This window comes from Poeciliopsis prolifica, unplaced genomic scaffold (assembly GCF_027474105.1).
Source record: "Poeciliopsis prolifica strain line A6 unplaced genomic scaffold, Auburn_PproV2 SCAFFOLD005, whole genome shotgun sequence".
Classification (NCBI taxonomy): Eukaryota; Metazoa; Chordata; class Actinopteri; order Cyprinodontiformes; family Poeciliidae; genus Poeciliopsis; species Poeciliopsis prolifica.
The window spans coordinates 15,488,863-15,777,220 of NW_026562380.1; the positions used below are offsets into that span (position 1 = coordinate 15,488,863).

The following is a 288,358-nucleotide window of genomic DNA, read 5'->3' on the forward strand; positions in this document are numbered from 1 at the left end:
GCAGCTCGCTGTTTGGTAGAAAAAGATCTCGCGCGGCTTACATCTGGTGGAGAGGAAACCAGAAGGAGGTCTCACTCTGCTGCCATTTCAACTGCAAACATGATCAACTATAACCAAATAACTTTGGACAAACTTATGCATTTGGATATGCATTTATCAAATTCTGCAAACAGCAGCATTTGCGGATCCTCGTCTTCACATTTCCGCTGGTTTTTCCTTCTTCTGACTCACACTGTTGTTCGGAAATGCTCCTTCAATAGCATAATTTAAAATACATTTAACTAATTATACATTATAGGTTGTTCAATTTTTCTCTGCAAAAGTTGAAGGAGGAAATAAGTCATTAGCCAAAATCTTCAGTGAGTAATATCAAACCAATGCACTACAGTGTTTTTAAAGCTTCTTTTCAGATTTGTTCGGACCAGTTTTTATTTGCTTGTGCAAAATATTTCTTTTCTATATATTTATATATCTTTATGGACACTATAATGCCTTTGTGAGATGCTTTCTGTGTGATTTTTCTAAAATCAATCTCAAAACTGCTCTAAAAAACATATTCACCTTCTGAAGACACGGACACATTGTTATGCAAATTTGTGGCAAAAAATGTTAAACCCTATATTCATATATATACTGTGCCTTCAGAAAAAAAAAAAGATTTTCTTGTTATGTTTTAAGGTGAACTTGATCAAACGAGAGAAGCAGTGGTGACCAAAATAAGAGGGTGCTCTTTCTGAAATAAACAACCTGCAGTTCTCAACAGCATGAGGATACTCTGCTGTTCAGCAACAGGGAAAAGCCAGGAAACATGACTGAGGACACGAGAGATGCGTTGTCTGTCAGCTAAACATTTTCAAGTCATACCTCTTCAACGGACTTCAAGAAATACCGTCTTGACACGCTGCTTTGTTAGTGTCAAACTGTGTTAATCACAAAGAAGTGGCTCAGTTACACACAACTAGTGACAAGGTGTTTAAATACCAAGCTAAAAACCGATCGCCTGAAGGGCATCTACTCAATTTCTGTCTGCAAAATAAAGCCACCATTGCCACAGAAAGCTTTGAAAGAAACTGGTTCTTTCATCAGTTTTCACATTTTCTGGTGTTATCACTGGGAACTTTACTGAGATTTTATGAGCCAGAGCAACAAAGTGTGGTAAATTATTGTGAAATGAAGGGAATGTAATACAGTTTTGACATATTTTTAACACATCCGACTCTTCAAAGAAAGGCATTCATTGGCATTCAGTCCACTGTGTCTATAACGCACCTAAATGAAGTTTCAGAGTAGTTAAAAGAGTAGCTACATTGTACAAAAAGATCCCAAATTTTTAACATCTTAAGGAGTGTTGTTCAATTCGTTATCTGAACTTTAAAAGAGGTTGACACAACTGCAAATATGCTAAGAAATGTCTGTCCGCTCAAACCCAAAAGGCCGGGAAAAGAGAGCATTGATAGGAGAAGCAGCCAAGAGGCGCATGGTAACTCATGGTTAAGAGTCTCTGTTGACAGGAAATCTGTGGATCATGAGTCATTTACTCTACAAATGTGGTTGTCATTTAAGAGTTACAAAAACAAGGCCATTTTGGAAAACAAAAACCCCAAAAGGACTTCCGATAGTAATCTTTTGACACGTATAGAAGACGGACATCTGGTCAGATAAGATCTTTTTGCCTACATGCAAAACATGATTGGCAGAAAGCCAACACTGCACATGTGTTATCACACCACAACACAGTGGTGGCGGCATCATTCTGTGGGGATGTGTTTCTTCTGAAGGGAGAGAGATGCTAGTCAAATTTGACAGGAGGGCTATTATGAAAGTAGCTACAGAAGATTTAGAGGGCTGGTGTTGTGCACTTTCCAGAAACATAGTGGCATTTTATATCATAAAAATTATGTGTACATCAAGCATGACTTAAAAAAATTGTCTTCCAGTCGCATCAGATGTTTTCCTGGTAAAAACAAGGCCCTTGTTCTTGTGGACTCTCTGCTCTTGAGAAAGATTGCTTGCTGGAGGTGTGGACTCTGTTGAAGTCTTAAATTTCATTTATTTATTTATTTATTGTTTGGATTAAATGACTTAGCACATAAATCATTCCTGTGAAAACGACCAAGCTTTGGTCAAATAAATAAATAAACGGTTCGGAAAATTGGTTTCAACGAATGAAAACAAACAAATAAAATTCGCTCCAGAGTGACACCTCTTGTGAACAGAGGATCTGTGTTACTACAGCTCCCTCTGTGCCAGCTCCCTCCCCTCCCACTCCACGCTCCTCGCTCTGAGATCAAGCCTCTCTTCCCTGCTCCGAGCCTCCACTCCAGTCAACATGGCCACACTTGTAACCTCCACCAGGTTCACAGACGAGTATCAGCTGTACGAGGAACTTGGAAAGTAAGCGACCGACAACGCTTCCGCTGCTTTTTCTTGTCGCATTCACTCTCTCTCTCTCTCTCTCTGTGTGCGTGCGTGTGTTTGCGTGTCTCCACGTTTTCCTCCTCTGTGCCGCCGCCGCTGCTGCCATTGTGTGCGCTTTACTTCAAGTGTTGACAGGGGGCTGGAGTGGGTCTGTCAAAAATAATAAATAAATAAATAGAACAGAGGGAGGCTGCGGGCGATCTGCCGTGCAACAGTAAGGTGTCAGCGGGCTCCAGGAAGCGCTGCAGAGGCTTGTGTTTAATCCCGGGTGTGCGCGGTTTGGTTTTTTATTTTTATTTTTTAATTTGTTGTTTTTAAGGCGCAAGGCGCCATTCTGGCTCTGTATTAAAGGCGAGGAGCACCTTGTGTTATTTATCTGCAGGTAGCACGCCTCGATACTTGGTTTGCATTTGGTCCGTCGTCTTGTGCCATCTCCGCTCAGCTCTGCTTATTCCCAAAGCAGCCTGCACAAGAGTCACGATTATTATTATTTTTATTATGATTTTTTTTTTTACATGTGTACATGTTTTTTTTCTGTTTTTTTTTTTTTTTTTTTTTGCTGCAGTAAGATTTTGGTTGCAAATTGCCACGCTTAGGAACATGAAACGCGCCGCTTCTGTTGCAGCGTATGTGCAGGCAGGACTACAAAGCCACTTTGTAACATCTTATCTCTAATAAAGCTGCTCCACCTACCAGCACAAACAGCAGCGTGACTTTAAAGGAGGCGTCCGTGAAAAAAAAAAAAAAAAAAAAAAAAAAGTGGTCAAGCTGCATATGTAACTGTTACTTCTACCTTTCACTGCAGCCCCTCTTCACATTTCCTTCTGTTTTTCCGGTTATGCACTAACAGACCTAAACCCAGTAGGTACACCAGACTGTGCTGAATATGAATGCCCTCCCTCTGTGGGTGAAAATTAGGGTTGCCTGGCTTTTACTGTGTATGTGTGTTTGTAAGTTCAGCAGTTGTTCATGTCTGAAGTGGTCCTCCTCACTGCTCTCAAACTCTCCGTCTCCAGGGGGGCCTTCTCTGTCGTCCGCCGCTGCGTCAAGAAATCCACTGGACAGGAGTATGCTGCTAAAATCATCAACACCAAAAAGCTCTCCGCCAGAGGTTAGTACTAGCAGTGTGACGTTTCTGCACGCTGACGAGGTGCTAACGGTACAGAGGCTTTGGGTTTGTTTCTTGGAGAGCAGCAAGCCAGATTCCCTGAAAAGCTGGGGGCCACTTGGCCAAGAATGGTCGGATTTTGGGCTCTTGCCAGCAACCAGGTTTTTTTGGGGGGATTGCTGTGGATGGTGTGCAGCAAGGCAAAAAAGGCAAAGCGAGCTCCCGTTGAGCTTTATCCTATCCTGTTTGTGCTCATAAGGCAGAATCATCAGTTGCAGGAAGTCGGTGACGTCGTCAATTCAGATGAAATACGGCCGGTGTGCATTGAGAAAGTTCTAACATGTATTTGTTAGAAGTAAATACATTATACATTTCTATTCATGAGAATGTTCAGCATCTGTTTAAGTGTGTCGAAATCAGAGAATGCTTTGTGGTCGGCATGCATTGCTATGTGGTGGTTAAGGGACTACAGTTGCTAAAGTCCAAGAATACTTGAGACCCCACATAAAAACCGCTTCTAGTGTAATAGTCCACACAGCAAACATGTCCTAATGTAATTAATAAGCAGAGTGAAAGTTGCCTCAGCATTACCAGAGAAACATTTACAGCCTAATTTCCACTCTTGGCGGTACAGCCAATCAGTGCCAAGGAACTGGTACTGCTGGATTGGCGTCTAGATGGTGCAAGGTACAGGCTTCCCTCGCATTTAACCAGATTCCAAGCTGCTGCTGGCCAAATCTTAAATGTTTACTAGAACTGCACCAGAAAACCAGCGAGATCAGAATCACCCAGTTTCTCCTCGATCTACTCCAACTGGTGATCATAAGGTCAAATTCGGATGTTTTAAAAACATTTACTAAATGCCTCAAGACGAGCGACATGCACAAGTTGCATTAACCAGCTGAATGTACTTTGATGCAGTTATCGATAGAGATGGGCCTCTCCGACATTAATATCTGTATCAATTCCAATACTAAACAAAAAATTTAGATCGGGTATTGCTGACATTGCGCCCAACCCATAAGCGAGATTGATAGAGAGCTCTCAAATACCTTTTTTAATTCAGTGATTTTATGTCTGTTAAAAAAAATAGAAGTAATGTTTTACGTCAATCCATCACTGTTTGTCTGTGTCAGGTCGGTAAGGCCAAATGCTAGACCTCGGACATCACTATTGATATCAGAAGTGGAAAAAAGTGGATTGGTGCGTCCCTAGTTGTTTTGCGTCTAAAAAAAAATCAGATCAGGATTAGAGACAAGCACTTCGATGCATAAATAGGGATAATCTTGTAAGTCCTCAGATTGCTGATCGGAAAACTATTGCATCTATCTTAGAACCTGCAGCACTTTGTCTTTCTTTCCTATAGCCTTGAGGAAACCTCGCAGAAATATTGGAAATCAGTTTGGATTTGAAAGATCCTCTTCGGAGCATCTCTGGAAATTCCCCTTCCGTTCTGTTCATTTTTGGATCATAGCCATTCGATCCCCACATTTACACGTCTTTGCAGGCAGTAGAGCGGCCGGTGGTATATAGTACGTCCCTCCAGACAGCCGTGTAGCTGCGCAGTTTGCCTTGGACGTAGTCGCAATGCTGCTGTGTTACTTGTTACGTCAGGGAGTTTGATACACAACCCAGACTGTGTGTGTTTATGCCATGCGGTGTGTGTGTGCGTGTGTGTTCACCAGCAGCAGTGGCAGCAGAGAAACACATATTCAAATACCACCTCCTGTGTTTTGGTATTTGCAGCAGATTTGTTGTCGCCGTCTGCCTGTTAAGCTGCGCGTGTGTCATAGAGTCTCATCTGCCATGTAGCCAAATCCAAGCATATTTAATCTGTCGGTTGTTTTGGTCACCATACGCGTTTGTGTTTGCACATGTACCTCACTGCTCCTCCTCAAGTCTTGGAAGTTTGCGTGTTCACGCTACAGTCTGTGTGTTTGTTTGCAGCCTGTCTGGCCAGTAAACATGAGAGCAGCCCGCCAAAGGCTTGACTGATGATGTGAGCTGCAGATTAGGGCCAGTTCTGAACTGATTGGGCTGCCGTGGTCTCCGGGGAGCCAGGCTCTCTCCACGCCCATGCAATTCTCTTTTTCCCTTTTAAAGCATTTTTCTCCCGTCCCTCTGCACTTGTGTGTCTGTAAGCACATGATTGATTTGAGTAGGAATCTTTAAAAAATCTCCTTTCACCAGCCCATTTGATGGTGTCTGCATACTGACGCTTGTCCGGAGCTTGCAACCTAGCGACGGCGGAGATGAAGCTCTTGGCCCAAAGAGCCCAAAGCGCACTTCTTGTACAAGCACCTTGAAGTGAACTCTGGTGTGGCTAAAATGCATATGTGAACGCGAAACGGTCCGTAGACGGCTCCAGAAGCAGGAAGCTGGCTATAGCGAAGGGCATTCTGGGTAAATACAACCAAAATAAATGCAAGAGTCAACGATGGAGGAAGAAAAGCATTAAACAACCGCTAAAGTGGGCGGGCAATGCCCCCCAATGCCCACCCATGCCCCTGGGCCTGCTTGAATCAAAGCGGAGTTAAAGTGAGTGGCAGCAGCTGAAATCGTCACAAATGTTGCAATTTTGGTCCCCAGTCAAACTGAGTTTACTGGACTATCAGGTGTGAAAACACCCTCAGATGTGTCCCTGCTTCAAATAACTCAAATCAGTCAAGTTCTGCTAATGAATTGAATATCTGACACATCTAAAAGTTGCAGGACATCGGCCCTGGAGCCCTTGATTTGAAAACAGTTCTCATGTAGGGAGGAAAATGTTCACCAGCTTAGCTGAGTTAGCCAAACCCTGCACAGGGAAAAGGCCTCAGCAGTCAGATGGACAAATGACTCATTAAGACACGAATCACTGCCTCTGCTCAAGATGAATCTAGTTCTAATCGTGTTACATCCGGCCTCCTCGACTCAGTAAAGACACAAAGTGATTTTGTGTTAGATGGGGTGGGGGGAAATCCTGTTTAAGTAAACCAGATTTGCAAGGATGTGAGAACCTGCTATTTAATGCAACGAGACAATGTTGTTTGTACAGCTTGATCCAAATTTAGAGAAACTGCTTATGAATCATCGTTTCTTTTTCTCCTTTGGCAGAAAAAAAAAATGTCCGCATTTCCATTATGCCAGCAACAGAAGCAGGAGGTTCACCATGTCGCCTGTAAATAAATACACGCGGCAGCAGTTCGTGAGCTCCTTGCCACTGTTTACAAACACTGAACATACTCTATATTAGCTCTGGTAGCTTGATGTCTGGGCAACTTCAGGAGGCCGTCTCTGCCTAAGAGGGTTGCGTGTGTTTGTGTGTGTGTGCTTGGGCGGGATTAAGCCCTCATTCCCCACGGCTCAGGGAGGGCACGCTGACGGCGAGGTCGGCGATTATGGCTGGGTCATTCAGCGTCATGAACATGTGTGCAGTCGCTGCAGCAAAACAAACATGTGGCGCGTTTACGGTTGGATTTCACGGTGCTGACTGGTGGGATTTCACTGCGTTTCTTTCTGAAAACGAGGCCCAGGCGACGTTTTCATATTCAAACCTCACAGCTGGGGTGGGGGGAGACACAGTTGCTCTTTGTCGCCTCGGACACCTGTGTGTTTTTAACCTGCAGGTCTGTGGAGGGGGAAGGTTGGCAAACCTTTTGTTGCAAGTTCATTTCTAATGTTTTTCTTGTTCTGTATGAAAGTCGTGCATCACTATCATATATTTCTTTTAACCTCTAATGACAAGTGATCTCAAGTTTAAAGAAAATCTGCCTGATTCTGAAGCCAAATAATCTAGCATTTCACAAAAAATTGTATTTAGACATGTCTGTGTTTAGGTTGCAAATACAAATCACGCAAAAGCTTCCATAGCTACTCGCTGTGTTAAAAGGTTAACTAATTTTGAAGTTATATTGTCCTTACTTTGGTTCGTTCAAAAATAAAACTTTGAAGGAAGAATAAATGTAAATGTCCATATCTATATATGCTTCTGATATATGTGGAAATTGAACCATGAAACACTGTTTCGCCATAATTCAAAGGAGTTCAGCTTGTGACAGTCCACCAGTTTATCTGCAGAGTCAAAGGACCGGCACGCTGAGGTAACCCTGAGAGAACTGCGAGTTGTTCACAAGCTCAGTACTTCCTGAAATGATCCATCAATAACCGAGCTGCAGTTTGTCACATTACATATTACACAATAAATGTGTCATAGTTGCTGTGGTCAGCTGTGTGACCATGGGAAAGCTCTTATTGTTCTGATGTATTGCACTGGTGAAGAAATTGTCTTTTTTTTCTCTGTTGCTTTTTCTTCTGTTGAGCTTCAGCTCTATATCTGGTTTGGCCAAGTTTGTTTGCTTTCCACTCTTGAAACTGTGTCTTAAATTCAATAGACCTTTGGGCTAAAAAACAAAACAAAACTGGTTTCAAGAAAAACATCCAATAAGACCGGTGACGTGCTGCTACAGGTAGGAGCGTTGGAAGTTTGGCTTAATGATTGCGTCAATGAAAACACTAAACGCCACTTAGCGGGGCTGAAACGGGTTCGCAGGGCTGGAAACCCATTATGGTGGATGATATGTTTCCCTCTGCTCCAGTGTGTGTCGAAGAAATTCAATAAACCACAACATGTACTGCATCTATGGCTCATTTTTCACTTGTTAATCTGAACCTATGGATCTGAGCTTTATGATGATTTAATGGGTCACGTGATGTCATCGGCTGCTTCCTCTTTTGTGGAGTAAATGTCTCATTGGAAACTCACAAAGAGTGAATCCAGCCTTAACCAAAGACGGCGATAAAGCAATCAACAACCACAACGTATTAGCAATTCAGCAGTCTCGTTACTTTGCCCTTTTCGACTTAGGACACCTTAAGGCACAGAAATAAATGTAGGTCACCAGCACTTACAGCGTAGAATGGACAAAAACCTGAGGAAATGGATGCAAATCTGCCTCATATGTATTGCTGGCTGATCTTTGCTGTCAGCTTTTATTTTATTGCAGGCAAGAAAACTCAAAATCTGCACCACATGTTGTTCCAGGTTGCGACGTGGTTTCAGATGAGGCTTTCTGATGTGAAGATAAGAAACCGGGATAGGCTGGCGGCACTCATCCTACTGCTGAATTATTGAAATACACGCTGCTTTCCTCTTACTGCACATGGGCAAGAGTTTAAGATTGGGTTTGGATCCCTCACATTGTTTTTTTTTCTTTCTCTTTCTTACTTCTTTTTTTTTTACTTCCATTCCTCAAGCAGTTTTCCTTCATGTCTCGTTTCTTCCTCAGCGTTCGCTCCTTCTCTCTCCCTTTCTGTTTTGTCTCGTTCTCCTCCCTTCGTCTCATAATCTCTTGCCCTCTTCTTCTTCTCTCCGAGCCGCAGCATCACAGGCCACACAGACAAGCGTGTGTGTGTGTGTGCACGCATTGTTTTTGTGTTTTTTTTTAAATTTCCAGCCTTTTGGTGCATTCTCTCTCGCTGTAGGCTCATTGGCGAGGGGGCAGATAAACATGGCTGTGCCGCGCCGTCAATGTTTAATGGGACAACAGTGAATATTTAATGGGGGAGAGAATAGGAGAGTTGGATATGGAAATGGAAAGATGTAGGTCTGGAGACGGTCAGGGTAGTACAGCAGTCAGTGGTGGTCCTCGTCTTCCCACAGGGTGGAAGCATTCCTCCTTCATCAGGCCGTTGGATAAAAACAGAATCTGTGGAGTTTGCGGTATGCTCCGAACGCGAAATGACCTCAAGAGAAAAAGCAACATAAATAGAATGTTTATTTTCTGTTTAGTTTTGTCACATTGCTGTAAACGACTGGGGTGAGGCAGATCTTAGGATCTTGCATGGAAGGTTTTGGACGTTGCTTCTTGTCATGTCCAAAATAGAAATTTTAAATTGCGATATTTTCTCAACACCGGCAGCACTAAGTGTCGATTATACACGCACATAAACAAAAACTCACAAATTTCACCACCTCTGCACAATGTTAATATTTGGATCTCTAATCATGCAATTAGTGAACATCTTTGTTGCGATATTTGTATCTCAATTGTAAATGTATTCTGCATGTCAGGAATATATCTGACCTGTTGGAAGGACTTTTACTGCCCTTGGTGTCGATACCTGATGTAGGTTTTTAGAAGCTCGTCACAATAGTAAGGACACTGCTACGAGGGAAGAGAGACATAATTATAATCTACGTCTTCTTTTCAATATTCACTATTTTTACACTTTCTGCATCCTGATTCTGAAGTTTACTCACACAAATTTACCTTCGATTTAATTTGAGATTTTAAACCTTTAAAGGTTTAACATATAATACCGACGGCAGAGGATAAATTGATGAAGGCTCTTATTGTGAGGATTTTTGTCATGCTATTTCTTATCTGAATCTGCAGAATCACCACAGCCTGATGCTGGAGTGAGCATGTAAGTTGCTGCTTTTGAATGTGGGCATTTAAAGGGTTATTTCACGTTTGATCCACCTTTACAGAATCTAAGTCATCTTTCAATCAAAAGCATATCTCTCTTAACAGGATATGACTAAAATATATTTTAGAAACCGAATTTCTCATTATGGAGTTCGTGAAAGTTATCAAATTTGAAAGTCCTGACATCATTAGTAAACACCCCCATGTGATACAAATAATTATCAAGTGGAAGAGTTTAGAATGATTTTCTGAGTATTGTCAGCCTGCACCAAGAAATATGTCAACACAACAGGGCAACTCTGGAATTACTTCCTTCAAAACCAGTTTCGCAAACTTACATATCCATATCCAGAACTTATAATAATTATAATTTTTTCATCAGACAGCCCTACATTTCTATCCCCCAGCAGCTTTGATTAGACGCAGCCATGAGCAGCAATACTCCATTTGACAATAGTTATGTCAACTAGAAGAATTAGAAATTCTGTTTGAATGTTTCAGCGCCAAAGGTGGTCACATGCCCTGTATATGTATGTATGGTGGCATGTTCAGACTTTATAGGCGTGTCGGTTGCCATCTGAAGAATACTGCTGTTTCCCAAAGGAAGACTTGTTTTCATAAAGGTTATTTATTGCAATAGTCGCAAGAATGAAATGGCAATAAAAGCAAGCTTTGCTCACGGGAGAGCCATCCAGCAATAATGTGACAGTCGGGGTCTGAGTCGCTTCGTGTTCGGCGGTTTAATCGCTTTATGCCGAGCGTGGGCTCGTATTGAGACGCTTTGCATTTTGTATTTCTTTATTGTTTTCTTTATTTTACTTCCATGCCTCACAAAGGTTTACTTTAAGTTTTATATGATCCTTTCCTCTGCGGTGGTGTGTCTGACGCATTCATGCAGATTTTAGAGAAGCCAAAGCAGCATTTAATAATAATTAGCATTTTAACGACAGTGAGAATAATAAAAACTACAGTACTAAAAGCGACAATAAAAATGAGAGACTTTTAATATGCTAAAATTTATGTGGTGGTCATAAACATGCAGAAGTCAAAATAATTTGGTCTATAAATGAAAGTGTTGGCTATAAACAAACAGCTATATCCTAAGTAGGAGTAGTTTTCCATGGGTTATTCTTCTGGTGCTTTTCCTGAACTATATGTCAGGTTACTTAATCTTCTAGTTTGGTTACGTAGAGATGGCGGGTCCAGATTAAAATTCTTAGAATTCCTGAGATCTGGAGCAGATTTACATCAGGAGTGTGGACTAATAGCAGCTTGCAAAATATTTAACTTGCTTTTTTTTCTATTTTGACACATTACAAACACAAAATGTAATGTATTTTAGTGGGATTAAATGCAATAGATCCACACAGCGGAGGGAATCCATTGCTCTGACAGTTCTGTTTTGCAACGCTGGTGGAGACATGCTCAAGTTGAGACTGGCTTTGTTTTTGTTTTGTTTTTTTTCCCCCCATTTTTCTGTGCAAAGCAGTTCAAGCTCAGTCAGGTTAGATGGAAAGCAGCTGTGAATAGGAGCATTCAAGTTTTGCAACAGATCGATTCTCCACTGGATTTAGCTCTGCTCTGTGAATGGGTTTGTCTAATATTAACTTCTGGTTGTATATTCAAGGTTGATGCCCGATGGGAAGGTAAACATCCACCCTGATGCAAATTTTTTTCCCAAGAATAATTTAGTATTTAGTTTTGTTGACAGTATTTAACCACAGTTCACATGTTTTTGAACTGTGGGAAGGAGCCAGAGTACCCAGAGAGAAGCCGTTCATGTCCGGGTAGAAAAGGCTCTCGGCTGGGATTTGAACCCAGAACCTTCAGGCTGCGAGCTTGTGGTTTGTTTTCCCCTGCTCCGAGCCGAGCAGTGCACTTCCATGGTAACTGCTAATTTACATTTCATGTAAGAGACAGCCAAAATTACATAACATGGTCACGATATTCCGAGTATGTCATCCTGCAGACACTGCAGGATTTAATGCATTCAGATTAACCTAATCTTTTGAGAATACTTCTGGTAATGTCAACATAAATGTTTTTCATCTCCAGCATCTGTATTATGTTTTCATCAGATTATCCAAAAGAAGACGATTGCCTTTTGCAATACTGAAGGATCTGTTGGCTTGTTATGTCAGATTAATAGATTCTTACCAAAAATAATTAAAGACAAAAAGAAAGGAAAGCTTCTCACTATAAAGCAAAATGTGTATTCCTACACAGATGACAAAAGTCTGGAAATTGATTTTAGTCCTTTCTTGATCGGAATTATGAATTATTTATATTTTTAGACTCTTGTACATTTTTATTGCTTTATTTTCCATCCATCGATACGAACATCCATGAAGGGATCAGATACATGCAATGACATTAAATGCTTGTTGGTTTCAGTCTATTTGCCTGAAAATAGGAAAATAGATGCAGATTTACGTTAAAAACCTCACGTGAAATCAGCATCAAGGTTGGAGAAATCTTTGACGAGATGAAGTCAGATGTGGAGAAACTTTTTTTTTTTAATTATTATGTTTTAGCAGAAAAGACAAGAAACTAAATGAAAAGTATAGAAAACTTTGTCCAGTTATCATAACCTCCATCTTTGCTGAGATTTTTCCCCCTTTTTTCAGTAATTTGTTCATTATACCAGGGCTACTTTGAAAACCAGAATATCTTGTTCCTGTGTTGTTTTTCCTTAGCAATGCATTTAAAAGTCGGTGTACATTACAGACAAAGCCATTAAAAAATGAAATTAAATGAACCAACCCACACAGAAACACAACCCATCGATCTGTTTCAATATTTGCTCACCTTTTGTTGTCATTCACAGTTATAGTCAGTGCTCTGCAGAGAGCAAAGCTGTTTTCCCAAGAGGAGGATGTTTAACCAGCAACAACCACACACACACACACACGCCCACAGATCATCGCAGCTTCACACACATTGTGCTTCTCTGTTTACAGGTCTCTCTGTGATGTCTGCTTAATAAGAACTTAGATCTGCTCTGCAGCTCCAGCAGCTGATAATGAACATGCTCAGCGGAGTCGAGTGTGCGGCGGCCACATTATTTGGTTGAAGTGTTCACGCCTGCAAACTGGCACAACCATCAGCTCGGTTGGTGCTTTTGTGTCTGATTCCTGGGTGACAATCTGAACAGCCTGTTATATTAGGAGCCTCTCATTCAGGTCTCACTCCTTTCACGTATTTCTGTGCCAAAGGTTTTTATGAAGGCTGTTTTGAATGAAGAGCAGCCTCCATCTGTTCACTGATGGATAACATTTAAAACGATCGGCGGCAATTCCCAAGGCAGCCAGATGTCTGGAGTTTAAGTCGTGCAATGCTGCAAGATTGCTGGGGGATTAAAATGCATGTCCTTTTTACAGATGTTTTTTTTACTACATTTGTTAAATTCATACATTTATATTTAAATTGTCATGTAGCAGCTTTTAAGGTGCGGGCCATGTTCTGTCAACTGCAAGTAATTTTGACTCTGTTCAAGTTTCAAAAAGGAACGTCAAGGTTCAGTTTGTCCGAAGTTGAGTGTGAAGTCTTTAAGGAACAAGTCCAACTCAAGACTTTGTCTTTTAAAAGACTTTTATAATCAAGTTTTTGTCGGTTTCCATCAAGATTCAAGTTATTTATCCCAAGTAAAATTCAAATCTCAACCCTATAAGGGGAAGGTCTAAGTCAGGTTTCAATTCTTTTGCCTCAAGTCAGAGTCTCGTCTCAATTTGTTAACAGAAAATGTCAAGTAATGTATTTTTCTATCAGTTCATATCATGTCTTGCATATATTTGACCCTAAGTCCAAGTCAAATCTAACTCAAAATCAAGGATCAAGAATTTTAGAAACAGCTGCACACTAAATCTTTGTTTTTTGTTTTGTTTTGTCTTTCAAAAAGTGAAATCTTAAAGCTGCAGCTTTTTGTAAAAAAACAGGGAAAGGTCTCAGTGTTGTCAATCAATCTTGTGTACAGGCTTTGTTAGTGACAGGGAAACGAGTCGCCTTTACAGGTAAGCTGTTTATCCGCCATCATGTGTGGCTATGTTAACTAGCTTAAGCATTCATGCCAGGCACCGCTGTGTAAAAAGTGTAGCGCAGCAGAGACTAAAGCAGTGCAAATAGAGTGAGCAGCACATACATGAGCATGTTTGACAGCTCTCAGACCCTCCTCCTAGCTCTGATTGGTTGTTACCGACTGAGAGACATGCATTTCTTCAGATGTACCACACTGTATTTTTTCAGACATTTTTTTTCAATGAAGTTACTTTTTTTTAAAATTTTCTTTGCAAATGCTCTCCAAGTTATAATTAGCCAGAAACAACATGGATGTTAAGTCGACTTTTACAGCAGCACAATATGTTGCAGAATTTTCTGAGCTTAAAAATATACTGATTTTTATAGATAAATCATGTATTCTCTTAGTTCATGACATTGTAAGTTTTCACAACCAGATTAAGTTACTTTAGGAATTCAATCTAAAAAAAACTTCTCCTCACGCCTCACTTAGCTCAAACGCTGACGAGCTTAGAAATGTACTTTACCTTCAGAGTACTGATGAATCTAATTTACCTTTAATCTCTTGTTGTGTGTGGAATGGCGAGTATCTGCCGTCCGTCATGCGGACTCACTGGCACTTTCCTGGATGAGACGGTGTCTGCGTTTTCACTTCGACAACTCGGAGGACTGTCAACATTTTACGTGCAGCGTGGCTTCTGCTCTTGTCCATTATTTGAACCAAGCGGTGAAAGTAAAGACATTAGTTTGGGTTGACTGGACAAAAATGATGAGATGATGATGCAGCACTAATGCCAGAGATTTTCTCACTTCAAATTAGATGAAAAATGCAGGTTGAAAAAGGGATGCTGTCCAGTGTGAGTGAACCCTGATGTAGCGAACACCCCAGTTTTGCTGAGATTTTTGCAGCTTTTTTGGTTTCTAATGTATATTTGTGCATATTCCATTCCTGTTGATGCAAGTTTAAGGCTTAATGACCTGCTGGGACAGACCATCTCATGGCAAATAGTTAGGAAAGATCATAGTTTTGTGAAGACTTGTATTAATAAAGTGTCGGGTTTGTTTTCGAAACCGCAAGTTCCGAATCTGCTTTTATGAGCTTTTTTAAATGTTATTCTCTCATAAAAGACATACCTGGAGCGTTTCTATCTTTTTTAAATGCATGTTTAAGGAACAAAAATGCATTAAACAACTATTTGTGGAGGTCTAAACATTTGCTCTTTTACCCAATGCTCTGTGTCACAGAACACCCCTGCCCCACCATTCCCCACTCAGCCCCTCCAGACTAGCGGCAGCAGCAATTAGAAAAGACATGGTGGAACTGTGTGTCTTCTGAGCTCATCATACATTCTCCTAAAAACAGTTGAAAGCCACATAACGAGAAGCACTTTTGTGATCATGAAAGGAGGACCTATTCAAAGGCCCCATTTCAAAGCATTAATTTGCAAAGTTTAATTTATACAGCAGGTAACAACTAATTGCGTTTAAAAGGCGCTGTGTACCTCAAAAATGCATACTTGCATGCTAGTGTTTTTCAACTTCTTGTTTGTTTTCTCTTAAATTATTTCCATTTTCTATTTTAAAGTAATTTTGAAATGCACATTATAACACAGCAGCCGATAAGACTAATATTCAATAAGGCCGAAGTCCTCGTGTCTAAATGTTTATCAGAAAACATTGGCATTGTTAATTTTTTTGCTCTTTATCTGCTTGGATGAGTGGTTTTTGTTTCTTTGCTCAGTCTCAAGGGTCCAGTAGAGCAGAACCGAGGCCTGGCTCGCTAATTAGCTTGCTACAGAATAGACAGATGATGTCACTGGTTAAGGGTGAAGAAAGCCAGGCCCGACATCGAAAGAACCTAATACTCACTAAGGATTTATTGCCTAATATTTATATTTTCTTTGTAACAGACATTCCCCGCCCCAGACGCTCCAGCTTTCCTCCTGTTGTTGAATTCTGTGGCAATCATGGCAGCACTCTGACACAACGAATCTCTCCAACAGCTATTACTGAAGTCGCTTGTCTTGGATCTCAGGAAATCTGCGTGAGAATGTGGCCTCTCCTTTCGCCAATCTGTCACTTTCTGTGTTTGCTGATGCAGGCCGCCCCCTGGTCACCGTGATCCCGGGCTGTAAGCTGGAGGAGGAGGACTGGCATACTCTATTTATAGTCCCGTCTGCTCCGGGCCACACTGACCTAAAGTCAGTGTCTGCTGCTCTTTCTGTTTGCTTGTTTGGCTTTTGGCTCTCTGCCATTATTTACCTCATTATAAGTTTATCCTGAGAATCTGAGGAAATCTCTGTCTCATTGCAGCTGTGAGTAATGTGATGTTCATACCCTGTCATCCTATGATGTCAGTTCTTTTATATCCTTGGCTGAGAATAATTTTATCTACGTTTACCTATTACCTCACAAATTTATCGTTACCTAAATATCACTGCATCCCGATATGCATTTTGCAAAGATGTGGAATAAAATAAATGCTAGCTCACTATTTGAGCACCAGCTTCTATATTTGTGTGTACAGTATTTGATGACACTTGTTTGATGCAGCATGAAGACGTTTTCGAAGGTAAGGAAAATGTCTTCTTTCCCTTCTAGAAACAATAACCAAGTTGTTTATGGAGCAATACAGCAGATGTTTACCACAAGCTACTTTTTCAATAGAACCATGTCATTGAGATGAAATAATTTGTTTTCCATTAGCCAGACAGAGTTTGCAATGGACACAAAGCAAAAAGACATGAACGTGAACGAGCACAGGACAGGAAGGAGTTCCTCTGCGTTCCCCGAGTCGTTTTTGCTTTCTGCTGTTCTGTCAGATCTCCTGGCTTTGTTTCTCCGAACTGGAAAGATCATCAGCTTTGGGTCACTATCTGGCTGAAAGACTCAAGAAGATTACGGTCAATAAAAACAACACAACCCAATTTGATCTGGGCTTGGTTAATCCAATTGGGCACAACTGGTCAGTCCATCAGTGGCTCTCTGGCTCGCTCCAACGCAGAAGACAAATTGTTTTTAACGATTTCTGCTTAGCCTCTCCACAAACTTGAAGGACGTGTGTATTGAAATGGATTTTTAAATAAAAAAATGTTATAAACATTTTGTCATAACAGTTGCAATGGAATCTTCTCAAGAGCGCCATCTACGGAGTTAAAATCTAATTTAGTTAAATGTAACATCATGACAAAGGCCTTTTGCACAACTTAGGTCAACATGGTGATCTAGCAGTCTGTTGTGTTTTGAGTTTAAAAATGTTCAAAGTGGACAGGAAGCCACTTGATAATTATGTGCTATGAGGCACTATGGGGTCATAAAAAAATAATGCAAACATTATAAATACTTAAGAAAATAAGTAAACTGGTGGTGTATGATAAGCCTGGTGGCCCGCCAGGCTTATCATACACTCTGGTAAACCCTGGTTTAGATTTATTGTTGTCACGAATCCAATGTTTAAAATCCACCAAAACAGTTCACAATGTCAAGATTAACTGTGCTATTTTCTCCGCAGTTTCTTTTTCTATGAAATTATCAATAAATATGAATAAATTTGAACATATGTGCTCAGTTCAGTGATGATGATACACTTCTTATGTGACTGTTGTCCTGAAGAGGCGTATCATAAATGGAAATGTTTTTTTAAGAGTATTTGTTTTGTTGTCATGCAGTCGGAGCCCTACAGTTACCTAAAAAAAGAAGAAATTAATAGTTCTTAATGTCACTTTTGTTGTCACTGTAATAATAGTACCGCTAAATATAGTCATAAACTTTAGATCCATGTCACCCATCGCTGGTCGATGAGGACACAAGCGTGAGGCCTGACAATCTGAATGTTTACCAAACCTAGTCCACTGATACTGGAAATGAATCCAAAGCCTGAACAGTTCTTTCTACAGCGGGTTTAGTGTTTGCTCTGGGAACTGATAATGCGTCGTTTGTCAGGCAGAGGTTAATTCATGTACACGAGGGAGGGGCGGGGGTCGTTTTTCAGAAAGGCAGCGCCTGCTCAGAGACGGCGTCTATTCATCTATCTTGTGCTGTTTTTTGTATGGATCATCAAGATGAGCTAAACGGCGGGCGGGGCAGATAAACAGATACCATCATTTACCACGCCTTTGATCAATACTCTGGCCTCTTGGGCTAAATGCTGTGCACCATTTACCCCTCTGTCCATGAGAAAAGAAGAAGTGTATCTACTTAGATGTTGATGTTGGGTGTGAATGTGTTGGTTTGTGCTTTTAGGATTTTTCTTAAGAGCGTCCAGACTGTTTCTGGATCTAAACCTTTTGAATATCACTCCTGTTAGAAATGTTCTTATGAATTTTTCTTCATTTAGCTTAGGTTGTCTGCTGCTTTTATGCTGAGCAGCAGGCTGGAGCATTTTTAGTTAAGTTTCTAATTACTCTCTGTTGGTTATTTTGATCCACAAATATCATTCATTTGGCTTCTGTCACAGTTTGCCTCCCATTTCCTCTCTCTCTCGTTCTATAGAATTGGTTCCTTTAAAGACGGTTTGTGTTCTCTAACTAAAATATCTGTCTGTAGTGTTTTTGAAAAGCCAGCTGCCAGGAATGTTTGCCATCACAGGCAGAATAAAGCTGTCATCTTAGGCCGGTGATAAAGATTAATCCTATTTTTACAGGCACATCTGATTTCTAAGAATACAAGCAACCAAAATAGTCCTTTATGGTTCTGAGAAAAGGGTTGTGAAATGTCTGCAAAGAGCTTTGATTGCTCATCCTCTGAGCACATCGGTCTAATCAAAACTTGCTTCCATGTGTGAGGTCTGAACAAAAGCCTGCGTACGGTGCTAAATGGCGCAGGTTTACGTGTGCACGTCTGAGGAAGTTCTGCAGCTCATCGGTCGAGCAGTTGCTTCTGGGGGTACTCTGTTGTTTCCCTTCCTGATTTTTTTTTTTGTTTTGTTTTTTTTTTTTGTGGGTGAAACTTGCAGTTGGTTTTGGCGTCAGAGTTCACAAGAAATGAATCAATGTGCTTTACACGTTTAACTTCTGGCTTAGTTTTTATGTATTTGAGTCTCAAACCTTTTGTTTTTTATCGAGTGCCAACTCAGAAAATGCATTGTGGAAGCATCTCCATACTGACACATTGTGAGTCTGTTTTACTGTTTTGCCTGTGTTTTTGCTAGGAATAAACTACATATAATTTTCAAACAATCCAGTCAGAAGTGCTTCCAAGAAAGCAAGCTTCAAGAAGCGAATGTGTCTGGATCAATAGAAAATGATTGGAAAAAATAATACCAGGTGTTTCCCTTATCGTAGCTGTTACAATAATAGGTTGGTGTCAGAAAGTCCTTTTCCAGGAAAATGCGGAAATGTTGCAAAAGTCCAACTCTGAATGCCTTAAGAATGTCAAAACTGGATTTTGAGCTAGAGATACTCAAATGCAGTCTATGATCTAACCCTTTAGTTTTGTGAAGAATTGGAAGCAACAAATCAAATCCCAACTTCAGGGTCAGTAGGCAGCTTTGGTTCATGACACAAAGCTGCTGATAGGACACAACCTTTCAGCTGCACATGTAAAACGACCATAGAGCGTGTTTGACACTAGTTTTTATTGTTCACTAAATTTATTTTGAGCAGTCTTTGGATTGCTTGTGTGCCACCTGACTGAATGACGTCCCAAATGTTTTCACATAATTTAAGGCCTAATAATAATTCAAGTTATGATATTGGGTGAAACATTTGTTTCGTCAGTTCTATACTTTCGGGTGTTTATATGGATGTGCATCTTCTCTGCCTCGTGAGAGGAGACAGTCTGACTCGTTCATAGCCTTCAAACACTGCAGCGAGTGTGCAGAGATCAGAAGTACATGAATCGTTTGATTTTGATGCGGGAAACTTGCCCTGGTGTGGGAATTTTTATGTATTCAGATGCTGTCGAAATATTCCCCAGATGTGTTCACATGGTTTAAATGTGATCAAGCCAATGAATCACAACGATCATTTTTGTTTTGATTCCATGGATAATGATTTAATCCATAATGGCTTTTGTGTGGGATGGGTCGGGGGGATTAGGGTTGAGTTCATGTGCGTTGGCGAGCAGCGGCTGCTTCCCGACAAGACGGACACGACGAACTTGACCTCTGACGGTCGGCCATGCCGTCCATCCACGGTCTGTTTTAAAACCAATCTGTCTGCGCGCATGGACTTTCTCATGTCATTAGAGTCATTAAGTGGATGGTGATTAGATTAGAGCAGGGCCCACCGGACTCATTTCACTAAGTGCATAAAGCTCGCGCTCGTATTGTGAGCGTTTGAGTGATCCCTATACATTACGTGTCGCCGTCTGTTCGTGACGAAGCCGCCTCTCCTCCTGCGCCGGTCCTTTCACGTGAAGCCGTCGGATTTGTTTTGTGATGCTCAAATGACACGTTTAATGGGAAACGTCACGAGTCGAGGACAGACGGGGAATAAATGGAACTTCAGAGACTTGATTTTTTTTTTTTTACACATAAAGAATGCTTTCAATTTAGTCTCTTCGAGAAACAAATGTTCACATAAAAGCTAATTTGTTTATTTGCAAGCAGCATGGGTGAAGAAATGAGTGAAAAGTGATACGAGAAAAGACTGTTTTCAATTTACTGTACAGTGAGCGTGAGATGCTGCTGTGTTTACTTTAACTTATTGCATTGTGCTGTTTAAGGTTGGCGCATTCAGAGACTTTCTGAGAAGTGATGCTGTTTCATGGGATTCTAGCCATCAATAACTGGAGTGAAAAAAAAAAAGAAAAAAAAGTGTATCTTAATAGCTGGGTCATATTTTTTTCTCTTCTCTTTTTTTTTTCTTTTCTGTTTTCCTTTTTGACCACAGATCACCAGAAACTGGAGCGAGAGGCCAGGATCTGCCGAATGCTCAAACATCCAAACATAGGTAAGTTCCCTCTGACGAGCTAAAGATGTTTAGCATAACGATGCTCACTGACCAAGTTTCAAGATTTAAGTCAAGTTATTTGTAAACCTACAAATTCACAGTTCTTTCATCGTTTGAGTTTTTCTATTTTATTTGACCTTTTCTTTTGTCTCCTGTGTATACGAGGAGACAACAGAATTTAAAGTAATAATAAAGAAATTAATTTTGCCTGTATAAATCTGACCCCTTAGAGTCTGTGTGGGAGTTTTGATCTGACATTTTTTACTGCAAAAGTCTTTCGACAAAAATGTTTCAAGTTAAATTTACTTTGCAAAGATATTCAACTCTTTCCCCATTTGGTTCTGTTTTATACTTTAGCGTTTGGTCTTGAGATCCTTTTAGTAGGTCAAAATAAATCTTAACAGTTTTGAAGAATTTTTACAAATATCTAAAATGTGTGGTGTGCCTTTTTTTTAAAAAATTATCTGCTTGTTTTCCCTTTATTTTCCTGAAGCTTTCTTTTTCTGACTGTTTCTGCCCCTTTATTTTTGGATAAAATCAGATTTTATTTAGGGATCTTTAGGGAGTAAAGGTTGAAAACATTTGTAGGCCACACTTTTTCAGATTTTTCCAACAATGTGCCACTTGGTGGCATTTGAATAAAATCCTATAATAAAAGAAGACTAATTGCAACGAAACAGAAGGCGAAAAAGGCAACCCTTAAAAACCCCAAACTCTTTAACCTTTTTTTTTTTTTTGTTTGCCTTTTGTGGAAGACCAACCGTGCAATGGCCGCGATTAGATCCGATCCAAATTAATGCAATAGTTCAGAACTGGACCAAGTAGGTCAAGACTGAGATTATTGGATATCGTTATTCATCATTCCAGTATTTCATTAATCGGCCTCATTGTGGAACCTGTGAACAGATGCAGCTCAGTCACAGTCGGTCCGACGTGGATGTGAAAACTCTCAGTTTCTTGTTTCACCTGGAATCTCTGCGGTTGTCGTTTCACATCCCCGCTACTCTGTTGCGGTGCAACAGAGTAGAAACAAAAGCATTGTTGAGTTCAGCTCTGGAGCTAACTGGGTGATAGTCAAACCAGCCGCTTCCCTGCTGGGTTTCGCTTTGGGATTTTTGCATGCGACAGCTGGCCAGCAGCCGCTTCCCGTTCAGACGACTCCAATAAGCTGCAGAGCTTCTAAGCGGCGCTGACATCGTGTGCCTTGTGTCTAAACCTTAATCTCGCTAATCTCATTACTAACACACTTTATACCTTGGAGCGCCCTTTACGGTGCACAGCTTGGAAAACGTAGAAAGCAGGGGTCACCTGCGGAAGCGCAAAGTGCCAGGAAACTCTTGTGTCGACAGTCACAGGGGTATGCGCCTGGGAGTCGCCTCAGAAAGGCGTCAGACCTTTTCTCCTCTGTTGCCCTGGGAAATGCAAACAAAAAGGCAGGGGTTGTTTGGAGAGGCCAAAGAAATGAGCGTTTGTTTGACATAGCATGAAGTTCTTATCATAGCATGTAGCACCGTGCAAACCAGACTTGTTAGAGATTTGGATTTCATTGGTCTGTCTTGATCAGCTGAAAGCACATTACATTTTTAAACCCACACAGTGCGTTGAATTAAACGTTTTATGGGCTGATAGTGATATTTAGTTGTACATGTAAAGCTGACGCTTTGGAAATCTCCCGTCTCATTCGTCTAGAAGTTGAAATCTGAAACAGACGAGTTTCAATCTGACTTGAGGTTTAATGTCACCATTTTCACCACTAAAAGCAACATGTTGGGACTATTCCTAACATGATTTCAGCATATCACAGCTGCCCTTCCTTCAAGAACACGTTCAGTAAATCTTACATAACCACATTGTGCAGTCAGGATCCCAGTCAACTCTGCTTCTGCGTTTTTGTTCTTCTTCACCTGCGTTTCTTTATTTAATCTTTTTTACTAAAAGATTTTTCCAGTTGGGCGTTTTTCCAGGGCTTGGCTTTTGACAACCGCCTTCGTCTCCTCAGTCTCTGACTGTAACAAGTTTGCCACGTTGTCGTTTCGATGGAGACTTGACTGAAGTCATTCGCCTTCATTATAGGCTTTTTATCCAGCTGTAGACTGAACAGATTAATGCCAGAATGGGCATCGCTTATGAAGCGTGAAAGGTGTATCGTCAGTATTGTGGTGTGATTTAAACTAGCTGCACCATAGGCGTCACTATTGAAACTTTTTATATAGTAGAAAAGACTCCAAAGGAGAAACTCTAGTCCATATAGTCCATCTAGTCCAAATGTCATATAGTGCTTCAGGTCAAATTTGTGGCAGTTTTAATTTTTTTCTTCAATAAATGTTATGCTCCTTCTTATATGTACAACAAATCTCAGAACCTCTGACCCGGCTGTCTGTCTGAAACTTTCAGTTCATCGATGGTACATTGAGGTTTGCTTTATGGAAGCTAATTAGCATTAGCGGTGCTTTCTGATCCAGCTAACTCCCTCTTAATTAAAGACTCTCTCTCTTTGTGCCTCTCAGTACGACTCCATGAGAGCATTGCAGAGGAAGGCTTCCATTACCTCGTCTTTGACCTGTAAGTAAATCTAATTAGAGCACGCACACTCGCTCACACGCCATGTTATTTATTTTTTAAAAATAATAAAACAAATGCATTATGTTGGGAAGCAAGCTGCTTGATTGGATGAGAATACTTTTAAATTTATATTTCTCATTTAAAAGATTTGTGCAGTTGTCTTTATTGTTGTACCTCTGACCATCTTTTATGGGTTCCAGACTCTCCTACAATCTGTTATTTTTTCTTTACGGTTTTAAAGCACAAAGAAAACATCAAATTTTCCTAAAACGACATTAAGACTGTTTCACAATTGGAACGCTTTATGCGTTTGTAGCATGTTGTTGTGAAAGTTCTGCTGAGATATCTAATAAAAACACACAGAAAAACTACAAAAATGGGTCTTTCTGTTGGGTTTGCTTGCAAAATGTCGCATTTAGAATAAGTGTGCTGCTCCTAATGTGGGCAGGTACAGATTCAGCTGCATTGATGTCGCACACGCTGCTCCGTCGAACAGACCGGGACAAATGAATTAAGCATTACGGTAGATTATATTTTAGAACAGATGGAAACTTGAAAAAGCTGCCGGTAACGTGCCAAGTGGCTTCTTGAAGCACAAGTCGCATCACAAGCGCACATCACCAGAAAACACGAGACCCTTAAAAGGCATTTTATTTACACAGAGAAAACAAGAAGTTCCCTTATGCGGACATGTCGACTAACTTATCATTGCATGCGTCTCTGCAGCGTAACCGGAGGAGAGCTGTTTGAGGACATCGTTGCGAGAGAGTACTACAGCGAGGCGGATGCCAGGTAAATCGTGACGGTTTTCTCCAAATTTCGGCCACTTCAGATGCTCCATAATAATTTTTGTATTCATTTTATTGTTTGAAAGAAATTCAGGTGACGCCAGAAGAGGCTTCGTGCTGACCTCAGTGTAATGCAGAAGTGATGCAAGTGGCTCATTTCTCACGTTTTACTTGTCGGTGTTTTTTTTTTTAAGACACTGTTAAACTACAAGTCTAAATATGGATCTAAAGTTTGAAACTTTGAACTCCCCGCAGGTTTCAGCGGAGGCTTTTTGTTTTGTTTTGTCAACGCAGAGAAGTTATGAAAGCACAAAGTGTTCTGACAACAGAATTGTTTAATGTAGTTTGTGCTTTGGGAGAAGAAACTGCTTACGGTTTCAACTGTGCTACCGATCTGCCGCTTGAGTTTTGCTTCTGACCGAGTGACACAAACCTTTTAAATTTAATTTTGTGAATAAATCATGACAAAGCTGTTCTCCTATTTTTAGCTCGTTGTCAGATGTTACACGAGGCTTTTGTGGTATTTAGCACTTTACCTCTAAATTCTTAACTAGGTTTTAGAAATAATAAACTTAAAATAATAATAATTTCAGTAGTAGAAGTCCTCTGTGGTCATAATGTAGCTGGTGGGATGAGATGATCAAGATGAGGGTTGGAGTGGACATGAATTGAAAAATTATATATTGCAATACATTTAAACAGGAGGAACCGATATGTAGTTCCATACACAACTTAAGTCAACGTGACACAAAATGTAGCTCTTTATTTTGTTGGCTTTCAAACTTTAGCTCCAGCTGAAACGAATGTCCTGCGTTCAGCCTTTCAGCACTCGATGATTTCTTCCTGTGGCCGATTAGAGCTCGCATATCTGCATGAGGGCTCTATCTGCTCAATATGGTTGACATCACTCGAATCATCACGGGCTATTAAGACAGAAGCTGGAGCTGAATTGATGCTCTCAATTTGCTGAGTGTGGATGTTTGTTACCAATTTGCTGCCTGTGTTCAGGACCGTCTTCCCAGGGAGAGGCTGATTTGTAATTTTTCAAATCAGTCCGTGGGTTATTATGAAAGTTTTTCTATATACCCTTAAAATCTAGTCTGTATCGTCATTTTAAAGTTGCTTGGTGTGTGTGTTTTGTCCCACTCCCCCCCTCTTTTTCTTTAATATCAGTCGTCGTGGCGCCGCAGTTTGACCAGCATGTTTTGTCTGCTGTCTCTTTCAGCCACTGCATCAATCAGATCCTGGAGAGCATCAGTCACATCCACCAGCACGATATTGTCCACAGAGACCTCAAGGTGAGCTACCAGACGCCGATGAATATTAGAAGAGCTTTTATTGCATCCGGCAAAGTAAATGCCCCGCACACCCAGGGCGCGCGAGTGCGGTCGAAAGGTGCGCCGGGCGGACCGATGCACAACAGGGTCTCGGCTAGCGCCGCGCGGACGTCACGCTGTGACGTCACGCTCTGACGTCAAGGACAACTTCTGGGATGCGCGTCATTGCTCACCTCAGCAGCTTTTTCCTCTCTGCTCTCCAACTCTCATGGCATCTCTACATCCTTCTTCCTTTTTTTTTACCCCTCCCACCCCCACCTCATCTTCCCTCCTCTCCACCTTTTCTGCTCCGTTTCTCCTCCTCTCCTCCCTACTGCACTGCCGGGGAGTGACGAAAGCAGACCAGCTGCTATAAATAGCGCGCGCATGTGTGTGTGTTAGATGACGGCCAGTTACTGGTTACTGCATGGAAAAACCTGCACACCTTTCGGAGCAGATCCCTCCCCCCGCCTCCACACATACAGCTGCAGGGGTTTTAATTTCAAAACATGACGAGGTTGACTTAAAAGCCCCAGTTTTACCCGAGACTGACAAACCCTGATACCTGTGCCGGCTTGTTGTTTAGTCAAACTTCAGTTCAGCCTCCAACTTTTAGCTTTAAATAATTCAGTTCTCTTTGAATAAGTAATTCAGCATGCTTCTGTTGTTCTTTTTGTGACGGTGCAAAAATGTGTCCTCTGAAAAGTGAGCTCAGCTAATGCAGATTTTTCTTTCTTTTTTTTTCTCCTTTGTACGTTTGCGCATGAATACAAATATCACAAGATGTCAGAATAGAAATAATAAAAGGTGACTGTGGAGAAATGTTCTTAATACCTGTATTTTATCTTTCCATGCATTTGTGCTGCGCCACTTCTGTATTCAGTTCATTTTTAAAAGAAATTATAAGTACTTGCAAAACTAAAGTTGACTAAAACGACCTAGTCCTTGTGCGGACTAAATGGCCTCCAGATTAATTTCTTTAAAGGAGACGGTTAAAACAGCTCACAAGAAAAAAAAAAGTTTCATTTCATCATTCTTGACGTATGCATGTGTGCTTTTGTCAACTGTGCCGATGGTAGTTTGCAACAAGTGCATATGCAGACGTAAAGCTGTAACTCTGAGGTAAAATTTCAACCACGAGAGCAATTGAACACTAATATTGATGTGTAGATATTAGCTGTAGAGGCATAAGAGGCATAGCAATGCATGCAGCTCATGAGACGTGGCGATGTTTGGTTGATTGAGAATGTTTTTGCAACATTCTTAGTCAAATCTTTTTGTTTTATATTGACAAATAGACTAAATGTCGGACAAACCTTACACGATTCCAGAAATCTGGTGTCAGCGCTGAATAATCCAGTCTGTTAGTCTGACTGCTGCCTTTTATGCTTGATATTTTTCGGATGGTGCCAAAAACAATTTTCTGTCTTTTTGTGTTCTCACAGACAGACAAAAAGGTTTAATGGATGTTAAAATGCAGCACTTATCAAAGACGAAACAAACTTTTCAAATGAGGATTGCATTTATTGTGGAAAAAAGCTGTCCAAATCAACAACATGATTTGCCTGTTCTTGTTCAACTCCGGCCACGCCAAAGTCTGTGCTTTATTTTTGTGCTTCAGATGCTGTTCTGGGTCGTCAACGAGCTCTTGGAGTAAATTTGCTTTTCCTAACGTGTAGATAAACTTGCTGGAGTCCCAAGCAGTTTTGTAAGCCTTTTCCAGAGTGATAGATGTCAGTAATTTGTTGTTCATCTAACCAACATCCTGCTGATGTCTCCTTAGTCATGTAGTCACAATCCTTTTCGGTAGACTTTGTGGAGAGTATCAAAAATTGCTCTGTGGGCGACGGGGCAGAAATACCAGTAAATGTGTCAAGTCAGTACATTTTTAGGGTTTTGTTGGAACAATTCTCAAAACATAAGACAATAGATAAAAAAATATATTAAAAAAAATGTATTTTTCCAAGTACACAGAGGAAAGAAAGAGGTTTCTGCATTAGAATCAGAAAAAACTGAGCCGTTGTGATCAGATTGAGCCTCACTGAAACGTAACCTCCTGCACACGCTTCATATTTTTTTGCCTTCTTGCCATCTTGGGAAGGCCACGCGCTCAGAGGAGCGGCGGCGGCAGTGCTGGGGAATTAGAGAGGCAAGAGTTGATTGCTGGTGGCAGGCGGGTTGCCATGGTAACAGAGGGGGTGAGGTCACCCGGCTGCTGCAGCGCCGGTGTTGGGACGCATTACGCCACCTCCCATCTATCTATCTATCTCCGCATGTCTGGTTCTGTTTCTTCAGAAGAGCTCTCTGGTTCCTCCGCTCCCCCCTTTTCTTTACTTCCTATTGTCGGATCGGGGCGTCGTGGGCTCGATGGGCGGGCGGCGGAGGAGGTCGTAGGAGAAATGAAGGATGTGCGGCTGGATGACGAAAGCTGGCATGTGCAACATGAGGAGTGCTGGTGCTGCCGTACAAGCGTAGATAAAAAGATCAACCGGTTTGGGGAGGAGGGCTGCTCCTGTGAGGCAGCTCCAAGGGGGAGCTCTGACTGGGAGGCGGTGCTACGTCCAGCCAGGCGTTTTCCACAGCTGAGCGGTTGCCGTGGCAGATTATGGGATGTCTCAAATATGCAGGAAAGACTCGAGGCAACACTCCAGGCATGTTTTTGTTGAGGGGAAAACATAACATGTTTCAGTTAAAGTTTTGTAAAAGTGGAAAAAATCAAAGCTAGACATTAGGAATTTTTGCAATGGGGATATTATTGGTAAATATTGCGATGGCCGTATCAATTGTAACACATGGTTACTTTTTTCTCTCCTCTCTTTTTTCTCACCTGTGCTTCCACCTCTCTGACATTTGGAACTTTATGACCATATTGTCATCATTGCGATGACGACATAGTCCTAAAATATTGTGCAGCCCTTTATTAATGTACATCTAAAACTGTAAAAAGTGGGTACCTGTTTGTGTTTTTTCTGAAGTGATGTAAGAAATTTGAACCTTTTCCAAAGCCTGGCTTTTATGCGTGATAATGTGACAAAACAAGACGTGGTCAAAGTGTTGGGGTAAATACCACGGCATCTAAATGAAAAGGTTCTTCCTTTCAGGCAGGCCTCAGTAACCAACTCAACCTCATCACGCTTCAGTACAGATGGAGATGTCATCGTAATCCTAAAGCTCTCGCAAGTGACGAGACATTTCTGGCAGGAGGATCCGTGCTTATTGCCACTAATTACACCCATCTTCTTGTTGTTGCTCATCATTTAGCCAAAGTCTGTCTTGCGGTATTTAATGTTTTTTTTATAAGTAAGATGTATGGCTTGTCTTAAGTTTTCCAGTCGAAGCTGTGTTCCTGTACTGGAGTTTCTAATATTTCAAAGTAAAACGAAGCGAGAGAGAGAGAGGAGCTCGCAGCCTGACTTTGGGTTCGGTCCTCTCAAATGATCGGCCTGTGTGTGTTGCAGCCAGAAAACCTTCTCCTCGCCAGTAAGATGAAGGGAGCAGCTGTGAAGCTCGCGGATTTCGGACTTGCCATCGAGGTGCAGGGGGACCAGCAGGCGTGGTTCGGTAAGCTCTCTGCTTCCTTTTGCGGCGTTGGCGCATTTTCTTTATTGAAATTGTCAAAGGAATATTTCCTCCCTTTTGCCCACCTTCATCTGAAATCTGATGGCTAAACTCTGTTTGCAGCTATGATACAGACACTTTCCTTTTTGGACATTTTTTTTTGACAAACATACATTAAAACCGTACACACTGTCTGTTCATTTATTTGAGAGGCTCTACTTTAGTTGAGGTTTTGTTTAGTTGAGTCAAATGTATTTGAGACTACACCTCATTTTCAAATCTGTTCTCTGAAAAACAATTATTTAGATTGAAGAGTAACTTCCTGAATGTCGTTGTTTCTTACAGTTATAGGATTTAGTTTTCAATTTTGCTGAAATCCTCGTAGTATTAATAGTCAAACGCCTAATTTATGGGATTAAACAAAAAAATCAATTTGCAGTGGGGATAAGGTTATTATAAACTGACAATGCAAATGTGCATTGTCAATCCTTGCTGAAAATTTCTATCCAGGTTATAGTACAAAATTAAGATTAGATTACACAGCAATTCCCTTGTTTTGCATAGGAAAAATGTGAAATGTGTATTTTATCAAAAAGACATTTGACCCCACCAGCATCCTGATTTCCCCCCAGCTTTATTAGCTTCTTTGCTAGCTTTCTTTGAAACGGTTTCCACTTTGTTTGACTTTGTTTTTGACAGGTTTCGCTGGAACTCCAGGATATTTGTCGCCCGAGGTGCTGAGAAAGGACCCGTACGGCAAGCCGGTGGACATCTGGGCATGTGGTCAGAAAACTATTATTGTTTTTATCTTTTTTCAGATTAAAACACAACCCATTCATCTCAGACTGGATGCATTTTTTTTCTTTTACGGCACGTTCCCATAAATTTCATGTCGGTATGTTTAATTTATTCGTGTTCAGTCTCATCGTTCCAGCTGATGAGACGTAACAAAGAATCCTCCGCTTTTGAAATGAAACTCATTCATTTCATCTTCCAGCTTCTAGGTTGTCGAATTTTTTTTAAATATAAGTACTTATTTTTTTTGTATGTTATTTTTTTGTGAATTTTTCTAGGTGTGATCCTCTACATCTTGCTAGTGGGATACCCTCCGTTTTGGGACGAAGACCAACACAAACTGTATCAACAGATCAAAGCGGGCGCCTATGATGTGAGTGTCTGCTTGTCATATTCTTGTATTACAGTATTGTTTTAATCTGTTTCCCTCACCTTATTTCTGCTGTGTACAATTCGCTTTTTTGCAGAACATTTGCTGAAAAATTTGCAGTGAATTTGTAATTTAAGATGCTGTAGTTTCTCTATTTAGCCAATAACACTTACAGCCTTAGGTATTCTTCAATCCTTCAGTAAGTACATTTTAGATATTTTTGCTTATTTCAATTGTGGGCAGTTCTTTAAATGTCCTGTGAGTAAATATTTTGCCCATTTATCCATAACAACTGGAACTTTTAATATCTAGCAAGTTATTTACCGCCTATTAAAAGAGCACCCCTCAGATTAATTTTACCTCCTGCTTTGCAGGGGGTGAAATTACCGTAATATTCCGAGTTTGGCTGGAATGCGCAACGTCTCCCATTTTTCTGATAGCGCAATGTGTAGCGGAGTTACGGTACTGCAAATTTGGCTGGATAACGATCACACATTTACAACATTAATAACCCCCTGAAATTCATAGGTAGAAAGTATTTTTTGAAAGTGTAGGTTAGCTCATTGTTAATGGATAAAATTTAATGGATGCATTAAGCCTGGAAACCGAGGGGTGAAAATTTTATCCCCAGAAGAGCGGCTGCTTTCACAACTGGCTCACGAGTAGAACGACAGAGTTGCACTGTTTGCTCAGTAATGTCTTGTGAAAAATGTTTCTCTGAAGCATTAATTTCACCTCTGTGAACTCCGTCATGACTTCCTGGCGCTTCCTGTTTTGAAATTCAAATGTAAGCATCAACAGTTGCATCAACTAAAGCCCACAAAGTCTGTTTCTGTTAGTCTTGTGCACTTGAAACCTGAAAACCAGCAAAACTTTAACGTCGTTTCATATTTGTGTCTTAATGATCCGAGTGGTGTTAAACAATCACGCACGTAGAACAAGTCCCGTCTACTAAAAAGCTCAGATTTAAGTCTTGGGAGTGATGTAGAAATGTAGATTTGGGTTTTAATTACTCACTGCTTGTTACTGCAGGATTTCCATGCTGTTGCAGAAGGAAGAAACGCTCCATCACAGAGCGATGAGCATATTTATTAGATCATATAATCCTCTGGGAGAGGAGACTTTATTGCCTGCGTTAATTTTCAGAGTTTGAAGCAACCGCATCTAATGATTGTGCATAAAAAGAGATAAAGTGGCTGAGACAAGCACCCAGTAATTTACACTTCTTGAATACCATTTCTGTCAACAAGATACTTTTAATTTATTTTTCTTTCTGTTTCTCAGTGACTAGCAGCTAAAATAAAGGTTGTCTTTTATGTTAATGATAAACATTTACTGGCACCTCTAACTTTGTTAGAATGAGGTTGTTGATTTTTTAAAAACTTTTTTTATGTATATAATTTTTTCAACTTCTATATTTCATTTTTGTGAGTATTTGTTTATTTTTTTTTTTACCACATTTGACCACATGTTTAGTTTAAAACCTTTTCTAAAAGGCTGTTTGTGAAAAGTCGTTCCCAACAATTCCTCTTCCTCTCCGTTTGCATCAACGTTTCCAGACTCAAGACTATTATCAGGCTGTCATAATTCACTAATGCCAAAACGGTGATCTAAACGTTTTTTTCAAATATCTAGGATTTTACTATTTATGTCTTTATAAACTCTAAAGACCAAACTTTACAAGGTCACAAGTAAAAGCCTGATTTTACATCAATGCATCCATTTTTATTGACGATGCAGGTTTTACTCAACACAACCTTCGTCCAAATCTTCCTTTCAGTTTCCGTCCCCAGAGTGGGACACGGTGACCCCCGAGGCCAAGAATCTGATCAATCAGATGTTGACCATTAACCCTGCCAAAAGAATCACTGCTGACCAGGCGCTCAAGCATCCCTGGGTCTGCGTAAGTCACACTCTTACATCAGAGGAAAGACCTCCGGGAGCCTAACCTCTTTCTTTTTCTGTTATTTTTTGAGTGATTAGGAAAAATAGGCAATTTATTTCTCTATTATAAGAAATAAATATGTTCAATGACTTTCAGTCTTTTTTTTTTAATTCAGCCACACTGCAGTACAGAGAACGGATTGACAAAGACTTTTTAAAATGGCATTGGTCTTTTCAGTGAAGCATCTAAAACTTGTTTTATTTGCTTTACTGGATACCAGTGACTGATTCAATTCTCTTGATTGATTAGAAACTACTTACGGCTGGAAAACTGTGAAGGATTGTATTGTACTGTACAAGATTGATTTGAATCTTATTTAACAGATAAGGGCTGTTTTGAGTCCTTCAGAGATTATAAATGTGAGCAAATAAAAATCACTCGTGGAGTTCTTCAAGGTCCTATTCTCGTGCCACTAGTTCAGAACACGTAACTCTGCTGACGACACTCAACTTTATTTTTCACCACGGTCTGTTTATGTTACTAAAACAAGCATTGTTTGGACTGTTTCCTCAAATGTGTTGGTGAAAAGCTAAAGTATTTAAGGGATGTTTTTCATGAAGGTGAATGAGTCTGTAATAACGCGTCTTCTCTACGCGCAGCAACGCTCCACTGTTGCCTCCATGATGCATCGTCAAGAAACTGTCGAATGTCTGCGCAAGTTCAACGCCAGGAGAAAACTTAAGGTGAGCGTTGAGACGATTCAAGGTCCTCAGATGTTTAAAACAAACAAACAAACAAAAACACCTACGGGGTGTGACGTTTTATTTTTCATTTTTTTGATTGTCTTGATTGCAGGGAGCTATTCTCACAACCATGCTGGTATCCAGGAACTTTTCAGGTGAGCTCAGCAAATTCTTCTCAAAGCTACGCCTACGTTAAAGCAGCCGCGAAACCTCGTATTGATCACACACGGCAAATAGACGTCAGTGTTGCTTTGCTACTGCTGTCTTCCTCCTCTTGACGGCGCAGTTTCCGTTTCGCACTTTGGGACGGTGGGCTTGGGTTTCGTCACGGTGAGCAGTTCGATCGCTGAGAGCCCAGGTTGCTTGTGTTTGGACGTCCAGTTTGCAGGCTGAATGATGGCCTGGCAGGCCGACGCGCTAATGCTATCGACTCTGTGTTTACATGCTTTCACGCGAGCAACGGGGCTCCAGCGGATTACTGCCAGCCACGAGACAGAAGACAACAGACTCCATGCGTTTCCGCATCACTTGTTTTTTTGTTTTTTTTTCATCTAAGGGTATAATCAGATTATGCTATTAAACTCTGAGTGCGTTACTCCATTTGCTGCTTCACTTCCAATTAAAGAGAGTTGAGTATTGCAGTGAAACTTGGAAAGTGTTGAAATTCAATAATCGCTCTGTGCGATGAAATGCACTATGGTAGAAAGTTAAGTGGTGCTCAGAAGTTCACACAGAGAAACGTCTCTCCCGTACACACCTGGAAGGGCTGTGACCAGTATCGTGATTGGCTGGAAGCTAGAAAGGAAACCAGACGCTTGCATGTTTTATTATCAAAGAATCAGCAGGACAATGTAGTTAAAATTAATCTAAAAAAAAAAAAGAAGAAAGAAAGAAGAAAGCGGCAATAACTAGGCCCAAAAATGTCTGAATCAACCTTGCTTGGAGTGATTGGAGTTGAACTCAGAAATCCAAAACAAGTGATGTACCTGGGCTCTCCGCCACCATAGACCGGACCTGAAATATTTAACCCACCAATGTTGGGTTCGACCCGAAACGATCAACTTTAATTATACGCCTCAGCTCGACAAAATGTATAATTTTAATTAAAATTTTACTGCTTTCTTTTTTAGGCCATAATTTAAGTAACCTCTCGTTTTTAGCTTTTTTTAAACATCTTCCAGCTCCGTTTTGTCGCTTGTTGCAACCACGGCGTGAGTCAAGGGCAAATATTGTAAATCAGTTTTTCCCGACCTGAACTTTGGGTCAAGCTATCTCTGTCTCCTTCACTCAGCTTTAGAAACATCCTAAATAATATCTGGAGGCTTTTTGCCTTGAGCACCAGGTTTTAACACGCGGCAGAACGACGTTGGTGGACGGTTTCGAGCTGACATTGATGGAACTAGAGTCGTCTGGGTAGTTCCTGTTTTCCCTGTGACTTAAAAAGAGCCAACGCAATGCAGACTTTCACGTCAAAACTGCTCTACCAAACAGCAATAATCACGAGCGAAAGAAAACTTTTTTTTAAATGCATCATTCACGTTGTCTGAAAGAAATGTGGCAAAATGAGACAATTTGTCAGGGTCGTGTAAACTTTTGAGCACAACTGTGACTGGAGGAATCCCCCTCTCTGTCCGATAGTGGGCCGGCAGCACACCAGCCCTGCCGCCACCACCAGCACGGCAGCAATGGCTCAGGAAGGTATGTCTGCTAGAAGCGGGTGTGCAATCCGTATTCGGACTGCCGGCATGCGGCTGCTTGAAGCCCCCTTCCCAAACCCCCCCCTCCCCCTTACTCCTTGCCTCCACCTGCCCGCTGCTGCACCATGGCCATCACAGCACAGAGGCGTCTCACGCACCCTCAAACACACAAGCTCATGAATGGAAAAGCGCAGATCGAAGTTTGGCTCTTGACCTTTCGGGTCTCCTGCTGCTGCTCTTGATGCTCTCATGAGCGCGCCTCCTTTCCTGGTCAGGATGTTTTCATTTCCTGTGCAGAATACGGCGGTGGTTTACCTGAAGCCCCCCTCTCTCTCCCCCCCCCCCTTCCTTTTCTTCCCACCCTCAGCATGACCCTCTGACCTCCTTTCCAGCTGCCGCCTATCGAAGCTGCAGCTCTGCATTAACACAACAGATGCTGCTGCTCTCTTTCGCCCTGAAGCCTTTTATATTTTAAACATAAACAAAAATGTGAGCGTTTTTGACTCATTTGAGAACCGACGCCTGCCTGCCTGCCTCCTTGCTGCCACCTTCCCGCAGCATGGCTCTGGCAGCCAAGCATGTTTCCCAACTTGAAGACTTTCAGTTTGGCATCCTGCATGGAAAACTGGATGAACAGAATGCAAAGTGTTTCTCCTGTCGGCTGCTTTACTTTCGTCGCCTCTGCTCTTCTGCCTGCTTTCTTGTTTGCGTTTGATGGACTAAGCTAAAACGGAGCCTCGCGGCATCTGTGTGCTTCGAGCAAAGCGTTTCTGTCGTCATCAGAAGGAAACAAAAACCAGGCGGGAGAGTTGTGTCATCTTATCGTAAGTGACATAGTGGGAGTAAAACAGCACAAAACAATGCATAAGTGTGCAGTACAAGAGTGCAGTGGAAGAGAAATAATACATGGTTTTAAGATTATTTTTATTTTTAAATGGGAAAAAAAAATCTGAAAAGTGTGGCGTGCTTTTTGATCACAAAGACACAGACATACTTACCTTTGCAAAATAGTTAAATAAAATACAATAAAAGCTAATTTCATCAGAGATTCTCAATTAAATTTCTGTTTGTTTTAGTTTGTTTTTCAACAATTCCTTTCAACACTTCTGCTAAAAGATTTGTGGAGGGAACGTAACAGATTCCCCAAGTGAAGCGCAGAATCTCCGCCTCCATCCGGAGTTACCAGGGGCCTCTGTTCCTGCCTGGCCTGTCACTTCAGGTCGACAGCTGAAGATTTTTAATTTTTTTTTTTTTTGTAGTATGTTTTTGCCAATAAGCCAAATATATGCACTCCACACTTTAGGTTTCGTCCCTCCGCAGCGTTTCAGTGTGAAGACTTTGAAGTGGATGCTGCTGCATGCTGCGCTGCATGAGGCAACCACTCCAGCGAAAATGGTCTCAGGAAGCTTTTTGACTTGAAGTGAAAGCCTGACTCTTCATCCCTGCAGTTCTCCCTTGTTTTGAGTCCAGATCTTAAGATGCAGATATTAAACGTGTCGCTGTTTTTTTTTTTTTTTTTTTTTCTGCTCTGCTCTCCTTACTTGTTTGCAAACGGAAGGTAAGGGTGGCTCTCTGGGACTAAAACAAATATGGTTTTATGTTTCAGATGAATTTAAGGGCCGTGTGTTTTTGCATGTTTAATTTGCATGTCAGTACCATTGGATATTTACATAAAGAAACGTGAGCACATCTGGTTGAGTTAGAAACAATTTCATGTTTTTTTTTTTTGCTTCTTTCATGGACATGGCAAATTGAATCAGAAATGAATTTCTTTCTTTCTTTGAGTTTATAATGTATTGAAAGATGATGATTGGAGGTAGAATAAATGTGGTATGAAAACAAAAGGCTCCACCAATAGACCTTTGATGATCACTGCTCTATTTTCAAGGTTTCTGCTGAGCAAGAAAAAAAAAATGAGTTAAAAACCTTGTAAAATCATGTCGCAGCTTTGCTAAAACTTTTTATTTTCACCTAAGAGTTAAAAAGAAGACAAAAATGGCAGCTTAATTAAAAAAAATGGGCTGAAAGTGCATTTAGTTGCTGCCTCTTGTAAGAAAACGTAAAATTTCTATTTAAAGATTCTAAAAGTGATTTATTTTCTAAATTGAGGCACAGGAACCTTTCTGTTCTCGTATTTTGTTTCGCTGCTGTCTACCTCTCGTGACAACAGCCGTTGTGCCGTTGTTGTAATTGTCCTTCCCGCGGCATTCTCGCTGACGTAAAGGTGAACTTTTTGTGTGTTGGGCTTGTCTTGCTGTCTCACACTGTCCTCGTCTCCTTGTCCTGCTTTCTTTCAGCGTGCAAAACCTTACTAAACAAAAAGTCGGACGGCGTGAAGGTAAGTTTTCTGACCCCTCCGGGGCGCATAGCGACTTATTCCTCTGATTTAAGTCTGTATTTATCAGAAATGGGTTTTTATATGGTGTGTTTTTAGGACTTGGTTCTTTATGTAGAGTTAGTTGCTCAGGGTTTTTGTTGGTGTGTTTAGGTTTAGAATTGAACCAGAATTTACAAAGTCTCTCATGTTGACTGAGAGTGAGAGTCAGTGCATGCCGTGAAGCGCCATGATCACCAGGGCCGGAATAAAACTCCCGTTACACACGGCGATTCAAACATCAGATGCCCACCTCTCCCCTCATGGTCCGTCCCTACATCTACAGCTATCTATTCTCTAATATTAGCTCATTGTATTTACTTATTTATTTTTTTAGTTGATTCTCTTTTGTTTTTGTTTTTCCTCGACAGCTTTAGTATTTCTTTGTCTCACGTTTTCGCCTCTGTAAGCTTGTGCAGCTGTTTTGTTTTTCCTCTCTTCCCGGGATCAACGTGGCAGCTTCACTCTTTTTTTTTTTAACTGCTTCTGATGCGTTCCTTGTTTCCCGATGACTTCTTGTTTTTTTTTGTTTTTTTTTTCCCCCCTCCTCCTCCTTCCCATTGCCTTCTGTCAGAAAAGGAAGTCCAGCTCAAGTGTTTGTTTGATGGTGAGATCGCCTCTGTTGTTTTTTTTGTTGGGCCTTTTTTCTTTCTTTCTCTCTCCTCTTTTCAAGTTTACCTCTGTCTGGTTATCCTGCTTGCTTTTTAAAAAAATTATTTCCTCTTGGGGAAAGGTGTTTCCGGCATCTTTTTTTTTCTTCTTCTTCCTGTTCTTCCCTTTTCCTGTTGGATGTCCTACATGCAACGTCTGTTCGTCTCTTCCACCATATTGGTCCCATGATGCCGTTTTAGCCGCAGACAAACGGCGCCTGCATCGCAGATGTGAAACTTTTTCCTTGCTGCAAACTTTCTACACCTTTACAACCATGTCTCTCTTTGTCCCAGTATTTACGTTTTGATTGTATCATCATTGCATTTTATGTCTGGGAATTCATCTTTTCTTTTTTTTTTTTGTCCTGTAAAAACAGCTGCCTTGGTCACCTGCGCAAAATAGTTGGAAAATATTATACATTTCTAGACTTAATTGAGCGTTTTAGGGCTTGTTTAGTGCATCTCTACAGTAAATTATAACTTTCAGTGCTTTTGACAAACTGAAGCACTTTCAATACAATAATTCAAAACAGAATTATAGCTAACCTATTTTAACAAAAATCTGGGGGTAGTGGTGCTTAAACTCATTCTACTTGTACTTTATGGATGTTGTTTTGTGTGACTTTTTTTTTTTGCTGGTTACTAACCTGAATGCAAAGGAGGTAAACAATCAAAATGTTTAAAATGACAACGAAAAGCGTCCCTAAGAAAAATGTCTTGAATTGCATTCAGAGGCCACAAGGTGATCCAAAAGGGCCACGAATGGCCCGTGTGCCACATTTTGGACATCCCTGGTTTAAAATAATCTGAGTGAGTCTTAGGAGGAAGTGTTGGAAAAAAGCCTGGATGGTCCCTTTGTGAATGTCAGGAGAGCCGCCTCTTAAAATGTGTTCTTTTAGCCTAGTAATAATTAATGTTGATTTTCCTTTTCATAACTGAAACCATAAGATCATGTGCATTTTGTTTTCTTTTATGCATTTTGGTAAAAAAAAAAAAAATCAGTGAAACGGTGATATTTTCCAATCAAGAACCTGCTGTCGTACCGCACCTCTCTGCGATTAAAGGGCCTTCATCAAGGCCTTTCACTGCATGCACAGACCTGCACTGGTTTATTATTAGCACCTTTATTTCACATTTGTAGATTTTCACCTGTGAGATGAACTCAGCTTGTTCATCTAGCAGACGCCAAACTTTTTTTTTTTCTGTAGGCAAAATAAAAATGTCTTAGTTTTAAATATTTGCTATGCTACATGTTTTGCTCAACCTTGTACTAGTACTTTTCATTGTTTACAAATTACTGTTCAGCTAATCAAAATAAGTCAGAGGTAGATTCATAGCAGTGGGCAGCAGAGAAATGCACGGAGCATCTCCTGCACCACACTGACGTATTGAGTGTGTAGCTTGGCCGCGTTGTAGCTCTGTTCCTGTTTTCTTCCTGTGGCTCCTGTTTGAGGCCGGACGCCTTCCGCGGGAGTCACTCTGTGTTGTGTTTCTCTGACCCAGTCGCAGGGAAACAGTAAAAACAGTGTAGTAAGCAGCAGCAGCACCAAAGACAGCAGCATGTCATCCTCCGCGCCAATGGTACCACATCTGTTTACGTTCACTTCCGTTGCTTTTCGTGACCTCATTTCATGTTTTCCTTCTTTTTGGTGTTCAGTTACTCTGTCTCTGCCTCTCTTCCATCTTCCTAAAAAAAAAAAAAAAAAACAACTCGTGGTGGAGAATCGGACAGCTTTAACACTTGAACGGCTGCTCTGTGACTCCTGCTCATGTTTTACCCAAACCTCTTGCAGAACCACATATACACACATACAGACTTTCACTTTAAGGTTTCAACAGGTACTTTAGTTACATTCTCTCCAGCTCACCTGGGTGACTATCGTATGCCCAAACCTGTAACCAGAGTGCTGTTACCAGTTTTGGAAAAAAAAAAAAATTTAAATTAATTTATTTTTTTGCACAAAAACAAATTGTTAAGGAGGATTTCTGGGTACAACAGGAGCTTGATAAGTCGAGTGATGGATTATCTGCGGGAGGATGCAGCCCCTGTGTTTATAGATGAGATTTTAACACCAAAATGAAAAAAATATATAAAAAAACTGAGAAGCACTGTTAGCAGTAAGCGCAGTTAGCTTAGTTTCTCTGTTTATTTCCTAGAAATTTAAATACAATTCTAGTCCCTTCTTCTTGCAACTTTGCTCACTCTACATGTGTCCTTTCCCCATTTTTTTTGTCCAAGCCTATGTTTCTTTAATCCCACCTTAGTGAAGGGGCTGCATGTTCCCAGGTTGAGTCCGGTGCTAAATTAAACCACACGTGTGCAACTGCTCTAGAATACAGCGTGTTGTGTGTTTCTTGACTCTCGGAGCGCTTGAACGTCTCTGTGCCGAATGTTGCTGTGGCAGAGTCCAGACTGAGGAAGAGGAATCGTCACACAAACAATGTGGGCATTAAACTGACGTGCAGATTTCTGATGCATCCTCACAGTTCAAGCAGGCTCACTTTGCAGACCAGTAACTTTAGGAGGATTAGAGCAAGATGCTGAATTTTTATTTTTTCACACTTCGCTGCCAGGTGGAAAAAGCAGACTTTTAATTTAAGATGACTGATGAACGAGGAGCTCGGTAAAATGGCTTTTCCTGTGAATGAGCTTGAAGCTCAGCTGAGTGGAGATCTGGCCTTGCACTGGAGGATAACCCTTCAAAATAAAACGACTTGTAAAGGAAGGGAGATCTATCTGCATGCAGCTGGTGCTCCGTCTGCTTCTTTTGATCGTGAGCTTTCCAGTCGAAATTTTACCCTTTGCTGTCGACAGAACCACACACGGTTCTAAAAGCTTTCAGGTTACGAGTACGCTTCATGAAATTTGCACTGCCTGCATGTCTTAGAGAATCCTCCTCCTCAGCCATGACCTTGTTGGTGAATGCGTGTAGTTTTTGTTAGTTTCTGTGCGTTTTGGAGACTATTGGCCACAGAACCAACGCAGGGGAAACAAACTGCGCCTCGACAATCTCCTGCAAACGGTCTCTGTGCCGTAGCTCTTGTGCCCTGCTGTGTTTGTAGTTGGGATTGTTTTGTATGTCTGCGTTTTCGTGTAATATGCTGGTATTCCGTGGCATCATCCATCCCCTCCCTGCATGGTAAAGTGTCTCCTGCCTCCCCCCAGGAAGCCCAGGCAACTGTTGTACACAACCCAGCAGACGGCACCAAGGTAAGCCGCTCCTTCTCCAACCCGAAGCCACCAGCCCACACCACTAATCAGAGTACGCCTTGACAAAGAAAACATCTCCAACACCAAAATATGTTTTTGTGAAGCAAAATATATTTCTGCCTCTTTTCGATTAATTTAAATTGTTTCACGCTTTATTAAATTAATATGTTGTTAAAGATCTTTTTTTTTTCTTTTACAATCCAATCTGCTTTGTTAAAGTTGTAGTTTTCCTTCAGAAGGAAGCTGTGCAGGCTAGTTATTGGTAGTTCGTATCATACATGTATTAGATGGAGTTTAGATGGAGAGCAGGGCCGATGAAGAATAAATTTATAAACTTTTCCCAGACTCTAATATTTGCACTCCTCATTAATCCTACTGGCCAGTTGGTTGCATGTCGGCACTGATTGTTTTGCCCCTCACTCTTCTACTCTTTCTAGCTTTTAGGAGTTTGGTATCTGACTTTTTCAGATATGAGAACGACAAACTATTGAGGTTTACTTAGAAACGTTCTTAAAGGAGCCCCTCGTTGACTTTCACTGTTTGTTTCACTCCACAATTTGACTTTCCAACTCGTTTGAACGGCTCTGCCTGGTCTGTCTTTAATGATCTACTCCAAGAGAATTTAAAATTTGACTTGGATCATGGAAACAGGAGAATCCAAATGAATACTTTGAGTTTCCTCAACCAAGTGAAATAAATTAAAAATAAAAGAATCCTTGTAGACGCTACTTTACAAACTATTAAGGAAAATATAAATGTTTTATATAACATAAAACATTCTGTAAAATTATCTTTAACAGAAACACTCTTCTTCTCAGATTAGTTGACAAGCTGGCAAACTGTTACTCTAACATGATATTCTTTTTACCGACTCTATTCTCTCGTCGTCACCCGACACGCTTCCTCTTGAAGAGCGGCGACACGGCCAGCATGCAACTTAAATTAAAGATTAAAAGTGAATCTGTCACCCTGCTGCCTCGGTGTGTGCGGGCGGCTCTGTGCTTGTCCCCTCGGCTGGTTTGTGCTCCTGGGAGGGAGACGTCCACCCCTCCATCTGTCCCGTCAGGTTGACTGTGTCCTCACAGGCAGTGTGTCCAGAGCTGTCAGTCGTGTCTCAGTCATAAAACTCAACATCAAAGACAAAAACGTGCTTTTTTTTGTGTGTTCTCCCCTTCTTCCTCCCGCTCTCCTCTTGTCTTTTCTCCGTGTGTCTTTTTGTGTGACCCCTTTGTGTTCCACAGGGCTCCACAGAGAGCTGTAATAACGCCGAAGAGGAGGAGATGAAAGGTAGGAAAGGTACTTGTCCAACTTTCACCTTCTCTGCATGCTTCTTTTAGCTCACTTTATGGCTTTTTCAGATCAGAGAGATGGAGGAGGAAAAAAAAAGACAATTTGTTTCCTTCCTTTGTGTTGAGGTAATGCATGACTGCAGGGTTGGTGTTTTAGGGCATCTGTCGACTCTTATTCCACCACAAAGAGTTTGGGTGAGGGCTTGAGGATTTTGTTGTGAAATGAGCATCACGGGAAGCATAAGAGTTGCATGTAAATGGTTTGCTTTTATGTAAGAAAATAAAGTGTGGTGGGGGAAAGAAACCTTGTTACCAAACAACACAACGCTTCTACTCTTCATTTATCTATTTATTTTGTGATAATTGCATGTTGCCTTATCAGGCTCTGAAAAAATGCCAATGAAGGTTGAAAGTTCCCATCAGTAAATGTGATAGATGGGTCCAAGTTTTTCATACTGCGGTCACTTTAAGTGTTGGCACATGGCTTGAGAGTTTGCTGTACATTAATGCCACACGAAGAGTATTTGTGATGCAGGCAGAATCGATGCAAAAACGAGTTGAGAGCAAATTCCTGAGCATCGTCACCGAGACTTCTTGAAGGATGATAAATATGTTCTCCCATGTTGTATCTATTTTTAAGAAAACTCTTCTCCATGAAAACATTCTCCAAAGTCACTTTAACGTGACTTACTGTCACTCTTTATGACTTAATTGTGAATGGGAGCTAAATGATGCTTAGATGTTGAACAGAATATAATTGGGAAATTGTGGTGTGCGTTTGCGTTCAGTCTTATTTGAAACTAAAACTTTTATATACACGTCTTCACAAAATAGCTCCAGATCTGTTGGGATAGACAGATCTTGAGTACCAAGCTTTGCCAAGGGATGGAAAGGTTTTCCACTTGTTGATTCTCCACATTTCCGGACGATTGTTTTTAAAATGTCTCCATGACGTTATCAGTAATGCTCTGGAGCAAACCTCCGAGGCCTACTGTGGTTATAAGGAGTTTAAATTCCACGTAGTTGGACTCTATTTACCAATTAGGCGCCTCCTGAAGGGCAAGTGGTTGGGCTGGGATGGACTTTGCTTCGGGGTGTCGAGGTAACGGGGCCTGAATAGAAATGCACATTCTACAATGCTTTGTATGTCTGTTACACAAAATCTTAGTAAATACATTGAAGTTTGTGATTGTGACAAAATGTGAAAAGGTTCAAAGGAGGTGAACGCATTTGTAAAGCGCCGTAGTATTATTTAGTGTTTTGCAATTTCCATTTCTTTACATTTGAGAAACAAATCTTGACACTTGCGGCTCACCACCCGTCCTGTCTGAAATAAATGGGTCATCACCAGAATTTCCAGATGTGCAGATGTGAGTCGCTTTTAAGGCAATTCAGAGTTAGCGGATCCAATGGGAACACCCCACCAATGTGCTAATGTTGTGTTTTCATTTTGCTCCTTCCTGGTCCAGATGAGACGGGTTGAGCGTTCTTGATGTTATGCGCTCGCACGGTGCGTTGGGCTTGAAGTGTTGGTGGGATTTCTCAGTTTCCTTCTCATTGTGTCTTTTCAAATGACCAACTCGGATATTTACATCCTGTGGGCTTGCTTATTGTCTTCAGCCTGGCTGTCGGCAAACATCTGTGTGTGTTTTGTGTGTTTGTCTTGACAAACAGCAGTGGCTGCTGGTGCAGAGGGTTCAGGGACGGGGCAGAGCAGCGGACTGTGTCTCCTCACTGTCCACCGTCCACCTGGAAGTCAGCAGGTTATTTTCTGCTCCAGTCTTCCTTCTACAACCAACATTGCCTTTTCATCATTTACCCCGAGTCCCCTTCTAATTGGTTCACTGTTTAAAAAGAAAGTGAAGGAGTCCTCCTCCTTTTTATCTCAACCAAACTTGTTTCTGCTCCCTGTCCTGTATTTCCATCTGCTGGCATGATGATATAACTGCAGTTTTCTGCTTCTCAATTTTCTTTTTAAATCCCTGTAAATATTGACTGTGCGCAATAAGAGGCCATTCATATAATTGGACCAAATGCACTTGATATGCGGGTTGGTTCCCTGTAGGAAGCTGGAAGCGGGCCCTGAGCCAGGGTCCGATCAGTCAGACTTCAGGCTGCAGGTGACCGTTAGACAGCAGGTTGGAAATGGTTTATCGGAGATTTATCTCTGCCTATTTTGCCTATGCCTGATGGAAGACTTTATGGATAAATGTACATGCAGATATTAAGGTTTACTTTGCAGCAAAAGTTTTTTTTTTGCTCGTTTACTCCTTTGTAACAGCTCAGGGTGTAGGCATTACGTTTCTCAACAGGATAACTGTGCCTGAGTATTTTATGATCTCATTTTCCCAAACTGAAGTTTGTTTGCTGTGTTCTGAAGTGGTTTTAAAGTCGAACAGCGAGTCGAGGTGGAGCGTGTGGTTCAACCTCCAGATGACTCTTGACTTTCTGTGACATTTCCTGGTTGTGTGCCCCTCCTCCTCCTGTTTCTGCTTCAGCTCGGAAACAAGAGATCATCAAGATGACGGAGCAGCTCATCGAAGCCATCAACAATGGGGATTTTGATGCTTACACGTATGTTTTTTTTTTTTTTTTTTTTTTTGCGATTTATCATTGCCTGGGCAACATGCGGGTTAGGTTAGTTTTGGTTGGCTCTGTAGGTCAGTAATTGATACGTCTTCCTGCAGGAGAATCTGTGATCCTGGACTTACTTCTTTTGAGCCAGAAGCTCTTGGAAACCTGGTGGAGGGCATGGACTTTCACAAATTCTACTTTGAGAATCGTAAGTTCCTCAAACTCTTTACCATTTAGTCGCAACCTCTGGCATATATACAAAATACTTTTTTTCCCCTTTGGTTGGTTTATGTCCCATGAATGTGAGTCGCTTTTAACATGTCACTTTCATCTACCAATTACTCCAACAAGCCAACGCGCATCTTTTCCAAAACTCCCTGTTTTCCAAAGACCACCTTCAGCGGCTTTGCTCCTTTTGTGTTGCTGCAGTTATGAGTAAAAACAGCAAGCCGGTCCACACCACCATCCTCAACCCCCACGTGCATCTGATCGGCGAGGACGCCGCCTGCATCGCCTACATCCGCTTGACGCAGTACATGGACAGCCAGGGGCGGCCTCGATCCTGCCAATCGGAGGAGACCCGCATGTGGCACCGGCGCGACGCCAAGTGGCTCAACGTTCACTTCCACTGTTCAGGAGCACCGGCTGCACCGCTGCAGTGAACGGACAACACAGGCCCAGGTGAGGCAGTGGCGGCACAGAGGGGTTCAACACCTGGCTCGTGTCGAGTTTGACCAATAAAACGAGCAGGAAACCTAGAGTCACTGAGCCTGTTCAGGTGTGTTCACCTGTTATTTCTTAATTATGAAAAAAAGTTTTAATATTAGCAGAACATTATGAGAATTAAGTAATAATTTTATGAGAACTCCAACATGGAAAAATGGGGAATGTTGAGCATCTTGTGAAGATATACTTTATTGGTTTTACAGATAAGGAAATACTTCATTGCTTAACACATCATCAAATTATTACCAGCAGCAGAATCAAAAACCCCCCAAAATATTAAGATCAGAAATTAGATCAGGTATGAAAAAAAAAGATGAACTTTAAGTTCAAGCCGTGTTTTCTGTATGACAGAAAACATCCACAAAATCTGCCATATCTGTGCGAAATACTGCACACACATTCACAAAATGTTTGCCTTTCACTCCGTTCTACTTTTCACAATGCAGTTTGACAAGCGTGCTGTGAGCTCGCTGCGCAGAGACCAACATGTTTTTAATTAATTTATTTTTTCCTCTCCAGGTTTGCCTGAACTCTACAGCTACTTTTCTCTCCGAGGCCGGAGTGGAGCCTGGATCCTGGCTGCACGGGCTCCTGAAAAGTGGGGAAAATAATACAATCTTTGAAGAGGAAAAAAAAAAAAAAGCAACAAAAACAAAACAAAAAAAACACACGTTAAAAAAAATAAAAAGTTTCAATAGCTTGAATGACCAACACCAACCCAGTCCATCCCTTACTAGACGATGATGACGGTGAGGAGCTCAGCTGTTGGGGGCCCTGCCTTGCAGACGGTGCATGCTTCTGATGGCTACACAGGGGTGATGCTGTCCTGGTCCTTGTTCTCCCACAGCCTTTGTCTCCCCTCCCCTCCTGTCTCAGATTTGAGTGTTAGAAATATAAATATTCATCACCACTTTGAAAGATTTCCTGGGGCAGCGGGAATATTTGGAATAATATGATCACTTTGGGCCGAAGCAGAGCAGCTGAGTGTTTACTTTAACGCAAGTATTGTTTGTGTTTGAGTTAATTGGTGTATGGACGTGCTGGTGAGGTTCAATAGGAGTCAGGTTTCCACCCCTGCAGTGTTTTAACCCCGTTACCGAAGGGACCTTTTAGTTTGTTTTTTTAAATATATACTGACTTAATTGAGGGTTAATTTTTTTTAAAAGCATTCTGGGTTGACTTTTTTTTTTTTTAAGGAAAATGGGTTTTTTTTTAATAGAACTGTTTATAAGGAGATATTTATATTGAGGAATCTAGGAAAAATTAATTTGCTATGTGGGATGTAGGAAGGGAATTCATGCGGGCGTTTTTATTTTTTATTTTATTTTAAATTCAAGCTGTAAATACAAAGACAACATGCATGCACACACATGCTCACAGTCCCACGTCCCTGCTCTTTTAAGGTCAAGCTCTTTAGATGCGTCGTCCGAGGGCCGGCTCGTCCTGAAGTTGCAGAAGGACTCCATCTGTTTGGTCTGCAATGATTCAATCCAAACACAGGGTGGCAGTGTTGGTACAAAATTTGAATCGGGCCTTCCAAATCAAGTAGAGGCGTCGTGCACGCTCTCTTGGGTTCATGTTTGTGTGTTTTTAAAGGTAAAGCAAGATTTCTCCAGCCAGCCGTTGGCCTGTACTGTTTTTCTTTTTGTTTGCACACTTAAAGACTCGATGCTGTTGCCCTTCTGAAGGAGCCAACCTCTCTGCAACTCCAGTTTATGCTTGCCAAAAAATAAAAATCTCACCACCTCACTCTACCTCTGCCCTCTCTTCTACCATCCTTGACCTTCACCAAGCGGTCCTGTTGCCACCACAACGCCGCGCTGCGGGACGGAGACGAACCCGTCTCGTTTCTCTTTTGGTCGTGTTCTGCACTGCATGTCGTCGGTCTTGGCTCGCTGTACCTCGGTGTGAAGTCCTGCTAATGTAAAATATGTTGCAGCAGAGGGATTTAATGGAAAGAGGGCTACAATCAGGACCTTCACTGACACTAATCAGTGGGATCTGGAACTTTTTCTTACTTTTATTTTTTTGAAATCAATCTCTGTTCTAAATGTTGTGGTCACAAATGTTTTGATGTTTGCATTTTAATGTTTCTAGGTTGAAAATAAAAGGAGCAGGTGACTTTTTTTTAAATTTTTTAAACGATCCGGAAAAGTTGTTGTATGAACTGTTGTCTCCAGTCTGAATCGCAGCATCACAGAAGTACACGACATCAAAGATTCCCTCTTCGGTGAGGGGAAAAAAAGGTCAAGGTCACGTGCGTCTGTGTTTCTTCCACGGTGTCGTCTGAACTTTGTGTGACTCTGTACCAGCAAATGAGCAAAGGCTTGTTGAGTGTCTGTCCTGCGCCAGGCTGCTCCATGGTGACTCACGCGCTATAAATCGGCGGACGCTTCTGACCACAAAGTCGTGTGTGTGTGTGTGTGTGTGTGGTCGAGCGAACTTTTAAGAAAAGAAAACCATCTGTGAGCCTCGTCTTGTTGTACAAACTGCCTCTGTGCTTCTGTTCGATCGACGTATCTGAGATGCCATGAACACTCGTGTGCACTCCTCCACCACGCTTTGTAAAGCTGAGTCTGTGTGATGTTTTTTTTTATGCTTCTGAGTTACTAGTTTGTGCTGTCGGCACCGGCCTGGTTGTGTGTTGATGCCACCAATCTAAAAGTGTATTTTTTTAATTTTGATAATTGTATGTAGGCAAATTCCCGTGCACCAATGGGAAGATTGAAATGAGGGAGAGGAGGGTAATAAAAAATAAAATAAAAGGTTCAAGCACATTTAAGAGGCTAGCTTTAGAGTTAAGGGGTGTACTATGAAGCAATAAGCAATGCATTTGAAAACTGAGCGTAAGAAAGCATAAAGGTTGTCACATTCACATGTGTATGTTTTGGATTAAAGTTATGTTTTAACCAGCTAAAAAGTCAAATTTAAACAGAGCATGTTGAATATGTATACAATTGGTAATGGATAATTGCAAGCGTGACAGTCGGGGCAGAGCTTATGACAAATGTTAGTTATTTAGGCTCGTATTTTCAATCCTTTTAGAATAAAGTTTTCTAAGCGGTTAAGTAAAACTGACGTAAATTATAAATGTGCAATCAGATGAGATTAACATGTATATATGTAGATTCATATGTAGCCGTCGGTCAAAGCTGAGCGGTGGCGGTGCATGTTGTAGTTTCATCTTTAACTGCTGATGTGATTTATTTATTCTGAAATAGTCTTTAAAATTGACTGGTCAGACTTGCAGCTCACAATTATTAAATGGATTTTAATGAATTAAGAAACTCGTCATAACAAATGCAAACAAGTGATGACAGCAAATTCAATGATCAAATTACATTTTTTTGTTAATTTGATTATTTTCTTAGACGTTTCACTTGTGATCATTTAACTGCACTTTTCAGATCTGGCTTTTGCCAACTGTCGCTGGTAAACATGCAAGAGGAATATTTGAACTCGGTCATTTATTTATTTAGCAAAGTAATCATTTGCAGATGGTTTGCAGTGACAGGTAACACGTGCAAAAGTAAAGGACACAATAAGATAAGAAAAATATTTTCTTATCCAGTAAAACTTTATGCTCACAAACATCATAGTCACCTCGATGGTCAGGCTGTTGACTCCCTTCTTGAAATATATTTTGTAGCTGTGCCATGAACTATTTTGTCGCCCCTTCCCTTTTTTTAGCATTTAAAAATAGGTCTAAAATGTAATGTTAAGCCATTTCTGAGCGATGAGGCTACTTGCTCTAAAATATTTGCTTTTCACTGTACATTTGCTGATTGTACAGCTAAAACCCTGAGAGCACAAGAAAGAGTCTGTTTACACTAATGCAGAGTTTTAAGAAACGTAGAAGTTTGGGTTTTAAAAAGATCACGACAAACATGAATTTAACAAAAATTGACAGTTGTGGACGCACTTAACAGATGGACGGATGGTCTGGTTTTTGCTCAATTTTCAGTCTTAAGAAATTTTTTTTTCCAGTTATGTTCAGATTTTCTATCAAAACACCGACGCCTCACAGTCAGTGCTTCACCCTGAAACTGAGTATTGAGAAACATTTGTCAGTCTTTTCTTGTCAGTTAAAACAGTCTGGATGTATGAAACCTGCTTCGTAGTACATCGCTTGAACCAGTCTTAGATGAGGAACCATTTGTCAAAGCATTTAGAACAACCTTAGTCTTTTACACCAACTTCACATTGAAATAACTAAAATTGAGTATTCCTCTACTGATTTCATGTAAGTGGGGGAGGGAAAATAAGACAAAGTATCTAAAATACAAAAAGATTATATAATAAAGCACAAAAATCTAATGGAAAGCTTGATTTTTGTGGTACCCTGTAAGTTTGCATAACTCCAGAAACCAACTAGATGGTGCAAGATGGAGAAAGTGCACCTAACAACTCCAAGGTTTTAACATATAAACTCAGATCTTTACAAGGTTCATCAGTATGTAACTAACCACACGCGCACAACCGAGAACTTTAAAGGTCTCGCTTTCCATTTTTAAATGTCAAACTGGTTCAAATACTTTGGCAAATGCTGAACATGCTTTCTTCAAAACTAAAGTGAAATGTGGGAATACATGCTACAAAGATCTTGGCTGGGAGAGTAAAAAAAAAAAATCTGAACACTATATATGCAGTTTTACAAATGGAACAAATATGCATGTACGTCTACTTTCTGGTAATTTTTCACTGTTAAATGGAAATTTATTTGCATCCACCAGGTTATGAAATTGTTGTCTGAGATATATATATATATATATGTTAATCCACATAAAAAAACAAAGATTAGCTGAAGCCTTAGCTTGATCATGCTCCTCTTAAAGTTAATATATTGCAATGTGACTTTACAAACAGAAGGGGCTACATGTGTCTAAAGTCAAATGGATGCTGGATTTTTTTTGCATGACTAAACAAATAAAATCCTACAACAAAAATTGTTTCTCTTTATTTTGACTTGAGAAATAAAAGTAACCAAAAGACAACATGCCTGTATTGCAGGTCTGATCTGGAGGAATTATACCTGCAATGATGAACCGATCTGGAATCCCACAATTATCTTTAAGAGTTCAGGTTTCATTGTTCACCAGACAAAACACTTTTCTTAAATCTATAAACATGCGCTGAGTCTAAGGCTCTTTTTTCCCATCCTGGTTCTCCAGAGAGGTTGATCAAACCCAGGTCCTCCAGAAAGGATCTCGATGGCGTCTAAATGTTTCAACACTGCTGAATCAGGTATTTAGATCATCAGCAAGACTCTGTAGAAGCACAGATTTTTGATCCAAGCTTTGGATCAGGTTTTAGAAGACCAACCCTCAAGGACCGGCATGGCTATTCCCATTCACTTGCCCATCTGTGTTTTCTCCTATTGAGCTGGATTTCTCCGGCTGAAACTCAACTGGGATGACGTGAATGATTCTTCTAATGTTGTGGACCGTATTTATAATTACAAACTGCCTGTAGTTTTAGCAATGTCAGTGGAAGTGAATAAAGACGCTGAGTCGGTGTTGGCCACGTTTTCAACCATTGAATTAACATCAACAGCCACTGCGTTCGGGTCGGCACTTCTCTCTTTGCAGTAGAGTTTGGTTGTTTAAATTGGCCAAATTTTTTGGATTAGGTAAAATTCAAAACTTAAGAGTCCACACCACCTTCATTTTCTCAATTAAGTCGAGGGTCCAGACTCTACGCAGCAAAGCGTGGGACAAGAATGCTGTTTCACCAGGCGACTCGAGGTCTGGAATCAGACACCCACGTTTTAATGTCCGTCTACAGACCACCGCTCTTAAAAAGGAGACGTACACAGTAGTCTTGATAATTTTTAATTACACCAAATGGAGACATGTAAAAGTGGAAAAGGAGGAAAACATCAGGTCTCGTTGTCACCATCATGTTCAACACAACAGAAACGTGGACATGTTCTGCAGGTAGCAGGCGGGTCACCTACTCCACTCAGACGCAAAGAGCCTTTCCAGAAGTTTACACTCAACACTGTTTAGTCTTAGTGATATCTGTACATCAGAGCAGGAGAGGAACTATTGATGACTACCATGTGGTTAACTGTGTGACAGAGGAGGATTTCAGTCGAGATAAACATCGTCTCTGAGGCAACCTGAGCATTCCCAGACTCAGTCTCTCCGTCCGAAACCAAACCACCAAAACTTTCATGGCTTTATGTCCCACTGCATCTGGCTTCTAATCCTTTGGACCCCATCTTCTTCCTTGGTCGGATAAAGAAAGTGGAATGATTGACTGCTCCATGCAGATTTTGATTCTTACAACAGAAGCTGGAACCGGGTTTTTTTTGTGCTGACATGCTTCATATTTTTAAAGAGAGTCCTCCTGTTTAAAGGATGTAGGCGTGGCTTCAGGCAGAAGACGATCCATCTAGCGTTAAAGATACAAAGAAGATCTGAGAAAAAAAAAAGAGTCCTCAAGTCTAGGTTGAGATGGCCTTTTTGGCTGTTGTGTGAACATTGGCACTTAAATCAGTTCACAGAGAGTAACCAGTGCGTATCAATGATCTGCCACATTGGAGTCAAGTGGCAAACTGTCGCAGCAGTCTTTAAGGAGGTGGGGGGGAAATGTCATTGTGATATTTTGTAGTATTTCACTGTTGCTTCCTTGATTCAAGGAAAAGAAAAACAGAGAAGGAAGCCACTTTTCTCCACTAAAGTGTCCTGGATCTCCTAAAAAAAAAGTTGAATCTGGGACATACAATCTTTTCTCACTGTAGATGGCTGTAGAAGATCAGCTCTACAAAGCTTCAGACACACAGCTCCAAGGCCACCTTTCTCTGAGTCGCACACAAGCAAAGAGAAGTGGAATTGGAAAAGAAAGACAAGTTACAAGAAAACTGGCAAGAAAATAGAGCAAAATTACAGTTAAAGAGAGAGAGAAAAAAAGTTTCACTGTACCAGTAAACATCACAGAGCCCCATAGTGGAAAAGGTGAATTTTTCTTCTTGTTTTTGGCATCACCTCGCAGAAGTATTGCATTCCCATGCAATCATTTTTGCGTTACCTCACTGTAATGTTTTAGTAGTCAGTTCACGTGGCATCTGGAATACTGAAAGTTTTTCTCCTACAATTGAATGTTTTTCCATGTAGGAATTCTTTGAGTTATTTGACATGTTTATATCTTTATCTTTTAGATGAACACAGGTCAAACATGGACTTTCCATTCCTACTGTAAAACAAACATAACAGAAACTTTCTGTAAGAGGACAGAAAGAAATGCATCCAAACTATTTGAATTTGGTATTGCTGTAACTGTACAAAATAGGCTAGGGTGCATTTGCAAAGTTATTGCAACGGGACAGAATATTTTTGTGAGGTAACGCAAAAAAACAATTCCCCCATACTCCCCTAGAGGACTCTGTTAAACATGGATTCAACAAGGAGAGGAAGAGAAGCAGCAGCGAGTCTGGGACTACATGCAAACGGGGAAGGAGCAAAGCCATGCAGCAACCTGATAACGAGCCAGAAGCCACATCATTATACACCAACACAAGACACAGCATGATGGAGGGAGACCGTGTTGTTTCCAAGAGCTTCACTTGGTGAGTAAAGACAACAGGCAGTGTCGTGAAAAATGGACCATATGCCAAGACGGCTGGGTCCAATGAAAACCCCTGAGCAGGCGTTTGGCACCGCAGGAACAGTGAGAGGAGGAGGAGGAGGAGGGGAGTAAGTGCACAGCATGATGGGAGACATCTGTTACACAACCACGTTGTAGGGGTTCCCATGGAGACAAAACTGACCCAACAATTTTTCAGCCAGCGCTCACTCACCACGCGCTCGCAGCATGGTAGCAGACGGGCGAGGGCTCAGCAGCTTTGCTGCGGCTCCCCGCTCCTGCTTTTAGACTTTCTGCCCTCCACATCTGTAGGATAAAGGCAAGGTTTATGTCACATCTGCAAACACAAACCACTGTCATCAACTTCATCAATGCTTGTAGCGTCCATTCGGATAAATATATTCAGGAGTAAAATAGCAACTACAGAAGCAGAAATAAATACAACTCTAAATGCAAACGGTTTTAATAAGTTTGGCACGATGAGCAATGTTTGTCTTTTGATTATAAATTACTAACTTTGTACAAAGTGTGGCCGAGTCTAGAGCACTATATGATCCTTTCTGGAGTGTGGTGCATTAAGAGCAATAAAAGGAAAAAGAAAAATCAAAAATGAAATGATGCATGCTTCATTGACAAAATAATTAAAAACTCGTCCATCTTCATTATCCATCTTGTATTTCAACAGCTGCCATTATCAGTCAAAATCTGAAAGGTAATTTTCCCCAAGGTGATGCTACAATCCGGTCCCTTCACTGTCAACTTTCACTTGTCCCTTTAATGACACCCAGGCATCATTTTGAGAAAGAAGATGCATCATTTTGTCACCAGCCCCACCACACCACGACCCACCACCAACCCAGTAAAGCCTCCAGTTCAGATATATGTACACATGAAATTGAAAAAAAAAAAACATTAAATGCACAAAAGCAGTGCACACGTCAACAAAAAGAAACATTTAAAATCTATTTTGATTCCCAACATCACAATTCCTGTTTTAACTGAGGCTGATAGAACAAAGCCATGCAGTTAAGTGAACAATGCAAACCATGGAAAACACTCTGATAGAAAAGCATACCATAAAGTCTGAGGCGAGTTTATCATGTGACAAAGCTGCTTCAGTGTCATAAGGACAGTTACTTGTGACAGCAAAAGGTTCTGGTGGCTTTAACGGATCTTTGAGAAATGAACAGGCCACCTAAAAATAAAACTAAAGAGCAAAAACATTTGAATCACTTTGATGGGAAAACACGGTAACAGCGTTTTGGACGGAGGAGTCTTCAAAGTCCCACCCAAATAAGAACAAAAGAAAAGAAAAGAGAAAGCATTCAGCACCATGGCAAACAGAAAATGACCTTAATGCACCAAATAATAATAATAATTAAAAAAAATAGTGCTCTGACATGCAGGAAAGGAAGATTAGTTCATCCAATGATTTCGTTCTCCAGCTCTAGAAGAAGTTCTGATCGTCTGGTGAGAAACCTTCGGGTGACTCACACACAGCCGTACTCGTACCACAGAGACTGGTTCTCCTCTGGGCTCAGAGTCTGCTCTGACTCAGTAACGCTACTTGGATCAATACCATCATCGTACGCCGTCAGCCGGGCTGAGCTGGCCCTCGTTGGGCCGTTGGTCTGGCTGTGTGGGCTCTGGTTCGACCCAGGGCGAGGCTGGGCCGGGGGGCCGCTGATGTTGCTGACTAGGGTGGGGTTCAGGGACAGGAAGGGGAGATTTTCTGCTGACTCGCTAAAGATGGAGTCCATGAACACCGACTCTGCGGTGAAGGAGGGGCCGAGGAAAGACTCAAGGCTGTCGAGGTCGGGGTCCTCTGAGCTGTGGCAGGGTAGGCTGACTGATTTGGGCATGGGGGAGGCGATGTTGGGGTGGTACTCACTGGGTGTCGGCTGCGAGCGAACTCCAGCCTTTGGGGAGGGGGCGTGAGGAGAGGCGTCAACAGACACGGGCTGCCGGTGGTCTTTGGACAGTAGGTCATGGATGCTGGTGCGCCTTGTGGTACCTTCGGCTGTCGAGATGACGCTGCTGGCCCGGGGCAGTGCGGACGAGGAGGAGGCGGAGTCCAGCCGTTCGGAGACGGACGTGGCTTTCCCCTGGGAGGAGAGGCTGGAGCGGAGAGGGGCGGAGCCTTTGACGCGCGTGCTCTCGGCTTTCCGCAGGCTCGGCCGGCCGGGCTGTCCTGAGGACTTCAGAGCCCGGTCGGCGCTGGTCGGCGCCGCTCTCCCACTGCTGGAGCGTAAAATGCCCCGCGCCTTGGTGGAGGCGCGATCTTTCTGAGCGTGCTCAGAAGAAGCGGAGAGGCGAGGGGAATCTACCGTAAGGTTCTCCTGACTGCCAGACTAGAGAGAACGGAAAATACAAAAGTAATCAGGACCAGGTCGTTCAAAACCTCTGAAAATCTTTTGTTTTGAAATGTTCTGAAACAATGTTCCATTGCTGAAATAATCATCAAAAACCATTTGATGGGAAAAAAACAGATTCAGAGGATAAATGAAATCAAAACTGAATAAAATTTATAAATTTAGCATTTATAACAATAAAAAAAAACATCTCAGACTGTAAATGTACTTAGTCAAATTTCCTCAAATTATGAGCATTCATCTTTCAAATACTCTCCAGATTAAGAGTCGTGCTCTTTTCTCAGAACTGACAGCCCAACAATGAAATCAACACCAGTCAACACCCGAGTTAGAAATTTGAACTTTATAAAGTTTTTGTCTTCAGAATAAAAGCCAGAATATTTTATCGGCTAGATTATTGAAAAAGTGGGTTTCAGCATCATTCTGTTGACCTTTTAAAATAACGCTCAGGCACATGGTGCTTTTTCATACATTGGTTAATACAAAAATAGATTCCCAATAGGCTTATGTCAGTCCAAAACTAGAAACATAAACAGCATTATTTTGGATCATAAACCTAAAAACAAACAAGGTTCTGTGACTTCAGCTTCTGAAATCATTCTGCAGCATTCTCCTGCAATGTGATACGATTGAAAAAAAAAAAAAGTGCAACATAATCACATTTCGAGCTCTCACCTCTGCAGGATCAATACCCTCATCTAGGAACTGCTGCAGGGACAGAACCTCGCTGGGGGACGCCGTCTTCCTGATCTGTGCCTGAGCGGAAACGGCAGCGGTGCCGGACGGCTCCAGGGACCTGCGCAGCTGCAGGGGGCTCTGATGGGAGGCGCGCAAGGAGGCGGGCTGCTGGACGGGGCTGCTGCCGCTACTGGACCACACCTCCTGGTCCAGGCTCAAGCTGAACTCCCCGCTGCTCTCACTCTGAGGCCTGCTGAAACTGCCATTCAGCGTGCCTGTGGGAGGGGGAATGAGTTGAGAAACAGGGCAGAAATTATGCCTTGATCCCAATGAGGTTTTCAGAAACAAAACTGCTTCCGTATTGACACATTTTTCCTTTGAAAAGCATCAGCGATTTTAAAACGGTGTCCAACCCGTAGAGGAAAACTACAACCTTTAAATTAGGAAAGGTCAGCATCTTCTGTTCACATTTCACATTGTTCGAAATGAAGCAAAGACGAGGGATGCACATAGCTGTGCCTCCTAGCAATTAATTGCCAGTCAGTCAATAAGATCAATTCACTGTAGATTAACTCATTAATCATCAACTTGCATCCCTACTGAAGACGTTATTGAAGAGGACTAGAGCTGAAGGGAAGATGGAAGAGCGTACCTTTGCCCTCCAGAGGAGAGGTGAGGTGTGAGTTATTGTTACTATTGCTACGTGTCCTGTTGCTATGAAGGCTGGTGGGTCTGGCGGCTGGGTAGAGGACGAGAGGGGAGGTGAACACACATTCACAGTTATAGGATTTACAGAGGCTTACATGTATCCACCAACGTGCACTGACACAGGGTAACACGTGGGAGCAAGTCAACAGTCTGACAGAGTGTCACCTGCTGGGGTGGCAGATGGCTCGTGCCAGGCTGAGGCACAGGAAAGGTGGCTCAGTGCCAGATTACAGCACCAATATGTCCATCTAAGAAGACAAAGAGACCACTGACGGAGAGGGAAGGAACACCTAAATGTAAAGACCACTCCACTGGAGATGAAAGGGGGATGTTAATGTCAGTGAGAGCTTGTTAGTCAAAACGAGAAGCAGGTGAAAAAGAATTGAAAGGGGTCGAGAAGATTTTTATCTTGTGCTCTCCGGTTCCCGTGGCGGTTAGTTTGGAAAGGAAAGCCAGTGCAGGTGAAATCGTCTCAGACTGTAGCTGCGCTTCCATTACACATGTGCGCAAAAAACTTTGTCGATATTCCGCCAGTGTCGAAAAAACAATTTCGCAATTGCAGCGTCCCCTTTAAATAAGAAAACACAATTGAGTCACACATGAATAAGTTTGTTCACACGATAAGTAATTAAAAAACAAGACTTATCGCGCCATCATCCTACCATTACCAAATTTTGTGCATTACCAAATTTTGGTGAATGCACTAATGTTAATATAGCCAAAAAGTCGTCCGATGCTACCGTAAAAACCTTTTTATCAAAAAACGTAAGGTTTTTTCGACACTGGTCTGTTTCCAGAAAGCAAATTTATTTTCGGAATTTCAATTTGCACAATTATGTGGTTAATGAAAACGCAGCTTGTGTGTTATGATACAAGTGACACCAGTTTGGAGGCAAATTCAACACTTATAATCAACACAGGTGTTATTTGTAGAAAACCTTCATTGTTGCCCAAAGTGATTGTCTCTGCACAGTAAATATCACTTACTACAGATGCTACAGGGAACTCTGCACATAGCCTTCAGCTCAACAGGACGACACAAAGCAAGAGCACTGCTAGACCCCTGCTGGCCTAATAAAACACACACACGCACATAATGCAACACATCCACACGGTGGAATCTGAAATGTTTAATGGACATAAAACTTGTAATATATAATAATGCTTGGAAACAAAACAGAGGCAGCCAAAAGTATTGCTCCATAAATCAATAGGTACCTCAGACATGAACCTGATGCATTAGACATAATGCGTGGAGGATGAGTAAGACCGGATGTCCGTTTCCTTAATGCATTACAAGAATGCAATGGGAAATGGGTCTCCTAAGATTGCACTTTATTTTGTAAATGCATTATGGGAACTCATCTTAAAGAAACGGCAGTGCAATAGTATAATGCCAAACAAATTTAAGAGCATTGCAAAGTTAGGTTCAAAGTAGATATTTTGTCAACACAAAAAGAAAAAAAAAATTATATTGAGTAAAATGCACTGAACAACCACATGTTTTAGCTAGTTTAAATCCGGGTGATGTGTAACAACATATTTAAGCTCACAGGCTTGAGTAATCTCTGCCTGGCTGCTGGACAACATCCAAAAGTCTGAATTACACAGTTTTACTTTACCCTGACCCAGATCTCTCAACTAAAATTAAATCACAAGATCAGGCTTAATAAAAGCAACATCAGGGAGTTTAGCAGAGGACATAACTTTCTTTTTCTCTGGATCTGCTCAGTTTTCTGACATCTAGAAGCCACACTTGTCTTATTACCCATCTGATCGGCCATTATCCAGTTTTTATGTCAACCTTACCTTGACTCTTAGGGTCATCTAAGGAACCAGCAACATCCTCACATGAGGCATTGTCTGTGGAGACAAAGTTAAACATTTTCACATTCAGTGAGTATTTAAGAAAAAGAAGACAGAGGAAGTACGAAGGCTGTAAGAAACGAATTAACTTGCTGTCTCATGTTGAGAGTGAGACATAAAGCAGATAACTGGAAAACTAAATGGGAAATAGCAAAGTTGCTCTACTTTTGTAAGCTTCCATCACTGAACATATTGCACTACATTCTAGTAAATAAATGTGGACTGCTGTTTAGTAAACTAGCCTCACTGACAACTAGTATAAAATACTGAGGGTTGCTTGAAATGGTAGCACCCAAAGATTTTTTTCTTAAATCGTAAATCCATTGTTTACAACTAGACTATTACATAAGGCAGCTTGATGCCATTTGTGTTCCCAATATAAACAGTTAATGATCGCTCACCAAAGAAAAGCTACAAAAATAATCTGAAATCTGGTTTTGTATCTTTTATATTGTAGTTCTTAAAGAGGAACTGCGATGTGCCAAACCCATATTTTTACAGTCAAAGCTTAAAATCTATAAATTGGACATCAGAATCAATATTCTTAATGTTGCATCAATAATAATAAAACTTTTATTTTATATGGGTTTCTCACCTTTTACCTGAAGCTGCAGCTTAGCCCGCCTCGCAGACGGCAGTGTTAGAGCAGCGCAGTCGATGGCGTTGGTGGACAGGGCCAGCTCCTTCATGCGCTGACCGCTGCGCCTGCTGCTGCCCGTTATGCTGCCGTCTCCTGCTTCAGGTCCGTCAAGATTCTCCGTGCTGCCCGCCCACTGTGACCCAGAAACACCAGCCACTGCCATCGTCTGCAGCAAGTCGTTCATGGCTGAGTGGACGGACGGAAAGAGGATGTCACAAAAAATTACTTGCAGAAATTGAATGTTTACAGCCATTTTTTCCTATATACAATTATTTAGAAAGTCAGTTTGTGTTTATATCCATTTAAAAATACCTGACTTCCCCCAAAATTGGCCCAAAAATAACACACATATATATATAAATAAAGCCACTAAGTGACAATACAACACTCATGACTGTTTAATAAAATGCAAATAGTCGTCTTTTAGTTTTTGTTTAGAATATTTAACTGCAAGTTTTCCCCCTAGAAATTAGAACTGCATCCTTAAATTTTGGTTTTGAACATTTTCCCCCCACAATGGATTTTAATGTAACTCAATCTTTTCAGAGCAACACCTAGATTTGTAAATCCAGCCAACAACTAGCATTTTCTGAGACACATTTCTTTCACTTGGAAGCAGGTTTATCCATATCAAACAGCATTATAATCTTTTGGCACAAAAACAATTCTTCAAGAGGCACATGCAGGTGTGTTCAACCATTTTACAATCAACCAAAGTGCATAAAGAGGGGCAGCAGCACAAATCAATCATTTTAACTGTTTATCTTGTAGACGTCACATGTTGTCTTTGTGCACTTTGCTTTATTGAGCCGTGTTATGAGATGGCAGAAAGGCATGAAGACATGCAGAGCTGTTCGGAGCTGCAAGCAGCACTCGGCAGATCCGAGTCAGGCGAGTCCATGTCAGCAGAATAAGATCTGAAATGCAGCACGCTGACAGAATGAGAGTGAGATGCTGAATGAGGCAGAGAGAGAGAGAGAGAGAGAACAAAAGGCTCCATTTCAAGTCCTTCATGGTGAGTGCGAGTGTTGATCGAGCAGTCGGTGATTCATGCCGTAAAGATTGGAGGAAAACACAGCACAGGCACATGAAAGGCAAACCCACAGTCTTCCCCCACTATCTCACCTGAACAGGCAATCCTTCCACACAAACACACACAACACAAACACAAACACCCACAGCCTTTCATTCAGGATGCGCAAAATGAAAATACAGAGCACAAAAACAGCTGCCTGACAAGTGTGACCGAACTGAAGGCTTTTGTCTCAAAATGCAGAATGTGTCAAAAGAAACACATCTACATAAGGAGAAAACCAGAATGTCTGAGGTTGTTTTGTTTTTTTCTATTTAAGAAGCCAAGACATTTAACTGCAAACGAGAACAAAGTGAAGCAAAGGGCTTAAAATACTTTACAGGAGAAAGTGGAGGCATTCAGCGGAGAAAGTGATGAGAACTTGGGTTACAAGGAAAGAGCTGGGGACAATAGATCACTGATGTAGTCAGGTGACTCAAGGGGGACAACCCAGCCTGTATAATGAAGGGTTAGCTTACCAAGTCTTACGCAGACATCTAAGACATACAATAGAACCAGACAAGCTATGGCAAACATCAATAATATTAAAGAGAAGTGTCATAGTGTCACTGCCCCGCTCTCATCACCTTGACATCAGTGACCACGCCCTCCGTTTCTCAAAGTGTTAAGAGGTACTGGGAAGGCTACGGTGGCGGCTAAACGGAGGTCTTACACATCGAGCGTCGGTAGATGGCCTTGTCTTTGTCTTTGTCCTTGGATCTGTTCCTCATGAAAGGCAACCTCTTTATAGCTGTCCAAGCACAGCCAGAGGCAGGCAGACAGACAGACAGGGAAGGGACAGCGACGGAACAAACCCAGAGAGGTGGAGGAGAGGAAAATAAAGAAAAATAGGAGGGCAAAACAGATGGATGTTAACGTTGGCACAACCGGAGCCAGGGGAAGACGTGAACAGAGAACTTGGCCTCATTAGGCAGCATCAGGCATAAACATCTAAAGCTGGATCAACTGGAACCAAAATCAAATTGTCCAGTACATTGATATACATCACTGGGCTGGACGACACATGAGAGCCATTGCTCTGTCTGAAAAAGGGACTCAATATTTGTTATTAATGGATGTGCTCTGCAGTTCAGTGTATTTTGGTTCATTTAACACTAAGATAAGGTGACCCACACATCTAGACTGATTGATCATGTGTAGAGCAGATTATTAAAAAGCTAATTAACCAAAGCTGGTGGTTAATTAGCATATCAGCTTATCAATGATCGCAAAATAAACATGAACCCTGAAAAGCTGTAATTGACTGAATGTTCTGTTCTTTGTGTGGGAAATGTTTGCATTTTTTTGGCATCCTCTCCTGATACCCTTGAGCATGATCTCAGCTCTGTGGGTTATTGGAGCTGTTGTTAATTAGTTTCCAAGGCAACGAGTCTGTGTGTGTGCTTGTAGGTCAAAGTCGACTCGGAGAGCGAGAGAAAAGAATACGAGTGGCTTTTGGTTGTTTCTCGGCTTTATTTTACCTTTTAATGAACAAAATCTGGACCAATTGTCTCGTTAGTTCATGAAGCGTGATGGTATATTATATATTATATTTCACAAAGTATAGAATCCAGAGTTTGCTAAATTATAAACTATGGTTCCTACTGTGGCAATTACAAAAATGTAATTTTGTGATATAAAAAAGAAATTTGCTTAGTCCTTTTTTGCAGCTTGACAGAAACCGAAATGTTTATACATTTATATCTATGGTGAATTCATATTGTACATATTAAAACTTCTGCAATTTTTTCAACTTTAATTAAAGCTGTATTAGAAATTGGATAAGAAATAAAGTTACATTTACTTTAACAGAAAAAAGTAAAAAAAAAAAAAAACTAAACAAAAAGGAAAACCAGATATGTTGTTATCACCACATGTCACAACCATTTTTGTGACACTGGAACACGGTGGTTTTGTGGACATGACTATGAATAGTAATGGCGCCTGCAGATGTGCGTCATTATCATTACCGGCTATTAAGTGCTGTCCAATCCAGTGATATATATTGATGATCCAGTATTAGATATTTCAGTCTAAGCAAAAAAGTATGGGCAATGTAAAAAATATATAAAAATCTAAAACTGGAAAAGTTTTGTTTGGAAAATAAACATCTTTTTCTTTGCATTTTAAATTGACTTATTACACATCAGTTTACATGTCATTTCCAGTTTGTTCATAAGACACATCCAAAATATCAGTTTACTTATATTCCACTTTGTTTTTGAAAAATATCACAGTAGTTTAGAGGACAGGCTTGTATAAATCTTACAAACAATGAAACAAAAATATAAACATGGTATTCAAATACACACACACACCCACACCCACACACACACACACACACACGTTGCAGCATTCTCACATTGACGATCCAAACCTCTAAACGCTATTGTTTACAATCTTCCTGCCAAACATTACAATTTTTCAACACGACTGTCGACACAGAACCACATCTAGACGAGACGAAGGAGATGATGAGTATTAAAGGGTGCAATGAGGAGAGCTTCCAGAATTACTAGAGTTCCCAAAACTCCCAGACAAAGAAGAAAACAGCTTGGACATTTTTCAAAACGACCAGGGCTCCTATGATGCCGTGTTCTTAACCGGACCGGGTTAAAAACATTACATACATACAGGTAAAACTCAATAGATTATCATACATCCACTATCAACCTGATTTGTTTCAGCAATTCAAATCAAAAAGTTAAACTCATTTGTTACATATGAAGTGGCGTAATTCAAGTGCTGATTTCTATCAATTTTGATATTTACAGTCAATGAGAAGCAACTTTTTTCCCCTTTAGCTCAGGTTAGGGTGTTTCTGGCATTCTCTGTGGTTCAGAAGAAGCTTAGCAGAAAAACATTAGACTGCTGTAATCTTAAATATGATAATGTGTTTAAGTCACACAATATATTCAAGGTTGTAGATATGACTGTGGATACCCTATTGTCTTTAAACAGCAGGTTTTCCTTCCACTCAACTTCCAATTGCATACAAAACTCTGCGGCTGAACAACTGTCAAGTAATTCGTCTTCTCTTTGATTGTGCTGGCCTCATCATAACATTTCCATATCAAAAATCCTTTTGTTTCTAGCAATATTTAAACTTACTATTGTGAAACAGAAAATGGGGGTTTTTGTTATTCGTCAAATTCAGCTGAAATTAAAACAATTTAGTGGACATGAAGAGTTTAATTTACAAAATGAATCACTGAAATAAATTTTTCTAGCTTTTAGTATATTTACATGCAACTTTACTCTTAACTACCAAAATAAAACAGAAATCTTCAAGGTCATAGATCTACTCCTGTGTCAACAGACAAGAAAACCCAAAACCCTTTTCTGGTAGAGACTAAGTGAGAGAAACCATTTCTTGCACCCTTTAATAGTTTTAATGCTATGATAGAGCGTGATCCTCTCCCTCTTTACAGGTGAACTGCACGTATCAGTAGGTTAACATATTAGCAGCTTAACTCTTACTTAAGAGTTTTAGAGATACTGAAAGAAGTAGACTGAGGTTGTATTAAGGCTTCCAGCGTTTGAAGCACATGAGGTACACTTTATTCTGCTTAAAATGGTGGCAACCTGAACAACTCTACCAAAATAAACAGTCGAGCAACAAAGACACAATCAAATAAAACAAAGGGAAACCCAGACTTTGATCACAATATATAAAGTTAATGCCATTTTACAGCACACTATTTTATTAGAGTAACTACTCTGACTTTACACTATTTTGAGTTTGAGTATAATGCTCAATTTCCTTCTAATTGTTGGGCTTTTTTGTTTGTCCAAAGTTTACTTAGTCACAGTAACACAAACAGATATACCAACACCTATTGTAGTTAGTTATCAGTCAATAGACACTTCAGAATAAAACGTTAGCACAATTAAATCACTGAAAGATAAATGATGTACAATTTAGCTTGAATCCAAACATTCAAATTTTCCGGAACTCATCAGTTCCGGAAAATTTAAGAATATGTTTGAATATTTTGTTCCTCCTGCAACTGCTACAGTTTTTATACCAAACTATTGCTATTTTCAGCATACTAGCAGGAGCTTACAGCTTGTTTGAGAAAAAACAGTAATATGAATTCTGCTGAAGGAGGAAAACATTTGTTAAGTGTGCAGCCAGTTGAAAAATCATCGTCCTATCAGGTGGAATACAATCCGATTAAGAAACATTAGTCATAGTTGTAAAATAGATTTAATTAGTATTTAATTTTGGTTACCATCAAACTAAGATTCAGCAAATCCAGTGCACCTCATGTTGCTCCAAACATGAACGGCATCTGATTTCTTTAGGTCAGAAGCGTCGAGTCAGAGTCAACCTTGTCCTGTTGCACAGCTCAACTGTAACCTCTATGAGTGACACAGACAATGGACTCACAAAGACATGCCCCGAGAGACATGACAGTCGGGTCATTAGCCCCGCCCACCCTCCCTATCCACGGCATACCATTGGACGGACCCTGACTTTGGGCATGGGAATGCTGCCCTCTCCTTCCTTCGCAGAGAAATAAAGAAGCAAAGGAGCGGTTAGGGAATAAAAGACTCAGCCATACTGCACAAACCCACTTGAAACCCGTGCGTTCCTGTCCGTACATCATTAATCAAGAAAGTGTGTGTCTCTTTTGCACTCACTCATGCTCCTCTTCTGTGTGAGCGTGTCATCCAGCGAGTTGGACCCAGAGCCGATGGAGGAGCTGTCCTGGCTGTCTGGAACAAAAGTGAAAACATTTTCCCCCAGCTCCGAACGGGAGGGGGTCAGGGTGAGAGAACGCATCCTCTCCCGGCTCCGTGGCTTGATCAGCTTCTTCATCTTCAAAGTGATCCAGTTGCCACGCCTTTGACGACAGGTCACAGAGGTGAAATAAAGACAGCAACAGGAAACTATAAGTATGTGGTAGATCATAAGTTACGACATAACATAACCTTTTCTTTACAGAATAAATATCGTTTTATACATCAGGACTCATGTGACCACATGACGTTGCTTTCTTACCTGCGTGGAGGCGAAGGATCAAAGAATTTGTACTGGTCCATTATTTTCTCCTCAAGTTTTTCCTTCTGTCTCCTCAACTCATTTAGCTTGTCTCTGAAGACGGCACAGAGAACAAAAAAGCAAGACAAAAAAACTGAACTTACAAACCAAACATCTTACAAGATTACAGGGTTACTACCATTCCAACCACTATCTACAAAATAAGCGATTTCTTATTTAAGGGTGAGATGCAAATGTGACAAAATGTGAAAAATTCAAGGGGCGCGGATGTTTTTGCAAGGCATTGTATCCAACATTCACTCCAAAGAAAAAAGCAAATGTATCTTTTGTTTTACATGTATTGTCTTTGCTCTACATGGAACAGGTCCTTGCTCTCCATCGTCTGCTCCAGAAGTGTGCGGTTTTGCAGCATCAGGGTCTGGATCTGGTCCAACAGGTGACGGTTCTCCTCCTCCAAGTTGCCTTTCAGCTGGCTCAGCAACTAATTCACACAAAAAGGGAAGACTGGCTTAAAACGAAATTGTTAAAGAGATTTATCCAAAAGCTTTCAATAAAAACACACTTGAAGTCTCATTACCTCACACTGGTTAGTGAGTTTAGTAGAGGTGATGTCCAGTTGCTGGTATTGCTCCTTCAGTTTGGAGAACTCGGCTTCTAGCTTGGTCTGCTCCAGCTTTGCACTGTTCAGCTGGCTCTTTGTGTTCTTATGGTCCACCTGCAGACTCTCGTTGTCCTTCATCAGCTGGCGATAGGCTGTGTTCAGCCTGGAAAGACAGCACAGAGTCTTTGGTGGAAAAATGTATTTTAGTTACTCTGAAAACATTCATGTTCCCACTCATTTTCTATTTCTAAATGTCAAACTTTTCCAGACTAAACAGTCCAGATTTGTCCAAATATTGTATGTACTTTGAACCATCATATTTCACAATCATAAATCAACAGCAAAGAAGCTGAAGTCTGATTTGGTTGTGTGGGTTGATTTACAAGTACAGAGTTAAACACATGAACATACAACATATCAATTTATAGGTTTTTTGCCCCATTTCCAGCACTTGGACCAGAAAGGTCACTTGAGCAGCAGCCAGGATGCTGAAACTCTAAAACCTCTGAACCAGGAATGAAACAGTCGACCTTTAAATTTTAGACCACCTGTATTTATCTCTGGGTTCTGTTCGCAAAATTAGAAAAACAAATTTATCAACTAGATGGACCAAAAACCTGATGTGGAAAAAAACCCTGACACCGTTCACATACAAATGATCGAAAAAGATTAATCTTGTAGCAGTTTTCAATTTCATGTTTAACTGAAAAAAAAAGCTTTAAAACTGAAACATTTTGACTATGCCAGTTTATTTTATAGCATAAAAAGCCTGACCTGTCGTTTTCCTCTTTGAGCAGTTTGCACTGGTCAGCTGTGGCTTGGTGGCTCTGATTCTCCTGTGCCATCTTGTCCTGTTGCTCCTTCAGGTTTTTCTCCAACTCCTCCAGTTCACCCTTTCTCTGCAGGAGCTGCTTGTACCTGAACAGAAGAGGAAAAAAAATACAACTTAGAGATGACAATTTTTTTTAAAGTTCCTCAAAAGATGACAGAATTGATTGAATCTTGTTATAGTTTGACAGAAGCTCACTTGTCCTCCAAGTCTCTGTGCTGTTGCTCCAGGCTCTTATGGGAGGTCTTCAGGCCGCCGTGTTTCCCTATTAGAGCTTCATACTCGGCCGCCTGCCGCTCGTGGAGCGCCGCCAGCTTCTCGTGATCCCGGAGTAGCAGCTCGTAGGTCGCCCTTAGCTCCTCTTTCTCTCTCAGCGCTCCCTCCCGTTCTCCCTCCACGCTGCTCTGCTGGCTCTGCAGCTGGGCATTCTGGGCCATGAGGGCCGCACTTTGAGAGCTCAGGGTGGAGTTCTCCACCTGCAGGACGGAGGTGGAGGAGCAGCACCCTCACTTAAAGCATATGATTCAAGTGAAGATGAGATATTCAAAGCCCAGATCTCTGCGAACCAAACATTAAAACCCAAGGAAGAGTTTATGGGAGCTTTTGCCTGTAGGGGGCACTGCGTCTGTATGGGATAACCTCCAGCTTGGGAGAGGAAATAAAAAAACGGAAGCACGCTTCTTTATCAGTTTATGAGTTCCCTTTGTTGGCCACAGTGGTTTACCAGCCCAACAACCTTCTACAGAAATCACCACAGACAATATTTACACTGACAAACAGACTGGGTTCAGGTAAAGCAGCAGCTGCAGCACAATCACACAGTACCTGCCAACATGCAGCGTGCCGTTATCTATACAACTCGCAGCAACCTACTTGAACATTTTCCAGATGCAGTAAGCAGCTAAAGTGTGTCCCTGCCACACATAAGAGGAGTTTGAAAAGCTGCCAAACAGTGAGAGCAAACGTAAATCCATAGCAGGGAGCAAAGCTGATTGGCTGGACAACTGCACCAACACAGAAGACGGGACGAGATATCTGTTATTTTTGATGTACACTCCTGAACAGGCGCCACAGCGCTACTATGATGCACCCAGTATGATGCAAGATTATATTAATGATAACCAAGTTATTCTGAAACTAGTGAGATGTTCACAAAAACATTTTAAAATAAAGTCCCACTCACAACATTAAGTGATTTGCATTTTGCTACAAAGTATTTCAAATGCGTAGCATACTAGATTGTGTTCAACTGGATTTTCCTTTAAAAAAAACTAATGCACTTCACATGACCTTCAGTGGAGGGCAAAATAAGAAATGTTGACAATTTAGACTTCTTTAACCATAAAGACAGAGTTTCTGTTGCTAGTGTTCCTCTTTAATTCCTGATATTAATAGAAAACAACAATTGGGATGTCATTTTTGCTATAAATATCTATGCAATGGTCTGAAACAGCAGTGTGTGGGTCTGAATCATCCACACAGACACACCGCTGACACAAAACTCATCAAGTTCCTGCCATTGTCAGGATTCTGCTGCAACCAAACATGTTGCCTCGACCAGGAGGTTTTGTTTTCATATCTAATTAGTCATAATTGGATTATCACATGGAAAAACTGAATTCATCACAGAAAGATATCCATTAAAATTTCATCATGATATACATGCCTGCCCTCAGAGGATGAAGGGTGTTGATGGCAAAAAGGTTGCTACACTATTAGAGGACTTTGAACTTCATGAGCTCAAATTATTGTAATGCACAAGTAGAAATACAACATAAAAATGTTTATTAAGCTGCTCTTATCAGTGAAAAGAACCAGTATATGACTTAAATGCAAATGCTTAAAAATGTTCCTCAAAATACAAAAGGAATTTAGACTAACAACTATTTAATGTTGGGCTTTTTCAGGTTTTCCCTGTTTGTATGATGGGTTTACCTGCAGTTTGGCATTCTGCGTCTGCAGAGTGGTGTTGTTCTCCTGTAAGGAGGCGGTCTGCCTCTGCACCGCTACAATCTGCGCCTGGAGGTTGGAGCTCTGCGTTTCCAGTTGTTTGAGTTGGCTTCTCAGAGCCACCTTCTCAGCCTGCAGCGTAGCATTCTGAGGCGAAAAGCATGCCAATATCATAATGAATAATACAGAAATTTGGAACCAAAATGGGGGAATAAAAACACACCTGAGAAATCTTAAGATTCATTTAAACTTACGTTTCGCTCTACTTCAATTAGTCTGTCTTTGACTTTCAGCAGCTCCCTGGTGGCTTCATGGCTCTCCTTTTCCCATTTATTGACAGTCTGGGAGTTTTCCCCTCCTTTCGGGGGAGAACTGTGCACCATCCTTTCCTCCTCCTCTCTCTGGCGAAGGGCCTCATAGTTTTTCTTTACCTGAGGTGAATCAAGTAAACCATCAAGCTAAATACCTAATAATCTAAAAGCTACTGCAGGAGAACATTTTAAGATGTTTTTAACTTTACATTTTATGGTTTTGTTTTTGTAGCACGCTTACGTTGCAGTTTAGCTTAAAGTGTGCAAAGAACAACTGTTATTTATATTATATTTATTATAGAAGCATGATTTCAAGTTTGCTTACCGTTTTTAGCTCCTGCCGGAGTTGCTGGTTGAGGTTGGAGGATTCCTGTAATCGCGCCTCCAAAGCCGCGATTTTCTCCTCTTTGATCTCCAAAGATGACTTCAGAGTTGACTCCAGTTTGGTTTCAAGCAGCTTAAACCTACAAAGAAACAAAGGTTTAAGACGTTATGTGTTAAATGCATAAATGTATTACGACAATGTGAAGAAGAAAAAAAAGGTTAATTATCTCACTAAGGATGATTCTGGCTTGGGAAATATGGAGAAAAATAGCCCTTTACATCCATCATTATTCTGATGGATGTAAAGGAGTTTAATTTTGAACCAGCCTTCAAAGATTTTATAAGGCTCCATCACAGATCAGCAATCATTGTTTACCGGTCATCGGAGCTCTCATCGTGCAGGAGTCTCTCTTTGTTCAGCCCAATTTTCTCCAATTCATGAGTAAGTTTCTCAAGGTCATTATTTATCTGCTGAGTCCGCAGTTTCTCACTCACAAGCTCCTACACACACAAAATAATACATGTTGAGCATCTTCTGATATAACCCCACATTTATTTAAAATTTATATAAAAACAACATTAAATGACTTTAAAGTAAAGTAGATCAGTGAAGCTTTATTTTAATCTCCTGAATCTTAATGCATTCATAAAAAAGGAAACAAAAACAAACTCTGCTTACCTCTCTTAATGTCATCAGCGTCTTCTTGTCTATACTGCCCTGTTTGACCAGCTCCTTGTTCTCTTTCTCCAGGTCCTTGACTCTTGTACATGAGTCCCTGAAGAAGATCATCTCCTTGCCCATGGTCCTGTTCTCCTTCTCCAGAGCGGCGATCCGCTGGTTGCCGTCATCCAGCTTGGAGTCGCGGATCTCGGCCTGCTGCCTCAGCCGCTTGTTCTCCTTCTCCAGAAGCTTCTTATCTTTCTCCAGCTGGGAGGTTTCAAGTTCCAGAGTTTTGTTCTGTGAGCAAGACAAGATGCAATAAAGTAAAGATGGATGCAAACTGCAGAACATTAGCGTAGCGACTACGGCCTACCTCCTGCTCCAGCTGCTCCAGCCGTTTACTTGAGATCTTCAGTTCCTCCAGGTTACGCTGAAGGGTTTGATTCTCAGTCTCCACCTCTTGCAATTCTGCCTCCAGCTGCTGGATCTTCTTGCTGCTGTTCTCCAAAGCCTTCTGAAGCCGCTGGTTCTCTGTGTCCAGACCTTGGTAGCTCACCTGGGAAATGAATGTGTAGAAAAACCTGAACATTGTTGAACTGTTGTGTTCAACATATTCAGAGCAGTGACTAAGCCAAAGTACTAAAATACATACAGTTTGCATTTAAGACAACATAAAAAGCATAAATGTTATAAATGTGTTCTACCCAAAAGTCAATGCCATAGTTTTAGCTTCACCAAACTGAAATTTTATAAAACAAAATAAAAAAAAACAATTTTTTTTTATCACCTTTTTCTATCCAGATATTTATTTAAACAAAGAAAACCAGCTGACATGATCTTTAAATTACAAGCAGCGCAAAAGTGAAAGCGCGACCACCATTGTGTAGGAACCGTGCTTCAAACAGCCAGAGGAAACTTCCACCACCTTTTTCTCTGACATTTTACCAAAAAGACCTTAAGCATTGAGAAACGTTTGAGAGGAAATGTTGGATGTTTTAAAACCATAAACTTTGGATCATCTTGATACCTCAAACCAGGCAATTCCTGATCCTGAAGGCGCACCTCCTGGATGTGTGTTCATACCTCTAATCTTTCCGTCTTCTTAGACGAAGCTTTAAGCAGTTCCAAGCTGCGCTTCAGCTGGGTCCTCTCGTTCTCCAGCTCCCTGTTCTCGGCTTCCAGCTGAGCGGCCTTTGCCCCCGCTGACCGGAGCGTCTCAGCTGAGCGCCGGAGTTCCAGGTTCTCCTGTTCCAGCTGGCCGTTCTCTTTTTCCCGCGCCTCTAACAGGAAAGCCATATTTTTCAGAGCGTCCAGTTTTTTCTTTAGACGGCGGCCTTCCGCCTCTAACTCAGAGTTCTCCTTCTCCAAAGAAGAAACCTGGAGGAAAGAGGTGTGAGAAGTTGGGAGATGCAAGTCTAAAGCAAATGCATTATTTTATTATTGCATTTTTTATGTCTTTATTCAAAAAAAAAAAAAAGTTAATTTGCAGGGTTTCTGTTCACATTTTATGTCATACTTTAAAGCTCTAGAGGCAAAGGTTCCCTGAGAAATTACTGCATACATTTCTATTTAGATGACTTTAAAAACACAAAAGCTGCAAAAACCAAAACAAATAGAGAAAAAGATCATCTCCAAGGGACATCATCAGATACAGCTATGAAATGCACTTAACATATTTTTTTCTTTCTCTATACTTGAACAATTAGAGTCACATTCTATTTTTTTTTTGTCTGGACTCCACAAGAACCCGGACTTTGAGAATCTACATTCATTGCATTGACATTGGTAAACAAATCAAACCATCAGTAAAGAAAAAAAATATTCCACAACCCAAATGTCAATGTATGACTTAAAAAAATATAATTTGAAACATAATCAAACCAAATATGGACCAGACCTTCTCACAGGTAATTCCAAGAGTGGCAACTTTCTTCTGCAGACTTTCATTTTCTCTTTCCAGCTTCTGCAGCCGAATCTCCAACTCTTCTGCTCTCTCACCTTTCTCCTTCATCAATTCAAGTTCCTTTCCTGCATTAAAAAAAAAAATTAAAACAGAACTGAATATTGTTCTCAGAAAAAATTCAAACCCAAAAATGTTCATCCAGCTGATTACTCACGTAGCTGCTTCCTTTCGAATTCCAGCTTATTCAGTTTGCCCGTCGTCTCGCAGATCGACTCGTGAAGAACTCGGTTCTCCTTCTCCACGTCTTTCACGCGGGCCTCGGCTCCAACCTGGCAGCGTTGACGCAGCGAGGAAATGGTTTGGCTCAGGTGCTTGTTCTCCTGCTCTAGACCCTTCATCTGGAGAGAACGAAGAGGAGCTTCGATTTAATTGTGATTTATGTTCTTAGTGGGATGGGAACAGAACATGGCACCAATTTCTCAGCATAATAAACACTACAAACGTAAAAAACTAGGATAAGTCTGCTGTTTGCCTGACCGGTGGATACTGGAATAGCACAGCATTAGTTACATCTCATTAGGTTTGCAACAAAGCCGACAGAGGCAGATAATCTGCGAGTGCGGTGTTCTGTTTGCTTTCCCCTCTGAAGCTCATCAAAGCTGGATTTAACAAATCAGAAGGTTAAACTAATCAAAGGTGTCAGATTTGGGTCTGACAACTGCAAAGTCCTGGCTACACACAGCGAGCGACTGCGTCTAAGCTGCAGACTGCAAGAAATTGGTACTGAATGAAGCATTCAGTTTGTTGATCCAAATGCAAACGGCTGAAAATGAGCTGTTTTCAGAAACAATCAGTGAAATGTATTTAGTCGGCATGTTTTTGTGGGATATCTTGGAACAGTTAGCAAGGATTTTATAGAAAAAAAAAAGTGTTTCTTTCAAATCTATTTGTTCTTTTTTTCTAACCAACAATCCAGTACAGAGTCAAATGTTAACTTTCTGAATTAAGGTGAATCCTACATGAGATTAGAGCTAAAAAGCCTCAAAGTCACTCTTTAATCAGCTAGATGTGTCACAGCTTCATTGGATAACAATGAGACTATTCCACACAATTACAAAACGGCTTATGAATAGTACCGCGTGTGTGTGTGTTGCCGTGCCCACCTGTCTCTCTGAGTTTTCCCTGAGTGTCTCCAGAGTCTTCTCCAACAAAGCCTTTTCCTTCATCAGGTCCGTACTCAGTGACTCGGCACTACGAAGCGACTCCCGATCCACCATTAGTTCGTTCTCCAGTCGCTCCAACTGCAATAAATAAGAACCTTTTACCTGTATAGTATATAAAATGATACAAAAGTAATTTCAAATAACTTTAATCTGCTGAAACAAAGCCTGAATTTTTGGTTCTTCAAAATGTTTTCAGTTGACACTAAACCTTAAGCACAGAAAAAGTATTCATCTGTCATTTTTAACCATAAAATGATTCCGATAAAAATAGAAGAACTGTGTAAAATCATACCTGATTCTGTATGAATTTAATTCATATTGAAACTAAATTGAAATACGCCTATTTGTGAGCTATAAGTCTCCCAACAGCTGCTTTCAAATTTAAACGATTCTTGGATTAAGTTTTTAAAGTCACTTAGAAATTCCACAAGGTGGATTTTTTCTTTGGGGAAGATGAACTTAGTGGTACACTTTTGTTCAGAGGGCACACAGATAATCTTATGTTTCTGAAAATAGCTGCAAAACGTCTTTGAGCACAGAGTGTTCCACAGTTAAAGGCAAAGAGAAAAGGCAGTTAGTTAAACTGTGTGGATTTCCAGCTTTGCTTTCATCCTCCTATCCGCCCCTCTTTATCCTAGCCCAGTTTTACTTTCTCTGTGTCACTGAGGTTTAAAAATCTGCAGCTTGTAGCCAAGAGGAGGGATGTATACGTTATGGAGGGACTGCTGGTGTAGCATGCTGCTTTTGCTGCTGAAAAAGAAAGAATTAAAGAGGTTCTAGAAATAAAAGAGTCTTTTTTTTAGAAAAAAGGAAATTAAGGCTTACTTTCTGGTTGAGTTTCTGGTTTTCTTGGTTGGCTTTGGTCATTTTAGCTGTGTTGTCCTGACTGGCTGTTCCTTTGAGTGCCTCCACCTTCTTCAGCAGAGCTTGATTTTCTTTCTCCAGCTTTAACAGGCGACTGGAGGTCAGTTCATTCACCTCCTCGCCCAAAGACTTCTGCGGAGCTAAAATAAAGACAGAACAGATCAATGTCTTGCCAAACTACAAGATGCGTCATGTCTATCGCCTTATTACCACTAAATATCAATACCTCAGATCAAATCTTAGAGGCTGTAATTCCACTAAAGCATGCTTTGACAAACATCCACAGTCACAGAGTCTTTATCCAGATCCTGGGCTTGCTAAACCTATTAACAGCTCTTATTATCCAACCCCACAGCTTATCTTTCAGGAGTCACTGAATATTAATTACAGCACAGGTCTTAACCAAGTGGAAAGAAAACCCTGTGGAGGCTGGCACATACAGACAGAGCCTGGAGGGATGATGCCAGGATTAAGGGCCAAAGACCAAGGCCTGGTCTATTGGCTGTCTGTAGCTTCCAGTAGAATGAACTCTTAAGTATCTCTTCGCAGCTTAACTTTTTTAAGTGATTGACTTATTCTTTATTTTCTCTTTATTTATATGCTCTATGTCAATAGGGTTAAAACAATGAATCACATTGTGATTAATCAATTATTGAATTAATCGTCAACTAATTTAATAATTAATCATTAACTAGCATAGAGACTCCAAAACAATAAGTTATCAAAAGATAACCTGGTTCAATACCTTTGAACCAGGTGAAAATAACATTTTAGTTTTGCATAGAACATATGTTCAGATAAATTCTGTAAAAAACTGCAACAATATCAAAGTCAAGCAGATGTTAAATTTATAAGTTTATTTAAAATGCTTATTTTCATATCTTAATGTACCTCTGATATTGTATAAAAAGGCTTAAGTGGTTAAATTAAAAATAAAAAAAATCAGCAGAATGTGCCATTTTCCTATCCAATTAATCGGTTAATCACTGGAATAATCGGATAATTGTTGGAACAGTCGATTAATCATCTAAATAATCGATTAATCGTCGGAATAATCAACAATCTGGTAAATAGTAGGGTTGTCGCTAATGATTATTTTTGTAACAGATAGTTTCTTTTTTTTCTCACCATCAGTCAGCTCTGGTGTCTTTGACAATTGCTCCAGCTCCCAGCCCAGGTGCAGCGACTCGTCCATGCTCTGTTTCTGGGCCATCTCCAACACGAGATTTTCCTCCAACAGCTCCTCCATTCGCTTCCGGTCAAGGTCCCGCTCCTGGAGATCAGATTAAGTTCAACAAATGTCGTCATACATGTTCCTACTGCGATTTCTATCCCATATTACACCCAGAAGACACAAATATACCATCTCCAGATCATGCATCTTGGACTTGAGCTGGAGGTTCTCTTTCTCCAGAAGGTGTAGTTTGTCAGACCGCGTCCTGGTGGAATCCAGCTGCTCCTCCAACATCGTCTTTGTTTCTAGCAAAATCTGGTTGTCCTCCTTTAGTTCCTATAAAAACATTAACAAGGAAGGTAAGTCAAACACAGAGGAGAAAACTGCAGTTGCAGCAGCATGCAAAAGAGCTAAGCCCCAGTTTTGGGGCCAATGTATATTTGCAATATAAATTAAGAAAAAAAAGCTGTTAACTGTATGAAAATCAACTACATGGCCAAATAGTATGAACTCCATTACTCTCAATACCTTCAAGATGATTTTGAAAACAAAAGTTGACAAGAAACTTGAGGCTAATATTTGCACAGAAATCAGATGGATAGACAGATCCCTAGATGTCGATTTCTTTTACTGCCCCTCAAAGTTAAAATGGTCTTTATTCTGGGGTTTTTTTTGCAGCCGTTTACCTCGACTCTGGCCTTGTAGAAGTCAATGTCATGAAGTCTCTCCTTGTACCGGCAGAGCTCGCTCTCCAGTTTGTCAACACGTATGGCTTTTTCTCGGAGTGCGTCCAGCTCATCGCGATAGGTCCGAGCCGAGCGAGCGTCGGACAGCAGCTGGTAGCTCTGCAGGAGTACACAAATTTGTTTATGGAGTATAAGCAAAAGTAGAAAAGTTCAAGAAATGCTTAAATCGCACAAACAGAAAACCAAACACACTGAAACAATGGCTTTAATGTGTTTATATTATATAATTTGTGGACTATTTGAGAACAAAAAACACTAATGAACAGAATAGCTTCTGCACATCATGAGTTATAACAAAAATCATCTATCCTTGCATTTCTCCACAATGCCCCAAGCTGGTTTTTTTTTTTTTTTTTTTTTTGGGGGGGGGGGGGGGGGGGGGGGGGGTAATAATTACATCAAAAGCCAGGAGAATCTGCAGGCAAACTAAAAATAGTTTGAGCACACTCTAATGTGCCAAGTCATTTGTGAGCTGATTACACTCTGGCATCAATTTAGAAACCGAGCGCTAAGGCATAGAAAACCAGGTGGAGGGGAAGTGAGGTCATTCGAATATTTGTAAACCACGCGACATAGAGCTGTGATTGGTAACTTTACCTCCTGCTGGATTCTCTTCAGCTCCACCTCCATGTTCTCCAGCTCCTGCCTGGTGTCCAAAAGCTGCTCGCTTTTTTCCTCCCTGCAAAAGGAGAACCAGCAACAAAAGCAGAGTATAGATATAGCAAATGAGAAATAGAACAAGAACATGATACGCTGTGTGTTTTCTGTTGTTTTTTTTTTCTTAAAGGAGGTACTTATGATGACATCAGTCCAGTTAGGAAATACCTTTTGTGCTCAGTACTTTGAAGCTGTATTCTATAACAATAGCCTTTGAGTCGTTGCATAGACAAGTAACAGTAAACAAAATCTGTACAAACATTTTTGTGATGTGAGGAAATGGGGAGGATTTGTCACAACAGAAGTAGTGCTATGACTAATCATTTGTTTTTTAACTCACAACAACATGCATCTGATTGAGGGCATACAAATTATAAAAGCGCAGAACAGAAGGGGAAAAACAAATTTCAATATTTCATAAAAGCAGATAAAATCCTAGGCTGATTTAAAGTTTTGGCTTGCTATGTTTTCAGTGACTAAATAAAAAAAAAAAAAAAAAAGTTCCTAGTTTTTTTTTTTCTTTTTTTGAAGAATTTTTGAAAACAGAATTGTATCAATATATATATATCAAATATATCAAATTCAGAACAGAGGCTAGACTAGAACTGAGTGGAGACTTGGTGTTTTTTAGAAAATTAATGAAATCAATCACGCTAAAAAACATAAAAAGCTGTTTAATTAGACTTTGACAACACTTAAAAAAAATACTTTGGAGTTGTTCTGATATATACATAACACAACGTGCAACTTGTTCTTGAACCCATCACCTCAAGGGAAACGTCCTCTGGACACACCTCCATGTGTGGTCGTTCGTAGGGGCTATAAATGCTAACATGGTATTTATGGCTTGTTAAATAACACAGGCAGTGTGCAATTACACTGTCTTTTTTTTCTCAGTATCAGTGATGTTTAAGTTGGGTTAAGGTCACTTCAGTTGAGTCATTTAATGTAGGGCGAGCTAGTTTACTTTTCTTATGAAAAACGCTGAGGTAAACCTTTGCTTGTCTGCCTCTTTTTTTCTGTTGTCAGTGTTGCTGAAAGAGAAACCTTAATGTCCCCCCAAAAAGCAGACAAATAGATGGGAGTCCTTACATCTTGCATTCATGCTGCTTTCCAAAGTTTATTAGTTTTAAACCTAAATGTTCCACTTGTGCACAGATTTATAGAAATAATATTATAAAAACAGTAATATCCTACTATACATCAAGTATAGTATGTGCAGTATTGGTAAGTCCTATGTTGATGGACAAACACCACTGAATGCCAAACCAGCCTAAGAGTATGCTTACAGAAGTGAGAGATTTTGTTTTCTGTTGTCTCATTTCTCAAAAACCCCAAAGAAAAGCAGAACTCGCTCAAGCACCTGAACCTCCTGTGACTACAATCATGATGAACACACAGCAAATATTCCCCTGAGGCAACAACCCGTCATCCTCTTTTACTCAGAGGAAGAAACAAGTCAGACCTGACAAGTAAAAAGAGTTCACAAGGTGAATTCTATATTTTTAATTCTTCAAAAACCCCAGTATGTTTTTTTGTCTACCTCAACACTAGTAGGTTAAATAACGCACTGAGTGTGAGTTTTAGCATTTGTCACTTTGTAAAAGCTCAGAAGAAGTGTTGTCTTTGGGTTAGGTATAGGCTGTAGGTTAGGTTTAGGATCAGGGAACAAAAACAATAAAATAATAACAGTAATAATGGAATAATAATAATGGAAGATGATGCAAAATCCCTGTGAAGATACAAAGATGCAGTATGTGTCAGCTCACAGGCTCATCTCACGGGACAGAAAGTGTCACACCACATTGGGAGAAAACGACTGCATTCCTGAAATGCTGCTCAGTCTGTGCATGTGTTTGCATGACGCTGGTCCGCTGAACATCTGATGGCCCATGTGATTACAGCTCTCTGGAGTCTCCTAGCGCATCTCAATAAGGAAAGGAATCCTATTCTCTCCCTCTCATTGTTTTTTCTCCACTCTTCTGTTTCCTCCAACAGTTACCTGGGAAGTTAAACAATTGTGGCACAGGAAGTCACGGTGTTTGATTTTTTTTTTTTTATTTATTTATTAGCGTGCTGATTCTCTGCAGTTTTATTTCATTTTCACACCATCTGTTTCTTGAAAATTACAAGCACCTGTCAACTGCTGCACGGAAGATTAGCTTGGCCATCACATTACGTATTCAGCTGGCACAGTGTCCTCTGCTTTTTGAAAACAAGCTGCATCTGTGCAGGATGAGGCTTTCACATTTAAAGCTACATCACAACTGCAGCTGTGAGATTTTGACCATTTGGCAGATTAAAACCACATTGCAACTGCCTGGAACTGACTGAGGCTGATAAATGTATTTATTATAGTGAATAAAATCTAATTTAGCTACATAAAATGTTTATGACCATCATCCTTCCTCTTAGCTAAAGAGATGAAAGTGTAGTCATGTGACCAGATTCCATAAATTGACAGGTTTTTTTTTCTTTTGTGCACTTCAGGTTACAACAACTTTTCATTTCAGATGTCACAGCTTCAAAGTAAAAAAAACAAAAAAAAAAAAAGAACAATGGACCAAAACATTAATTTATCTTGATGGTTGCAGTTTTGTATTTGAACTTAAAGCAACTGAAAAAAATAGTAACAATGTTGATAAGTCGCCTACTAATGCAGATAAACTTGTTTTGGGTCGTTTCGAGTAAAATTGTTCACCCCCTTCCTTTGACAAAACACAGACTGACCTACACATATCTGAATTACAATGGCCTTAATTTAGCCTTTCATTCTGCCCACACACATGCATAAAAACACACAACTTTGTTTGGAAAAAGGAAACCAAATACACAGACTTGCTAAATACAGAGAGATAATGATGATGATTTCTCCAAGACTTGAGGCCTGTTTCAAATTATGGACATAAAAACCCATTTGTATTCATAAGTCTGCTTTGTATTTTACTTTGGTACATGGAGAAACGAAGACAGAAAATATTGTGGCAGTTTTGCAAAGTTATTTTGTTTTTGGTTTGCATATGTATATGTGAAAAAGATGGAATTTTTTCTCATAATGACTGCAGCAGGAGCACAAGCTGAAAAATGATTGAGAAATCTGCTGAGAAGAAAACTAAGAAAAGGTTGTTTGTGCAACAATGTGCCACTTAATATATTATTAAGTAGCCTCATAATATCTAAACATAAATCCCATTCAGCTCTGGAACCTATTTGTCTCCACTACCAAAAGTCTATGTACAGGCCTCATTTAAATAATTGTTGATCAAGCTGATAGGAGGACAACGACACTCACAGTTCCTGTCGAAGGCGTCTGATTTTGGCCTTGGCGTCGGCCAACTCCACTGAGAGGTGCTGTCGACTCTCAGTCCTCCTCATGCTGGGAGAGTCACCAGGAGAGTGGGTGGCGATGGGAGCCAGGGGAGAGAGCTGCACACAGTCTCTCTCCTGCGTGAGCTCCACGATCGTCTGATTGCAGGAATGACGGAAAGAAAAAGTGGACAGGTGAAGCTGTGCTACACTCCAATTCAAGAAAGAAAGGAAACACAATAGACTTAAAGATGAGTTTCAATATTTGGGAAGTCACTGGCAGAAATAGTTAGAAAAGTTACGCAGAGGCCCCACACCAAGTCTATTTCAATCTACTTCCCACAACAGGAAATGGGATTTTAATTGAAAGCGGCTGAACGATTCTATGATAATCTGGAGGCTATTAGAACCCCTCGCATGCACACACACACAAAATCTGCTATCACCAATAGGAATCTGCACCCCATGGCTTGGAAACTCATTTAATACTGCATGCAGTCACAACACACACACACACACACACACCAAATGACAGTTAACAGTCTCAGCCCTTCCTTCCTGAGGCTGCTCTTTTGTGGCAACAACAAAAAAGGAAAAGTTTCCACATGACTGTGCTAGAAAAAGCATCAGTCGCGTATCTTCTTGTAAAAACATGGAACAAGATAAATGGGCTTAATAAATCACACCATTACCTCCAGCTGTGTGTCCCTTTCATCCACCAGGCGTTTGAGGTGGAAAGCCAGATTTCTCGACAGGCCGTCCAAATCCTCAGGGGGCATTTCTCCACTCTCCAACCACTGCAGGTCCACCACATTCTCCTGGTTATGAGTCACCTGAAACCAGGACAAATGAGATTAATTCGACTTTATTGAACTAGCATGCAAGTAAGAAGTCACTATGCCACCCAAATATTATTACAGCTTGTAGCTGGTCAAAGAAAGAAAGCACCTCTTGAATGTGTGATGCTATCGCGGCTTTGGTGTCAAAATCCAGAGTCTGGATACGTTCGATGTATTCTTCTTTCTTCTCACACTGTAAATAGAGAAGTAAAATGTTAGGAGTTTGTCCCATTTCCAGCAGAAAGAGCAGAAACAGGGTTTAAATTAAGGTGGTTCATAACTTTGAAGGGCACAAAGTCACACCAAAATCTGAGGTGAAAAAAAATATAACAATGATGTAAGACAAGTCACAAACAATGTGTTAGCTCTACAGGATGAGGATCCAAAGTTCATTCAGGGACAACTTTAGCTGCAGCTGAAGTGTTGAACTAAAAAGTCAACAGTCTGGTGAGAAATTCACAGACACCACATGTCTGAGTTGGTTTGTAAATGACAAGGAAGTTAAATGAAAGGTTATAAATGCTGACAGCCTTCAAGCAAACTAAGAGTGCTCTTACCTGAACAGCACATCCTAAAAGCAGCAGCAACATTTTTCTCATCTCCTCCAGGCCTTGTTCTGAAAAAAAAAGAAAAACTCCACTTGTAGCAATAACCTGAAAAGTGTGGCATCCAAACCAGTGCAACCATTTACCTTCAGAAATCACCAAATAGTGATTACAATAATTTTTTTCAAGTCAGAGCTCAGTGAGCATCCTCAGGTGACTTATCCAATATGGCCGCCACACGTAACTGAATGCACTGAAAGTTGCAATTATAAACTATTTACCAGCAATTTTTTTTTCTGAATGCATCAAATGAAGTGAAATCCATTCCCAGCTTGCATTGCTAACATTTAGCAGCAAATATAAACTACATGGAATAAAAATGCCAAATGTATGCTGCAAAACCAAGTGTTTTCCCACAAGAAACCGCAACAATTTCTTAATTCCAGTTACGGATAAATTTTAAGGCTTATTTTTCCTAAACAGATGTGTGCTCACTCATGTGAAAAAAATGCAACACACTTCAGTTAAAATCTAGATTTAGAAGATCCTAGTTGGACCTCTGCCTATAAAGATAGAATCAAGCTCCCCATCTTTCCCACATCGAATTCCAATTAGCTAAATTCCAGGCTTGTTACAATTTCCCCCTCTATAAATCCTTCCCTCCATATACAGAGCCACAAGGTTTTCCACAGAGTATCTGGCTGGCCGGATAAACTCCCAGCTCTCCTCCACATGTTGGGACATATCGTCACAAACCGCTGTAACCTACAAACAGCTGTCTGCCAACTCAACAGGCCTGAGCTCATCTGGGGATTTGGAGCTGCACAACAGCAAAGCAGGTGGTGTGTGTGTGTATGTTTGTGTGTGAACTGATTTAGTGTACAGAGTTTCTGCAGGTTTCTCCAACTCAAGTGTAGCATTTTAAGACCTTTTTAAGACCACTGTGGATGGACTTTATGACCTATATCTTATATTCAACAAAAATCTATGAACTTCATCCAGCCAACTAGCAAAGAATTTACTCTTGGTCATGATAGACAAAAAAAAAACTAGCTCGCCAGCTAGTGAGTTAGCTACCAGCAGACTCAACCTTAGAGTCACAGAATACGATAAAGATGTCTGGGTTTGACTCACACTTTTGCCTGACAGAAAAATCTAGTGAGAAAAAAAATACATACAATACAATAGATTAAATAATACAATTTAAAACTTGTGATTAAAGACAAACCTTTTTTAAATTTTTTATTAATTGAAGACATTTAAGGTCTTAATTTTAGATACATGGATTAAAAACTGTGGACACCCTGGTATAAAATAATAGTTCAAGTCAGTGCTTGTGTTGCCCATTTCAGACACTTCCTGGTTCACAAACTATCTGAAGACCAAAGGGCCTTTTACAGCTATGACTGGTTGGAGTAATTGTTGGGGTATGCACGAAAGCAGTTACTAAAATAAATGGAAGTGAAGACAATGTCCTAATATGGGTAAGCAGAAACACAAACTTGTGCGTGAGAGTGATTTAGTGGTATACAATAAGTAATTTGTAATTTATGCATCTGTGGCTGTAAAAACCACCACAGGCTTCCTCTGTTTGAATTGCTGTGTGTGCGTGTTATGTGATAAGTCATGATGTGACGAATGGAGAGCTGAGTGCCAATGCTGTTCCGGCTCTAATGACAATAAATCCAGCTTAGTGACAGCAAGTTCTCTGTGCAGGGTGGCCTGCTTGCTTCTGGGTTTATTAGGCCACTCAGCACTGGGCCAGACAAAAATAGGAAAGAGGAATATGAGGTCTATATTGTATTTGTAGTTCTTAAAATTAAGATTACTAGGAGAAAAACAGGTCATGAAATTAAATTTTTTTTACATAAAAAGGTCAATATATGTACTGATTACAAATACTACTGAAATAAAAAAATGATTCAGAAAAATCAGTTTCTGAATAAAACAGTCACAATATGAGGAGGAAGTAGTTGGTAATTCAATCTCACGGCATTTAGTTTCAACTGCATTTCATTCTGCTTTTCACTTCCACTGAGATAAATAAAGAAGTAGGAATGTCTGTGAAAGAATAGCCGTAATTTGCTTAATCCCGCTGATCAAGAAATGTACTGTTTGGCTTCTCTGTAATTCTGAGGAAAACTTTCTAGTTTGGGTCAGACAACAGCTTCATGAAGGGAGAACCTGAGCTCAACGGTGATTAATATTTATAAATTTTAAGGGTCAAATGAGGACATCAACATAGTCTAGCTGGGACAGTGGATGTGGATATGGCATGTTAAGTTAAGGCATGAAAATTTCTCACTCGAGCTTTATTTTTAGTCTTGGTCAAAACAACAAAAATAGCTTCCAATGTATACTAAAAAAATTATATAAAATTGTCATGTAGACAAATGCTTACTTTACTGCAAGAAGCTTTGTGAACCTATGGGAACAGTCATATCCTCGACATGAGTTGAAGTTTTTTAATTTAGTACCTTGAGATTAAACGTTTTGAGATTTTAGGCTTTTTGAATAACAAACTGAGATGAACAATATTTTACTGATTTTTAGCAGATAAATTTCTTTTCTGCAGCAAGTTTAGGGACATTTTTATTTCACCTGCTTATGTTTTAACCAACTCATGCTAATGTAAACAAAATGCATTTCGTCCAGAGGGGCACAACTCTCTTCTAAATTGTCTTATTGGACAATAAATCTGACAGAAATCACAACATAGAGATGAGGTGCACCAACCAGAGCTGACATAGGAAGAACAGAGTTGCTGCTTGACAGCAGGAAACATGACAAATATAGACTGGTTCATGTATATTCACACTAATCTTTGTGAGCCAGGTTTGTGTAAGTTTTAGCATACTCCGAACAAATACTAGAAAAGAAAATCTGAACTTGTGTTGGGTTGGATAGTAATGAAAAAAACAGATTTGGTCATTTGATAATTATTTCAATGGATACATGGGACGTTATTTCCATCCGGTTCAAAATACAATTAAGAAAACATGATTTTGCCAGATTTATCTTTGTCCAAAAGCTTCAAAGTTGTCTTCCTTTTACTTTTGCCTGTACACATTTGTTTTGTGTTGTAAAAAACATAGCCGAATAACTTTAAGTAATGCTCATTTGAAAGCAGCTAAATAATTGTTCCCATCTGAAAAGTTGGCACTTTTCTATTTAACCAAATCAAGGGAATCTGGGATTAGCTCAAAATCTGGAGTAGGTACGCAGCTCACACTTTAACTCAACAGATATTTATGACAAACATAAATATCTAGTTAGTTTCAAAATATTTTAAGTAAATGTGCAAAGCCAATTACACACCAGTACCTTATTTATGGGATGAAATATAATCTGTTCCATAAGAAATAGAATTTGTGCAGATTTGGGTCTAGAAGAGCAGCAACAAGTAAAACCTCCCAAACCAATAGAGCTTTTAAAAACCCTCTATTAGAAACCCTAAAAACCTATTGTAGTCATTGAAGGGATTTAAACCAGCAAATCTACTGGAGTTACTCAGGAGAGATAAGAAACCTCGCTGGATTAATAATTTATACGGTGTGAAAGGAGGAACAAGAGAGAGAAGCAGACAAAAGGCGAGATAAAAGCAAACTGAGACAGGAGGAGGAAAAGTATCACTGGCTTAAAAAAAACAGATAAAGATAAATAAAGTGAGAGACAGAGCAGCAGCAGGGAGGCAGAAAGGCAAGGCTGAAAATAGAAGAAATCTCCCTCCAGCAGCACAAGCTGAAGGCTTAAAGGAGGCTCCGTTGTCTCACTTCACACCTCATCTGGTCTGCATCCCTCTTCCGCTGCTGCTATTACATTCATTTCATCCATGTCTTCTCTGCAGCACACATCCACCCACCCGTCCTTCCTTCCCATAACATCGTTACACATGAGCTGTTCCTTCAGTGTCGCCACCTGGACTGAGTCTTCGTTTTCACCTCCCGTCCTTCCGCTCCGTTTTGATTCTCTTGGCAGGAAAGCAGAGGTCAAAAGGACACTGACTAACCCTTCACTCCACAATGCCATTGTTAATCAGTTTGTGAGGATGTAGGGAGGGAGGATGAGAAGAAAAAATAAGTGTTTGTAGGCACGCGCAGTTTACTGCTACAGCGCCGTTTACTGCTACAGCGCCGTTTCTTCAGCCATGACAGTCATTGGGAATACGCCAACCTCTTCACTAGTGATGACACAATTATTTCCAGGCAAATATTCATTTCATCCCAGAGAGAGAGAGAAAAAACAGTGATCAATCTTAGCTTTGGATTATCTTAGGGTATTTTTACAATGGACGAGGAGATACAATGATCAAAGTCAATGGTTGCCACAGATAATAATGCAAATGTCCTCAAATTCCACTGTTTATTGGAGAGACTTGTCTTGTCTATTGTGTTAAGGAGACACATGAGAATGATTAAGTCCTCAAAATGGTCAGTGAACACCTAAACAGTTCTTTTCTTTTATCAAATGATTTCTGCAAACCTAGAATTGTTGAATTCTAAAGATTTTTTATTTTTTTTTTTACAGAAAACAAGAGGAAGATGCCAGCGACAGTCCAGGCATATAAAAACAACAACCCTTTAAAAGCTTATTAAAAGTATTCAAGATGTCAGGTTTTATAAAAAAAAAACATTTTAAAAGAAATTTAAACAATTTTCTGGATTTACAGTAACAAAGAGTAATTTCGCATGTACAGGTTTTGTACTCACTGACTAAACAGTACTTGCAAGCAAAGGAGTGTGTTTGTCTCACCGTGTGTTTATGCAAGGCAGCCGAGGCTAGCTCAGACTGAGAGCCTGGGGGGTGGGAGGGTGCAATACAGTGCATTTCCACTGTTCACTGTGGTGAGGACACCCTTCCCCCAATCGCCAACCAAACGCACACATGCATGTGCTCACACACATTCACCCCTGTCCCCCAGCCCCCTCAAACAGGAGCATAATAAAAGCCACATGGCCGATGACTTTCAGCTGGCAGCCACTGAACCCTTGTTTCTCATTCGCTCCTGGTCTGACCGATTATCTGACAAGATAAAGGTAAAGGAGAGGCAAGTCTTTAAGGAATCTAATACTTCCTGTCTGCCCCCGTCTGCCGCACAAGAGGCTTCACGCAGAGCACTGGCCTGGCTTCGACAACTCTGGCTGCAGAAAAGCTTTAAAATACATCATCTTCTGAACTAATCTTTTTTTAGAAAAGGTGTACAAATAAAGAGACAATTGGGACTCTCCTGAACGATAACAGTTTCTGAGGCTCTATAGTGGTTTGTTTGTGGTGTGAACATGGTTCATCACAACTGGGTACACAAAGCGAGCGTGAGCCAAATGTCCTTCCGTCACCAAGGATTGCGGGATGCGGCAGAGTAGATAACATTCAGTAGTTAGCCAAAAATAACTGGTAGGCTCACATGGATGAACAATGAGGTACGTCGCCTCATTGATTTTTAGACAAACTACATTTGTCAGCTCCTACTACTGATTCAACACTGGAGCAATAAAATTGTTCAAAAAGCAGGAAGAAGAGATAGAGTTTGATAAGTCATGTAATTTTCAAAATTTTCATTTGATACACTGCCTGGACATTTATTTGAAATGGTATCCAGAAATGTAACAGCTATAAAAGAAGTAAAAAAAATAAAATAAAAAAAAAAACATGACGCAGATGATTAGTGTGAGTGCTTTACCTGCAGCTTCCATTGTTGGATTATTTACTTTTGTCGCTGATGGGAGTGAGTGAAAATTGATTAGGCGAATAAAGAGTGTTGAAAACCCCCAAATACCAATGACTGACGTGGTGAAAGTGTGACGAAGGAAGCCGAGGCAGAAAAGGGTTAAGAAGACATTTTATTTGCTTAAAGAGGCATAGACATCTTTCATCAAAGTCTGATTTGATCATGGAAAACTCACTGTTTTGAAGGGCTGATGATGAACTGATGAACACAAAGTCAATGAACCGTTCTGTTGACGGTTGTACTGGCTGGTAAACACATTTTAATCACAGCATTCTCCTTTTATCTAACAGACCTTATAACACTCGTTTTTTGATCAGTTTCAATAGCCACCTGTTTTTACTTTTGTTCTCCTCAAAGGTTTCATACTGAGATATCAAGTAGCAGAAAGGCTGAGTAGGTCAAACTGCTTTAACATGCTTTCATGACACTGAGCACTTGATACTGTATCACTGCTGCATAACGCCACTCAGACGGATCACATAGCGTGACTAAGTCAGAGGGTCAAAGGCGTACTACAAACTGATTGGATGAATTTAGCATTTCAGGTCAAAGAGCTCCACAGATTTGGCTTGCTGTGGCACCCCTGCAGTAAGTACATGGTAACCAACAAAGGTAACCTGAAGCCAAGCAATTAAACTGTTTTCAATCACCTCTAAAGAAAAATTAGCTCTTCTCCCCACTTGCTTTTTAGTCTTATTTACTATATAAAGTCCTATTGTTACTCTTATAACTTTTGATTTATAATATTGTAAAACATTATCATATTTAAACATATGGAGACAGAGACAGAAGTAACTGTAAAATTAAATCCTGTGTGCAGAAGAAAACATCAAAGTACCAGATTATTGAAAGCAAGTCTGTGGCTTTAGTTTAAGGAATAGACAAAGTTTATGCAAAAGTGTCATGTCTTTATATTGCTACCATATAACTACCCTCACTATCTGCACAGCTCAACCAGAGAGCTGCCTTGGAGTACTCAAATAAAACCTGTACGGCTTTATTCAGACAGTTTACCTGTGAAATCATTGTACTGTCAAAAACTTTACTCACCAGAGAGTGGGTTCCGGCCCAGAACCAGGACGTTCGGCAAAGGCATCATCACCAGCTGCTGGAGACTTTCCTGTGGCAAAAAAAAGTTAGAAACTAAATTTAGATCAAGCTTTTGAAACAAACATTATAAACTTAGAAGTTACATTTTACAAACATTCTTATAATATATATATATATATATATATATATATATATATATATATATATATAGATATATATATAGATATATATATATAGATCAATAAAGATCTTATATATATATATATAAAAATCTTTATATATATATATATATATATATATATATATATATATATATATATATATATATATATATATATATATATATATATAAGATCTTTATTGATTTTGTTCATTATCTGCTGCTAAAAGGTCATCCACAGACATAAACCAGAGAAGTTAATTGTTACTTAGGAGTTGTTCTGAATGATTGTGATGCTTCTAACACAATCTGAACATTTTGCACAACTTCATCTCTGCAGTGACGAAAAGTGTTTGTGAAAACTTGAAAGGCGGCTGAAAAATATGCATTCCAAACGTTTCCTGCTGGGAAACTGATTGATAAGATGATATTGTGAAACCTTGACTTACATGTCCATGTAAACTATATTTATATATAAATCAGCATTCTGCATTGCCAATCTGATCTGAGTATGGTCATACACAAAGTTTTTTAACATAAACTCAATATAAAAAGATTTTGGGGTTGTTTGCGCAGGGTCAAAGCACGACCCATGTATTAAAAACTGATACAAAAACAAGTGCTGTATTCAAACCTCCCTTCTTTAAAGTTAAAATCTGTCAACTACCTTGAACATTTCATCTACAAGCAAATATGACAATCAAAATCACATTAGCAGCTCTTAATATCAAGTACTTATTTTTATTTACATCAACCAAATACTGTGATGATGAAAATATTTAGCTGTGATTAAAACAATGATCCTGGCAATAATAACTCAAATTTGAAAGCTCGAGTCTCAAATCACCATCAGGTGTGAAAACTCAGACAGATTGACTCCACAAGCTTCTGACAGGATAATCACCACAAAACAGGCAGTCACAGTTTGTCTCACAGAGAGACATTTGGTGTCATGGTCAGCCAACTGACCATGAAGTCACAACAGCAGCTGGACACACACACACGCACAAGTACGCCTACACACACACACACACGCACAAGTATGCGCAAAATACACACACACACACACACACACACACACACACACACACACACACACACACACACACACACACACACACACACACACACACACACACACACACACACCTGCTCTGGAAGCGTGTATTTGCGAAGTATGATATGAAGACAGCTGTGCTTTCTGCCACTAATCAAATACATAAGCTGCTCACAACATAACACAGTAAATGTACATCTGTCCCCAAGTCAGATTCCTTTTCGAACACACCTGCTAGATAATCCTGAAACAAAGAGCAGACGCCTGTGATACAACACTTTTCTTAAACCCTTTACTTTCTCTTTATTTAAGACAACCTACCAATTGACATGCTGCACACTTTGCAGAATCTACGCTTACAATTTTAACGTGTTAACATACAGTCAATAAGCCGAAACTATGAACCTTACTTTCCAATAGCAATTCAGTTCAGCTAAATTTGAAATAATTGATGCTTTTCTGTTACGAATACCACCTATGGCACATTTGATCTTAAATATTTGAGGTAATTTTGTAATATCCTATGTGGCTCGCTCAAGACCCCTCATACTGGCTACATCCAATTCTGATTTCACTTCTGAATCAGCAGCTGATTAGATTGGTGTGTTGCAAAAGAGTTCAGGTACTTTTACTTTCTTTCTTTAAATGTTTTCTAAATAAGATTTCACAAGCTTTGGTAGAGCTGGAAAACTGAATTGATTTCTACTTAGTGTCAGAAAAATATTCAGTGCCAACGGCTCAAAATTCTGCCATTAAAGATTTTCGCTTCACACCTAAAGTGTAAAATGTGTAAAGAATTATAATTCAGCCTTACAGAGGAGTTAATTATAACACTACTGGGCCCTGACCTTTTAAGGATCTTGGAATGGATAGAAAACAATAAGATCAAGTGAAAGTCAACTCCTCTTTGGCTTTACATCTTAAAATGTGTAACATTTTACCAAACCAAATGGTCTGGACTTGGATGATGGTGATAATATGCTGTGAGGATTAGTCGCAATAAAAAAGCCAAAGTGGAGACGCCTAATATAGATCTCAGCTTCTCTAGCAATAGCTTATATTTCATACATAAAACATGACAGAAATGGGAATAACAACCACCACACTGAGCATGGTGTAGCAATATGTGGAATACTGTGAGGCAGGCATGTGAGGAAACACTAAGGCTTTTAAATAGAAAGCGTACTGCTCTACTGAGGCCGTCACTGCAGAGATGTCTTTGGCTCGGTCAATATTTCAGGCTCTCCAATCTTCTATCTAGTTAATCCTGTCAATGCCACACCGGGGGGGTGGAACAGCCAGTGCTTTGTGTTGGAGAGAAACATGTGAAAATGTAGATAAAGATGAAATATGGAAAAATTGTGAGGTGCCAAACCCATCACATGTCACTCCAGTACTGCAGGACCGCTGTTACCATCTCTTTTCACATCCGTCCGTCCGTCCGAACACCATCCCCCCATACCCTGACAAAACGTTGCTGTATTATTGATTCCTGCATCATTCAAGGCTTTTCAACACTGGATCCTCTTCCATCCCACATAGATGTTTACACAGACTGATTAAATGAAGTCCTGGCTAAAGGGCTGATTCACAACTCCGTAACAAGCTAGCATGGGAAAATTTATCGTCTCAGGAAATTCTGCTCGCCTACAAAAAGTGAGAAAAAATACTTGTGGATGATATAAATACAGCATCTTGATCAGTCCATCTCTGCAGGTATAATTTGTGTTATAACAAAAACCTCATTGATTATCCTCCATCCTATTCTGATAAGGCATTCTTTTTCTTCAACAAAAACAACCGAGGCAAACTACACCTGAATTATTAAGAGATTCTCATTTTGAACATTTAGTCACATACTTTATGTTAAATTCAGTAGACATGGCAGTGTGTATACAATTGTTATTTATAATTTTAAATGCAGACGGGTGGAAAGGTTACAAAGTGGCTGTGTTTCTATTGGCCCGGTTTGGCCTCCATAACAAACTCCACCACCTTTCCATTCCTCCACCCAGGCACAACTTCCACTAGCGGCAACGCTTTAACAGGGGACTAATTGTACAACGACTCCATGAGAGAGTGTGTGCACGTGTGTGTGCGTGCGCCTGAACCCTGAAAGCTTGAATCACACCCATTCTGCAGACATTGAGCGTTACCATAGAAACGAGGAGATGGGTTTATTCTCCCCATACTAGAGCCTCTTGCACATGATACAGTAAATGTGCACACACACACAAACACACGCACGCACACCCGAGCAAGCTCTCATGACCACTGCAGACTGCAAAAAGACTGCAGCGATTAGGAGATCAAAAAGGTTATTTCCCCACCAGCAAAGGGAAGAAACATCCTTCTGCTTTTTCTCGTGTAAACATGCATATTCAAACTCAGACAAGTCATCGAACACAAGATCTCACTGCATCCCTGTGAAGTGAATCAATGCAAAGAAAGCGATTCCTCCAGATCAACAGGACTATAAAAAGGGTTTAGGAAGCAAGCCATTATCACTGCAGGCCTTTACAGGAAATTAAACTAGTGCTTCCAAGAAGAGGTGGGTAAGCTGGTAAAGCAATATGAACACACCAGCTGCCGAAAACCGACTAAATTAATAATAAAAAAAAAAAAATTGCACTACCCTCATCACCGTTTTATAGCATCAAGTGACAAAGATTTTTAAAAAATAAAAATAAAAAAAACTAACACGTTCTACTTTAATGGCAAATTAAAATTTCTCATAAGACATAATAAAGGTTTCTAACTTTCAAATTTAAAGCTGATTCATATAACTACAAACAAATAAAAGAAGGGCAGCCTGGAGAAACCAACAGGCAGATGGGCACCTGATATTTTACACGAGGAGGTGGAGGAAGCTGGTCATTAGTATCTAGTTTCTTTAGTATTTCTATGTTATCTATTAGTCAGAAAATGTGCTTTACAACACAGCCCTCAGGCACAATGAGTGGAGTGGTTGTGGCAGGTGGGCTGGGGAAGCCTGACCTCTCCAAATTCAACCCGTCACCCAAGGGCTCTGCTTCACACTGGCTGGAAAAGTTCATACAATCACAATCTATTTAAGTCAAGGCTGCTTGTATTCTCTAGGTAGATGTTTTATCATTTTCATGACATTTTAATAAACCTATGAAGCCAAAAATTTTAAAAATGACTATTTGCCTTTAATAATCAGTCTCAAATCACTTAGTTCTGCATTTGACTAGCACCCTTACTGGCATGAATGGATCCAAACAAACAGTGACTGTAACTTTAAACTATGCCAAACAGATGGTTACATTTCACACAGATGTTCTCAAATTGAAAACCAAAGAAACAAATAGAGATAACTGGTCAATTTTACCCATGTTCAAAAAAGCTGGCAGCTAATCTTTAGTCTTGCTTTGTTGCCCGCGCTGCAGCACGATTTCATTTCTGCACATTTTAGTTACACACTCACTCCTGAGAAGGCGGTGGTAGTCGTTAGACGTAAACAGTCGACTGAATGCAAACATATTCATTTGGCTGAATATAAATCATCAATGAAATCAACATGAAGAGATTTAGTTTATACTCCAAGCATTCATTATTTGTTCATCAAAACAAGAACCCAGCTTGACGTTTCCCCTTCTTACTTTGAAATGATCCCATTTTAGTATATGGGAACCAGCGCCACATCATTACTGCCACTAATTCCGCTTCAAAGCAAACAAGGTGACTGCATGCAGACATATTCAGCTCCAAGTGAAGGCTGGGATTACGTGATGTTATACGTGGGCTGTTATTTGTGTCAAAGTTAAACACACGTGCAAATATTTTGTTATTTTACAGACGAGTCCAGGAATCACTGAATGTGTTTTTCTAAGCCATCTCTTTAAGAAAAAAAAAACAAAAATCACTTGCTTTAGAACTGCATGTTTTCAGGAATGTCAATCAGGATTCATTTCATATGGAAAGTTGAATTTAAGAAAGGATTCAGAAATACCTTGATCAGGATCTCGATTCAATCAATGAAGTGTTCTGACAAGAAATAAAACGTAAAAGACAAGGTAGTCCAAAGAACTTCCTCCTTAGCTAAGTTGAGCTTGTAGATAATTTAGAAGTTCTGCCAAGTCCTATTTACTGCTAATGTAACAGAAGTTAGAGACCACTTGCCATCCACCTCTCACTAAATCAGACTGAAAATCTTTCACTGTCATAAAATATTCAGCTTGAGTCATATCAAATACATTGTCCAAGAATGTATTCCGCTTCTCATCATATTAACCAAGCTGTAGCGATTAAGCTCATGCAGAGTTAATTGTTTGGATATTAAGCAAGTAAGTAAATGGTCACTTCATCAGGTCTGACTACTGAAATCCAGTGCTACACTATATACCTTAAAAGTTAATTAAATGAATGTGCATTTATATCAAATTGTGATCTTTGCTGCATTGCTGAAATTCAGGACCAAAGCAAAAAGATGGTGACTGAAGCAATGATCATCAGCTTATTATTGCTACATATACGAATAATCGTTCAGGATAGATTCATATAGATACTGTACAGCTATGTAGTATATGAAAAACCCTAGCCAGTTAGTTGACAACAGAAAAACTCAAACTAGCATGTGACTGTGCATGACGACATGCAGTTAGCCTGCAGCTGTCTGCTTGTGCCCTAATAAACTGGTTCGTTTCACCACCAATGCTGGAAAGAGCAGCAAAACCTGGAATCAAAAAAGGAACTGACAGGTTTTAGCAGCACATGCGGCACACTGAGGCGTGTGAAATACGACAATAAAATGTATTTTGAATAAAAGGTTAGACTAGGGTAATGTTAGCAATTTAATAGACGTCTATAAGCATGTGAAACAAATGAAGTTTAACCAAGGTTTATCGGCTATGTTGCAGTATAAACCAGTATGAAACATCAAGCAGTTTTCATAAGCCACCATGCAGACTGACCCTTGCAGAGATTCAGGGCCAGACGTAGTTTGCATGAATAGGGTTCTCTGTTACCCTTTTAATAGTCGAAACACAGCTCCCAGCAGTTATGCCACACCTCAAAGTGAAGAGATGGGAAAGAGGACAGGCATGCTTTTGATTCACAAATAACATCTACAGCTTTAAAGATGGGAACACAGACAAATGTTACTGTTTAAGAGATAAATGCATCCACGTTTTAACATTTCACATATGAAACTGTACAGCTATACACAGTTCAAAAAGTTATGACAATATGCGGCAGTCTGAAGAGATCATTTGACAGCGAGTGGGACCAGATTGTCTCTGAACGCAACTTTAATATCCCCATAGTAAAGGAATTCACAAGCTTAGAGAGAGGGAAAAAAGTTAATGCTCAAAGATTTGAGTTCATCTGGCTTAGGCTCTGTGCTGCATTCTGGCTGAGAATGCCAAACCAAGGCCACTAAATTAAAAAGAGGCCCAGCATATATTTGGACAAACCACTGAGGCTACGAACCCTTCAGTGGACTAAGCCGTGCGAAAATCAAAGGAAAAATGACCAAGCAACTATAAAAGTTAACTGCTCCAAAATAGTGCTGAAATTGATGAAAATGTGTCCAATCTTACAGAAAATGTGACTTGAGCATTTTAACTCCCATTAAAAAAAGAAAATGGAACAAAAAAAAAAAGCTATTTATATGGGGAGGCAGATCACAGCTCCCCCAGTCCTGATGCGTTCACCAGATTCTGAAATCAAAGAGTAGAGCCTGTCTAGACGTAGACGACCTCCTACACAATATATCTTAACTGGGAGGGAAAAAAAAAACGATTTACACCAAAATGACACATGATGTGGAAACGCATTCACTCAGCCCAACCAAGAAAGCTGATTTTATGAAATGTAAGCCGTCATTATTGAATTTCTTGTCAACCTTCACTCATCCTCTCATACACTCTCAATACAAGCTGCTAAAATTACACACAAAACAGAGATGAGAGGAAGAAGGAAGAGTGGGGGGAGGTGAAGGACAAAGAACAGACCCTGTAAAGGTCCTCAACTGTCTGCCTAAAAGACTACAACAAACTTAATGAATTAGGTTTCCTCCCGACACCAGAAGATCCTTTCAGGGAGTTAGCAAAGGCTCAGATTTAATGAAGTCAAACAGCTTTTGACATCAGTGCAATTTTTTTGGGGTGGTATTTGCAAAGTGCTGCTGACTTACCTAAATCTTAAAAGTGAATTACTTTCCATTATCTCCCCCATTTTAATTAGAATTGATAACTAAAAAAGGGACTGTGCAATTGATTAGCTCTTTCTTTTAGTGCTGAGTAGAAGAGTACAACAGAAGAGCGTCATAACTCTGCCTGGATCTTTGGGGTCTGAATTTGACAGAGAACAGAAGCTATAACAAATGTAAATAGAAATGGGCCTATGTCCTGAGATTTTAAAAATGTATGGCTTTCAAACCGCTTCTCCACTGGCTCCTTCATTTACAAACATGATCTTAGACAAATTATGCTATTTGAAAATATTTTTGGTTATATAAATTCGGGATGCACAGATCCATTTTTTTCACTTTCGATACCGACACAGATGTTTGAGTTTGTAAAAACATCTCTTTATGGAAAAACAAAAACACAGACATAAATATAGTCAATTACAAATTTGATAACTCTGCACCACTGTTTCTGTCATCATTGACAGAAACAATGCAATTAGAAAATTGTCAATGATGACAATTTTCTAATTGCAGCTAATGAATACATCACATTAAAGTTGATATTAGATCAGACCAATAAAATCTAGAATTGAGAACCCATATTCTAATATTCAGTAAATATCAAAATATTCTAATATTTTTTTGAATATTAGAATTTCAGTAGTCTATTTATTTAAATAGATTGTAAATAAATATACTATTTACAGTCTATTCAAGACCATAAATAGATAAGAATAACAGTAAAAAAAAAAAAAAAGGTTTCAACCAAATTTTTGCCTTCTACCTCTGTTTTAATTTGGCAGAAAAAAAATTTATTACATTCAATCAAGGAATTTTTAGGGAGCAATAAAGTCTTTGGCATCCCATCATGGGGGGATCAAAACATAGCGAGGGATTTAAACCCCGTAGGTGGTCTCTGTGAGGCAGGGGGCCTACAGACAAGTGGCAGAACAATAGTGTGACCCGGAGGTCAACAGGGCGATGCAGATACAAATAGGCAGGATTAATCAAATGTCAAACATGAACAAGAGTTTCATTGTTGGTTCATAATGTTCCCCTAAATCTAAAACCATGCAAACCTGACAACTGAATGGTTCAGAAAACAGCACCAGTTTAGCAATAACATGTTTAGACATTTCTCTGGCACCATTTATCAAACACAGGAACCAAAACTAATTGTTTAATTGGGCAGAATTAGCATGCTAATTGTTCATTACCCTTACCCCCAAAAAATAAATGACAAAATTCTTAACTGAACTCAAATACTTATTTGTAGCTCTGGAACAGTTAAATTTTAACAACAATAAAGCCAATTTACTATAAGAAGAGAAAAATCCATAAATCTTTTCAGAATATACTGAAAATTTATAATAGGGTAAAATGGCTTAAAACTAAAACACAAATATAACAATTCAACAGTTGTGCACAAAACTAACATTGTATTACTCCTTCAAATGCTACTATCACATTGCGTTGGACTTGTCTTGTAGCTTACGGAGTCACAACGTTGATCCTTATTGGTACCTTTGACCTTTCCTCGTCTCATCCTCCACAGACTTTGAAGTTCACAACCTAACCCAAGTAGTCACTTATGATGGTTAATTCTGCTGGCAATTTGAAGCAGCCTAGTGGAGCTTTTAACATCATCAGCAAAACAGTAGAGTCACTGTTTCAGTAAGAGCATCCAGGAGTAATTAGCAGGATGTTCACAATCAGCGAACAAAAAACTGACCAGCGATTACTTTTGACAACTTGTGCTGAACTAAAAACAGAGATTTGAGGCAGAAATTTTCAAAATTGAGAGGTAATATATTCATTTGCTTAAATTCTGCTGGACCGGTGACCTAAAAGTTGCAGGGCACCGGCCCTTCAGGACTAGACTTTGACATCACTGCCTTAATTTACCAGACTGACGTAACTGCCTGTTAGGTCACAATCCACCGAGATGCCGAGCTATTCCAGCAAAAATAGCTCATGTTAAACACTTATTGCAACATTTTGCTTTGATGGCTGCTTTTATATAGAAGTTACAGCAAATTTCTGACTGGCATTGCATTTTCTAGTCAAGACGGTGCAGAAACAGGACAACAAACCAAGCCAACAAGATCGCATCCGCCATTACAGCTGATAACTGGAACCATTACCAAGCCGAAAAAGACTTTGGACGTCATAGGAACCTGCATCGCCTCACTGATACCATCTCTACATGTACCGGCAAAGCCAATTCCACCTTGAAAGAAAAACAAAAAACCTTTTTCGTAAGCACTCACATTTTGACTTTATGATTTCAATTCTTTCTATAGAAGAAAAAGCAATTTCACTGTAGAAGGGGCATAAAACATTCATTTTAACATGCTCTTCTCTTCTTTCATGTCAACTCGAGGACCAGAATAAAAAGATTTGTTTCAAAAGTAGCAGCATGTACATCTACAAGCACTGTACTTCAAATGAGTTCAAAGTTTTATCTTTATGGTTCAGTTATTGATGTCAACCATCTTAAAATTTCCTCTTCCATAGTTTATTTTAGCAGAGATGAGAGGGAAACTGCAATTATGTTCTTTCAGATCAAGTGAAGATTAATCGCGGCGTTAACAAAAACCAACATGTTTTGAAGCGTGCTGAGCTGATGCAAGCCTATGAAGTGGAGAAAGGCTGATGACAAGATAAAACCTCCTCAGAGGAAACTCTGAGCACATCTCTTGCTTTCACTTCTGAGTTTGTCTTGTGAAAGTTTAACTGCGTTCAAACAAATTCCAGATTAGTGTGTCAACTCGTTGAGAGGGATGATACTTACACGGATGCTAAGATTTTAAATTAATGCAAGAGGGTCAGAATAAGTAGCAAACATGTTGCTGCATCAATGTGTTTTACATTTCTGATGTTGGTTTAAATTTATGGAGCCATCCGAGTTCTGGATAATCTGGATACCACATCACACGCTTTCACATCTGCAAATATCTTTCTGTTTACACAGCCAAGTAATTATGGGTGTGTTCTTGTGTGGATCTATAAAAATATGTGTAGGTCAAGCAAAAGCTTGGATGGGAAATTTATTTGCTTTGTGGGCTAAGTGGTTGAAAACTATGAACCAAAACTACTTAAAATATGACGCATCCAGAGAAATACAAAAACATATTAACCCAAGCAAGAAAACTGAACTTTTGATTAAGTAAAAGAAAAGCGTCTTACCTGATAGTAGGCTTTAATCTGCCTGATGAGAATAGAAAGGTTCTGAATGCGCAGTGTTGGGTCATTGTTTACTTTCTTGTTGGTCCTCTGCACAGTAGCTTTTGGATTTCTACATAGAAGACAAGAACATTAAATGTCATTGATTTAATATATTTATTATTCAAATATGGCACAACATATTGAAAAAACTCAAAAATATGATTATGTACAGCAAACCACACACACTTTTAAAGAAAACAATAAATACATTTAAACGGTTTCAGATCTACTGCAGAGAAGAAATGTTTGTGAAATAAAGCAAAGTAACATTAAGTGATTAGTCAGGCATAAAACAGTCACCTGAAAAATTTCTTCACAGTTTTAAGAAAACGTATTCCTAACCCCATCAATCACTTTGTAATAACTTTTGCTAATCACTTAACAGGCAATTTCAAGATGTTTAGCTAGTGTGCATCTTTTATAGCCAAACACTTCACCAAGACAGAAGAAATGACGAGATCAAGACTGAAGTTTAAGAACTTCAAAACATTCCACCACTTTGTAAAATCAAGGAAGATATTACAAAGTCATACAAGCTGATTTTGTTACAAAGAGATATTAAAAGTGTCCATCATGTCCCAAGCAATGAGCTTCATTTTTTAAATTATTCTAGTTAGAAATCTTCTGTTGACCATGATGCTGACCAGGACTCTTCTTGTACTGTTTGAGAAACAGCTCTCTACAACTTATGAGATTTGTCGACTCAAAATGTGAAGAATCTTATAACACTGACATCAGCGTAAAGTTCTACTTTTTCACGTAATTTTATTTTTTACATGGACTTCAAATCAACTATACATATCCATGTGACGACCTAATTTTGAGTCAAATGCTTGATTCATCCTATCATCTGATCTGTTGTATCATCCTATGTACAATTTACGTATTTGCTTTATAACCAGTAGTCTAAAAATATAATAAGTGCCAAAATTGGTGCCAAAATTAAAGATGCCAATCAAGGCATGAATGTAAGTTTTACATAAAACAAAAAACATTTTAACTAATCCAACAGGCTAATTTTTGAATATGTCAATTAGCCTTAGGCCAGCTTCCACCCTAATACAGACAGACAAACATTTATGCTAATTGCAGAACACAGGGTTCTTTTAATTCTGGTCTAAATGAACCCCATGTGACTGCCCCATCTCCCCCCTTCACACACACAGCCCCTTTCGAAGCCCATTGTGGGGGGTCTGTTTAACTCAGTAATTAAAATCACAGAGGAGGCTATAATCCTATCAGGGCGAGCAGGGTAATGTGGTGTGCGAGAGAAAAATGGCATTCCTTCATTGTCGTTGCAGTCAGCTGACAACATGGCGGCCACAGAAACACGACCAAAACATTGCTTTGTGGATGCAGCCCCTAAACAGTGTAGGACGGCCAGACACACTCTTTGATTAGTAGGCAAATAAATACAGAGACTTAAAGCAGTAACGGCTGTCAAAAATACGCTTATTACCCCCACCTGCTCTTCTTAATCCGGTTGATACAGTAAACCCAACACTTTAAATACACAAAAAGATTAGGGATGACCAGCCAAAGCCAGTTCAGATGCCAGGAAGGTAGACAAGTCTTAGCCCAGACGGCCGGTCAGTAAGCTGACCCGTTGGTGCTGTCCACAGCCTCAGTCACCACAGCCTCAGACCCCAGGGCCGCTGGGCCCCCTCCTCCCATGTCCCGCCTTTGATTGGCTGAGTAGGTTATGGAGTAGTGTTAACCTATATATGACAGGCTGAATTAGGCTCAGCTTGGGCAGTCACACTCATACACACAGACACATCAAACGGCCTAAATGTGCGCGCACACACAGAGAAAGAGAACGAAGGCTACATTTGGCCACATGTTGGAGCTAGGGATTATAAGCTGCACTGTCCAAGCACTGCGGGGCGGTGTGGGCTTGGCTCCTGAAGTGTGCCAGGCAACACAAACAGAGAACCACTTAAGCCCACTGTAAGGTAATAGTTCAGTTTGTGAAAAAGAGAAAAGAAAATATAACCTGGCACGCACTAACATGTCTAATCAGGATTTCTACAAGGATTCAAATCTAATAATGTGTATCCAAATTATTTTTGATACTGAAGTCTCGGAGTTGACAACAGAAACTGAACAAATTGGAGTGAGAACACAATTAAGCTTTATAGTTTTAGTTTAATCACAAATCATCAACATCTACAGAGAAAGTTACTACCTCAGCATAAAATCTCCCGAGTTCAAGAAACTACACTCCCTTGCGCTTGATGAGGTAGAGCTGTTTGCACATACAAATCCATCAATCACACAGTTATGCTTCTAGATATGGTGGCAATGACTCACTAATGTTCCATCCAACCATCAGAATGCTTCAAATAACTATGAATCTTGCATGCTTATTGGTGCCAAACAATTGGGTCTGGTCTCGGTATTTTACAAGCTGCTAATCTACTGGGATTTTTTTGTGCAATCTCAGGATTACAAAGAATTATGTGCAAACCGGTTGCTTAATGACATCTCTGAACGTAAAACCTGTCAAACCTTAAAGGAAGACGGGCAGTAAAAGACGGACCCAGATGCCACTTCTGTCGGTCAAGAACAGGAAACTGAGGCTGCCATTCAATCAAATAGGTGATTAGCTTAAATCTCATCTGCAATATTCAAATAATAGGGTAAGAAATTGGCATAAACAACATTCAGTCATCCGTTTTGACCTATATCCATGGTTGAGGTTGGTGGTATAATTGCCTGAGGGATATTTTCAAGGCACACTTTCAGCCCCTTATTATCAACTAAACCTCAAACACACCACAACCTACCTGGGCTTTGCTACTGACCTTTACAATCACAGTGTACTCATTTTCTAAAGGTTACTTCTAGCAAGATAATCCACCATGTTGCCAAACTCCACTAATCTCAAACCCATTTCTTGAACGCGACAGTGTTGTCAATACATCTCAGACCAATCGAGCGCCTTTGGGATGTGGTGGAGACTGAGGTTTGCGTCAGGTCAACAAACCTGCAGCAACTGCCTGATGCCGTCCGTCAATATGAGCCAAAATCTCTTGGGTATGAAGGTTTAAAGGCTGGTCCAACTCAGTACTCAAAAGCTTTACTCGCTCACTTAATGCAAACTGTCGCATTTCCTATGTTATCTCTATCCACAGTCGTGGCCTCTTAAGGAAAGCCCCTCTTTCATTTGGTTGGCAATAAATAATTTTTTGAACATGCTTACTGATAGAACTAAAACTACATCAAAAAGACTTTGTACATTATAAAACAAAACTAATTGGTGAATTCCCAACCATAAGTTAGTTTGTTACCTATTGTACAATTTTCTTGTTTTTGCTCCACATTAAGTCAGTTGTATCCCATCTTTGTCTTCTAGCTTCCATATGGCTTCTTCACTTTTTAGGAACTTGTACCATTGTGATAACAATAAAAGGGATGATATTCATTACATATTTTCTAGGTGACTATATGACTGTAACTCTGTGTTTCAACAATTATACCCCTACAAACACAAATACTACTCTTTAAAAACATTTTCATTTGTAATGTGCTTCTTGACGACGCCGGTCACATGAAGTGAATCATTAAATTGTAAAATTTGTGTATTTTCTAATTTATTTGTATTTATTGATCCTTTTTTGAACAAACAGCAGAGAAAATAGTAAACCATCAACCCCGACAATAAGGACAGATTTGGTGGGTTGTAAACATTAGTTGGAATTCACTGAGAGAATAAATCAAAATCCTTATAAGAAATTCAACACAATAAATGATAAATATGATAAATGTCCACACCTACTTGGGCTCAATTGTTATTCAGTCAGTATCTGATATGACTGAAATTACTTAAATTGTAATCCTGTGAACGCATTTGTACCGAGTATGAAATCCTTTTATAACATGGGCATAATTCTGCTTAAATAAGTTACTCCATGTTCCTCTATGGAACAGAAATGTTGTACCTGGTTAATAATTATCACAACCCTACTGCTAATGCTCAGTGTTAAGCTGCAATTAATGAAACTCAATAATCCTGCTGATGTTTTATAGTAAATGTCTTTGAGAGGAATATGGGGGGGATTATATGTCCCCTAAGCCATTGGAAGGCTAAGAACAGATGGACAAAGTGTCGACTCTGCATCAACTGCAAAATAGCAGCACTAGCACATTAATGCAGATAACAGAAGTAAACAAAAAGAAAATGTAAAAGTTAAATAATTAATTCAAATGGATTTCTAGTTGCAAGAACATCAGAAAATAAGAGAATGATTCAGATTTGGAACTATTGGTTAAACACTTACTTGGTTACAAGGCCAACAGTGATTCGCTTTACCACCACTGTGTGTCAAGCTTGCTTCCCTTAAGGTCACAGCTGCAGTTTCCTAACAAACATGATGCACATCCTCCCGCTTTATAGACACAAAGGAACTGGCATGACTCAAAGATGACTACGAATGATCGACTGAGAGTGATACAAGATGAACATCAAACGCCATGTTCTGACAAAAACACCTCGACTCCCCGTGTGCAGTAAAAGAGGAGACAGCCCAGCAGCAGATAAGCCTGGCTCTCTTTTGTCAGAACAGGAATCTAAACTATGTATGCTATAATCTGACATATACAGGAAACAGAAGAAAGCAGAAGAGTGAGATGATAGAGAACAGCGAACAAGGACAACAGGAAAAGATGTCCTTTCCTGTTGTCCTTAGCTTTCAGACTGAAGTGAAGATAGAAAAATAATTAACCAATGACTCCGTTGACTACAGTCTGTTGTATGAACTTTTTCAGCATCTCCTTGTAGCCTATCAAGAAAAAAGCAATTGCAGACAGGAATAACTCTCCAAGAGGGAGTTACAACTAATCTTCTGCTAAAGACCATGAAACTAAATTAACTCTGCCACATTGATATGTGCCACAGTTGGAATATATATTCAGTACATAATTCCTATTTGGTTTTCCTGTGCAAATTACATCAACTTGTTTCTGTTTAACTTGCTAACTAAATGAGGGATAGAATTTTGGGGCGCTTCCCATGTATTAAGCGGCACTTTATAATAATATAAGTAGAACCTTTTCCTGATTTCTACCCTTCAAAAGCAAGGCAACCATCCTCACCATGTGCACAAAATTCTGCAATGTTAAGTTTTTTTCTTTTTCAAAAGGTGACATGGTTGGGTTAGTGTTAGGACTACAGAAGCATTAAAGTAATACAAAGCAAAGAATACAAAATGAATACTAAAAAGTCAAGAAGATCATGAACAAAAGAGCAGTCTTCAAAAATCTGGCATTTAAATCCCTACTGCCAACACTTCTTATCTCAAAAGCCTTTCAACAAATCACATCACACTCAAGTGATGATAGTCACAAGGACGAAGCAGCATGTATAACAGGGTTGTAACAAGGTCTCGAGCCATGAGCTCATTGACTCCACTGTAAAGTGAATTCTGTGTTACAAACCGTTTTCTTTCTAGTTGCTTTACGAGTACAGACTGTTATGAAGAGCCCCAGATATGCACCCTCACCCAGACTATGTTTTCAGCTCTTATTTTCAAATAAGAAAGGAAGCAAAATGTGACACAAACTGTTAGTAATCAAAGTAAGAATACCACTGATCAATGGCACAGAAGTTAATACTTTGTTTTTTTTTCTTTAAGAAATTTCGGCAGAATTTTTTCATATCCGATTACGTTAAATGTGAAAGACTTAAAATAGTCAAGCATGAACAGGATAAATCCACACTTTACAGATATTCTTTGAACAAAGACTTTTCTAACCTGTATTCTACTTGTAAAAATACAAACATGAGAAGAAAACAAGAACAAACGTCAAATGTGGACTAAAACTCCATGGTCGTTACAGACCTTACATGTTTACAGTTTATGATTCATGACACTTTTGTTGTGTTGGGGAAAAAAAAAAAAACAGGTGTTACATTTTTTCTTTGTGAGCATGGACTAACCCAAGGAAAAGATTTAACGCCTGTTTTACTTATTCTTAGATCCATGTTGCTGTCGATGGTAATGATTCTGCATCAATCCATCATCAATGGAAAATGAGAATAACTATTATTTTACAGTTAAACCAAATAAAAAGCATAGTTAATTTGGTAATATAAAGATTATGTATGATGTTACTTTCAATAACCTTAAAGAAAAGTGTTGACCCATTGACAAAGAATGGCATCCACAAAACATACCTTTAGGGTTTATGGTCTGGAACGCTGAACTTTAAAGTAGTCTGATGTGGAACTACACTTTGTGCACAAGTAGAACAAAGGAACTGCTATGCATTTAAAATTATTGCCTCAACTTTCCAATCAATGGCCATTAGAGCAAAGAGAAGGTCACAGAGAAGAGCAACTTACTCAGACCTCATCTGGAACACAACGCTGAATATGATGGACATCAGAGTGGAGTCAGAGAGGCTGATGTGCAAGCTAATGCTTGGCTGAAGAATAAGGAATGAACTGTGAAGTCAACCAATAGTAACTGGTCTACTGAAGCATGGCTGGGGACAATAAGTAGAGCCTGAGCCTGCATGGGTTAATGCACAAGAAGATTTGGACAGATTTTATACAGATTATTTAGACTAAGAGACACAAAGAACTTAAATAAAAACTAAACTCAGTTTTTGAATACAGTAAACTAAACTCAGTTCTTGAATACAGTAAAACAGTATTGTTTGATGAACACTGAAAATAGTGTGAAGCTGCTGGGAGGAAAATCTCTATTGCATCGATTTTCTTTACAATTCCAATTGTTTCTCCAACAGTCAGAAGAAGATGGAATAAACAGTTCACTGAAGGGGCCAGCCAGCCAGCCAGCACTGCTCCACAGAACTGCCAAGAAAACAGATTTCAAACATGCAGCGTCTCTGACAATTTTTAGCTGGCACCTTCTCAGATGAGCGTGGAAGCCAATTGGTATGACAGCAGAACGGAGACAATGTAATTGGCTGGATGATGTCAGTCACATGAGGGCACGGGGGGAGGACGGGTGTCTGTGCCATCTGGGTGTCCGTCAGCAAACCGTTAGATAATCCCGGGGTCCGTCTACGCTCTGTCCTGGTGACAACTGCTGCTAGCCGATTTGCCCCGTTTTGGGATCGGTGACACATTCACACAACAAGGCAGCTCATGCTGGAACAACTGACTCCATCAGCAAAATATTAACTTTAAAATTATTTTCTTTAAAAAAAACTAAAAGGGATTGCGCAATTTTTCTGTTTCGTAAATACATTGCATATTTATGAAACGTAATGTGAGTGACATGGAATTAGAATTCAGTCACAATACTTTATGGTATTATTGTGATTATGATCAATTCTAAAAATATTTCAGGAAACTAAAAAATATAGCACTCCATAGAAACTCAATCATAGCATCAGGAATAATTGGCTCTTGAAAAACATTTCCATTTGAAACAAACTTCTTCACATTGGTGTGAAAATTTGGGCCAATCGTAATATCCAATATTAATATTGCTGTTAATGCCAATAACAGATTTTATATATTTGGGGGGGAAATGACCAGAACAGACAGCAACAAGATAAAAATAAATAGTTTGTTCACCTCAGTTCAGTTTTATTTTTTGGATCGGCACAATATATTTTAAAAACTGACAAATATCGGCTGGTACCCATATCAGTGCTGATATATTAGGAATTCCTATGGCGTTTAATCATATTTATCGAGTTTACTAATATGTAATGAGGCTTCTGTGGAACAGTGGAGAAAATATCAGAAAAATGTCCAATCATGCTGTCAGTTTTGTTTTATACTCACCATCAAGATTCTTATAATAAATTATCTGCGGTTCATGATCAGCGATACGATAACTGCCCACCTCAACTGAAAGTTAAATGTATATATATTTTGAAATCAAGCACATTATTTTCGTAATAAATAGGACTGTTTGCAGGAGATCCAACACACACAAAAAAAAAGACTTTTAAAACAACTGGATCAACATCACTACCAAATAAGAGGTGGGGGAGATCAAATCTAGGCTATAGGAGTTTAGCATATTATGATTAAACCAAATTAATCAATCTAATATGATGAAAAAAAAACATCATATTGGATGGCATCCCAAAACAAGCTAACAATGACAGGACAAGGGTAGCGAGACATAGATAAATTAGTGCAGTTACAATATTTCTGTCAGCAAACTTGGAATGGAAAAGGAAAAGTTGAAATGTCTCTGCAAAAGCTGAAAACAATATTTTCTGCTACCTGAGCTTCTTATTGTTCAGACACATTTCTCATAAATCGAGGAAGCAGACAAAGAGTGTGCAGTTTCACCAACACAACTTCTAACCAGTACTGAAGGCCTTTGTGTGGGAGGGCGGCTGGGCCAGACAACTACCAACAGCTGCCTCAGTCCATAACCAAATGCACAGGGAATGGAAAAAAAAAGAAAAGTATCCACAAATCCACACAGTCTCCCACGCAAACAGAAGCCTTACAGAAATTCATGCACACAAACACACAGTGCTGCCTCTGTCTGGCTATCCCTGGTATCCTGTAAGGCAATCCACAAATCAGTAACAGTTCATTTCAGTTCAGTGCTGTCCTTTCCAAGATCACTAAACCATCAACAGATTTTTTTTAATTTCCACAGCACACATTGATAGAGATTCTACCTAGGTCTTATTTGTTAACCTTGAAAGCTTGAGGAGCCGGCTAAGAAGCCGTCTTACAATTAGCATTTCAAACACTACGTTTCCTTTTGCCAGGATGCGTCATTGTGTCAAAGGTAGTTATCCTTTAGATTTTGGCAGTATTTCCCCCATGTCTGTTCCTCATACAACCCTTCCCCCCAAAATCCTTCCGCTTGCCAATTTCCGTCGGTCCCACAGGGAAAAAAATGGTCTGAAAATACCACAGAATTGTTCTATTTTTGCACAAGCTATGTGTAAACAAGAAAAGGCTGGGCCTAAAAAGAGCCTTCCTAAACATTTTCTCCTTTGAAACAACTCAGCCAGTCAAGGCAGCCTGAAAGAGGAGTAGACTCAAGAGTGAGATGGAAGAGGCTGCTTTAACTTGATTCATCTTAGCTGACTGATCGCTGGAGCGGCGGGAGGTCAGGGACTTAGGAAGGAGGCGACGGCAGGAGAAAGAGGTTGTCATCAAATGACAGGAAACAGCCAGCAGGGTTAATCTCTTTCTTGTGCAAAAAAAGGGATCCTACACATATTTTATGCTAACGGTTTATACTATTCCAAACTAAGGGTCTTCAAACTAATTGGAAAACCTCTTCCTTCTCAACAAAATGTAAACAAATATGAAGCTGTGTCAGATTTTATTAGGACTTCACTTTTGTCGTTGGTAAAAGACCTTGAGACATTTCACCTACTAGTGCTGGAGACACAGGTTTGTTTTGGTTATATTTACTGAAAAGTGCTGCTTTTGGAGTGGTCTCTGGTCAGCTTGCATTAACATATGAATTCAAACCACACCAGAGTTCACTTCAACCGAATTAAGACCTAGGATTTTAGGCGGACCAGAGTTCGCCTAAAAATTAAAAAAAAAATAAAAAAATCAAGGCTAAAATACTGCCTTTGTTGTTTTTTTTCTTCACATTCTATACATTTATGCATCTTTATGTTATTTTACTCTTATAATAAACACTTGTAGCCCTCTTTATGTACTGTAACTATTGCCAAACTGGCAAGATTTTTGACTCAAACTGATGGGAGGCGACACAAGTTGTGCCACACTTAATCCTCCTGCAAAGTGACAATCCCTTCGACTGGAGGAAGCCATGTCTGAATACTCCCCAAGACTGGCAAGCAGGATAAAATGCTGACAGTGAAAAGCCTGGTATTAGTGGAAAAAAAAATCTAAAAAAAGATTAATATGGAAAATCCTAATAGCAGAAAGTAGCTGCTTGGAGCCAGACAAAGGAGAGAAAATCCGTCTCCAGTCATGCCGTATGCATAATTCAGTGAGTGGAAAGAGACAAATTTGACATGTAATGCTTCCCTCAACACCAAGAAACAGAGCAAACAGTCTAATTCGGCTTCAATTGGATAAAAAACAAACATGTGCTTCCTCCATTGCCAGCTTGCATTTTTTTCCCAATCCAGATTCTCTGCAGATACTAAGTGGTTCTCATGCTTAAGGCTTCTATTTGCAGACTAATCTGCAACACAGTAGGGAGCTACCTCAAGGAGGCAGGGTATCTTCCAATCTGCTGCAAATCACAGAGTAGTGGGAAGAAAAAAGGAAAAGAAAAAAAAGCATTTGAAAGTGGAGCAGCATGCTGCAGCCATGCACCACAGATTAGTGATGCAACAATCAATTGGACAGAGATTGGAATAAGCTTATTTTTCCTTCATCGGCTCTGATCAGATTGGCAGTCTCCCATTCATTAAACCCAATCAATCTTGTAATTTTTCCTCCATCAATGCAGCAACCAACAGGATGTACTACAACCCATTCTCACTGCATCCAAAACAGAGTTGCATTAGGAAGTAACCTACATTCAGCATCTAGCAAATGATTTTAGAGTGGAGGAAAAAATCCTGGCATTTGAAAGTTGTGAAGCAGTGCATCCACAAAATGCACCAACCAATCAGACACAGAACTTTCCCCCTCACTGGTGATTTACAAATTTGCTTTTCCCCTAATATGCAGATGAAATAAAATCTCACCATTCTTTAAGAAATTTATCAACCAAAAGCATCTTTTATAATTCCCTGCAAATGGTTATTACTATGAATAAATCGGTACAATCATACAATTTCTTCAGATTCCAAACTAACATCTCCATCAAAGGACCTGCAGCACAATTTTCACATGCATTAGTCCTTAAAGGGCAAAAATTGAAAATTGGAACCAGCAGTTTAAGTCGACCAATAGAGCAACAACAAAATGGTGCAGAAAGCCTCAAAAGGCGCCTTGCAAGAACATCTTTGACCCAAAACAGTGTCCCTTTGTGACTAGCCCACATTCAATTCAAAAACTCGACAGAGGCTGCAGTTGTTTTAATTTGCTCAAAGGGATGACCCTAAAAAAAAGAGGCCTGAGGGTTAGTGTCGTTTTAACCTCTCACCACAATGTAAATGATCGCAGAAAAAGGCTACCACACACACACACACACACACACACACACACACACACACACACACACACACACACACACACACACACACACACACACACACACACACACAAAACACCACGACTGTAAATCTAGTTTCGCATGCCCTCATTTGGCTAATTCTGTGCCTCGATGTAGGCCAAAGAAGAGGGACAGATGGGAACGTCTTCCCTTCCTGTCAAATCACTTACATCTCGAACATGATCTCGTTCAGGTAAATCCCGTCCACCAGCTCGACGTATTCCGACAATTTACTGCCGTCGGTCACTGTCGAGTGCCCAACACTCTTTACCTATAAAAAAAATATCAATAAGTAAAATAAAATAAATTCACGTAAAGACAAACAATTCTGAGAGCACGTCTGAATATTTAATTGAGGGGGTTCCTTCTCCTTACCCAGCAAACCAGAGGCGAGAGCATGAACTGCTCCAGCAGTGGGGTGAAAACCTCGTTTTCCATCTTATTTTTGGCTGATATGTGGAGGGAAATACGAGTGAAATGTGCCTTTATTTACACTCCGCTCATGTTGCTTATTCGACCTTTATTAGGGGTAAAAACAAAGCCAAGGAAAAACTGGGGGGTTTCTTTAATAAAGAGGGGAAGAAAGAAAGAAGGAAAAAAAAAACCTTTAATCCTCAATCTTCTCGACACGACCCAGCTGTGTCAGATGCCAATGAAGGGGCTTGGCTTCCTCCCAGGAAAAAAAAAGAAAAAAAGAAAAGAGAGACATGGAATCACATTTTTCTAAAATTAAAAGTTTGAAACAAAGAATGGATTCTGTGATGCAAGGTCAGCCGGGTTCAGACAACTCTCGGCACGAAACGCGGTCAAATGCGGCGGACCTGTGCCAGGTGAGCTGTGGCGGCGGAAGACTTCAGCGCATCAGAGACGGTTAATTGAAGGGTAAATATCCCGCGGCGAGGCAAATACACGCACACAAATCCAGACGTTCCAGGGTCCTGCTTCCCCGCCAGTCGGTTCTCCTCTCGCGTTTGTCAATAAAGCGACTCCCAGACGTGGCCTGCGAGTCTGACTCCCTTCAGACGCCGAACACTGACTGAGCTGAAGAGTTGAGAGGATGACTGGAGGACGCGAAGAACCGCCTCCCTGATCGCCGAGCATCTCCCTCCGCCCTCCCTGCTCAAAGAAAAACTAGGGCATGGATCAAAGCATCCTCTTTCTGTTCAAATTTCCTCTGAGTCACTGCGAGGACTACTTCTTAGTCAACACTTTATCTCGCAAGTCATTTTTATGTATTAGGCTCTGGCTGAATGTGCGGAAAGGAAGCAAACCAGCTCTTTTTCTAAATAAAAAAGCCCCCAAAACAAATATGTTTATATTCTCTGCACTGGCATAATTTAGATCTTAATGAATATGCGTTTGCTCATTGCAGTTCCATTTAAGCATGCACAGAGGTCATACTTATTACCCCCTTTGTCTGCAGCAGTTGCGTGCAGCACATGAGAAAACCCAGGGATGCTACTGACACCTGGTGGGTAAACACTGAACTCATACAGTCGTGGACACGTGTGTCGCATCCTTGTATGTAAAATAAATTGATTTTATTTTTTTTATCTTCGTAGCATAGTCTTACACTGAAAATCTAGGAACTTCTAAATTGTGGAAAACCCTGAGCTGCAGAGTTTTGATTCCCTGTGTCCAGCAAAGAAAACATCAGTGTGTGCGAACCGATCCATGGGTTTAATGCCCTCCCCACAGCCAAAAATATACAATAACTTCATAGTTTTCAAACATTTGACAACTGTTTATATTCATAACAATTTCAAAAGTATTAATAGAACTCATCTAATCTAAGAGATTATTATTATTATTATTATTATTATTATTATTATTATTATTATTATTATTATTTTACATATGAAAACCTTTTCATGTGAAACTTTCATATAATTCCCATATCAATCGCTGATATGGGAATTTGGGAAACAGAGTTTCAGAAGTGTGTAGTTTGAAGAAAGGTGTAAGAGTTCAGCTAAAACTGTCCCTTTAGGCAGCCTTTCCACAGAAGTTGGATGAAACAATAAAAGTAATAAAGACTTCTTTAACAATGACTTCCTAAATCATTTATAGCTCTTTAACTTTTTACTTTACGAATTGAAAGTATGTCCCTAAAAGCTGCGCACATTTCGGCAACTTTTATTTCAGAAATCACTTTTCAAACTCAGCCACACATTCTCAGTGGCTGAGAATTCAGACCTGGAGTTTGACAGAAACCTTCTAACACAAGAATATTCATGAACTTAAACCATGCCAATGGTGTTAGTTCAGGGTGGTAGTCCTGCTGGTAAGGTAAACATGAACGTCCACATTTGATATATGACCGTTAACAAATTGCAAGCAGGATTTTGTCTGATTTTCATTCAACATCTTTCCTCTTGCCCTTCTTCTCTAAAGGCCGGATTTGTACAGTGTATGACAAGTAGTTGTGGTGTTTCTTCTAATTGAGCTTGGATTTCTGCTACTAGTTTTTCTCTGTAAAAAAAAGTAAATCACACTGGGGTAACGAATGTGCGCTCGCTGGTGCGCACACACACATGTGTGCGTGCATGTGTGTGTGTTTATTCGTCTTTTGCAAGAGGATTAGATTCTATTCACTAACTTGGTGACGTCTGAAGCCAATTGGTCACTCACCATTCTATTTGCGAGTTTCAAAGTAAAGGGGCTAAATACAAGAACACACCACACTTTTCAGATTTTTATTCGCCTGTAGATTTTCTAAGAACATCCACTGCCGACTTTAAAACTCCCAGTGAAGTCCTGATTTTAAAACGTAGTTAAGACGTGACAAATTGTGGAAAACTTAAACGAGAACTTAAAACACTTTTACAGAAGATATTGTAATTTTTCTTGTGTGAAACAAAATCTTTTGGATCTCTACAAATGAAGTATTTTTATTCCAGTATATTATGTATATATTTAAGTGCATTTATTCTCCCTTTGCTAGGGCGCCCACACACATCTCTTACTAACGCCCATCTCCTTAGCAGACAATTAAACAGTGACGCACCTAATGAAAACCTTTCATCGCTGGTGTCGCTGCAGCTTACCCACACAGCAGCCAGAACACAGTCATTTTCTGCTCTGTCACTGCGGAGACGCGCGGTTTCAAGCTCGGGGGGGTTTGTTTGTTATCGTGCGTTCGCGTTTATATGGATCTCTGTGGAATTCATCATCATTAACTCTGAACCGAACGGGGCCTTTGTTCCATCCTCGTCAACATCTGTTGCTCACGGTGCTTTCAACGACTTTCCCAAAGCAGCTTCAGCTTTCATCCGATGAATCAGGGAGTTTATAGACCCACCGCCACATTCCTCGCTTGCAGCACGATAGAGGCAGGGCTTCCTGTAAGCCCGCCGATCTCATTTTGAGTTTTCTTCTGCGGTGTAGTGAAATGTTCTTATTCTCTTAAAAGTTAGTTTTGTCACTTAGATCCATGATTTCTGGAGCAACGTTGCTTGCTGACTAAGAACCCAGATGACCTCAAACCCCTCTCACTGCTGAGATTCTCTTGAGTTATTTTACAAGAATTTACAAGTCACCACAAGCATTTTTATTTGGAGCTGGTTCTGCACAGCGGTTCTGGCTAATGTCGAGTGGAAGTTTCATTTTTCATGCAGTGACATTTAACCCACAGTGATCTTCCCTGCGTTCTTGTTTCAGAGTTAAGTCAGGAAGTTCAAAATGTGGCTTGTCGAAACAAAAGTTTTACGAGTTTTGAAACATGACTTACTTAAAACACTTTTGCTATGTGAAAAGCTAAGCAAGCACTTGCAGTGCCAAAATGTATTAAATAAAATGAAGTAAAAAAAAAAAGATCTGTCAACAAGCAATTGAAAGATATATTAGAGACATCATTGAATATGAAATTATTTCATAAAGAAATCAAATTCAGTTCAAATCACATTATTGACAATTCTATTTTTCATTTTCACTTTACAATACAGTACATCATGACTAATTCAAATTACTCGTAAAGTAAATTCTAACATCTGGTTTGATAATTAGTCCACGTCACACTTAAATAGGAAGTGTTTAAAAGACAATGTTGTGTAAATAAATGTACATTTGAAGGTTTCTTAAGGTTTGAAGGTCAACCTGAGGACATTTGGAGATTATTTTTACTGAAATATACAGCCATTTTACAGGGTTGTTCATTAAAATAAAAATCTAAATGTATGACTACACAGTTATGGAGTCTTGAAAATAAAATAAAAAATAAAAACCCTGCAGCCACCACACATATACATTACTCCTGCATCCCATAGAGAAAACACAGACACTAAATTATTTATATGTGTCACTTCAGTGTTTGCTCATAAGGCAACTCTGACATCCACTCTATCTTTGTCCTGTCGTGTTGTGATGGGAAAACAACTCTCAGAGGATCCATTCAAAATCAAGATGGATGCTCCCAGTCAGGTCAAGACTGTAAAGCAATAAATGGCCATGCAAGTGAAATATGTTATATTCTGCAAAGACGCTGAGAAATAATGACACAGCATGAAAATGACTGAAAAGTCATTTATTCCGACCTAAAAATGGATCTTTTTATTTCATTTCCTATGTTGTTTAATTGTTTACCGAACTATGAACTATAATGTTTGGATTTAAGTCACATTTGAGATTTATGAGATCAAAAGCTTATCCAATGTTACTGTATCAAATATTATTTTATATTTGGGATTGATATGAGAAAAATTGAATGCTTTTGGGGCGTTTTGTTACGTTTAAATGTTTCAGACTACAAAAGAAATATAAATACCATAGAAAGAATAAATTTTAAAAAATCCAATTTCCAAATGATGATTTTAATTACCAGTGGAAAACGAAACCAATGAACTGTTTGCTGTAACAACTGTTACCAGGTATTTGCGATAATTGCCTGAGTCTAGGCCGCCCTTAAATATTAACTTAGCTTTTTTTCTCTCCCCCAAATCTTTCAGATCATTTGTTGCTACTTCACAGACAATAGTTCATTTCTGAGTGGCTGAATTTTCTGCTTTGAAGCTTTCTGTTTAAGAGAAGAATTCATGTTTCCATTTGCTCTAGTAAGTCATCTGGGCCCTGAAGCAGCAAAAAGCCCCCAGATCATGACACTACCACCACCGTGTTGGACTATAGGTGTAATATTCCTTTTCTGAATTACTGCTGTACATTTCTTTCATCAGTTCAAAGAACAATTTCTCTTAAGTTGAAAGGATTATAAAGAAATGCTTGGTAAATATCAGTTACAATTTTGGGTTCTTCTTGGTCAGCAGCTTTGTTTGTGGTCTTGAAATAAGAGTAATTTTATCCCAGCTTCCTTATTATCGTTAAATTGTGAACGCTGAGCTTAACTGAGGGAAGTGAGGTCTGCAATGCTTTTTGTAACCTTTGCCAGACTGATAAATGTCAAAAACAATTATTTCTCCGCATGTGGGCACGATGTGTTGCCTTGTAAAATATCTTGGCCTACTTTATGTCATCTGTGAGGTTCTCTTTGAGTTATTTCTGGAGTTCTGATCTGATATTTTTAGACAGCTTTAATGCTGGGAGACTTGTACGACTGTATTCCTCCCAATGCGCAAATCTTTCAACAGTTTTCTTTTACTTTCTTCACGTTCATCCGAGAGAGGAGCCATGTGGAAGTTTGCCATCTGCCATAATGTAATTATCATGCTTCTGACAAAGAAAATTATGTCCCACCAGTTCAGGGTGCCAAGAGCTGTCTCTCCAGCTTCTATCATGCCTTTGCATGTCAGTAAGATCATTCACAGGGATTTTATTACTAGAAAAGGAACAATAAAACCTCACTACAGAGAGCACCATGATACAAACTGAGCGTTATTGACGATAAAACTCTTTTCGCCTAAGGATGAGTTTCTCTTGGAATAGCAGATCAAACCTGATGAGTCTCAAACAAAATGTATTACAAGTCTGCACCGACTTCTCATAGGAGACATAAACTCCATGTGCATGTGCAGCTTGTTCAATGTTGCAGCCTGAAAACAACAACAAATTCATGCAAACACACTGAGTATTGAAGGGGTGAAAACATACAGACGCTTAAGTTTGCATGGGTCGATGGGCACCTCTACAAGCCCCAACAATATCTGTTGTATTTTATTGCCATTTGTCTTTACGTAAGAAACTTACGGGTGTTTTGCTTGATCTCAGCTTCCCACAGAAACATGTAGTATTCCTGTGAGGGAAATGACTGTTTTTGATGAATCTGCATACTGAACATTTGATGGGTTCTGTTTCATCAGTTCTGCATGATCAAAATGTGATATCAGTGCCTCCCTGAGCCATAAAAACACACAACAGACACATGTGTTCCTAGGGTTACTGGTTCTAGTAATTATGGGAATGTGAGCCTGTGTCATGCACTTGTAGGCACTTGCATGAACCCTTCTATTTTCTTCAGCAATTAGATGTTGTGTGTGTGTTTGTGTGTGCATGTTGTCTAGCCTGTAGGTGATCCAGCATGCACCAGAGATGCTGTTAACGCTCATTTATCACCATAACAACTGCGAGTGCCCCCGCTGTAAGCAATGACTGCTCAGTGACTGACTGGAGGTTGTTTGTTGGTAAATTATCTTCCAGAATTGCTGCAACTAGTACACTAAAATTGACTACTAAATTGAAAGAAATGGCTCTTTAGTAACAGTGCAATGGTTAAAAAAGGTGAAAATAGCTCTTTTAGGTGTTGATGAAAATGTTTTTTTGAACAAAAATAACATTTTAAAAATCTTGTTATTAATTTTTTAAAAATTTAAAAGTTCTTGATGGTGTAAACAAGATGTTAGCACAGGATTGACATTGAAAATATAGATAATAAATAAATAAATAAATAAATAAATAAATAAATAAATAAATAAATGTGTGATGGCGCTCTGCAAGAAAGAAGTTATTGACAGTGAGGCGTTGTCATTGTCACCAGCCTGACACCTGGTGGTTAGAAGTTCATCTTGCACCTTTTTGAATTTGCAAGAAACTGGACTGGAAACGAAAGTTTCTTGCAGTTTGTTTGTGTCGATTTAAACCGATTCAAGCTTATTTCGTTCCATTTTACTTGATCTCATTATTTAAGGGTTGTTAAAAGTAAAAGCAGATTTGGAAATTTTCACTTTGAAGTCATCTACAGAAGACTTGCATAAATGCAGGGGATGGGCACAGGCAGCAGAAAAAAGCAAAAGCAAAAGCCTGCATCTAAAACAGCTGCTGGAGGAGAGTGGAAACTTTCAGTCGATGTAGACATCCCACCCAAAAACCAGAAAGCAGTGAACACTGCTTTCAAAGTTCAATTGTTAGGTATCATAGCATATCATAAGGTAAAATTAGGTAAAAGGTTAAAACTAACTGACACACTAATGATGGCATGTAGGCTATACCAGTAAGTTGATCTACAGTAAAATATCAAATGCAATGTGAAAGAAATATATGTAAAAGCAAAAATGAGATAAAAGGCTAATACCAGCTAAAATACTAATGATAGCATCTAGGCCCACAAAAACGAAAAAACTTAAAAAGATGATAAATGTGGAGGATGTGAGAGAAATACAATTTAGTGTATTTTATTGGGAGCCAAAGGAAACACAGAGGATATTTACATATTAAGGAAAGCATTATTTATGTATCTTCACAATACAAACTTTAAAAATATATAAGATTTAATGGATGTGACTGAATGTTATTATTGCATCTACACGCACATGTACAGTAGGTGGCAGTATGCTCCTTGAAGTCATTTGAAACCCGCCATAATAGAAAACGAAGAAGAAGAGGAACGACACAAAACGGAACCGTTGTAATGCGATTACATTTGATGTTGCACACGTCTATTGTACCGAGCCAATCAGAAGCGGCGATGTGCTTACGTAGGTCCATACATGTGACAGACTGTCATGGCGGCTCCTACATGCAAACTGTGACTCCTACTGTTCTTCAGAACCATCTCTCTGTCCTGTAATTATGAGATATTTAGCTGGACTCGGACGCTCGTTCGCTCGCCTTCATGTCCGTTCCTGTCACCAGAGCATTTATAGCAGGAACTCCAACCCACGGAGAGTGGGAGTGGACCTTGGAGAGAAGTGAGTTGACTCACGCTTTCTTTTCTCTCATTCGCTGGGAGCGAGCTCAGCATGAGCTCTGTTCTCGGTAGTGTGATGAATGAACTAAAGCTGCTGTTTTGTGTCTCTTGATGTTCTTGGTCTTGTAGGAAACTTGAAATCTCTTCAGGGAGTTTGGCCAGGTTTGCTGATGGGTCTGCTGTTGTACAGGTAGAAAAGAAATGCCAAAATAGACTCTGTTTTAATTTGCATCCATATATCTCTATATTTTTAAATTTAGTTCGTTGGCTGAAACGTCCAAGTCGCAGAGTAAACACATTTTTACACGATTTCTGCCACCTCCAGGGAAGTTTTTCAGCTTATTTTATTTTTTGTTACTCAAAATAACTAAATCTGAATTGCAGAGACATCATATCCCTCGGTTATTTTTAAAAAATATTTAATGTGTCATTTGATAATTGCAAAAAGCAAAACAATGTGCCACTATATCAGTTTTCCTGTGAATGAGATTATTGTGAAGAGATGCGTTAACATAGTATTTTTGTGCTTTAGTTTGCTATGGTTTGTTATTTAAGTTAATCTCAAAAGTTTAGAAGCTTTGAACAAGAAGAAAACAACTTTTTATTTAGACTATTATTGTCAATATTGTTTGTGCAGATAATGTTTAAACCCATGTGCAACAGCACTTGTATAACTAGATTATTTTTCAAATGAGTTATGTTTAAGGTATTTTAAAGAAGCCTTTCTAATTTTGAGAAGGGTGACAGTTCTTCATCCTCACTCTGCAGCTGGGAGACACCTCAGTGATGGTGACCGCCGTCAGCAAAACCAAACCGTCGCTGCTTCAGTTCATGCCACTTGTTGTAAGTTCCTGTCCACTGGAGAGAAATTTCCAACCCTGTGTTGTTGTGGTTGTTTTAATGAATGCGTTTAGCTAGTCATGGTCATTCAGAGGAGTTTTACACAAGGTGGATTCTATTTTTGGATTTATCTTGGTAAGTGATTGTTATTTCTTTTGACAGGTGGACTACAGGCAGAAAGCAGCGGCTGCGGGTCGAATCCCCACCAACTATTTGAGACGAGAGCTGGGCACTACAGACAATGAAATCCTCACCAGCAGACTCATCGGTGAGCTAGATGTGCCCTCCTTTCTTCATGTTTAGAGACTTGTGTTCTGTTCCTCCTATTGACCAACTCCACTTTGTTGCTTAGATCGCTCGATAAGGCCACTTTTTCCTCCTGGGTACTTTTATGACACTCAGGTAACTTCAGTTTGAACCTGTTTTATTAATTATTCATTTAAAGCTTTGCACTGATGTCCTTTGGATCAGAAATGACAGAATTCTTTATTGTTTATGTCTCCTAAAGGTTCTTTGTAACCTGCTTGCAGTTGATGGTGTCAATGATCCAGATGTTCTAGCAATTAATGCAGGTAACCAAAAAAAAGAAAAAAAATCCTGGAAACTCATTATCCCCCCCTTCCCCCCCAAAGAACACCTTTCTAAAACTCTGCTTTGTTTCACAAAAGCTTCGGCTGCTCTGGCTCTGTCGGACATCCCTTGGCATGGACCCATAGGTGACAAACCACACAGCAGTTTCTGTCCCGCTCAGACATTTTAGATCGACTCCCTCGACATTTCCGGCTGTTACGTTATGAAGGCTTACTCTGACTGGGACTGCTTGTGTATCTGCAGGTGCTGTGAGAGTCGGCATGGTTGATGGAGAGCTGCTGGTCAACCCCACCAGGGCAGAGATGGCGTCCAGCAGTCTGAACCTTATTGTGGCTGGAGCCCCCAGCAGTCAAGTGGGTGAGTTTAAAAAGACTTTCCCAGCGTTCAACAAGATAAGATGAATTAGAAAACGGAAAAAAAAAAGAGTCAAACCTCTGGTATAGGTAGGTGCATCATGAGTTGATCACAGATGTCCGACTAAAAAGGAATCGGATGTAATTATTTGAGGATCTTGCTGCTTTTATAAAGCTAAACTATTTAGCTTATTTCAGTAAATAGTAAAGTATTTGCTGTTACTAAATATCGACAATAAAAAAAAGTCAACACTCAAGCTCAGTAAGCATACGTCTTTTATCTCAGTAGTGTAACTATCGGTATAGTTTTCTGGCCAATTACCAATTTTTAAAAACCGGAAAATTATTTTTGTTACTTTTTGGAAATTACGGCAGAACTTGCCTGAAATTCCCGCCTGCCAATACTCTGCTTTTGATCCAAATGTCTGTTTCCGTCAGTGATGATCGAGGCGTCGGCCGAGAATGTGCTGCAGCAGGACTTCTGCCATGCAGTGAAGGTGGGAGTCAAACACACTCAGCAGATCATACTGGCCATCCAGCAGCTGGTGCGGGAGCAGAAGATCACCAAGCGAACGCCGGTGAAGATGTTCTCTGTTCCCACGGAGATGGTGGAACACGTGCGGCAGTAAGATCTATGATCTAAATTGAAATAGTTAGTCTGTTTCGGCACATTGGATACAAAATGTCTCCGTCAGTGTGAGTCATGATCTGTTTACCTTTATTCTAGATTATCAGCTGAGAGGATCTATGCTGTTTTCACAGATTATACACATGATAAGGTAGAGCCTGCGATCCCATCCATTTATTATCATCACTGAAATAGCTTGGGCTGCATATGATGATGAAATGTATTATCTTCTCATAATCTTTCCTCTCATGTCAGATTTCAAGAGATGAAGCGATCAATAAAGTTCGACTAGAAACTGAGGAAACCATAAAAGGTGGCCAATATTTCATCTTCTTACTAATCGCTTCTGACTTTCATCATCTTATGTGGTGATTCATGTTTATGTTTAGAAAAATTTCCACAAGCTGAGCCGTTTGAAGTCATCGAATCATTCAACAGTGTGAGCAAAGAGGTCTTCCGAAATTTAGTGTTTAATGAATACAAGAGGTTGGTGTCACCTGTATTACTGTAATTTTAGATCTCAATGATGCTTTGGGACCTTTCTTTATTATAAAAACTGCTTTTTATTCATGCCAAAGATGCGATGGGAGGGAACTGACGGCTTTAAGGAAGATTTCCTGCGAAGTCGACCTTTTTAAGCCGCTCCATGGCTCAGCTCTGTTTCAGAGAGGACAAACTCAGGTGTGTAAATAAACCAGGAAAACAAACAAAAGATAAAATGTGTTTTTACTGTGAATTTTCCTTAATAAATTCTCTTAAATTGTTCTAAAAAAACTCACTCCTGTGTAGAGCTGCTGCAATAAAGGACAAATGTATCTTTAAGTCCTTTTTGAATTTTTTTTACCTATTTTTATGAAATGTCATAAAAATGTCTTAGAAAAATTTGGACACATTTGGAAAGAAATGTGTCCACAAAGTCCACAAATGTCCAAAAAGTTCGATTCCATTTTTCAGTGACATGTCTTTTGTTTTAAAATGGCTAAGATGCTACACATCAAATGACAAAGTGTTCTTTGCATGAAAAAGAACAGTTAATATAATTTTTAAAATAAGAATAAAAATCTTAATAGACAATTTTTTGTACTTTCTTCAGGTGCTTTCCAGTGTTACATTTGACTCCCTGGAGTCGAGCGTCAAGACAGATATCATCACTACGGCTCTGAGGTGAGACGTTCACCTGCCTTGTGTTCATTTGGTTATTTTTCTGGAAATACATACTTCTGTCTAAAAAAAAAACAGAAGTCAGGCATAATTACAAAATGTAACAGTTTCTAAAAAAAGAAAAAATAATGTTTGAAATCAGAATTTAATTTAGACATTAACAGCATTTAGTCAATGTTAAATTTCACTAGTAAGGTGCTTTAGTATCACATCTCCAAACAGACTTTACCCTCTTTAATGGAGTCAGACTTTTCTGGTTTATGTAAATGCCCTGTTTAGCATTTTTACACTATATTATGTAAATGTGATGTAAAGTATAGCATTGTCTATTTTAAAGTTTATACTCGTAAAGAAATTGTGTAATTTGAATTCATACAATGAGTAAAGTCCTTTAGACTACAGATTGTTTTTGGTCCCGCTACAAAGTTAGCTGTAAGAATGATCTCCTGTGTAAATAATCAAGCAGGTTACAATGAATCTGTAATAAATCTTTCTGTTCTGGTTTTGTTCTGCAGTGGCATCAAAGACAAAAACTTCATGCTCCATTATGAAGTGAGTGAAATACTTATTCATTGGGAGAAATATATCTTTTTTTCTTTTTTGTTTCTCTAACAAATTGCAAAATCCAATTTGTCTGATTCAGTTCCCTCCTTATGCAACGAATGAGACCGGAAAGATGGGAGGACTCAACAGGAGAGAACTTGGACACGGTTTGTTTGCATTGGCTGCTGGTCTTTTTCGTTTCTTTTTCCTATCGGTGTCCTTAGCGTTTGTAGTTTTGGTCATTTTGTTCCTGATTTCTTTGGTATCTGAATATGAGAATTCTGCAGCGGGATACTTTTTACTGACTATAAAGACTTTTCATGACTGCCTTGATAACCAACAAATTTAATGTTCTTATCCAAAATATAGTCATAGTTTCCTGGGAGGAAATAGACTTTTATGACTCCAAAAACAGAAACCATTTAAAGGTATTTTAATTTGCTCAAAGGAGCAATTTGTCCAAACTGTATTCTATTTTCTAAAGGTCCGCTGGCCTTTTCACTTGTATTTATTTCCACAATTCCTAATAAACATAAATACAAACTGGAGTAAGTAAGTAAATGTTTTTACAGGTACAAAATAGCTGTAGAAAAGAAAAAAAAATGTCAACACGTTGATAATGCATCGCCCACAGACTGCGCCCCAATACTTTATTGCCATTAAATTTCTTGTTTGTGTGTTTGAAGGCGCTCTTGCAGAGAAGGCCCTGAGGCCCGTCATTCCTAAAGATTTCCCTTTCACCATCAGGGTCACAGCTGAAGTGCTGGAGTCAAACGGTTAGTGCTGCGATGCATTCTGGAAACTGTAATACAGTTTAAAAGAGGTCCTAAAAAGCACATGACTCCGATTTTCTGGTTTTAATCCCCTTTCAGGATCGTCTTCAATGGCTTCGGCATGTGGAGGCAGCCTGGCCCTCATGGATTCAGGTACAAGAAGTGGTGAAGCTCTCCACTCTGTTTAGTAGTAAATTTCACTACTATATGCAAATGTGTGCAAATAAACACATTTGCATTTACAATTTTTGATTAGAGTTTAATCATAAATATCTTCACAAAAATACTCGCCAATGTTGCATCATACATTTCTTGTCAATTTTATGCATCAATCAGTTCACATATCACTTCCGATAGGAAAAAGAAATATAACTAACACTTGGAGAATCTTTGCTAATTTATTTTCATGTCTGTGTTACCAGGTGTTCCCATCTCCTCTGCGGTGGCAGGTGTCGCCATCGGTCTCATTTCCAAGTCGAACCCGGAGAAACCAACCGAGATAGAAGACTACAGATTGCTGACGGATATCCTGGTACAATTTTATGCTTAATTTAGCTTCTAAAGAAGATCTGCCAATGTAATAATTTGAAAAAATGTTGAATGTTTGCCACTTGTGCTTTGCTGAACAGGGAATAGAGGACTATCTGGGAGACATGGACTTCAAGCTGGCAGGAACAAACAAAGGCATCACTGCTTTACAGGTGCTGTGTTTTAAACCTTCTGTCTGAAAATATATAAATGCATCTCGTTTTTCAGACAAATATTTGTTATGGTGGAATTTCAATGTAAATCTAAATAATCTCATTAAAGATTCCAAAAAGCTAATAATAAATGTCTCGATGGTGATTTAAGTTAATTTCTTTTCTTTTCCTTCAAGGCTGATGTGAAGATTCCAGGTTTACCTCTAAAGGTGGTCATGGAGGCGATTCAGCAGGCCACAGGTATACAAGTCCCTGCAGAAAGTCAAGATTACTTTACTAAAATATAAATTTAACACAATTTTTGATTGAATGTTCTTCTGTTTCAGTGGCAAAGAGGGAAATATTGGGCATTATGAACAAATGTATAGCAAAACCCAGAGAGAAAAGGAAGGAGAACGGGCCTGTTGTTGGTAGGTTTGAAAAATCAGGCAGTTTGGAACCTGTTAAAATAAGATTGTTGGAATGTTTTGTTGTTTTATTTTTTGTCTCAGAAAATGTGCGGGTGCCTGTGTCTCGGAGAGCTCGCTTTGTTGGCCCGGGAGGATACAACCTTCGCAGACTTCAGGCTCAGACAGGTACTGTTCATGTCTGGAAGATGTAGGAATACAGAGCCTTTAGTTTTGTTATAATAGCAGATTAGCGTGTATTTGACTGGGTTTTCATGTAACAGAGCAGCAGATTGTAGAGCATGATTCAAGTAGAAATAAAATGAAACATACTTTTTTTTTTGTAATTTGAAAAATGCTATCAGAAAATGTGAATGTGTGACATGGATTTGTATTCATTTACTTTGATTCCGCTAAATGAAAAATTAAGCTTGATGAGAACATTGATAGAGCTGAATAAAAGGTAAAATCAGAAAAATGGATGAGGCTCATCCTCCACATTTGGATATAATCCTAATAAAATATACAGAAGTTTGTGATTGCAATATAAAAAAGTTCAGGGGAAAATAAACTTTTGAAAAGTACATTGAATTACTATAGACTTTTAGCAGAATATAAATAGTCTACATTTTCTCTCCCCGCCCCAATCAAGGTGTTACAATAAGCCAGATGGACGAGGAGACTTTTTCTGTGTTTGCCCCGACTCCTGGAGCGATGAACGAAGCCCAAGACTTCATCAAAGACATCTGCAAAGACGATGTGAGTCCTCACCTGGCTGGATCTGTCACCTTCCTGAACTTAGCCACTCTGTCTTGAACTTTTATAAAGTTATGGCTTTCTGTTGATTTATGAAGCATGTTAATGTTGGCATTTGTGTCTTTGTTTGGCAGCAAGAACAGCAGCTGGAGTTTGGAGCTATCTACACTGCCACAATCTCAGAAATAAGGTATGAAAACGCTGAAATATAATTATAATAGATGTTAGCAGCTTTTCTAAGGCAGCACTGGTAGAAATATGTTAAAAGTTTTAATTTCTCAGTATAAACTCACTGAAATAATTGTCAACTATGTTAAACATCGATTAATTGTTGACTGGATTGTACAGACTCAAAAGGCCACTTACTGAGAAAAAAAAAAACATATTCAGATCCTTGATTAACCCAAAACTGTACAAAATATAAACACATTTGCATTTAAAATAAAACACCTCTGTCTGTAAATATGTTTTACCCTGAACTCTTTAAGCGGCACAGTTTTAGCTTGACTTTGTTCAAATTAAGGAAAGTCATAAAGGTGATAAAATATTTGTATTGTTTAAACAAAGAATTGAATCATTAGGTGTAGTTTTTTTTGCATCTTCTAATGTATTCCTAACATTTTATGTATAAAAAAAGCGTAAGCGATTGAAAGAGAAATCTATAGAATGTGCCAATTTGTTTATCCGCTTAGTTGTCAGAAATTTTTCTTCCTGAAAAAGTTGTGGCTAAAATCATATTAAACTCTGTGTAATTGGAAACAAGGTGTTAGTGATATGAAGGGAGGCGAGTGAATGCTTTTGGAAATATACAGTCCCAGTTGTTTTAAACTTAAATTATTGCTTTGGGTGCAGATGTTGGCAAGTTTACTTGAGTGGCTATTACATTGTATCAATAAAATTCAGCACCACCATCTTGAAAGTCATGTTCTCTTGTCTTTCCTATTTTGTGAGGCATCCTGTTGTTACTGGAGTGGCAGGAATCAGAGATGTTTGAAGACAAAGTTAACTTTTACAGTTACCTGTAACTAATGGCTTTTCCTTTCTTCTGAAGGGACGTTGGTGTCATGGTGAAACTTTATCCTAACATGACTCCAGTCCTGCTGCACAATTCCCAGTTGGATCACAAACGAGTCAGTATATTTGCGTCTGTTTAAGTTTTATGAAGGTTTGAGAACAGAGTGTAACTTAATTAGTCCCTTGTTTTAGATTAAACATCCCAGTGCTTTGGGCTTAGAGGTGGGGCAAGAGATACAGGTAGGTGTTCACAAAGATGGTTGTTTCTTGATTTCATTCTCCTCTGTAATGTAATGTTTAATGTCTGTTGTGATGACAGGTAAAGTACTTTGGTCGAGATCCAACAGACGGAAGAATGAGGCTGTCTCGGAAGGTGCTTCACTCCCCTGCCACAAACGTTGTCAAGACACTGAGTGAGAAACAGAGCATCTCCATGGCTGCCAGCAGCATCCACAGGGACAGCAGCGATTCATGACCGGGTGCCACAGCAGGCCTTGTCTGACAAAAAGGGATTCATGCTGTGGCAATGTCTTTAGGGCAAAGACTTGACGGAGAAGACTGCCAGAGGGAGATTTTGTGAACTGAAAAAGCAGACAGAGCTGCAGGGCTTGAAGATGACAGAGATGCTGTTAGACGAAACAAGCAACCTGGTGGCAATCTGCCTTAGGAGCACAAAGTGAGAGAGAAAAGTAGCTGTCGTCTTGATACTGATCCTTTTTTATGTCGACTCAGTGCATGAAATGGTTTGGAGATCTGTTCACCACATCGCAGTTTCCACTCCGCTTTTATTACTCACACTGAGCCATTCTGTTTGGCTCTTTTTGATTTGAAGCTCCATATTTAATATCTACGTGTTTATAATGTGCTCTGACAGACTGCCGGGATCAAAATATGGACACAATAATGCAGAAGACATAGACAAGACACTGGTCTTGTGTTATGTTTATAGTTTGTAAGTGATCTGTAAATAAAACATTTCAGGTCCTTTTATAGTATATTTGTTGTGATTCTTTATTAGTTTTTTTTTTATTGAGTTTAATAAAGTAGTAGCTTTCAAAAAAAAAGTGAGATAAATATTCAAACACAAATAGTGTTAATACATAAAATGGTGCTAAGAAATAAATTGTAATAAAATTTTATTACATTACAAGTAAACTGAAATTAGCACACGGAAACATAAAATAGAATGCCTTTTCACAATCAGAAAAAAGTGTGGATTTTGGATATGGAAAATGTTCACTTCCCTAAAATAAACAGGCATCTTTTGCAACACGTGTCTCATGGACACAAATTGTGTCACAATGTTGAATATGAACTTCTCTGGGTGGATGTTGCTGCGATTCTTTTCTTTTCCTCCAGGTGGCGACCTCGTGCCACCTGGAGGGAAGCAAAGCTCCGCCCATCCGACGGCAGTTTGATTGACATCAACGAAGATCGGATTACAAGATGGCGGACTGTGGACGTTAGCGAGGAGGCCGTTAGAGTTGTTGTGCTTTCTTTGAATTTTACTGTTTTATTAGCAGGCCTTCTGCTTAAACCCTTTATGTGGTAGACGTAATATGTTTATGAAGTAGGCCAAAAAAATTGTACAACTGCTGCCGTAAACTTTCATTAGACGTGCATGTTTTATAACATGCAGGTGGGAAAAAAGTTAACAGGTCGAGGAAAACACTAGACAGGGCGAGCTGGTAGCCTGTTAGCTCAGACTCGGTTAACCATGTCGGACACTCGGCGGCGGGTGAAAGTGTACACCCTGAACGAAGACCGACAATGGGATGACCGGGGCACCGGACACGTTTCGTCCACATTTGTGGAACGACTGAAGGGAATTTCGTTATTAGTTCGAGCCGAATCTGACGGTGAGTTCCTCGTTAGCATAGCCGCGTTTACGTTACGTTACCTAGCTTTAGCATGCTATTTACTGTTTGTTCGGACTCGGGGCTTTCAGTTGATGGTTCCTTTTTTTTTTATGAGACTATGGCTTATGAATCCAACTGTCTTTGGCAATTATAAGGGTTTGTGTTGTTTTATTCGGTTTCCATTATTTATTTGGGTAACACGTTTATAGTAAAACCGGGGGGGCCCTCGAAGTCTCGCTGCACACGTACAAAGTTATCATAATAGGCTAACCACATTTGTTCGAGGAGAGATTATACAAATAAATCTTATTTAATTTTATGACCAGGTTTCTGCGAATGTTGCCTTTTGAAACGTTTCAAGTCTTATTTAAATGCCCTAATTGTTTAGGCATATAATTTACAATAGAGTTGCCTATTTTACGTTTAACACGTCACCGTCGCTTTAGTAAACCACCTTTCTCACTCTTTTAGGTTCATTGTTGTTGGAGTCGAAGATAAGTCCGAATACCGCATATCAGAAACAACAGGTAAACAGTTTACACTGAGCTGACTCTCTCTCTCTCTCTTTGAGCTCAATCAAGATGTGTGCCTTTATCCATTCTGAAAGCTACCAATTTATGTGAATCAAGTATGGATCTTTGAGTAAAACTGCGTGTTTCTTTATCTTGCTTCCAGGACACACTGATTGTCTGGTCAGAAGCAGATAATTATGACCTTGCCTTAAGTTTCCAGGAAAAGGCCGGCTGTGATGAGATCTGGGAGAAGATTTGTCAGGTATTATCTAACAAATAGATGTTTTGAGCTCCAGGTCAATTCACAACTTGGCTCATTTACAATTGACTGGTCAAACCCTTGTCCATTTTGTACCTATGAACAAAATATTTTGTACTTGCAATACATTTTGAGGTAACTTATTGTAAAAAAAAATTGTTACATCTCAAACTGCCACAAAAAGTTGTATCAATGATCAGAACCTCTTTCTCGGTGTTGCTATTAAAATGGCCATATGTACAAGGTTTGTAATTATATATAATTACAAACCGTTGTACTCAGTTGCGCATTCATTTAATGTTTTGTTAAACATTTGTCGCCCAGGTTCAAGGCAAGGATCCTGCTCTGGATATCACCCAGGACCCCATCGACGAGTCTGAAGAAGACCACTTCGAAGAGATCCCAGAGACGACCCACCTGGTCGAGCTGCCGCCCTGCGAGTTAGGCCGGCTCGAAGAAATCGCCGACCTGGTCACGTCTGTCTTGTCCTCGCCCATCCGGAGGGAGAAACTGGCCCTGGCGCTGATGAGCGAGGGCTACATCAAGAAACTCCTGGGCCTCTTCAGAGTGTGCGAGGACCTGGACAACCGGGAAGGCCTGCACCACCTCTACGAGATTGTGCGCGGCGTCTTGTTCCTCAACAAAGCGGCCCTGTTCGAGGTGATGTTCTCGGACGACTGCATCATGGACGTGGTGGGCTGTCTGGAGTACGATCCGGCGCTGGTGCAGCCGAAGCGGCATCGGGAGTTTCTGACCAAGACGGCGAAGTTTAAGGAGGTGATTCCCATCACAGACTCGGAGTTGCGGCAGAAAATCCACCAGACCTACAGAGTTCAGTACATCCAGGACATAATCCTGCCCACGCCGTCAGTGTTTGAAGAGAACTTCCTGTCCACCCTCACCTCCTTCATCTTCTTCAACAAAGTGGAAATTGTCAGTATGTTGCAGGTAAGGACAAAAGCAGGTTTACTTACAGTATGAGGAAAAGTGACGAGTGGATGCCTTTTCAGAAGTTTATATTACTTGATGGGATTTTCTATTTGTACATTTAATTTTGATGATCCAGTGTAATTTTTAGATTGAATGTTCTTCAGTGTTGTCTCGTTTATGATGCTCTTTCTTCCCTTTTGTCAAATAAAAGAAAAGATAGAAGCAAATTTTATGATGGCATTTAAAAATATTAATGAACATGAAATTATATGCCTGTAATAATAATTTATTATTTTGCAAATGAAGTTTTGTATGTCAAAAGTTGCTCTGTAGCAAGAAATCAAAGTTAGTGGGGAAGCATACAAAATGAATGGGTTAAGATGCATTTTAAAGCTTCCTGGTTCTCAGCTAATTTGTACTGCGCAACTTTTTTTATTATAATTTTGTTTTCTTAAAATTCTTCAAATGTTTGTGTATTCTCTGTTTTTCTGACCTTATCTGTTCAGATTTTCTCTGTTTTGAGAAAATGTTCACGTTTCTGCCTGTCACATCGCCTGGCTTAAAATTAAAACATGTTCATCTGAGATTTCTGGTCTTTGTGTTGAAACAAAATCTCAACGTCTGAGAGATGACCAAATGTACTTGCCGTGCCAAAGTAACGCGCAGAAGCAAAGTAACGCTAAAGGAATGATGGGAATATAAATTTTCTGTTAGTTCTTTCCAACTGTTCTTACACAGGTGAATGGAAACATTTCTAGAGATAACCATCATGGTAAGCGCCAATAAATGTCAGGATTGGGTTCTCTTCTTTCACCATTGCTTGAGTTTATCTCTAAGTCTTCTTACTTTGGTAGGTGTCTTTGTTTCTAACGTATGTCTCGCTGTTGTCGCAGGAGGATGAGAAGTTCCTCACTGAGGTCTTTGCACAGCTTACAGATGAAGCCACAGAAGAAAGTAAAAGAAGAGAATTGGTAAGGCACTGAAACGGATTGAAGCTATGTTTTAAAGTCCGTTCCGTTTGGAAATTTTAAAATCTGGCTTAAAATTTTTGTTTTGTTTTGTCTCTTCTACTCTAGGTGAACTTTGTCAAGGAATTCTGTGCTTTTTCGCAAACATTGCAGCCGCAAAACAGGGATGCCTTCTATAAAACTCTGGCAAATCTAGGGATTTTACCCGCTCTTGAAATAGTCATGGTATGTTGTTCCATTTCTGTGAATGTAATTGGAAATATTTATTTAAGCAAATCTGTACAAAAACGAGCACTGGAACTGATCATATTTAAAGCATTTTAAGCAACAATTTTCAATCAGCTGTTTTTTTTTGTTCAATCAACAATTAAAGAAATAAATGCTTGAGATATTTCAGTTTAGGCAGAATTTATTTGTTTAACTTCTTAAATTGAATATAAATTAACTTTTAGGTGATGTTCTAATTTAAAAAAAACAAACACAAAAATATGTGCAAATCTCACACATTTGAGGTTACCATGAATTATAATTATGTATGGTGTTTATACTGAACTGTAAAGTCTGGAGTTTGTATTTCTTCTAAAAGAAGACAAAAGATGTGACATTATCAACACCCAATGGAAAATATTCATCTGAATTTATGTGAATCTTGGGATGTCTTGGTTTCATTCTACAATATATTGTTTTCCAATGTGTTTGTTTTTCTGTAGGGAATGGATGACTTGCAGGTGCGAGCAGCAGCTATTGACATATTCTCGTACCTGGTGGAGTTCAGTCCGTCGATGGTCAGGGAGTTTGTCATGCAGGAACCGCAGCAAACCGAAGATGTGAGCAGAAATGTTCTTGTCTTGAAAGTGTAATATTAAGCGTCGCATTTTAAGTTTCTGTGTTATTTTTGTGATATGTGGAGTGTGCGTATCTCTAGATTGGTTTATAGCTCTGCGGCAATTAATGTGGAAGCGTTGTACAATCTGAGATGCAAAGTGTAATTCAGCACAAAATGATAATGAAAAGCCTGAGGGGATGTAACATTCACTCAGCATAGATTGTTAACATACGAACTTGTTTCAATATATTCCTCTTTTTTAATGATGTCTGTTCTCTCCCGTGTCTGTTTGGGTTTTGTGCTTCTATTCTAGGACGTTCTACTCATAAATGTTGTGATCAAGCAGATGATTTGTGACTCTGATCCAGAGTTGGGAGGGGCCGTCCAGCTTATGGGTCTGCTCAGGACTCTAATCGACCCTGAAAACATGCTGGCTTCCACCAATGTAAGCAAAGCCAGTCAGAAATCTGCCAGTTATCAAAAAAAAAAGAAACGACAGCCAGATCTCAGAGCTGTTTGAGACTGTTCAAAGTTAACCTTGCAAAGAGCCTTGAAAAACTCTTCCCATTGCTTTAACATTTTCACATTTTGTCACGTTACAACCTCAAAGAGGAGGGCACAGAATGATGGCATTTAATCCTCAATGGACGAACTGCTGGTTGTTTTAACACCGATTCCACTTTCACTAACGTCTTTCAGAAAACGGAGAAGACAGAATTCCTGAGTTTCTTTTACAAGTACTGCATGCATGTCCTGACTGCTCCTCTTCTGGCCAACACTGCACATGACAAAAACTCAAAAGGTAAACCTGGCCCCCAATGCAAAGCATAATCATAATGTTGCATTACAGAAGTGTTTCTTTTTTTAATATTGATTGCCATCGCCTTCCAGATGATCCAGAAGGATCTGCAAAGATTAACCCAGTTTGTCCAGGTGGGTCCAGTTTAATTTCATTGAACAGCCAATGGTCAGCTATGGGATCCTATTGAAAATTAATTTGCACAAAAATAGTCTTGTTGCATGTTTTAAATGTTCTGATTAGAGCCGTATTTGTTTTGTGCAGACAACTTCCAAACGGCTCAGCTGCTCGCACTGATCCTGGAGCTGCTCACCTTCTGTGTGGAGCATCACACCTACCATATCAAGACCTACATTATGAACAAAGACCTGCTCAGGAGAGTGCTGGTGCTCATGAACTCAAAACACACCTTCCTTGCTCTTTGTAAGTCCTAGCCTACAAACCTTTATGTTGCTCTTTCCAAAAATCTTCCGGTTCTAGTTCTAGGGCTTCACTTAAAACGTGATGGCTTTTCTCTGTCGAAGGTGCGCTGCGTTTCATGCGGAGAATCATCGGACTAAAAGACGAGTACTACAACCGCTACATCATCAAAGGGAACCTGTTTGAACCCGTCATCAATGCCCTGCTGGACAACGGCACCCGATACAACCTCCTCAACTCGGCCATCATCGAGCTCTTCGAGTTCATCAAAGTGGTACGTGCACGTTAAATTCCTACCCAGATTACAAATATGTCCCTTGACTTCTCAGAAAGTTTCACTTTTTTTTTCTCCTCTCCACAGGAGGACATCAAATCTCTCATAGCTCACATCGTAGATAATTTCTACAAAGCACTTGAATCCATCGAGTACGTCCAGACTTTCAAGGGCCTGAAAGGCCGATATGAGCAGGAAAAAGACAGGCAGAGTCAGAAACTCAACAGGTCAGTGAAAACTGTGAAATTATTGACTTCGTCATTTTCTTTAAGGGATGGTTTAGGATTTACGTGATGAGTTTTTGATAAAAGGTACAAACAGTAAATGTCTTACTTACTACTTTTGGAGAAATCCTAAAGTGTGTGTCCAAGAGCAAAAGAGACTTCTACATTCAACATCATTTCAGTCTGTTTGAGCTTACATAAGTAAGAGTTTTTGGATGGTCTTGGCAGCTCTTTGACTGGCTGTTAGCCTCAGTTTCCAGGTCACAAATATCTGGACTTATTTAAAATAAACATGCTGAAACATTTTAATTACTGCACGTAAGATTTCAGCTGCTTCCGGATATTTGCAGGTTTCAGGAAGTCAAATTTAAGACTTTTAAAAATCTTCTTTATTTCACTCTGAATGAAATTTAAAGCTATAAATATAAGGAATGTCTGGGGGAGCTTGTTGCGTAACAATCAAGCGCAGCAAAAACTGAACCCGGCTTTGTTCTCATGAAGGAAGCAAAAACAGTAGCTAGCTAGCAAGGGTATATTAGTTGCTAGTTACAGGTAGCTGCAAGACTTTTAAAGTTCTTTTTTTTTTTTTAAGACATGTATGTTCCAGTTTTAAAAGCCCGACATTATTTCTTCAGGTTGTTGGTAACAATTAATATTTTCCATTCTCAATAACGACTTGGATTTCTTTGCGACATTCTACATGAAACCTGTTGTCATCCGCAGGTATCGTAGAGACGCGCGGTCTATGGACGAGGACGAAGAGCTGTGGTTCAATGACGATGACGACGATGAAGACGGTGAGGCGGTGGAGAGAAGGATGGACGAGGATTTCTCCGACAGCTACGAAAAGTTCATGGAAGCCAAAAAAGGTGATGTGCTCAGCTGCGAATGTTTTTGACGCCCCGAAAACTTTGTGTTGAACTCTGGAATCACGCCTTGGCCGTCGTCTTCTGTCACTGCAGGAGCCGCCAACGGAGCAAACGCTGCCAACAACGGCAAATCTGCCACCATCCCACCTGCCTCGCCAGCCGTCACGTCAAGCAACAGCTCATCTTCGTCTGTCAAAACAGTTGCCCTTCCTGCCACTCCTGTTGTTAAGGTATCCAAACGTCACAAGCATGGATTACTTTCATAAAAAAAAAAATACAAATCTAAATGCCTTTCTTAATTTATTTAAAGCATGTAGGCACTTTGTCAGCGTTTTCTGTTTTTCTTTTAGACTGCTCTTGTCGGGTTGGTGGACTACCCTGACGATGAGGACGAAGAGGAGGAAGACGAGGACGAGGAGGAGGAGCAGTCTCCAAGAAAGAGAACCCGTCTGAGCTCTTAAAGCTTATAATAGCTCTCTCTGGTTCCGCCATGGCGGAAGGACGTGGAGTCCTTCCCATTCCCTCTTTCCCCTGGCCGTCTCATTGGTCCTCGGCCTTCTGGCGCCACCTTCTGGTCCCTCAGAGGCATCGCACTGAGCCAGACGAGCCTCCCGCCTTTCCTCAGTCCTGAACTCTGCTCCTTGCCCCCCTTTGGAAGGAGGTGAAGAGCTTCTCTGGAAAGACAGGTTGCAGTCTATTTCTGTAGGCTGTCTTTTTCTTTCTTTCTTTTTTTTAACTCCCCCCCTTTTTTATTAAACACATAAACCTGTTTGGGAAATCCAAATCTCTTCTTCCATTTCTTTTTTGTACCACGTTTTTTTTCCCCCTTTTCTTCACCATTCAACTGTCAAAACATGACATGGCAACACCAGGTCAGACACCTTTTTTTTGTTTGTTTGTTTGTTTGTTTTTTGTTCTCTGTATTTCTGTTGCTGCAACAGTCAGAAAGCCTCTATATCCATCTCCCAACCGAACCAGTGAGGCAAGAAGAAGCCGAAAACCCGACCAGCCAGCATACAAACTGTTCAGCCGGCCGCCCAGGCTAGCGGGACTAGCCCTCCGATTTGACTGGCTGGAGCTGATTATGTGCCACCAGGTCAGATTCAGAGGGATTCAGGCAGCGTGGAAACATTAAATGAAGGGGGGGGACAAACGCTTAGCTCCAGTAGAGCAGGACTCGAATGTTCAAAAAGCCATGGCATCCGTTTTGGGGGCGGGGCACACGGGACTTTAACACAATATTTTGTGGGATTGTGTTAGCCACGAGTCTTGCATTTCACAAGTTTGTTAAAGTACTGTACATATATTTCGTTGTCCTTTAACCATTTCGCCCCTCTCTTCTTCCAAGCGTGGTTTTGAAAGGGGAGGAAGGACACCCACCTGATTTTTCTTCTTTTTCTTTTCACAACACAAAAGATGGGGGATCACTGTTCACCCTTTTTTAGGTGATTTCATTTGATTCAGTGTAAACTCTGGAAAAACTTCAACATGTCAGTTTTAAGGATTCCTCATTAAAACTGTGGCAAAGTCATGTTTGTGGCCAACGTTTCGAGGATGTCTGGAGTTTTTTTTTTTGTCACTCTCCAGTTCTGCCCAATGGATATGCTGTGGTTTTGGTTTTACCCCGAGTCCAACTTCAAACGAGGGCGAGAAATTCGACTTTCAGACAGTTCTCGGGTGCAGAGTTGGTTTCCAGGCGACTTAAGAGCAGCTTTTCTCCACGTATGTTTTTTTCTTTTCTTTTTTTCCTTTCACGCAGTTAAATAAGTTGAAGGAAACGTGCTGCAATGATGATGTAAGAACGGGTGAGCCATTTCAGACCTGATTTGATGTCCTTCACGCCCCTCCTGCGGTTGAGGCAGTGTAGCTTTTTAATGTCGTGTTTTACACAGACAAAACGCACAACGTCACATGAAGGGATTCAAAACTGTCGGAGAATGAAAGCGGTGGAACGTCTGGACCTGAGCGGGGAACTGGCTTTGCTCCTTTCTGTCAATGTCACCCAACAAAGACTGATTCTGCTGAGTCAATTTGTACCAAGTGCATTTAGTACCACTATCCATTCTTAACATTTGTATGAATTTATTTGATAAGTTTTGAAATTAAATGTGATCCTGACATTGAATATATGATTTCTTGCTTTTTTCTCTCCAGCCTGGACGTGGCATCACTCGTTGACAATATGATCAGTGCATCCGGTTGTAAATAGATGCTTATTTGTGATTAACAGGTGACGCCTTTCTACAAGCTTACAACAGCTTAAGAGGCAACGTATGACCGAGCCACCTTTGACCTTTACTGTTATTTCTATAGCCTGGAGTTCAAGTTGTTTCTACAAAATGTGATTTATTAAAACCAGCATGTATAACATATACGTACAAACACAAAACCGGTGCATCATACATGCTTAAAGTAAAAACTGCTGATTCCTTGAGAATGAATACTGCATTCGTGTGAAGCAACCACATCGCATTCTTGGCCCCTTTGGGAATATGTGATTAGTGTTAATCTCATGAACTCTTGACTCCGTGTGAACGGAGGAGGCTTCCCTTTCCTAATGGAAACGGTGTGAAAAGCCGAGCATGCGCGAGCTAGCACCATCAGCTTTGATCAACCATCGCATGGTTGTTTCACTTTACGTAACCAACACAAGCTTTGTTCTCCATTTTCCAAGTTTGCGCCTCAGCTCCCCAGCACTGCTACAAAACAGGATTTTTGAGCTAATTCAGGTGAACCACAGAAGGTACATATAAAAATGAATATAATGAAACGAGTGGGTTTCCATAAGCTGTGATCATCAAAATGAGAACAAATTTACGTGGATCGCTGTAATTATTCTACAGGAGGTTCACTTTTTGAAGTACTGAAATATTTATGAATATATAGTTTTACCTCAGTGACTTCATTTGGCCATCTGTACCTTACATATGGCTCTATCATCGCCTTTTTTTGCACATTTGCACCCCCATGGCGGTGCCTTAATTCACTCCCAGTCAGCTATAAAATAACATTTTTGAGCTAAAACTCTTAACGTTAGAACAATTTGAGCAATATCTTTAAGCCACTATCTTATGTATTTTATCAGTCGCAGTAATATACAGTATAAATAAATACTTTTTTTCCCCTCAAATCAGGAATATTCAATTGTGATTTCAAGAGCATTTTCGTGGGAAAACAACTGATCATGAGTTAATCGTTGCAGCTCTGGAGATATTTACAAATTGTGAACTAATATCCCCAATGCATGTTGTGAATTTTGGAGAAATTATCTCAGGTTTCTGGAAACTGGATTCAAACTTACTGACAAAATGACACTTCCTACTAGTGAGTGATTTTGGACAAAAGCTAAGTACGTCGTTCAGCAGCATGCTGCTGCAGAAAATTGGCTTGTTTAGTTAGCTTAATAATAGTAATAGTAATAAAGTTCCTTAGTGAAAAAGTCAGATGCATCACTTCAGCAAAAAGAATAGTCAATTTTCTACTTTCCTTTTGAAAAAAAAAAAAAATCAGGTCTTGTATAAAGTTAATTAGCATGCTGTGTGTTCCAGGAACAGAGATGAGACAGGATAACTTATTGGGTACGCATCGACGGTTATTATTTCTTGATGACTTCCTCCTTCAGCTTGTCAGCCAGATGTTTTCTCTTCTGGAGCTTCTTCTTTTCCTCAGCAGATATGTCCTGTGTGAAGAGGTCAGGACAGGCAGCGAGGTCAGCGAATGTTGACAGAATGAACGCGCGCCAACACCTAAGATAGGATGTGCATCTTTGAGTTAACTAGAATAATCTCTTTCAAAGAGATTAGGTTTCAATACCCAAAGTTTCGTCGGCGTGGGAGAAAACACAAACACGGTGACGCTAGCGGTAAACACTAAGGTCACGGTGCTTTCAAACAGTGTTCACACCTCTAACCTTTCCACATATTTTGTTACATCGCAAACTTCCCTTCCCCAATGTATTTGCTGAAAACAATAAAGGTCGGAGGTGTGAAAACATTTGCAAGGCACCGTGTGTGTTCACATCAGGGGGCTGATGGATCACCTTCTGGTTGGTGGAGTTAGTCGAGTGTTGCAATGGAGGAGGAGGAGAGCTGGCCCCGTTCATCTGGGGCTCTCCCTCTGCCTCCTGACAGGCCAGAGCGGAGGCCATCACACACAGCAAGAAGGAGTTAAAGAATAAAAAAAAATGAAGTGAAAAGAAATGTCAGGCGTAAAAATGAAGGAGTAAAATCACCGGAAATCAAATTGTGAGCCGAGAACTTAAAGGATGAAAGAGAACATGGTGCAGGTGTGTGTGCACCTTTCCCACTGTACAATTCAAACACTTTTCAAGCATTTTCAAGGTAATTTTGTGTTGACATGTGCAGCTCACACACACACAAAACAAAATGTCCCCCAATCGTAATGACTTTTGTTTAATGCAAATATATAAGATAAACAAATCAGTAAGTCATAGAGCCATCGGGGTTTATAGATATTCATTAAATTGAAACAATCCAAATAAACCATGTCAAGCTAAATCATCTTCCTGCTCAAATGAAGCTGAAGCCCAGTATGCAAAGAAAGTCACAAAACAATGTCTTAAAAAATGTTCTTGCAAGGTTATCTGGCTTTTAGCAAACAGAAATGCTTTTGCACATTCTAACAAACCTAACACTGAAGTGAGAAAGTTATTCATTTGGAAAGACGGAAGGCTGTACTCACTGAGTTGGCGGTTGGTGGGGGAGCAGGGCTGGCCGGTGGCTCCTCCAGGGCGGGCGTCTGTCTGATTTTCTGCTGTTCTTTCTTCAGGGCGTGCAGCTTGTCTCGCTGCTGACGCAGATACGCTGCCCTTTGCTGCAGCTGCTCCTGCTCTGACGGTAACAGCTCCTGCATACAGTTTGAAGCCGTAAATCTGGAATTAGCACAACCGTTTGGGGAGAGAAAAACAAAAACAGTTTCGGTAGAGGAGTTAACCACAGTGTTTGGACTGAACGGCTCTACAGCCTGTGGAAATCCACTTCAGGTGGTTTTGGAAATGGTTTTGACGTGTGCTGAATGTCTAAGGAAGGCAATGAAAGCTCGGACTCACGGTGTATGGCTTGGAGAAACCCGCTTCCCGGTGTGCCTCCTGCAGGTAGACCTCGGCCGCAGCGTCCCTGCTGTCGCTGTGCTCCACTGTTTGACAGCTGTTGGCGTTGGAAGACTTGCTGGATTTTGTAGGAGTTCGCAGGGCTGGCAGCGCTCTGGACTGGATGCTGCTACTGCCAGAGTCTGCACAAAGGATTTACAACAACCAACGGGAGCTGTGTTATCTTTTCTGACGAATAACGGAAGAAGAATCTGCCTTATTGTGTCTCGCCGGAGAAACTCCGCCCTAACTTTTTACTTCTGACACTTGTGAACAGACATGCAAACATTTCTCCGTTTTTCTCGTTTGTTTTCCTCACAGAATGAATGAATGTCTCGCGTAAACCCAAAGGAGTTCTGTTGGATCAAGATCCTGGGGTTTTGGTGTTTTTAGAGTCGTTGCTTTGTTGAAACACCAACTTTAATCTGGATTCCCTATTGTCAGCCAGATGTTTTCTCTTCTGGAGCTTCTTCCTTTCAGGCAAGAAAACAATCCAAGTTTTCTGTACAAACTTCTAGATCTTAAAATACTCTCTTTTTCTGTAAAAACCTGTACAGTTGAGAGAACCGTTTTGTTTGAATAGCAGTCGAGTCATTATCTGTAGGCCGCACAAATAACGAAAAGACAAAATGCAGAAACTGGCTTCGGATTTTCGGTTTGTGGACGACAGCCGCTGCTTTTCTAGGACTTGGAGTGACTTCGATCAGTTAAGTCTTAAAATCTATAACCCTTAGAGCTTAGAGCATTTCTTTACAGACAGCTGGTTGCTTATATGATTGTAACTCATGTTCAAAATGTGACACAGAAGCACAATCCCTACTGAAAAACAGCGACGACTCTGGTTAGTGATGTCGAGCTGCTCATGTTTTGTTACCACAACCTTTTCCAACATTAATGCTGTTTAGGAAGTCTCTGCTTTACCTGGTGCGCGTTTGGAAGAGTTGTTCTGTCTGGACGCCAGCGTGGCCTCTCGGACCTCCTCATCGCCTGCGTTTGGTTTATCCGAGGATCTGCTGGAAGTGGAGCCGGTCTTCCTCTCTAGGAGCAGCTTCCTGGACATCTCTTCATCGTACTCCTCCTTCGACTTCCTGAAAACACGGTAGCAGGAGAAAACGGGTCTAATACTGGAACAGAGGCGCGGGCGACTTTTACAACAGTATCTGTTCAGACGTTCTCACAGCAGTTGATGAAGCAACTCCAGGATATTTCAGTGCATTTTGGAGTCAACTGGAGGATCTTCAGCAGCTTTTAGACCCGTTATTCCCTCTTCAGTAGATCACAAATACGCGACTGTAGCAGAGGCAAGGATTAAACTTCTTGGACTGGGGTTGGGCGATATTGCTTCAAAATTAAATCAGATTTTTTTTCACTCTAGATCCGATTTAAGTCGAGTTTCTTTCCTGCATTCTTTTCTAAAAATCTAATTATAAATTAAGTATTTTCTTTCTGTAAAACCGATGACAAAGCATAACTTCATAAGACACGTAACGTCCATCATTATCGTTTTTTTGTTGAAGCTCTCTTTAAATAACTTCTTTATTCTCGTAATATTTTGATTTTATTGTCGTAATAATAATAATAAAAAAAAAGGTTAGCCTTACTCTAATGTTTCATCGTAGAGTTGACCTGAACCCAATAAACTTTTACTGACGTATTATTTACATTTCTGGAGATGCACTTGCACCTTGTCGACGGCTTTCTTCCACAATCTTTTGCTCTTGAAATATTCGTGCCACTTCAAGATAAGGCCATTTCACCCACGGCACACACACTGCAATCGGGCTTCTGCGACACATTTGCAGAGAGGAAAGAGTGAGACGGAGTTACCGGGATGGCTCCCTGTCAGAAATCCTGTTAGGTGTTTGTAACCTGCTGAACCAGACTGAGGACATCCTAACCTGGATGTGTTGACACTCGGTGCCACCTAAATTCAGTGTCGGAAAAAGCTGTTTTGTTAAAGTGTTTTTATCAGTCAAGCCTCTTTCGAAAAATTCGAAAAGCCTGACATTTTGGTGATTCCTCTGTTACTCTTAAAACTCGACAGTGGACACGTTTTCCAGACGGAAAAGTTCCCAGAACGGCCAGGTCTTTTTGTGACGACCTAAAAAAGAAGGGTCCCAGGACCAAGGTAGCCGATGTAGCTGAGGAAGACAAAGGGGATGACAATTTTCTCATCGTGTTCTAACTTTCAATCCTGATACCCTAAATTAGCTGAAAGCTAATGAGCTTAGCTGCATTCCTATTGGATTCGGTGTGTTTTTATTTGGCCTGGCTGTCACTGGCAAAATCCCATTAGAGAGCTGGGATATAGGAGCTACAAGATGCCCCATCGGCGCATATAGACAAGAAACGCATAGTAAACAAGAGTAGTGTGAGAGGCTGCACGTCTGTCAGAGCTTATCAATAAATATGCTCACATCACAACCACAACCTCAATGTAGTCTATGGAGATTTTCTGTGGCAAATGTGTGTAGTGCATAATTGTGATGACAATGGTCAGAGAAGAAGCCAATTACTCTAGGGGAGCTGCGGGAATCTACAGCTCAGATGGAGAATATGTTGTCAACTATACCTGATCACAAATCTAGTCTTTGTGGAAGAGTGGCAAGAACAAAGTTCTGTTGGCAGATTCCCAAAAGAAGTGGCAAACGTCTGAGATTGTGCCCTGGTCAGAGGACAGCCAAATTGATTATGTGGGGATTTTTTTTATTTTATTTTTTTCCCCAGAAGCGACAGAGAAGCTGGTGCAAAACATGACAACTGAGGTTCAACAAATCCTCTCCATCTGACCCGACTGTGCTTGAGCTATTTTTCAAAACATTCAGTCTCTACATGGGCAAAGCTGGTGGAGACAAACATGTATCACTGTTTGTTATTTTAGTCAAGAAAAATAAAATGCGGTTCCAAGCATTGAACCAGTTGGTATTATTTCAAATACACGCCATACTTGACAAATTTTTTTTTTGTTATAAAACATTTTCAAAAATCATGCGTCATTTTCCATCCACAATTATTCACTTTTGTTGGTATTTTGTTGGTGTATCATAAAATATGATGAAATCTGTTTTTGCAAATGAGGGAGAACTTTAACGGGTGTGAATGCTTTCAAGTATTTGAAAGAAACCAGATCTAAATTTAGGCAAACCTGAAAAAGTCAGTTTTACATGTCCAACTCAGAGTTTGACACCAGTCTCCATGTTGGTGTGGTGGTTAGAATAATCCTACTGAATCTCCTTTCAGTGTAGAGTTTGCAAATTTAAATTGTACCACAATTTAAAAGCATACATGTTATATTAATTGCTTACTTTAAAACGGTCTCAGAAAGGAGCTGTTGTCTTCAACAGCTAAAAGGAAGACAACGGGAACCGAGCGGATGATGGAAGTGACTGTCAGAAGACACTGACTGGTCAGCAAAACGGTTTCATGGGCTACATCAACCATGTAGCCTCATTGTTGGTCCTACATCATTGATAAAATGGGAATGGGAAAACAGAAACCTACCTTCATGTCAGTGTTTTTGAAACAAAGTAATGAAAATAAACAGAGGGAACGTACTTGAGGACTTCCTCCAGGATTTTCATCTCTTGCTGCTCTAGTTCGGTCATCACGTCAACCCCATCGGTCAGACACTCTGGTAGGGCCCCTACATACAGATTTTATTAGCAGAATTCACACCGAAAGTGCGTGCTTGGATATGCAGCAAAACTGTGTCTGTGTTTTTTGTCTGTGTACCATTTTTTTCTTTAATGACTCTGAGGGCTTGGAGCTGCAGCTCCATGTTCTTCTGAACCATCAGCGAGCGAAACACCTGGAAGTCATCTGTAGCCAGAACCGGCTGGAAAATGTCCTGAAAAACACAACAACAACAACAAAAGAAAAACAGTATAGAAATACAAACTTATTAAAAAAAAAAAAAAAAACAAACACACGGCAAGGATGCACGAGATAAAATTTGTAAAAAGGTAGAATGAAAACTATTGGGGTTAGTTTTTGCTTGTTACCAAGTGTTTCTGTTTTCACAGCAACAAAAATCTGGTGCAGAGAAACAGTACCGTACATCCACGTGTATGACACTTACATTTCTGCAACATTTCTCGCCTCAGTTAAACTCTGTGTTCCTGACTCAGCAATAGGAAAGGGATTGGACAAAACCTGCATCCATCCAAAACGATTTTGATGGCTCTCAAGGCTTTTTTCAAAATTGGACATTTCTGAAGAACAGGCCATTTACCATTTAAACTGACTTGGATATGAAGCTTTTGCACTGCTCAAAAAACAGGAACTGACAAAGTAAGCAAACAAAATGAAGGCTGGCCTAGTCAAACTCTGAACTTAAATCTGATTGACATGCTGTGGTGTGACCCTCAAGAGGTTGTTCACACTCAGAAACCGTTCATTGTGGCTGAATTTAAACAATTCAGCAAAAGAAGAGAAAACCCTTTTACAATACAAATGACTCAGCTGACTCAAACTTTTGAGGGAATCATCTCACACAATAATTACGTAGGTTTAGGGGGTAAAAGAGAACAGGCAGATGTGTCAGTTACATAAAAAAATATATTCATAGACTTATCTGTATAAGGACTATTAGGGGAAATTTTAGATCAAGTAAAAAATAAACCAATTAACCAGAGAGGAGTACATTGTCCCTGTGAAACTCAGAAATTTAATAGGGATCCAAGCCTTTTATTTACAAGGAAAGACTTGGATGTTATGTCAAAAAATTATGAATTTGCAAAGATTTTTGTTTACATTTTTCAACAGTTAAAGCCATATATATGTATACATGGGTTTATCTAAGTGGTACATCTAAGCTCTTCTGCTGTATCAGAACATCTCCAGGACGCAGACTCTCCATGAACGCCGCAAATGGAATCCAGAATACACGCAGCTACAACATGTCTGCACATGAGAGATGGTTCTGATACAGGAAAAGAGCCCGGATTCACCACTTGGGAAATACCCAGATGCACATCTCCAAAATAACAGCAGCCCTCTATCTTAGAAGACTGTTGACATTTTCTGCTCCAAATGTCTGACTTAGCTTCTGAGCTTTTTCTGACAACTTTGATAGTTCAAATGTATTGAACTATACAATGTTAGAGAACATCATAGTTTTTAATATTGTAAATTTAAGCAGCTAATTATGACAAATTGTGGCTTTTCTACATTAGCATATAGCCAATGTATTTCTTGAAAACTTTTGAAATGAATCTCAAAATCTGAGGTTTTTTTTGGCATTTTTAAAAAATTAATTAATTTATTTATTCACAACAATCCTAATAGTCCATCGTCTTATTTAGAGTCATACTTTTCTCAATAAGAATTATACAGGGGTACCCCAAAAACAAAGTTTGGAAAACAAACTGAGCAAACCCAAATCAAACTCTAGAACATTCATTCACAACAAAAAAATCTTGATTAGGATGATATTGCAAAACAAACTCTGTTAAAGCATTTAGCTGACTACAGCCTTTATGAAGGAGGTATCAGAAAGGGATGCACTTACTGTACCGTAAATAATCCCCACGTATACTCGGCTATGTTTTCAAACACTGCTATGCTTACAGCTAATCTTATACACTGACTTCCTGTTCTATTAGGAGCCAATCCCACATCTAGGCAGCAGTTTGGCAAAGTTCTTAATGTCATTCAGTGCAATTGGATCTTCTGACTAATTAGCCTCTTCATTTACAGTGTGTACCTTGCAATGCATGGTATATGTGACAACAGAGGAAGATTCAGCAGCAGAATTGCATCCAAATCAAACATGCATTTTCACATTTATTAAAGTCACAGTGCATCCTCTAAATATTGCATCTACAGACATAGATGCAATTTAAATATGTCTCTAAGTACTGTGTTCAGTGATTTTATCTCGGTCTTTGACTATGCTTTATTTGCCAGGGAGCCGAGATCCTCAAGAGGAACTGTCATCAACTTAGAATTCTAACTAAAAGCATAAAACACTGTTTTTGACAAATATAAATGCATTTCTGCCTACACAAACCCCCACCTTACACCACTAGCAAATCTTTGCTTTTTAAGCAAAAGTGATTGTGTTTGCAGGCAGCAACCGTTCACCTTTGAGGTAATTAATGAGATTTGAATTACCTGGGGACAGCAAATAAATCCCAAACTTAATCACTGCTGATCTAGCACAGCCATGTCACACTCTTTGTTTAGTAGCAATCAAATTCTAATGTAGTTTTTTCTCACCCTAGACCTTGGGACTCACTGTCCAGCATATTTTTAAAGGTTTCCCTGTTGCCACACACCTGATCACAGACATTGGCCACTAAAAGCCTTCTGCACAACTTCATAGAAACCTAATGAAGAGAAACCTCCTACAGCCGGAAAGTTGTTCATCCATTACAATGACAGTGAAAGAGACTGTATGAGCAGCTGCTTAAAAGTACAAAAATTAAAGAAAAGTGCCAAGTTTATAAAGCAAATTATCTACATGTAAACATGCTAGCTGTAGCCAAGTATTTTAGCAAACTTCCCAACATGGAAACATTGTCCGTAGGAGCAAAATAAGATTTTAAGACACATTTAATCTTAATTTTGCACCTGAATGGTGATCAGCATCAGCGAGTGCCGTTTGACTCAAATCCAGGACAACAAAACAAAACCTTTTTTAACATTTATTTATGTGGGTCTGTTAATGTTATCCTATAAAAACTGTTGTAGGATGAAATTTAAACATGATTTAAAGAGGGTGTTTTATTGCATGTAGGGTTTATATTTCTCTGCAAGCTGCACTACAAGCTAAACATTTGGAGGCAACTCCAATGCAGGCCAAATATTTGGAAGCAACTTTATGTTGCCGTTAGAAGTGCCTTTATCAAAACCAGTAATAAATGGACTTAGGGCACAAATAGATGATTTCTACGATTCACCTTTAGAAGTTTAAAGTGATGTCAACAAACCATTGTTGAATACATGTTTTTTTTCACAGAAGGAAAGAAGGACTTCACTTCAGCGTTGAAATGGTTTGGAAGAGCCACAAATTCAGGGCAAAAGTAAAAATCACAAAAACAAATCAGTTTGCAGTTAAAAGCATATTCTTACAAAAAAGAAACATATTTTTTAATCAATTAAATCAGACTAACCTCTTGCTGGCTTAAATCAGTTAGGGTTGTAGCAGAATAACAAGAGAGAAAACTGCATTGATTTCTTCCATTTTGGAAGTTTGCATGTGGTAGTGTGGCTTCGTTTTTCCTTTTTTTTTCGAGTTAATTTTATGTTTCTTACATTGCTGTTAGGCTTTGCTTGTTATATTTTCAACATTTCTGAAAGTGCCAATTTTGTCTATTAGAAACTATAATTTGCAAGCATATATAACATGGCTCTTTTATTCTACAAATGTACGGTGAAAATGCTGGCTGAAGCGTCTAAAAGTCTCCTCATCTTCAATGAAAGGAATTGAACATGTGAGGAAGACACACTTTTGGAGACGTGTGTGGTCTAATGAAACTAAAAATCAAAGAATTGTATTTAGTGGAAAAAGTGGGAAAGCTTGTAAACTTGAGAACATTATCCCAAGTGCAAACTGCACCATTTTGTGTGGATGTGTCACTGCAGAAGGGACTGGTGCACTTCACAGATAACATGAAATCATGAGGAAAGAAAATTATGTAGACATATTAACCCAGCATAGGAAGACATAACCTAGAAAGTTAAACATTGAGCACCAACAGCATAAGCATACCAGTAAATTAGTTACAATTTGCTTGATGACAACAAAGTCAATGTTTTGGAGAGGCCATAACAAAGCTCTGATCTCCCACCCATGGAAGATTTGAATGGACCAAAACTCCAGCAAGTTATTCTAAGAAGATTCTGGAAATATCCCAAAAACATTTAACCCAAAGTTAACAATTACCAACCTTGGTAATTCTGCCAAATGCCATGTAAACGCTCGACTCTGAAAAAAGTTGATTATAAAATTCTCTTTCTCTTTATTCTGGCATTTAGAAGATAAATTATTTTGGTAACTCTGCCTGACCTAAAATAGGAAACAGTTTTGTTTTTAACACTTTATGTAAATGTTTAATTGTAACAGTTTTTTTTTATCTGATAAATGATTCCTTCTATAATTTTGTATATTATGTTACGAATCCTGATACACACGCACACACACGCACACACACACACCCCACACACACATATATATGTTGTTTTTACAAATCTGATCTAGTATTCGGCCTTTTGCCCTGCAGAGTTTTTTTAATAGACATTTGCAAAATCTGGCTTGCAGATTACAAACTTAAGCTTCAGATTTTGCTTCTTTGGCAGACAAACTAAATTTCCTTGAGGATGGATGAGGAGGAGAGATGTGTTACATAAGCAAATCCCATCCTTGACTTTGCAGTCAGCCTGTGCATTCAGGTCAGCTGGCAGGGATCCGGTGGTGTGCAGAGGAAGCTCAAAATACCTGCAAAGATTGAGACTTGGCAAAGGGAGAGGTGCATGCATCCAGGAACTGCTGCTCGTCGATGCCAACCTCCTGCATATAATTCTCCAGCAGTTTCTCCACCTACAGTGAAACGAAGACAGCTTTCAGCAGGCCTGTCTGACGAGGAAGCAGTTTTCTGTGAATGCACGGATGAGTGAAACTGGTGAAGTTTATACTCACAAGTTTCTTATACTGCTGATGGATTTCTGTGTACGAGAGCTTGTGTTCATCCTCGTCGTCGAAAACTGGAACGAAAGTATAAATCAGACGACGTCTTTGGGGCTGAGAGGAACACTTTGCCGTTCAGTTTGACTGCGCGCATGCATGTCAGATCTTAAGATGTGCAGAGAGACCAGAAACACAACTGGCGACGCAACCACAATCACAAGTTAGCGTTAGCTTAGCCGCCTCGCAGTTCACAAAGCATTCGACTCCACATACGAGTGAAGTGAAACATGAGAGCTAGGTTTCACCTGTACATTTGTGTTCCATAAAGTCCGTGACAGGGATAACCCACTCGGGACTCCCCAGGTAGCCGACGATGCTCTCTATAATCCACTCGCTGTCATCCTCAGCCATGTTGGCCGACGCTGGGGGACAAACGTACGGACGCGGCGATGACTCCGACCCCTCAGGTCCAGCTCTGCGGCAACTCGGACGTACACAGCCCCGACAGACGGACAGAGAGGGACAGGCAGCTCTTCCTCACGGACATGTCGTCATGACTCCGTCGAGGACGTGCGAGTTTTCAGCCTGGAACCTCGAGAAGAAACGCGAAGTCATGAATTTGAAAGTAGAGAGTGGTGACGCCAACTCGGTCGCTGTGGTAACCGCTACGTCAGTGCGCTGCTCTGAGACCGTTAGATTTTAAGACACCAGATGGCGCTGTTACCTCCTTGGCCTGAACATCTCTTTTCGGAAAAGGTGTCAGGACAGGTGTGCGACCTCTGACCTGATAGCCCTCGCGCTTAGTGTCCCCTAATTTCGGGGACAATATTAGAGGTCAGATAAATCCTCTTCCAACGTTCAGTTTGTTAAATTTGTTTCCTCAACACTGTAAGGAAACAAGTCTTATGTTGTTAATTTCATTTAAAATGTGCACCATGACTATTCTATGAAGAATAGTCTGCTAGTATAAAGAAATTATTTACTGACTTTTTAAAATTTATTTTCTTGCTTTAATCTGATAACACTTTTTTTTCTTTCTTTTTTTTTTGACAAAGCTTGAGCATTTATTTTGCAAACATAGATACTTTTATATTTAAAATTTGCTTAGGCACATTAATCATGTAAATTACAACTCGTCTGCTTTAATGTTTGCCAGCATTCACCTGCCAAAAACTGATTGTAGTGAAATAAATTGTACAGCTTTAGAAATTGATTTTACAAAGGATTTTTTGTTTGTTTGTTCCGCTTAAAGATTTTCTTTGTACAATATAGATTACCAGAAACTGGCTACTTTTTAACCAATCCATATGTATTAGTTTTGGGCATGGGTTGTCTTAGTTATTTGAAAAAGATGGATGGCTTACAAGAAAGGACTGGGACCTTGTATATTTTCTGACAATATAATGTATCGAACAGATGCACATGTTTTAAACTCAAAATATATTCATTAGCTTTTGTGAGAATGAACCCTGATGCAATAATTTTCAGAATTGATGTGCCTGTTGACGAATAAATGCAGAGAAACATAAATCGCAAACAATAATAGGATTTTTTATTTTTTTTATTAAGAGTAAAAACTAACCAATCCGGTAAGCAGTAATGTGCATTACAATAATATTCCATAAATATACATTCTATTCATATCTTTAAAGGTATATTAGAGTTCCCTTTTAACTTAACTTCTGTGAAGGCTCATAGCTTACTGTGCAAAGTTTATAAAGGCAGTGCATGCAGAATGTCATGCCGGTACAACAGAATAAATGTAGGCGACTTTGAGAAGCTTTAGCTTTAAAATGAAAGTCATTTCTTCATTTGGAAATTTGTGGCTCCACAAACACCTTCATACCACCTGACATCATAAAGATATATCTTTAAATCAAAAATCCAAAAAGTTTGGATTTTTGATTGAGGATGTAGCCTGTGTAAACACAGGCTACATGCTAAGATATGAGGATAAAAAATCCTCATATCTTATCAGTCAAAATAATCCCTAGCAAGTAATACAGAAACAGGCCTTCTTTAATTTGTCATGAAGGTTTTTGCAAAGTCGTTTCTGGTTTCAAACCTTGACAAGTGACATGTTCGATGTCACTTCTTCCAAGTAAAAACAAACTCCAATATCATGCATATAGTCCCTCCTAGGAGGGAAACATACGGGCAGGTATTATTTCATACAAAGACATGGGCAGAGTATATTAGCAGCATTTTTTTTGCCAAGACATGTCGCAATCAGCTCATAATTGCAATGTTATCAAATGCATTCCAGATATACGTCCAGTGTGAAACAATGCATTAAACAAAATGGAAAGTACATACACACGTTAGAATTAAGCATATCGTTGGTGTAAAGTGACTTTTTTTTTTATTTACATCTGCTAAAATCTAATAACATGAAACGACAGGCGTCAGAACACTTTCAGACCAAACTTCTGCTGAAATCGGACATGACAGTTTGTACGTTGTATCCTAAGTGACATGCATTAGCCCTATAGGGAACTGAAAACCACTGTTTATTAAAGGGGTGTTTTAGTGACTTATATAGCAGCAAGTGTGAATCCTGTGAAACATTATGAAACACTTGACAAATATTTTGTCCTACATGTAGAAAGTTTACTTTTTTTTTTAATATCGTCCACCAGGTGGCAGAAGATATTCATGTCAAGCGTGTTTCCTTTATTTACTTTTTTGGCACATGCTTGTTTGATCTTCCACTGAGATCAGTGATTTGGCATTAGATGTCAGTGTGAGGTGAAGGTTACAAAACATTCCCTTGATTTCTCTTCTTCAAAAGTGATGTTATTGCATGATTGATTGAGCTACTGATTAATTGGTCCTTTTGTGTTCCAGACAAAAGAAACACAAGGGAAACAAATAAAAGTCTCCGCAGCAAAGAGTAAAGTGCGGTTGACCCAGATATATGCTTATACAGCGTCTTGCACATTGCACATTTGCACATGTGTGATTACGTTTGTAAGGCATTGTAAATTCCTGTCTGTGGACCTCTATTTCTGTTTACAACAAACTTCTTTGCGTTTGTGCTTAATTAAATTTTTACTGGTATTTTCCATGGTGCTGAAAGACAGACCTTTATTACGGATGAATTCATTTCAGTCGTAATAAAGACAAGATGCCCAAACGTCTAACTGTAGTTTCAGCAGATAATGCCTTTCTGTTTGTTTGATTAATGGCTTTTAGAGTAAGAAAAAAAAAAAAAAAAAAAAAAAAACTTTACATATAGTTCTTAACCACAAAAGGCGTGGCTAGAGGTTTGTGTAAACACAGGCTACATGCTAATATTCAAAATGCAAAAATGAAATTTGCTACTAGCTTTCAGTCAAGTGCTATGTGGTATTTCTTTCCTAGCAATCTACAGCACAGCTATGACTACGTTAAAGAGAAGGCAGGTAGGGTTCAGGGATGACGTCACAGTCCAACATGTCCTTCAGGGTCCACAGCAGCTACTTCAGCTGTCAGCTTGGTTAAAAATTAATCACATTGATTCAGTGTAAAGCAGAGATCCAAGTGTCCCCCCTTTTTTTCTGTGTGCACCCTGGTTACAATGCTGTGTTTGGGAAGAGACAATAGAAATGCACTATTCCTCCTGCTTGGTTGGGATATCGGAATAAAAGAAGAGTAACTTTTCTTTGTCGGGAGCCCTTCAAAGTAAAAGACCATTGTCCACAATGAGAAATACCAAATTGTATCTCTTGTGTGTGTGTATGTGTGTGTGTGCGTGTGAGGGGGTGTCTGGGGGTGGGGGAGAATAGTGAGAGGGTTTCAGTAGTAGCAATGCAACAAGAAAATTGTGCAAATGCTTATATCATTTAAATCTGTGTCAGTGTCAGTATTACAATTCACTTTGATGCATACAGTCTTATGTGGTTTCCAGTAACTTGCAACCGACTAAACCCTGATGGATATCCTTTTTTAAAAAGCCTTTAGGTCTTCAGTTCCTTTGCTTTGGGTCAGTATTCAAAATCAATTTAATGGAGTTATTTCCATTATGAGGACTAAAAGCATTGTCTGGGCAGAGCCACATTAGTGTCTTTTTTTCCCATAAATGGAGCAATGTGGGTTTTTTTTTTTTTAGTTAGAAATGTGTTCTCTCTAAAAGTATTACTGGATATTAACAAAAGTATTTACAAAAAAGGCAATTATTATAAAGCTTATCTATTTTGGAGAGCTACCAAATAGATATAGCTGTTATAGCTGCACATTGTGCACCTCTTCCTGTCTCTGCAAAGGCATGCAGGTGTTTTTTTCCCCCTTGTAAAGGGCATTAAGGTATGACTGCCAAAAACATCTTATAGTGCATATTCAGGCAATCGGTTTAACTTCACTTACATTCTTTGACTGAGAATTGGTTAAATATGTGACAAGTATATTTGTTTTATGTCTCTGTGGAATCCAACCCATGTCCTTCGTGACATCCCGGGATGTCACGAAGATATGTGAGAATATCTGCCAGATTTATATGCTTAAATCTTTTACTCAGAAAGGACAATATTAAAATGCTACAAAAGTTCAGTGACAGAATCGGCCTTTACACGTCACAGAGATCCATTGGAGATCTCTCTGAAGCCGCTGCTTTCAGCCCACCGGCTGGGCGGATCCTCTGAAATGTTAAACTCCCAATCTTTTACTTGTGCACGCTCGTCATCGAGGTCACTCATTTTGATTTTCATTCCAGCCCTCTCTTGGTGGTCGATCATCACTGGCCCATGTTCACTGGCCACGCTGTGCGAGTTGATTTTTTTCAGCCTGTCTTCACTGTGTGCTATTTTGTCCGGTGTGGGTCGCTCAGCTTTTGGATGGTTTCTCAGTGGTGCAGGTCCAGTGTCATGTTGGCCTGGCAAGGGTCCATAGTTTCTGTGGCTGGATTTAAAAAGCACCGACTTGTTGATCTGTTGCTTGCTGCAGACTGGGATTTTATTAGTCTGTATTGTGTTGGCATAACGTGAAAACCAGTCCCGCTTGAAAACAGCCTGTAGCTGCTCCACCACTGTGGAGTTCCTCTCTGTCACGTTTGCTGGATGACTGATCACAAGGCCTGCTCCTGCGTTATAGGTGAACTCATTCCCCACCCAGTCAAGGTTGCCTGTCAGAAAACAGACCAGAGAAAGAAGAAGGTTGATTTTGCAATAAGATGCAAATACCGACACAGTTATATGTAATAATGATTTACTGAGAGCTTTATGGACTATTGACTCATTTGAGCAGACTTCTTTAGCATGCATTTTAATTGGAAACAAACTTCACATGTCCACCAGTGCACTGAACAGGATTATATGTAATGTCTCAGTTTCATTTTGACTAAACCAAAAGCCAAGAAGAGTGATAATCTATTTGGAGAAAAAAAAAAAAAACACAATCAGTTGGCTGATTGACTGCTCAAAGGCTAGTACTTACCCACAATCCTTACTCAGAACAATCGAATCAGATAATAAACAATATTGTGGTTGTGATGTCCACCGCATTTATGTCAAACACTTTAGATATCCAATGTGTTAAAAGTCTGTCCGTTCTGGTACAACTACATTACCCATGGTGCATCTGTGTTTCCTTTGCTTGTTATCGTTGCACATAGCTGGGCTAGTTTTTTTATCTCATGTTCCTGTGTTACTGTTGTAAGGAGTGGCGTCTGCGGGTGACATCCACCATCAATCCCTTTTTATCCTGTTTGTGTAAAACCTGTGTGCGTTCTATATGATGTAAGTGTGCCGTTTCATATACGATATTGGTGTTTATGTCGATTGTTAGCACAGGAGGTGGGGACATCCTCGTGTTTGGCTGCCGACGGTACAGGAAATTATCTGTAATAGTTCAGGTTGTGCTATACTCGTTATATATATGTCACATATATATTATTGTATTATTATTATTACGTAAAAGTATTTAACACTAACTTGTATTTCTGACAGTTTTGTCATTAGTGTGCTTACATTTTACCGATGGTATTGTAGTGCCCTCTGGAGGAGTTGTGTGGTGCTGCATACCATTCTTTGTCGTATACCTATGTGTAGCCGTTCTTACTCGCATAGTTATTAATGTAACTTTATTGTTTTCTGTTTCAGATAACCACACACACCCACATACACATACATAAACTCATCTACTGTACCACCTTTCATCCCATATTCATCGATGCTTGTCAGTCTACAATAAACCTTCGAAGCTGCATCTGCGGAGTTGCCTATTCCTTCTAACAGAGGAAGATTCAATTGATGAGAGATCTGAATTAGTGCCTGTGACGCACACAGAGTTCTTACAAATGGTCCTTCGAGCCGGATATTTCATTGGTTGAATCAACATCATGGCAACATCACCAGACAACACTCCTGAGGAGAAAAGTCACCAGCATAGTCCCCGTCCACGTAGGAACAGGAAGCTTCCTGGACATCTGGCGGAGTATGAACATGACCTATCTGATCCAGAGGAGTCAGAGTTGTCAACAAGCAGCAGCTCAGGAGAATCTGATAAGGATAACAAGCAACGATGGGACAAAATGGAAGAAGTATGGGGCAACATTCTAGCAACAATGAATCAGATGCAAATCACCATGAAGGAGACCAGTGGTGCATTATCCAGGCGTGTGGATCAACTAGAGAGAACATGTAAGTCATGCAGCCCTCTCTTGACACACAGTCACACTCAACAACATAACCGAGCAGAATCCCTTCCTGCATTCCAATCACAGCCTAGCGGTGTGAACACATATAGCAGTGACGCCAGGGATCACGCTAGGGATCAGTTGAGCGTTGTGACACCAGCAAGGCAGGACAACAGAACACCTGTAAACCTACTGAGACCAATACAAGATGCTGCATCATTAGATCCACAGCCAGATGAACTTGCAGCACTGCAGCATGTGTTGCAGTCATCACCTGCGTCCCAGCCTTGGATGAACACAGCCTTCCAGCCAGTAGGTCGGTCTGGACCTTCACCTGTTCTACAGTCGAGAGGCCTTCCGGTTCATCCAGAAATCCAGCAAGCATCGTTGCCAGCTCCACCGCCTAGAGTGAGACATGTAATACAGCCTGTTCTACAACCTGACATCCAAGTAGCACAATCCATGCAGATTAAGAAACCCAAATCATATCAGGCTGAGTCTCTCTACAGGCAGAGATACCATCATCAGCAACTACCAAGCCATGCTGACCAAGTAGACGCTGCATCATCATATAACCCCCCAGCAGCCTCTGCCACACCGCTGTATCAGCCATTACAGGGAGCGGCAGCACAACAGAACTGCAGCCAGCTTTATGCAGCTCCATCTGCTGACATTCCCCACCATTATCCTGTAACATATTCATCACCTCCAGATATATATCAAACTACAACTCCCTTACAGTCGACAGCAGAAGTGAATCAGCCAAACCTGATGGAGATGATTGTGGCAACATCATACGGCATCCCAAAGCCTAGACTGGTTACATTCAAATCAGGCAGAGAGAGTGAATTTGCCTTGTTAAAGAAAGGATTAGACAGCTTACTGGGGCCCCATGCACACCTCACAGAGGACTATAAATATCACATCCTGTTGGATCACTTAGAGCATCCATGTGCTCTACAAGTTGCCAGGCGCTATATTCACGACCGTACTCCCTACACTAGTGCAATTCGAGCATTGGAGCAGAGATATGGACAGCCTCGACAGTTAATCCAGAGTGAACTCAGCGCTATCCTTAACTGCTCTCCGGTGAAAGTCGGTGACCCTCAAGCCTTTGAAGACTTCTCCCTGGCAGTGTCTAGCCTAGTAGGTCTCCTCAGTACTATGGATGATGTAGCAGCCGGTGAGCTTCAGTGTGGTTCACATGTAGACAGGTTACTCACCAAACTCCCTCCTAGCTACAGAGACAGTTTCATAGAGTACTGTATCACACGTGGTATTATACATACTGGCAGCAGCCGCACGTACAACATGTACGATCTCTCTGAATGGCTTGAACGGAAGTCCCAAGTTCTTCAGCTATCTAGGCAGGCCATTCAGTCACAGTCATCGGATAGACCACGATTGGAGAGAAGTAACTTCAGAATGCCTACAGGGCCTAAAGCACCGAGTAAGCCTGCATCCATATATTATGGCTCAGATCCTGCTCAAACACAGCCAAAGACGGACATTAAGGTAGAAGCTGAGAGCCATTCTTCCCTTCCCAAGAAGAAACAGAAGTTTAAGCCATATTGTCCATACTGTGAAGGAACAGAGCATTACCTCAGTGGCTGTGAGAACTTTAAAAAGCTAGACCTCACAGCTGTCGCCACTTGGCTAAAGGATAAATCTAAATGCTGGCGCTGCGGCCGTAAACACACTCCGGAACAGTGCACTCTGAAGAAGCTTTGCACCAACTGTGGAGAACAGCACTTATTAGTGCTTCATGACCTGGCTGAAGCTAGAAGGCAGGACCCTAACATCCTAACTGTGAGTACTCGTAGAGTATATCTGGATCCTGTCAGTCACTCTGGCCGTGTAATGCTCAAGGTTGTGCCCATTCAGTTACACCATCAGAAGACATCTCTAGACACGTATGCTCTCCTCGACGACGGCTCAGAGAAAACCATCATACTCCCAGCTGCAATTAAGTTGTTAGGGTTAACACCAGAGAAGGAAACATTATCTCTGCGCACCGTCCGTCAAGATGTGATCCAGATAAAGGGAGGCTACGTCTCATTCCAGGTGTCTCCGAAGGCCCAACCAAAACGGCGTTACAAAATCACACATGCTTTTACTGCAGAACAGCTCAGCTTAGCTGAACAGTCCTGTCCAGTAGAGCTCTTGAAGAAGCGGTATCATCACCTACAACAAGTGCAGCTGGAAGGATTCAACCGGATACAGCCTCTGGTGCTAATCGGTTCAGACAATGCTCACCTCATAACGCCGGTTCGTCCCATCAGGCGTGGTCCAGCCCGTGGGCCTGTCGCTATCTGCACTAAGCTGGGGTGGGCCATCCAAGGTCCAAGTAGTAGTATGCCTACACAGCAGGGAGACATGCACTGCCTGCATACATCATGCCTTTCTCCTGCTGAGGACCTGTATCAGAATGTTCAACGGCTGTGGCAACTGGATGCTCCCATACATAGGTATGAGAAGGAAGTCACACGCTCAAAGGAGGACAGAGAAGCCATAACCATGTTAGAGGCTAAGACCATCAGGATTCCGGTAAATGGCGTGGAGAGATATGCCACTCCTCTGCTGAGGAGGAAAGACTTCCCTCAGATGCACGCCCCTTTAGAAGCAGTTAAAGGTCTGCTGAGGTCCACAGAGCGGAAGCTGACTAAACATCCAGACCTGGCCTGTACATACAACCAAGAGATCAAGAAGTTGGTTGATTCTGGTTACGTGACGAAGCTGACTCCAGAAGAGATCAACAATTCTACTGAATCTTGGTACGTACCACACCACATGGTACATCATAACAATAAGGCACGAGTGGTTTTTAATTGCTCATTTGAGTTCCAGGGCACCGTCCTCAATAACTACCTCCTGCCAGGCCCTCCTCTGGGGCCTACACTACTGGGCGTACTCCTCCGCTTCCGTCAGTATCCTGTGGCAGTGAGTGGAGATATAAAGGCCATGTTTCACCAGATCCGCCTGCTCCCTGAAGACTGTCCCCTGTTACGGTTCCTGTGGAGAGATGGTGAAACTGAGAGGTTCCCAGATGTGTATGAATGGAAAGTTTTGCCCTTTGGGACAACATGTAGCCCTTGCTGTGCTACGTTTGCTCTTCAGAAACACGTAAAGGAGCACCAAGACACTCATAAGGACATCTATGAATCCATCCATACAGCCTTTTATGTGGACAACTGTCTGCAGTCCCTTTCTGACCCACAAGAGGCTAAGCTGCTCATTGACAGAATGAGAGAGTTGTTATTACAAGGTGGATTTGAGATAAGACAGTGGGCTAGCAACCTCCCTGCGGTGATTGCCCATCTGCCCAGCACGGCTAGGTCAGAAAGTTGTGAGTTATGGTTGAACTTCAAGAGTCTTGATCCGCAGGAATCGACTTTGGGTCTCAGCTGGCACTGCCCAACTGATGTTCTGGGATACAAGCATCGCTCGGTGTCCTACACAACTGTCACACTGCGCAACATTTATAAGGTGCTAGCCAGTCAGTATGACCCATTGGGTTATATCTGTCCATACACCACAAGAGCCAAGCTCATTGTGCAGGCCCTGTGGAATACAGAAAGAGGATGGGATGAGCCCATAGAAGGACATTTGCTTCAGTCGTGGGTCGAATGGGAGGAAGAACTGTCTAACCTCCAACATATCATCATTCCCCGCTGCTACAGTTCTCACAGCATCACTGGTGCTACTAATGAGGTTCATATCTTCTGTGACGCCTCTGAGAGGTCCTATGGAGCCGTTGCCTATTTGAGAGTCACAGAGCAACAAGCACATATCTCAACCTCCTTCATTATGGCACGCTCAAGAGTTGCACCTCGAAAACAGGTGTCGATTCCCCGACTAGAGCTGTGTGCTGCGTTGACAGGATCCCGACTTGCCAAAGTACTCCAAAGTGAACTCTCTTTACCTCTGCACTCTGTATATCTGTGGACAGATTCTACAACGGTGTTAAAGTGGATCCAGTCCAGTTCCTGCAGATACAAGGTCTTTGTTGGGACTCGGATTTGTGAAATACAGGAGTTGACCCTCTCAGAGCAGTGGGGATATGTGAACTCTAGTGAAAATCCAGCTGATGACATCACAAGAGGGAAATCACTGTCAGAGCTCACCATCTCCAGCCGCTGGTCACAAGGCCCCCACTTCCTTACACAGACTCCAGACGCCTGGCCGAAAACTCCAACAGAGTCTACAAATTGTGACAGTGAAGAACTCAGAAAGACTGCTTTCTGTAGCTTCACATCCACATCTCACAGTCTACCAGATCCTACACAGGTCACATCGTTAGAGGACCTGATTCTGGCCACCCACCAATCCCTGACTGGGGCGGCTGCTACATCCTTCACTGCTGCTGAGCGTCTAGAGGCAGTGAATCAGCTGCTTCGCTCTGCACAGAAGGATAGCTTCCCAGAAGAGGTCCAAGCCCTTAAAGCAGGTGACGCTGTGCCCTCAAGCAGTCGGCTCAGTGCTCTCTCCCCTGAATATGACAGCATCAGTGGCTTAATCAGAGTTGGAGGCCGCCTACGACAAGCTATCGATATGGACCCTGATAGCATCCATCCGATTTTGTTAGCACCTGACCATCCATTGACCCGTCTCATTATAAAACACTACGATGCTCAGCTGTTTCACCCGGGTGCAGAGAGACTCTATGCAGAGATAAGGCGCACTTATTGGATTCTCAGAGGTCGGCAGGCCATTAAAAAACACCAGTATCAGTGTGTGGACTGTAGGAGATGGCGTGCTTCACCTGCCACACCAAAGATGGCGGACCTTCCATCAGCTCGTCTGAGACTCTACAAACCGCCATTTTGGTCTACAGGTGTAGACTGTTTTGGACCGTATCTAGTTAAGATTGGACGTCGCAGTGAGAAACGATGGGGGATTATTTATAAATGTCTGACCACTCGATGTGTTCACTTGGATCTCCTCCCTAGCCTCGACACCAACTCTTTCCTGATGTCGTTACGCAGTTATTGCTCGCCGAGGAAAACCGTACGAGCTATGGTCTGACAGAGGCACCAACTTCAGGGGAGGCCACAAAGAACTTCAGAGCGCTTTTGAAAATATGGCCCCAGTGTTACAACAACGGTTAGCCGAACAGATGATCCACTTTAACTTCAACCCGCCACATTCTCCTCACTTCGGGGGCACCTGGGAGAGAGAAATTAGGTCAGTCAAATCAGCTTTACAAGTTATCCTTAAGGACCAAGTTGTGGCAGAGGAAGTGCTTCTAACAGCTCTCATAGAGGTTGAAGGCGTTCTTAATTCTAAACCTCTCGGTTATGCATCCTCTGATGTGGCGGACCCGGATCCCATCACGCCAAACCTTCTACTAATGGGGCGGCGAGACGCAGGACTACCACAAGTAGTATATGGTCCTCATGATGCCCTATCTAAAAGGAGATGGCAACATAGTCAGGTTATCAGCGACCATTTCTGGAAACGTTTCATCCAGAACTACCTTCCAGGACTTCATTTGAGACAGAAATGGAGGACATCTACAGGCAATACCACTGTGGGACAAATAGTAATGATTGTCGATTCCAATCTTCCCCGTGGACTCTGGCCTGTTGGAATCATCACTAAAGTTTTCCCTGGGACGGATGGTGTAGTTCGAGCTGCCGAGGTGAAGGTCAAGGACAGTTTCTACATCCGACCGGTAACCAAACTGGTGGAGCTTCCGGAAGTGCCTGCAGATTCGGATCCTCCTTCGAACTGACAGCCTTTGCATGTGTGTATTTGCTTACAAATACAGGGGCGGCTGTTAAAAGTCTGTCCGTTCTGGTACAACTACATTACCCATGGTGCATCTGTGTTTCCTTTGCTTGTTATCGTTGCACATAGCTGGGCTAGTTTTTTGATCTCATGTTCCTGTGTTACTGTTGTAAGGAGTGGCGTCTGCGGGTGACATCCACCATCAATCCCTTTTTATCCTGTTTGTGTAAAACCTGTGTGCGTTCTATATGATGTAAGTGTGCCGTTTCATATACGATATTGGTGTTTATGTCGATTGTTAGCACAGGAGGTGGGGACATCCTCGTGTTTGGCTGCCGACGGTACAGGAAATTATCTGTAATAGTTCAGGTTGTGCTATACTCGGTTATATATATGTCACATATATATTATTGTATTATTATTATTACGTAAAAGTATTTAACACTAACTTGTATTTCTGACAGTTTTGTCATTAGTGTGCTTACATTTTACCGATGGTATTGTAGTGCCCTCTGGAGGAGTTGTGTGGTGCTGCATACCATTCTTTGTCGTATACCTATGTGTAGCCGTTCTTACTCGCATAGTTATTAATGTAACTTTATTGTTTTTCTGTTTCAGATAACCACACACACCCACATACACATACATAAACTCATCTACTGTACCACCTTTCATCCCATATTCATCGATGCTTGTCAGTCTACAATAAACCTTCGAAGCTGCATCTGCGGAGTTGCCTATTCCTTCTAACAGAGGAAGATTCAATTGATGAGAGATCTGAATTAGTGCCTGTCTGACGCACACAGAGTTCTTACACAATGGTTTCAATAAATGGTTACTGATTGTCCTCTAAAAAACATATTTAATTTTGGAACGTAGCTGTAAGTGTTCACAAAGGTACTAAGAAAGATTATATGTAAAACTTCATTTCATGTCATGAATGCTTGTGTTAAAAAAAATTAAAAAACAAACAAACTTATGTTTTGAGAGCAGTGGTGTAAAATTCACAGTTTTCCACTGTATGAAAACCAGATAGGCGACCTTTCAGTGACGTGAGGGGCTTGTAAAACTTTTAAACCACATGGGAATGAACTTTCAATCTTCTACAAGTGTCCAAATGGGATGATAACAATAGATATGCTTCCAGAAGAAAAAGGCCTTCTCCCAGATGATTGGGAGAAGACATTTGGTGCTTTGGAGTTTGGGAATTTACTAAAATTTTTAACAAAAATATAGATCTTGGTAAAAATGAATCATAAAGTGCTTGAAATAAAAATGCTTACAGACTCTGTTGTCACATGCAGTAAGTGAAGAGTTGAAACAGTAGTGCCGTAACTCTGCAGATGAGCTTACCTATATAAACGGCTTTGTCTGTAACCATAAATCTATTATGATTCATTCCACTGAGACCGCTGTCCCTCTGCACGTTGAAGAACTTCTACACACACAAACAGAGGCACACAATTGTACAGTGAGGGTACAGCGCATATACAGGAGCTGAAAATAGTACAGAGTGATGTTGCACTCACAGCTTCCAGGGAACAGTTGGCCTGCTCCATACAAAGGCTCTTCAGGGACCAGATGAAGTTAAAAGTAAGAGGATGAGTTTCTTCCCAGCAACTTATCAGCAGACGGACGTGAACCTTCCTCAAGATCAGCGCCTCTCTTAAAAGGCCGTCGATACGAGACCAGTATCTTGGCTCTGGTGCAGAGAAATCCACATGCATTGAGCTAGACAGACACACAGAGAAGCGCAGAGGATGATAAATCACGTAGGTCAAAGCAATGCATTCAAGTTATTAATGGTCAATCCTTGCCAAAAACAGCATAGAGTGGCAGACGGGCTCTAACCGTTGCATGTTGAGGAGGGGCAGGTAATCAATAGTGGAGATGTAAATGAAATGGCGGGCCTGTTGGATGACTGCGGAGATTGCTTTCAGATCGCTGCTGCGATCCTTAGTGATAAGAACATCTGGTGAGCTCTGTCAACAGGGAAGAAGCAGAATGCAAATACAGTTAGGACGCGTTACGACTGCTGGACTGGGAATACACAACTGCTGACTGTGTGCTGTACTCTGAAGATGACATCAGAGCATTGTGTAAATAGTTTATTACCAAAGAGACTAGAACAAGGATCTTGATGATGAGCAGAAATCCTTTGAAGGGTAATGCTTCTAATATAATGGTAATGAACAAAGGCCATTTCAGTTTGAAATTTACATCAGTGCCAGCCTAATTATAACATGGGGGAAAGAAAATACTGACTCATATGTGTGGTTGTAGCCATAAATGACAATTCTTCAATATTAGATGCTGTTGTAAAGTTATTCTTTTGTTGCATATATTGAACATATACTCAGATTGTAATCATAAAAGCCAAGGTATTTAATTGAGATCCAATAGACTATCACAAATGAATGAATTATTGTGAAATGAAAAGAAAATGTTTTTTTCCTGGTTAGCATTTTTAACAGCTCCAGCTAAAGGTACTCCAAGTAGAAGAGAATTTGGTACATTTATTAAAGTTGTTATTCTACCAGTTTTTTTCTCAGCAACACAAAACATAACAATAAACAATACAGTGTCTTCATATCTTGAACAAATTTATATTTCATAAATACATTCTTAATCCTACATCTAAAACTATCATTCTTTGTGGGAAACAAACCAACAGGTGTCTCTTAAAAAGAAAACAAAAAAACAAAAAAAACCTGATACTCTTTAACTTACGGAGATGTAGGTTTCAACTTTTGTTTGGTTAACCAAGAGACTTCCAGGTTTCTCTCTGCTAAAGAAGGGAAACAGACGCTTGGACCAAAAGGTGGGGATGGAGGTTTTATACTGAAGCCCCCAGTAGAGGCTAAAAACCTTGTGCAGGTCCAGGGCCAGAGGTTTGCAGTCGTACACCACCACACCAAGCTCCTTTCTCTGCAGAACAAGAAGAACACAATTAGACACACAAACAAGATCAACTACAGTAATATTCAAAAAATAAAAAAAATTCTGATGAGGCTCATTTGTCAGATTAACAGTACCTTAAAAAAATAATTACCTTTCAGTAAACCCATATTTCTCTCTTATAAATGTTTTCTTTTAGTGGAATGATGTAATATTCTAATACAAAAATGTAATATTTTGAGTACTATAAACAGAAAATCATCATAATTAACAGGAAAGAAGGCTGGGAAATACTAATCTGTGAGGATTTGGCCTTTCGGCCCTTGACTGCATGCTCCCTGATTCCATTTTGCGTATTTAATCCCACCAGTGTCTGTGTTTCCCCGTCGGATTCTTGTCTTTGCTGTCTTACGCTTTGTTGTTTTCTTTTCACTTTGTGAATAAAGTTCCAGAAATGCATGGAGTTTTCAACAGTAATCCAACTCATTGAAAATATATGTAGCTATTTATTTGTTATTGTTGTATTTTTTTGTGTAAATTATGGTTCAGCAAGAAAAAACAAACCAAAACAACTGAAACTAGGAAGACTACAAGCAGCTCTCGTAATTATTGAGTCCTCCGTGTCAGCATCTTGGGTTGTTCTGGGGTTTGGCTCATTGATTCAAATGTCATTGTTATTCTTTGTTCCTTAGTCTCTTTATTTGATTACATCAGCCTAGTTTCTGTTTTACTTTACTTCAGTCCTTCTCAGTGATTCCAGTTTATTGTGTTTATTTCTTCTAGTTATTCCAGAACTTTTTTTCTCATCTGTTTTCTGTTTTTTTTTTTTTTTTTATCAAAGCACCACGTGAATAAATGATGCTTAACACACACTTGTTTTGCCTCCTTTTTTGCAATATTCTGATTATTTCCCTCCACACTTTCCATCGTAATATTTCCGTTTTTGCTCATGATGTACTCTGAGGCAGGTCTACATTACGGTGGTCAGAGATCTCCAGTCCATGCCGGCGCTGCCGATGTAGAAATGCTTCCGGTCGACGACCCAGAAAGACGACTTGAGGAAGCCTTTGGTCAGGGCCGTCATGTTCACCTCATGAACCTCGGCGTCTGCAAATTTGGGAGGAAAAGAAAAATAAAATAAGTAAAAGTCCACGCTTAAGCCAATGAAAGACAGGAGTGGTTATTTATGACATGAACGACAAAGCAAGAGACTAACTGAGAAACATGTCCAGGACATTTAATTTCTGACAGATTTAAACATGGAGAGCCAACAGGTCTCGTATTTAGCTAAAAGCAGGTGAAACATAGAGAGCAGAAGGGTCGAGCTCACCGTGATTGTCTGCGAGCGTCTTCAGCTCTGCTGAGTCGAAGTCTCCTGTGGAGATCTTCAGCTGGATTCCTTTGTCTTTCAGTCCCTGCAGCCTGGACAGCAGAGCCCTGCCCTGAAACAACCCAACAGACCCTGAGCTGAGTGTCCTAATGAGACAGTTCACTTCCTGAACTTATGTTATTAATGCTGTTTAGAGAGCTGCAGTGTCTGTGATGTTTTTGATTTCTGCTTCCAGTGAAAGTCACGGTTATTAGTGCTAGAGATCCACTTGCAAAGCAAAAAGTCTATTTTAAAACTACAAAGCGTGTACCTACAGCACACGAAGAACGTCGTGATGGATCACATTTATCTTATAAGACGACAGGTCATTTTGAGAACAGCAGCGAAACGACATCTCTCTACTGGCGAAGCTTTACTTTGTGCTGAAAGATGATGCTCACTAAGATGCTGTCAAAACACAAATCTATCATCTTGCTGTTTTGCTCACTGGATTAATTCAAAATCCGTAATCATTTCAGCATCTTTTGTTGGCTGCATCTTTTTGAATATAATTGCAAGGATCCACAAAGTTAATGTGAAAAAAGTTGTCATAAAACATTGTTTTGTTTTGTTCTCTTCTTTTACTTTTTGAGGGCTTTGCTGTTGCACTGAAACCAAAAACTGAAACATGAGCAGGGAAATATAAAACAGACAATATATATATCAATGAGCATCACAACCTGCGCGGTGTAAAGTGTCTGACAGCTTGTCTTGTTTTACCTGCCCAGCAGCAGGGTAGAAGCTGGACTCGTAATCAGAGGGGCCGAGGAACCACACGGGGGAAACAATCTCCACAGCGACTCGAGCTTTGTCCAGTAAGCTGTTGAGCCCCGTGGAGAGAGGTAGGTGGGAGGCGCTGTCGTCTGAGAACATCATGTCCGCTGGGATGTTCTCCACAACCACGATGCTGTGGAGAAAGATAGTAAAAGCAAAACTGCCTCAAGTATGAGCAAAATCAGGCTCAGAGACTCAGATTTGCATCATAAATGTCTTTTTTCTCTTAGTTTCACTGCAAGTGTGGTTTATTGGTGCATTTCATGTGTAATAGGTGTTGGCCCTGTGGATCTTCGTGTCCTTAACTTGTCTTTAGTCATGGGCCCTGATTCATGGCTGACAGTTGTCCCTGCTGCTCCTCATTTCACTGCTTGACTGACCTAGTTCGAATGTTTATTACAGTGTGTCAATTTCAGCCAGAATTAATGAAATTTAAGCCTTAATGTTCATTAGTCTTTCAAAGCGCAATTACCCGTTTACCTTCGTGGCAGAATTATACACACTGCTAATGAAATAAGATTTTTTAATTTTTTTTTACCTTCAACCAAAGGCAAATTAGTTAACGGCGCTCTTCTCCCTTCGTCTCTGGATCATTTGCTTAATGAGTGAAATCCAATTTTTCCACACACATGCCCCCAGATTCCGTTAAACATTATTAAATTTTGCAGATCGCCTCTAGCAAATATCGGGAACAGCAGTGGACTGATGAGATGAGCGCAATGCCAGCTTCATTTCTGCTTTTTCAGGAAAATGGATTCATTTGAGGTGTAATATTCTTGCTGCATCTCTGCTGCTCACTTCATATTAACGTTAGGGATTTTATATCTGTCTGTCTGTCTACATTGCAAAAAGACAGCCGCAGGAAATTGCTAGCTGGGCAAAATATTTCACAGCACTGTTGATGTATGGTTTTGGAGCAATAATTGTACCCTGATTTCTAAATGTGTTTCCTGCCACATGATATATTTTAGAGCATATGTGAGCATTGCATTGCCGATACCAGTCGGATACTGACGTAATTTTCAAACTACTTTGTTCATTTTCCCAAGAAAAATGATCTGAGAGCAAATCAAAACAAAATCTTTTTTGAGGTAGATTTGAGGAGCTACAACAGAAAAACGAAATAACGCTTCACCAGGTATTGATCTTACCGTGCTCGTTTTGATCCAATACTCATAAAGCCTTAGTATTGGTTTTATTGATATTTTGATATATGGATTCACAGAACATCTATTTTAGAGTAATCATCAGCGGTTTGGAGAAGAACAGTAGCCATGTGCGCGTTGAGGAAATATACTGAGGTTCATTAAGATTTTCCATGTGTCAGCTGCGTGTTTGATTCACTAGATTGTGTGAAATACATCACAGGCCAACACGCTCTGTTAGATTCTCTGCAGAAATGTAGTGGACCTTATGATCAGCACTAGCCTAAATATAAATGTCAAATGATGGGGAAAGTGGATTCATGATTGATGTTTAAGCCTTAATGTTCATTAGTCAAAAATTTTTCCTATGTTTCACAAAGTTCTATGAAATTAAATCAACAAAAGAGAATAGGAATGAGAAACCTATTTCTGTTGCCATTTTCAAGCTCAGCACTATTCAGAAACAGATGCTGGCTTACCATCGGGATTAAACAACAATTTTGGACAGCCAAATCTTTAGAGAAAAAAAATAGACAAGCAAGCAGCTGTTTTGTGTGGGTGAACAGCTTTACAGCTTCTTGGTTGATCAAGCAACCGGACAAAATGCTTTCCAAGACTCTTTCATAACCACTTCTGACAAGGAAACCAGTTCAGTGACGAGAGAATGGCCGGAACTGAAAAGTGTAACTTAATGATAATTGGTTTGCAACTCTCATTACAGTTTTTAAATCTAATCAAATAAACAATCGGGGCATGGCTGGTTTGGCTGTCAGTATGACTCAAAGGTTAATTTGGTTAACTACAAAATGATGCTGCTAATATCCAGACACTGTGTCACAATGTTTACAGCCTGGATTAGCAGAGGGCTCACTATTGAGCTAGGCTGCTGTCACAAATTTATTGCATGCAGCCAAATTAGATTTGAGAACTGGGTTCATTCTGAACTCACACAAACAGCATCAATATTTGGTGCAGCTCTGTAACCCACTGTGCACACATGAGATATTTATACTCATTTGGTTCAGTTTTTTCTTGCCATCTATGTTATTCTCACCTTCATCCTTTCCATTTAGTATGCTCCCTTGCTATTTGTATAATCAAATGCTGTTGAGTCTCACTTTGTTCTTCTTTAGATGTTGTTGATTGATCTGTTGATCCATTTACATTGATTGGATTGTAAATCAATGTCCTGCAGTTAGAGAAGGAGAGTACACTTTGTCCATATTGCTTGCTTGTTTGGTTACAGTAAATGTATTTCATCACCAGTATTTGTATTAGATAAACAAATGTTCAAGATGCATTTCTCTTAGTCATGAAGCTCTTTATGGATAGAAGCGAATAAAAGTCTGGACGTCTTTTCAGATAAGTCTGCACTTTCAAATTTTGAGGCTATCCTTTGAATCTGTTTTCTTCTGCTCTCCCTTTTATGTCTTCATCCACAAAACTACAGTCACTCCTGCTGAAACTGTGACATTTTCTCAAGCTGCAATTAAAGATTGCAGAAGAGACAAGACTTCACACGCACTGTATTGATTCAGTCGATTTAGCTGGCTTTGTTCGTTTGTTGCCGGGGTTTGGTTGGGTTAGTTTGCAGGTGGTCAAATTTGGTCCAGTGGGTTTACTTGTTCCTTGGGTTTCTGTTTATTTAGATTAATTTCACGCCTGTCCCTGTGACATTTTGATCCCCCTTTTTGAGCCCTGACATTATTTTGGGGACCAGACTGTACCAGGCAAGAAGTGGCATCTCTTTTTATTTTTTTTACATAACCAGAACATGACTCAAGGGCATAATGGTCAGAAAATGTGTTTTAGGTGATAATGTAGTGGAATCAAACTGAGAGGCCAGTTGCCAGCTCTCCGCTCCCAAATGTATTCCTGGCTAAAGTAGAGCCGAGTCAGTCTGTGGAAGCTGGCCAAGGGTCAAACTGTTTGACTCACATACTGTCTAATAATAACACCTCTAATATGTCCTTATGGAAATGGTGGTCAATAAGTTCAGCGAAGAAATGGCAACAATGTGAAACTGGCCAATAGATTCTGTAAGGTTTGATTTCTTTAACTCTAAAGTCCATGAAATGAAAAGCGGTTTCTAGCAACCGTACCTCAAATTGTGAAGACACAAACAGGCCTGGGCAGCTGCAATGCATGCGCTGCAATGATTGAAAACCAGGATGGATGGAGAGCAAGTGGAGGAAGGCATAATCCTATTGAGAAACAAATGCACTGAGTCTTCTCTAATGGCTTAGAGGTATGATGAATAGTGATTGTGACTGGCTCAAACATCCAGACAGGATTCTGTATGAAAATCAGACAAAGCGGGGAGGCAGAGGTTGTTTATCCTGGCAGAAGATTCATTGATTTATACAGTCCGCGCTGTCTGTGGCTGGTTCCCTCCTCTGTAACCCATCTGTGCAGTCATGGGTGCCATTCAGCCCCAGCAGCAAACAAAGCAGTTGGGTAAACTTCATGCTGCATTTGTGTGCAGAAACAGTCAAACAGGAGGAGAGCCAGAATGTGACCGAACGAAAAAAAAACGTTCCTTTCTTTAAATGAAACAACCGGGATATTGTTTCACAATATGACACACTTTCAGAGCAAATGTGCTTCCATATCGAGCATGTAGCACTCAGTGTAAAAATCAAACATGTGGTACATGCATTTTGGCTAATGATCAAATATTTTACTCATTTTGAACAAGTTAATAGAAATGCCAATGCCACATCTGTTTTGCAGAAAACAAAAATGTGGAGTTTAAGTAATTCATGGCATTTATATCAATGTTGATTGGAGTTATGGATGCAGGGAAAACCTGTTCACCTGGGTTTTATTACCTAAGGTTGAGTTTGTGCTATTAGAACAGATGTCAGGTAAACCTTGGGCCAAGAACAGGGACATATAAATATAAATATAAGATTAGCTACTTTCACGTTATTTTCATCAACTTAAAAGCCTAAAAGGGCAGTATTATGCTTTTGCCAATTTATAACCCAATCAAGAAACTTCAGTTGTTATTAAAATATTATTTATAACATTTTTACCAGAGTTGGGGTGAGAAGGAGCTTTTATAATGAGCTCAGGGTGTTAGAAAATAGATGGATGGATGGATGGATGGATGGATGGATGGATGGATGGATGGATGGATGGATGGATGGATGGATGGATGGATGGATGGATGGATGGATGGATGGATAAAAGGTATGGTTTTAATGGGGGAATAATGCTATAGCATGATATAAAGTTAAATAAATTCAATTTTTCCTAATACTGTCCCTTTAAGAAATTAATTAGGTTAATTAACCTTCACTTTCTAAACTACTTTGAGTAATAAATTGACTTTACTGTACTGTTTGATAAGTGGGAATAATTAGAATTCATGTGTGATTCAATTGAAATAATTTTTTTTTCCCCGTAAAGAGGCTTGGGACGACGCTTCTTATAAATTGGTGCCATATAAATAAAACTGAATTTATTATAGAATGAGAAATGTTCTGATGAAATTGTGTAATTTCATTCCACTGAAGGCCTACTACTACTGGCAACTCATCTCACCGCAACAGAACACAAAGGAAATCTAACTCCTAAGTCATTGGTTGTGAGGCTTCACAAAGCTTTTTCGATGACAAAAGCACATTAGCAGGAACAGAGCAAGAGTCGAAGGTCTGCCATTTTTAGATTATTCAGAGGAAATCAAATTAATCATTCAGTTGAGTCACATGTTTGCTTTAATGAAGCGCTTTACTGCTGGTCTGTATTGATTCAATGCCTATTAGTTCTTTGTTTCAGTTTCACTGAAAACATTACCATTAACCATGTGAGTAGCAGGGCTCACGTGGAAGTATTACAGCACAGATTTCTGGAACTTCCTTTGAGTGTTCTTGAACGAACGAGACCCCTGTCATCCCTGACTGCGAGCCAATAAAGGCTGATGAATCTATTCAGCAGCCTCGTCTCCCTCCATCTGGTTCGCCCTTCTTCAACCTCATCCGTATCGCTCAGCGTGACCCAAGGGGATGCTTCAGTGGACAAGAAAAATTCATTCAGCTTCACAAGTTGGGATTTCGCTTTCAGCCTCAAGTGGAGGGAGAAGGATGCCTGGTTGAGTTCCCTGAAAGGATGCTAATGGTTGATTTGAGGAAGCGAAGAAGAAGGGGAGAATTGACGGCCACAGACATGAGGGGTGAAGGAGAGAGAGGGAGAAGCAATCTGAGGCGGGATGCTAAATTGAATGCTGAGGGTCTAATGGTGGAAAACCAGCAGGAAGTGCAGGAGGAGGAAATAAAAACTGCTGTTTCAGCTCAACACCTGCTGATTAGCCGCTTTCACTCGGGACCACCAGGACATACTGAGGTAGTTTTTAGGCCTCTCGTCTCGGGATTCATATTCTTACATTTTGCTTCGACTCTATAATTTTGAAAAAGTTTTTTCTTTTTCCAACTTTTGGAGCAGCTTAGAGCAAGACTGAAGAATCTACCGCATGGCCAATTACTTAGACAGAATTGTGTTTCCAATCCAAAAACAACTGTGAACCAATGATTAAAGAAACTGTTTCGCAAAGAAATGATGGAAGAACTTCCAATGTGACATCAGACAGTCTGAAGAAAAGCATTCTGAATTTCCTCCCGATCTGATTCAGCCACTAACTTATTGAAATCTGTTAACGTCACTGAATGCAGTTGACACTCATTGTCTTGTACACTGTCATAGCACAAAGTTCATTACTGTGCAATTGGCATTCAGGTAGAGATGACAGACATCTGACTGAACGTTGGTCTTTTTTCAGGGACTCTATTTCTGAACAATGAAATGCTTTCGACACGTTTTAGTGTTGTGCCACATCGGAGAGCTCATGTCACCGACATTATTTCACCGACTGCAAAATAAACTGCATTTGTTAACATGTCATGTGATCATTGCAGTAGTAGTGCCTGTAAAACACACATAGCTCAGCGTGGTATGGGGTGCCTGCAGTGCGGTGAAAAAAATATTCACCACCTTACAGATTTCTCCTGTTTTATTATTATGTCATAAACAATAGACTCAAGCTCAGCACAAAAGACTTTCTTAGATTATTTCACAGCAAAAGATTTAGTCAATGACCTATAATCACCCACTTAGGAGGGTGATTTAATTCAGCCTTTCAGTCTCTTATCTTAATATTACTCAAGGTCTCATCCCAGAGAGAGTAGAGTTTTGTGGTTAGTAGATGATATTTATCATTTATTCAACAGTGACTGTCAGATTTCAATGTGAAAAATGTTTATGTCAAACATCATCGTGATGGTTTTCATGCAACCTTCTAGGATTTAGTATATATATTTTTTGTTGTTTTAGAGGAAAATAGCAAGTTATTGAGCAAGTCTAAAACTGAGGGGGTAAAGCAGATTCTCGCTCTTGTTTAGTGAAGTTGTGTCGATATTGACGTGCTTCCAGTTTGAATACCACGTGTTTATTGGGATGAAGGGTGTGAAATTCACAGCGATCAGCTTCATCAGGACTGTGATGCTATTGGTCTGTGAGAGCACTAAGTATTTTTTGTTTATGTATGAACTGACCATCTGTGAATTAGCAAAATTAATGTCTGCATTTGCGCTTTTAACCTCCGTGAAGCACTTTGCGTTAAACTTGATTCTGTGGAAAAATGCTCTATGATACAGTTTATTTGATCAATAAATTGGTCATTTTGTAAAGATGTTGTTCAGTTTTACTCATTTTATTATTTGAAAATGGTGGCTAGTAAAATATGGGTTCACTACAACAATGCACATACACTCACAGCTAAGGACAGTTTATAAAGACCAAGTAACCTCGCAGTCATGAGAACATGCAAAGACCCTGTGCCGGGATTTGAACCAAAAATTGGTATAAATCAATACTTATGTATTTAAATGTGTATACCCCTTTTTGGCGACTCCACTAACTGATCACTGGCTTCAGGTATCAGAGCAGAAGTGTCACAGGGAACCTCTGCTTCAGCAGATCTCACCTGCAGTTACTGGAACACTCTTCCTCCGTTTCTTCATCTTCTCCCCAGATATCCACTGCCGAGAAAATCAACGCCATAAGCACAGCGAAGCAGCACACCAAGGCAAATATCACAATGCACTTCTGCTGAGACTGCAAGAAAGATGGGGGGGAAAAAAAAAACAACAAAGAAAAAAACAGATCGATTACTGAGGTTTATTATTTGCTCCTGAACACTACTGTAGAAAAAAACAAAAGAAAAAGCAAGACCAACGTTCCCCAACCTGAGCTTATGGCTGGCTGGCTGACAAAACTGATTTACTGCGCAGCTCTGTAGGTCACAGCATGACGGAGGAGAGTTCAACGCAAGCCTGTTGTGTCATATGTGACCTCAGAACGTCAGGCCTAAATTTAAACACGGTGCATGAATAAAGATGGATAAGGGCTCTAAAAGAGTGCTCAGTAAAAAAAAAAAAAAACAACAAAACAAAAAAGACACTTTTAACAGAAAAAGGTGAAAGCAAAACAATATACATCACCTGTAGATTTTAAGCTGTTTTAGAATATAACATGTTTGGAGTCATTTCAATATGGCCGAGAAGAAAGTGGGCTTCACTATGTTCTGTAGAGAAGGCGAAAAATGGGAGGTCACTGAAATACCAGCTGCTTTCATTTGCTTCAATCCAGCTGATGTTGCTGCTCATTGTCATTTCTGCTTTATACATAATTTGTCGTCTGTATAAGTCGCATAAACTACTACATAACACTGTTAAATATTTCAAAGACACGTGAAACAAAAAGAAGGTGTGGCAATTTTTTTAAAATATAACTTTCAAATGGATAGATGGAAGACTAAAAGAAGAAAAATTGATTTTCTGCCACGTTAATTAGGGAAGACTACATTGATAATGACAAATTAAGTATTGCTTATGTGTTAATCTACTTTTTTCAGAGGGTATTGCAGCTTTTAGGAAAAGAACACAAACTGTCTGGAGCCCACCAGCCAAACAAGCCCTGTACAAACAGAGCATAATCCATTATTGGTGACAGGAGGTGAGAATTTGTTCCTGTTTCTTCCAAAGGATTTGTCCCTGGAGGAACAGAAGCCCTTTGAAAGAGATGTAATATATTCTGTTGGAGATCGCAGTGAAGAAAAAGCCTAAAATTCTAGCATGTGGTGTGATTTTGGCTTAGTACCATCTTGCTGTAAATCTACAATAAATACTGAAATCCTCACTGTTTCATACAAAGCATATTTCCAAATGATTTTTTTTCAAAAGGAACTTCGGCATTGAAATAAAACAGTGCAGAATGTAAATGTACTTTATGTGTAAATACCTTGATATTTGGTCACTTTAGGTGTTTTAGGTTATCACCTAAAACACATTTTCTGACCATTATGCCCTTGGCAAGCATCTATAGAAATTAAAACATTGATTTTCTTTGTGTCAACTGTTAAAAAGTGTTTACTGTTGATCATTTGCACTTGGACAAAAACAGTAGTTTTATTTTTCACAATATTTACCGTGAGAAATACCTTTAAGCACATCTACACAATATAAAAATAGTCTTTTTTTTGACCTTGTACAACTGCAGCCTCTTTATTCTTATTCTGTTCAGGAAGATGCTGGCACTTTCACCCAGCAGCACCCCTCAACTATTCATAAAACAATAATAAATGTCACCTGATCCATCTCAAACCTGCCTGATGAGCTCAAACTAATTACTCGTGAACATCACGGACCATTAGCACAGTCAGCTAAACTCATTATTCTTAAGAGACAAAACTCACACATGGCAGAACCTTTGTGAGACGCACAAACACAAAGGATTGATGAGTTTACCGTGTGAGAAATCTATGTGTTTGGGTCTTCGCATGGAAGATAAATTAATCTAAAAAAACAATCGGTGACGAATTTCCCAATGAATCGCAGAGGCACGAGCAGAGATGTTACAGAAAGGCGGAGACTCACAGGACTATTTATCAAAGCAAGGGCTTTCATAAGCAATGCGTACACATCAAAACAAGGCATAAGCCTTTTTCCCCTGAATGTGCACACTTCATGGATTCTAGATAGCAAGCATACACATTTTATGATCTCCATGGTTTATTAAAAGACACATTATTACCTGAAACTTTACAGGCTGAGAAATTGTGGGCTAAACAGAGATGGGTCTAAGAAAATAAGCATGCTTTCTGAAATATTACGTCCCACCAAAGCTATAAAGTATCAGCCAGTTATGATGGCATAGTGTTGCGTTTTGGAGCGAAGGATGTGAGAAGATATTTATTCCTCTGATAGCATGTTCTTAGTTTTGGTTTACATGTGTTTTTACATATGTGTAATAAATTCAGAAAAGACCGCCATGTGACCAAATAGAGATAACCTGACTTAATGAGGAACTGAATCCAATTCCATAAAGATTCAATGGCAACCTGGCCCAGCAGGGAGTCGAATCCAACAGGATCCTATAAGTAGAACAGCGATGTGTTTTCTTGCACCGTTGATATTGAGGGTAGATATTCCATATCGATAAGGGAGTCAAAATTATCATCATTTCAAAGCTGATGTTTGAAATGAATGACCTACTGTCTGTCAGAGAGTGAAATCAACAAGGTTACTTGAAAAACGGTCAGAGACCTGGGAGGAGATAGAAACTTTCTTCTCCACCTTTGCACTTAACAGGAGCGCTCTCAGCAGACACTCAAAGGGTAAATGGAGGTCATATCCAAACCTATCAATCAACTGAGCCAAATGTCAGCAGGACAGACAGCTCTACATGAAAGCCCATATAGAGCTGCCTATCTCTGGTCATTTTCAGTATTTCTTTGAGGCTTCATTCGTATGCGGTGTTGGACACAAGTGAGCATATAAAGCAAATATGCAAAGAGGTCACTCAGGCACATCCTATGGACAAAGTAACTGACTCTGCAATGCAGCCAGAGATCAATGCGTCTTGAGTTACAGAAAGTAGACTGCAGAGACGGTTGTTTGAGAAGTCGGGCAGAAATAGACACACAAACACACCTTTTATGCATGGGAATTTTTCTATTTTCTGTTGGCTGCGTCAGACACTTTGAATGTGCTGTTTACACTTATTTTCAGGTTGCAGTGATTTTATTTTATGGGGTCGCAGTGGCTCAGGAGGTGGGGGGTTCATCCAGTAACCAGTGGGTTGCCGGTTCAAATTCTATCCTTCTCAAAGATCCTTCTGACCACCACACTGGTGACACAGATCGAACAGCACCGTCACTTCTTCCAGTCTTCCCCACGGCAAAGTCCGCCATGGGGAATACATTACAGCGATTGTGCGTGTAGGCGTTTTTAAAAGATATTAAAGAAAAAAAAAATGCCTGTGGAAAGTTTTGGGGTGAATATAAGCCCAAACTGTGACGTGAAAATGATAGTAGACAGGCTCAAATCAGCCTCTTTGCAGCTCATTTCAAAACCCATCATGCAATTCACCACATAAATAACAGATAATTTGTTTGTCCAAACACACTGTGGGAGCCAGGGCCCGGGGTCCAACGCATAAGCCGAAGCTGTCACCCAGAATTACACCAGCACCAACAATTGTAAATGTTTGAATCCAACACAGAGTGAGTTTTATCGCTCTATTAAGTATCTATTTGTCTCATTTAGGCTCCACATTCAGCTCAGAGAGCCTGAGTGACTTGCAAAGCAATTTGACTCAGTCATAAACACAACGATTGAGTCAAATTGCTTTTAGCTTTTATTTTCTTTTTCTAATAGCTCCCCATGGCATATTAAGAAAAAAGAAAAAAACAAAAACGGATGTGTAACGTGAAAAGGCAGCGTGCCACTTTTCCTCGCACGAAAACAAATACACTAAAACTGTTTATGTCTCCCCTGTCCGTCGGCCCTCTTGGCACGCAGGTGGGTGAAGGCCAGAGCAGAGAAGGTGGATGTTTACATGCTCACATCAGAGGCAGCCGTATTAAACAGAGACCGTGTCCTGCTCTCCCTCCAGCTCCCAGCCAAGCGTCCATTAATACGCTGTCAAAGAACAGGATCGTTCCTCTCACATAAGTGTAAAGTGGAAAAGTCTGTTTTCCGGAGCTCCTGGAACAAAGCTGGCTCACGTCTCTTGACATAAGCAGCTATGTCAGCAGATTAAAAAAAAATAAAAAAATGTGTGGAACTAAAGCAGGTTCGCGTCAAAAATAGTGCAGAGAGCAGACAAGTTTGTGTCAGCAGTGCACCCTGCAGATTTCGAGGCTCATTCTAAAGTAACTCTACAGAGCGCCAACAGAGAGGGAGAACAGGTTTCTCCCCAGGAGAGAATGAGGAATGCGTTGCTGTCCCAATTATCTGCTTCTGAGTTGTCCCCGTGTCCTGAGGCGACGGAGAAATCCAGTCAACGCAAACAATACAACAGTCTAACTACAAAGAAAATATCCTGGTATGATTTGTCTGGCAAACTTTTGGTCCAGCAGAGGTTGCGGCGATCTCTTAAAGTTTATACGAAGCCGTGGTTGGAAAGCATCTTCTCACTTTCAAACAAACCCAAAGCCAAAAATGTTAAGCATTACCGATAAAACATTTTTCAGCAATGCTCTGTTTTTAAATCAAATGTGTTCAACGCTCTATTAGGTCATAACAGCTTTTTTTTGTTTTGTCTACTCAAACATCTAAGTATGTTGGTTAGGTGTGAAGGAAACCTTTTATTATAAAAAACTTAAAGTTATTAGTGTTTATCCTGTTAATTACCGGTTAAAGAGGTTACGTTTACCTTGCCAAATCACATTGTCACTCTTGACTCAATCCCCTTTGTGAACACACTACTGTTTTGTGATCTAAACGGTAATCTGCATTGCAGCTACTGAAATTGCGTGGAATGCAAAATGTTTAGAAAATGTTATGTAATCCGACTAAATCACCCTCAGGATTTTAATATTTTATATTATCATTTATCTTTATAATTCATCAAAAACACATAACCAACAAAAGTAGTAAACTGATGCACATAAACCACATGAGAAGGAAATGGATAGGCTTTTCACAAAATGCAATACGGTTGTGTTTTGTTTTTTTTTCACATTGACAGGGACTTTGTGAAGTTTTCTAACTGTTACAACTAAATTTGATTTCAATGTTTTCCCAGTTAAACCGTGTTGTCTGTCTAAAAGTCAATGTAGAATAAAGAACAAACAAATCCGCCCACATCATGCTATCTTCAAAAATAGAAGACGTCGGGTCCAGCTGCAGTTGTCTTCTGTTGAAGGAAAACTTTCATATGTCCATCAGCAGGAGAGGTCAGGCTTTGGTGTAAGTCCATCTGCATCACAGAACCAAAGCTCCGATGCAGGCTCTTGTTTTGCGACTATGTTCAAAAACATTTACAGTAATCTTGATGTAGTGTACATTCCCCTCCTGATGCTAAGCAGAATACAGTAAAGTCCTCCTGCATAGGGATTCTGGACTAAGCCTTCCTGCAGCTTGACTTTCTCATGTCGTCCACGGATCACGTTCCTCTTCTGGCCATGTATGGATTTGCCATGCAGTTTGATTTGTCGATGGGGATTAGCTTTTACTTGCTCATTGTTTCAGTGAAATGGCGTGTAAACCTGAATATTGAAATCCTGACCTGCACAGAAAAACAGTAGTGCTGCCTCGCAGAGTTTGTGTCGTGTTCTTTGTCGTGGTGTCAAAGTGCGTCACAGACCGCTGGAGAAAAGACGCAGAGCAACCTTAGTACTTAGCGCTGCAAGAAGATCAAATAAACAACCTGATCTGGTGGACAGGTTAGTCCACTTTAGCTGGTTCTTTGTCCAGATTCAACCTTTATTTCCTCTGGAAAGTTGCATAAAACATTGACAAGGAGAACTGAACTATGTAAAAATCTCTTTTAAAAGCTCAAACTAATTTAATTCAGTTCAAAGCTGCTTTTGCACATGAATTAGATTTTAACTACTTTTAATATGTTGAATATAGCAGTAATTTGTAGAATTTTTGCTGTTTTGTAATGTGATATTTAGAGCATTCTCTCACACTGAAATACAAGAAATGCACGTTATATACAGTAAGTTACATCAGCACTTCCAGCACCAAACTCTTAATGACATAGAACAGACTTAAAATAGACAAGTGAGAAGCAAGCTGGACTGCTGATTCAGGAAAATTTGATACATCAAATAGTCCAAAACACTGCTAGCAAGAACAGTGAAGAACCCACAAATGATTCACTACAGATGAGCTGAAGAAAATTGGAAAATATAAACTGAAGAAACATTTATTTAATAGTTTTAAAGATCGAGTTTGGTCTGACAGGTTTATTTTAATAAGAGAGTGGACTCTTAAAGACTCACTCGGCTGTCTGCAGTTTATTTTGAATACAAAAAACAACCTTCACTTTCAGTGTTTGGCAGAGTTAAATCAGTTGTCGACAAATGACTGATTTATTCTGCAGTTTGAAACTTAAACTGTCACTCTGTCCTTTATTTCTTACTGTTCTGTTTTCTCATTGTGCAAAACTATTTTCATTTTTTTGCTTTTAACATAAGAATCTCAGCTTTGGGAACTAAACTTTATTGGAGGGGAATTTCTGCTACGTCAGTCTGACTTTTGAATGCATCTCCAACTTGTCGGTTTGTTTGTGTATCCGTGTAGGTACGGCAGCTTTTAATAAGTTGGAGGTGCAGAAAGACTGACAGCAAGGGAGCAAAATCTGACAGCACGCTGCAATGTTCCCCGAGTAAGTGCTGAGGAAGCAGGTTGTGTCTCTGAGTTTAGAGTGTCGATCCCTCAGGAGAAGAAAAAAAAAAAACAGCAAGAAGTGCATTTCAGTTTCTCAGAAATGAATAAAACTTGACTATCTTTTTTTTAACCAATGCCATAACATTTTGTGTTTTGAAATAATCAAACGAGTCATCCATCCATCCATCCATCCATCCATCCATCCATCCATCCATCCATCCATCCATCCATCCATCCATCCATCCATCCATCCATCCATCCATCCATCCATCCATCCATCCATCCATCCATCCATCCATCCTTTGTCCTTATATAGCACATTTCACTATTTCAGAAATATCTTTCTGTTTTTTAGTGTCACATTTCATCTTTATCAACAGAGCCATATTCTTGATGAAACATGACAAAACATTCTGTCTTTTTTTATTTATTTATTGTTTTGCTAAATATCAAACCTGTTTGGACAATTCTAGGAACTATAGAAAACTGGAGTTTAATTACTCACTTCAACTTTAAACTATAATTATTTGTAGCATCGATAATATAGAATAATTCAATTCTATTAAAGAAGAATATAAATGATAATAATTTATAATTATTTGAATGTTACACCTGAATGTCAGCAAACCCACAACAGCCGTTGAAGATACAGAAAATATTGTCGGCCATCTACAGCTGGTTACCATTGTGACTGGACACAGGTAGTTGCAGCGACATTGTTGGATGATGATCTGCAATTTTCAGAAAGACCTGAGTGTTTTTGAGTTCTGTTGTAAAGAGCCTTCCTTTCTTCGTCCTGTATGTCCCAAACGTATCTTTAGAGCTTTTGATCAACGTAATGTCAGTGTTTTATAGCGGCGTTTATGGAGATGGAGGTACAAAAATAGCCCCCTGCAAATTCATCAACGCTGAATGGAGGCAACACTCTAAAGCAGTAAGTCAGACTGCTTTTAGGCATCGAGAACCTCTAGCTTTTAGCAGTAGTATCCCCATTACATATGTTGATGACATAAACTTCATGATTACACTGCATTACTGCGAAATGAATTGTCACCTGTCTGCTCATGTAATGCAAAAGAAAAATTGACACAAGATGTTTGGCTCCTTTATCCAGGGATCTCTGCCGGCTGCAGGCGCAGTCAGGCAGCTCTGCCCTTCCTGAATGTGATCAAACAATTTTTATAAGCAGATGATTTCCTGGTTAGAGGACTCACAGAGGAAGCAGGTTGGTTTTATGAGGATTTCTTACTGTCCAGGTAATGAGATTTTTCAGAAACAGGGCTGGAGATAAAGCCTCGAGGAGGAGTAGGAAATATCTCCCAGACTATAAAATAAATCAAGTTAAAGTTGAAACCTGGGACGCTGAAGTTATTTGGCAGATGGCCCTTTTTCCATTTCTGGTAAAATCTGAATGAGAAATAATCACCTCGGTGTGACACAGCTGGTTAAATCAAAGAAAGGAGTGGATGAACAGATTCCGGGTGCTTGGTTTGTCATGGCTGGAAGCCCAGAGCTGCATGACTTTGAAGATTTTTTTTTTCCACTATCAGTCTGTTTAACTGCTCTGTCCAGTCCGACGCATGCATGGAAATGCTCACCTTTATCTCTTCTTTTTGTCTTTGTGTCCACTGTTTTCACTGAGGTTAAGTTCTCGCTTCCTGCCACACAATCCTTGAATATTGGACCGAGTGCAAACGCAGCAACCTTGATGACTGGTTTTAAGATACTTCTTCACATGTTTGCCTGCATTCTGATTCTGGCTTGCACACTGCAGTTGATAACAATCTTAAAGCAAAAAGCACAGCCACACAGAGATGTGATCCCATTACTTCTGAATCAAATTAAAACCACAAAAACAGCCTTACTTCCCCGAACAGGGCTTTCATTAAAACGCCCTGTCAATCTTGTCAATTTTTATGTATCTTGTCTTCGTCCTTTTGTTTTACTTGAGCAGTTTGACATTTGGGAATTTATTCCGCTGGCAAAATTCAGACTGGAAAATCAATACGACTCTTATGTCTGAGCAAGAAGCCAGAAGGAAATGCCCATTAGTGGAGATTAACGAAAAGACAAAAGCGAGCAGGGAGTACCGGCTGCCCTCTCTGTAGGAAATTAACAAAATAACCCTGATAGAGGTACTGCATGAGCAAACAAACAGCACAATACGTTGCATGAATGTACGTTAAACTCACATAATGTGTGAAATTCTAAGGTTTCACTTTCGCAGCCTCATATTAGCTGCGATCCACAAACTAGATAAAGTCCAGTTGGGAGATGTGAAGCCATCATAAGGACGTGCTTTAAAGTGCAAAGACGTGTTGCCAGGTGTAACCCACATAAAGTGGGGATGGCTCTTTAAGGAATAGAGATTGGGTAGACGGGGTGGTCTGCCTGATGTTGAAGCGCTGACCAAGATCAAACACACACATATGCTTCTACACACATTACACTCATACTTTCACACAAAGGCCTTTGTATTTGTAACAGATACAGAAACTGAATCATCTCCTCACTCCCATCTCCAAGCAAATAGAGATTTAGGTGATGCAGGACATTGGATGACCACTGGGCGTGTTCTTAGATCATAAGCAACAAATCTTCCCGTTTTTAATGCTATGCTGTGTAGACTCGGGGCCCCCTGTTTTCACTTCTAGTCTGTGATGGTAAGCGTTTCTTTTTTAGTGCTAAAAAAGAATAAGAAACATAAAGTCTGATTGCTTTGTGTTGGCTGATTTGCTGCTCGTGCGCTTGCACGTTTTTGGTCTATTGGGTTTAGAATACATGATGTTTTTCACAACACTGGCCAATGGGAAGTTTGGTTTCCATGAATAAGTTTAGACACATCAGAGAGCGGAATGCCACAGAGGTTCCGCCTTCTTTCCCGTGTTGGCAGCGTTGATTGTGTGCGGGAGATCCGACCCTGATGAGACAGCTGAGACAGCCTCCATTAAGATAAGCTGGAACTGTTAGCTCTTCAGTTGTTCTCTGTTCAACTGAAGTGTCCTACGTGTCCAGACTCAGAGTCAATATATAGTTGTTCTGAACGTGTCGCACTGAGATCTATCAGGATTTATTTTTCTCCTGGATTGTTCCTGAGGTGGATTCCCCATGTAACTTTCCTGGAGTGGATTCCTCTATCGACCTTGATGGCGAGCGTTCCCACCTGGACTTAGAGAGAACTGGATTTCCTCCCTTGCGTTTGGAGCCCTGCTGCAACCTGCGGTGTGGTAGGCAGTTATCACTCACGTCTTCGCACACAGTCGGTTATGTATGAGACACTGACTGACATTTTTTGTTGTTGTTTCCTGGACATTTTGGACACTGCCTTTCGGACCATTTTTTTAATTGCTGTGTAGGAAATTCTCCTCATGTGAATGATGTTCAATGAGACCTGAATTGGGATTTGATTTAATTAATCTGGGTCTAAAAAGATTAGAGTACAGATTACCAGGGTGCACCCAATAGATTTAAAATTGGAATTTAGCACTTGGCCAAGTATTGTTGTTTTTATTTTATGTATTTTATTGTGTGTAATTTTATTTTCTTAATTGTGTGTCTTGTCCAATTGTGATTTTTATGGTTTTGGTTTCTAAAACTAATTGTTCTTTAGGTTCATTGAACTGTGTTTGTGTGTCGTTTGGGCGCTCATTGTGCTCTGATGGCCGAACCTATTGGCCCATCTATCTAAAGCATTTTGGACCCTTCTCTACTGTGTTACACAAGCAACATCTCTATTCTCACAAGTTCCTTTCTAACAACACAATGGAGTGTTTGGAAAAATGAAATTCATACATCTTTTCTCAGAAATTCTTACTATTTCGTTAACAAGCCAAATTGTCTCTAGTAAGTGAGCTGGTGGTCCGTTTAAAAAGCATCTCCACTGTTAAAGGGTTAGGGTTACAGTAACCCTAACCCTAATACATTTTTCTTTACAGGGGATTTAAGATTCGCTTTCCGTTTACTTCTTCAGCCCCAAACAGCTCACCTTGAATCAGTCTGAGATTTACATACACCCATATTACACAAGGGTAAACGAAAAAAAAAAAATCCAAATATTCACTTCAGTCCATTAGTGTTGTGAAGAACAACTCATTTTCAAGCCGCAGCTGGAGGATGTTTCCTTGATCTGTTTGTTTGAGTATGAGCTGAAGTTTTTCAAATTTTCGCTCTCAAAGAGAAATAAGAACCGCACAAAATCAGCCCCACGCGTCTTTATAGCGGCAGCTTTCATGCGTGAGAAAAAAAAAGTTTGAAAAGGCTTTGCCTCATCTCTTGCATTCCTTACCTTTCAACTGAGTTTTCTTACTTTTCATTTCATATCCAACAACTATGCAGTGGAGTAAAAGCGGTTTTTCTCTTTTCTCTCTTTTTCTCTCCTTGCGTGACCCGGGGATATGTTTAAAATCGAACTCGACATACAAAATGGTTTGAGTTTGAATCTCTTCTATCTTCTATCGCCTTCTATCTTTAAACCAATAGAAGCTACAAAAACAAGGTCACGATTCACAGACTATTCTAGTTTAATTGCTTAGTTTTGAATCCGGCGGCTTTGAGTTCAGTTTGACTTGTAAGATCAAAGATGAACAAATGATTTAAGGCTGAGTATCTGATACCAAGACTATATCTGACCCATCCTGCAAATGTTTGAAAGGATTATTTTTTAACAGAGGTTCAGAGCTGTAATCTCTAATAGTGATTAAAAAAATTCAAAGTGACCATGTTAGTTGGTAAACAATAGTATCAATTTAAAAAAAAAAAGCTCACGCATTCTGCTTTCTAATCCGTCCGTCCAATATAATTTCCAAGCAAATTTTGTAAACATCAGAGGGTCTTTGTGCATTTGGTTTTTGGTTTCCTATCCTCTGATAATCTAAATAATTAAATATTTTTGTCACATGTTAGAACAAAAAAAAAAGATTAAAAAAAAGCAACAGGATAAAAAAGCAAGACAATAAAAGACAAAGTGATGTTTTCCCACCCCTTTCCTCGAGTTGCCTGCTGACGCCTTTTTTGAGACCCTTATCAACACTGAGCTGAATGGCGGAACAGATGTCTGGGATGTTAGATATTCACTGTGCAAAAAATTACTTTACTTCATATTTATCTAACTTTGTTGCAGGTGTAGGTCTAGAGAATTAAAGAAAAGTCTAAAGTTGTGTCCTTCTATCTTTTTAGAGCAGTAGTCTGTTGATGAAAGAGTCATTTTCTCGAGGATTCAGGCTCCACGAGAGAAAATGCTCTTCATCACTGTTGCTTCGGAGTCAGAATATTGAAGAAAAAAAGCAAAGCTATCACAGTCAACACTCAAACAAATGAGCCATTTCATCTGGTTTGGCAGAGTTATTTATTACATTTGTTTTAAGTTGAATTCCTTGAAGAAATGCTCTCTTTCAACACAAATGCACTTTATTTCAGATATTCCCGTACAGATGAGTCCCGAGTGTGGAACTGCAATGAAATGGGTAGGAAGTCACAAACAGCACGGCCATCCATCACCTCCAAGAGGGAGAAGATGTGCAGTCCCAACAGCTTCAATCCTAACAAGATTTACCCTGAAAGAGACGCACCGACTTTAAAAAACTCCATCAGTCACGGCCCTGCTGGGAAATGTGCTGTCGTCTTTCTTTCCACATCTCTGTCTGTACGCTTCACCTGGAGATCTATTACCCGGCTCCAGGACAAGGTTGGCACTTTGGATCCCAGCTCAACCTGTCTTTTCTGCACAAAGCGGAGCCGAGCAGTTTGTGCAGAAAGTCTCGAATTGGTTGCAACAAAAATCTGACTTCAGTTTCGGCCAACTGGACCCAGATCTTCTCAGACTTTCAGCCTGAGAGGTAATTCATGTGCAAGAGGCTGAAATTCATGACAGCAGGGAGTGACTGGTGCTCCTTTCTGTCTGTGGAGGGAGCAGAACTGATTGATTCAGCGATCGAGCGGATACTCGCATGTGTCATCCCATCTGGACTGATGAACAGTGGATGTGGTGTTTGGTTGTCAAAATTAGTGACACTCACAGCTCACAGCACACACTCTAAAACACATTAAGAAGATTTTTAAGCATATTTATTATTAGACTTGAAAATTACAATTTGTGAACAAAAAAAGCAATTTATCAGTCCTACCCTTATAAAGGTATTTGGCTGACCTTTTCCTCCTATTTGTGAAGGCCACTGTGCAACTTTGAAGTTCCTTATGCTGACTTGAAAAAAATTAATTACTGGCGCAAATGCTCTTTGAGCTTGTGTGTATGTGTGTGTGTGTGCGTGCGTGTTTGTGTGTGATATAATAAAAAATAAAAGAGGATGAAGACCAGATTGCTGCTTCAAAAGCCAAAAGATCTTTTTTAAAGCTTTGGAGCATTAACCCTTCAATGGAGGAATGATGGTAAAACCTTCCCATAAATGCACTAGACAGATTCATGTAACTCACTGGAAAAACAATCCTCTTTGCCAAATGACTCAAAATGGCTCGACTCTTAACTGGAACCTGGAAACGTGAGTTTTGGTTTCTCTGCATTGGCTCTGTGTTGGCCGCCAGTTTCTTATTGAATTGGCTTTAAAAGTCTTTTATAGGTTTTTAAAGTTACAAATGGCCTAACCACTGCTCACTTTCAGGATCTTCACGATGACCATTCCACTTTCAGAACAATTTGAGCAAATAATAGACCGCCCTTAGAAGCTACCGGAACCAAACTTAAGAGCAGAGGGGATCGCACTCCTACTTTAAACTTCAATACTAGATCTACCCGTAATCTCTGTCTTTCAAAAAAAAAATATATATATATATATATATATATATATATATATATATATATATATATATATATATATATATATATATATATATATATATATATATATATACTGACAATAGAATATCTGACAAAAATCTACCCTGGCACAGAGAACAAGAACAATAGTCAGAACTGAATTGGTTCAGATCAAAACATATTTATGAGTTCGAATGGTCCAGTCTAACTCCTGACCTATATCCAATCAAGCGTTTGTGCAAAAATTCATCCAGTCTCTTGTTGTACAAAACAGAGACCTGGAAATACTTTCTGCTGTGTTTGCAGTGAAATGTTAATTCTTCATCACAGTTCATTTGAGCCAGTGTGACTGAATACACTTTTCAGATGTGTATTCAAACTGTTATATGTATTCTTCTCTTCTTCTTGAAAACAACGAGCCGCTTTGCTGTTTTCCTCATTTTCTCCTCCTCCTGCCTGACCTCGCCTCGGTCATGAAAGCTTTACAATCAGTCCGAGGTCGCTACGTCTTTCATTAGGTTTGCTTGCACTGCAACTACCGCAAATTTGCATCTTCCTTCCATCCACTGCGGACAGAGCTTCTGTGTGAACAATGACAGCTTAATATGTCAAAAGAATGTGTTTAAAACTTTCCCACTTGTCAGCTTTCCTAAAAAAAAAATAAAATAAAAAATACTTGGTATGATGTGGACACCTGTGGAAAACATTTCCCCCATCAAATTGTACTGCACAAGTTATAAAACGTCACCGCTATCCATTTTCAACTGCTCTGCGAGGAGTTTTGTCCTTCTGCTTTGTCTCGCTCAGCACATTGATCCAGGCTCTGCTGTCTGAATCGATACGTCAATTACAACCCCGTTAAAATGATGTGGGACCCCTGCTGACTACGATGAGCCCACTCAATCAACTCTCAGTCGCTGCTCCAGCATCCGTCCTCGTTCGTTTGGCTGCGACCGTTTGGAACGTGTTGATGAAAATGGAGACGCAAAACTGTCCTGTGGTCGTTTACCTTTGGGGAGCTTAGTTTGCTGTTCACTATTTCACTAATATGTTTCTTTTGGCCACTTAAACACGATTAATCCACAGTCATTAAACAATGTCAACATTTTGAACTCGATTATATTTTTTTCTTCCAGCTGTTGCATGTACTATACTTTGCAAATGTTTTTGTGCCCTGTTGTTTCTTTAAGCCAACACATTGATAATGGCTGCTAATGCTAACCGTATCAAGCGACAAGCTGCTCTGTCAAACAACATGACGGTGGGACTGTAAAGCATGGCTACGTTTGAAGATTTGGGGATTCTCGCCTAATTTGAGTCAGAAAACACAAAAAGTTTAGCAGTGCGATGTTTAATCGGAATCGCGTAAAATTCTGGGTCGCTTTAGGGAGTGTGGAAATTTCTTGTCGTAAACAATAAAGTGATTTCTGGCACTTGCACAACAGCGATTGAGTGAATTAAAGACAGAACTCTATGTCCAGGTAAGCTAACTGCAAGTATTTTGAAAAATAAAAGGGGCATCTGAAAATGCCTCTTCAAAACAATCCTTCAGAAAGGTGCTAAGAGATTTAAGAGATTTAAATAAGATATTTAGAAAGATATTCTTTATTTTGTCAAGATATTGCTGGCTAGTCTCAGAAGAAAAGCCAGTCTCTTTTACTCAAAACCATTGGACATGATGTACATTATAATGTGCCATGATAATGCCAGTTTTGCATCAGGTTTTCTACTGGTTTTAATAACATGTTGTGGTTTAAGTCCAATCCTAACTGTATGTTCCTTCATTACACTGAATCCGACCCTGCCTCTTTGGATACTTGCTGCTACTCCGCAGGAAGTTTGTAATTATGTTGAAGCTCTTTTGTACTTCTTTAACTATTATCAAGGGAGCCTGTGGTTTTGGGTGAACCAAAATAGATACTTCTTTATGAGAACAATATACTAAAGCATTGGGTGAAAAGACAGCCAGGCAGAGCAGCAGAGACTGTTGTTGGATTAATCTAATAAAATATTCCTTCTAAGTGCTCTAATGAGAAGCCATTCTTTCTCTTGGGCACTTCTGTTTGCATGCAGAAGATATTGGATTTTTTTTTTTTCTGTCTTGGTTTTATCTTAAAGTTTAATTAACTTGTAGCAGTTGAGGAAAACAACTGAGTCTAAGTCTCATGTCTATCAATAAGGTCATTATTATTACATTTTATTTGATCTTATTTGTAGACCTTATTTGTCTGTCACTCTTTGGAACCAAATCTCCTTCACGTAGTTTATAAGATGAATAGAAAATGGATCGGTTTGCCTAAATTAAATTCTGTCATAACTATTGTTAACTATATCACTATTCTGGTGAGGGTTTCCTGTTTGGTCCCCTGCACCAATACCAAATGTTTAAGAATAAGCCAATGTGACTTTTTTTCATCCTGTACTACATTAAAATGAACAAAACTGAGTGTAGTTTTACAGAGCAGCAGAAATAACATACTACATTTCATCAGCGTTACAATAAAACTGCTGCTGTTTCTTCTGTCTCTTTTCCTCAACAGGTAAATAATCTCAAAAGAATCAACACCGACCTACTTGGTTAGGGAAGCAACTATGATATTCTGCCAAAATGGAATTTGCATCTAGAGATAACATCAAAATCAAACAAAACATCACATATTTGAAATGGGAGAACAATTTCTTGTGCCATAGTAGAGATTAGAGGAAAACTTGCTGGTAGTGCATGGTGCACTGACAGAACAGGCGGCCCATAAAGGCACAACAATACATCCATCAGCGGTCTAAAGAGAGGAGGATATCACTATCGTTGATATTTTTTTAGACCACTCCAAACTGCTACTTACATTATGTTACATGTCTGTTATTTATTTGATAAAAGTGATTATTAAAATTACACTATATGTATTATCAAACTGAAATCGATGGAGTGACAGGAGCTTTTATTGTACGTTTGGTCTTTCCAGCCTTTTGAAGCACTTAGCACGTTTTACTGCCAACCACTTACCGCCACTCTGCTTATCTGTTATTGCAAAAGTATCATATTGCCACCGGACATGTCACAATCAGCAGCTCTTCACCTCCCGCGCACAAGTTATGTGTGTGAGGGAATGTGCGTGTGGGTGAGTCTGCAGGTTAGCGCTGAAATCAGCAGGATTTTCAATTACACTCGCTCAGCTGGGGTACGTAGACGGGGGATGGTTTACTGAGTGTGTGTACAGACACACATTTATCTACAAAGGTGCACGAGCTAAAAGTGTTTCATTAAAGTTTTGCCAGCTGAGCTGCTTGGACTTGATATCCCGACAAGCTGCAGGGCTTTGGCTAAATGGCCACGATGGAAGGGAACAAAAAAAGAAAAAGGCAGAGAACAGAAGAAGCCCAAAGTGAATCACAATGAGAGATCAGACTCCCGTCTCTCCTGCTTTAATTTATCTGATCCTCTGAGGGGGTGCACTCTGAAATGCATCATTCAGGGAAATAACTTGATTAGCCCTTGTGTTGTTTTGCAGGTCAAAAGTGACCCATTACCATGTTTACTTGTAGAAAAAAATACCCTAAACCATTTTTTTATGGCTTGAAATTTTATGACTTTTCCCAAATTGACCCGATCATTAGAAAAAGTGATTCTTTGTTTCTGTTTATATTTTCATGTGGGCTGTACTGCACCAGGGTGCACGAATCATTTTTAATCCGTGCATTATAAAAGTATTTAAGCACCCAAAAAAAAAAAGTTCAAAAGCCACACATAAACTCTCTCTAATGCATACATACACACACACACACACACACACACACACACACACACACACACACATATCAAAGAAACTGGAGTGATGTGCAAATTGAACTTGCATTTGACCTGCACCTGCACTCTCAATCTGCAGCTAACTCTTCATATCACACAAGTTCCAAAACACAACATAAAACAATCTCAGACATAATAAAAACATACTAACTATAGAGGATTTGAAGGTACGCTGAACCTGAGTACTGCTACAGTTAGGGCCAGAAATATTTGGACAGTGACACAGGTTTTGTTATTTTAGCTGTTGACAAAAATATGTTCAGAAATACAATTTATATATAATATGGGCTGAAAGTGCACACTCCCAGCTGCAATATGAGAGTTTCCACATCCAAATCGGAGAAGGGTTTAGGAATCATAGCTCTGTAATGCAGAGCCTCCTCTTTTTCAAGGGACCAAAAGTAATTGGACAATGGACTCCAAAGGCTGCAAGTAACTCAAAAGGCCTTTCCCTCGTTAACCTGTAATCAAGTAAGTAGTTAAAAGGTCTGGGGTTGTTTCCAGGTGTGTGGTTTTGCATTTGGAAGCTGTTGCTGTGACCAGACAACATGCGGTCAAAGGAGCTCTCAATTGAGGTGAAGCAGAACATCCTGAGGCTGAAAAAAAGAAAAAATCCATCAGAGAGATAGCAGACATGCTTGGAGTAGCAAAATCAACAGTCTGGTACATTCTGAGGAAAAAGGAATTGACTGGTGAGCTTGGGAACTCAAAAAGACCTGGGCGTCCACGGAAGACAACAGTGGTGGATGATCGCCGCATACTTCCTTTGGTGAAGAAGGACCCGTTCACAACATCAACTGAGGTCCAGAACACTCTCAGAGAAGTAGGTGTATCTGTCTCTAAGTCAACAGTAAAGAGAAGACTCCATGAAAGCAAATACAAAGGGTTCACATGTAGATGCAAACCATTCATCAATTCCAAAAATAGACAGGCCAGAGTTAAATTTGCCCAAAAACACCTCAAGAAGCCAGCCCAGTTCTGGAAAAGTATTCTATGGACAGATGAGACAAAGATCAACCTGTACCAGAATGATGGGAAGAAAAAAGTTTGGAGAAGAAAGGGAACGGCACATGATCCAAGGCACACCACATCCTCTGTAAAACATGGTGGAGGCAACGTGATGGCATGGGCATGCATGGCTTTCAATGGCACTGGGTCACTTGTGTTTATTGATGACATAACAGCAGACAAGAGTAGCCGGATGAATTCTGAAGTGTACCGGGATATACTGTCAGCCCAGATTCAGCCAAATGCTGCAAAGTTGATCGGACGGCGCTTCACAGTACAGATGGACAATGACCCCAAGCATACAGCCAAAGCTACCCAGGAGTTCATGAGAGCAAAAAGGTGGAATATTCTGCAATGGCCAAGTCAATCACCAGATCTTAACCCAATTGAGCATGCATTTCACTTGCTCAAATCCAGACTTCAGACGGAAAGACCCACTAACAAGCAAGACCTGAAGGCTGCGGCTGTAAAGGCCTGGCAAAGCATTAAGAAGGAGGAAACCCAGCGCTTGGTGATGTCCATGGGTTCCAGACCTAAAGCAGTGATTGCCTCCACAGGATTCACAACAAAATATTGAGAAAAAACTTTTTTGTTTGGGTTATGTTTATATGTCCAATTACTTTTGAGCTCCTAAAATGTGGAGTGTTTGTAAACTAATGTGTACAATTTCTACATTTTCTATCACATATTTTTGTTCAACCCTTTAAATTAAACGTTACAATCTGCACTTGAATTCTGTTGTAGAGGTTTCATTTCAAATCCAATGCGGTGGCATGCAGAGCCCAACTCACAAATATTGTGTTACTGTCCAAATATTTCTGGCCCTAACTGTAGCTGGTTCCTTGCTGACGCCATGAGCGGACGTTTGCTTGCACATACTGTCCTTCACGGGATCTTCAGCATAAGATGTTGAACAAATTCTTGTGCTGAAGATGCTCCACGTAGGAGCGTCTTGTAATGGTGAAGAACATCTTCACGTGACAAAGATTTTCTTGAACGTCTTGAGTTGAACATTTTGTGGTCAACGTGGGATGGAAAGGGAAGAATTGTCTTCATCTTGCGCTGAAGATGTTCATCATAAAAGCATCTTCACAAAATGAGGAACATCTCCAGCTCCTGGGGATGTTCACTGGATGTTTTTATTTGTATTTTTTTTTTTTTTTTTTTCATCTACATGTCACAAGGCCTGTTTGTGCCGCTCAGCAATAACATATAACTAAATATAATAATATTTATAATAACCAAACAAGCTCACAACCATGGCAAACTCAGTCTGCTTAAACATCATCATAAAAAAAGGCTAATCTCTTTTATTTCAGGACTATCTATACCATTGTTGGTTTTGGCAGCCTGTCAGCCCGCTGCATCCCTCATGCAGCCTTCAAGGATGCTGATGCTTGCAGTAATGAGCTGGCCTCTCCAAAAGTTTAGTGCTACACATCCAATTGGGGGCCAACTTTAAAATGACTGAGCCAAGATTATTATTATTTCTTTTCTTCTTTTAAATTCTGAGTGAAAAAAGAACAGGAACTGGAACTTCTTGTTGTGTCACAGAAATACCTTTTTCTTTACTTCTTATTCTTTTTATGCAGCCCATTCAAACATCCTACAAACCTACCAACCTACCTACCAGTTTTGTCTTTTTGAAACCTGTAACGGCTTCAAAAAGACCGCGCATCAACTAATTTTTCCTAATTAGTTAATGCACAAAGCACAACAGTGAATGGAAGTAGTCAAAAGTCTCACATTTATGGATGTTATCATTTTGTATTTTGCTCAGCATTATCACGAAAATTGTGTCTCTCATCATTCAAACTCCATACGTTCATTTCACAGCTTATGTTATCTCTCCGTTGAGAAACGCTTCATGCTAATGCTACATGCTAATGCTAATGTGTAGTAGTTGAAAGGGAACCCAGTTTTTATGGGTAAACAGCAGGAATGACTGGAGAGAGCGGCTATTAATAAATCACCTATGGAAGTCATTAAATGTTTTGTACTTATATAGGACAAATAAAATGTAAAAATCTCTACAAAACAACACATTTTTCCATCTGAGAAGCCTTTTGATCGCTAACAACTCCCAGAATCTCCTTGATGATCTGGCGTTTGAACCTGCTAGAGCTGTCTGTCTTGGCATTCATTGTGTTTTTTGTTTTTTGGATGTACTTCATCTTTGTGCCTTGCGTTATGGTATCCTCAATAATATGAGCCAAGGAAGAAATTCAAATTCACCTCATTGTGGGACGAGCTACAGTTGTTCTCCCACGTCAACGTTGCAGCTTAAAATGTTTGTAAAACAATTCTGCCTATTCATTACTGTTTTCATATACATACTACTTTTTTACACTTTGACCATCTCTCAATATCAAGGACTTAGCTAAAGTGAAATGAACGCAGCTCTTAATTGGTCAGTGGGAAAAAAAAGCGAAAGGAAAATTACAATTCCAACTGTGTCAGACTGAAAGTAGATGAGTTTTCACGCTTTTTAAGCACCATTCCATCAAGTCAAGGACACAAAGCTTTATAAAAAAAAGTTCCCTGCGTCTGTCTTTCAGACAACAGCTGCAAAACAATAAAACCACACAGGTGGAATATGTTTAACAAGACCCAGACGCTGTGTTTGACCATAGATGTGCAGATAGACTCTCAAACACTGACCAATAAACAATCGACGCGTTCCCCTCGGCTCCCCCTTAGCTCCACATCAGAGACATTCATAATTAATGCTTCGATAAATCAGACAGCGTGTTCTCTGCTAAGATCTTGTAATGTTCTGAGAGGTGTCATCTGTTATGCCTGGATAATCCCTTGTTAGCAGAGGATGACGAATAATGTGTCTGTCCAAAGTGCAGAGTCAGTTTCTTTTCAATTTGCAAGTGCGATAGTGTGTGTGAGCGCGTGTGTGCGTGTGTGTGAAGACGCTAAGCTGCTGCCTCCATAAATGTGTCAGGGCGGCCTGAGGGTCACTGCAGTTTGGATGAAACCATTTTTTTCTCTTACACAGACATACACATGTTGAAAAGTAGGTTCTGCAATTTCTGTTTATTTATTTACTTATTTTTTACTTGTGCTTCAAACCAAGAAGGGGTTGTTTGTTAAGCTAGCTTCTTGGGAAAACTGGACCAATATATTACATATCTGTAATGTTCCAGACTCCATTCACCTTCCTGTCTCAGAGCGACAGGGATATCTCAAATAATTATACATCTTACCTCCAAGACGTATTCCTTGGCTCACAAAAAGTAAAACAGATAGAAAATGGCTAAGAAGAAGTCCTATTGTAAGAGTCGATATTTTTTTTGAACACCAAATTATTTCCAGGGAAGGAGTCAAAACCAACTCAGAAGTACCCAAAAGTGGCTAACAAGGCTAAATCAGCATATTCGCTCCAAAAAGCTTTCCTGTCCCCTTGTTGTGAAATCACCTTTTAAAACGCTGGCATAGGTGGCATCATTGGTGTTATTTAACGTCTCTAATTGAGGGTGGTATCGCTTCTTCAAACAATACCGAATCAAGTGTGAAGTTTCCCTGTTGTTAAAAAAAACACAGACTTCTTCCTAAAAACCAGCTTCAGACGATGCAACACCAAATCCCACCACGACTCATTTGACTTGAAGATATTAACTTTTAAAGTGTTTTTGGCTGTGAAAATGCTTGGCATCTTCTTAGCAAATTAAAGGCGTTTTCATTTATTGAATGTTGACATTCTTCATCAAGACAAAGCATCCAAGATCTGCATGACGCTGCTGGAAAATTACTTCAATAAGCAAATCAACTTGGGGCAGTGAGTGACAGCAAAGAACACAAATTGCTGATCCATAGTTTGGAACCTACTGAATAATACATTCCCATTTTCATATCTTCTTCTCCAACTTCATCCAGCACAGATGTTGTAAGTTTATAGTTTTTTTTTTTTTGACATACTCAGCATTCAATTAGTGCACTAGTTGTTTCATTATGGTTTAGGCAGCATCTTGCAGTAGGATCAGTCTCAATAGGTCTCTACTAGAATATCTTAATTACTGTACTGGTGTTTGAAATAGTGATCAGTTTCTATCTTTGTATCTTCATCCCAGAGTTTATCCTCCACCCTAAGGAACTGACTTTGGAGACTTCTGTCTCCAAACTTCTGTCGTAAACGTTTTTCAAATCTGCTAAGCTTCTTTTCATGTACTGTATTTCAACACATGCTCTTCTTTTTTTTACTACTGTACTTCAAATCATTACCCCACTCATTCTTTTTGTTACCCCCCCCCTCTCTCTGTTCTTTTTGCCCCCTGTTTCCATCACTCCTCTGCCTCTTGCTGCTCCCTGCAGTCTTGCTGAAACTGCAGGGAGCAGCAAAACTATGCCTCTTTTATTTATTTTTTAGTTTTTGGTCAGCAGTCCAATCTGAAGGCTCTGCCCTGCAAAGTAAGAAACATTTGGCACCAGAAGACAAAAGGAAGCATAAAATCAGACGAACGGGTCTCAGTCACGTGGGACGGCGCAGTGATTCTCATTGAAACAACAGCTGAGCTACTCAGTGTATGCACTCTGCACCAAGTCTAAGTGGCACTTTAATTCCTGATTAGAGTTTTGATGAAATTACAAATCTGGATAAATATTCCTGTTTTACTCAGCAGGGATTTAAACCTAAATTCAAAGCTGTTACTCTGCGTCATTCGTGCAAAACAACAAAAAAGGTTAGAGTTTGTCTATCAGTAAATGTTTGAAGCATTATTACCACCTTTCAATAAATTATTAAACTCTTAAGCAAGAGAGAATGAAAGAATGAGAATGAAAGATAGAAGATGAAAGAATGATAAAATTAAGCTTCTAAAAGATAAAACAGCAACAGAGTCTATATGTTATGCGAGGCAGACAAAAAACAGTGTAGTTCTTTTTTTTCTTTCTGGCTATATGAGAGAATTTCATCACACGGTAATTGGACTTTCAATAATGAGTGAAATGTTTTGGATGAGTTACTTCCTCTTATAGACATGCGGCCCTCGTGAAACAAATGAGGTAATTGCAAACACAGTTGGGAGCAGCGACTGGAAAAAAACAAGAATTATTTTGGACAGATTGAGTTATACTTCCCCTTCCTGTGAGATAAATGTCTCGAATATGTAACTTCCAAAGCGGAGCTCTATGTGGCTTAAAAATGAGCTAAAGACGTAAATCAGACATAAATACTAATGCAGTTTGCATCATTTTGTAAATCAGAGTACATGCAATCATCATTCAACAATACTTTTGGGTTTTTGGAGGGCGGTATGATGGTACAACAATCAATATCGATGGTTTAGAAATCATTATGAAGCAACTGTATAGACTTGAGTGCATATGTTTTATGCATTCAATGTATGTGGTACACATCTTAAATTAAATGAATCACTATAGGACATTTCTGCTTGTGATAAGCATAAACTTCTGACCAGATCAGTTGTACATCTTTGAACACAATGTTTTAAAGTCATGTTTTTAGTTCAGCTGGCATTCGTATCAAAGGATGTAAATACAACCCTGTGAGCTCACTGTCCTCTGAAGAATTTCCTGTATTTTTAGTTTGTCAATGCTTAGAGAGATTCTGGAGTAAACCTTACACTGTAGTTCAGATGCCATGCGCATCCTGTGCTGCAGTTTGACACTTTAAGGCTCGCATCATGTTAAGAAGGCGTGCTCCCTCGTAAATAATAATCATTTTTCGCGACCCGACGTCTTATCAGTGTCTTACCAGCTTCAGACAGATAATTGCTTGGAGGAAACTAAAACAACTTGAAACATGTTTTCAGATGAATACAGGAAGACACATATATTAATATATATACATAAAAATCATATATAAGTAAAAGAAAAATGCAGATGACTCAATTACATGTTTCCGTAGTCAGATACACTTTCACACCTTCATGGGAGCAATTCCCTGGTTCTAACCTGTCATAAAATCAGCCTGAGGCAAATTTCCCTCCCCTCATCAACATGTCACAGTGAAGCACCGGCTTCATAATAAACCCTTATAGACCGATCCGGAGCTCTCCACATTAGTATGTACACCGACATGGCTGGATGCACACTGAATAGTTCTGACAACATCAGTGAGGTGAGCACAAGCAGGGACGGCACAGCCGATCTCCACAACCTGCTGCAGTCAGACTCCGATCAGCACAGCTGCCCTCCATCCGCCAAGACCTCCTTCTGTGCACTTAGTGACTTATCACTTTCTCCTCCACTCCACACCGAGCCACGCAACGCACAACACTACGCCGGCAGACAGACAGACAGACGCAGCAGTTGTAAGGATGCAGAGCTCACCTTCATGATGCTTCCCTCTGTTGTCCAGAGCACATGTGCTTCTCTTGGCGTGCGGCAGAAAAAGTGTATCTACGTCTCTACGGCTCCACCCACCCCTTTCCACCCGGAGACACAGGCGAGGGGAGTCCTTCCCCTCCCTCTGTGCACAGCAAAAAAATCTGTGTTGCTGTTTGTAAATGTGCGTGTGTGTGTGGAAAGAGTGATTGTGGCTCAGGAAGAGAGAGAGAGAGCAAAAAGTGACTCCCTTTCTCAAAGTCTCGTCCAACTATATGAACGAAAACTCTGAATCAATCAATCTATCTATCTATCTATCTATCTATCTATCTATCTATCTATCTATCTATCTATCTATCTATCTATCTATCTATCTATCTATCTATCTATCTATCTATCTATCTATCTATCTATCTATCTATCTATCTATCTGTCTGTCTGTCTGTCTGTCTGTCTGTCTGTCTGTCTGTCTGTCTGTCTGTCTGTCTGTCTGTCTGTCTGTCTGTCTGTCTGTCTGTCTGTCTGTCTGTCTATCTATCTATCTATGTCTTCCTCTCCTTCTGCTGTGTCTCACTTTCCTCCTTCCCTCTCATCTCACCATATCGAATGTTCGTCCACCTTCTCCTTCTCTCTCTCTCTCTCTTTTTCTCTCATCATCCCTGCTTCCATCCTTCCTGTCTTCCTCCCTTCCCTTCCTCCTGCTATCTTGCCTCTCTTCTCCCTCTAATAGCAGGCTCACATTTCCCTGCTCTCCCTGCACACACACCCACAAAGGGGTGGGGAGAGAGGGAACGCAGTCCAGCCCCGCACATCCATCCTGCTTGTATCTCCTCTCACCTTTCGGAGCATGATCTGCTGTCGTTACATCAAACACGGTATGGATGCAGTCGCTAATGTCTGAGTAATTCTCCAGGACGACGTTCAACACTCAAACTGCATTAAACAATTGAAACAGAGAGACAAAAGGTCAAAAACTGAGAGACAACCTGTTTTCTTTTTTGAGGATATACTTAAAGTAGTTCTTAAATGCCAATTCCTTTACCAGATCGTGACATGGAAGGCTCTCTAAAACTCGAGTCAGCTTTTGTTTAGACAGCCAATGTTGCAACTCTGTGCTGACTCAGAGTGGTGAATAGGGGGGAAACAACTGCACTTTATTATTGTTTTTTCTCTGTGCATTTCTCAGAACGTACTTCAAATTCTAAGAACTACTTATTCGATCTTCGAAGGGGGAAGAAAAAGCAGTTTCTCATTATGCTGACGAAGTTATGCATCCATGTACGTGACATTTAAGAATGAGTTTGTGGTTTAAGATTATTTGTTGTGAAGAGAGTCTGTGGTCCAACAGACAGGATGTAGGAAGCTCTGTACTACCTGCAGCACCGCAGGGACGGTTTTCCTTTAGGCGGTGGACTCAAACTCTCCTTGTCCTACACACTTTAATTACTGTTTTTTCAGTCACTTCGGTACATTTCTCAAATCATTGGCAAGAGCCAATGTCTTTCTCAACATCATTGGTTCATCTCTTAAGATTAAATATCTGTCAATGGTCATATCAGTGCCGCATAAGGAAACGTTTTTGTTTCATTGTGTAAGGATTAGACAGTCAAAGTGCTTAGTCAATATATATGACAATGTGCTGTGGCAGGTTGTAAACTGTGGCTAAAGTTTTGATGACAAGTATAAATTGTAACTCTGGGCGATCAATGGCAAGACTCACAATTAAGGTTTTACAATAATTTGTTGACAGATCGTGTCAATGCGATTCGGACAGGAACAGATGGCACTGCAGAGTGCAAAGAAAAACAAAGAAAAAATGGAATCTGGCGATGAAATACGAGACTGAATCATTGCCGTTACATTTCATAGCGAACCAAAACTTGGAATCTAACATCTAACAAAAGATTTTGCTCCCATAAATCAAGAGCTCCAAACTTTTTGATTGGTGTGTTAGCAGGAGTAACACGTCTATGACGAGCTGCTGACTGACGTTCCTTATGCTGCTGCTAACTCAGAAAGCAGGTATCGTCTAATTCTGTCACTTTGTGTCCTGCAACACCATCAGTCTTTGAAGAGTCAGTGAGCCCAGAAATGGCAAAATCTCAAAGGCAGGAGGAGGTAATCTATACGCGCTTATCATTCATACGATAACACCTCTGAGCAGAGACCCCGAGGGTGACGAATTGGTCGCCTCTTGGTTTGTGAAACTCCATCTCGGCCCGATGTGAACGGACTTGTGACGTTTCTGAGTGTTATGGCCAAAGAGCCTGTAACACCAAGGGGCACTTACCTTCTCTGACAGAAAAATATATTAGATATTATTAAAAATGTGTCAGGTTCAGGCTCCACGTTTCATTGTAAATCTGCTACTTTCAGCTTTCTCGCTGCTTACAGCGGATCTCTGTTTGACCCTTTCTGCTGGTGGACAGCTCGGCCATTTCACAGCCAGCCTGTTTTTACAGTTGACCTTTCGACTTTTTATTTATTTATTTATTTTATTATTATTATTATTATTTGCCGTGCTCTCTGGCAGATGGTGATGGGGATTCCTGGGACGCTACACATCATGGAAAGGTCAGCTCTTGCTTCAGCCAAACAGCGCGAGAGAGAGATGTGAGGGGGTGTGCTGTAGCTGCTTCACTTTCTCTCCTTCCATGTTTTTAGAGAACACGAGTCCAAAGACGGATCACGGCTTTCAAGCCCTGACTGAACCCAGATAAACCTTTGAGAAACAAAAAACCTCACAGATCATGAGGAACTGTGTTAAAACGTAATCATTAAAATAATAATCTGTCTTCTTAAGAGAGGAAAGAGAACCTAATGGGACTCTGTTAATTATCCAATTAATGAAACTCGCAAATTAGTCTGGTTATGCTTTTCAGTTTTTTTTAAAGTCAACTTGACGCAACATGTTGTCTCAATGTGAAAAGATACAGCCAATTACCTGTAAATGAGTTGGATCTGTTTGCTACATTGTCCAACAGCTCCCTCTGCTGGCGCAACAGCAAACGTAAGCAAACTATGCATTTATCTGGGTTAACCCAAAAAATAATGATGATTAAAAAAAGTCTTTGAAGGAAAGGAGAATGCATCTAAAATAACTTTGCATCGCTTGCCCGATGCAAACATGCAGCACATTTCAAAAGTACCCAGACCTCTTGAACTTTTTCCTCATTTAGTCACTCCACAACCACAAACTCAAATAAATGTTTGTTTGGCTTTCATGTGATAGACAAACCAACATGTAGTAGCTTTGAAAGGGAAGGAAAAGGACTTTGTTATGGAGCAACAAAGTAGAAATAAAATCTTTTGAAGTCAAATAATAATCAAATCCAGCAGGCACGTGCAGAGGGGCAAGAATAGTTTTTATATACTGGTTTGTGAATAAAAACGTAGGTCTGATGTTGACCTTAGAAAGATTGTTTCTATTTATATTTTCATAATTGTCCTCGCAATAGCGGGACTAAACCCTCCTCGCCCTCGGGGCCACCAGGGGATTCCAGGTGGATTCCAGAGTTGCACATTCGCAGCGGCTGATCATGAACTTCCCAACAGCAGGTAAAGCATGGAGAGGAGACAACGAACAGACTCTGAACATTGAGACCATACAGAATTGTTCTGCCTACATGCAACGCCGTGTGTGGCTGAAAACAAACACTACCCAGTACCTTGAGCACACTATCTCCTCAACAAATGAGGATGATGGTGGCGTTATTCTGTGGGGGCAGGGTTTACTCCAAGTGGGATTGAGGAAACTGGTCAGAGCTAGTGGGAAGATGGACGCAGATTGACTCTTCAATCTTTAATCATATCTGGCAGGACGTGAAACAGGGAACAAAACACCCAGAGCTTCTGTTTGATGGTCTCCCGGAGTTTATGCTAAGCTTCCAGCCATGCACAGGCCACATCTGGTTAGATTTTCTAGTTCCAGATACAGATGACAGTTGCAGACAATTAAAAAAAGGCAACTTCTATTTGCTTTTATTAACCTTCCATATCCCTGGCTGCCTTCTCAGAAAGAAAGCATGTGTTTTAAACAGACTACAAGAAAGAGCTTTAATTAAAGCAACTCTGAATACTGAGAGGAAAGTGTGTGGGGCAGCTGAAAGATCAAAAAGCATCATTATTGTGGAGCTGCCGCTTAATGCCGAACTGCTGAGAAGCAGCGCAAAGATAAAGGTGACTCGTTTCTCCTGCTAATGACTGCCAGATAAAAATCCACCATGTACAGATAAAAGGGAGACGAAGTCTGAGAATAAATGTCCAGAGCTGCAGAAATGGGGCCTGTGCTGCTGTGAAGGTGGACAACAATGCCTGAGATGATTATGGACCAACGAGGCTGGACTGCAGAGATTGAGTTTGTAGGAAATGAGCAGAGAAGACAGAAACTCTTTCAATCAAGCACTGTAAACCTCAGGAGAAATTCCACTTTGTTCTGTTTGCAGGTTTGCTGTAGTTCAGTAAAGAATTATATATTTTTTGTGACATCTTATCTTTATTCCAAATTGTCCAGTAAGTTAGTTCAGTTAAAACAAACATACATATATGTACAGTGTATAGTTTGGATCAGGAGTTTACACCTATTTATATGTATGAAAGCCATGCTAATTTGAGGTTTGTAATCATTTATTTTCTTTTTAATGCATACTATGCACAAAATTATACCTAAAGTGTTAAGTACTGTTTGTACACTCCCACCAACAGGTAAATGCAGCTATCAACAAGCTACTAGAATAATTATATCTGGATTTCATTCAAAAAGAAGTGCTAATATGATCAGATTCTTATATTGGAATAAGTAACTTAAGCAGCAAAATGTTTGCTTTTTCACAAACAAAATTTAGCTGCTTGCATTAAACCAAAAATAAATACAAGCAGCGTTTATTTGGTATAAAAGATGCTGTTTTTTCATACCAAAAAAAGCACCAACATTTTTAGAATTTTTTTTAAAAAGAACAAAATTTTGAATTTTTTTCTTTCAAAATATATATATTTTTTTCCAATTTTAATTATTATTATTAATTTTCTAAGAAAGAATTAATTTGCCGTTTATTTAGAATCTGGCATCAATCGTTCTCTGCCATCAGACTGTCTGACCGAATGCAATGCAGCTGATGGGTCCTGAAATCCCGGGTGGTGTGTGCAACTTTCCAAAAACATTCCGTCAAAATTCCCAAGATGAAAAAACAATTACATGCAGTGATTTCTTTGACTCTTAATCTGCAACACTGAATTAATGTCGATCAGCTGGGATAAATGCTACTTTTCCTCATAGACTTTCTTCCATCAGTACACGTATGTGAACCAAACTTCCTCTTGGATAGACGAGGGGGGAAAATCACCTTAGTGCCTGACAAAGTCTGACCAGCATTACTGCCAACTTGATTCATACATCAACCTCGCTCCCACTAAAGTGAAAACGCAGTCAGCTTCTCCACTACAAAATGTCAATCCCTAAAACTCCTCTGGGAGATTTCACTGTCTGTCTCAGTGATGCAGCGTTAGCCTCCCAGCCAGCCTGTCAGCTGCTGATCTGTTTTGTTTGAAACAAACTAGATCCATCAGCTAACAGAGGAAGTTAAAGATTGCACAGTGTTTCCCAGGGTGACGTGTGAATCTAAAAGCAAGCGTGTAAAGCGGAGATGACATTCGTGCGCCGAAAGTCCAGAATAACAACGGCTTGACAAAATGGACAATCTACTCAGCTCCCACTCAGAGACTTTTAATGCATCATTTAAGGCACTTAGTTTAGAAAAGCCACGTCAGTGCCACAACAAGGTGGAGCTGAAAAAAAAACATAAGCAAAACACTAATAAAAAACACAGAAAAAACCTATGCTTGTGAAAACCAACCTCAAATATTCAGCAACGAATATTTGATAGATCTTATGAAACTGTTCAAGAAGTGCTTCTGTTGTCAAGCTCAAAATGTTGCTGTTTCAGTTCGTTTCATTTCATTAATGATTTAATTATGTTTTTGTTTTGTTTTTTGCACATTTTATCATCCATAAACAATTACTAATGCTCTTGATTTGTCAAATTCATACCATTTTATATTTTTCAGGTTTTGTTATTGTCTTGTGAAACAAGTCTTGATCTCAATGGAGCCACTGGCTGGTTAATAAAAACTTGATAAAAAAGAAACTAATATTACGGTTCCCAGTGGCTTCAATGGTTTTATTACAAAAAACGTTTTCAAACTGCATATCGATCAAAAGCAGACTTAGGATCAGACGAAGTGCTTGTAGCTTTGCTGTGATGAAATATACTGCTCAAAAAAAATAAAGGGAACACTCAAACAACACAATATAACACCAAGTAAATCAAACTTCTGTGAAATCAAACTGTCCACTTAGGAAGCAAAACTGATTGACAATCAATATCACCTGCTGTTGTGCAAATGGAATAGACAACAGGTGGAAATTATTTTCATATTTATTTCATTCATTCAGATCTAGGATGTTTTATTTGAGTGTTCCCTTTATTTTTTTGAGCAGTGACCAAACAGAGCGCCGACAAAAATCAGCAAATTTGAATTTAAATGTGAGGCTTGATCAGTTTTCAGTGTGATCAGTTTTCCTTTGTGAATTATGATGTGGTAAAACTGTCTACTTTCTCCAGCAGGGCAGCACGTCTCACTTAAAGTAGGTTGGATTATATCACACTTAACAAGATGCCTGTGGAGCGACTCTTAAAAATGTTGGACCACAACTTAAAACAGTAGAACAAATGTTTCCCCTGTGGGGCTCTACTGGAAGGACACCACAAGTTTTAGCAAGTAAACATAAACAAGATACAGTTGAAACCTTATTTTTTATTTTTAGCCTTTAGAAATTATTTCAATAATTTTAATTGACCTACAAAAGAGAAGTTTAGTCTGATTTAACTTTGTATAAAAACTTGTTTTTGATTTAGTTTCAACTGTGGAAGCATGTCTTATAATTGATATGTAATAACGAAAGCATGAATTCTAAAAGAACATGCAATGCTTCTGAAATAAGTATAAAAATGTGAGCACATCAACTCCATTTATCGTCTCTGTCAGCAGATTAACTCCCACTCTTCCGGTAGATTTATGTGCAGACCATTTCTCCCAAAGAAAATTTCATTAAACATCTAGCTTTTCACGTCAGGTCCGGGAAATCGAATCCGTCAGATGTTATCAGCATTCAGCTCCCTCTATAATTTTCCCCCACTGCTCTCTAAGATCTGCAAAAAAAAAAAAAAAAAAAAAAAAAAAAGAAATATTGAATAAAAAGTATCTCACACTGAGAATTTTAAAAATCCGACTATGAAGTTGAGCACATTTATTTAGTGTAGAATGGTTTACTTATCTATTCTGGAACATCTCTATGTCTTCTTCTTATCGGGTAATATATTTTGACCATTAAGTGTTGTTTCTTTCACTAATAATGTAGTATCCTATGTTTTTGCTTTTTTGTTTTCTTTTAGAAATAATCGATTTAACTTTTATTTTAAAATCTGGTATTTTGAAGGGTTATTGATAAGATGCACTCCAACTAAGTACATTGGGCCTTTGAGACAAACAGACTCACATATCCTTCACTATCCATAACAGTTTGCATCAAGTGCTTTTCCTCATATTCATCCTCTATTTTAAGTCACTCTGGCACCTGAAGGGTTTGTTGTTCGTGTCACTTGAACACTGAGATTCGACAATATAGCAAGAGTTAGACATTTACGTTTGTGATTGTTGGATAGAAAAAGCTTTTAAAATGATGAAGCGCAGATGATTTATGGATTATTGTCCTAACTTTTACTGTCCGTCCAGTGACTTCAGTTTTTGTTTAATTAAACATACAAAACCTCATCTGAAATAACAACTTAACATAGCATATGCTATGAAGACTTGGTGATCCCAATTTAGAAATGACCATTTAGTGCTTTATATAGACTAATAGCAGAATTATAATCTGCTCTTGGACCAAAGTGGAGCAAATGCTGTGATAGGATCGCAAAAATAATGAAAAACAACTCCAGCAGCAGTAAGGCTCAGGTCCACTTTAGCTACTGTTCAATAATGCATAAAGAGCCTACATACATGTGAATGTGGCGCATTTGGTCTGCAGAAAATAAAAAAAGAATTTCCTGCGAGGTTCCACGTGTCTGTGATCTGGAATTTGTAGACAAGAAAAAACAATTTTCAAACTTAAACTTCTGTCTCCGTTCTGTGAGACTGCAGGAGGGAGACAGGCTGCTTCATCATCCCGGCTGATTATGCAGACAGACTGGGAAGCGGCTCCGAGGACCCGGCGCTGTTCGCCTCCACCATCAAATATTCAGCACGCTGCTTTTCTACACTTTTCCCTGATGCTAAATCTCCACGCTTAGAAGCCGAACGTTGAATGTTGATGCTGTTTACCTGCAGGCGGGGGAGCTTCTAGAGCCGCTCCTGACTTCTGTCTGGTAACGAATAAAACACTAGCAGCAAACAATGAATCAAAGAAGCAGCTTGTGTGAGGAAATTTCTCACCAAGTGCAAAACTCTCATGGTGAGAAATTTTGAAAAATACAAAACAGCACATGGCTGATGTGTGTCGGAGCATTCAAAAAGGCAAACATGGTCATGGTTTGGTCACCTTTGTCGCATGTCATCCCTCTTTCACGCGACCCACTCTCCTGTCTGACCACAAATACAAATACACTACAGCAAAAAAAGACCTTAAGAAAAGCTTAGTCAGATTCATGTAGTCACTAAACATCAATTCAGAGTCTTGACATGGATTCTCTTTGAATAAGGTCTGGACTTTGACTGGGCCATTCTCAGATGTGAACAAGTTTGGATCTAAACCACTTCAGAGCTCTTGCTCTGCGTTTGTCTAGCCCTGAACAAATTGTTACGAAACATCACCCAATCACTAGCTTTCCCCAACCCAGCTGGAAAATAACATGCCCACATTATGATGCTGCCGCTACCAGACACTCTCGATTTTTTAATAAACTGATTAAATGACTGAATGAATGTTAAAACACAGCCCCATTCATTTTAGCAACAACATTTTGATGATTTAGCTTATAAGGCAGGTGTGTCCAAAGTGTGGCCAGGAGGCCGTTTGAGGCCCTTCATCACATTTCAAGAATAATCTAAACTTGGTTTGATGATTAAAGTCTTAAAATCTTGAAATGGAAAATGTAATCTGCAACAAAAGCGTATTAATCCAGGATTTGTCTTAAGTTATTAGTAATGGGGACCAAAAACATTCAGTGGACTTTATTAAAATGGAGACCACGTTTAATAAACTTGGACAAATAAAGCAAGACTGAGCCAGGAAATGTAAAAAAAAATAATAATCTGGAAAGAGATGAAACATTTAGGATATGATTTGCTGTTTTGTTTTGTTTTTTTAGTTCTTAATCTGGCAAATCTGCAAGACCCCTTTCATTTTAAGCAAGCAAAGAACTACAGACATCTGACTGTTTTCCTTATTTCATTAAAATATAGTGTGTCGTTTATTGAGCGAATAAAAATAGCAACAAAAAAAAACTTTTTGCAACTATAATTGAAAGTACAAAACATTTTGTTTTGTTCTTTACCAAAAAGTACAAAACGCCAAACCGTTTGGACACCACTGCTACAAGAGTTACATCTTCATCACTGATGTTAGTATCCTGACAGCTCTGATATAGCAGCAGTCAGTGTGGCTGCAGAGATAAAACACCTTCCAGTGTCTACAGGACATGAATCTTCCTCTTCTGCATTCAGCCTCCAGGTTGTTCCAGTATTTCTCTGCATTCAGAACTTACGTGTTCGAGTTTTTCCCTCCTGCGAAGCCAAACGCTGGCCGAATAGTCCTGCTGCTGGACTGCAGTTATGATGGAGCTGGCCGGGAGTCCAGGGGGATGGAAGCCAAAGCCGATCCCCTGACCCTTCAGGTCTTGACCTCCTAGTTGGCCCCGGGCCCCTCGCGCCTCCATTGCTGGTTGTTGGATTGATTTCTGCAGCTCAGTTTTAGTTACAGCTTGTCTTTTAAAATCTATTTAAATTGCCTGTTGATGTTTTGTTAATAAGTGTTGAAAACCCTTTTTCCCCCCAGCTGCATCATGAACATTTAGCACATCACATTTCTAATAAAAATAATAGTAACAAAAACATGAGCTCCGTGCGTTCAGGTCCAGTCTTTTCAGAGATAAAAAAATATGTATAAGATTAGCATTTACAGCTTTCCTGAGATGCATCAAGAAATAGCTTTAGCTGCTGTCATACCCCGGATTTCCTTCTTCACCTCTGTGGGGATGAAGTCCAGAAACTGAAGGTAATCTTCCAAAATCGATCTGTCCGAAACGTGAGGATTCGTGTTATGACAGTGTCCTGAAAAAGTCTCTGTTTTTGATTTAGCCTGAGCCAGACCTGTTAAGCCCTCAGCAGACCAGAGACTCTGACTAACAGTGATCAGGGCTTCCACTGATCCAGGCATCCCCGGTGTGTGTGTGTGCATGTGTGTGTGTGTGAGGAAGAGAAGGAGAAGGGAGGGTGCTGGCAAACCCAGAGAAAGTGAGGCAGGGTAAATGGAGTGCAGTATCACACAGAGAGAAAGAGAGAGAGAGGAAGGACCCCAGTGAGAAACACCAGTGGAACCAGTGGATGGACACACCCATTTCTATTTCTCTCTCTCTCTTTTTTATACCTTCCTTTCACTCTCTCTTTTTTTCAGTCCTTCCTTGGTTCACAAATGTTTCTCTTTTAATTGATGTTTTCATGTTTTCCTTTCCTTTAAGTTAATAAATGTGTAAACCACACACACACACACACACACACACACACACACACACACACACACACACACACACACACACACACACACACACACACACACACACACCTAGCTCTATCAAAGCAGAGTGGTGCAGTGGAGCTGCAGCACCTCTCTTCCCTTACCTTGCCTCGTCGTGCCAGAGAAGCAACAGAGCCGAAAACCTTTAATTGGCACCTTCTGGGCAAACTCCTACACTGCAAAATACTCATTTACTTTATTATTTCAGCCTCCGTTGAGAAAGAAGCGGCTTGCCTTGATATGTATTTAAAGCCCACTACAACCACAGTCGCAGTCCTGCAGCTTTTGTTTAATAAGAAAGGTTGCCCCCCCTTCAGGGGGATGTGTCGCCAAAACAGCGGCTGTGAAAAGAGAATGGAGTTCCCACGACGTGAGCAAGACAACTTTACTTCCACACACAAACACGGTATGAACAGTGGGATCATTAGTGGCTGGCAGCCAGAGAGCCTTGTGCACTGAAATGGAAATGATGGATCTTAATTGGATGCCAGAACCTCCAGGTTCTGTCAAAACTTTAACCATCAACTTAGAGAACTGAACAATCTGCTTGATGTTTTTATGTAAAAAACTAAAATAAAATAAGAAAGGACCATTAAGTAATTTTAAAAACGTTGCACTGCCAGGGAAATAGGGGGAAATCAATGAAGCTAGCTTTAACATCTAATATATCTAGTGATATTGTCATCCTTTCTGGCAGATATGACAGTCATATTCACTTAATTAGAATAGTGTCTTATTTCTGTTCCTCTGTTGTCTAAGGTAGTGTAACTACACTTACACTGATGCTTTAAAAACGCTATTCCTGTCCATTATGGTAATTTTCCACTTACGGCTAATAAAAACAAATAATTTGAGATTACAATAATACATCAGACAAATACAAAAAATGTTTTTAACACAGAAATGTTGGCTTAATGAAAGGTAACGAGAATTGAGATGCATGTTTAATCTGACTGCCTTATCAGAAAGCAGATTATAGATGGTTGAATAGAACTACTTTCCTGTGCGTCTATTGGAAAAAATTGTTTTTATTAAAACGACAAGAGGGCCAGGTTGCATTTTGAGTAGTTTGTCTTACTTTTATTTTAAAATGTCCTTTAAAAAGTATTGACACACATCTTAAAAATGAATGGAAAACTCTATTGGTATTACACCAATTAAGCGGTCCTTTTAATGCACTGATGGTGGTGTGTAATGTATAATGTCTCTTATAGGACTTTTAGCACATTTGGAAAGAAGAAGCGCAAACTTTAGTTTGAGTTTTGAGCACCACTTTGAACAAGCTTCATTTCCTTGCAATGTGGTGTTTTATTTATTAACCAAATAAAATAATGGTAGGCAGGATTGCTTAAAGTCTGTTTAACTTTTTATTGGAAAAGATGAACTCTGGAAGACGTTTCAGTTCATTGATCTAAAGTTGAAAGGCTGAGGTACGTAGAGTTATTGAATAGTTAATCTTACAGGAAGCCAAAGCAGTGCGTCTGAACTGTCCACCATGCTATTGATTCAAAGCTACAGTCAAGAGAAATGTTGTGCATTAAAATCATTTCCCCCACCTCCCACCAAAGTCAATAAAAGCTGACTTCTACTGGTGGATTAAACAAATGCTGAGGTTACTGGGCATTCAGAAAAAAACTAGGACAATAATCCATAATTCATCTGCGCTTCCTCATTTTCTCATGTGGCAGATAATCTGTTGGTTCCCAGAAAATGCTGAGTCATGCACTTTTGGGAGGAAGTGGGCACATTACGTCGAGCTCCTTCCCCTGCCCAACCACTTCTCCTGCTTTCAAGTCACATTCCTCTCTGCAAAGCAGCAGCGGCCAGCGAACGTCAGTGGAAACACCGACTGAATACTGAACATGCAGGTTAATTAGAGCACTTCACTGAACATGGGCCAACTCTGTCCACCCACCCACACACACACACTCACACGCACCCACGAAAAGAAGCCTGCTGCTTCCTAAAAAGCTTTGAGATTTGAGGTTTGAGAGGAAAAGCTTCTGGCTGTTTGGTACACAACAAGGACGTACGATTGATGAAACGCTTTCATTTCATTACCTGGGTCAAAAGTGATCCCCAGCTGGAAAAAAAAGACATAAATTAAAGCGCAAAACTTTCAGGGAAAGCTTTGCAGGCTATTTGCATCATTGCTGTTTGCAGAAAACAGCATTGACGTAAAACGTCACATCAGTAAAACATATGACAGAGTTTATTGGCGTCAAAAGCAGCAGAGCATTTGCTGTCATTAGCCGTGTGTTTATACCACAGCAGAGAGACAGGGTGGGAAGGCAGCAGGCAGTAATTTATTAATGCAGTCATCGGTACAGCAGCCTTAAGTGAATTATTAGTCAGGAAATGACAACTACTTATTTGTTTGGCTAGGACAGGCTAGCCAATTTTAAACAGTTTATATTGAACACTTCAAAGATTAGGAAAATAAGAAAGTTCAGAGCAGTTTTGGGTTATTTTCCTTCATATTCTGAGGCATTGGGTTTGACTGAGTTTGTAAAACTGCCACCATCCATGACTATTTATATTTACTTATTTATTTTACTCTCATATATTAAATCCAGATACATAATTTTGGGGGTTTTGGTCAGTTAAAATGAACAAACTTACCGCATTTTTCCTAAATAGTTTCTTTTTAATTAATTTTTCAGCTTTCTAAGATTTTTTAAAATCCTCAGTATTTGGTAAAATTCTTACTTAAGCCGCATAACTTTGACCAAATATTTCTGGTTATCCTTCTGTCAGCTTTTCAAAATAGTTTGCAGCAATTTTGACCCATTTCCCCCCAGACATAACTAGTCAAACGCAGCAAAGTTTGTAGGCCAACTTGCTCTTCAGCTCTCTGTACAATTTTTCTGAAATTTAAATCGATCTTTAACTTGTCAGCTGATGTCTTGAGAATCCACATCGGTTCTTCATAATTCCATCCATTTTGGAAAGTGTACCTGTCCCTTCAAGTCCGCAGGCAACACAGATGGTGCTGTCACCTTCACAGATGTGAAAATGTTTTCAGGTTTTCCCTCCAAACATCACGACTGTCATTATAGCCAAACCCTTTAATTTTAGTATCAACACATCCCTGGACACATCTGTGGATCCTGGGTTTACAAACTGTAGCATAGCTGTTTTTGAACAAGTCCAAATTGACAGTGTCAAGTTTCTTGTCGTCATTTTCTTGTTTCTTGGGTTTTTGACACATAAACTTTGCTTCAGTACACATTTATTTCTGCAACCCAAAACTTGCAACCTGCTTAAAAACATGGTGTCATCTTGATATCTTCTCAGTTTAAAGAAAGTAGTGACAACATTTCTAAAAACAAAAAACAAAAAAACATTGATGTTCTATATCAAGTTAAATAGGGGTGATTCTGATCACTCTAAATGCAGAAAACAAGAGATTTCAAGATGAATGCAGCAAAACACTGACAATCAAAGAATATTTAGATTAAAAAAGAAAAACCTGTCAAAGCCACTGTAGATAAAATGAATATTCAAATAAATTATTTCCCACAAACCTCTATAAACTCAAAAACCCATTTGGATCACTAATTAGATTAACAGCACCAACCTTTTTCTGTCTTTTTGACAGTAAAATGTTAACAGGCTTATTAAATAATGGGTGGTGACATTATAGCCTGTAAGCTATAAAAGACAAATATTTATTTTCGGAATATAAATAAATTTGTGTTTTTCCCAAAGCTCATTTCATGCACTCTGGCCTATAGGTCTGTCTTTTCTTGACGCTCATGGTACATAGACACACTTCCTAGCAGACATAAGTGAAATCCCTGCACCATAAGCTTCTGTGACCTTTCCTTTATGGAGGCGTCCAAGGATTAGTCAGCCAAATGGGACAAAGCCACAATCAATAACTGCGCTAAATCATCAACAGCAGTGAAGATCAGAGACGCCTTACCTCCATGGCTCCTTAAACACCTCCTTTCCTCCGGAGGGACGAGCTTAGACAGGGATTCAACTCGTCTAACAGTATGCAGAGTGCCACTGCGGCTTAAATGTGTCAAATCTATCTGGGATAAGCCAGAGTGAGGAGGTTAATGCACTGTTTCCTAAAAAGGTTACAGAAGGTGTGAAAAGTGGTAAAAATCATCTTCAGCAAAGTAAATCTTTCTAAATCCACTAGAGCGTTTCCACCCGCAGTTTTTGCTTGATCTTTGTGTCTGATCAGAATAAACCGTGCTCCCACTGAGCTCTCCGTGCTTCATCTTTCTCAGTCTTGCAGCACATTCCCACTCTCACCGTTTTCAGATCCTGTTTTTGATCAGCCCTGCAGGCCTTTAGTTCACACACGAAAAATTAACCTTTAGTTCACACACGAAAAATTAACCTCCAGAATATTTTTAAATGCTGCTCAGACAGTCCAATAACACGTCATAAAATATTTATGTGGGCAATGTTTGTTTTACAGCCTTTATATTTTATGTTAATTTAGCATTGATCTCAAATTTATGGCCGTCGAACTGTTTCTAAGATCCTTGATGGATTTGTGGGGTTTTTACTATTTTGCTTGTGAAGTGTTTCATTTTGTTCCTAATTGACCTGCATATACAATAAATGTGACTTGACTTGACTACATCCTCTACAACAATGGAAAGAAACCCAAAGCAGGGCATGACCTCAGAATTAATGACCTTCTTCATAAAAGCTGAACAGCTCCTCAAAGGAAAAGGCATCCCTATCGCATATTACTGCAACTCGAATGTTGGTTGCTGTGTGATTTCTGTTCATTTTCTGTCGGCAGGCAAGCGATCAGAGCAATAAGAACAAGAGGAAACTAACAAGAAGAGTATGGAGTTGTCTTTGGAAAAGGAAGATGAGGAAAAACCGAGGGAAGGGGCATAATTGATGGAGACAGAACAAACTGAGACCTGAACCAAAACACAAAGTAAAAAAAATCTGACCAAATACTCAAAAAGAACTGAGAAACTCAGAACAAAGAAATCAGTATTGACAGAAAGACCTTAGTGACCGTAACATAAATAAGAATCAACACACAAAGCTTATTAATCATAGCATTTGTTGCTTGTATTAATTTAAGTGAGGAGAGCTAGATCCATTAGATCTTTAAAAATAAAATAAAAAAAATAATTAAAGGAATTAGCTTTTGAAGGATTTCAAAGCATAGAAAATTATAATATATCAGGGTAATTTCAATCAAACTTAAAGTCATAGTTGGAGATGTAACATTTGGTGTATTTCCTGTTTCAGCATCATTGCAATACATCCCCCACATCACTTGGTGGCGGTAATTCACCAACCGCATTTTGTTAATAGCCACAGAAAAAGAACTGTTAGTTCTTCTCGTCTCAAACAACCAGGGAGACTCTGTTGGATAAATCGTAGCAATGTCAGACGATAAGGTCGGTACTTTTATTATCAAACTCTCTTTTGAACGTGAATGTTGAATTTAGGCCGCCCTGTCATTGATGTAGCCCTTCGTGTGGTCGGTTAGCATTAGCTTCGAGCTATTTCAGTCAGAATAGCCTTTTCCTATTTGTTTTTGCAATTGAACTCTCGTGTAAAGCGCTTTAAAGTAAAGGGAACCGATAGCAAATACTACAATCACTATCAAGCTGTTAAATAACAAAAAAAAACTTTTGCTCGATGTTTTTTCGTCACAGTTTATATGCTTAAATAGTTTGTTTATGGGGTAAAGTTTGAGCCTAGTAGAGCATAATATGAGGTTTTCAAATGGATGTAAACACACTGAGCTCCAGCAGACTGTTTCAGGAAGCACTTTCCACGGAGTTTCTTCTCTGACACTGATCCACATTGCAGTGAAACTAAAAGAAAGGAAAAAAAAAAAAAAACTAAAATTAGCCAGTAGAAAGACACATTTTGCGATAACTGAATATTTACTGGGAAAGTGGTAAATTACTATGATGAATTAGTTCTGTAAACCCTGCTTTAAGAATCCCCCGTTTGTCTGTGTGTTTCTACGGATGTGAATGCAGAATCCTCTGGGTCAGCTCAGGGACCTGGTGGAGCTGAAAGACCAGCTGGAGGACATCCAGAAACGAGTGGAGGATGAAATACAAGCTGGGATTCCTCCTGTAAGCCTCACACTGGAACAAACGTGCAGATCTGCAGGTTCAGGTTAAATGACAGACATCATTTAGAGAGGAAATGGTCTGTATAAACTTTGATAATAATATATTTGAGGGTGAAAGTGTTATATACACACACCCCTCACTCTCACTGGTTCATATTTTGCCTCTCGAACTTTCAAGGTTTAGAATGTGTTTTAAAGATTGGACTTGGACATTGTATTGTTCCTCTGTTTACTCCAGTCCTTCTACCAATTCACCATAGCTGCTATTCAGATTTTGTACCAATTGTCTATAATTTCTATCCCCCCCAAAAAAATGCTTGTCTCTGTTGAGTATTAGTATTTTTATTTTTTATAAGGAATTATTTTTGATAAGTATGGAGATTGGTGTAATTCTCAAATCTCTTGCACAGTTAAGTCTTCAAAAATATCACATATCGGGACCTCTGATCAAACAAAAATATAGTAAATTATAGGTAATTATTCAGCAGCTGTCAAAACAGCCTAAATGATGTAATTAGTATGCAATGAAATTATTATTATTATTATTATTATTATTATTATTATTATTATTTTGGTGCTCAATGGGTAGAAAACATCCCAAACTACAGAAGTAACAAAATGGCAAGGCTTAGAAATGACAAAATATTTGTAATCAAAGTAAAATGATTTTACTTTGATTACAAATATTTTTTGTTTGTTTTATTTCATTGAACATTCTGAATTATTCAAGTAGATAAATTTATACTTAAAATTGGGTCTTTCAGCTTGCTTGCTACTGTTCAAATCAAGTTCAAATAAGTGCAGTAATATTCAGCCTGCTGTCTTCACTTTGAACTTCACTTGGAAACAGTGTCTTAATCTTCTGTGTCTTTGGAAATGATGGCTGAACTGTGAGCGAATGTTGCTGTGAATCAGCTGGAGAAACCACCAGCCTGATTCTTCTCGTCTTTTCCAGGGAGGCAGTCTGCTCGCTTCTCCGTTCTTGAAGGGTTTCCTTGCCGGTTACGTGGTTGCCAGGCTACGCTCTTCGGCGCTGATGGGAGTCGCAATAGGAACATGCACAGGGATGTACGCGGCACAAAACTATGCTGTACCAAATATCGAAAACACCGTCAAGGAGTACATACAGAACCTGAAAGGACGACGTAAATGAGGAGGAAGTGGCAAAATAGAGAAAGTTTACAACATCGAAGTGACGCTGGTACAGCTCTGATCTGCTCTTTATATAACACTCAGTCCCAATTTGATAACTATTTTTATTTTTTTTGTATCATGTTGAGCTAAATTCATCCTAAATGCAGAGAGCATTTAATGAGAATTAAAATGAAAATATTTGCAGTTGAAAAGAGGAGAAAATATGTATTTTGAGAGGATCCCCAGAGATGGAAATGGAAACGCATTGTGACAATTTTACCAAACAAAAGTGGGGAGAACAAAAAAAAAACAATACATTGGTCAGTTTCAACATGTAATAACGCTCATACTCACAATTGCTCTGTCTCCCAACTGCTATAAAAGAAAAATAAGTAGCAGAATATTTAATTAAAAGAACATTTGTGAATATATAATCTGAGTTTATGGGAAAGCTCAAAAGTTGGGTATTTTATAAAGCTAAATAAGAATGAGCAAAATAAAATGTACGCACCTGCACAAGAGCAAAGAGCAGCAGAATATGTTTGGTAGACATATTCTAATTACAGACGCACTAATCAGCCAATCAGAGACAACAAATCACCACTTCATCATGTGAATTGCTGAAAATATCTGCTAATATTTCCCCCATTCATTCAATTAATCATGATTAACGAAGACCCGCATCACTGGTCCATAATGAACCAAAATTATGTCTTTTTTTAGTTGAATAAAAATCATGTGGAACATAAAGAGATATACTTCCATTCATAACTTTATGCTGGATTTAAACTACTTGCCTGTGTAAAAAGATCCTGGATCACATGTTTTTTTTTCTTTTGTGTTTAAGGCTTTAGAAAATAAAATGGGAATCGGCCCAGATGTTAAAGAGAACTGGAAATATGTGTTGGCCAGTAAAAGCTTGATTATTGCATTTTTAATTTTACAATAATGCTGTGGTATTGCTCACCACCAATTATGAGTTTTCTTCAGCATCTCATGCCCTCAGTCGATCAAAAATGACCTACAGGCGCCTTAATCAATGTATTTTGTTTTTGTTTTTTCTGTGTAAAAGCCTCAGCCTGGCCCTGAGCGTACATCTCTGTGTAACCCGTTAGATCCCAACTGTTTTTTTTTTCTTTTATTATTATTATTTGCAGGTGATAGAACATTTATGGTACAAAGTGGCTTGCCTACAGCACTTTCCTTTTTTGGTTACAGAATTCATGTAACTATTGTTTTTGCTGAATGTTTAAAATTACTTTCCTGTTTTACATGTTGGACACATTTTTGCCCCACCCAATGCATCCAACTCTCCCGTCTCCACTTGTCAACAATTCGTATCGTAGTTTGAAGTGTGCGCAAAAGCTAAAAATACACTTAAATTATGTGTAGTGTCATTGCCCCAGAGAATATCGGTGGAAATTTGTTTTATGTGTCAAGAGTGCCTAATCTGGTTTGGACTTGACTTTAACTCATCTCATGCCATGTGTGCAATAGCCTTTTCCTCTCAGATCTGGCTGCCTGTTTAATGCTGGAAACCAGTTGGTTCCTTGTATTTTTGCACTTCTTTTAGAGATTTAAACTTGTTACGTTATTTTTGAGAAAGCTATATTTACCATATAATGTGTCAAAAACTTGTTTCTTAGATATTTAACATATTGGACAAAATTCACTTTTTTGCATGTGTCCACTTTATCTTAAAAAGCCCCCTGCTGGTTGGCTGCAAGATTATTGAAGCAATTCTAGCGTCAAGTTTGAATTGCGATTAATTTGAAGATATTTAAGAAAAAAAATGTTGGAATAGGTTGGAAATGTCACATTTTTTCCCATCTGCATGACTATAGAGCAGCATGGGGATTTTTCACACCACTGATAGTTTCCATTGCGATGTAAAAGGGCACATCTGTTGGAAAAATCAAGCCACAGCTGAAAATCTGATTTGAAACTGTTTTTGGTTGTGTAATTTTGTTGTTTTAAAGTTGCCTTTGAAGGTAAAGCAGAAAATCATTCATATCTGAAACAGAAGAGTGAAGATGTGCCTACTGACAATCATTTTGTTTCCTTTGTATTGCTATGCATGGTTTGGTGTTTTGAGTTTTCTGTTTTGCTTTTAGAAGTATTCTCCTGGAATTATTTTGCACTACTTCATTTTTCTTGAACCTGTTTTTATTTTTTTCCTGCCTGCCTCCACAGATTGAAATTCCACTGAGACGTTATTAAAAAAAAAGAAAAAAAAAAACTCATCAAAACTGTAACAGATTTATTTCAGTTGTTCAAATAAAGAAAAAATGACAACTGTGTTTGTTTTATAAATTGTTTTTAAAATACAGATTAATACACGGTTTTCTCCTAATTTTTGACATCCATATACGAAATATCAAATTTTTTTTTTTTGGTGTTACAGAATCAGAATAAAATAAAATTATTTAGCCATCCATGAGATGCATGTTAAAAGGACCTGCAGTCACTTTATTGCTTGCACATCAGTTGCAGGAAAGTAGAAAACATTAAAGAAATCCAATTAATGATAAAATCAGTAACAATGAACACCACCACCAAACTATCTTTATTTAAATTGTTGTAAAAAAGCTGGCAAAGCTGGAAGATGTCCTCAGAAATTGAACTGATGTCAGTTTCTGTTCATTAGAAAGAGATTCAGGCATCAGCTGCAATCTAAAAAACAAGAATAAAATTTAATGTGAGCACATCCTTACAATATGTATACAGTTATTGGAATTGCTTATAAACTACAGTCAGCCAAAAATAGAAAAATGAGTAACATAAAGCATTTTTTATTTTTTCCAAATGATTATGTTATTCACTGAGGGGGAAAAATTGATCCAAACCAAGCTGGCTGCATATGAAAGAGTAACTGCCCTGTTGTTAAATGATAAATGTAATTAAAGCCTTTTTTAGAAGCTGGTTTCGTTTCATTGACACACCCAGACCTGATTGCAATCAGTATAATCAACAAATGGCTTAAACAGAACATGTCTGACAACGTGAAGTGAGCTAAAATGTCAAATAGTGACCAATCAAAGTCGATTCTAAAAAGAGTCAAGAGCAGATGAACACTGTAAGAAAAACGGTCACAAGAAACAGTTGAACTAGTCAAACTATAAAGAGCCACACACGCTCTCTAGTAGAAAGTCATGAAAGATACCTCACTATAAGAGACTTTAAGCTCAAACTAAGCTAACTAGTAAAGTCATCTGAATGAAACTAAATTAAAACAATCCTGCAAAAATTCCTCCACTCACTAGTTACCACAAAAGTTTATTTGTAGCTGCTGTCACCAAAGTTTAGGTTTAGGAATCAGCAGTTGCATCTTTGTGTGCTGGGTTGGTTTGGATCAAGTATTTTTCCCTTTATAGAAGAGATCATCTTTTGAAAACAGCATTTTCAAAAATTTCAGGAAAACTGAGCGCCACATTAAAATTTGTTTGAAGTTCTGAAACACACAATCTCAATCAGAACAGCAGGTTAGGGTTCAAGTAGTTTTTAGCCGAATATTATTGTTATAAAAAATTGTTTACTCACGAAATTCTGGTTGAGAGTCATCAGACCTCCTACAAAAAACAAACATTTAAATGTCAGTAACCTCTTATCTATTGTCAGGATACTAAAATAATATAATAAAAGATTAATTCTATTAATCATATCAAGAATACTTTGAAAAATCCATAAAGTTTTTTATATTTGTAAAACAAATTGGGCCAAAACAGTTTCCAGTTGATAAAACAAAATGCAGTCATCTCCATTATTTATTTCACAAAATCTGAAGGCCACAGTATCTCACCAGAAGAGGCAGATCCGATGCAGCTCTGGTCTCCGGGAATCGGTTGCCCGTCGGCTGGGTTCACACACCAGCACTGATCCTGGAAGCACTGCCGGGGCGTGTACAGACCCAGCCTGTCGCACCTGGGGAAGAAGCCAGGCATCGGGCCTGGATTCACACCAGCAGCCTCCAGCTGGCACTGGGTTATGGGAGTGGCTGGAAGAAAGGGTATTAAAAATTTGTTACCGCACTTGTTTGTTGGTTATGTAGACAAGATTATCCCATTAATTGTGTGGAAGTAGGTAATTTAAGCAGAAACATACTGGTTTTTTTAGTTCCGCTTGATTCCTCCTGCAGCGCAAAAAAAAAATAATTAAAAATTAACAAAAATAAGAGGTGACTTGCTTTGACAAAAATAAAAGATATTTACTTCAAGAACACATATTAATATTACACATGTTGGAGGGAGGGAATTACGGAAGTGGACTAAAATCATCATTTACCTCCATGGTGGTATCCATCATCTCCAGTGCAGGGCTCATGGGGATATGCATCCTCACAGGCACCGAAGCTGCAGACGAAAAGACAAGCAACCTGTGAGAATCTGTCCTCTACACAGGCCTCCTCGGTGTTTAATAATGTTCAGTGTGTAGAGGCGCTTGAGGACAAACCAGTATGGTTTTCTAACTATATTGACCCGAGAGGCTCATTGAAAAACGCCTGACTACAGCGGTGGTCAGATGATTCAACAAGCTGTGTCTGAGCTCCAGCCACTTAATTCTGAAGTTCAACAATTTGGAAGAGGTTTTCCACCAGGATGCTCAGCGCGATTCTGCCACCATCAGGCGTAAAACAAAACAAAACAAAAAAAAATCTTGACAAACCTTCTTAGAAAGTCAAGCCTTAACTCTTTCAAACACTCTTCTTTTCATTATGGCAAATTTAAGTTCAGACTGTCTTGTTCAGTGCCCTCTCAGTCTGTTGATAGAAAACTTGTTTCTTTATCAACAGTTCATCATAGGCTTGAATCTTGTGGGGTTTTTCTTGTTTGTTCTTGAACATTATTATTAATTTCCCTTTATGTGAGGATGACAGCTCAGGTGCGATACTTGTAACATTTGAAAACTTGAACAGTTTAAACAGAAAAAAACACTGCCAATGCTTTGCTTTGAATAGGGAACTCTTTATAAGTCACTCTTATTTTTCTAAGAGGTTTGATTAGTGATAACCGTGTGCTGAAAGTAAAAGGAATGAATGTACTAAAACATAATTAATTCCATCTTTTATGTTCTCAGCTATGACTAATGTTAAAAAAAAAAAACCCATTAAATTACTAACACTGTTGACAATCCATTATATATTCACGGCAAAGAAAAAGAAAAAAAGCCTATATTACAATACAATGCTCCTAATGTGCACTGAGTGTCGCTTCCTTACCAGATCCTCCATTGGTCATCCGCATGTTCATTCTGTTCTGATTCTCCAGCTGATCCCCCAGACTCTTGATGTCGCCGCGCTGGTTGACCAGAAAGTAGGCGATCGCTACCTGACCCACGATCAGCACGCCGGCCAGCAAGGTGATTCCTGCCACCTTGTAGGCCCGGGTGGACCGGGGCCTGAAAAGAGACACGAGGAGGAGAGAAGAGGCTTTTTTGTTGTTGTTGTTGTTCTGTTATTAATTAAAAGAAGGTAAAAGAAATCTGTAATTCTGGAGTCACAGTTAGTAAATATAAACCAGATTTTTTTTTTTCATATAATGTTCTCTAAAAGAGGAACTTAGCCCTGGGTATTCACCACATACACCAGGTGTGTCAAACTCATTTTCGTTTTGGGCCAAATCAAGACCATGAAGGCTCTTAAAGGGCCGGTTGTGCCAGAATGTGTTGATAAAACCTGTTCACAAACTGTTAATATGTCAATGAATTCTTAAAATTACATAATATTATTGAAGAGCTTTTCAGTCCCTTCAGGAATAAATGCGACTATTTACCCACTGTATAAATCATGGATTATAATCATACATCAACTAAATTCTCAAGAAACTGGAGGGATTGATTGACACAAATTGGCAGTAAACAGATAAGAACTGCATTGATATAATTGATAATATAATATTTTATCACACTTAGTGTTTAGTCTAGTCTGTGGAGGGCCACATAAAAAGCTATGGCGGGCCAGATTTGGCCCCCGGGCCTTGAGTTTGACACATGTGACATACACCCACAGATGACATCAGTTGTTGCTAACTAGATACGTAGAAGAAAGTTTGGGAAATTTTTTTTTTTTCCATTTTTTTAATCAACCGTAGCTGCTGGAAATTTCTCTTAAATTTATAAAAATATACTTCCTCTGAGCGCTATAATACATTCTATAATTATACTGCGATCCAGAACCACAGAGACTAAAACATTACACTTTCTTGGATCTCAAAACGCTGAAGTAATATTTGTTCATACAATTTTTTCAGTGACTTTTACAGACTTGGGCAGAGTAACAACCTTCATAATGGACCATAAAATGTGTAATTTCAAATGCGAGTTCATCTATCAGTAAATGTAGAGGGTTTTTTTTTTTGTTTTTTTTTTATCTGGTCCAGTTCCAATATTTCAAACTTCATTTTTAATTGCAAGATGGAAATAAATTTAATAGGTTATCCATTGGCTCATTTTAAAATGTCCAAGGGATTCAACATAAGAAATCAGTAAATAGCAAAGCAGTGATTACCTGTAAGTTGTTCCTCACATTATTTAGAATGAAAAAAAATAGCTGGAGCATAAACTACATCCAAACTTCCTCGATTCAGTAACGTAACACAATATTTTACAATGATGTAGAACAAAAGTGAATCTTTGGTTCCCAAAAGGAGGAGGATTTTAAAAAACACCAACATCAGTGTTATACAAAGACACAAACCTCTGATCATTACAAAAAAAGAAAAGATAAATAAAATAAACTCATGAATTTTGATGAAAAACACAAAACACTCCCTTCCTTACCCCTGAGCTGGTGGGCCCACATTGACGACTGTTTCTCCAAGGAGAGGTTGAGTTGGGATCTCTGGGTCAGACATTTCTCACTCAAAACACCTGGAAACACAATCAGGACACTGATGCTGCTGTTAGGAAGTGAAGAGATGACGGACGAGGTGGTGCGTACCTTCTGTTAGAGCAGGACGGAGGTTGTTTCGCAGTAATGACCGAAGTCTCTGAGATTTGACTCTTTTCACGGATCTGAGTCAGACGGAAGTGAAAGCGATTGGAAGGAAAACCCAGACGCGCTCTCCGGACAAGCCTGGTTCTGCTGCGGCTGGACGCCTTTTGGGGTTTTTTTTCTCTCGTCTTGATTTTGTGGTTGGCTGCTCACTCCGACTCGTCATCTGTTACCAAGAGAAGCAGAGAGACATCGGCTTGAAGACACTTGTTGAAATCCCCGGTACAAACACTCAGGCCGCTTCACATATTTTACCAACAATAACAATATCTGTCAACAAACAACATGTTGTTAAGTTTGTAAAAAAAAAAAAAGAAGAAAGAAAGTGTTTTTGTGAATGAAAATATTTATATAATCCTAGATCAAGAATTTTGAATGATTTTATTTTATTTTGATTGCAGTTGTGTCTTTGTGATTACAACTTTCATTTTGTGACATCAGCTTAACATACTTAAGAGCTTTCAGTGTTTTTTTTTTTTTTTTTTTTTTTTTTGGAATAAACAAAATAAACATGTCAAATATCACAATTATAATGGATAATTGGTTTAGTTCGGAAATTTCCCAATCCAAAATGTTGAATCTGCAGTTCAGTCATTAGAAATTAGTATGAGGATAATGCAATAGAATAGAATAGAATAGAATAGAATAGAATAGAATAGAAAAAATGAAAAAGAACAAAAGGTCTTATTTGAATAGGGATTTTGCTTTCCACACATCATGGGCAGCTTAACATTATTGTTTATGTTTGATTTGAAGAGGGAAGCACAAGAAGTGAGAGGGAATTATAAAGTTTTAATGATTTATTCAGAACAGTAAGAAAACAGCTGTTCATCTATTTTTCCTTTGGTTTCTTGTTGTTGGATCTCCCAAGCACGGAAACAAAAGAGTTTTATAGCTGATCGATACAAATCCAAATTTTTCTTGTTTTTTAAAGTGATTGACTTCACATTGGCAGCCTCTGTCTATACTCTGTCAGTTTTAATGATAAATTCATTAATTATTTGATGTGCATGTCATGTTTGGTGTGATGTTGGATGGTTGGACATTTGTTGAATGAGAGGACCTGGTTTATGAACACATTTCAGAATCATAATAATTTATAAACAACATGTCTGAGATAGTTCTGGTTCTGGTGTTATTAACCGGAAATCCAACCAGCTTTTTTCAAATCCTTGTTGTGATGCTTGTGGTTGCTTTGAATTTCTTTTGTATCTCTAGTTTTTCTTCCTGATTTTGATTTCCCTTCACTGTTGTTGCTTCAGAGAAGTTTCTCTTAATAGAGGCATTTAGTTGCATCATCCACCTGAATTCAGATTTTAGCCTGCAGTTTGGTTCTCAGTCTTCAGAGGTGGAAAAAAAAAAAAAACATTGTAAATGGATTTATGTCAGAAAATAACTGAATTGGATAAAAGCTATAAATACTGAGACAAAAAATAGTCGAGAATTTGGTCTTAAATAATGAAAAATTCTCCATGTCTCATAATGATAGTAGTTATACTTCCCTGATTTGTTGTTAGAATCTCATAATGTTAGAGGCTTAACCCCTTTGAGCATTCTCACATGAATCTTGAATCATTCTTGACAAATGTTTATGTTGAAATTTTATTTCAAAATGTGTAACTTCTTTGTAATTTTTTCTTATAATGTAACATAGATATATCCTTGCTCTCCTTTACAAAAGTAAAAGGAAAAGTAGTTTCACAGACATATTTGCCCAAGTCCCATTTCGAAAAGTATTTTTCTGTAAACGCAGGTCAAATTATTGCTCTTTAAAGATTATTGATCTTTCCCCCCTCTAAGTTTGGTTGATCTTATCTTTTCTTCTTTTGATGAGAACATGTGCTTGTCTCAGTCCTTGAGTCAAACACTGCTCCAACCAGAAAGATAACTGCAGCTATTTCCTTCCGAAGAGCAGAAACTAACAGGTTTAAAAGACTAAAAAATGTCCCTTTTGATATTGTTATGATAATATGTATTTAACGAGACATGTCTCGAAACACTACTCCAATTCCATCATTTCAAAACATACATTTTTAAATCTGTCAGAGTTTCTACAGTTAATTAATTACTACTTATGAGGCTTATTGCTTCTGTGATGACATTCACCTTGTTTAAGCTTTATGACAATATATCTATTTACAACATTGTATTGTTTTTTTTAACCACTAACCATTGTGTAATTGTGCTTACATCACAGACTTCATATTTTAACAATAGATGTTTGAGCTCCTGTATATGTTGGCATGAAGTGTTTGTATATTAAAATAAATAAAGAAATATTTAGAAAATATAATCACAACTGTATTGTATTTTTGCTCCTAAAAACCAATTACAATTAATTTATTTAAAATTTTTGTTTTTAGATTCGGAGGTAAACAAAATAAAGGTAAACAAATGAACAGTTTATCTGTATTCTTTTCTTTATTTTTTTTTAATGTGTGGACGATTGAATACAGTTTTCAGTGGTTCACGCTCTACCAGCCAATAGGGGGCGGTAACTAACTCAAAGCCGGAAGCCTTCGCGTTTTGTGATTGGTTGAAACTCTACTGTTGCAGGAAGCTGCTGTCCAGCTTTAGACATTTTTTTGAAACAGTTGAAAATAAACTAAGCATATCCAGCGTGACAGAGGTACATTTATGAACTCATGCTTTGTACAACACGCAGAAACCGTGAAAGACACGAAAATGCCGCTTACAAACGCGCCCAACACCGTTAGCATAATCCTGTAGCGGCAAATTTGAAAAGCTCAACTTTTTTTGTTTGAGCTAGCCGCTGCTAAGACTGCTAAGACATTTTAACCGTGAAGGTTTGGCTAGAAAATATTATTTGTCCTCGTTCTTCTTTTCTAATAAAATGCAAGAAAACGACAGCAGGTTTAAGTAAAGCTAAAACGAAGGCACTGGCAGTAATATCTGCTAAGAAACAATTAGTTCATGTAACGTTTTGATGTTGCAGGTTTCATGTGACGTAGTCTAACTTTGTGCCTTTTTCCACAGATGATGCGACGACCCAGAGCAACAACTACCAAGGCTGTAATATACAACGAAAATGAAAATACAGATTCCGACCAGTGAGTTTTGTTTGCTTATTTGTATCAATAAGTCTATTCTTTGAATGGTTAGTTTGTGCAAAGTGGCTTGGACATGTTTAAAATGACTGGAAGATTTGAAATGACCTCATGTGATAATAATTTACCTGCATTTAAAATTGTTCTGTCTGAGATTAATCTTTAGGCAAGGCTTTACAGTTCCTTGTAAACATATTTGTACAAATAAACATGTAAGGTTTCGGTGTATATTTATGGTATTTATAGGGGTACAGAAATAAATGTACTCACATGGCCTTCAAAATGTTTCACAAATAGAAAACTGAAAACTTTGTATATTCTCTGCCCCCTTTACTCTGTTGTCACTAAAGAAAATCCAGTGTGGGCAAACCATAAAAAAGAGATTTTATTCACCTAGGTTATTTAATCTTGACTTTCCATCTACCTTAACCGATTGGCCAGTAAAGGAGCTATTAGCTGTGCATATTTTAAATCTGGTTATGGTACCAGGTTTGCTAAAGGTTTTTAATAGTAAAAATTTGACACCAATGTCATTTTTCTTTATCTTGCTGGCGGTATTATCTTGGTCTAGCACTAAAAATACTACCAAAAGACATTTAAGCTTATGTTTGTAATGGGGAAATGTTAAAGAGTGTTGCATAATTTTACAAATGTCTATCCTTTTATTGCTGTTTCTGATGTTGAACTTTTATTCTTACTGTACCATTAGGTCTTTTACTCAGATGATAAGTAGTGATGAAGAGATGGACGAGTGGAAGCCATTGGAGTCCACAAAATCTTTCAGCAAAGCTGCAAGAGCCCCTACAGATGGAGAGATGAAAGCGGCACCCAAGAGAACCGCTAAACCAAAACAACCTAAGGTCCCTAAACCAAGCGCACCCCGCAAACAGGCAGCAGAACAAGAAGATACTGTCATGCCTGTTTCTGGTGGAAAAAAGAGAAAGCCTAATAGTGATGATTTAGGAGAAAATGAAAGAAAAACACAGACTGGTTGCCCTGAAAAGAGAGGCAATAGTGTCAGAATGAAGGAAGAGGTAATTATAATGGCTACCTCAGCAAGAATAAGCATGAATGATATAAGCATATACAGCAATTCTTGGTGTCCAAGGACATTAGTAATAACAAAACACAACTTTGGTGATGATAAAAATACAGGTTTGATTAGATTAAATCTAACTTCACTATTTTCTATCTTCTTTTTTCCCCATTTCTGGTAACACATTTTTATTTCTGATTTTTGTTTTTTAGAGGATCTCATTTATTGTTTCTGACGCCCATCGGACAGACGGATGGACAGATGAAGGAGCGTCACAGTCTGGGCTCCAAGTAAAGAAAGAGGAAGCACCGGAGGAAGATTTCACTTTTGATGAGCCTTGTCTAAAAAAACAGAAGACCAGCGATACGAGCCAGCGACCCACCTTCCCAGCGTCCGCAGCACACTCTCTGAGGAATGAACTCAACATGAACTGGGACCTGATTGAGGTGGAGAGGACATGATTTACCCTTGAATTCTTGAATGATTCGTCTTTTAATTTTTAGAAAAGTTTAAAGTCAAAAGAAGTTGCATGTTAATTAACAGTTTATGATTATAATAAAAATGTAATCTTAAACTTTTTAGAACTTCTCTATACTATGTTCTTCCACTTTTTACAATACATTGTAACCTGACAGAAAAGTAATTTCTCCAACCCAGGCAATAATTTGCAATGACTAAACAACTACATGAAAATGTATCTGCATTTTACAATTGCAGGTATGAGTTTTCTCCTGTTTCTGTTGTTTTCCTCAGGTTCTCTCTACACTGACATGTGTGGAGCGGTGGGTGTGTGGAAACATCATCAAGCTGCTACGCGAGGAAAACACTGTTCCCTTCATGGTGCGCTACCGGAAAGAGATGATCAACCACATGGACGCAGATGCGGTTCGAGACGTCCAGATGGTCTATGCGGAGTTATGGTAGGCATTGTACACAAAATAAATATCATCTGTTAAACCCCCAGGACTTACTAGAAATCTGATAAAAATCAGCTGGCTTCATAAAATCACACATTTAGGTAAGAAAAGCTACATTGTGGAGTGTTTTTGAGATGATGTATCAGTTATTGGCCACTAGATGGCGGTAGTGGTTCATCTTTGAGGCCCAAAACTTCTGCATGTCTGTGTTGCTGTTAAGCCGTCCTTTTTGTTTTCCCCGGTTAAGACGGATTTCTTGTTTGATTTCTTCATATGTTTAGTTCTCTTGCTAAGAAGACTCAGTCTGTGGTTCAGACCCTGAAGAAGGATGGTGTTCTGACACCTGAGTTGGAGGAAAGCCTCAGGAGCTGCCGATCAGCTGATGACCTGGATCATGTGGTCAGATTTTTATTCACTGATAACCTACCTCCAATGACTTGGAGATCTCATTTTGGATTAAAGTGTTTACACCTAAGTGACTTCTTGCCTGGATGAGAGTAAATATATTGTACAACTCCTGGCAAAAAAATATGAAGATTTTTAAAAAATTGTAGCAAGAAGAATGGAAGACAAATATATTTTTTTTAAAATAAAGAACTAAACCATCTATTTAAAAAAAATCACCTAAAACTGAAGAACATTGTTATAGCTATTGTATTTTATTATACGATATGTGGTGTGATGCTGACTTGAAAATAATACAGCTTTCTATGTAATCAATAAGACAAGGCCAAAAATAAAATAGTCATAAAAATAAACAACAAATATGGGTTTCACAGGTTATCCCTCTTCGTGTTTAAACAGTAAATTTAGTTCCATAATACTGTCACATTGAGTTGTATTTGACTTCTTTGAGTTTTCTTTAAATTTATTTAAATAATTTATATCAGACATTTCCATTTAGAGCAGTGAGAGTACATTCATTTGGTCTAAAAACTAATTTATATACAGAGTTTCGGTCCATATAAGGCCCTCTACACAGCCAGTACGAAATAATGCTTCACATTGAATAGACTAAGTAAAGCCAGATGAATCACACCTGGCATTTTAATCCATCCTGTGTTAACAGATATAATTTACCTACTTCACATATAAATAAGCACATAAATACTCAGTGGTCTGTCAACAACACCACAAGCAAATATGGTGTTTATCACTGTTATGAATTGTTTAAAAATGTAAATTCTCAAAGAGCTTAATTATGCAGCTACGACAGAGTTAAAGAATGATTTTAAAAAAAAAGGTGTGACTGCGCAAAGTCAGAACGTATAAATAAAGAGAAAACAGGATCTGTGTTTTGTGTTTTTACCTGCAGTATACTCCCTACAAGAAAGGCAGCAAGCTCACTAAAGCTCGCAGGGCCAAAGCATTGGGCCTGGAAGATGCTGCCACCGCACTGCTGAATGTACCACACACTCTGGACCTCAGCGCTTGGGTAAAGCCTGGCACTGAGGGTAGGAGGCACTCGATTGTAGTCGCATACAAAAAACACGCAAGCCTTAAATTGATTGTTATTTTCACTATCCTCTGACTCTCTGAAGGCAGATTCTTGTGAAATGGAGACACTTGTGACTCAAGCCATTTACTCTGGCACATTTTAGCGTATTATTTATAGTTAGTATGGCTGAAAATAGACGTTCAGGATGTAAAATTTGATTCTTTTATTAATATTGAGATTGAAAGATATACTTTGTAAAGTGACTTTGGATCAGTGTTTGTGTGTGTGTGATAGGTCTATCATGCGTGGAGGAAGTGGCCACTGGGGTGGAGCATATTTTGGCTGATATAATAGCCAAAGACCCTGAGACACTCACCTACATTAAAACATTGTAAAAATCTTTCCTTTTATGCACATTTTTCTATTTCTGTGTACATAAATTATGTTAATATTGTTTTTTTTTTCTAAGTCTCTGCTATCGTTAAGAATTTCTAGAACATTACCAAACAGATTTTTGTTTTCTTTCTGGCAGATGTGAAAAGAGCTTTGTGACCATCCAGTCCAGTGTGTCTAAAACGGCGTTAAAGGAAAAAGAGCAGGAGAAAGTCGCCCAAGAACACAAAAAACCAGGAACAGAACACGCCCCAAAAAAAGACTTCGACAAATTCCAGCTCTACTTTGACTTTACCTGCAACGTTCAGCGCATCCAGCCTCATCAGGTAACAAGATGAAAATAATTACTCCTCTTCACATGTACAGGATAAGTTAGCGCTAGCTGTTGCGACTGGTACTCTGGCAAAAGATGACAGATATTGCACAGCTCTCTTATAATTTTACCACTGGTACGCCAGCATTTTTATTCAACACAAATATTTTTGAATGTACCCCCCACACAATTCTATTCATATTAAAGTTTTTTTTTGTATACTTTTTCTGTGTAAAATTATGGCACTGAATTAAAAGCTGAATTTCAAGACTTTTTTTTTTTTTTTTTACCAGGGAGGGTCATTAGCTGTCACATTGGATTAGGACTGGTGCTGTCAGTCGATTAAAATTTTTTATTCGGTTAATACCACCCTAGCGCTGTGATTAATCACAATTACACCATGTTCCAAATTATTATGCAAGTGATATTTTCTCAGATTTTCTTAAATGGTCAGTGCAAATGATGGTCAGTATAATTTTCAAGACATGAACTATTACTGTATAAATCAAATTTAGCTGAGCAAAGATCCCCATGAGAACAGTATTTTTTTTCAAAAATAAAAAACTCAAAATGCACTGTTCCAAATGATCATGCATGAGATGGTGCATTGTCATGCAGGAAGATGATTTTGCTATTGAAGGTACGGCTTTTGTTTTTGAACCATGAACGAAAGTGATCAGTCAGAATGTCCATATACTTTGCTGAGGTCATTTTCACACCTTTGGGGACTCTGAAGGGCCTGACCAGCTCCGACTCTTTTAACTTGTGTTTACGACTCTGCATTGTTGACTGCAGTATTAGACCATGTGACCCACTGCTTTGAACACTAAGAAACTCTCTGAGGAAAAGAGAGGCTTGTAGGTCTAAATAGGCCTAAATAGGCGACTAATCTGTATTATATAATATTAACGCCTTAAACTTTTTAGATTCATTGCATGTGTTGGCGTATTAATGCTGACAGCCCTAATCAAGAGCAGAGCAGGCAGGTTTACTTTTAAGTGTCAAACAACTTCAAGAAGACAAGTATGAAACAAATGCATTGATTCTGCTTGGATATAATTAATTACGATGTGGTTTTTATGCTTACCTGATTCACACACACTTATAGACTAACACACTCCCTCTGTGTTCGTGTCATCGGTGCATGCCGGTTCTGAATGCTACCCATGTCAGTCGCGGTTACTCTTGTCTGTGCCTTCATACCCTCCTCCCCTCCTGTGCCCCCTTGGCCCCCTCTCCCTCTCATCTCCCCCTCAGTCTCTCCAGTGACTGGTAGGTTACTCAGAGTTGGTCCCGGGCCTCATGTGTCACCACGGCTCCTGTCACCCGCTACCTCTGCCACACCACACTCCCTGGCAGCCGCGCTCTGCCCCGCAGTCGTTTTTAATCACGTGCACACATTCTTGCACACACTTGCTCCGCACAGCCACGGCTGCCCGAGAGTCCCCTCGTTCTCTCTTCTTAACATATGTGACATGTCCCCCCGCCGACATGCCATTGGATTAGGAGGCTTTGATTGACAGGCGGTCCTCCGCAGTGACAGCTTCTGCTGCTGGGCCCACAGGCGGACAAAAGGATGGGGAAGAGGGAGCGGGGGCAGTGAAAGAAAGAAAACACGGCGGGATGAGCGACGCCGAGGTGCGTTCGTCACTTATCTCTCATGCTCTGCTCTGATCTGTCTCATCCCCCTTTTCTCTGACTAAACCTTATCCCCTCCAATCCACACCTCCCCTCCCACTTGTCTTCTGTGTATGCAAGGCATTTAATTCGATGACTCGCCTTTGTCACGGAGTGTTAATCCACAGGCTGCTGTGACCCTGTTAGCTGTCAGATTCCGGCTAAAATGAACCTTTTCTAGCCATGAAGTTGTCAGGGGGAGGAAGCAGGTGAGAGATGTGTTTTGACAGAAGGCATGTGTGTTTGTGCACACTTGCCCGTGTGCTTTAGCACATTATGTTAAGCCTCGGCTCTTTTTCTAGTGGAAGAGAAAAGGACAAGATGAGGGAGTTGTTGTCCCAGGGAACTCTTAATGAGTCCCTGAAATTATAAACAACTCACGAACTTAATGAACCTTGAATTTATCGTCAAGTGACAGGAGGCATTTGGTTTTTGTTAGATTTGTTCAAACATTTAAATAAAAAAAATGTTCTGTCACTTTTCCAAATCCTCCAATTGATTTTTATTCTGTGGATGACTGTAAATTTGAAATCATTAACAGTGACTTAGGTTTTGCTGCTTTGAAGCATGAAGAAAATGACATGCTTTTATGAATTTAGATCTGCTAATTCACTGATCACTAAAGCCTTGATTTTTTTCATTTTAGTTTGTTTATTATGAAATATGATATAAAATTACATTTGAGGGAAATTTCTATTTCCAGGTGAGTTATGAAGCCAATAATTCCTGATAGGAGGCCTAAAGTTTTACTTTCTGATCTAAAATCATCAGACTGCAAAGAAACGTGGTAATTATTTTTATAAAAGCCTTATATAAAATGACAGCAGGTTTCTAAATTCATCTGAAGTTTGTTCAAGGGAAGCTCTGGCATTGAGCTTGTCTGAAAGTATAATGCTTATGCCAGATGTAATTCCATTAGACTTGATTTGAGTCCTCTTCTGGAGAGTACATGTTTACCTTATAGCCATAAGACTCCAGCATGCTCTGCAGCATGCCAGAGCAGATTTATCGAGTGTGGAAGTGGGCTGCTTTTAATGTGATTTGCACCATGATCAAATGGGAGTTTAGCGCTTCTGATCGGGGTTCGCCCGCAGAAGAGCTCATGCAGTCGGAAATGCTTCATCAATTAAAGACAAATGTTTGATAAACTGGTGATGGACAGTAACTTTGACTTTCACATCCACTCGACTTCTTCAGGTTGTGTCATATTGCAACCATAAACTTCAGTTCACGTCACTTGGATTTTACGCTTTTATTGGACAAAATTTAAAACTGCAACAGAGTCCACACGTCCAGTATGCATTTGTTTCTCAATAGTTGATGGTTCAGACCCTCTGTATGAAGCGAAGTGCAGAGCAAAGCTGGACTGAACATATATATATATATATATATATATATATATATATATATATATATATATATATATATATATATATATATATATATATATATATATATATATTTGAAACTCTGTAAAACATTAATTTGTGCTGAAATGCATATTTATATGTTTTCATGCACATTACAAAAAAAAGTCATTTCTGGAGATGAGACATTAGTACATACGTTTTTAAATGAAATTTTTTAATTTAAAACATCTTTTGCATGAAGTAGCAAAGCCCTGACAAATGAATCTTTTTGACTCAATTATTGAGATTATAAGAAAGCGAGAATCTAAATATTTGAGTTCGGAGAAGTCTGGAATGTTGAAATGGAAATAATTTAGGAAACATCGATGGAGGTGCCAAGCTTAACAAAATTCAGCCGACAACTTGATTCCACTCTAATAAACCACATTTCCTCTGTTCCAGCAAGGTCGAGAAAAGTGCAAATTCTCTGTGAATGTTTTGTCAGCATGGATGCATCTGTTTGTTCTTGATATGGCGGATGGATGGATGTGTTGATGACAGTATACCTCTACAGACCAGATGAGCAAGAGGAGGAGACATGGGGGATAGTTATTGGCTGACTGCCCTTACTTTGGGGCTGAGGAACGGATTCAGGAAAGCAACAGAGGAAAGTTTGTCTTTCTGCTCTTGTCAGGATTTGGCCAGCACTTGACTACCTGTCACTGCTTGGCATGTTTAACACATAAACATATTTACACTCTGCTTCACATCCCTGTTTTGTATAACGCCATCTCTCACCAGCGACCAAACTCTGATAGAAACTGAGAGATTCATAGAGGAACACTCGCTGTGACCTACTCCAAGTCAAAAAAAAAGAAAACACAGGATAGCATTTCTTCAGTCAGACCATCACATTTAGAGCCTAACAAATGGTTGCTTAAGGGATTTATTTTGTCTTAAGTTTGAAGGTTTTAAGAAGTAGTATCTTGCTTCTTAAGACAAGTGAGAAAAGTTTGTGTTTTTCATTTTAATGTATATTTTTAAAGAACTGAACTAGTTATTACAGGACTATTATAAAGAATATTGTGCATATTTTTGTATTTATTAGTTTTAATATTTATGGTATTTACTTTTAAATATAGGTTCTATTTTGATTGTTAGTTATTTTACAAAAAGTATTTAATTAATCACTTGATCTTGATCATGGTCATTTTAGCTAGATGAACAGTGTTAACCTGGATCTTAGCCTATAATTCTTGACAGCCATGTTAAGACAGTACAACATGTATCCTTGTAAAACGCCTTAAAAAATCCTAAAAAATAAAATAAAACTTTCATTTTGAGAACATTTTAAAAAGAAATATCACTGGCATATTTGTTGGTTTTCCATCGGGCCACAAAATCTTTGCCAGCAATAAAATGTCTTAAATATTCCTCTTGCTCCAACTTTAATTCCTCTAAATTTGGAAGTGCCTTTGCTAAAACTATAAGAATTGAGTAGAATTGCATTTGTTCAGGCTGATCAGGAGTGTTTGTTGCCAAAACATACATTGTATCTCCTTCTCATATTACTAAATATTTGGTATTCATTTCAATGGAAGATATGTCAGGGAAAAATAACATTCTTGCATCACCTTACAACACCATTGACTGTGGCATACATAATACCTACATCACAAAAAAAATATCATCCATCTTTTGAACATGTCAAAAAATTGTGCATGTGTGCCACTGCAACAAAATCAATGCAGCCCAATAATAACATTACATTATCTGATGCTATGTGACGCAGCAAAAAGAGCTTGAAACTATAATTAAAACTTGTGGCTTCGCTTGCTGTCTGGTTCATTTGGCTTGGAATTATCAGAGCCCCTTTGGGGTTTTCATTCAGAATTACATTTTTATTCACAGGTAATAATAGCAGCTAAAAGTAACGTACAAGGTAAGGTCTATTGAATGGTATAAATGAGTTACAAAAAAATAACTGAACCTTTAGAATAGAAGTTTTGCAATGCACTTTTAAATTCACTAGTTTTGTTACAGCTGTGGGTTGTCAGAGATGTGTTTTGCTTGCATTCCTTGACAATATGTTAAACCTCAGAGGTTTGATGAAGATAGTTTCAGAAATCTCATCACAAGTTGTTGAGGAAGCCTCGGGCTGAAACATGCCACCAGGAGAAAAATCTTAACTTTCATCGTTATTCAAGCAATCTTTGCTGATTTAATCCTGGCTTCCGCCATTAGCTGTCTTTTAAATTTCTACCCGTGTGTGCGTGCGTTTCTGTGTGTTGCATATGGGTGTGCTGCATGCACCCAACAGTGCTGCTGAGTGGTAATAGTTGTGGCACGATGGTGGGGGGGGGGAGGCCTTGCGGTCTCAAAGCTGATGGTGGCATAGTGGTGGCATTTGTCAGCTCGCTTCTTCCGCTTGGGCTCCAGATTGACGTCTTGCTTCTTGGCCCTGTTCTGTGGCAGGCTAAAGGTTCCCGACTGAAAAGGTCAGACACTTACTGCTGTTTGCTTAACAGCATGTAACAGTTCCTCTCAGGGGGGAACCAGCACACAACACAACAGGCCCGACCACGGGACACACTCCCAGGCTCCTAACTTTTTGTGGAGATATGAGGGAGCTAAGAAATTTTCTTAGATGATGTATTTTAAAATGATAACTGCATATTCTTATTTTTGTAGAAATCATTTGAAAATGAGGAGATGAAGGAAATTAGTATTTTACATGGTGTACTTTGCTAGCATTTGAACTATAACCATATATTATAGAGAGAGAGGTAGATCTGTTGATATAGTTCTTTGAAGTGTTTTGTTTTTGCTTTTTTCAGACTTTAATATTTTTTAGATCAAACTGAAGATGGAGCTTTTTCTCTCAGTATTTTCTGACAGATTGCAATTATAGCATGTTTTCGGGAGCTTGAGAAAGCAAAGCAAAGCAGCAATAGGAAATCATAGTACCATCGTCATGTTTGACTGTCTGTGTCATTTTGTAATTCTGTAATGCTTTGTTCCCTTTAAGACAGTTGTAAAGGGAACCAGACCTTGCAAAAACTTCCACTTTTGTCTCCTCAGTCCATATATTGCCTTCCTATAAGCTGTTGAGATAATAAAGACATTTGTGAGTTTTTTTTGTGTATTTTTTTTGGTCAGCAGTCTTTTTCTTCCTAAACAATTTTTGGCCACTTTTTTTCTTGTTGTTGAATCGACAAGTTTCAACAACAAGAAAAATCTTGTTTATACACTGGCCACTCTTGAGAAGGTTCATCATCTTCCATTTTTTAGTTTTGGTACCTTTTCAGACTAATTGATGTAATTTTTCAAATGTAAGGTCAGGCAGAAGGCATACTGTGTTGCTTTTTGAAATGTGTTAGCTGATCTCTGCATGGGTTATAATTAATAAATTTATTGATTGTACAGCTAAGGTTTTAATCAGAACAAAATTAAGCAGATGGAAGAGCTCAAACACAAGATGTGTGTTTGGGCAGATGTTAATGTGTTGTAGGTTAAAACATGGGGCTTTCTGAAGGCTGTGAGTTTCATGATCACATCGGGGGACATATATCTGTGTGGAGATGTGGGTGTTTTCACTCAGAACTGTGTTTGTGTTCAGACACTGGCGATTAACCGAGGCGAGAGTCTGAAGATTCTGACAGTGAAGGTGAACATTCCTGACAGAGTGAAGAGCGACTTTACTCGATGGTGCATCAACAACAGGTCAGAAAACAATAATACAGAGACAACTTCGCACACACAGACAGGCCTGTCTGCAGTCGTTGTTTAAGATGTCAGGACGAGGCTGCTCCACTCTCCATGATACCACAGGGTATGACAAACTGTTGTATCAGTAGAAATATGGAGAATAGTAACAAGTCTTTGTTTTGGGCATTAAACTAAATATATTTTATGTTTCTTGATGCTGGAAAAGATTTTGAAATGCGTTCTGATCTAAATAGTTTTAAATGGAGCAAAGCACTTTTGTTACTTTGTTTTATTGCAGGTGGAGGCCAAAGACATTCACAAGAGAAGAACTTCATGCAATCATAAGAAATGCAGTAGAAGACTCGTATAAAAGGCTTATTTTGCCTTTCCTCACTCGAAGCTACAGGTAACTTTTTTTGCACTTCTTACCCTTAAAATACAACAACAAATATTACTCTCCTTTTACATCACATTGTTGTAATATCTTTACTTTGCCATTTTGTAGTCTGATTTTCTCTCCTGTTGATCCCACTCCTTAGGACTAAGCTGACAAGTGCGGCAGAAAAGGAATCAATTGCCATGTTTGTGCGAAACCTCCGTCAGCGCCTGTTGGTCTGTCCAATCAGGGGAAGTGTCATAATGGGGGTGGATCCTGGCTTCAAACATGGCTGTAAACTGGCTATCCTGTCTCCTACAAGTAAGTGTTCACTTGACATTGCAAATCCCATATTTATTTTTCTATCACAAAACATTTGGGAACTGGTGTTAATAGAAAGAATCGATCTCTGGTATTTATTTCCCAGAATAGGTATTCATTATTTTAGCATTTTATGCTCTAAAACTATACCTTGTTGGCTCTAAATCAATTAAAACCCAAGATGTTTGTTTTTGGTAATAGATAGCAGTTTACTTGACCTTACTGAGTGCATAATTTATTGCATGCTGATGTGCTTCTCTCAAACTGTGTGACTTCACTCTGTGCATGGTAATACTAGGGCTTATAGAGATAGCTGCTGTTAGATTGTTGCATTGTTTAACTTGAGCCTTATTTCACAATGTTCAGTAAAAAGACTTGAAACAATAAAATAATGTATGTTGTTTTATAAGTTATGTTGTTTAGTATTCATTAACTATTCTGACTTTTTTCTATCTTTCTGTTCTAAGGTCAGATTCTCCATACTGATGTCGTGTTCCTGCACAATTCAGGACAGAAGAAAGAAGCAGAGAAATTGCGCCACCTCATGACCACATACAGGCATTACTTCTATGTCAAACAGAGAATTATGTTTCGGGCATGAACTAAACTGGATATGATGTTGCTCACAAGAAAACAGTATAATTAACATTATTATTTTGACAGATTATTTTCTTATTCTCTTATCTTTTTTCCTTCGTTTCATCAAATAGCTGCACCAAAGTCGTCATTGGCAACGGTACTGCTTGTCGTGAGACTGAGTCCTTCTTCTCTGATCTGATCTCCAGACGTTATTTTTACCCACTGGACGTGTCTTACTGGTAAGGTCTTAATGCAGTACATACTAATTATACATAAAGCCTGACATAAATACTGTGTTGTAAATATAATGTCATAAACTATAAAATATGACACTAAGGTTTTTTCCCAGTATTTGTAAAATTGAAATGTAAAATGTTACTTTTCCCACAAAAAACACCCTAATTGTTTCTTTATCTCTTGTTGCTATTTTGCATCTTAATTACCACAAAGTGAAGTCAATCAAACTTATTGGCATAGATATGAATAAATTGTAGTTTTATTGCACTGCTTCTAAAATTTGTTTCACTCTTATGCATTATTACATATCATTAATATTATATTTTATATATTATAATTATATATTATTGGAAAACACACTGCACTGCATGAATTGCAGCATCTGTGAACCACCCATTTATTTTCTGACATTCATATGTTTGAACTTTGAGCACGAGCCGTTCACTCAAGTTGTAAAGATTTAATTCTGGTGCTCAAAAAGTTGGACCATTGCAAACATCCACATTAGAAACATTGGTTATATAAGTTAGGATGACATGTGGGAAATTGATCTAATTTACAAAGCAAATAAATTTCAGAGTAAAAAAATGCATGGTTGAAACAGAGCAAGCAGGGACGTGAAGTGTAGGAAAGCCATCAGAAACGTGTGGGGGAAGCAGAAAAGCTGGATGAGATGGAGGGAGACAAATTGGAATGTGTCCTCAAGTGAATACCTATTAAAGCCATCTGGAGTTCGTTTCACTTCAGTCCAATTAAACAGACTTTTTGTGGTCCAGGTCTCGTCTGTAACTAAATCCAGTCCAAGCTTCAGAATAAAACTGCATAGAAGGCCTGTCCAAGCATAATAACCACTGCCCGCCGTTTGCACCATCTCCTTTACTCACTGCAGAGTTCCATGTGTGTTTGTTGACTTGAGGTTAGCCGGGGGACCGCAGACTAAATTCATTCTGAGCACTTTTTGAATGTTTGCAAGAGTTTCTCTTCTGTAATTTTAAGTTCTTACACGTAAAAAGAGTTTAGAGATCACACTATCGGTGCAAAAGTGAATTTCATTTTTTTCACTTTTTCTAAAAGCAGAAGCAAAGTGGAGCTTTTGCCAAGTTAAAATTCTATTTTATAAATTTTTCATAGTTCAGATTTCCTGTTATATATTTTAAAAATAATTTGTAGCTACACTTAGTACCTTCAGATGATTTAAATATCTTCATTTTTCTGATCTTTCTTATGTACTGTTTTACAAGACAAGGTTTTCCTATAAAGACTGAAAAACAATGTTATTCATAAATTCATGTGAAAATATTTCTTTACACTTTACTACAGTTTGGTTTATGGGTGATAGAACTACCAAACTGTACATAGATGTTATAAGAACATTGTTTAAATATTATTTCATTCAGATATTAGTCTGCAGTTGTACCTTTTAAACTTTTTTAGCATCTAGGAAAGAACAAAAGAGTGAAAAATAACTTTAAATTTAACATATGTGTGTATTACTCCAAGCATTGTATGTTGTATCTTAGTTTTTATAGTATTTTAGTATCTTTTAAAAATGCAGTGGAAATTAATTATTAGGAGTGCTTGACAGAAATGTATTTATTACACAAGCATCTTCATGTAGCCCCACAAATACAGCAGATGGAAAGATTAAAAGCAGAATTAAGTAATACAGCAACAACTCCAACTTCTAGACTGTCACACAGCACTTTTTTTTTCTGAAAATGGAAAGTTTGGCATATCTGAGTGTTAAGTAAATGAAACTAAAATGTAACTTTTTATGTGCCTAATGCTGCTAGATATTTCAGAAAAAGAGCACTGCACATCCCACTTGTCTCATCCCATTATGAAACAAGGCCATTGCACTGTTTCACTGTTTCAGTGAAGTCTAAAGATTACAGATCATTTCCCTCAGCGTTAACATCTATTTTCAGTTGGCTTTCTTTAGTTGCTTTGTACGGCTCCAGAATATATCGCCATTGCAACATCCGTGTGCAGTATTCAAATCATAAAGGATTGTTAGGAGTGCAATAATTGTTCACTCACAATATATTCTGTAGTTAATTAAGCCTCATCCTGCTACTCATTCCTCCTTCTCTATCAGCCTTGACTGCAGTAGTTCATTAAAGCCCTCAACCTCATTTACGCCGTCTGCTTCCTGTCTCCCTGTGAGCCTTCATTGTCTCTCCTCCCCCACCCGTCGCTGTCTCCCAATGCCCACCTCTTTCTTTCTGTCTTTTCGCCTCAATGCACAGCTGAAATGACAGCCAGCAACGGCGGCCTGTAGGACATCCTTCCTTGTAATTTGTGTGTGCTTGAGTGTGCCGGGGTTGGGCACCCACATATGAAAGTGTGTTTTTGTTCATGTTACCGAAGTTTGGGTTAGTTCTTTAAAAGGGTTTCTGGACTATAACGGAGGCTCTTCATATATATACTGACTTTTTTTTAGAATATCATCAAAGTGTCTAGGAAATTTTTACAAGTAATCTATTGCATTTTATTCCAAAGTATAAATATTGTAATTATTCCTACTAGCCACTCTTCAAATTAGGAAATACAAGGAAATGTGTCAGATGGCTGTTCACTGTGGGTCAGGTTCTTCTTGGGGTAAAGGAGAGTTTTTCTTTCTGCTGATGCTACAATCCTGCTGAGTTTGAGGCAATGCAATTGACTGTCCAATGTCAATTGCTTTGTTGCTACATGGTCATTAATTTCTTTTATAAAGTGTCTTGAGATGATATTTGTTGTGAATTCACCCTATATGAACTTAATTGCACAGTGTCAGTAAATTTCGTGTGCTATATAAAATCTGGTGCTGTTGTTAATTTCCTTCATCTCCTTGTAAAATCAGTCGATATAGGCCTAACTCCGAGAATCTCCTCCTCCTGCTCCAAAAAAGCTAAATTACATTGACAATAAACAGAAATGTTGACTTTGCCTTCTGTCGAAATGATGTGTAAATGTGGTTAAAAATGGAAGATGATAAGGTGTTTGCACAAAAACTTCAACTCAAGTCTAAATGTACTTAAAAAGTTGTCTAAATACTGTTTTTGGTGTGTATTTCAAGGCCAAATAGAGACAACAAACATCAGACATAACTACTAACTTTCAAAGAAAATCCATAGACATCTAACTTTCAAAGAAAATCCATAGACATCCATTGTTTCAAGGGCTAAACTCAACAACTCTCTTCTCTGACATTTCTTGTTTAATATTAACCAGAGTTTTTCAAAATGATTTTATTGTGATTAGTGTATGTATGTGAGGCATCAGAGACTTGTCCAAGTTACTGCGGTTAGAGGCTTAGCTAAATAACTGTCCTTTCCACTGCTAACACACAGAGACGGTGACAATAAGTCCTCGACTGTCTTGCCCTCTGGCTTACTTCTGTTGGGATGAGATCATTATTACTGGCTAGCTGATGGACCTGGAGGACAGCGGTAAGGAGACTGGATTCATGACTTCATGTTGGTTCGGGTATGTGTATCCTCTATCATGTCCTGTGTCCAGACATGCTCCCAGGGGCCAAGTTGAGAGATTGATGAACATACAGTGGCAGGACCAGTGATGAATGAGTGAGATCCAGGCTGTCTTCAGGTCATCTGCATTATTGGGTCTGATGTCTCGGTCTTTCTCTTGACGGCTCAAACCAATTTGCTAACCAATCAAGAACAGTAGCACCATGGTTGTTGAGCCTGCTTTGGTACCTTTGGTAGTGTGGGCCAGTGCTATGTCCTGCTGGAAAAGAAAATCAGCATCTCCATAAAGCTTGTCAGAAGATGTCTGTGCTGTGATTGTGGATTTCAGAAAACACATGAGATCAGCATCAGCAGATGACATGAAACCCCAAACTTCACTGACAACAGAAACTTCACACTGGACATCAAACAACTTGATGTCCAGAATCTTGGACCTTGATTACCAAATGAAATGCAAACTCGACCGTGATCACTACACACAGTAAAGCTGCAGAGACAACAGTTTCCTGTTTACTTTGTTCTGTGATGTTCTGTTATGCTCCAGAACATCTAGGAGACATTTGACTAATGTTGAACCCATAAGCGTGTGAAACATAGTCATTATATGACTTGCGAGTACAAGATATCTTACAGCTCAAATATTTTTTATGCTTCTGTTGGTCTAAGCTTGTCATGATTTAGGGGGTAGGCTGTCTGGCACCATTCCTGGCATTTGTAAGTGGTGGCCGGTGAATATCTGCCAGTCTTCTTCTTATCACCCACGGCTCTGCCTCTTCCGTTACCCAACTGAACTGGTGGCCAGCCCTTGTCTGTTCTTCTTATTTTTCACCCATTACCTTCCCTCAGGGTTACAGTGTTCACTGCAGTGGTCTTGCATGTGACAAATGTGTGACGAGTCTCTATAAAACACAATGTGTGTATATTTGTCATATTTTAAGGGGGGGGAAGGCGTACATTTGTATGTTTCTGTGCGTGGCCGAAGCACAGGGTCTTCTTGCTAGCAGATTGACATGAGCGTCTGTGAGGCTTTGCTCTTTTCAGACATATCTCACCCTGGCAGCTGGAGTTTATATGTGTGTGCGTGTGTGAGCATGCTTGCCTTCTAGCTCCTCCATGGAGACTGACGGCCCCTGACACCTGCCATTTGGACGCTTTTCTCTGTGAAAAATGTCATCGTCTTTAGACCCGACATGAATGTTTGTGTATGTGTGTGAATAAGGGAGAGAGATATGGCACATCCCTCAATTTTTCTCCCTTGGGTCAAGCTTTGCAGCTGACTGAACAATGGATCCAAGTTGTTTGAGCTGCCAGGACAGGCACAGTTGGCAAATGTGTGTGTGTGTGTGAGATTTATTTTTCTTAATTTTAGATCAAATATTTGTTGATTAGTTATGTCTTTCTTAAAAGAGGGGAATAAAGCCACACAAGAATCTTGAACTCAGACAGGTTGGTTGAAATCACCAATTTATTAAATGTTTATACCATAGCTTTTTTGTCTGCAATGTAGTTGAGCTCTTTAGGTAATCTTTAGAAAGATTTTTTATTTCAAATTGGCTGTATTTATTAGCAAATAATTTTAAAAGATAACTAAAACCATGTGCTACTTTTCTGTAACAATTTAATATTTTCCAAACATCAACACATATTTTACCTTCCATGGGAATGTTCTTTCAGGTTTTTGCAAAAGCAGTAGACCTCATTTGAAACCATTCTTTCAAATTCAAGTTAAAAATTTGTCTCAGTTGCTTGTTTACACACATAGCAAGTGAGCCAATCACATGGCAGCAGTCTAGTATGTTTAAGGCTCTAGATCAGGGGTGTCAAACTCCAGTCCTCAACAGCCACAGTCCTGCAGTTTTTAGATGTGCCACAGGTATGACCACAGGGTAAATTAACTTCCTTTATTTAACACTTTTATAGTAATACTGAAAAATCAAAACACTTTACACTAGAGCTGCATTCACGTAGTTGCAGTCTAACTGATGGATTTGAGTTTTGTGACGACAAGGTGCATTATGTCTACCTTCTATTGGAGGTAGACATTAGAAGATGGATAGACTATGGGGGTGACTGTGGCTCAGAGTCAAGAGTAGCTGACAACTAAAAGTTCTGCTTCTCATTCTACTTGTAGGAACTCAAGGAACCACCAGCACACCTCCAACTAAGTAACGTTTTCTGAATGAAAAACAGGCAACCTGCCAATAGCAGCACAGAATTGCTTTGGCAAAAATATTTCCATCTTCTCCTTCAGTTCTTTCTACCCTGGTACATGCTGTCCATTTAAATCAGGGCTTTTAAACCAATGTCAGTCCTCAAGAGCAATGACGATGTGGTCTGTGTTGAGACTAATGGCTATGACTTGAAAGAAGAAATCTAACATTGATCTATGTTTTTGGGTTCATTAGTGATATAATCAACCTATTTCTGATTTGTTAAAGGTGTTTTGAATTTACACCCATGCTGCGAACGCCCAAAGGCTTTATTGAGATATCAAAATGTGTATCCATCTCCTTCACTTCTGCCTTTCTTTAGGGGTGGCAAAGGGGGCAGTCATTATGTGTCTGTGTTTGAGTATGAAGCTCCAGGGTGTGTCTCAAATTCACCCAGCAAGGGGAAGGAGAAAGGGCGACCCATTTGTGACTTTGCCTTGGGAAGGAACAGCGCTGAGGGCGGACATGTGTTTGTGTGCGTTCGTGCAATTAAGAGAGCAAGCATAAGCGCGGATAAGTGATAACCCTAAATGGCCAGAAGTCATCGCTTTGCACCAGGAGGCAGGCTGTGACTTTGTTTCCGTCCACACATCGGCCATCCAACCACTGTCAACCTTCTGATGCCCTCGCCGTGGCGACAGTCATGGACGCCGTGGCAGAGAGGGCTCAGAGCTGTATCTATGACACTGCTGTTACTGAGATGCCCCGGCAGCAGCATTAATTAATACAGAGGTGATGGGGCTCGTTGGATAACCTTCCTTTTTTCCTTCGACCAATTACTTGTATGTTTTTTTTTTTTATAATTTATTCTGCCAGCTTTTGTTTTACTTTTTATCATCCAACACTGCCATCGTCAGACAGTGCATTTATTAGCACCAACACCTGAAATTGGATTCCTAAGCAATGGGAAAAAATTTAAATAAATATAAAAAAAAAGTTTTCCTTTCTTGCATGTGATTTGTTTATGTGCGCAGTATAAACGTGAAGCAAGATGTGTCATGTTAATGACCAGCATCCCTTTGACCTTCTTGAAGGTCACGTGCCAATGCTCGTTAGCAGCGTCATCATGGCGATATGTCAGCTGTCAGCACAATGGACTGGAAGCTGACCAACAGAACAGGGGGGCAGCATGGGGGAAACATGACGAGATTAATAGAGAAGAGGAAGTATAGGAGGCATTGGAGAACAAGTTCATTTAAATATGAGTCTCATCAGAAGGCCTCTGTCACGACTCATTAACAACATGCTCATGGTGGGCAAGGTTGTTGTGGCACAGTCTCAGCCTCTGGTACAAGTTGTGTGTGAATGCTGGACGGGGATCTACTCTCGGACATGAGCGAGGCATTATTGACCCTGTTGTTGTGTCACTTAGCCCCGAGGAAGATCCCCCATTTCTCCTCTCATCTGAAAGGGACGGCACAAAATAATATGACAAGTTCTGCTGAGTGTTGCCAATATCAGCACCGTATCAGTGGCTTTGTTGTACCACAGCGCTTCCTGATCGGTGATCAAGAATAAACAGCTTTCTTCATTGTGAATATGTTTGAACAGAGACTTGTATTAGTCATGTGTGCACAGGAATCTTAGGTTTCAAGCAAATATTTGCAACTTCCTTTAATATGCAGTGTTTACAAAATTTTATTCAGCTGTGCATATTTTACTCTGTTGATAATTATTTTTCTCAATAATTTGGAAAAGTCTGCTAATTTAATATAAATTAAGAATTTTTTAAGTCGTTTTAAATCGACTTTGACACATTTTATGAAAGGTAAAATAAAAGTACCAGTAAAAGACAACCAAGCAGTATTCACCAACAGCAGTACATGGCAGTGAGCTCCAGATGGCAGTAGAGTCACATAAATCGCTACAGTGTGCCACTTCAGGCCTTTTTATTAAAACATCAGTCATGTCAGCAGAAGGAGAGTTTTATTCTCTAATCATTTAAGTATGTAATGTGAATGATCTATACTTACTTCAAGAGTGACCCATTCTGTGAGTACATTATCTCAATCAGCCATCTGAATCATCAAATTACCTCTTCTGACTGATATTACGTATTGCGTACATAGTTATATAGCCCAGTAATTTATATATTTTAGGCACATGCTATATTTTTTTTCCATGCTGCCGAGTTTTAAAATGATTAAAAGCATTCGAAAGACTGTAATTTTGTTGTTAACTTTGAGACTACTTGTCACATTGCTATTTAGGGCATAATGTCAGTCCTGAGCACAAAAGGGCTGCTTAAGTCAGATGTGGAACCAGTTTGATAAGTTGTCAAGTGCAAAGTGCAAAGCAGTAGCAATTTTCTTCAACATGTGCCAGCATTGTGCCTGTGAAACAGAAATACCTGCCTGCATTTTTGTGCGTGTTCGTGTGCGTGTTCGTGCGTGTGCGTGTGTGAACTCGTCACCTCTTAACTTAATTACTCCATTCTCCTGCTAACCTTTATGGGCTAACCTGTTTTTTATTTCCTCTTGCCATATTATTTTCATCCACCATCTCACTCTCATTTTTTTCTCACTTGGTTTTTTTTCTAAATCCTTTAAACAGCATAACCAATGAGGCCGGGGCATCCATCTACAGTGTGAGTCCTGAGGCCATCAAAGAAATGCCAGACTTGGATCCAAACCTTCGGAGTGCAGGTAGGATTACTTTAATTTCAGAACTAATCTCTAATTTTGATAAGACTCAGATTTTCCACAATTGTTAGTTTTATAACCAATATTGCATTTTGAAATATATTGGTGTTTGTTTTAAATAATTAAGTTAGTGGCTTAATTTGTTTTGTTTTTTGTCATAAAGAACATGTAGAAGAAATATATCAGTGTGTCATATTTTAATAGGATCTGTGTATAATGTATAATACCCCTTCATTTTTTATGTGCAAAGGCAGGCCTCAGCAATGTTCTGGGTTCGATACCCAGTCTTGGCCATTTCTGTTCCTGTCAAATTATTGTTCAATAATGGCTACCAGTGCCAAAGAAATCTTTGAAAAAAGAAGAAAAACACTAAACAGGGTCCCTGCAAAGTGCTGAACACTTTAAAAAGTTAAATAGCCTGTGGTAAATCAGTGTTTTGGAATGCTTCAAATTGTTCACAATGTTCAAGAACAAACACTGCAATATATTAAAAGACTGCAGATTATTGTCAAAATGAACACACCATGTAAATCTCTTAGCTTTTTTAAAATGTATCTAAAACAACAGCAGTGTGACGTTTTTAAAAGTTTTTAACCACTCCCCAGCCCCACCCAAACTTTTTAAGTCCCTTAGATTCAGGCATCATGTTGATATCACATTGAAGTACAACAAACATAGTTTCCATCATGGGCTTCTGAGAAAAACACAACATTGGATAACAAATTTTGTCTAAATTTTTAGAAATCTTATGGTAGTCTTTCCTCTAAAAGTGGACAAAAACTGAGACTTTTTGACTCTTGGTAAAAGAAAGAAAAAGTTTAATATTTTTTTAAAATCTGTCATTATGTTGCAAAATTTGAGCCAGTTTGTAATCGAAGTTGGTCAAGTGTCATTTTACTAAAGGTTTGAAACATTGAATAATCACTTTTTTTAACTATCTGCAAAGCAGCCAGACAATAATAATAATTTTCCATACAATAATATTCCTATTCATTTTAAATTGAATGAGACCAATGCTTTTTTCTGAAACAAAACACACTAAAACAGATGTAAAAAAAAAAACACTGAATGTTCACTCACTGCCACCTGCAAAGTTAGTTAATGAATAAAAAAATAACTCAAAATGCATCACGCTGATTGGCTTTCAGTGAGCGTGTCAATGACATGCTCAGTCTTTCGAATTAGATATTTATTAATAATTTATTGTGGTTAAGTTTATTCTTAACTCCTCAAAATCTTGCTTGTGACACAAACCAGCAAAAGAGAAAGAAATAGCATTTATTCTCCATTACTATTTCAACGATACAATTTAAATTATGGTTTAAATTGTATTGTAGCCTAATCAAGCTCCCCCATGCATCATCAGCACAACGTCCCCAGTCATTACACCGGATGTTGTGACTACGTTCAGTTGTTGGTAGTGTGGTTTTCAGGATATGAAATATTAATAAAACGAAAGAAAAGAAAAGAAAAAAAAACTTTGTGTTTCAGAGAACAAATGTTTCTAGCAGACCTTTTCTTTAACAAGCATAAATCAAGCCACATTATTTCTTACAAAGTTTCTGTTGTTGGCTGTACTTACACCCACATTTATTTCTTGACAAAAAATGATAGTTTGAAACCGATGTGTTGATCCATTTCATTTTTCAATGCTGTTTTAAAGCAGCTGCCTTTAACTCAGTTGTTCATGGTGGCCTCGCCTTCTACTTTTGCTCTTCCTGCTCTCTTCAAGTTAATTTTTGTTGTAGTTCATGACACATAAACCATGCTGCACACCATAAAAAACTCAAATAATTTTAGTTTGACAGAAAAAAAATAAAATAAAGATGCAGTACACCACTCAGCATCACTTTCCCCATGAAAAATCAAGCGTGTCTCTCTCTTTCCATGCCTCGATGTGTCTGATGAGGCTTGTCATCTTGCTGTACTTTGGCTCATAAACTTTTAATAAATGTTGGGGAGTTTCACCGCTCTCCATTTCCAAATCAACTCCTCACAGAGGGAGAAATGGGCGGAGAGTCGGGGAAACAGGATAGATGGAAAGTGTATGTGGAGGGTTCTGCTGGTGTACTGAGCAAGGTTAGGTTTGAAACTTCATCCCTGTCTAAATATTATCTCAGGCAGCAGCCTCCTGCCACAGCCAGAAGAGAGAGAAGAGCCATTGATTCCAGATATACTCCCTCCACTGCATCTCATCCTCCTCTTGCTCTTTATCTTTTCCGCCTCCGAGATATGAATCGGACACATCTCATGCCGACTTACACTCACGCCAACCTCGGAAATTCAAACATGTACTTTAGTGCCTGCATTTAAAAAGTGCTTTGGAAAGGGAATTAAAGACAGGACAAACTGAATTGTGTAATTTAAATAGAATACATTGCATTTTAAATTCCATATCTGCTTTTTTATTTTTGTTCATTTACAAGTTGAAATTACTGTTTTAAATTATTTTGTTTCGGTGGAATGTTTTAAATAATTTATTTAAAAATAAACCATACAAGTTTAATATATTTTCTCACTAAGGAATATAAAATGGAACACATTAGCAACATTTTTATGGATTAAGCCTATAACTTGTCTGCAACTGATATAGTGGCTATTCTCATTTTTGCCATTTTTTCCCCCTCATTTCTTTGCATTAACTGCATAATCATTTAATTTAGCAGTTGCAAGATGATGTTAAAAGCTACTTTGGTTGATGCAGACTGTAGATGTTTGTGTGCTACATTTCATTATGAGCCTGCAAGCTCTGGATAATACAAATTAGTGGTTTAAGGGTTCATGTCTTCGCTGTCCATCAGGATGCTAAATGTCGAGTGCAGAGGCTCATCCTAAACGGCTGCTTTAATTATTATTATTGGGGGGCGGAGGACTCACAATTAGGTTGGGCTTGCCTTCAGGGAAGTTCTCTATTATGCGGATGATTAGCATATTCAGTCATTATAAATAATGTGGTTTTGCATACTTAGCTGTTAAGTCGTGTTGCAAGTTTACACAAAACACAACTGTGACATTCTCATGAGAAATATGACTTCCTAATATGTCTTTGGCTGCACACACATTTTATTTTAGTGTCTATTGGAAGACGCGTCCAAGACCCACTGGCTGAACTCGTGAAGATTGATCCAAAACACATTGGCATTGGAACGTATCAGGTGAGCCTTTTATTTTATTTCACTTTGTGTGTGTGCGTGTGTGTGTGTGTGTGTGTGTGTGTGTGTGTGTGTATATATATATATATATATCTATATATATATATATATATATATATATATAACAATTAAACAAGGTCTTCATTTTGTTTTTTGCTAATTTCATAATGTCTTTGTTTTTTTAAATCTATGCTCTTTGGCCTGCTCTTTCAGTTTGTGCACGAATTTCATGCTCAAATTAGACATTTAAATTTCTGCCAATTTTAAAAAAGCAATATGACGAAGACTAAATTATTTAGTTCAGCCATGACACATATAAGAGCTTTAGTTTCTGCTGCCTCTTGTCCTTGTTTGTCTCAGAGTTTGTGAACCTGAAACAACACAAAAGCTGAGTTCACTACATGTCGCACTGCGGCTTCAATTCCCAGGAACTATGAATTCAATGTCTGTAGATCCAGGAAAGAAGACATGAAAGAATAGAAAACAAGCCAAGAACCTTGGATGGCATAGCAGTCATGACTCATTGTTGTGCCTTCCAGCTAAACATGGTGAAATTTGAGTCATTTAATGATAAGACAGTTGACTCCATCTTTAAAATGTTTAATTAAAAAAAAATCAGTTGGCAAGATATAAGGTGTAAAAGATGTGCTCCTTCAGCAAACAACAATGTTAAATGTGCAGAATTCCTGTTTGTGAGGATGTGAAGCTCATTTGAACATTGAGCTGTGATGCGAGAAAGGATGTTTTTTTTTTGTGCTGCAAGGCAGAGTAAGAACGAAGATGAAAACTCTGTTTGACTTTTTGATTAAACAATGAACAAACAAATAACTTACAAAACTGTTAAGTATAATTTTTATTATTATTAATTATGATGCTGACATTTTTCCAGATGAATCTACTAAAAACAAAAATATTTGTTACATTTGACTGTGATTGGGCATCGGTTAATCAAATACAATAAAAACTAAACTTTTTCATAAATGCATCAAAAATAGTCACTCTTCCAAGTTTTTTCCATATAAATATCTTTAGAATAAAACACCAGAATCTGCAGACTTCACCTCAAGGAAAACAAGAACTTAACATCGGCTTGGTGCAAGGCCTGATTGGTGCAGCTCTATTTTTGTTATATGTAGGCACTACGAAGAGCCCCAGTGGAAAACCACTTCATGATACAAGAGGGAAAATAGAAGTGAGAGTTAGCAAAGACAGCAGATGGTGACAAAAGTTAAAGGCACAGGGAATGAGCGGAAGAAGCTAAAACGGACATTTGAGTGAAAGGAGCAGGTCAGGTTGTGCGGGTGCATGCGTGTGCGTGTGTGTGTATGTGTGTGTGTCTTGGAGAGCGTGTTAGGTCACAGGCCCTTGTCTCTCATCACATTCTGCCGGGCTCTCTTGGGTGCCCACAGTTCTGCACTTTTCGCTCTCAGATCATGTGACTGGGTCAACAAATGATAATATAACAGAGTAAATAAACTCTTGGTGCTGACAGATATGAGATGGGACATCAGTTTAACCTGCATGTGTGCTCACACAAACACTTTTACACACTTTGCCTCCCTGTTTCTTCTCACAGTTAGCAGGTAAAAATGTATGCACATAAATGCATGTGTAATACATAACTAAGTGTTTCTTGTTTTTCTTTTTTTTTGGATACGTGTGAAAAAAAGTGAGCTCATGGCTACGTTTTCTTTTGTGCGATCCATGGCATTTTGAGGTTTCTTAAAGTTTATTTCTCCAAGACCCAGAAAGCATAAGGGCAGATGTAACTCTAGACAGCTGGCACAGCATGCGCTCTCTCTCTAACTCTGCTGAGCCAGTGAGTGACAGCTCTGAGAGAAAGGCGGAAATGAGCTGTGGGCTAAAGAAGTGAAGCCCATTAAATTCAGATTGGGTGTAAGTTTGGTGTGGGAACATTATTTTCACTGCAGCACCCCTGGTTTAAAGGTCTCGCTGGATATTAAAGGTCTTAGATGGCATGGTTAAATCTGCAGCACGTGATACTCCTTTCCTCAATATTCATTTTAACAGATAAATTTAGGACAGTTAAATTAACACATTTCAAAGTAGCTTTTTGCTCCTTTTATTGATCGGAGTAGACCTGAAAATAACTCTGTCACTTGCTTGTGATTGTGGTGCTTGGTTAACAGTTGGGCAATCCCTACAGCGGTGGAACTAATTGCTACTGAAAAACACACACAAAGGCACACACTGCTGTGTAAGAAAACATTACCCACCTGCCGGATATTAAAGAAACTGTCAGTCTTCTCTTTACAGCTTTCAGACATTCCCTCATTCTTGATTTTTGATCTGTATTTTCATGTTTGTGCCCGATGACTGATGTTCATCTGTCAAATACCAGGGTTTTAAATTAGATAAGCAGAATTGTTTTTGTCTTTTCGACTATTCTCTTATAACAAAGACGAACATGAATAATGACAGAGTGGCCACAAACTTAATCCAGCGATCCAGTGAACATTGTGAGCTTAAAGACCTGAAAAGTCAAAGCCAGTTCTTCATCAAAGCACATGTTCTTCCACAGAAAAAAAGCAAAATTGCTTTAAGATTTCTTTCACGCCTGCACTCTTTGGTCCATTTCAATCAAACTATAGTTTGTCTGCCTGGAAAGTCTGGTTCATTTGAGGAGGTGTGAATGCTCAATCAACCAAAAATGCAAACTTTGGTTGACGTAAAAACTATGACTTGGTTCAGCTGAAATGGAAATAGACATTTCAGCTGAAATGTCTATTTCAGCTGAAAATATAAATTACAATATGCATGTAATTTATAGACTTATTATATTATTTGCTAGTAGCCCTTACACAAATGAAGTACAGTAAGAGTTTTCTATCCCAAGGAGAAGAGCTGCTACACAAGATGATAGGAAAAGGTGGTGATTTCTTGTAGTGGAGTTCAGTAAATTTGCAGAACTAGCTTCACTTTAGTTCAGCGCTGAAAGGAAGTTATGAGATCAATGGCTTATACTTAACCAGAGTGTTTATAAGTTAGTTATATCCTGTTTGTAACTCTGTCAGTTTCATTTTTCTATGTAGTATCCACAATAAATATAATAATATGAATATAAAATAATATATAACGTATTACAGATGGTCAAGAAGTATAGAGAGCTGGTGGACTTCTTTGTGTCAAGGTGACAATCATCTTGAATATAAACAAAACAAGTGAGCTGATAATAGATTTCAGATGAAATAGGACTAGATCAAACCCTATTTCCATTATTGGAGACAAAGTGGAGCTGGTCGAGGAAAATAAACACCTCGCTGTTCATCTGGATAGCAGATTGGACTGGAGACACAACAGTGAAGACGTCTACAAGAAGGGAGAGATCAGACTGTTCTGTTCTGGGGTCGAATGGAACCTCTGGAGATGATGGTGCAAAAGAGAATTTTATATAAAATCAACAAATTCTGGACAAACCGGACCATCCTCTTTATGAGAAACAGAGTGCCTTCAGTCAGAGGCTTCTTCACAACCACTGTAATACACTCCGCTACAGGAGACACAGCCATCAGCATCAACAGCAACTCTGAAGAGCCTTGAATAATATGAGTTACAACAACATTTAATGTCCTTCTTAGATCAATAAACTATTCTTAAATGAATATTTTTTGCTCTGCAGACGATTTAAAGTGATAGAGGCTTCTTAAATTCTGATGTAATCAAGTTTTCAGCCAGTTGCACAAGAAGCAGAACAACTCACCCACCACTTCCTTTCCCACTTAAAAATAGGAGTGAAAAATTTATGTGAGTGTATCAAGCTTAAAGCACTCACTTTCTCATTTGCGACTCTTAAAACTTAATAATAGCTCACACTTAATTCACCAGGTAAATGCATGCTGGCAGCATCTGTGTAGCTTTTAGCAACACAAACCTCTTTGACAAGATAATTGTGTTTTAACCTGGTAAGACCTTGCACACACTCTTGAAGTCAGAGCTTGCACAAAAAATTGTGCTGCCTCTTTAGTAGGAACACAAGATGTGTGAGAAGGAAGTCAAAGTTTGGGTGAAGCAGCAACAAATTTGACTGCAACCAACCAACTTGAGTTCTTGATAGGACAGATTTTCGGAAAAGAACCGAGGCTTTCCCGTTTGACAGTTACCATTTTATTTCCACCTAACCAAATCCGTAGCAAAACACACTTCTGCCAAATTTCAAGGCCCAAAATTGTCCGAAATATTGCGTTTTTTGTTGGGGGGGTTTTATGTACGTTGTGCAAGTGATGTCACTTTCACCATGGAGCACCCTGTTTCTCTCCTACGTGGGCGCTTACCATCATACAGCTTTGATTGACGGAGCCTGGAGGGGAGATAGGAGCAGACAGAGCAGCTGGTAAAAGGAAGAGTGATAAATAAAGGCTTAAAGTGACTGATGGTTCCTGCTTTGACTTTTTGAGGCATGGGAAAAAAAACAAGCTCTCAAGAGATGATCAGTTACACAAGTTCCTAATTGCATACTCCTATTATTCTAATTATTTCCTTGTGACACGTCCCGGCATGATCGGTGTGATTTTTATTGAGCTTTTAATTTGATTTTTATTAAGCTTTTAATATGCAAATTCATTGCTGTTGCAATAAATTTGCATCGATTTTTGCTAAGTTTAAAATACTTTTGGTAGCTGTTTTCCTGCCTTTCCTCTTCATTATGTTTTCATTCACATATTTTTCTGATAGATTTTATTTTTCTTTAAACCTGTGGTTGAAAATCATCACCATCAGAAACCCTTTGCTCAGCAGATTTAAAAGGCCCTGCTGGATTTAATAATAAACATTTGTTTAGGATTTGAAGAGTTAGAATTTTAAATTAGGATCATTTGGTAGGAGGAAGGCAAAATTCGAAAAATATATTGCTTATTATATTACAGTGTAATAAAGAGCAGGTAACCTACTTTATTTCAGTCTCTATTTCTGTGCATCCATTTTTTGGGTGTTTGCGGTGTGTTTTGTGTTGATACATGGTGAAATACCTTTCATTAATCATCAGGTGAAAATGATACGACGGCAATGCGATGTCTTTGTGATTTTAGCAACATCTGTCAGAAATGCCCAGCAGCGATATTTCCCACTTCCTGCAAAACAATCACCTAGACATGCACATGCATGCATACGCCAACAGACAAAATCCTGCTCTCCAGACTACATGCCTAAAATAGTATAAGTTGTGCTTCCCGATACTTTATACAAGCCCTAAAGAAGTTGTCAGTCATGCAGAGTGTGAACGCCAGATAACCCCTGTGAGAGCTAGTTCGCTTGAACGCAATTCATGTAATCAGGTAAATGTGTGACAGAAGTTAGCGACATGTTTGGCAATAGCATGTCACACTAAGTACATTTAAAATATGTCGAATTTCTCTCCTCTTATGGTCACATCTCTTCATTGTGGCAAATGTTCCACATTTCCAGACACAAGCTCACCTTTTATCAGGCAACCTAACACCTCTGGATGTTTTGGCATAAATTACAGTTTGCATCGTGCATAGAGCAGCATGCAGGTGTAAGCGTTATTTAAACTCTTTTTCTGAAGCAGCTACAATTGAGAATTGACTTAAATCAAGGAAAATGAAAGGCAATTTTTGTAAGAAAAGATTTTTGTTAATAATTTGTAGAAAATGTAGAAAAATGTTTCATATACTTATTACATATGATAAAACATATCAATATATTTCTAAACTAATTGAAATAACTATCCTGGGCTCCAGAACTTGACCCCTTGGATGAAACGTCCAAAAGTTGAATAATGATTTCTGAACCTACTTTTCTGCATTCCCCTCCACGCAGCCGGAGTTGCAAAACAAGGAAATAAATTCCTTATGTTGAAAGCAATGAAAAGACCTGAAATGAAATGTGATCCCCAGGTTTGAAATCATTTTTACAGTTAGCCTTCCATCATTACTTCCTTTAGGCTCTTTGCAAATGCAGTCACTCTGGCTCCAGAGTTCTTCCATTTGCTTAACTCTTGGTGACAAGATTCATGGTTTCTTAGTTAGCTGTCGGCCTTACGACTTCTGCCATCTTTGTCCATCAACACCTCGACTTTTAGCAGTTACTTTTGCGCCCCTTTTTCCCCTCTTGAGTTTCCCCCTCTGTGTTTCTTTGTAAGAGGTGGCTTTATATGTACATGCTTCTTGTTAGGCAGCGCGCCACAGAAGAAGGACGTTGATGTTTTTCAGCCTCTCGGTGAAATACCGAGAAAGTGAAAAGTTTATTTTGGTTTTCTGTCCTTTTCTCAGCATTTTTCACCTTTCATGCCTTTTTCTCTCTTTCTCACTCGCTCTCTGATTGACATGTGGTAACTCAGCAGAGTTTTAGCACTTGTGGTGCAGACAGAAGCACTTTGTTGAAGTGTATTGGTAAGCTGACTTGAGCTGGTTTTTGGGCCAATGCAAACATGACCTTCACACATAGGGATCCAGTCCATTGGTTCTGGATTAGCATGAGGTTTTGGCTTTGGCAGGTGGAACCAACTAAAGCTTTGCAAATCTATCTTATTGATTTCGGAGTCATTTTTTTTCTGGCTTTCAATTCTAATAAAAAATACACCAATAGAGGAAAAACACAAAAACTTGAAAATAAACAGGAATGTGGCATAATATGTTCCTGCAATGAAACTGAAGAGGAGCCAATGTTCCTAATTCTACCTCATATGATCTATTTATGGCAGATATGTTTTTATCATTATTGTTATTTATTACAGACCACTAATTCAGCATAACTGTTTTTCAACTTTGAACAATTTCACATTCTGCTGTGGTGCAACCACAAATTTAATGGTATTTTTTGTAACAGCACAAAGTTGTGTCAAGTTGTGAAGTGTGAAAAAAGGTCAGATGGCTTTCACGCTTTGTACAAATTGAAAAGCAGAAACAATATTTCTTTGATTTGCATTTACTAGTTGCATCAGATATAGCTAGAAGTATTCTTCAGCGATTCCTCTGTCAGCTTTGCACTAATTGAGCCTGAAATTCTTGGCCATTTTTCTTTGCAAAACAGCTGAAGCTCCGTCAGGTTGGATGGGGAACAGATTGTAAATTGGGCTTAGGCTTTATGTTGTTTTTCCTTTGGAAGCCAAAACTCCACTCCAGCTTTTACGTCCGACACGTTTTCCTTTAGGATTGCCCTTTTCTTACCTCTTTTCATCAATTTGATCAGATTCCTGGTCCCTGGTGAAGAAGGCATTTCCACAGCATAGCACTGTCACCACCATGTGAATTGTGAGGTGATAGATTTCATGCAAAATCCCAGTAGAATGCACCGAAGTTTCCAATTACAAAATCCCAAAATGTGACAAAGTGGCTGTGAAAGGTTTTGCAAGGCACTGTAAATAGTGTAACTTAACATTTGAAATGAATATAGAAGGACAGTTTCTTGGATACTGGTTGATGACTTTAAAACTGGGGATATATACATATAATTAGACCAGTTTTAAAATCACTAAAAAATTTTGAGCATGGTAAAACCAGATAAATGATGGTTCTGGTCATTTTCTTTTTTCTCCCATCAGTTTTTAATTATTGAAAATGAATTGTAGTGTATGATTAGGGTTAATCCTAAGCAACTGATACCTTTTTAGGCAATTAACTCCCATCTGCATTTGAGCCAAGTGTGTAAAAAGATGTAGCGAGATCTGTGTGCAATTATAATACCTTTCTTTCATTCTCTCATGGAGCTCATTTGAGTAGAAATATGAGAACAGATTTACTGAAGGTTCAACCTCTCCATGGTGCTCACACCTTCAACTTTCTCGTGTGAAAAAAATTCTTTTCTGGTGTGACATTACAGGTGATTTCCTCTCCATCCTGTCCGACTATCTCTGACTCTTGTCTCTTTCTATGCGCCCTGAGCAGGAAGTCATAAATCTTTCAATTCTACCTTTGTGGGAAGTCTTGTTCAGACAGTTCACTTTATTATCTTCAAAATGCTTCCAGTGATGCATAGCTTTAAAAGTGTGAAATTAGTTTTCTTCTGTCTATGTTTTGTTTACTTGGATTGTGGTTTATACTAATATGAGAGGCTGAACAGGGCATCTCCAAAAGTAACTACAGAGTGAAGATCATTTTGACATTAACTGTGAATAAATAATGATGAACAAATGTGCAAAAATGCAGTACTTTATACTCTTGTAATAACGTTATAATACACTGACTGTTACAATTTTAATGATGTAGTCAATGTCTTTGTTGCTTTGCTGGTATAGCTACTTGTTGTGCACCTTGTCATGCTGTTTTGCTGGTCTGCTCTTTCATAAACCTGGTATTATTTGGGTAAGTAGCTGGAGTTTCTGCTCAGAAAGCCAACCTGTAAGCGTTTCATTGGACATGATGTTCAAAGCATCATATCCAATGAAACCGGAGTTCCTTAGTAAGAGTGATGAGTGAAGCTTGACATTTTTAAAATTTTGATGTACCTTGTTGACTTATGTTAACTGGGAAAACCCAAAAACATGAACTGTTTAATACGAAGCTGTAGAGTTATCAGTGATTTTTACAGTTAATTTCATTATCCATGGCAGATATTAACGACGTTTGTGAGAAGAACGTATACATTGTTATGAAACTACAAATTCATGTCTAGCTTTTAATACATAAATAAATAAGTTAATTACAAAGCAGTCAAATAGTCTCGAAACCAAGCATTACCCCGAGGAGTTACATGTGTTCTCATATTTATTGGTACCTCCGGCTGACTCGCCCTCCCTCTTTGTCCCCGTCTTGTCCATTGCTGACAGAGAAGGGTGTGTGCTTCTGTTGTTATCTGTTTACAAGTCAGTGTTTGTTCAGGGCTCGATCATGTTACAGGGAAACTCACGCTGCTCTCCGGCACATTTATACACACGACACACAAAACTCATGCATGTGGACACTGCCACGGCGACACACAGATACGACGGCCCAACAGGAGTTCACTTTAGAGCGTCAGCTAATCCTCAAGCAGCTGCTGAGGCATCAGACTCCAGCTGCAGCACTTGAAAACTGTCCCACTGTTTGGTACTTAGTATTGCTGCTTTATCTCATAGGATTTATTTTTCTTTGTCATTTTTACTGCTTAATTTGTGATCATCTTCAACATTTTTGAGTGTGAACAATAGCTTTTTGTCCTTTGGGACATTTAATGCCAAATATCTAAACCTCCGTTTGAAACACTCTGTTGCTGCCTTGCCAACCAATTATTTAAAGTAATTTCCTATTCTCTTTATTAGTTGTTTGACTATTTAATAATAATAAAAAAAAACCTTAGCTGTAGTAAGTTGCTCATTCATTTTTTAATTTATCATGCATCAAAATTATTACATTCCCTAATATTAGATTGGGGATAAAAAATAAATCTAAATCAGAAAATATGGAGTTATCGGGAAATAACATAAGGCAGGTTACTTATTGTCATAAATAATTAAAGGAGGAACTCACCAAGAGAAAAAGATCCACTGTGGTTAAGGAGATGAGTATTAAAATAGTTAATCATTTGTTTACATGTTGGTGTGAAATAGATTTTTTTTTAAATTGCTGCTTGCATTGTTACTGTGTTGAAAAATTTATAATAATAATTATCCATCAGTTAAAAACACCTACAGGCGGGCTTCTGCCTTACACAGCACCCTTCTCTTCCTCCTCTCCCACTCACTCCTACAGACTAGGGGCAGCAGCAATTAGCAAACACCTGGTGGAACTGTGCACCTGCTGAGCTCGTCATACAAACTACTTCTTAGTTTAACACTCTTAGGAGTAGTTGTAAACGGCATAATGAGAAGCATTGTTGCGATGATGTGCTGAAGACAGAGTGTTGGAGAGAATAGGAGCTTCTTAGTGTCAGAATTTCAACGTGTTAAATTGCAAAGATATATACAGCACTTTTGTAACGACTCAAGGTAACAGAGTTACTTGATTGTGCTATAAAATGGCACTATGTGCTTGGAAAATACATAATACCAACCCTTTAAATGAAATCTTCAACTGTTTGGTCCAAGTACATCAAGAGAAGTACACTGCACTATCACAACTCTTATTTTAAGCTCTTTTTTGCAAACGTGTTGTTTTAGCATGACGTGTCAGCTGGAGCTCTGAAGGCAGCGCTGGATGGAGTGGTGGAGGAGTGTGTGAGTTTTGTGGGAGTGGACATCAACATCTGCTCTGAGACACTAATGAGGTAACTCACACACAGAGCATTCATGCAGCGCTGCATCTTCTGGAAACATGAAGCTAATGCACACTGCACAAGGTGTTTGATTATCAGTCGCTTGATAACCATAGCAGATCTTTGTGAAACATCATGAAGACATCTTTGAACATTTGTCAGAGGTAGGTGTAGGTTTTTGTGTGTGTGGATCATCTTATTTGTATGCGCTTCATCTCAATCCTCTGACATACTTTCCCTTCGCACTCACAACATCGCAAACCTTCACTGACGCCCATGAACAGACTTGGTGATTAATGCACGCACACACAAGCGGCGTGCCAGCTTTTCTATTTAGACTAATGCTTCACACCCTGGCCCCACTTACAGGGCTGACTGGAGTCAGCTGAGGGGATTAGGAAAGTCTGCTCACAGAAAGAAAAGCATAAACATACGCAAAAAAAAAAAAATACATGAAAACTGCTTGTAGAGCATTGCAGAATACACACTTGCAGCGCTTTTTGCTGTCACATGCTCGTAAACCAGAATTGGAGGAAAAAAGCAGCTATTTTACAGTTAACAGCTAAGAAAGCTAGCATGAGCCTCGCTGCAGCCATCAGGTCATCTGTTTACCTGTCTGCTCTGCTAGTGAACTTTTTCCATTTCTGCCGTCAGAAAAGTAACACACAGTAACACACAGACGTGTTGATGACTGAGGTGGTATGTGGAGTGTTGACACAGCTCTGTGTTTTAGAGTAAGTGACTCGCTATGGGCATTAGCAGCGTCAACCTAATTGAGTTTCAAATTGCTTTGCTCTTTTTCTCAGCCATAGTGGCTCAAATATACTCAGTATCATGGAGTGTGTGTTTCTGGTGTTGTGGGTTTAAAGGGCCAGGTCATAGTCATGTATTCCACAATGTTTACAACTCTTTGTTAGGAAGACGTAGATATCGCTTTCGGTTTTTAAGCTTAACTTAAGAAGCTCCATTGTACAATAAATTACAGAATTAAACAAAGATAAATGCAGAGTTTCAAAGAAGCTAATCAGACGGGTGCTGTGAGACATTTTTCTGTTAAGTTTGTTTCCTTCTGTAGGCATGTAGCAGGGCTGAACGCAGGCAGAGCTCGGAGCATCTCAGAGTGGAGAGAGAAGAACGGTCCGTTCATCAACAGGGAGCAACTCAAACTGGTCAAAGGCATGGGACCAAAGAGCTACCAACAGTGTGCCGGCTTCATCAGGATCAACCCTCAAACTCTAAACAGGTGAACACAGATTTATATGCAGAAAACACACACACGAATTAAATAAATAAAATAAAACACAAAAAGATGTTTTTGCTTACTAAGTTAAAGTTATTGGAAAGATTTTGTGAAATTCAAAGCGTTCATGAAAGCTAGTTAAGAAAATAACTAATAAGAAAATATGGACCAATACTGATATCTGATGTTGACATTGCTATTATGGTTGACATTTGCCAATATATTATATATATTTTACTACCAAGAGTTTAGCTGAATCACCTGCATCATCGTCACATGACCAACCAAATAGCACATGACCAATTTCCTGCACTCACCCTCCAGAAACGAACTTCAACACAATGAAATTAAGTATTAGTTGTTAATATTGGCCCATTTTACTTATTGGGCTGATAACAATATTTTAAGAAGAGACTAATTTCAGCTAATGTGTCATGCATTCCTATATTTTGATGTGGTCAATTACAATTCAGCTGAGGACCTATTTGTTTATAATGTACATTCAAGAACCAACAGTTGATCCTCAGTGTCTTCCAACTCATAAGACAAAGAGATGACATCAAACAAACAAGAAAAAAATTATCTTTTTAGACAAGTTCAAAAGCCAGGGAATAGAAATTGTCTTAAAAATATCTAATAAAGTAAAATTTCTAATATGCAGGTGTAATTTATCCTCTATGTCTCAAACTAGACCTAAAATAGAGGCCACTGCAACCATCCAGGTAAGAAAGAAGGATGACCTAGGTGAGCTTTCCAAGGTTATTAAAAGAAATAAGCGGAGGCACTTTGCAATCATTCCTTACTGAAAAAGTTTGCTTCATGGACAGCATTGATGTATAAGATTTTGAGTTTTTTACCAGAAAAACTTGCAGATTGTTAGCAAATGATTATCCTCATTTAGTCTCTATGGAGATTTAGTTTCACTCACCCCTGAACATCTTCTAAATGCTGAAAGCAGTGTATCAAAGAAAACCTGGCATCACACTTTGTTGGGATGTAAACCCGACCATCATCAGATGCATTACAGTGACATGCAAAAAAATAAATGCTTAAAATAAATATTAGATATAAATGTGTTTGAAAGTAATGTCCAAGCACTAAAATAATCTTTATTTGAAATAACTCTGCTGTGAACAGCAGCCTGATAGCAAGAAAATGCCTACAAATAATAATGGATATGTTGTGAAGCTATATCGACACAACACGAATTCATTTCCTGATCTTAGGAGTTATTTTGTGTTTCCTTTTTAGATAATTTTTATATTATGTGTAATAGATCAACAAAATGGTCAAAATCAATAACTGGAATTAAAATTTGTGAAAACAGTGCCCATGTCCATTGAAAAAAAAAAAAGAAAGTCTACAGTATATTCTTACAATGAAAGTGGCCGAAGCTGCAGCATTATATTACAAACTAAGCATTCTGAGGTTTAGTGGTTTCTGCTCAAATAATTACTTGAGTTCATATGAAAATATAAAGCGAACCATTTAGTGTCTGACACAGCCAAGGGAGATCTGAGCTCTGTGCAAAACATCAGCAGATTTAACATCTGAAATCTGCTGACTGTGAATTTTATTGAAGCAATATTCAGACGTCCAGATCTGTGGTTTAGCCGAACAAAAGTTTCTTCTCTTGCACTTGATTTGAAAGGTGTGTAGCACATTTGAAATGCATGTGTTTTCGTCAAACAGTGCCAAGCTGTCGCCACCGTGTGCACCAGAGAATCCAGCACCTAAGAAGAGCAAAGGGAAGGCGGGTTGCAGCATACCGACCTCATTAAACCCGCTGGACCAAACCTGCATTCACCCCGAGTCCTACCATGTAGCGCAGAGGTACGGCCCACACAAACACTCACCATCGCACACCCACCACTTGTTCAGCAGCAAACCCCACTGGCCAGGCATGTTCAGACAAAGATGGAGCTGATTTTAACACTGTCTCATATGGTGCTGGTTATAGCGGTGGAGGACTCTGATTTGATTTACGCAGACATGGGATACAAGAAAGGAGGCGTTGGCTTTCCGCATGTGCATGGCGGCGTGTGTCCTTGTGTGAGAAGTGATTGTTCGAGCTGCTGATGCTGTTATCAAAAGCACATTGAACATCTGCCGCAGAAAGCCGTGCGCGCGCGTGTATGTGTTTGTGGTGTTTAAGCCCTTTCTCCTGCAGCTGTAGTCACTCAACTGTGTTTAGTCTACATACGTTCTGACACTAGTGGCTTTAAGAATTACTCCACTCATGTTGATGCGTCTTTAATCGCCCTGGTACATGTGTGGGATGGTGTGTGTCTCTCTGCACACACATGGAGATGGACTGCTTTATGAAATCTTTTCCCTGTCGATTCTGTTTCAGCCAAGGCGCTATTCTCCTTTTGTTATTTAGCACACAATTGGTCCAGTTTTATGCTAATTTTCTGCACTATATATTCACACTTCTGTCTCGTGCTGAATACTACAGCTTGAAAAATTAAGTTTTATTCTTTCATGCTTTTCTGCCTGACAGATATCTCCCTCTCTTGAACTCTGAATAGTTTGTTTTCTTTCTTTCCCAGCGGTGTTTATTATCTTGGCTCCGTAAGGTGCCCGTCTCCTGCTGAATTAAAATGAAAACTTTTACCTAGAGAAGTTGGGAGCGCATAGAGGAATCACACTGTTTCTGCAAACGTTTAAAAAAGAACAAAAAAAAAAGCAAATAATTTAAAGACACAAACAAGGGGGAAGCGTGGGCATTTATATGTTCTGAGATCTTCACATTTAAGAAAAAAACAGGGAAGAAAAAGTGACTTTGCATTTAAGGAACTTATATTTGTGTTACATTTAGCTCCTAAAACTGCTTTCATCAGCTTTATGTGTACAAAGTGTATTAAATTGATACGTATTAGCTCCTCTGCTACGATGTTTAGATTGTTTCCTCTCTAGTTCTGTTTATTGTCACAATACTGAAATCCAAGCCTTGAAAATTCAATTGCAGTTATAATTAATAAAAAATAAAGCAAAATAAAAAACATTTGGGCAATGGAATTTATAATTTATAACTTTTGAAAATTGCACCAAAGAATTGCTAACTATGCGTGTCGTATATACTTAGATAACTGGTGCCACACAAAGCAGAAAGAATGAAGTTGATTCACTGGAGTTAAACACTATTATGGACCTGCAAACACTGACAAAGATGCTAAGCATCTTAAAGACTTTGTAAAATGTGAATCTGTTTTTTATGCATATTAGATCAGATGTTCAGTTAAATTCCTTGATCTCCTAGAGAATACTAGTATAATTACACTAGTTTAATTTATGCTGTTCATATTTAATGTCCCTATGAGTGAATACTCACGTAGTCTCACTTAGTCTCTCTTAGATCAGGGTCTAAGCTGGATCTCGGGTTCCAAACTGGGATCACAGTTTACTGTACGGTAATCCTTTCAGCATTTGAAAGTGTAGCAGATTTTGCAGTAGAGCTGAAGTTGATGTACCAGATAAAAAACAAAACAAAACTGTGAAACAACCCTTTTTTTGCATCTTAGAATTGGAAGCTAACTTGACAGTGAAGCCCAACCATGTAAATAAATGTTTTGCATTGAAATATTAAGAAAATTCAACAACTCTTAAGAGTAAAATGTTTGACTTTTAAGTCTAGTGAAGCAATGAAGTATTAACTGGAAAGTATGTGGAAGTCCTGGAAGCTGATTGGGCGACCTGGCAGCTGATAATCGTGATGCAACCGTATCTATAAGATCTCCTGCTCTTCTATTCACCTACAGCCGATGAAATATGCAGGCTTGGGAGGGAGCGTTGTGAAGGAACGCTGTGAGCGTGTATGTAAGCATTCATGTGTGTTGTGTCTTTATGGTTTATACGGAATATCATGTTCATCACATTAGAGGAACTAAATCCTCCATTACTGCTCACAGCCCACACATCAGCCGCCTTTCTGAAACCATATACCCACACATGCAAAACGCATAAACACAAACGCGCAGACACATTTTGTCCACCTTTCCTTTATAAATTACGTTTGCTTGTGCAAGAAGTGAAGCCTCACTCTTCGGATTGTTAATATTTATCTTCAGAAGAGAAGGGAGTTTAACATGTTCTTTTTGTCGTTTTTAATACATCTGTTAACAGGCTGTCGCAAAATTTTTGAGTCAGATCCAGTGTTGCAGTAATAGTAGTAGGAATCTGGCACCAGTCTGCTGAATATTTCCCTGATAAGTAACAGTCGGGGCCCGATATTTCTCCAACACAAGGCAGAGCGGGTCCTTGCTCTGCGCCTGGATAAAATCTACCATCACTGCCCACCCAGCCCCCTGTTCACACACACACACACACCCACACACACACACACACACACACCACCTACATGCACTGTGGTGGTAATAATTATTAAGGCTAATAGCTGTGCAAGCCTCTGGATTTCCAGTCTCCCTTAAATACTAACATACATCGCTGAAAAATGAGATGACCAATGGGAACACACACTTATTGGCAGCAGCCACTATCACTCATCTGGGCCTTTTTTTTCCTTAGATTTTACTTGAAAACTGATATTCTGCTCTCTGTATCTATTTGGATGTTTATCATTTTTAGATTAGAAGTTGAGAAAAGCTCGCTAATATGACAGGAAGAGGATGGAAAATAGTTCAACACAAACAATTCATCTTTTACAGTGTGTCGGCTATGAACTTGAAAGCATTTTTATTGTGAACTGCCAACTAAAAGTTAATTTATGTGTAATATCTCAATACAAAGACTGTTGTTCTCGTTGTCTATTGGCTTTGAATTCTTTTGAAAAATATTATATGTATCACAGTACTTAATAAACCTTTAGATTACGGTGAAAAATAGTGTCTCCTTCAAGTGTACATTTAGTTAAAACAACATTTCTTGCATAGTTTTTGTAGGAAAACTTTATTTTAAAAATGCAGTTGTCCCTAGTTCAGTTCCCATCCCTGAACCATTTGCTGAATGTCTTCCTCTTCTTGTATTTGCTCTTCTTCCTGTCCATCTACTATTGAATAAAGGCCAATAAAACCAAACAACCTCTAAAGTAATAAACCCCATCTGTACAACCAGGACTACAACCAAACATATTTTTATTTTCCGCAAATAAAAACAAGCTGAAGTTCTTGGAAAAAGGAGAAATCCAATTAGAGAAAATTTTAGTCATGTGGAAAGGTGGGGAAGTTGGAAAAGTAAACAATGGGATCTAATTTTCTTAAAGGTCAGGAAGTGAATGATTCTTTGTCCTCACCATGATGTGGAGGTCTTGTTTTTCAAGTGGAGATTCTGTTCACACCCAATAAAGTAGGCATATTTTTTGAGGAATTGAATCTGTTCATCTTTCTAGATCCAAAACATAAGATGGCTTTTGGATATTAAAGTTGTACAATGTCCTAAATTTTGGGGGCCAATTTTGTTGTTTTTTTTTCTTCTTCTTCCTTTATTTTCCTATTATAATTTCTTAACAGCAAAGGCGGGATATTGGACTCCATTTTCCTGAAAAGTTTAATAAACCCTTAAGCTAGAGGCTTTTGGACCAATTCAAGAAAACACCAAGACCTGGTCGGAAGGAATGAGTTCACATTTGGGAATGTTTCACATTTGACGACACAATGAAGAAATTTTGCAAGTTAGATTGTTGCTCTGCTTAAATTACGACTCAGATTTTTTACTTTATGAGGAATCCTGTGTGTAATTTGTAAACAATGCACATCCAAATCCTATTGCGAAAAGTGCAGTTCTGAAAGATAACTTACTCTGACGGGCATGATTGAACTATAATTTTTGGTCATTTTACTTTAATAAAATGACTAGAGGTGACTAAAAACTAAATAATATTTATGAAAAATAGAGTCTGACGAAAATGAATAACCATGTGTTAAATTTAACTTGCGTATCTTGTGTTTCTTGAGATAAATCGACCGAGGCCGACAAAATGTGCCCTGCTGAGCTTGAAACATACATATTCAGTTTCCTGTCCCTCCCTGGCTGCCGTCCCTGACTCCGTCTCCGTCTCCCACTCGCTAAGCCACCAAGATGAAACCATTTCTCTTTCTGTCGGGGAAAGATGAGAAGCTTAGACAGAAAAACGAGCGTTCACCTCGGTGTTAGACACAGCTCGGTCCTGAGGTCTTCGTTTTTTTCTGTTTTTTTTTTTTCTAAGCCATTTCTGGCACATATTCTGCTAACTATTTTTTAGTCGTGTGGTTTACTGATGTTGACAGATTGATTCAGCTCGAATCCCCTCCACCAGTCACTGAAATTCAGTGGCAGAGCCTTCTCAGCTCACAAGTGACTCATAGAAACCTTTATGCACAGCACAGTCACTGTCCCCTCTCTTGCCAATTGAGCATTTCTGAGGAGCATTGTACATGAATCAACTTTGTGTGAACGTATATATGTGTGTGCGTCCACCTGTTCCGTCCATCACGGGGTGGACAGCTGCAGAGTCTTTTTGGCGTCAGTCTACCAGTAAGCGACATCCATCACTGGTCCACAAATGAACACATGCATTCACGTCCATCACCAGCTGTGCCCAGTGTCCGCTGTAAATAATATACGCAGTGTGGGCACAATCCTCCCACAGCCACACTTATCTCATTCTTCCATTACTTATTTTGTGCTACTTTGGATATAGGGACACTTTGTCACTTTGTCTGTTTAACTTGCAGAGCAGCTAATTAGTTTGGATTTATATTTCAAGCTCTAACTTGGAGCGACCGTCTAGACATTATGGTGTGAGGCATCATGGTTGGATAAAATTATACAAGCGCCGCGGGTTGGCAGGCTCGCTGTCCAATCCCAGCACAGCGGAGGCAGTGTCCAGAGACTAGGTGTCAGGGCGTTTACAGCCCGTTGTGGATGCACCTGATTTACCAAGGCATAAATAAAATGTGTTTTTGGAAATGGAAAAGCACCTCAGCAGCTGATGATTACTAACACTCTCCGTCTTTAACTGGATTTCCTTTCAGTGGGAGACTATTTCTGTTGATTTAAGTCATTTTATTCAACTTCCCTTCCTGGTTTTTTCAGGAGAGGAAATATTTGAGCGTACAGGAACTGTTGGGCTTGTTACAGTCGCCTCTCTGAGGCTCATAATGGCTTCTGATTTTATTTTTTTTGTGCATAAAACGAGATTCTCGAAATGTTTAAAGGCTTTCACTTCAGGGACGGATACATGGTTTCAGAAAGTTCATCTCCTATCACCAGGTGTTCTGGCGTTTATAAATCCTTCTCGTGGTTCAGCAATTCAGGAGGTTAATGTCTTCATTTTGGCTGCACCATCTCAAGCATGTTTGGCAGTCATTCTGACCGCTACAAGGTGTCCAAGTTTAGTACTTTTGCTAAATGAATTACTGAACAAACATCTCTTACAAAGGAGTTTACTGTAGAAGTCTTAGTGATTGTTCTTCTGCAGCTTTACAAAACTAAGCCTAAACTCCTGTCCTGCTTTAAGAACAATTAGTATTTCATCACTACTTGTTCAACATTTAAGACATCCAAGATTTAGAGATGCACCAAGAAATCGACTGGCAACTGAAATCCTACAATTTTTAAATTGACCGGCCACAACCCACTGCAGGCCAGTTGGAGACGCACAAAAAAAACAAAACCTGATCAGTAAACAAATTTTATCTAAGCTTCAACAGGTGATACTGACAGCAATACTCTACAAGGAAGAAGGCGTTAGTGCAGAAAAAAGTCAAAGTGAGATACTTTAAAAATGAAAGTCAGTGGAAACGAACAGAAAACTGTATTTCATCTGTTCATCCAGCTGACTTCAGTAGATTCACGGAGGAATATGACAGCAAAGGTTTTGCTCAGTTTTTATATTTTTTTGAGATTCATCCCATCTTTTCAGACATCTTCAGGGTTGATAAGAAATAATAATAAAGACAATTGAACTTTTTTTTTGTTCAGTTAAATTTGTTCTTATCACAAATCCAATTAACTAACCGCTAATCACATTGTTTTTTCCTTAAATCTTTTCTATCCAGGTTTCTGTCTCTCGTGGGTGGGATTGTGGACCAAATAGGCAGTGCGTGTTTGAAACACTGCGTAGAGAGCAAGGTCAACACGAGTTGTATTGAGGAACTGGCCAAGAAAGTGGACACCACCCCAGAGACTCTCAAACTCATCATCGACGGCCTGACGCAGCCCCCAGGCTTTGACATACGACAAAGTAAGTGTTTTTCTGCTCACACCAACACAACTCACTCAGCTTGTTTAAAAACACGGAGACAGGCAATAAAGATCTGGATAAATAGTGTTTGTTTGTACTTTATGTTGGCCCGCTTCACACAATAATCGTCTTTTTTTTTTATTATTATTTGCAACTGTCACTAACTGAGCTGGACTTTCTCCCGACAGTTCTGCTGTTCAAAATCTTGTGCAAAAACCTCAATTCTGGGCACAGAAACCTCTATGTTGGATCATACAAAAGTTGATTGTCACTTTTCTGCAATCTAGCCGTCAGAGTAACTTCTGCTAGTTTCTCATCTTTCTGTCGTAATGTCTTTTACAGCTCCCCACCAGCTAACAGAAAATCAAAGCTGTGTTTGTCCTCCTTTGTGAATGTTTTGCTACTTATAACACACACTGACTGACTTTTCTAGCCTGGACTATAATAGCCTTGTCTTGGCAGCGTAACTCGATAGGTTCTGACAGTGCTGCGGCTTCCTCTCTGCAACCCAACAGTCCAGTCGGTGTCTTTTTGACAGCGTGTGATGGGTCCAGCAGACTCTGCTGCTGGACGGAGTGTGCGGCAAGCGCAAATGCAGCAAAAGATGTTTTTCTGCTTAGCTCCAGGCTCTTGAGTTCAGGCGCACGTAAACAGCCTCCGATTTAGTCCTGCTGTTACACAATAAAAAAAAGAAATGGATTTAAATATTATTTTTACGGTCAGATTGTGAGAGATAAACAGTAGGTGAGTTATTTCAGGAAAGGCATTTATTTCAACACTCAATAACAAAGCAAATACTTTTATGTTTTTTAGCTAGGGATTTGGATTGGATATGCCACTTAGCATCGGCCAACTCTCCAAAAGAAGAAGAAAAAATAAAAAATTAAAGAGCAGAACTCAGAGGTTCACTTTGGGGTTGGCCCTATTCGGTTGCAGTACACTTTGCTTGGCCTCCTAGCCAGAGCTCAGCTGAATAAACAGATGGGCTGAAGCTACCGCATAAAATCAGGGGTTTGAAGTGGAATAATTGTACTGGCTATTTCCTGGATTGCAAGCCCTCGTTGTTTGTGTTAATGATACTGAAAGGAAAACAGATCCTGTGCCTGGCTCCGTGGAAATACGGGTGGACAGAATGCTGAGAAATGTAGGAGTGTTGTATGTAGACACAGGTGTTGGGTTACCCCTGGTATTGTGTGGTAGCTATTATTTTTCTTCATTCTCCCCCATTCCGCCGCACACAGATTGACCAGCCACTACACTTATTTGGCCCCAGCTCCTACAAGTGTGCCAGCTTTTCTACATCCTCTCCTTTGACTTCCTTCTTCTTGGCAGATTTTGGGCAGGCGGACTTTAAGCGGGGCATCGTGTCGATGAGCGATCTGCGGGTCGGTGCCGTGCTCACAGGCCGAGTGGACAACACAACTCTGTTCGGCGCTTTCGTAGACATCGGCGTCGGCCGCGCCGGCCTCATCCATAAAAGCCACATCACCCTGGACAAGCTGCCCGCCAGTCAACGCCGCCGCAGCCTGGCACTGGGCCCCGGGGAGAGGGTGGAGGTCCGGGTCCTCAACGTCGACGCTCAGAGAGGACGCATCGGGCTGGACCTGATTAGGGTCCTCCAATAGATTCAGCGGTTCCTTTAAAGAATACTCCACACTTGCACTGTGCCTGTCACTTGAAGTTACACGCAAACCAGTGTGAGAGACAAACCATCTCCAGATGTTTACAGAAACATTGGACACAAAGTGGCTCGCTGCTTTTGAGTAGAGCTAATATATATTATTTATGGGAACGGTTCGAGATGTTTTGCAATCGTTACATATTTCAGTGCCTGTTGGTGGCGGCTGTGATGCACAATGATTGATAATTTAGCACAAGTTCAGCTAATTACACAGGTTAGTGAGTCAGATGACAAGTGAAATTTATAATTAGCACGTTAGCTGTGATGCTAATAGTGTCATACTTGAATGTAATTGAGATTAGTATTCACAAACTCACGCAGAACAAAAAAATTGTAGTCCTGATTTCTTTTTTTTTGTGTGTGTTTCGTTTTGTCTTACTCTCAGTAATTAGCCAATAAATATTTCTCTTTACTCCATGTTGACCGTTTCTGATCTGACTTGCCGTCCAGTGCTGATTAGATTTTAAAGTGGAGTTGAAGTTTATGTGCACTCATCATGGCCATTGACATCACATTGTTTTTGGGCTTTTCCTGGTGTCCTTTGAAATATGGATTCAGCTTCAACTTCACTGACATGTAAAAAAATCAGACGCACCAGTTTGAGCTGATCCGAGATTTTCTCTCCCCAAACATGGCAACAAAAAAAAAAATAGACATAAAAGTTAAAATATCTGCTGCATTGGCGAGTTGTTCCATGACCACAGCTTCTGGCTTAATTACGCCTGAATATTTGATCGCTGCTCTGGTTAGATTATTATTATTATGATTATGTTTTTAATTAGCCGGCTCTGTACCTAGCTTTTAACCGAGTTCTGATAATTTGGAAGATCAACAGTTTAATAGGGTTGAGTTGGTATGAAACAACAAACTTGAGTTGAACGGGAGAAAATTTGTGTAATGCAGCAGAAAAAAAAAAAACTGCTTTTGGTCCAAGTTTTGATTACAGAAAAAGAGAAAAATATGTAAAGATAAAATAGGTGGGGGCATGTGGCTTTGATGGAGCGGGCAGGGGGAGGAGGATGCATCACAGAAGACGACGCTGTTTCTGACTCTAGCGGAGCCTGGAGGCTTTTTAGGCAACATCCCAGACACAATTATTCTCTGATACACAAACGCCCTAATCAGCTGCTTCAAAATTAATCCCAGACTCCCCATCCACATGATCTAATTTCTTTGTTTTTATGGAACCGGAATAAAAAAAACAAAAAAGAAAGAAAGAAAACAGAAAATATGATTCTCTGTAAGCCTGAGGTATTCTTTGCCAGACATTACAGTGAATGCGGAGTACCTCACTGTTTATGCTCATCATCTTCCTTTGGGCAAACAAATGGAATATATTTGAGATGCACAAACACAAAGAAATATACCATCGCTTCTATTGCCACTGACAGTTCTAGGTAAAAATCGGAGAAGATTTGTGTGTCGTTTCATTCATCAGCTGCTTTTCAAAACTTTTGCTTTGTTTTTTTCTCAGATTTAATAGTACCTCTCCTTGGCTTTCTGCTGTCTTCTTTCCAGACACTCTAGCTTAAGAGCTCCCAGTGTTGTTGTTTTGGGGGAAACGTGGGTGTTTTTCCAAGTCGACACAGCTTCCCTCAGCACCATTCCTGCTTCCTCCCTCTACCGAACGTGAGTCCACAGACGTGACAGGCAATCTGGTAGCCAGTTACCGCTGCCCCTTGGCGTTTTTGTCAAACACTTTTCCAGCAATGAGCCGGTGATAAGAAGCAGACTGACTGCAGGAGGAGTTTTGTATCTGTCTGTTATCCGCTGCTCCCTTTTGGCTCACGGCTCTTGCGGCGTGAGCTCAGGTGCGCTCTGGAGTTTTAGATAAAATCTGAACAAATTGACAGGAAAGAAAAAATATCCAATAAACCCTGCCTCTCGACTTGTCGTGAATCACACTGCTTCGTTAAAGTTTTCCAAACATTACATTGTTGAAACGACACAAACATCCCAAGCTCCAATTCGGGGCTCCCAGCTGTCTTTTCTGTAAAGTTTCAGCATCAGAATCGTGGAATAGAAACCATTTCACCTTTTTACACAAAGAGAAAACTTCCCACGCAAACAGACAGTGGAGAAAATAATTCACGCTGTTGATCCTGCATTTCCCAGGCCAGTTCTTAAAGCAACACAAAGTAAATATCTAAGACATTTTTTTAAAGAAATGGTCTTAAAATATTTGGATTAAAAAATAAATCAGGGAATTCAATTAAAACAGAGTATATGAATTTAGCATAGGAGAACTTGCTGGTAGTCCTCTAATTACAAAACATAATCGTAACATTTTCAGACTTTCAGAGTCAGCTGGGATAAGTGACATCAATTAGTCACTGAAGTGTATTTTTTAACAGATGTTTTAATTCTGTAAATTTTTTAATCCCGCTGACAAACAGTAGATATTTCAATATTATGTCTAATATTTCAGTGGAAACATAATATTTCAGTTGGATGTGTTTGTGTGTTTTTTTTTTTTTTCAGAATGTAATTGTAAGACAAGTTATGGTTAGCCACAATTACAATAATGGTAACATTTTAGACCTTCAGGGTGAAAGTCTAAAATGTAGAGAAGAGATGATTGTGGCTGAGTGGATAGAGTAGTTGTCTTGTGATCGGAAGGCTGTGGGTTCAATTCCAGCTTCCGTCTGTCAGTGTTCCCCAGGGCAAAGCACCTAACCCCAAATTTCCTTCCAATCTGCGTATCTCTGTGCAAATGAGTGAATGTGACTCAAGTGCAGAATAATTGGAAAAGCATTATATAATTTCAGTTCATTTGTATTTATTTTTCTCAAAATAAGTAGTACCACATATCCATATAAAATTCATTTGACATTTGACTAAAACATTTTTTTTAATTTGTGCTTAATTTTTATTTTGATATAAGTTTCCAAGATCAATTAACAAATGCGATGAAAGGCAGAATATCGTCATGTTCAAGGGAACATGGTGACATTAAAGAAATGCAGAAGTGTGCTGATTGTCCTGAGTCAGGAAGTTGCTGCAAAAAAATAACAGCTCCCCTAATTTAGCCATTATGTGTGTCAGAGTAACAAATAAGAAGATTCAAACAGCAAAATTTTAAAAATAAAACTGCGTGAAGACCTCAGTTTATCTCACCAAGCCCCTAAAAAAATCTAAATAAAACCCCTAATAGGTTTTATTTATTCAACAAAGCTTCATTTCAGGGTCGTTTCACGTCTCTATGCCAGCAATTTGTTTTAAGATATCTTGACTTGGGGGCCACTGCAAATCAAATTCAAGGTTATCTAAAACATACTGAATTTGAACGGTCAGATTATTATTATTTTTTTTCCCCCAAATGCAAAACCAAATTTTGCGATGGACTTTTTCTATTCTTATTATTTAAATCTGTATTTAAATCTCTAGATGCTCAGTAAAAAGAAGCAGAGGAGGACATAATATGAGGAAAATTGGCACTGCTCTTACATTTGTGAAGGCATAAACTGTAAATGGTACAACCTACAAGAGAGATTTAATGAGAAAACCAAAACTAACATGCCCTGCCTCATTTGTTAAACTTGACAGAAAACTTCAGGCGAATTTAAAATAAAAATATAAAAAAAACCCGGCCGTACTACTTATTTTCCAGTGTTAGGTGACACGGTGAAGAATTCCAGACAGCCAGTGGGGTGAAAAAGATTTTGGCTTTTGACATTGCAAGTGAAAAACAGGAGTAAAGCAGACAGAGGTGTGCGGGAGAGATGGATGAATGGAGTTTGGGGAAAGAAGGATGGAATGAGACAGGAAATGAAAGGCTTTCTCCGGTTTCACTCCCTGTGACCTCATCAGTGTGATCATGGGTTTTATGAGCTCTCCCTCTCGACGCCCACACACCACCTCACACGTGCCAGGACATACACACACACAAAGTCAAAGTCACACAGGTTTCGGGCCCCATATTTTATTCCCTGGCATAGAGAAACACGGTACATGTGTTTTTGTCTCTGTCTGTTCACTTTCTCGCCCTCTTCCTGTCGACCTTTCACGTATTTTATCACAGGCTGATATCCCCAAGAAGCCGATTCAAAAGGAAAGAGAAGGAAAAATTTTTATTCATCGAGGTTTTTTTTGTTTTTTGTTTTTTTTCAATTATCGAATGTCTGACCCTGTTTAGAAAAGTTTCCATTTTTTCATTATCATCCATTTTTTGTTTTACTTTTTTTTATACTTTGTTACCAGGCAGTTTAGAGCATGCTGTAAACATGGGGACCCCATGCTGTTTGTTTACATTGCGATGCACTGGTAAAAGGGATCAATTAAAAATAATTACGAAGTCTTTGAACATAATTTGATCACAAAAAGAAATCTCTAGCGATCACCTAGACCTTGTTTCATCTCACCAAATGACCAAAATGACCATAAACTACAAAGATCTGGATTTCTGGCTGCTCTGTCAGCTCCATCTTCCGGGTTTTATGGCTGACGCCCCGCTCATGTGTCCACACCACAACATTAGCATTCCCATAGTCGCTCTGGATCTAAAGTATGTCCAGAAAATATTCACAGCGCTTTCATTTTCCCACTTCCCTCGCTGTTCCAGGCTTGATACAGTTTGGAAACGTAAAGCTATAACAGCACTTCTTCTTCTGGGGTCTGGCCTTTGGGCCCCAGAAGGAGCAGTGGGTCCTCAAAATGTAGATAGTTGTTGGAAAAGTGGGCCTTACATGGTGAGAAACACTAAAACGCAGGCACAAACAGGTGTTCACTCAGTTGTTTGCACAGCCACTTTCCTCTAAATCAGTACAATGTGCTTTTCTGTGATGTTGTTGTTAAATGTGCATATATTTTTCCTGCTTCTCTGCCAGTGTAGAAGCAGACTTCTAGGTGGTTTTCTCGTATTCTCTCTTCCTAATCCGTCTTTCCCTTTTAGCTTGTTTACCCGACCTCTTACTTGTCTTTTTCTCTTTTTTTTTTTCCTCAAGTGGAGCGTCATAGCAAAATAGTAAATCTGTTTTCGTGTCAAATTGACAAGGAGACACCTTGGCACCCTGACAACATTTCCACGCTCCAGGAGAGGACTTGTTAAAAAAAACAAAAAAAAGTGAAAATATTTGGTGAGTATAAACACTTTTGCGATCCACTGTGCAAAATAATAATAATAATAATAATAAAAGTTCATATTAAGACAGTTTTCTTTTTACAGATCTCAGTTGCGAAAGTTTTCTTTTTAAGTTGTTTACCATTGCACATTCACCTCTTGAAAAGTTAAAATATTTATTTAACAAAATGACAGGTTATAACACGACTCCGCTGTGTATCCATGAAGCAGAAATGCAATGTTCAGATATGACTCGTGGGAAATCTGAACAGTAGCCACCATGGCCATTAATGCCACTGCAGCCCAGCTGCTACTGTCTGAAGGATGTACTAACATCTAGTAACAGCTTATGTAGACCGCTGAGGGCAAGCAAAGGATTAGCTCGATTTGGCAGTTGTTTGTTTAGCTGCATGTCCCGACAAACCATTAATGGTTGGACCTATTGCTCTTGTCAGTGGCAGTAGCACACATGGAGGTAATTTCCTTAAAAACGGTAGATTGCACACGGAGCGAGGCGGAAAAAGAAGGTCTTTCTCACCGTGGATTAAAGCCCGTGTTAAAATCTTAAGGGTGTGGTTCACTTTGGAGAAAATACAGGTAAGACGGAAAGGATTCCCAGGGCAGCTGGATGTGTTAAGTAACTTTTATGTGTTTTTCTTTTTGTCATTGTTGATATTTTTGTGACTTTTTGTCGGTTTTCAAATTCAAAATTGCTACGTTTAAAAGAAAATTCCACAAAGCGATTCGTTAACATGGAAGACTTTCAACCTTTTACCTGCAAATAACTCAATTATTCAGTAACCTGCTTGGTATAATGGCATGACATTCCCATAGTGATTACATTTGCATACAGCTGTTTGGACAGATAACTAGCACCTTTGGGCATCTGGAAATTGGAAATTCTTGAGAACAATTTCCAGATACCCAAAGGTGCCATGTTCACCCGTCCAAACAGCCGTATGCAAATGTAATCAACATGGGGATGCCATGCCATTGTACCAAGCAGGTTCTCTGTCCCAGGTTTTGACATGTTTTGGCGGGAAACGTGAATATCCACCAAGCAACAAAAACAAATCGACTTTTGGGGAAAACTGAATGACGCTCATGAAAGCTCCTTTATCCACAGTAAGCTCTGTACTGACAAGAACTGAAAGGCCACTCAGAGAGGAAGAAGCCATGACTCCAAATGCCTCCATTGCAGATGGGTTTGCCAACCCACACAGGTCCACAGATCTCATCTTTTAACTTTCTGTTTATAAATGCCAGTGTAGCAAATGGATGTTGTTGTTTCTTCCTTCTAAATTGGTTATTAATAAATCAATATATCTTACATGTTTCCTTTCTCTAATCACCAGTCAGAAACAAAGACGATGTCTAGGAAAAGCACACCGATAGACCGTGTGTTTTTCTGGCTGCAGCATTTTGCTCCAATATTTGTCTTTGCATGGAAAATATGTCAAGTCTGTTTTTTTTTTTTTTTTGCTTTTGCTTTTTAGTAATTTATCGAAGGCTACTTCTCATATGAAAAATTGCTTGAGGTTTGTTACAAAAAAAAAGAAAAACGAATGCCCCCCCCATCTAACTCACATGTGGATTCATTCCAGTGAAACCTAAGAATGTAATTAAACATAATGAAGATCTATGCAGAACTGAATCGCCTGTGAGGGCTGAAAAGAGAGACTGGAAGGGCCTAAAACCAGCCAGAGAAGGAGAGGTGTAGATTTAGGAATTGTCTTGTTAGTGTGTGTGTGTGTCCACCTCTGCTGCCTGTGGAAAAACCCAATGGCTTAGTGTGGTTTCCTGGGAATACGCTTCCTCTCTGCTCCATCTGTTCCACCACACATCACCCAATCAATTGCTAACCTGATACTTATGCCGTTCACCCAGCCAGCCAATTGCAGGAGCCGCCGGTGGTCATGTGATACTCCAGAGACAGTTGGCAGCCCATTTGTAATGTACAGTTAACTGTATAATGGTATTTCTGCTCCACTGGAAACCACTAGATTGTGTGTGGGCGTGTGCGCGTGTGTATGTGTGTGTGTGTGGCTGTGCTTTCCCGTGTTGGTCTTACTTTCTCTCGCAGTTCACACTTTGTATGTGTGTTTAAGTTTTGTTTACATTTATTGCTTTGGTTTTTTTTGGTACAGAAAAAGAATTGTTTTATTGAGCAGTGTTCATCGGAACATTTCCGTACGCCTTCGTTTCTGTGCTCAACGATAATTAAGTGTGTGCTAAGCTAAGCTTTGTGATAACACTTTGTTTGAAGGGGTTTGATAACCATGATGCTGTCGTGGAGTCTTCATGAATGTTCATGACTTTTGTCACAAAGTGTCATTCAGTAAATAATAACACAATTGATGCAACTTTGCGTTTAAAAAACTGCAAATCAAAACACCTCATGTGAAACATACAGATAAGCAGAGAGGAAAAATGTCTTCTTCCAGATTCCAGTTTCATTTTTTTTCTCGTTTTTTTTTTTATTTTTATAATAAATAAAATATGAGAGTTTATATTTTGGTTTTGTAAAACCTTGAAAAGTCTACCGTCTTTCAAGATTCGTTTTAAAATAATTAGCATTTGCGTGTAAAGAAATGTTCCTAGTTGCAAACCAAAAAACATTTTCAGATTTTAACTTGTAGTTTCCCTAACATTTCATCAGGATTAATGTTCAAAATGTTAACATTTATTTCTCTAGGATCGTCTGACTTCACACATTCAGTAAATGTTCATCTCTCTTCCAATGTGGATCTCTGGTACAGAGTATTATCTGGCTAGGATAAGCTCAGCTTGCTTCCTCTCTGTTTTGATATATCTTCAAACTCCATCCTAACACATGCTCTCTTCACGGTTCCAATTATTTGTTTATGGTGAAAACTTGCCAAAAGAATGAATTTCTTTCACAAACTAAACCTTGCTTGGAATTAATGAATGACGGTATTGACGCAGACTGCTACGGTTTGGCCGAGCTTGCCATAAAAACACAGTGTGAACTGAATCTGGATTCATTCGCACTTTGATCTCAATCCAGATGGAGTCCAAAACTTTCAGAGCCGGTGCTCTAAAATAAGATGGCGTGAATATTTGTTCTGGTGATTTCATCAAGAACCAGTTGAAGTCAAGGAGGTAGAAGACGTGCGTGTGTGTGTGTGAGACATGGATGCATATGAGCGTATTGGTCTTCACAGGTCTGAATGTGTGTGTGCACAGTTGACAGAAAACAGAATAGAGAGCGGCAGGCCAGCCTCGCCGGAGCTGCCAGAATCCGCCACACAAATTCTAACAGCATCATTATTAAAACTTTAGTGAGAGGCCATCCTGATTTGGAGCCAGTTTCAGACCCACCACCCAGCATAAATCTACTCCAGAAATCTCCGCTTCTGTCTGGCCAGCTGGCAGCCGCACAAAAGGGATTGAAAAGAGGAGAAAAATCAATCTGCCTACTTCTCTGCACCCCATCTTCGTGCTTTTCTGCTGGGAGACTAAGATCACAACTGTCTCCACAGTCTCGCATTTGAAGCTTTGATCAATCTCAGGGCATCTTCAAGCGACGGTCAGACGTTGGGTCGTTATCGCAAACAAGAAGCTGTTTTTAATAACTCACCTGGTAAATAAAGGTTAATCAACAGAACGACTGAAGGTGTTTTATCGCAGCGATTCGCTGTTGGAGGGACGTGTCCAAATGTTTTGGCAAGGATGCAGACGCTGTCATTTGTGTCTTTGCCCCTTTAACATGAAAACTCAAACTTTTGCTTCTGCAATTCGCCGTTGTTGAACGGTGAATATGAATTCCTGAGCCAAATCCTGACCACTGATGACCTTGATCTTGTTTCATTGACGCTTGGAGTTCGTTTCAGTTTGAGGATTTCTGCTAATCCACGAGACTTGACCGCAGGTTCTCACTGGGCCCGTTTCCTGGAGAATGGTACAAAAATGTGATCCTTAAACCTCAAGATTATTTTTTTCTTTAATTATTATAAGCTTTTTCAGAGATCTTATTACTGTAAGCAAAGTCAATGCATATGTGTCTTTCTGACATGCAGTCAGTCCCACTAATCAGATTGACGGAGGGTCTCCTTCTCCTTTTTTTTCAATATTTCTTGGGGAAAACAACATAGCTATTCATGTGTTCATGTAAGAATTTGTAACTTGTAGGTTTTTCACACAAATTTAGTTAAAATAAAATCACATTAAAATGTGTCAGAGACATCTAAAAGAGCAATTTAATTAAAAAAAACCCATCAGTGACATGTTCAGCATTCACGTCACGTCTGTCACTCAATCACTGTGTCCTTTTCCGACCTTTGGCATCACAAATGATTCAGATACGATCAACTCTTCTTTTCCTACTTGGGTAGTTTAAGTGTTGTCAGCCGGTTCACCAAGATATTTCTAGCGGTTAACTCACAAACTAAATCCTCTCGTCCTTTAAAAGGGTATTCATCTTTTAACGAGATGTCAGAGTTGCTGAAACAAAACCTGCGATCTGCTGTTGCTTTTGCAGCAACAAGTAGAAGCCGGCAGAGGCACAATCACACACCCACACACAATTTTAGACGTTAAAACACGATTCGCAAACCGATTCTACCGGTTGCAGAGTAATGCCGTTCCTAAACTTTGCCTCGGTTGAGGTTCACATTATTTGCCTGGACACTGCAGGAAATGAGTGACTTGAAGTCAGTCGTTTCAGTTTGCACATTTTTTGCGGAGCCCGTTTCGCGGTGCTTTCATTTAATTGGCTGAGAACGTTGTCCCTGTCTCCCTTTGTTTCATTTTCTCATCATTCATCCTGCATGTATTTACTAAAGACACAGAGACTAAGTGTCTGGTTTAGGCAAAGTGGCACATGCTCATTTGCAGCCTCACCTACAAAAACATCTGGTCTTAACCTGTAGACCAGTGTGCTAAAAACACCCTGCTTCTATTTTTCTCCCTCATTAATTTATTTGTAGGTATGCAGATGGATTTTCTTCACCTAAATACTCAAGATAAGCCAGCTCTTTGATTAATCCAAAATCAGCTGAATTGGATTATGGTGTTTTTTTTTTTTTTTAATACATTTTATTTCTAGAATTATTTATTTTTCTCAATCACTCCCACAAAACAGGGAAACTTAAAGTAACACACTGACCTTAACAGTTATGTCTGTGGATTGTTGGGTGGAGGCCAGAGTACCTGAGGGAATCCTTGCATGTTTGGGGAGAACATGCTACTCCATGTAGAAAGACCTCAGGCTGGGATTTAAACCCGAAACCTTCCTGCTTCAAGGCAACTGTGTGAACCGCAGCGCCCTGGATAATTCTAGCATATTTCAAAATGAAGCAAGAATGAGAATGAACTGTCATGAGAACATGAATCTAACCAAAATGGGGGAAAAAAGAGAGAAAATGCACAAGTGTAAACTGAGCTGTTGCATTATTAATACGTCTAAAAGAGTTTTTTTTAAAAAAAAGGTTCTGTTAGCCAACTCTGCATTGAATGAATCCAGTTGCGCTCACTGCAGTCACATCAGTAGTTAGAGAAGAATAAGAAAACGTAATGACATCAGGGTTTTGTGTTTTTATTTCGATAAAACCGGGTGCAGCAAAGCTTCTTTTATTTTTTTTTTGTTTTTTTTCTTTGACTCACCTGACCCCAGTTCACATGTTTTACAATCCCGTCGGTGCAGTCAACAGACAATCAGACCAGGCTTGGCACTTATTTCTGCCAGTTGCAGGATGTGTGATGGAGCGCCAAATAAGTAATGATAACCTTAAAATGACATATCGAGGTGGCAGTTGCCCTAACTGCAGGGTTTCCAGCTCATTTGAATAGTTGTAAATTTCATAGCAGGTGTTGGTAGAGCTGCAGCCACCCGAGGCTGTGAGATTTCATACAGCCTTTTTTCACCTTGGGAAAAGAAGCTTTACTATAATAGGGACATGTAAGGACGCAGGCGGGCCTCCTCAACTCTGCGACTGTGTGTGAATTTTTATTAATTATAAGGTTTGTATTGGAGGTTTTCATCTTCAGTAGTCCCATATTTGCTTCATTGTGTTTCTATAAATTAACTAGAGTATACAAATACTTGTGCCTTTCTGCTAACAGCCACTCGTTTTTCTTGTCAAACATTTGCAAGCAGCATTCAGTTTCTATCCTCTTATCTGGAACATATGGCAGCCCCTAGGGGACATGGGGAACAATTTTTCTTTTGCATGACCTCGCAATCTCATAATAATGTACTGATCAGTTTCTTGAGGATAGAAATGCACCACGAAACCCATGTGCAAAATGCAATGTGAACAAATTTTCAGTCAAAAGGAAAGAGAGAAAGAATACGTCCAAAATGTTTGGGTCACCTCTGAGTTATTATCACTGGGTTATGAATCAAATGCAACAGTTTTGATTGTGTCGTTTTTTTGTGCCGGTAGTCTGAATGGTTAATAAGGGGCCGTTCTCATGTGTGGTTCGATCTCTACGAATGCAGTAAGCAAAAAAGAAAAAAACAAAAATTCCCCATGTCCCCTGAGGGGATCCGTAGGAACAAACTTCCAGAAAACTGCAAAACTGCCTCAACCCTGAGATCCTTTAAGCTAAAACCCCCACAGCTGCCTCTGGTGTGCATTTGCTTGATGCTGATGATGGCAACTGACAAAATGCTTGTTTCATAATTGGTGACAGCGTGATGTTTTCTATGATTTAAAACCACTTTCAACTGCGCTGTTGGTGAAATACGCTGCAGAAATGAACCTGACTGCACTTTGCACAACCTTGCATGTGCGCCGAAGCGTGTCTGTGCGCACATGCGTGTGCGGAGACGCATTATGGAGAAACGAGGCTGAGGAGGCGACGGCAGGTGATGAATGAGCGGCGAAACCCGAGACACTCAGACCTCACCTGGAGGCGGAGCCTCGGGGCCAGGAGCCATCAGTCAGCGAGGGGACGCATGTTGTTCCCAGGCCCTTTGGCTCAGGTGAGAGCGAGAGAGAAATTCTTAAAGACACACTGTGATGGTTTTGTTGTTGTTGTTTTTTAAACATGGCGTAGTGACATTTGATATTTCAGAGCTTAGATTTGTGACTCATCTCTCTGTGGGTCGGTTCTGAAATGGAATTTGATGTGCTTTGTTTTCATATTTCTCGCAAACGTGTGCACATATGGGGTGTGTGTGTGTGTGTGTGTGTGCGTGTGTGTGTGTGTGTGTCGCTGGTGAGGGAATTCCCAGATCTGTGTTATGGGTGTCATTCCAGCTTATACGAGAGGTTACTTGAAGGTCGAATTAGATCAAATTACTCAGCTCTGCGCTGATTCACTGTATGCTTTATATATCACGCACGTCAGTGCGTTTTATGATTTTCTCCTCACCACATTGAAAATGGGGCGAAAAAATGACTTTAACACAGAAAATGAAACTAAACGTTTCTAGTTGAAACTTTTATTTTTTAATGATTTTTTTTAATGTCCCAAACCAAGGAATCAGATTTCTAGTTTTGTCTGATAAGCGCCTTACCAAGGTTTTCATTTTTAACCTTTTTTTTTCTTTTTGTCACGTTTTGGTACCCAACTTTAATGCATAGTAGAGTGAAAAATTTGAAATTTAAAGGGGGAAACAATCTGAAAAGTGTGGCGTGCCTTTCATAACACACTGGGTCATCATTGCTGCACAAATACTATATTTAGTCAGATGTTATATACAGATGCCATTCCTTCATGCTCCTTATATACACACTGGTCACACGTTACAGATGTGCAAAACCATGCATTCTTTTTCCCTCTCCTTCACAAACCTGTGATGTTTTTATCTTGGTCAATCACATAAAATCACAGCAAAATACATTGATGTTTGTACTTGTAACATGACAAGATGAGACAAAATGAAAGGGAGTGAAGACCTTTTCAAACCCCGTTGTGTGTTGACTTTACGATTCTCTTAGGTTTGGATTCTTTTTTTTTTCTTTCTCCTCCCTGGTTTCACAGCAACAGTTGTCAGAGCGGCGAAACCTGACCTACGCGCTCCGAGTGTCGGTTTCGCATGGTTATTTCTGCTAAGGAACATTTTCACGTCTCTATTCCTCCACAGTCATTCAGCCCCGCGGATGATGATCAGATCCGACTGGCTATTAATAACAATCAAGGTAAATACTGTCGAATTTTTTAAAACAAAACGCTGCTGTGCAGTGTCTGCTTTTTCCCACTCAAAGCTTTCCCTTTATGTTCGCTACCCATGCACACACACACACACACACACACACACACACGCACCTGGCAGCTGCCTACCACAGCGCGTGCACAATGAATTTCCCTGTCTACCTTTACTGACCTGTGAGTACCTTCATTGTTACAGGTGCCTTGCTCCAGGGAAAATGTTTTTCAACTTGGCATTAAGTAACACCAAGAGGTCGCCAGGTCAGTCTTGAAGGTCACGGAGTGGCAAGAGATACTGAGGGAAATAAACACACCTGTAGGATTTTCTTGACATTTACTTTCTTTTTCATTCTGTTGTTTTATTTTTACAAGAAATAATAAGAGGGAGCCGTAAGAGAGTCATTTTGTTGTCCATCTCTGCTACACCTAAATACAGTAACAGATATTTTCGACTAAAAGACAAATATTGAAAAGCTATTTCATTTATTACTTGTGAAAAATTATTTTCCATCTGGGGTGAATATTTTGCGTCTTGGGAGAAATCAGTTTTTCTCCTCTAATCCTGGTTGTCTGTGTCGGTGACATGTTTGATGGTTTCCTGCCTTAATGTGTGTTTGTTGCATGTACATGGCTGTGATCATACATGAGTAACTTTAGCACCGTCCCTCCTCATACGTGTGAGCACGCATATGACAGCTGACTGAGCATAATGGATGGAGTGCTGAATGCTTCTCTCTTCAGGGTCCCGCTAATGGAGGCTTTGTGAGGAAATAAACTCGACACATACACACTTAGCATCTTCCAACAAATATCACAAACTCATGCACAAATGTCCCTCTGATGTAGCCTCTCCTCCCCCTCACAAGACATTCCTCTTCTCCCTCTTGAGAGAACCATTAGTTGGGCAGATCTTTCTACCGACTCCCCATGCTCTCTTACTTGGCCGCCACTCATGTAGCGCCTCCCCAGTCCAGGCTTTTCTCTCCGGGCCTCTATAGAGTTTGCTTGTGGGAGGCCCAGAAATTGGACTCTGTTTTTTTCCCCCTTTAAACAGAAGGCCTTTGATGGGGATAGGCCAGTGGAATGAAGCCCTTACTAAAGCAAGAGACCCGATCATTCTCGTCTTTCACGAGGGGACTTCCAGCAGAGGGATCCTGCGGGAAATTGGTTCGTACATTGTCCAAGTACGTGATCTTGCGCCCCCGTGATTAATGCCTCAACCATTTTACGCCCGTTCTCTGGCAGGTCGGAGGAACTGCTGGCACACGAGGGGTGGGAATAGAATAAAGTGTGCTAGATGTGGCACCAAGAAACTCTCAAACGCTCAAAAGGGTCAAAAAATATTATCCTTCTCGTTCCAAGCAGCTCCGTTCTTTGAAGACCGAAAATGTCTCCCTTTCTGAAGTGGGGAATACAAAGGCTATTGTTTCATTGTGTTTATGAGTGTGTGAGCTACCCTGTAAAGTTGTTAAGACTTGACAGTCCTGGCAGATCTTCCTGTTCTCACTGGATGAACTCTGTGTGACTCCGTGTAGCACCGATCGGATAGCAGACAAACTCACACAAGTATCAGCTGGGTAGCAAACAGGTACGGGCCAGGAAGTAGATTGCCGGGATGACAGAAAATCTCATAAGTAAGGAAATGAGACAGCAGCTCGGTGTGTGGGGAGGTGTGTTTAGCACAGACCATCATTGTATGTGACCCTGCAAGTTCTCTGTCACAATGAGGTACTTTTGTCTGACTTTGACAGGTGTAGCCGTACCAGTTTTTGATCCAATTAAACCATTGTGCGCGGCTCATTTCTTGCATTCATCGTGTCAAACACAGTGACAAGAGAAAATTAGATGAGTTAATGCATTCAGACCTAATGTGCCATGTGACTTTTTGTCTGACATGTTTCCGCTAAGACCTTTGATCTGTCCCCATTTAAAGACAGTAGATACGTTTAATTAACAAGGGAAAAAAAACTTCATTTCCAATATAAATCTTTGACATACAGACATGTTGCTAACACCAACTATCATAATATGTGTTTTAGAAATACCTCCGGCCCAGTGATTAAGTGTCTTGTTATGTATTTTCCACAAACAGACAGAAATGCTGTTTGCATGGCGTCTATATTCTTTGTATTTGTCCTTTCTCATAGTGTGTTTAGCTGTTTCTCTTTGCTGAACATGATAGTTTACACAGCTATTGCTCCTATTAACTTTGTGTTTCCTTCCCATAAAAGGTACCTCTGGCTTGGTGTTTTTGAGTTTCCTGGACGAAGCCATCGAAAAGGCTCGGACGTAAAACGATGCATTCGACATCAGGGAGACAAACTCAATAAAATTATTTGGTTTGCTAACACACTTGTAAACTCTGTCGGTGCAAATATTTGATGACTGTGTCTACTGACAGCTCTGTCCTTTGCAAACTCATTTGCTTTGTTAAAAAATACATAATAAAATACCAGGGCATTGGGGCAAATGTCATTGCTCATAAAACCTGCAGAATTTGAGATATTTTTTTTGCTTACTATGTCATAATGTGTCATATTTTGCATCATGTCAACAACAGTTATTTGGATCCCTTGTGCTGCTACTGTCCAAGTAAAATCTTAAAAATATGATGGCTTTAAATTTAAATATAACAATGCTTCTTAAAAAAATGCCAACATTCTAAACATAAAAATGGAAGTTATTCGTCATATTTGAGATTAAATTAATCACCTTCTTTCATACAGTCTCCATAAACCTCCAGCCAAAGCGTTTACTACGTCATGCACCAAAATGCATGTTTATTATTCAATGTAGAAACACAAGATGCAAACGTCACCTTGTGCAGGTGTTTTAACTGTTTCTGCTGAAAATATTCATGGACTAAATACCAAACTGTGAGTGTCAATTTTTCTATCACCCAATTTTTCCTCTCTGTTTAGCAGATTTTTACTTCAAAGCTGCTTTTAACGTATCTGTTTCTTGTCCCGGGAACAAGCTGCCTCTTGATCTGAAGTCTGCTGGTTGCTTTCAAAACCAAAATTAAAGCCTGTATCTTTTGGTTTGAAGTGCTCATGTACTGTAATTTATAGCACAATTTACTACGACTGCTTCCAGATTATGACGCTTTAAGGTCATATTGCACTATGGGGGAGGATTGCAATTCGGATGTGGGCTGTGTTGAATGAGAATCAATATTTATTACTCTTTTATGTTTTACTAACAAAGTCATAGCTTTACATTCTTGTGTTCATATATTAGTCTTTTACCTTTCAAGAACTTTGGAACGTGTAGTTTTGTTCCTTTCACATCACTGACTATGTTATTGACAAGACAGATAGCGCAGAAGCTAAGATTTATGGCTTTTCTCGCTTTTTCTGTTTTGTAACTCTCAGTGCTTTTTTCTATATGTCTAATCTTTACTAATCCACTTTCCCTTCAAAAATCCACCGTTGTACACAACACGCATGCTCACACACACACACGCGCACACGCACACACACGGAAATTAAAACAAGCAAGAGACTGACAAGTTCACTCACCCCAAAAGACGGATCAGTTATCTCCTGAACGGAGGAACTAAAACGCCCTGAAGTGTTGAACGGCTCATTATGAGAGCATTTTCCACATTCCAGTTTTGTCACTTAAAACTTGTTTACAATTTAGTTGTGTGAGAGCTGATCCATTTCGCCACTGCGGGCTAAATGTGTGTGAGTCCGTCTCATAGAACGTGTTGAAAACTCACTTGATGAGTGTATTTCTTGCTTGTAAGGCATAGCATCCCACTGACAGGTTGAAATTGTGTTCATGTGCTTTGATTAAGCGTAATGTTGTCTTTATCAGTCAGGATCCATTGCAACAAGACTAAGTTTAGATGTAATTTGGGACACATGCCCCCGTAGATCATAAATATTGTTTGGCTGAAAATGTAACAAAAGAGTAAAATCTGAGTTAACTAATATTTGAAACTATTAACATCTTTGTAATATTTCAATTCTGCATTTACAAATTAATCTATTGTGACAACAAAAGAAAAGAAAAGAAAAAAAAAGACGCTTTCCCGTGTAACTTTGACGCTCTCCAGTCAGTACAACCTGTTCTTTGGAAGCTTAAAAGAAGGCAAAACATCAACAATATATTGTTTTTCATCCCATTTTTGAGGGCTGTGATCAAAAACATTGTGATATCTACGCTTGCAGCTGGTAATAACATTACTATAACATACTATTCTATCAAAACGCGAAAGACGAGCCCAAGCAAGACTAACTAGAGCAGGGCTGAAATATTAACTTGCAAAAAGCAACTGTAGCACATCTTAGACAGCTTTTCATATTCCTCTCAATTGTTCACCTTTGTATCTTTTGTTTGAAATTTAATGGAGACAAATGGAACAAAGTGCATTTATTCTTATGTTTTCCGGTATACATATCCAATTCACACAGAGCCACTAAAAACTAAAAAATTATCTGTTTTTATCTCAATTGTTGCACGTAGAGTGTAACTGGATTGGAAAAGTCTCTTTTTAAAATATTTGAGTCATTGTGGAAAGTAGGCTTTTTTTTGTTTTTGTAATTAGTTTTGGACCCACTCCACAAATTTGTGTTTGTGTTTTGTTGAATTAAACCCACTAATTCGGAAAGAGCATGAATTTATCCCTTTTAAATGACTCAATACGCTACTTGTGTGTTTTATGAACTGACTTCCTGGTTTAAGGAAGGCAGGCTGACTCAGAGGCAGCTGGGGAGTTTGAAGCTGGAAGTAAGGAACAAAAGCATACAGAACAGCAGAATATCTGTTCCAGAAGTAAGGAAATATAGGGTTTCGGAGTCAAATCCACGTTTTCCACGACACTGCGCTTCAGTTCAAGACCTTTTAACCTGGCCTTAAGGAAGTGAGCTGCACCTGTTTCCAAGTAGCAGGGAGGTCTGGTCTCTTCAAGTCTGTACATCGACACTCCCCTGTTTGTCATATGTGTGTTTCAGCAATTTCAATAACAGGAACACCTCTTAAAATGGCTCCACAGAATCTTGACCTGCTCGTCATCAACGACGTATTTGCAGAAAATCACTGCTTCCCATTCCCCAATGATGTAGGTTATATTTGATTTCAGCAGAATCAGCAAACAACACATAAATTATTAATACAACAGAGTGTTTCTCCTGGACAAAAACCTAATTTTACCAATGAAACCACAGACATGACCGAAGGGCGATCGATACATCTGACTTTTCACATACAAAATGAAGATACTGTGCAGTTACCCGACATGTAAACATTAAAAAACTTACGTAACTTTCAATAAAGAACAAATAAAGCACAAACCAAGCAGTAAAAAATTGAGTTTCTTGAAAATAAATCAATCATATGTTAAACACCAAGTGGAATGGAAAGTGTCGGGTGCATTGTGGTAAGGCATGCCACCACTAGACTCTGTATGAGCGGAGATGTGATCACTGGACAGAGAGTTAAGTCTCTGTCCAGTGATCCAATAGACATGGGTTGGCAAGAGAACAGTAATGACCTACCTGCACTCTCAAATGAAAAGTCTAGTTCACAGAGGATCATGGACTGTGTTTTTGGGAGTACCTTGATTGTTGTGAAAGGAATTCATGACACAAACATTTCAGACAATCGTCTGTTGCCAAGTCTTTGGAAAAAGTTCAGGAATGGTCCCTTCTTGTTCTAAAGTAACCGTGTACCAGCGAACGAAGCAAGAGTCACGAACACATGGAACTGTTCTGCACGGAGCCTCGACCTGAC

At 39.5% G+C, this 288,358-nt stretch overlaps 8 protein-coding genes and 1 long non-coding RNA gene across 39 annotated transcripts; 6 read left to right on the forward strand and 3 right to left on the reverse strand.

Annotated features, from left to right (window-relative positions):
- The first annotated feature begins 2,265 nt into the window (after positions 1–2,265).
- Positions 2,266–48,171, forward strand: camk2g2 (calcium/calmodulin-dependent protein kinase (CaM kinase) II gamma 2). 17 transcript variants are annotated; one of them, XM_055029139.1, is made up of 21 exons: positions 2,266–2,394; positions 3,435–3,529; positions 20,784–20,843; positions 23,351–23,405; positions 24,132–24,197; positions 25,419–25,491; positions 28,968–29,070; positions 29,767–29,850; positions 30,141–30,235; positions 32,013–32,135; positions 32,777–32,860; positions 32,973–33,015; positions 34,499–34,558; positions 36,855–36,895; positions 37,506–37,538; positions 40,748–40,792; positions 42,034–42,088; positions 44,580–44,655; positions 44,769–44,863; positions 45,085–45,336; positions 45,901–48,171. In XM_055029139.1, the coding sequence occupies exons 1-20, from the start codon at positions 2,330–2,332 to the stop codon at positions 45,315–45,317; spliced, it is 1,584 nt and encodes a 527-aa protein (XP_054885114.1). In that variant the 5' UTR covers positions 2,266–2,329; the 3' UTR covers positions 45,318–45,336; positions 45,901–48,171. The 17 variants fall into 17 exon arrangements, with proteins under 17 accessions (XP_054885114.1, XP_054885116.1, XP_054885112.1 ...); XM_055029141.1 differs by having other exon boundaries at positions 42,034–42,079; XM_055029137.1 differs by lacking the exon at positions 37,506–37,538 and adding an exon at positions 39,085–39,162.
- Positions 48,172–51,196: 3,025 nt separating this feature from the next.
- ccdc88ab (coiled-coil domain containing 88Ab) lies at positions 51,197–110,779 on the reverse strand. 13 transcript variants are annotated; one of them, XM_055029286.1, is made up of 39 exons: positions 110,106–110,779; positions 109,901–110,001; positions 98,584–98,692; positions 88,024–88,093; positions 81,258–81,316; positions 80,810–80,893; positions 80,554–80,694; positions 79,848–80,020; positions 76,496–76,577; positions 75,839–75,997; positions 75,342–75,488; positions 75,107–75,251; positions 73,940–74,118; positions 73,055–73,192; positions 72,106–72,289; positions 71,886–72,016; positions 71,072–71,365; positions 70,362–70,544; positions 70,007–70,285; positions 69,704–69,828; positions 69,329–69,467; positions 68,947–69,123; positions 68,678–68,839; positions 66,941–67,218; positions 66,688–66,831; positions 65,890–66,076; positions 65,648–65,793; positions 65,313–65,405; positions 64,952–65,154; positions 64,767–64,814; positions 60,978–61,055; positions 59,188–59,418; positions 58,536–58,589; positions 57,714–57,797; positions 56,671–56,757; positions 56,001–56,293; positions 54,983–55,319; positions 53,183–53,274; positions 51,197–52,186 (listed from the first exon to the last, which is right to left on the reverse strand). In XM_055029286.1, exons 1-38 carry the CDS (start codon positions 110,166–110,168, stop codon positions 53,219–53,221), a joined length of 5,643 nt encoding a protein of 1,880 aa, XP_054885261.1. In that variant the 5' UTR covers positions 110,169–110,779; the 3' UTR covers positions 51,197–52,186; positions 53,183–53,218. The 13 variants fall into 13 exon arrangements, with proteins under 13 accessions (XP_054885261.1, XP_054885258.1, XP_054885248.1 ...); XM_055029283.1 differs by having other exon boundaries at positions 54,860–55,319; XM_055029273.1 differs by having other exon boundaries at positions 51,197–55,319; positions 110,106–110,179; positions 110,336–110,779.
- Positions 110,780–117,614: 6,835 nt separating this feature from the next.
- LOC129360177 (polyribonucleotide nucleotidyltransferase 1, mitochondrial) lies at positions 117,615–126,542 on the forward strand. The gene is made up of 28 exons (XM_055030302.1): positions 117,615–117,802; positions 117,931–117,991; positions 118,570–118,644; positions 118,804–118,909; positions 118,994–119,043; positions 119,150–119,213; positions 119,310–119,357; positions 119,476–119,589; positions 120,024–120,210; positions 120,313–120,364; positions 120,469–120,526; positions 120,603–120,699; positions 120,792–120,894; positions 121,307–121,377; positions 121,890–121,926; positions 122,018–122,084; positions 122,604–122,693; positions 122,790–122,843; positions 123,113–123,222; positions 123,320–123,391; positions 123,568–123,631; positions 123,718–123,801; positions 123,883–123,966; positions 124,430–124,536; positions 124,668–124,723; positions 125,585–125,663; positions 125,740–125,787; positions 125,867–126,542. Exons 1-28 carry the CDS (start codon positions 117,684–117,686, stop codon positions 126,020–126,022), a joined length of 2,313 nt encoding a protein of 770 aa, XP_054886277.1. The 5' UTR covers positions 117,615–117,683; the 3' UTR covers positions 126,023–126,542.
- Positions 126,543–126,981: 439 nt separating this feature from the next.
- Positions 126,982–135,612, forward strand: LOC129359676 (serine/threonine-protein phosphatase 4 regulatory subunit 3-B-like). The gene is made up of 16 exons (XM_055029468.1): positions 126,982–127,406; positions 127,878–127,933; positions 128,082–128,180; positions 128,502–129,125; positions 130,001–130,078; positions 130,184–130,300; positions 130,786–130,902; positions 131,215–131,346; positions 131,601–131,703; positions 131,793–131,834; positions 131,965–132,123; positions 132,225–132,394; positions 132,482–132,621; positions 133,342–133,487; positions 133,581–133,717; positions 133,838–135,612. The coding sequence occupies exons 1-16, from the start codon at positions 127,265–127,267 to the stop codon at positions 133,946–133,948; spliced, it is 2,373 nt and encodes a 790-aa protein (XP_054885443.1). The 5' UTR covers positions 126,982–127,264; the 3' UTR covers positions 133,949–135,612.
- A 201-nt stretch (positions 135,613–135,813) lies between these two features.
- cfap36 (cilia and flagella associated protein 36) lies at positions 135,814–147,875 on the reverse strand. 2 transcript variants are annotated; one of them, XM_055029469.1, is made up of 10 exons: positions 147,529–147,875; positions 147,236–147,300; positions 147,035–147,136; positions 142,327–142,441; positions 142,150–142,237; positions 139,516–139,682; positions 138,556–138,737; positions 138,189–138,353; positions 137,527–137,610; positions 135,814–137,166 (listed from the first exon to the last, which is right to left on the reverse strand). In XM_055029469.1, exons 1-10 carry the CDS (start codon positions 147,632–147,634, stop codon positions 137,083–137,085), a joined length of 1,158 nt encoding a protein of 385 aa, XP_054885444.1. In that variant the 5' UTR covers positions 147,635–147,875; the 3' UTR covers positions 135,814–137,082. The 2 variants fall into 2 exon arrangements, with proteins under 2 accessions (XP_054885444.1, XP_054885445.1); XM_055029470.1 differs by lacking the exon at positions 137,527–137,610.
- An 896-nt stretch (positions 147,876–148,771) lies between these two features.
- Positions 148,772–206,389, reverse strand: LOC129359708 (inactive phospholipase D5-like). The gene is made up of 10 exons (XM_055029528.1): positions 206,070–206,389; positions 171,733–171,863; positions 164,551–164,737; positions 163,792–163,903; positions 163,441–163,568; positions 162,294–162,491; positions 161,415–161,545; positions 161,093–161,294; positions 160,917–161,001; positions 148,772–152,321 (listed from the first exon to the last, which is right to left on the reverse strand). The coding sequence occupies exons 1-10, from the start codon at positions 206,238–206,240 to the stop codon at positions 151,774–151,776; spliced, it is 1,893 nt and encodes a 630-aa protein (XP_054885503.1). The 5' UTR covers positions 206,241–206,389; the 3' UTR covers positions 148,772–151,773.
- A 6,007-nt stretch (positions 206,390–212,396) lies between these two features.
- Positions 212,397–214,646, forward strand: LOC129359709 (SLC35A4 upstream open reading frame protein-like). Its single transcript, XM_055029529.1, has 3 exons — positions 212,397–212,487; positions 213,082–213,180; positions 214,135–214,646. The coding sequence occupies exons 1-3, from the start codon at positions 212,473–212,475 to the stop codon at positions 214,330–214,332; spliced, it is 312 nt and encodes a 103-aa protein (XP_054885504.1). The 5' UTR covers positions 212,397–212,472; the 3' UTR covers positions 214,333–214,646.
- A 9,221-nt stretch (positions 214,647–223,867) lies between these two features.
- On the forward strand, positions 223,868–269,856 carry srbd1 (S1 RNA binding domain 1). Of its 2 annotated transcripts, none has more exons than XM_055030214.1 (21): positions 223,868–223,930; positions 224,299–224,372; positions 225,079–225,403; positions 225,618–225,851; positions 226,159–226,325; positions 226,604–226,721; positions 227,638–227,776; positions 228,055–228,151; positions 228,293–228,479; positions 235,112–235,215; positions 235,499–235,606; positions 235,740–235,897; positions 236,365–236,455; positions 236,608–236,715; positions 244,950–245,041; positions 248,111–248,193; positions 258,242–258,348; positions 259,412–259,579; positions 261,269–261,409; positions 267,574–267,758; positions 269,091–269,856. In XM_055030214.1, the coding sequence occupies exons 2-21, from the start codon at positions 224,299–224,301 to the stop codon at positions 269,381–269,383; spliced, it is 2,979 nt and encodes a 992-aa protein (XP_054886189.1). In that variant the 5' UTR covers positions 223,868–223,930; the 3' UTR covers positions 269,384–269,856. The 2 variants fall into 2 exon arrangements, with proteins under 2 accessions (XP_054886189.1, XP_054886190.1); XM_055030215.1 differs by lacking the exon at positions 223,868–223,930 and adding an exon at positions 224,057–224,108.
- An 11,514-nt stretch (positions 269,857–281,370) lies between these two features.
- On the forward strand, positions 281,371–283,982 carry LOC129359964 (uncharacterized). Its single transcript, XR_008605971.1, has 3 exons — positions 281,371–281,447; positions 282,555–282,609; positions 283,674–283,982. It is a non-coding gene; the product is annotated as an uncharacterized LOC129359964 (long non-coding RNA).
- Positions 283,983–288,358: the final 4,376 nt, after the last annotated feature.

Coding starts and splice junctions, on each gene's coding strand:
- camk2g2 (XM_055029137.1), top strand. CDS start 2,330: ATGGCCACACTTGTAACCTCCACCAGGTTCACAGACGAGTATCAGCTG. Junction 34,559..36,854: donor GGCAGCAATGGCTCAGGAAG/GTATGTCTGCTA, acceptor GCTTTCTTTCAG/CGTGCAAAACCTTACTAAAC. Junction 44,864..45,084: donor CAAATTCTACTTTGAGAATC/GTAAGTTCCTCA, acceptor GTGTTGCTGCAG/TTATGAGTAAAAACAGCAAG.
- ccdc88ab (XM_055029273.1), bottom strand. CDS start 110,168: ATGGAAAACGAGGTTTTCACCCCACTGCTGGAGCAGTTCATGCTCTCG. Junction 74,119..75,106: donor GACACCAGAGCTGACTGATG/GTGAGAAAAAAA, acceptor TCTTTATTTTAG/CTCCGCAGAAGTCTTTGGGC. Junction 58,590..59,187: donor GCTGCAGCTTCAGGTAAAAG/GTGAGAAACCCA, acceptor TTGTCTCCACAG/ACAATGCCTCATGTGAGGAT.
- LOC129360177 (XM_055030302.1), top strand. CDS start 117,684: ATGAGATATTTAGCTGGACTCGGACGCTCGTTCGCTCGCCTTCATGTC. Junction 119,044..119,149: donor GGTACTTTTATGACACTCAG/GTAACTTCAGTT, acceptor TGTCTCCTAAAG/GTTCTTTGTAACCTGCTTGC. Junction 119,358..119,475: donor CCCTTGGCATGGACCCATAG/GTGACAAACCAC, acceptor GTGTATCTGCAG/GTGCTGTGAGAGTCGGCATG.
- LOC129359676 (XM_055029468.1), top strand. CDS start 127,265: ATGTCGGACACTCGGCGGCGGGTGAAAGTGTACACCCTGAACGAAGAC. Junction 127,407..127,877: donor AGTTCGAGCCGAATCTGACG/GTGAGTTCCTCG, acceptor TCACTCTTTTAG/GTTCATTGTTGTTGGAGTCG. Junction 130,079..130,183: donor AAAGTAAAAGAAGAGAATTG/GTAAGGCACTGA, acceptor CTTCTACTCTAG/GTGAACTTTGTCAAGGAATT.
- cfap36 (XM_055029469.1), bottom strand. CDS start 147,634: ATGGCTGAGGATGACAGCGAGTGGATTATAGAGAGCATCGTCGGCTAC. Junction 147,301..147,528: donor TATGGAACACAAATGTACAG/GTGAAACCTAGC, acceptor CTTTCGTTCCAG/TTTTCGACGACGAGGATGAA. Junction 137,167..137,526: donor CTAACTCCACCAACCAGAAG/GTGATCCATCAG, acceptor CTCTTCACACAG/GACATATCTGCTGAGGAAAA.
- LOC129359708 (XM_055029528.1), bottom strand. CDS start 206,240: ATGGAGGCGCGAGGGGCCCGGGGCCAACTAGGAGGTCAAGACCTGAAG. Junction 163,904..164,550: donor TCTACCCTGCTGCTGGGCAG/GTAAAACAAGAC, acceptor GGGTTGTTTCAG/GGCAGGGCTCTGCTGTCCAG. Junction 152,322..160,916: donor AGACAAAGCCGTTTATATAG/GTAAGCTCATCT, acceptor GTTTTCTGACAG/GCAACCTTGACTGGGTGGGG.
- LOC129359709 (XM_055029529.1), top strand. Junction 213,181..214,134: donor TACAAGCTGGGATTCCTCCT/GTAAGCCTCACA, acceptor CGTCTTTTCCAG/GGAGGCAGTCTGCTCGCTTC.
- srbd1 (XM_055030214.1), top strand. CDS start 224,299: ATGATGCGACGACCCAGAGCAACAACTACCAAGGCTGTAATATACAAC. Junction 235,898..236,364: donor GGCTATCCTGTCTCCTACAA/GTAAGTGTTCAC, acceptor TTCTGTTCTAAG/GTCAGATTCTCCATACTGAT. Junction 248,194..258,241: donor TTGGCATTGGAACGTATCAG/GTGAGCCTTTTA, acceptor GTGTTGTTTTAG/CATGACGTGTCAGCTGGAGC.